The sequence below is a fragment of the Pan paniscus genome, chromosome 8 (genome assembly GCF_029289425.2).
Source record: "Pan paniscus chromosome 8, NHGRI_mPanPan1-v2.0_pri, whole genome shotgun sequence".
Classification (NCBI taxonomy): domain Eukaryota; kingdom Metazoa; phylum Chordata; class Mammalia; order Primates; family Hominidae; genus Pan; species Pan paniscus.
Window position 1 is genome coordinate 89,903,746 of NC_073257.2, and position 219,423 is coordinate 90,123,168.

The following is a 219,423-nucleotide window of genomic DNA, read 5'->3' on the forward strand; positions in this document are numbered from 1 at the left end:
TTAGGAAAAGAACAGTCTCTTCAATAAATGGTGCTAGGAAAATTGGATATTCACATGAAAAAGAATGAAACTAGACCCTCACCTCTCATCTTTTTTTTTTTAAGACATCTCACTCTGTCACCCAAGCTGGAGTGCAGTGGCGTGATCTCGGCTCACTGCAACCTCCGCCTCCCAGGTTCAAGCAATTCTCCTGCCTCAGCCTCCTGAGTAGCTGGGACTACAGGCTTGTGCCACCACGCCTGGCTAATTTTTGTATTTTTAGTAGAGACGAGGTTTAACTGTGTTGGCCAGGCTGGTCTCAAACTCCTGACCTTGTGATCCGCCCGCCTCGACCTCCCAAAGTGCTGGGATTAAAGGCGTGAGCCACTGTGCCCAGCTACCTCTCATCCTATACAAAAATAAATTCAAAATCCTAAATATGAGGCCAAAAGTGATAAAACTTCTAGAATAAAACAGGGGAAACACTTCAAGACATTGGTCTGGGAAAAGATTTTATGAATAAGACTGCAAAAGCACAGGAAACAAAAGTAAAAACAAAGAAATAGGAGTATATGGTAAAGTAAAAATAAATCGGTTTACAAATAGTATATGGTATATGGTATAAACAAATAGCATATGGTATAAACAAATAGTATATGGTAAAGTAAAAATAAACAGGAGTATATGGAACTACAAATCTTCTGCGCAGCAAAGGAAACAATCAGCAAAGTGAAAAGACAACCTACAGAATGGGAGAAAATATTTGCAAACTACTCATCTGATAGGGGATTAATACCCAGAATATACAAGGAACTCAACAGCAAAATAATAATAATCATCCATTAAAAATGGGCAAATGATCTCAGCAGATATTTCTCAAAAGAAGACATACAAATGGCCAATAAATACGTTAAAAATTCTCGACATCACTAATTATCATGGAAATGCAAATCAAAACCCCAGGGAGGTATCATCTCACCCCAGTTAACATGGCTATTATCAAAAAATAAATAAATAAATAAATAAATAGCAAATGCTGGCAGGGATACAGAGAAAAGGGAATACTTATACACTACTGATGGGGATGTAAACTAGTACAGCCACTCAGGAGAACAGTATGGAGGTCACTCAAAAAACTACAACTAGAACTACCATATGACCCAGCAATCCCACTGCTGAGACAAAGGGGGATTGTGGGACTACCATCCCCAGCCCTGGAAACTCTGCTTTGTCAAAAACTTAGCCAAAGGAGACAACAAATCAAAGAGCGGCTGTTCAGTAGCACCACACTGTAGGAGGTACATTCCACAGCAACCCCCACGCCCCAGCACAAACCCCCAGCCAGCGGTCCCACACTGCCTGGACAATCCCTTTGGGACCTCCCTCATTTGGCTCTGACCATTTACTAGAGCCAACGTGAACTTGGGCTTGAGGCGCCATCTACAGCCGAAATGGAGGCAGCGACCTACTAGCAAAGATTTGCTAAGCTGATATATTCAATAAAAAACAAAAGTGAACGGAGAAAATTGGAATAAATAACTAACCCTTCAATGCAAAGACGTAGATGGATACTCACAAGAAACAACAACAAACAGGGAACCATGACCTCCCCAAAAGGAGGTCATGAGACAAGTAAGTTCTTATCAATAACAGCACTGGAAGTAAATTGTCTCAATTCTCTAATTAAAAGGCATAGAGTGGCTGATATAGTTGAATATTTGTCCCCTCCTAATCTCATGTTGGAATTTGATCTCCAACACTGGAGGTGGAGCCCAATGGGAAGTGTTTACATCACAGGGGTGGGTCCCTCATGAATGGCTTGGTGTCATCCCCTTGGTGATGAGTGAGTTCTCACTCTATTAGTTCATGCAAGAGCTGGTTGTTTAAAAAGAATCTGGCACTTCCTTTCTCTCTCTTGCTCCCTCTCTTGCCATGTGATATGTCTACTACCTCTTTGCCTTCTACCGTGGATGGAAGCAGTCTGAGGCCTTCACCAGAAGCAGAGGCTGGTGCCGTCCTTCTTGTATAGTCTGTAGAACTGTCAGCCAAATAAACTCCTTTTCTTTACAAATTACCCAGTCTCAGATATTTCTTTAAATTACAGGGGTGTCCAATCTTTTGGCTTCCCTGTGCCAAGAAGCACTGTGCTCAGCCACAAATAAAATATACTAACACTAATGATAGCTGATGAACTTTTTAAAATAGCAGAAAATCTCACAGTGTTTCAAGAAAGTTTATGAATTTGTGTTGGGCTGCATTCAGAGCTGTCCTGGGATGCATGCTTTATAACAATGCAAAACAGACTAACACAGTGGCTGAATGGATAAAGAAACATGACCCTACTATATGCTACCTTCAAGAAACCCATTTCACCTACAAAGTCACACACAGACTGAAACAGAAGGGGTGGAAAAATATATAACATGCAAGTGGAAACCAGAAAAGGCTAGGTGTAGTTGTAATTATATCAGGTAAAATAGACTACAAATCAAAGACTGTAAAAAAAAAGACAAAGAAGGTTACTATATAATAATAAAAGGGTCAATTCTTCAGGAGCATATCACAATTATAAATCGCTATGCACCTAACATTGGAACTCCCAAGTAAAGCAAATGTTAATAAATCTAAAGGGAGAAATAGACTGCAATACAATAATGGTAAGAGACTTTAATACCCCACTCTCAGTAACAGATAGGTTATCCAGACAGAAAATCAACAAAAAAAGTAGTAGAGTTAGGCCAGGCACGGTGGCTCACACCTGTAATCCCAGCACTCTGGGAGCCCCAGGTGGGCAATCACCTGAGGTCAGGAGTTCAAGACTAACCTGGCCAACATGGTGAAACCCCATCTCTACTGAAAATACAAAAAAAATTAGCCAGGCGTGGTGGCACGTGTCTGTAATCCCAGCTACTTGGGAGGCTGAGGCAGGAGAATTACTTGAACCCGGGAGGCAGAGGTTGCAGTGAACTGAGATCTGGCCACTGCACTCCAGCCTGGGTGACAGAGCAAGATTCTGTCTCAAAAAAAAAAAAAGAAAGAAAGAAAGAAATAGTGGAAATAGTGGACTGAAACTATATACTAGCCAGCCTGACCAACATGGTGAAACCCCGTCTCTACTATAAATACAAATATTAGCTAGGCATGGTTGTGGGCGCCTGTAATCCCAGCTACTTGGGAGGCTGAGGCAGGAGAATCACTTGAACCTGGGAAGCAGAGGTTGCAGTGAACCGAGATCGTGCCATTGCACTCCAGCCTGGGTGACAAGAGCAAAACTCCATCTCAAAAATAAATAAATAAATAAATAAAAATAAATGAAACCACATACTAGGGCCCAGCTGACATTTATAGAACATTTCATCAGCTGCTGCAGGATACACATTCTTTTGATCAGCATATGGAATATTCTTCAGAATAGATCATATCTCAGGCCAAAAAACAAGTCTGAACAAACTGTAAAAATAGAAATCACATCAAGTATCTTTCCTGATCACAATGGAACAAAACTAGAAATCAGTAACAAGAGGAACCTCAGAGAACACACAAACCCATGGAAATTAAACAACATGCTCCTGAATGACCACTGGGTCAATGAAAGAATATTAAGAAGAAAATTTTAAATATTTTTGAAACAAATGAAAATGGAAATACAACATACCAAAATCTATGGGATACGGTAAATGCAGTACTAAGAGGAAAGTATTTAGCAATAAGTGCCTATGTCAAAAAAGTAGAAAGACTTCAAATAAACAACCTAACAATGCACCTCAAGGAACAAGAAAAGCAAGAACAAACCACACCCAAAATTAGTAGAAGGAAAGACATAACTAGGATCAGAGCAGAAATAAATGAAAGTGAGACTAAAAAACGCACATCAACAAAATGAAAAGTTTTTTTCTGAAAAGATAAACAAAATTGACAAGCCTTTAGATGGACTAAGAAAAAAAGACCCAAATAAACAAAATCAGAAATGAAAAAGGAGACATAACAATTGATATCTCAGAAATACAAAGAATCATTAGAGGCTATCATGAAAAACTGTACACCAACACATTAAATCAGGAAGTTAACACAGATTCAATACTATAATGAATCTATAGGCCTTATTCAAATTTCACCAATGCCTCTTAATTTAATGTTATGTTTCTGGCCCAGGATCCAATCAAGGCCACCACATTGCATTTAGTTGTCACATGTCCCTAGTCTTCCAATTTGAGACAGCTCATAATTTTGACACTTTTTTGCAAAACATTATTTTGCACAATGTTTGTCAACTTGCTTGTGTCTGATATTTTCTCATCATTAGGTTGTAGTTATGCAATTTTGGCATGAACACTACAGAAACCATGTTGTGCCCTTCTCAGTGCATCTTATCAAGAGGTACAAGATGCCAATATGTCTTATGACTCATGTTAATTTTTAGCAATTGGTTAAGGTGATGCTTGTCACATTTATTAACTGTAAAGTTACTATTTCCCCTTTATAATTAGTATCTTCTGGAGACATATTTTGAGACCAATCATATCTCTTCTTTTTCGTTCTATTTTTGCCCACTAATTTTAGCATCTATTAACCCTTTTTCTGTTTAGAAAATTAAAAAGTGCAGCTCGTTGCCAGCGCTCATTAAATTTTACCTAAACACACTCTTTGAGTTTGGAGCAAATCGGACTGATTTTCAATGTAAAAATAAAATACAGTTGGGCGCGGTGGCTCACGCCTGTAATCCCAGCACTCTGAGAGACTGAGGCAGGTGGATCACCTGAGGTCAGGAGTGTAATCCCAGCACTATGAGAGGCTGAGGCAGGTGGATCACCTGAGGTTAGGAGTTCAAGACACGGTGAAACCCAGTCTCTACAAAAATACAAAAATTAGCCAGGCATGGTGGCAGGCACCTGTAATCCCAGCTACTTGAGAGGCTGAGGCAGGAGAATCGCTTGAACCTGAGAGGCAAAGGTTGCAGTGAGCTGAGATGGCTCCACTGCACTGCAGCCTGGGTGACAGAGTGAGACTCCATCTCAAAAAAAAAAAAAAAAAAGAAAAGAAAATAGAAAATATAAAAATTGTTCTTGGAGTTAATTCTAAACAGAACTAACATCAGAATCATCTGAATCATAAAAATCATCTATTTCAGACAAATAAAATTCACCAAATGAATCTTTGGCCAACAACTCTTTGAGAACAATGTTAACATCACACATAGACATCATGGTGTGGGGGGCAGAGGAAGGGATAGCATTAGGAGAAATACCTAATGTAAATGATGAGTTAATGGGTGCAGCAAACCAACATGGCACATGTATTCCTATGTAACAAACCTGCACGTTGTGTACGTGTACCCTAGAAGTTAAAGTATAATTTAAAAAAAGAAAAAGAAATGCTACATTTGCCGGGTGCAGTGGCTCATGCCTGTAATCCCAGCACTTTGGGAGGCCGAGGCGGGCAGATCACCTGAGGTCAGGAGTTCAAGACCAGCCTGGCCAACATGGTGAAACCCTGTCTCTATTAAAAATATAAAAATTAGCTGGGCATGGTGGTGGGTGCCTGTAATCTCAGCTACTTGGGAGGTTGAGGCAGGAGAATCACTTGAACCTGTGAGGCAGAGGTTACAGTAAGCAGAGATCACGCCATTGCATTCCCACATGGGCAATAAGAGCGAGACTCCATCTCAAAAAAAAAAAAAGCTACATTTTCTAGGATTTGACATTTTTAGCAATTGAGAATTACTATATTTTGTCAATGGAAATATCACTACTAAAAGCAGAATGCTATAAATAGGATGATGTCTTTTTTTTTTTGAGATGGAGTCTTGCTCTGTTGCCCAGGCTGCAGTGCAGTGGCGCAATCTCGGCTCACTGCAAGCTCCGCCTCCCAAGTTTATGCCATTCTCCTGCCTCAGCCTCCCGAGCAGCTGGGACTACAGGTGCCCACCACCACACCTGGCTAATTTTTTTTGTATTTTTAGTAGAGACGGGGTTTCACTGTGTTAGCCAGGATGGTCTTGATCTCCTGACCTCATGATCCGCCCGCCTCGGCCTCCCAAAGTTGTTCTTAATTTTTATTGTTCTGATGGCTAATGACGTTGAGCTTGAGAATTCTTTATGTATTCAAGATATGAGTACTTTGTCAGTAATTTCCAATTATTTTCTTCTAGTCTGTAGCTCGCCTTTTCATCTTTGTAAAGAGCAAAAGTCTTTTACAGAGCAAAGCCTTTTAATTTTCTTTTAAATTGAGACGGAGTCTCGCTCTCACCCAGGCTGGAGTGCAGTGGCACAATCTCCACTCACTGCAACCTCTGCCTCCCAGATTGAAGCGATTCCCCTGCCTCAGCCTCTGAGTAGATGGGATTACAGGCATGCAGCACCACACCCAGCTAATTTTTGTATTTTTAATAGAGACAAGGTTTCATCATGTTGGCCAGGCTGGTCTTGAACTCCTGACCTCAAATGATCCACCTGCCTCGGCTTCCCAAATTGCTGGGAATACAGGCATAAGCCACCACGCCCAACCTAAGCCTTTTAATTTTTAAAAATGTTTTCCAGGGTGATCATTTCCTTTCTTTTAATTTGCATTATTTTGAATGTTCATAGAAGCTTTATTCATTTTTTGATTGACTATCAAAAAATATTCAGATGTGGTGGCAGATGCCTGTAATCCCAGCCTCTTTGGAGGCTGAGGCAGGAGAATCTCTTGAACCCAGGAGGCAGAGGTTGCAGTGAGCTGAGATCGCGCCACTGCACTCCAGCCTGGGTGACAAGAGTGAAACTCCATTGAAAAAAAAATTGTCTCCAAACACTAGAGTAACTGTACACAAAATGTAGCTCTGAGCTGCGCAGCCAAAGCAGGGAAGGGAGCAGATGAGTGACATTAGACTCTTTGACTAGTACAAAGATATTTATAAATATATGTACAAATAATCATTGTACATATTCATTGGGGTTCATAGTGATGTTTTGATAGAAATGTTATCATGATTAGATTAGGGTGATTAGCATATCCATCATCTCAAACACTTATCATTTCTTTGTGTTGGAAATATTCAATATCCTCCCTCTAGCTATTTGAAACTATATATTGTTATTAACTACAACCTTCCTACAGTGATACAGAAGACTGTAACTTTTTTAAAAATTACCTTTTGAGTATTTTTAATTGAGATAAAATATACATATATAATTTACCACCTTTACCATTTTTAAGTGTACAGTTTAGTGGTAATGAAGATGTTTATTTATTTATTCCCCCTCCTTCCTCCCCTTCCCCAGCCTCTGGTAACCACTAATCTACTGTCTATGAGGTGAAGAGGAAAGGTCTAAGATCGTTTGCACATGTTTTCTTCCATTCTACAGGTTCCCTCTTCACTTTGTTGATTGTTTTCTTTGCTGTGCAGAAGCTTTTTTAGTTTGATGTAATCCAAAGTATCATTTTGGGGGCCACGCATGGTGGCTCACACCTGTAATCCCAGCACTTTGGGAGCCTCAGGCGGGCAGATCACATGAGGCCAGGAGTCCGAGACCAGCCTGGCCAATATGGTGAAACCCCATCTCTACTAAAAATACAAAAATTAGCCGGGTGTGGTGGTGCACACCTGTAATCCCAACTACTTGGGAGGCTGAGGCACGAGAATCACTTGAACCAGGGAGGCAGAGGTTGCAGTAACCCGAGATTGCACCACTACACTCGGGCCTGGGTGACAGAGTAAGACTCTGTCTCAAAAAAAAAAAAAAAAAAAAAAGTCCAGGTACTGTGGTTCACGCCTGTTATCCTAGCACTTTGGGAGGCTGAGGTCGGTGGATCACCTGAGGTCAGGAGTTCGAGACCAGCCTGGCCAACATGGTGAAACCCAGTCTCTACTAAAAATACAAAAATTAGCGAGGTGTAATGGCGGATGCCTGTAATCCCAGCTACTTTGGAGGCTGAGGCAGGAGAATCACTTGAACCCAGGAGGCAAAGGTTGCAGTGAGCCGAGATCGTGCCATTGCACTCCAGCCTGGGCAACAAGAGTGAAACTCCATTGAAAAAAAAATCATTTTTGCTTTGTTTGCCTCTGCTTTTCATGTCTTACAGAAAAAAATCTTTGCTCAGACCAATGTCCTGGAGCATTTTCCCAATGTTTTCTTCTAGTAGCTTTGTAGTTTCAGGTCTTGGATTTAAGTCTCTAATCCATTTTTATTTTATTTTTGTGTATGGTGAGACACAGGGGCCTAGTTTCATTCTTTCCAGGCCCATCCCCAGGAGATTTGGTAAGGACTGGGGCCTGGGACTCAGCATTTAAAACAAATATTCTAGATGATTCTGATTCAGGTGTCCTGTGACCACACTTCGGAAAACTTGCCCTAGGTGAAGTTTGGCATTAGATTTCTCCCCTGGATCAGAATCAGGCTGTGTTTGACCATCTGATAGGGATCCTGAAACGTCCCCAAGCCTAGCATTTCTAATATAGGGCTGGAGGTGACATTGGAGCAATTGATGACACAGAGTGTGATGTAAAAGATCACAAATGGATCAGAGAGAGGATACTTGGGTTTCAGTCCCAGCCTGGAAGACTCTGACCAAGCCTTGCCTCGCTTCTGTAAAATACAGTTAAACAGTCACCGCCCCGTCAACCCCAGCAAGCAGGTGAGCACCAACTGAAAGTTCCTGAATAACTGTCATGGGCAGTTGGGAGGCTCAGCCCCACCCATGTTGCCAGGGAAACCAGACCTCCTGAGCCGGGACTAGACTCTCAGACTCAGTGGCCAGTGTGACTTGATCCACTGAAGAGGAAACCTGCAAAAAGAGCTACCAAAGAAGCCTGTAGGGGTGCTGCCCCTGGCCCTGAGGCTGGAGAGAGGCTTGAAGATGAGGAGAAAGGGAGAAGGGCAGTCCCTTCAGGGCTTAGGGAACCAGGCCCTAACAGAAGTCCAATAAATGCAGGTCTGTTTGAAGACCTGAAGCTGTCTTTCAGAAACTGGGTCTGAAGAAGCCTCACAGCTGTTGCCAGGCCTGGGAGAGCTGCCATCAGAGGCCGCTGCTGCGGAGAAAGTCCTTCTGCTCTGTCCTGAAGGGGAGAAGGCCATGTCACCATAGGTCTCCTGCTGGGGGTGGGCCAGGATTCTCAGCAAGGAGGTAGAAATGACCAGGGCAATGACAACATGGGGATTCATATGGACCTATGTTAGTATATCAAGATATAGTCGGACCAAAGCTTGTTAACACAGAATAAAACAGGGAAACCAAAAAGTAGTGGAGAGGGAATAGAGAAATATAATTCCAAAGAAACTGCCTCCAAACACTGGAGTAACTGTACACAAAATGTAGCTCTGAGCTGGGCACCCAAAACAGAGAAGGGAGCAGATGAGTGACATTAGACTCTCTGACTAGTAGAAGGAAGCATTAGTATCCATTTCTCAGAAAAGAAATTGCTTTCCTGACTTCTGAGCAAAGGCAGCAAACCACAGTCCCTTCTCATACTTCTTAATGAAGAATCCCTAAACCAGGGATTCAGCATTCATAGCAAAGGGAAGTCTTACCCCAGAGGGAGGCTAGTGAGGGACACCAAATCAAAGAAGACAACAGTTTATTTAGGTTAGAAGGAAGAACAAGGCTGCAAAGCTAATGAAGCTTGGCTTCAGGATCGCACAGTTGCAGGTCCTTCCCTCACATTCTCTCCCCTTTCTCCGTCCACCAGGGCAAACTAGAGATTTAAGTTTTCGCTTTTGTTGACTTTACAAACTCAATTCATGGGTACAGATGGGGATTTAAAAACAAAAAAAAGGACCTGGAGCAGTGGTTCATACGCCTGTCTGCACTCTGGGAGCTGAGGCAGGAGGATGACTGGAGGCCAGGAGTTCGAAACCAGGCTGGACAACACAGTGAAATTTCATCTCTACAAAATTTAAAATAATAATAATAATAATAACCAGGCATGGTGGCACATGGCTGTAGTCCCTACTCAGGAGGCTGAGGCAGGAGGAGGGTTTGAGTTTGAGCCCAGGAGGTTGACGTTGCAGTGTGCTATGATTGTGCCACTGCAGTCTAGTCTAGGGTGACAGAGCAAGACTTTGTTGTTTAAAACTGTTCAAACACACACAAAGTGAAAGTTGTAAGTGCTCTTCTAAAAGCATTGCATGTTGGAAAATTAGACTAGGAGGCACTTTGACATCTTTTTAGACCACAGATTTCTGGGGAAGCCAGAAAGGAGCTGGGGTGGCAAAACTAGGAGCACAAGGAATGCCTCATTAGCTGTGCTGGGGGGCCAAGGGTGTGGAGAATAAGCCAGGCACCAGGAAAAGGCTGCTGCCATTCTCTCGCATACCCAGCACACCTTGCTGGGATGTTGGTATACCATGGGTAAAATGCCAAACCTAGCGTCATCTCTTCTTTAACCCCCTACAGTACTTTGTTTGTACTTTTCTTAGGGTACTCATGTTGCCCACCTCCCTTTATAGATGCTCATATTTAATCCTTCCAAAAACATGTGCCCTAATGCCAAGGGCAAGATCTTCCCCGCCTCTGCATCCAGGAGCTCTGAAGTCTACACGAATGGAAATATATATTCAAAATACGTATTCAACATACCATTGGGGATTTGATCCAAATGGAAGTCAAAGAAATAGGAGACTCAGTGTGAGCTCTGAGTATGTTTCCAGGCTTACTGAATAAGACACTGTAAGTAGCTCTAACCCTGCAGATCAGTTAAACTGCAGCTGAGAGCTGCAGATGATCAGAATGGTGGGTGCAAGTTTATGTGGGGTCGAAGTTCATAATATTGAAAGAACTTCTTTAGAAAAAAAAAATATATATATATAGTTACAAATATATAATAAGGTCCAAGTCTTGGGGGTGTGAGGCCCTGAAGTTGAAACTTCAAGAACTTCAAGGGTAAATAGCCTGTGGTCTTTGCAAGTGGCTGGCGAAGGTGTCAAAGAGATGGGACTCACCCTTGACTGAGCCTGGAAGACTGGGCAGAATTTGGAAAGACAAAATAAAAAGGGCCGTGTGGCAGGATGAACAAAGACATTTAATATTGCCAGAGGCCTTCTTGGGGAGCCCGTGAGCAAACCAGTCCAATTGGACAGAAACGTTGCAAAGTCCAGGTGGAAAGAGGAAGGCTGGAAAGTCAGCTGAAGTCAGTTGGGGGTGGTGGGGGTGGGCCTTGAGTGTAGGCTGACATCTGAATTATATTTCACTAGTTATAGGAGCCATGGATGTTTATTTTTTAAATGCAGTTCATTGACTTGAAGAAAACAATGTCTTAGGAAGATTAGCCTGGTTTTATTGTTCAAGGCAATGAAGCAGGAGGCACTTACAAAAGTCCAGGCTTGGGTGATAAGGGCCTAAACTTAGGCTGTTGATGAAACCCAGGTTGTAGCCGTGCGAATGAAAAGGAAATACCTAACTCAGTGGATTTTGGTGATTTTTAGAGACCAAGAAGAGAAGGATTCCAAGATGATTGAGGTTTCTGCTGAGTATTAGAGAATAACTGTATCATTAAGAGATATGAGAAGGTTAAGAGGGCCAGATTTGAAGGAGAAAATAGAAGTGGAGGATTTTAGATATTTCAGACTAGAGATGATGGGAGAACTATGAATTTTGAGATGGTCTTAGGGAACTGAGGGCTGGAGACTGATTTGGTAATCAGAAGCACCCATTTATTTATTCATGCCATAGGAATTTGGCTGGTAACCTCTGGAAAAATCAGCCCTGTGTTGCATGTCAAAAGGGATGTAACAGATGAAGTGGTCCCTCCCTTCAGTGAGTTAAATTTAGGATCTCAAGAGAGAAGAGATGGAGGTGAAATGAGTGAAGGTAAGGCAGGGTCTATTGTGTACAAGAATGAGCGACCTAAATGTGGGGGAAGAGTTGGCTGTGGCGTCTGTCACCTACTGGTTTCCAAAGAGTATTAGACTCAGCTGACTCACCATGTGTATCCCCCATCCACTGTATCCCTCTCCAAATGGCAGGCTTGTCTGAAGAGAACAATGTCCATAGAGGTTACAACTGCCCTCTGCCCCCTGAGTAAAATGAGTTGTACAGACAATAAATATGATGCCGTTCATGAAATTGGAGGGAAACTCCTGGATCCTGGAGAAGGGAGAACTAGATCTGAACCTGTGAAGACGAGCAGTTTGCATAAGTGGAGGGGTGTAGAGGAAGCTGCCTTCCAAAAATGGCAGCTACAAAAAAATAGGGAGGATGTTTCCTAGGAGGTGGAGGAGATGTAACCCCATGGGGAAGCTCAACTGACTTTTCTCATGCTGTTCCCTCTGTTGAGAATGGCTGAAGCCAAGAAGCCAGTGTCAGAAACTAAAGAAAGGGAAACAAGAGTCGAGGTGGAGGATAAGGGTACAGGGTTGAGAGAGGAATGGGTGACAACTCCACGATTTTCAAGTGAAGCTGAACCCCCAACTTCCAACTTCTTGTTTACGTAGCAGTGAACTGCCTAGAGCTGTTTTTTGCAGAATCTTATAGAGTTGACCTCATGCATGTTTCTTTAACTTCTATCACTGAAGTGTGTTTCAATTTCCTTGTTTCATGATACCCTTTCTTAAGCTTACGTGAATATGTGTAATACATTTTTAAATGTGACATATGTTAATTTTAGGCATGTCAGAGTAAAACAGCCACTATCAAGGGAAATCTGAAATCTGAAATCTGCAGGGTTTGATCTTCCTCTCAGTAATTTGACATCAAACTGTGTGTCCCATACTTTTAAGAAAAAACTGTTTGGGGTATACCCGCAAATCACGGGAGATCATACATATCTGAAGGTGCTGTTTATGAAACTACATTACTCTCAAACTCCTTGGCTGCCTGTTTTTTGTTTGTTTTGCCTTTAATAGGAGTTTTCTTTACTTATATGAATAAAGTGAAGACCGGGAGGACCAGAAAAAAGAATACAGTCACAATGAAATTAACTTTGCTACTTATTCCTACTTGGCCACCAAGATACAATAGATGTTGAGGCTGTGAGTAGGATGAGGGTTTGTAGTCATTTCCATAAATGGTCACACCCCATATTAATGGACAGATGGCCCATGTGGCAAGAGAGCTGGTTGGTCAATGGAACAGGACTTGCTGTAACCAGTGCTGAATAAGCTCACCAGCATCCAGCCTGAGATGAGGGGGGGACGTCTGAGAGGCTTTGTCTGTCACTTTCAATTAACCAGGATCAACCAAGGTAAGCTTCTTGTCCTGACTGCTGAGAAGTTCTCACCCTAAAGAATCCTACCTTCCCCGATGCAAGATGGAAACTTGCTCAAACACTTAAAGCTATTCTCAATGAGAAACAAAAAAGGACCACAGATACAAAGTAAGATCCTTTTGTTTATTAGAAGCTATTTCCACAACTGAACAATTTGGAGACTGAGCATCCTTACACTGTGTATGTAGCTCTAGCAAATCCTACTATTTTACTCTCCTAGCTCAGATTCCTTTGTAAAAAGTCAGATGCTGCTGATGTTCATGAGGCTTCTCTTCTGGCACCAGGGTAGACAAGACAACCTGAAGGGCTTTCTGCAACAAAATGCCTAGAAAATGTTGGGTGCAATTTATAAAACATAATTTTAATGCATAGCTGAGCTCACAGGAAGGTAATGGAAACCCCCAGGAGTCAGAAGGCCAAGGGGACAGAACTCTGGAGAATGAAGCATAAGTGCCTGCTGTAGCTGCCTTGAAGGTGGAAGGGTATGGTAGGATGGGGCTGTTTTAGGAAACACACAGGGAAAAGTGACAGAAACCTTTGGCCTTGCCTATGGGTTGTTGGAACTAAGAAACCCCTCACACAGATACATAAATTTGGGATTATCTAGGAGCAACACAGCACCTTGGGAGATTTGAGGCGGGAGGACCGCTTGAGGCCAGGAGCTTAAGACCAGCCTGGGCAACATAGCAAAACCGTATCTCCACAAAAAAAAATTTTTTTTAATTAGCCAGGCATGGTGTGACATGATACTTGAGTAGTTCCAGCTACTCAAGAGGCTGAGCTGGGAGGATTAACCAATGTCTAGGACTCTCAGGGGTTTTGAAGTTCAAATATAACACTGCCCTTTTATTTTGGGAACTCAAAAAATTGTCTCTAAGCCTATACTATCCCTCGGTGACCTTGCATAAGCAAATCACAAATGTCTACAGGACCCATCCACAAGCCAGGCCTCACAGGAGTCCCACTGATACAGCCCTGCTAAAGCTGAGTGCACAGTCCAAGAATTAATCCATTTAAACAATCTACCCCTTGGCCTACATTTTCTCCCTGCTCCTTCCAGCTACAAGTTACGCCGCTCTGTGATACAAACTGTTCCTCTCACGCAGCAGAATTAGAACCGAAGAACTGTTTTCCCTTCCTGTATCCTATTTCTTGCCTCCTTGAGAGCAGTCCCTAAGTTCCTTATAGCTCCCATGCATTGTTTATACTTAAAATACACCACGTGCTCCCACAAATAATACACACTGGTTTGCAACCTCAAGCTCACAGGTGATGGGAATAATGCCCACGATAAAAGCCTGTGAGCCAGCTCACGTCAGAATCAAGACTAGGGTACAAGTCCTCAGGCTCCTGGCTCCTGCTCTTTCCACTTCACTATTTTGCTTCTCTCTTTCTTGCAGCGAGTATTGGCAATAGTAAAATGAGTCCCACTTCTCTGATTACTCACCAACCATGTTGGAGAGAAAGTATCTGAGAAGTCAGTTGAAACAACCACCACAACAAAAACTAATTCCCAAGACAGATGATCCTTGAATGGATAATTGCCACTTGATTGTTTATTAGAGCCATGGCTCCTGTACGGGGACTGGTGAGGGCGGGTGTTGGGATTACCTTTCAAAGGGCCATTCAGAGGGGAAAAGCTACCTGTGCTCAAAAACAACCAATGAGGGTCTCTTGGATTACCAGGAGGCTGAAAAGCCCAGAGAGGGTGGGCACGGTGAAAGGTTGGGGCAGTGGGGCCAAAGACATAAATAAAGGACTCTGTGTTTTAGGACTCTAGGAGCTCATCACTAAACAAAGTGCATACTCCACACTCCCTGCAGAGGCTGTGTTGCCGTCTGCTGTGTGAGTGAAGGTGACAGCTCATCCCGCTAGCATCAGCACCACCAGATTGCTGTCAGGATCTCGAGGGCAAGGCCCATGTCTGATTCAATAACCTGTATTCTGAGCACTCAGAAGAGAGCTTGGCACACTGTCAGTGCTCCCTAAAGAAGTTAAATGGATGCTGCATAACCAGGGCAGCCCAGCAGCGTCAGTCCAGAGACAAGGGAGTGACACCTGCTCCCCGACGCAGTATATTCCGTACACCACAGCTCTGAATGTCCATGTTCAATTCATGCAGTGGTGGGGAGGAGACGAGAGAGACCTGAGACACGGGGCACCTCTGAATGATCCCCCCACAGCCCACAGGGCTGGCAGCCCCCTAGGAGACCCTGGAATGGACTCGCGGACAGCAGCCACCTATCTCATGGCTCACACGTCCCCGCCCTTCAGCTTATGTTGCTTCCCTGCTCTTTCCTGCTAAAGTGGCCCCTGCTGAATGCCGCCAGCCACGGGGTCATGCAGCTTCCCTCCTGAGCCTGATCCACTGAGGTTTCCACATGTGTAGTCAGGGGCTTTGCTATGACTGAGCTGAAGACGCCTTCTTCCCTTTGAGGCCAGAAAAAGAAAGCCCACGGGAGCTGAAGTGCAGATGGGCAGCACTGGCTCTTCCCTGTCAATGTGTGGATGGCAGAGGCACAGTCCTGGCTGGTACCTGCTGCCTCGGCCTTGGAGGTCACGACAGACCTGTCTCTTCTGTGGTTATCGCGCTTTGCCTGCCGCTGAGTCTCTCTGAGGTGATGCTCCTCCTGTCGTTGGCTTGGCCCTCCAACCCAGACTGCATACTGTGGCCTCTCAAAGCAATGTCGCCTGATACTCAGTCCAGAAAGAGAAGGGAGGAGAGTGGGGAGGAGAGGGGTGGAGGCGATAGCAGAAATTACTTCCAGAGTCTCTATATTCTTCTGTGTTGTTTGAACACAACAACCATATACTATCTCTGTGATTTAAATTCAAATTTCAATGAGAATTAAAAGTTGAAGCTCAGGCCACACTGCTGTGTGTTTTTTAGACAGATATGTTTGACTCAAAGCATATCAAGGGGCAGGAAGAATTTTTTGCTGGGCAGTATAACCAGGGCAGAGAAAGGTTTTTATTTCTTAAAAATATTTTCTATGTCATTAAAAAAAAAAAAAAAAAAGGCCAGGAGTCAAAACTAGACCCTCCTTTGGCCCCATGGACCTAGCCAGTGGAGCAGGGGTCCCAGCCCTCATGCCATGAGGTGCTGGGGAGAGGCAAGAGAGAGCTGGTGCTGCTGCCATTCTCCCCAGCTGAGTACAGGACCCAGGAGGAAGGCCCAGCCCCAGTCAGGGTGCAGCAGCTGCAGACAGACCCTACTCTTTGTGGTCAGGCCACACTCTGAGACATAGTTCAACCTCTGGACAACTTTCCCTGTGAGCCCAACTCAACCCATCCCAGTCCGGCCCAAGAGGTGTCATCATTATCACATTGAGAGCCAGCTGCCCCATCACAGGGCAAGCAGCCCCGACCCAGGAGGTAACCAGAAGCAGCTTTGCTCCTCTAGAAACAGAATCCACGTGAGGCTCACTGCCCTCCTAGGGGGTCTCCATGTGTTCCCTTCCCCTATCCCAAGGGAAAGTCTCCAAGCCTTGTCTTTACAGAAGGGAACATTGAGACCCAAAGAACTGGGCTGACTCTGTCCACATCACAGAGGCACAGCCAGAACCCTTTTAACACCAACCCCTTTGAAAAAGACATTTCTGGCGCCCAGAAGGGATTTCTATGCTCAGAGCCATACCTTCACTCTTCATACAAGAAAGAAATTTCAGTTTACTCAGTACACGCACCCGAAGTGAGGTCAGAATTCCCCGATTTCATACCAGTACTTTATTAAGGAAGCCAGGCCACCAGCTGTCATTCTGAGGCTCTCAAGAAGGCAGTCTCAGGTAGAAATGCACCAATCCTTTTCGCTGATGTTTCTCCTGCTTTTGAGTAGCCTCATTAAGAAATGAAAAGTAATTAGGACCTTATTAAGAAGTCCTTTTAGTTGTCGTCGTTAAGAAGAAGGTGCTCATCAGCTATCCTAGGTGGAGTCCTCAGCCTCCTCCCAGAAGAACTTGTCTTCATGGACACAAACATATATTCCCAGGAGCCAATGAAGAGAGCTTGAACTCTGCCTTCTCCTGGGTTCCCTTCCCAGGAAGCAATGTTGCCCTGGGGTGGGGGCAGCAGGATTGCAGGGCAAAAAGAGTAGGAGAAGGACCTCACATCCAGGGTAAGGGGCTATCTACCTCGAAAGGGCCAGTAAGGAACATCTGGGGAAGGAGACCAGAGGCCCTTTGTGACTCCCTCAGATTAGTTCCATGTGTAGGTAGAGCTCCAACCTGAAAACCCAGCAAGGAATTGGACTGGGGTCAGGGAAGCAGTGGCAGGGACCTGTGGCCCAGCCAATTCATGGATCAGCCTTGCCCGGCCCGGGGTCTGCTTGCACCAAGGAATGTGTGCAGTGGCAGGAAAGCTGTTCTCCATACTGATCAGAAATCTGCCTCCTGGAATGTCTTTCCTTGGGCCTGCTTCTGATGGCCGTCCAGATATGTAGGGTCCAGCCCTATGGGGGCTTAGCGGGTGTTCTCCCCGTGTGCAGAGACAAGAGATTGTAATAAATAAAGGCACAAGACAAAGAGATAAAGAGAAAGCAGCTGGGCCCGGGGGACCACTACCATCAAGACATGGAGACCAGTAGTGGCCCCAAACAGCTGGGCTCGCTGATATTTATTGCACACAAGACAAGGGGGCAGGGTAAGGAGGGTGAATCTTCTAAGTGATTGACAAGGTGAAGCAAGTCACGTGATTACAGGATAGGCAGGCCCTTCCCTTTTAGGTAGCCAAAGCAGAGAGAGAAGGCAGCATATGACAGCGTTTTCTGTTCACACGTACAAGAAAGATCAAAGACTTTACTTTCACTATTTCTTCTACCGCTATCTACTAGGAACTTCAAAGAGGAACCAGGAGTACGGGAGGAGCATGAAAGTGGACAAGGAGTGTGACCATTGAAGCACAGCACCACAGGGAGGGGTTTAGGCCTCCGGATGACTGAGGGCAGGCCTGGATAATATCCAGCCTTCCACAAGAAGCTGGTGGAGCAGAGTGTTCCCTGACTCCTCCAAGGAAAGGAGACTCCCTTTTGCAGTCTCCTAAGTAACGGGTGCCTTCCCAGACACTGGCGTTACCACTTGACCAAGGAGCCCTCAAGCAGCCCTTATGCGGGCGTGACAGAAGGCTCACCTCTTGCCTTCTAGGTCACTTCTCACAATGTCCCTTAAGCACCTGACCCTATACCCACCGGTTATTCCTAGGTTATATTAGTAATGCAACAAAGAGTAATATTAAAAGCTAATGATTAATGTTGATAATAATGATTGATAATTGTTCATGATCATCTCTGTATCTAATTTGTATTATGACTATTCTTATTCTAACTATTTTCTTTATTATACTGAAACAGTTTGTGCCTTCAGTCTCTTGCCTCAGCACCTAGGTAATCCTCCGCCCATACAGATATTTGAAGCCAGTGACACTGTCCCCCTAAAATGTCTCTGGATTTGCCGTCAGGATTTGCTGTAGGATGTGTTTTGTAACTCAACCTGTGATCTGTCCTCCAAAGAACAGCCTCAGGAACGTGGGGAATCTGATCGCCTGTATCCTACCTCTGTGTGGGCAGAGGAGCTGCTTTTTGTGTTCAGGGTGATAATGCATTTTCTATTTCATTTAAATTCACTCTCGGCCTTCTTTCCAGATTAGTAGCAGGCCCAGTGTCTCTCCTGGGAATACCCTAGTCCCCTTGAGTTGTCCCAAGAATCGCTAGAGGTGGCTCAGTCCTGTTTTCCCTGGGGAAAGGCCAAACCTCTCCATTCTCTTGGCGAGAGTTAAGAACCAGCCGCAACTGTAAGCTGCCATTGCTTCTGTAAGCTGCCATTGCTTCTGCTGCTTCCATAGGGTGTTGCTGCTGACCCACTGATCCCAAACAAGAACAGACATTCTTGCCCACAAATAGGATGGTTTTCTTGATGGTTCAGATCCCCACTGAGGTCATGGACGCACACTGAGCTGCTCTAATCTCGTCTTTTAGGCTCATCTACAGGGCCAGCTAGAGCCCTCGCCGCCATGTCATCTCCCTGGATAACCTTTCTTTGCAGTGGCCCTCGGCTGCAAAAGCCTAAGAACAAATCCAGAGGAAGCTGGCCTCCGAGGAGGAATGCACACGGAACCACCCTGCCTCCGGGGAGTTTGGAGTTTTAGTTTTGTCCAAGCTCGCAGGGCAAGGCTGCCCACTCATCTTGCGGAGGGACACAGCTAAGAGGGGCTTTTCTGGAGGTTCTCCTCCAAGCAAAGATCCTGGTTTGGGCTCTGATCTACACACAAAAGTAGCAGGACCCTGCAGCTTTGTTGACAAAACATTTGGAAAATGCACCCATGCCACCAGGCCACCTGCCTATTTCTAGCAATCACTTCTGGTTGAATTCTTTAAAAAAAAAAAAAAAAATTCTTGAAAATAAGCCCTTAAAAGGTTGTTTAAGAAGTCTACCTCTCTCACAGTCAACGGTACCCACTTTGGAAATGGGTCATCTCCCCTTCCTAACTGCCCTGGGGGATGAGGGTAAGGGATGATAGGGCCCCTTGTGAGATGACATTTGAAGTATTTGTGTCATTGTCCTAACAGAACAGATGCCTGTCTGCAGGACACTGACTGGGCCATAGTCACTCATGCATGTGTTCACAGTGTGGTCCATGCACACCCCCTATCTGGCCCTTCCCCAACAGCTGCTGCAACCCTGCCAGACTGCTGGAGGTGGAATTGGCCAGGCTGGCTATCTCAGGCCTCTAGCCATGGCATTAGCCAGTCAGCACAGACACAACCCCAAGGGTCCACATGCCCAGGCAGACATAAGGTGGCTGGAAAGGCAGCTGCCCCTGCCCTAAGGACTGTTAGTCCAAACTGCACCATTCTGTAAACACCCTCCACCCATACTCCTGCATTTCACAGATCTTGGTTAAAGTGAAACATTCCATGGGGGTTTGGGCCATGAGAAACAGCCTGACCAACCACCTGACTTTCTTACATTCTGCTGTAAAAAAGTACAAAGAACATCACATTCAGCCAGAACAAGGGCCAAACCACCTCATCGTGGGAACATGTTATCAACCTTTTCCCAGGCAACATGCTCCCCAAGATCCCTCCCGCCCAGGGCTATAATTGCCCCAGCCTGTAAGCAGTGGTGAGCACTGGCATTAAGCTGGTCCCCCATCTCTGCAGGTCTTATGCTGAACATAGAACCTGCATTGCTGTAGAGCCGCCGACTCCCTTTCTTTAACCCTCGCCTTCCCTTTAAAAAACCTAATGAGGATGTCTCACAGCTAAACCTTAGAAACCATGACCTTCACTGAAACTGGCTGAGTTTAAGGAGAGGCTCTTAGTCATGGTCAGTTTCCCCTCTCCTCTGGCTCCCACCTCCCTTGGCCGTGCTGTGTCCCTTGAGGGATGAGCACACCTGGCTGCTTCTCCAGACACTAGTCCCCTCCGATTACCAGCTCTGGGCTGGGCTGACCACCTTCTCAACCATCCTGGTCAGCATCCTACGTTCTATCTCTTACAGCAAACAACCAGCCTATTTCCTTCAATGCCTCCTTCACTGTTTCTTTGAGACTAGAGTAATATAACGCTTTTAACAGTGGAAAGACTATAAAAAATGAAGTTATCAATACTCAATAAGTGAGTACATTCTCCCAAATAAATACTATGTGTGTTGCCATAAAAAAGAATGCAGCAGATCCACATGGTCTGATACAGGAAAATTTCCATGGCATTGGGTAGGGAAAAAATCTAGTAGGTGGATTATAATTATGTTTAGGAAAAAATATGAAAGGGGAATACAAGACTATTTTTTGCTCCTATAGACATTAAACTGCAACAGTAGTTACTAAGTAGAATTTAAGATAGAGCACAATAGACTCCTCTCTAAACATGATTATAAAAAGTACACACATAGACTAGTCTGTTTTTCTGTCATGAAAACCCATGTACTCACCACTTAGATCTAAGACTACATTTCGCCATACTGCATTATAAATTTTTTTTTTACTGAGCCATTTCAGAGGAAATTACTTCAGATGCTGCATCTTTAAAGTGTTGAGTTTACCTTGCCTCAACATATTCCCCTACAAGATGCCATTAACACCCTAACACAATAAGTGATTCCCCAATACCATATAATTGAGTCCATATGAAAATCTCAATTGTTTCCCAAATGTTGTTGCTGATCACCAGGGGCTTGGTCTAGGTCCTGTTGCTCACCACACAGAAAGCCAATCACTGTGGCAACAAGTATTGCCAGGGAAGAAGATTTTATTTGAGTGATGTCAGCCGGAGAGAAGGGAGACCAGCCTCAAATATGTCCCTTCCCACCAACTAAAGTTAAGGGAAAAGAAGAGGGGCAGGAATGAGGAGTTGGTCAATAGGCAGCAGGCGGTAGTATAAGGGGTTCCAGCATCTCATTGTAACCACATGTGGGAAAACAGGAATGAGGCAGGGATAAGAAGTTGGTCAAAAAGGAGCAGGTGCACCTCACTGTCCAGTGGCAGTGATCTGGAAAGTCTCAGTTCCCGGTATCATTCAGGAGGCCCGATGGTTTGTTTCCCAAGAAAGGAACTCAGATAAGACAAATGTAAGTTTTCCAAGCTTCAGGGTTTTTGTTTTTTTTTAAATATGGAACCCTTCACTAATTTGAGTGTCATCCTTACAGGGGCCATGCTAATCTTCTCTGTATCGTTCCAATTTTAGAATATGTGCTGCTGAAGTGAGCACTTTGTTTTTTCAAGACAACAGTTTCATTCTTTCACCCAGGCTGGAGTGAAGTGGCACCATCTTAGCTCACTGCAACCTCCACCTCCCAGGTTCAAGTGATTCTCCTGCCTCAGCCTCCCAAGTAGCTGGGATTACAGGTGTATGCCACCACGCCTGGCTAATTTTTGTATTTCAGTAGAGGCGGGGTTTTGCCATGTGGGCCAGGCTGGTCTCGAACTCCTGACCTCAGGTGATCCACCCACCTTGGCCTCCTAAAGTGCTAGAATTACAGGCATGAGCCACCGCACCCGGCCCAAGCTTCAGTTTTATGAGAAAACTGGACCTGCTTCAATGTTTATTTTATTTGGTTATTCAAGTCTCAACATTCTTTCAATCTAAAACAGTCCTCCCACCAGCCCTCCTTCCCCAGCCCTTTTTAAATCCATAGCATTGAAGAGACCAGGTCATTGTCTTATAGAATATCCTTCATTTTAGATTTGCCTGATTGTGTCTTCATTCCCTAAACTTCCTATAAACCAGCAGTTGGATTGAAAGCCTTGATAAGACCCAGGTGGAGGATTTTTGGCAAGAACACATTCCAGTTGACACTGTGTACTTACTTACTTCATGTTGTAACTCATATCTGGTGGTTTCATTATGGGATCTACTAGAATATACAGACCATGGGCAGATCATATACAAAAACAGAACTCTGACCCACAGTCTGCAGTAACCAGTCCAGGAAGCCAAACAACCCCTGTAGCCTTTGGTCCCAAATGGCCAGGACTTGATCAATACCTGCCAGCTTCCCTAATTCTTGCCTCTGTTTTGAAAATCCTTTAGTAGGACCAACCAGAGAAGGCCAAATATGCTTCCCTAACCAATCACATAGGATGCCCTGCTTCTAGTTAGCTCACCCACAGCCTCCAGATGCCAACAGCCTTTGATCAAGGCTCACCTGAAGCCTCCCCTTTTCCCAGCATAAAGCTTTCTCACTCCGCTGACTGCCTTTGAGTGTCTGCAATGGCAAGTGACTGTGGCTGACTCTCTGGGTATATACCACGCTGAGAATAAGTAGCTGCTGCTCATTCTCATTTGGGTGGTCTATAATTATTACTGAAGTGAAGTGTGATCACAGTTAAGGTGGTAATAGTCAGACCCTTTACACTGTCGATGGGCTCAGACTTTTTACTTCATGCCTTGCTTATACTGCTTGGATGTTTTCCATGTGTCTATATTAATATTTACAATAAAAGCATGATTTAGATTTTCATTTAGAATTTATCTTAAATGCATCAAATATGCAATTTTAAGTCAAGTTTTGCATGTTTGGCTCAAAATATCAAAATAATGTTGTGTGGTTTTAAAATAACAAGGTTTATTGCTCTTTATATTAGACATGTAGTTAATTACGTTGATCTCCATAAAAATAAGTTTAATTTTAATTTGAATAAAAGAATGCCACAATGAAATACTGACCATTAAAAAAAAAAAAAAAGAATAAAGGACCTTAACCCTGGGCAAACATATAAAAGCATAGGAAAGTCACCCAGTATAATGTCTGGCACATTGCAGGTGTTTTGCAATTAGAGCCCATTCCCATGGTGGTGCACACTGCACAAGACCACAGAGGTCCAGCCCTTTTATCTTTCTGGTCCCATCCAGTCATCACCCATAGTGAATCCCGAAGGCAGCATCTCCACCCACAGTACTGGAGGACCACCGACAACTCCTAGTCCTCAGGGGAAACTCCCTTCCATATTCTTCTTGGTGGCGGCCAATATACATTTCTTTCTTCACTTCCCAGGACGTTTGACATACTTGGTGTTCCTCCCTCCAAGCTCCTCCCTTCCCTTCAGGTCTCAAGGTCTCATCCAACACTTCAAGCTCAAAATATCACATAAGCATCAAGGGGGTGAGCCCAGACAGGCACTCTTCCTTGTCCAGTTTCGGGAGAAGATCTCTGTTCCCTGTGACCCCAGGATACACAATGGCTGTTCTACACTCAGGAATCACTACATGTGATTCCCAGGACAGGGGCTGCAACTCTTCCACTAAGAGCTCACATAGCCCCAGGGCTCCCCCACCCCCACCCCATATACACACACCCCTCTCCCAGTCTTCTCTGTCTTTCTCGAAGACTGGTTAGCATTTTGGTAGCACCTTTGCCAGGGAAGCAGGCTCCCCAGGATGCACTTTGAACCCTCGCCCTACTGACATGGACTTGCGTTCTCCTGCCTCTAGGCTCCTTGCCTGGCAGTTCTGCACTTTCGGACTCCCCTCCTCTAACGAGTCCATTTGCCACCACAGCAGTGACTGCAATAGGGTCACGACACCTGTTTTCTGTGTTATGTGGAAAAAAATTAAGATACTGAAAATTTATGTATGCTACCTTCTGGGTGTGAAGGAGGGAACATGAATTCACATTTGATTTAGCTGGTATCTGCAGAAAGCAGCAGTAGGGATTTAGAAATGCATAAAAATAGTGTTACTTTTTGGGATGAAGAGTGGCATGAGACTGATATCTATATCTATATCTATACAGATATAGATATATATTTGGAGGCATTGAAACCTGCTTGATTTATTCTGATTATTTAATACACACTGACGCAACTGTGATCCCAAAGAGTGCAAAGTTAAAAGCCTTCAACTGCAGCTGAGGGAGAGGGCAGGAATGGTACACCTCGGGACGGTGGTGAGTCAGGAATGACAGGCAGGTGGCCATGACCAGGGCAGCTTCCTCCCCAGGGCCAGGAACAGGGGAGTAGCCTGAGGAGCAGGACCCAAGGGTAGCCCAGGGCCGGGGAAGGGGGCAGAGACCTCCCCTTGGCCTAGGTCAGGAGTTCAGAAGTGCCACATGGCTGAGGGGACAGGACCCCGGAAGGGCCAGAGGCAGGGCCAGGACAGCACCATTTCCTGGGGGTCTGGGGGCAGGAAGTTGCCCTAGAGAAGAAGCCAGGAGGGGTTGCCTGCCCCTGGGGTGGGGGCCAGGCTGAAGGAGGCTGCAGCAGGCTGCAGCAAGAAAGACCTGAGGCAGGTGCAGGGCCTGAGAGCCCAGCTAGCTGAGCAGGGGGTGCTCCCAGGGCAGCCTGGCCCAGGAAGCAGTCCTGACTCTGCAGGGGATGCCAAGCAAGGGGCCGCAGACCCCTCAGGACCTCCCCTCCTCTCTCCCTGGAAAGGAGCTGAGGAACCCATAGCGCAAATCTGTGTACCACTCAGTGATGGAGGGAGACTGTGCCCCAAGGTGGACACTGGGGTGCACCCCCTCCACCACCTCAGCCTCCACCGCTGTCCTCATCACAGCTGCTTCTCATACGAGTGCAGGCCATGGACACCACCCTTGATCTGGGCCGACATGGTCTGCTTCTCAAACTTGAGCTCCCCTGAGTACATCATGGACCAAAGGACAGACAGGCTGCGGGCCCCGATATCCTGGCAGCTGTGCTGGATGCCCGCTATGAGGTAGGGCACGAACTTCTGAATGGACCCTTTGTCCTGGATGGAGCCCGAGACACCCTGTGCGATCTTCACCTTATCCCCCTTGCTGAAGTATCGTTTCTGGCTGCTGCTGCTCTTCTCCATGGCATCCAGTGAGCCCATGCCCTGGTACTTCTTGAGCTGCACCCTTTCTAAGAAGAAGTACTCACCAGGTGCCTCCGTGGTGATGGCCAGCAGAAGCCCATCATCACTGTGGATGCTCCAAGGGCCAGGGCCTTGACCACGTGCCCCACAGTCTGGATGCCACCATCGACTATGATGGGCACACCAAAGCACTGGGCATACTTGGCCACCTTGTACACAGCAGTGCCCTGGGGCCAACCGCAGGCCATCACTTCCTGGGTAATGCAGATGGAGCCGTAGCCCATGCCCACATGCAGCCCGTCCACACGAGCGTCCATCAGGTTCTTGGCCTGGGCTGCTGTCACCACGTTCCCCCCAATCACCTGGAGGTGGGGGTACTTCTGTTTGATGTAATGCACCATGGTGATCTGATACACCGAGCTCCCTTGGGATGAGTCCAAGACTACAACGTTGACACCCGCCTGGGTGAGCAGGTCCAGGTGGCATTTGTCATCCTCACGGGTGCCCACAGCTGCCCCGCACAGCAGCTGTTTGTGGGAATCCTTGGAGGCCAGAGGGTAGTCTCGATTCTTCTTCAGGTCAGTGCGGGCAATGATGGCCACCAGCTCATCGCGATCACTGACGATAGGCAGCTTCCCTTTCTTGCTACGCTGCAGGATCTCATTTGCCTCTTTCAACGTCACACCTTTCAACGTCAGCCACCACCAGTTCCATCCTTGGCGTCATCACCTCACTGATGAAGGTGGTGTGCTCCTTCTTAGCAAGAAAGTCGACGTCTCGGGAGGTGATGATGCCCACCAGCTTGCTGCCCATGGTGCCCGTCTCAGTGAGGGGGATACCAGAGAAGCCATGCAGCATCTTGGCCTCCAAGCACATCACCCACGGTGTGCAAGGGGCTCAGCACCACAGGGTCCGTGATGAAGCCCTGTTCAAACTTCTTGACCTTCCGCACCTCACTGGCCTCGAACTCTGGGGTGCAGTTGTGGTGAATGAAACCAATACCTCCCATCAGAGCCATCCCGATTGCCATGTCAGCCTCTGTCAGTGTCCATAGGGGAGGAGATCAGCAGCGTCTTCAGCCCTTGCGGGTCAGGGCTGAGGTCAGGTCCACCTCATCATCAGCTATGAAGTCTATGAATCCTGGGAGAATCAGGAAGTCATTGTAGGTGAGGCCGTTGGTGCTGGTGAAGAGCTGCTGCACGGTGAGCCCGTCCTCGGGCACGTAGCTGGTGCCGCTGCTGATCAGGTAGTCTGCCAGGCTGCCGTGACACCCCACGACCCGACATAAACACCCGAGTGGCCACCTGCCGCAGGCACACTGCCGCTGCGGGCCGGGCAGTGTAAATCTTTTTATATCCCTTCTACTTTTGGGAAAAAAAAATGCCCCAGGAAGGTCTGATCACCAAATCCTTCCAGAGAGCGATCTTCCAAGCCAAAGAGGTTTTCAGTCCCACCCACTGAAATCATCCAGTCCTTTATTCACCTGTGTCAACCCGGCTCGGAGGTGTGGCCTGCGAGATCCTTCATGCAATCAAGAAGTCAGGCCTCCACCTGGTCCTGGGGGTCATCTGAGGCCCGCAGTTTTGGAAGAGGAATGTTTTCTGCCAGCAGTTCTCACAGACGGGCTGGCTCCCCACTGTGGGGACATGCACCATGCCCCCTGTGGGCCTCTGTTTTTCATCCCTGAATTCATCCCCCACAGAATGGTTCAGTTGTCATATCTAGCTATCTAATAAGCTTGAGGGCACTGTGTCCCCTAGGGGATGCCCACATGCCTGACCATGCAGGCTGATGCAGTGACAAGCACAAAGTATCGTGATTATAGTTCCTGCTCTCCTTTCCAGGGCTTTGAGCCCAGCACATGATGTTGTGCGTTTCTTGTTCCACCAACTGGCTGCTGTGGAATGACTAGGAAACCTCTTGGATGACAGTTTAATCCTTGTGGGGTACCAGGTGGCATCTGGGCACAGGTCAAACTTTCCGAGAGCCTTTTTAACCTCTTTCACTGCAGCCAGGAATGGCTGGATCTCTGCTGCTGCCTATAGGGATTACGATTGTCCCATCCATACACTGGTCTGTGTTGGCTTTTGTCACCTGGGCATGTGCGGCCACCATCTTGACTGCTCAGCTAGTTCTGTACCTGGGTTCTAGAATGATGTCATAATGATGCCATTATGACAGATTAGCCCAAGGCTGCACACTGACCTAATCAACAGGTGCGGCAGAGCTGTGATTAAGAGACTGAGTCAGTTCCCACTTGTGAATAGACAGCATGAAGGCTTTAAACCTCTCTGAACCTGATCAGCATTGGCAATGATCTTCTGCAGATCCAACAACAGCACAGAAGAACGTATCATCAGGAACACATTTGGATATTGACACAACTTCATCTGCAGTTGGCTTGTCATCCTGAGCTCCGTTCCCAGGCAGCGTAGATATTGCACAGGATTTTGCTGACCAGGGAGTTGGGTTATAAGTGGTAACTCTAACCTCTTAATACTAACGACATTGACAGTACCATATAATCCATCTATTACACCACACAGGAAAATCAAGCCCAGTGGTACAAGGCAGAAGAACTGGCTCCAGCCAGGATCAAGCATTGCTTTGGCATTGTTCCCCAATACCTGGGCCTTTCTTCTCCAATTGTTGGGGTAACTGGAGTGAGGAGCCTGAGGGGACCCAAAGATGTTCTCCTGGTAGGATTCCCTCTCATGGTCTTCTGCATTTGTAGACATTTTGATTGGTTCCATTTCTAAGGGCCAATTATCTGTGCTTTAACCTGAAATAAGGAACCTGCCTTCTGATCTTCAAGGATATGTACATGGACACACATCTTTCAGATTCAACTCTTGAGATTTTTGGTTTTAAACAAACAATTGTGTTCATCACAAATGAAGATTCCCTCAAGCAGCAGCCTCCTGGAATCAACTGCTGAGTCCAAATCTTGTAGCCCTTAAAAATATTTAGTATTTTTACTAAGTAATAAGTATTTAGGGTGTTATGAAAAATGCAATTTGAAAAAGTACATTGGTTTTTAAGAACAAGAGGAACTATTTAGAAATTATACAATATATTAACAAAAGTAAATATTTAATATATCTCAAACACAAAAATGCAAAAACTGGTTACCAAGCATCAAGAAAAACTTAAAACTTGTAAAATACAAAGGTTAAATGTATTTTATCTTCATTCTATTATTAGCAGATAACCTTAATAAAAATGAGCTGTTATTTACAGCAAAATATCATGTAATTTTAGATTTATCACTTTTTATTTCTATGGAAAAGCAACACCAGCATGTATTGTTGCTGAAGGTGAAGCAACTTTTTGATTCTGTTCTGTTCCACTCTGTGTTCTAAGATGTGTGTCAGATACCGGCCACACACCCTACATGTGCTCGGGGCACAGCCTGGCCCCACACAGCACTCTAGTCTGCAGGTGGGCACCTAAGGCCCTGCCATTCCCACTTCTTATTGTCATATTTACTTAGTTCTCAGCACCTCTGCCCATCTTTAAATGACTTAAGTGAGAGAACGTTAAAGTAGCTTACATGTTCCTAAGCTTCCTCACAGCACATCCCATCTGTGACAGCAATTCAGAAAAAAACAAATTTTCTTTTATTCTTAATGGTACACAGCATAAGAGAACAGCTCAGGCAGTTTACTGTAATTGACGGTCCTGATGTCCTTATCTATAAACTAAAAACTCCCCACAGAAGCTTCTGTAAGTATAATGTTAAATAAGTCTATAAACACAAATAACAGTAACAACAAGAATGTAATCCAAATGCCCAGTTATGGGAAACTAGTGAAGAAATTTACTGGTAAACCCACTGTGATGATGTGTGTGTATGTGTGTGTGTGTACATGTCAAGTTGGCTCAGTGACAGTCCCTAGTTATGTAAGCTAGGTGCTGCTGTGAAGGTATTTTGCAGATGTGATGAATATTAAGAGTATCCTGGACCGGGTGTGGTGGCTCACACCTGTAATCCCAGCACTTTGGGAGGCTGAAATGGGTGGATCATGAGGTCAGGAGACCGAGACCATCCTGGCTAACACGGTGAAACCCGTCTCTACTGAAAAATACAAAAAATTAGCCGGGCGTGGTGGCAGGTGTCTGTAGTCCCAGCTACTTGGGAGGCTGAGGCAGGAGAATGGCATGAACCTGGGAGGCAGAGCTTGCAGTGAGCCAAATCTCTGCACTCCAGCCTGAGCGACAGAGCAAGACTCCGTCTCAAAAAAAAAAAAAAAAAAAGAGTATCCTGAAAGATCTGGGTGAGCCCGATTCAATCAGTTGAAAAGCTTTAAAAGCAGAAGCCTAAAAAGGCCTTAAAAGTTGAAGCTTCCCTGAAAAAGAAAAGAAATTCCACCCACGGGCAGTGGCGTCTGCTGTACTTGTGCCTGTGGAGTTCCATTCTGCTCATTCACTTCCCTCCTGACTGCCCATAGACAACAGTTGTGGTCTGTGCCCATGACCTCCCTGATTCTGGACTTGCTTAGCCAGCACCCACAATCTTGTAAGCCAATTCCTTTAACAAATTTGTATATATATGAAATACACTGGTTCTTCCTCTCTAATTAAAGCCTGGCCAACACACCCAAAAATTAGAAGGGGATGCTGCTGTTAGAAGGAATAAGGTATACATTTTAGGCCATTCAAGACTCCAATAAATGACAGTAAAATAAAGCAAAGAAAAACCTTACTTTGGGGTTAAGAAATCACAGATTGATATATAAACTTAATTTTGCTCCTCTATTAAAATCCTACTACAAAACAGTAAATATAGTAAAAGAATTTCTTTTAAAAGGATATTAATTTAGAAATACAGAGAAAGCAGAGGGGCAACAACCACAAAATCATTTTAGAAGTTGAAAAGGAGAGAGACCAGTGGCAAATTCCTTAGCAGACCTGAGAATACCACACCCAAAACCAGCAGAAGAAAATGCTAAGAATCTTTAAATGCACAGAACTGTGGCGTTGTTACCCCATGGAAGTTGGGGTGGAGGGGAGGCTTAAGTATGGAATGGGTAAAAGCTGGGTGAGAAACCCATTCCTAGTTTCCAAACTACAGAGCTACAGCCTTTTCCTCAACATGGCCGAAGCTAGGAGGTTATTCTCTAGAGAGTATAAGTGAGGTTTGGAACTAGGGGATGCCAGCATGGATCCAGAGAATGGGCGCCACACTGAAAACAAAAGGATGAAGTGACCACATGCTGTCATGCTGAACGCTGAGTGCAAAGAGTCCTAGCCTTCTTCCCCTACTGGGCTCCAAGATGCGGCCAGGCCGATCCTTCCCATCACATAGGAAGGGCCCCTTGGGGTAATCTGGCAAATCTCTGAAGACCTAAAGAGAGCACTGCTGTGCTTCCCCAGTGAACAGCCCAGCCAGACCATCCTACAGTGAAACTCAAAAGACTCAAAAGACCGCACTCTCACCCATTTGATCCGGACTTTTACATTTCCCAGGCTTCATCAGTCGACACCCAGTGATTACCTGACACCTGAAGTTAAAACCTCTAATGTGCAAAACCAAGACCAAGGCAAAACAAACAAACAAACAAACAAACAAACAAAAAACAACCTTAGAGGAAATGGAATTATGTGGGATGAAGAAAAAAATACTATCCTCAGATAAGATATTGTATTCATGAAACAAGTACAGGAAGATATAAAAGAGTTCTTGGAAATTAAGAACTTGTTAGCAAAACTGAAAAACTCAAGAGAAGGGACTGAAGGATGAAAGTTGAGTGAATCGCCACAAAATAAGAGTAAAATGACAAAACGACACTGGAGTAACCAAAAAACGAGGGAGCTGGCCAGATCCAGGGGCTCACGCCTGTAATCCCAACACTTTGGGAGGCCAAGATGGGAGAATCATGAGGCCAGGAGTTTGAGACCAGCCTGGACAACACAGTGAGACCCATTTCTACAAAAAATTTAAAAATTGGCTGGGCTTGGTGGCTTGTACCTGTAGTCCTAGCTACTTGGGAGGCTGAGGCGGGAAGATCGCTTGAGCCCAGGAGTTGGAGGCTACAGTGAGCTATGATTGCACCTCTGCACTCCAGCCTGGGTGACAGAATAAGATTCTGTCTCAAAAAAAAAAAAAGAAAAGAAAAAGAGAAGAGAAGAGAACATGAGGGAACTGTCCAGGATCCCCAACACATAAATAACTGAAGCTCCAGAAAGAACAAGGAAGTGGCCTGCAGCAGGTGCTCACGGCCCTTGCTGTTTTGGCTCTCTGGGTCTGTGTGCCTCCCAACCCATACATATCAATCCACACACAAGGATGAACACAGATTTTGCTAGTTTCTTTGTTTTTTGTTTTTGTTTCTGAGATGGAGTCTCGCTCTGTTGCCCAGGCTGGAGTGCAGTGCACGATCTCGGCTCACTGCAAGCTCCGCCTCCCAGGTTCACGCCATTCTCCTGCCTCAGCCTCCCGAGTAGCTGAGACTATAGGTGCCTGCCACCACACCCGGTCAAATTTTTGGATTTTTAGTAGAGACAGGGTTGCACCGTGTTAATCAGGATAGTCTCGATCTCCTGACCTTGTGATCCGCCCGCCTCAGCCTCCCAAAGTGCTGGGATTACAGGCGTGAGCCACCGCGCCCGGCCAGACTTTGCTAGTTTTTACTTCATCCAGCCCTGTTCAAGAAGATGATGCATAGGAGAAGATAAACCCAGTGACCCTCCTGTGGATTAAGAATTCAGATCCGAGGCTAAGCCTTTCTCCTCAAGTGTTTCCTCACAGGAAACAGATCCATCGAAGGAGAGGAGGACAGGAAAATCAAAAGAAGTCAACATTCCCAGGAGATTCTCAGCAAAATAGAGGAGAGGTGTCAAGATGAGAGCTGGCACCAGACCCCGAGGGCAGTGATTCTGGCCTGGAGCAAGGATTCAGGACAGACAGGTCAGGAGACCTCAGCACCAAGATCCCTGCGGGCTTCCCGCAGCTCAGCTGAGGACAGGTCAACCGGGCGATCCCATTCACATTCTTTCTACTCGGCTTACCTTGACATGATGGAGAAGCTTCCTGCCCTCCAGATCAGCTGAAGATCCTCACTCCATCCCACAGCAGCGCTCGGCTTTGACATCCTCCCGAAATCAAAAGGTCAGCTGTGGGGACTACAAAAACAGAACTCAGCAGCCGGCACCCTCCATCCACATTCTTGCCAGATGATCAGGGTCTGGTCCATGGATAGTGTGGCCACAGGCCCTGATGGTGGCAGCCCTGCTACGCCCAGGACTCATTCAAGCCTTGCTGCTCCCTGGCTTCCCCAGAAGGGCCCCTTGTAAATTCTTGGAGAAGCTGAGGTCCACTCTGACCTTGAGATCACATTATGTTCTCCAGCAGACTTCATTCAACATTGGAAACACTGTGCTTTCCCCACACAGCTAATCTGTGCTTGATGCTCAATGTTTTTAAAAATGAACAATATGTGAAGAGCAAGGAAATTATTCACTACAGGTCAGGCTAGCACTTACTTTGGTAGAGAGGGTGGGGCATTCAACCGGGTGAAGACATATGAGTGCTTCTAAGGTAGTTGGTAGTGTTCTGTTCCTTAAAGATGGAAACACTATCCATTTTACTCTTTAAACTATGCATTTATGGCCAGGCACAGTGGCTCATGCCTGTAATCCCAGCACTTGGGGAGGCTAAGGTGGGAGGACTGTTTGTTTGAGCCCAGGAGCTCAAAACCAGCCTGGGCAACATAGCAAGATCCCATCTCTACTTAATAACAAAACTATACACTTATATTGGATATGCTCTTCTCTATGGATGACATCTTTCACAGTTGGGGAAAAAAAGAGATAAAAACACATAGTAATAGGGAGAACTAAACGGGAACCATTAGGAGGCCAGAGACTATATTCTACAAAGGGAGAGCAAATGAAAGAGTATGGACGGACAAGAGAAGGGTGAGGGAACCCACAGGCCAGAAAAGTAGCAGAAGGGAGCAGTACAGAAGGCCCACCCGCCCTGGAGCCCCCATCTGCTGAGAGGTCCACCGTTCCCATGCCAGCACGTGCACCCTTGTCTGCGGTTTATGTTCACTCTGCATCCCTTCCTGTACTTCACGTTTCTCTTCATCTTTGACATCATGACCCTTGTGGCCCTGTGTCTCATCAACCCCACAGGAGGTGGCAGCTCGGCTTCCCCAAGCCTCTGGTTAGCCCACTGCTGTTGAGCCTCAAAGCTTTGTCTTGGCTGGAAAGAAAGGCCTGAGGCTTCTGGCCGGTGCTCGGCTTCTACTCCAGAGCTGCTCAGGGTCCGCGCCTAAGCATGAGGTCTCCTCCTGCCTTGAAGCTGGGGTTTCCCACAGTCTCTGCTAGGCCAGGAGCAAAGTCAAGCTCCATTTGAGTCCTGTTGCCCACCCATATCACAGAATCGTAGCTGTTAGCATGGGAAGGGGCCGCAGAGGTCATCTCATATTCAATTTCTTGGTCTCATGGCTGGAGTTGAAAATCTGCTCTGCCTTTCCAGAATGATCTGAGCCAGTGTGAGACAGACACCACCTCCAGGAGGAGGCCCATTTGGCTGTGCCCACAACCCCGCCCCCCAGCACGGTCTCCATGTGGGGTAAATAAGCCTCTAACCCACCAGGGTACAAATCCTTTTAGGGCTGCTTGACAGCATGTCTCGGGGCTGCCCTGCAAGGCCCGTGTGTCCAGAAAGAGCGATCTCAGTGACTTAAGTGCCTTCCACCTGAAAAAGACATAGGATTTTTCCCCCCTTGTAATTATAAAAGAAAACCAAGGTACCTGTAGAAAATCTGGAAATTACAGAAAAATCTAAAGAAGAAAATAAAATCACAATGGCCTAAGTGCAACTGTGAAGGTTTGGCATCACACCTGAGCTCTGTGAAAGAAACCAGCCCTAAAACCAGCAGCCACCACCCCAACCCCTACACCCCCATCTGCCCAGTCAGTGACTTAAAATCCATCGTGTTAGGCCGGGAGTGGTGGCTCATGCCTGTAATCCCAGCACTTTGGGAGGCCGAGGCAGGCAGATCACCTGAGGTCGGGAGTTTGAGACCAGCCTGACCAACATGGAGAAACCCCGTCTCTACTAAAAATACAAAATTAGCCAGGTGTGGTGGCGCATGCCTGTAATCCCAGCTACTCAGGAGGCTAAGGCAGGAGAATCACTTGAACCCAGCAGGTAGAGGCTGCAGTGAGCTGAGAGCATGCCACTGCACTCCAGACTGGGCAACGAGAGCGAAACTCCGTCTCAAAAAAAAAATATATCAACGGCTCTGCTGCCCATTCTGAGGATGGCGCAGGGTGTGGGCTGTCAAGGAGACAGAGGCAGGCCCTGTCCCTATGGACACAAGGGCCCACTCCAACTACCAGAGCCCCGCACAGCTCTGTGACACCCCGTGGCCACAGGTGAGATCAAGACTGCAGGGCCACAGTGGAACTTCACCCAGCAGGAAATGATGAGGGAGGCATCCACACCAGTCTGCCCCCACCAGCCTGGCCACCAGTACAGTGTGAGTGAGGCTTCTGGAGAACATTCTGCCCCCAAGCCCCTCCAAGAAAAAGGATCAGAGAAGGAGGGCTCTGCTCTGCCCCAGGCCTCAACCTGGCTTCCTGCAGCTAAAGGCCCAGCCTCCCAACTTCCTCATCACCTTGCAACACGGAGTTCAGGCCCATGTGGGCTGTTCTGGGAGTCCAGCAATGCTGGGTGATCTCCCAGTGTGATGCTGTCAGGTACTACAAAGCAGCCCCCAAGCAGGTGGGGCCATTCCCAGCCAAGGGCCCCAGACAGGGCCCTGACTGAGAATGCTACCCAGAGCACTCAGCTCACTCCCTTTTGCTTTTCCCAAGCCTGCAGAATTGAATGTGAGGGCCAGAGGGCAGAATCTGGGTCTCATACAGATGGGCAGCCTGGCTGCAGTCACCAGTTCATGCCACACTGGACAGATGGGTGGCAGGGAAGGGCAGGAAGGAGTGAGAGAGAGGCTGATGCAGCGGGTAGCAGGGACTGCAAATTGTCATGTGAGACAGAAAGAACCTACACATCAGCCAACTCCAGCTACGCGCTGCAGAGGAGAAGCTGTCTCAAGTTTAGAAATACAGGAAAGCTGACTGACTAGGAAGAGATTAAAAACTCGCATCTTCAAACACAGCCTTACAGAAATTGACCTTTATTTGTTGTACTAAAGCCTGTTTAACTTTTGATACAAAGTAACATTTTAGTACAGAAAATCCCAGTCTGTCAGCTCAGTACCTGTCTGTGCACACTGTACCATCTCAGTCCCACTCTGCCTGTAACTTAGAAAACAGCCCCTACCCCCAGAGGGTCTGCGAGTTAATACCTTGAGAATAGTCTACAGTTTTTCATAGTTTGTCTGAGCTAGAAAACTTGTACCTGTAAAACAAAGGACAGCATTGAGGACTGAAACTTGTCTCTTTTTTGAACAACTGTGCAAGAAAATATATCCCTTTTTAAAAAACATCAGTTATGGCTAAACTACAATCTAGTGTCTAGAATTACAAAGAATAAAATGAAATCAAAGATTTCTCGCTAGTAAAATGAAATGTTAGGAACAGTATTAAAATATAGGTCCTACCCCAACGACACTTACACAGAGCCCAGTACAGTACCTATTATTAACAGGACGCACAGCTTAAGGAGGAACCACATCAAATCTTCAGCCAGACATATCTAGCCTCAGAAGTGCAAAAAAAAAAAAAAAGCCCCCAAACGAAGACACCCACATTGAGTAGGGTGCATGCCGTGAGTGCTGTAATCAAGATTAAAAAGACCTCAGTTTTTCTTTTTAGACTGTTGATAGTGACAATAACCATTATGCTTCCCCTAAAAGCTCTCAATTCAATGTCTGAAACATGAATGTTTTCATATCAAAAAGAACTGATGTACCTGCCACCCTCTAAAAAGTTTAAGAATTACCCTGCAAACATTGCACTGATGAAGGCTGTCACGACTTACAGAGCCTAAGGAGAACCCAATGGCAGGCATCAGCACAGCTGAACACCACCTGGACCCCACTGCAGCCCTGCCCACGCAGCTCTCACGGAGCAGACACAGTGCTCAAGTAATAAGCACAGATGGAGGAGAAACGAGAGGCTGTGGAAGGCAGGAGAGAAAGGCCGAGAGACGAGTTTGTAAGAATGCCAAAGTCACCTTCCCCAGTGTGGGAGGAAAATGCCAAAGGCACTGGTTCTGCTGCCACAGGCAGTCTGAGCACCTGGAGTTGTGACGTCCTTCCAGGAGAGGTGCCACCAAGGAGCAGGAGGTTTGTCAAAGCTCTGGTCCCACCAACAAGAACCTCCCAAAGCAAAGCAGCCCCCATTGAGGTTCCAAGGTCGTTTTGCTGAAGACGGGAACGAAACCAACACCAAAGCGACAGGGGGTTGACAGAGGGGACAGGGGCTGGGCACCGGCAACATGGAGCCGTTCAAGTAAACATAAACCACCAAATACTTAGAAAAGGCTTGTAAACGAGTGATCCGAAAGGTTCTCTTTGCAGCATCTCTGATCAGCTGGCTAAAGAAAGGTGGGTGCTGAACCCGTCTTTAGTGTTATCTGTTTTGTGTTAAAGCACACGTGTGACACGGGCAGAGTGTGTGGGCCTGGGCCTGGATCGCATGCAGCCGTGGCCCTCTGTCTACAAAGGAGGTGCTTCTGGGTCCTGGTTCCGGATCCTTCCCCTGCATGTTCATAGACGGACAGACTTCTACTTTCAGTCGCTAGAAAAGAGCTGAGCCTGGCGTCCCCTCAGGCGGCCAGCTGCAGTCATCCACAGCACAGCATTCTCCTAGAGCGGGCAGGCTGGAATCCACAGGACTTTATTTTGTTCTTGATTGACCATTGCCAAGATCTGAGTGCAAATGCTTGACAGGGCTCCTCCCTGGATGACCCCTGCAAAAGAGCCCCCCAGACACGTCATTCAGCTCAGAGTAAGACCCCAGGTTTGAGGCAAGGCAGTACAGCTTTCACTCTTTCTACTGTGTGGCTGTCTGCTTTGTGCTCCTTGGCACTCTGCTCCATCCCCACCTGACTCTCCTTCACCAGCAAGAAACTGGGAAAGAAAATTGCCCCTCTTGAGTTGATCACTCATATGTAAACTGCCCACCCCACCGCAGTTAACACCCTGGGTTGGGTTTGCAATGGTTGGGGGAATCCCAGGGCATCAGAAGGAAGTTTGGAGGACATGTGGCGGGGGTCTAATCATTAGCAGGATTCTGCAGGAAACGACAAGTTTAAGGAGCCAGATAGCTCATGGCCAAGAGGAGAGTCACAGCAAGATGATGACACCAACTTGGGCCAGCCCTGTACTATAGGAGTTTGACAAAGGGGTCTATAGACACCAGGCCAGGGGTACTCCAGTGTGCTCCACATAACAGCACCTGGACACAAACCAAGCCCCTACTGCAACAAGGCATGCTCAGAAATTGACAGCGAGTGTCTAGAAACTGCTATGGAAACAGGATGTCGTAATTTTATGTCTGTTGAATCTAACAAGAAAAAAATAGAGCTTACCTTTTGCAAGACTTAGAGTTTTAAATTTTCATCTCTCTAGGAATTGTCAGTGTATTTGGCTAAATACCAGTCTGTGAGGAATTGGAAATGAAAGTTCACACATACACACACACATACACACGGAGGCATGCACACCTGCACATACCTACACACACATGGGCACCAAGCCCAGGTCCCTGGACTAGATCATAACACTCTCCACAATGCAGTTAGAATCCCTGTCCCATCCTCTGTGACTGCAAATGCTAATGCCCTGCAAATGACAGACTTTCCCAAAGAGGCTGAAGGCCAGAAGGTAAAATAGAACCACACTTCACTGAGTTTGTTTCACTTTGAAGACCAGAGATGGTAAGGGGACAGCATTGTTTTTTTGTTTTGTTTTTTGCTTTTTTTTTTTGGAGGGGGGTTTGCCAAATCCCGCTGCAAAACGGGACTGCCCTGGAGGGTGCTGGGGACAGATGGGCCCCTAGCCTCCGCTGCCCACACTGCTGGCACACTGGGGGCTGCTCCAGTCCCCGCCCTGCCTGGGGACACTGTGGCTGCACTAAACTGCACCTGTGCTATGGGACAGACCCACCACTGCACGTGTGAAAATGAGCAGGCAAGCCAGGCAGGACCTGAGGCCAAGATCGGTGAGCTTAACATTCAACCTGTAAGAATCCTGACGTTGGCCAGGGACTGCGATCTGAACACCTGACTTGTCAGGAACGTGCTCATGACAGCACTTGGGAGCATGTAGAAAGCACGGGCTTCTCCACGGCTAAGAAAACAGCCTTGGTCTGCTTCCTTCCCTGCTGCCTGCTCCCCACTCCAGGCCCACGCACACCTACCTGTGAAGTACCTGCTGTACTCCTGCTCAAGCTTCTGCGCCGCCTCAAACTGCTCTTTGGAATGCCTCTGAGTCACCTTGTCCCTCAGGTAGATGGGGTCTCTCTGCTCCCTGTGGGGACAGCCAGACACCAGGCTGAGCACTGAGCCTCCTCCAGGCCCTCTTTCCTTCCTCTGTCCAGGCTAACAGGGGCCCCATCAAGGCAGGGGTAGGCTGTGGAGGGAGGCCCCATGTGCTCCCCACATAAAGCACAGCAACAGCCTGTAGGCTGTTGGGGTAGCTCTGGGCAGATGGGGGAAGGAGGGCCCCCCAGCACACACACTTGGAACAGATGCACCAGCAGCCCCTAGCGCAGGTCCCAGAAGCTCAGCAGCACAGAAAGGCAAAATGGAGCAGGGCCTTGGTGAGCCCTTGGCCCAACCAGCACAGGAGCTGGCCAACCAGCTCCTGAGTCATGAGCCAGCTCGGGGCTGAGTAGGACTATGCCCAGGCCACTGGCTCCCCTGCTCCTAAGCAGCACGTAGAGAGGAAAGGGGGCTGGGGCAGGAGAGGGGAGCTGTGCAGACCAAGCTGGCCATGCCCAAAAAAACAGCGGCAGCACCCAAATGGCGGAGGGGCGCGAGGAAGGGGCTGTGCTTGGCTGACACTACCTCTGAGTAGGGGACAGGGCCGAGAGGGAAGGGTCATTTTCTACACGTACTGCCTATTTCAAGACCCACAGGCCCATCTCTCATTCCTCAACCCCCCACCCCAACACACCCTGCTCCCTACTTGGGCTCCCAGCCCCACCTGTGACAAGGCCCCAGCGGAGCCCAGGGGGCCAGTTACCTACTTGATGTGCTTGGCGCTCTTGTAGTGGATGAAGATGACAATGGGGTAGATGTGCATGTGGTGGAGCCGCTCAATAGCGTGCGGAGCAATGTCCAGGAGGCAGTGTCGGTTCTAGGGGGAGGGGGTGCAGAGTGAGCCCTGGCGGGCAGTGAGGGGCAGCCAGCCCCCTGTCCTGCCACCAGCAGGACCCACCTCACCTCACAGGGCTCTACCTACAAACAAGGCAGTAAAGCCACACAGTGCACCGTGGGGAAACCATACCCACGAAACTCCCAACAAACCCCACTTGCTGTGAGGAAGGCCAAGGCTGGGAGCCAGGGCTTAGGGGGCTAGGGGTGCTGGCCAGCCCAACTCCAAACTTCCTTTCCCATCTTTGCCCAGATACAGGGACCTTCTGAAAGCCCTGCCCCACCCTGGCCTCTGAAGCCTTATTTTTGCCAGACTGAGCGAATGAAGAGCCAGAGTCTGGTGAGCCTTTGTGTGGCTGAGACTGAAATATGTCTGTCATGTCTGTCGTCCCAGGCATCCAGGTGGAGTGCAGGCCCGTGCACTCCCGACCCCCAGATGCTCCACCGGGGCATTCCCCCAAGTAGAGTTTGCCCACTTTCAGCAGTGAGAAGCCAACACCTTCATCTAACAGAGAAGGGAAGCAAAGCCCAGCGAGCGAGCTGAGCAGCCTGGAGAAATGGAGCCCAAGGAGCGGCTGTGTCCTTGGACTCCGAGTGTTTGCCCCGCCAGCACTCCCCACAGACGTCCCCGCCCTCGTGCTGCCTAGGATGTTCGAAGGCACCAAGAGTCATAGCCCTTTTAGGGGCAGGGACCCTGAGGGAAGGCACGTTCCTGTCCCCAGAAGGTGCATGTGAAATTGTTCGGCACATGCATTTGGGGACCCCGTTCCGGAATGCCCTGCGAGAGGCCTTTCCGCAGAGCTCAATACTCTCATCAGAGATGAGACTCCCTGCACCCGCCAGAGAGGGAGACGGGGCGGCACATACACAGGGGAACTCCTCCATCCCCACCAAGGGATGTACTTGCAGAAACACACAGCAGCCATGAGGGCAAGCCCAGGCACAGGTGAACTCAGACTAACACAACACGGTGGGCTCACTGAAGGTCTGAGCCGCTGGGGCAGAGGATCACGGACCAGGGGCCTAGACCTGTGCACAGGAGGTCTAATACTGGATGCCTAATCCTCAGACTGAAGCCCTGGGTACCTTTTCTGTGATCTCCTTTATTGACGCCACAGTGGTCACATCGAAATGGCCGCTTCTCCGCTTATAGTCGACAAACAGGCAATCTTTGACACCCCGCTCAATGGCCTGCTGGGAGGCCTTCATCACCTCTGCAATGCACAGACACAGGAATCAGGGAGCCCCAGGCCCTGCTGAGCCCCAGCAGAGGGAGCAGGGGAAGAACACTGCTCAGCAGCTGTCAGTAACCCAGTCCTGCCATGCATGAATCTGACCCATGTCAGGAGGCTTCTGGAACACTGTGAAATCTGCCCCCCAGTACTGCCACCCACTGTGCACAGCTGGGCAGGCAGGTGGACAGGGACATAGAGACAAAGAGCTCAGTAGGCACAGAGGGTGCCCCGTGCCCCTTACCAAGGGGACATCTGCAGAACTTGCCAGGAGCCTCATTCACCAGCATCTCCTTCACCACGTCCAGCAAAGGCCCCAGAATCAGGACAGGCCTCAGAGCGGTGCAGTCCACCTTCTGGACCCGCTGATAGGCCAGGCTCACCGAATCTGAGGGAGAGAGAGCAGCAGCGTCACGGACCCAGCTTGGAGTGGAGGACCTGAGTGGGGCTGGGGAACCCCACTCCCTGACCTTGCCCACTCTGGTTTGCCTGGGACTCCCCCAGCTTCAGCACTGAAAATCTCGTGTCCCAGGCACAACCGGGCATCGTCACCCCTGGAGTCCAGCATGAGCACCCCCCATGCCCTCTGTGAACACCAGAGGCAGCTGGTCTCAACCACTCATCCCAGAGCTTCCTTCTGCTCTGGTTTTTCCTCGTGGGTCGACGCCTGCTTCCCCTGCCCCATCTCCATTCTCCTCTGCTCTCTGGCAAGGCAGCCTCTGGGGTTTGGCAGGTAAAGCTCCCACTCCCCAGGAAGGTGTGGTCAGTGTAACCCAGACCTGCCCAGTGACAGGTGAGGCCCCCCCAATCTGCACGGCTAGAACGGGTGAGTGCTGTGAGCCAGCTCTGGCCATGCAGTTGAGGATAACCCTTAAGAAATGGCAGAGGCACAAGATGGAAGGGACCTGGGTCCTGGATGATCCTCAGAACGCAATGCCTCTCCCACATCAACCACAGCTCAGACTTGTACACGACAGAGAAATAAACTGCCCATTATGCTTAAGCCATTGTTATTTGGTTTCAGTTAAAGCAGTCAAACCAATATCCTAGTTGATACATGCAGTAAACCTCCCCTTGCACCAAATGAATAAAGTCCTTGCAGGGAGACACAGTCTAAAACCCAGCAAGATCTTCCTGGCGTCTCCCTGGTATATAAGTCACTGTGCTGGAATCTCAGAAACATAATAAAGAATAGAACACAGAGTTCCTGCCATTAAAAAGCACACACTTTAACTAGAGTCACAACAGAGCAACACATGAACAGCAAGACAGCACGCAAGAGCTGCCTGGCAATTCCAGGAGCGGCGGGCTTCAGTAGACACTGCGGCTGGATGACAGGGTGAAAAGACCACTTGGGCAGGCCCAGGAGGGAAGTGGGATGAGAACGGTGTCTCCAGAAAGAGCAGGGCAAGAGGGTGAGTATGGAGATGATGGGGAGGGCAGAGCACAAGATGACTGCAGGCTTGGGAGGAAGGGTCCATGAGAGGCTTGGCCTGGAGGGATCTGTACGCATATGCAGAACAAGGAGTGACTGCAGAGCAGGCACAGGGACCAGGAGGCAGAAGGCTCAGGAGAACACAAGCACAGTGCCAGCTGCAGCAGCAGGCTCCATGAAGAGCAACCTGTGGGCAAACTCGGGGAGTAAGTAAAGTCTCTCCTCTCCTCTTGCCCTGTCCCTGTGTGTGTGTTTTTTAGAAGTGATCACTGCTGGGCATGGTGGCTCACTTCTGTAATCCCAGCACTTTGGGAGGCTGAGGCAGGTGGATCGCTTGAGGTCAAGAGTTTGAGACCAGCCTGGCCAATAAGGCAAGACCCCTTCTCTACTAAAAATACAAAAATTAGCCGGGTGTGCTGGCGCACACCTGTAATCCCAGCTACTCAGGAGGCTGAAGCACAACAATCACTGGAACCCAGGAGGCGGAGGTTGCAGTGAGCCGAGACTGCACCACTGTACTCCAGCCTGGGCAACAGAGCAAGACTAGATCTCAATAAAAATAAATAAAATAATAAAACTGATCATTATCCACATACATCCACACAGTCTTTTACACAGCACTTCCTAACCTGGTGACCAGCAGCTCTGTTGTTTAAAACTGGAGGAGGGTTTGGTGGTCACATTCACCACCTTGGAACCCCATGTGGTCCCGAGTGAAGGCTCTGAGGAGGAGTCACGGGGCAAAGAACTTCCTCCGAGAGGAGTTTACATAAACAAATCCTCTCTGTAACAAATCTGAACCTCACGGATAAGGCCAGCACTCCTCTCTGATACCCCTTCCCCAACCCCAGTCCCCACTGGGCTCCTTGAAGGTAATCACTATTATGAGCTGGAAGTGTATCCTAGTTCTTCTTATAAACTGATTTTTATATGCTAAAGAAAACCTAGAATATATATTGTTTAAGTGTGTCTGTGGATACTTTATAACTCGCTCCTTGTCCGGGGCTGTGTTTCTGGGAGGCATCCCTGGTGATTCGTCGTGGGCCGCTCTGCTCCTTTTGGGCATCCCATTAACACTTATTCTGGATTGACTTATCCACTTCCCTGCTGATGGACACTACGTCACCATTCCCTCCATTTACTGGTATAAGAATCATATTCCCAAATTATGGCACAGTCGCTGTAGGGTGGAATTCAATATAGTGCTTAAAAGAATGGTTTGGAAGAATATTACTGAGATGGGAAGATGCTAACAATATGATAGTGGAAATACCTGGATGAAAACAGTGTAATGCAGTGTAATCCCAGCTTTGTTGTATTAAGTAAAAAACTGGTAAGAAATACATTAAAATGTTAATCGTTAAAAAAAACCATATTCTCCCTTAATGATTACTAACATTCCACACTGTGGGGTACCAATTTAGGAGATTCTTTTTCCTCCCTGACAATCTTCTTTGTCAGATGTCCTCACAATTACAGAATTGTAAGACTAGACAGCATCTTATGAGTCACTGACTCCAACTGGAGAAGAAAAACAGCCTATCCAAGGTCACAGCTAATCAGGGCAGAGCAAAGGCATGGTCCTGGGGGTTCCAACCTTAGACCATACTGCAATGGCTTTCTTTAAAAGGTGCTGTGGACTGAACTATGTCCCCTCGACATTTATATGTTGAAGCCCTAAGCCCCAGTGTGACTCCCCTTGGAGACGGAGTCTTCAGGAGGTAAGTTAAATGAGGTCAGAAGAGCAAGGCCCTAATCTGATAGAACTGCGGCTTTTTAAGAGGAAGAGACACCAGAGATCTCTCTGTCTCCAACATGTGAGGACACAGCAAGGAGGCAGCTGCGTACAAGGCAGGATGACAGCCCTCACCAGAACCAACCACACTGGCACCCAGATCTCGGATTTCCAACCTCAAGAACTGTGAGAAAATGAATTCTTGTTATTTAAGTCACCTAGTCTGTGGTATTGGTTTTTTGGTTTGTTTTTGTTTTTGAGAAATGCTCTTGCTTTGTTGCCAGGCTGAAGTGAAGTGGCACAATCATAGCTCATTGCAGCACTGAACTCCTGGGCTTAGGTGATCCTCCAGCCTCAGCCTCCTGAGTAGCCGGGACTACAGGCACACGCCACCACACTTGATTAGTTTTTTAAAGTTTTTGTAGAGATGGGAGTCTTGCCATGTTGCCCAGGCTGGTCTCAAACTCCTGGCCTCAAGCGATCCTCTTGCCTCAGCTTCCCAAAGTGCTGGGATTACAGGTGTGAGCTACCGTGCCTGGCCTGTGGTATTTGGTTACAGCAGCCCTAGCAGACTAAGATAAGAGGAAAACCAGTCCTCCATATATTCCTGAGACACTCCTGCACAAGCCCCTAAAAGAGCAAGCATAAAGACATACAGTGTCCTCTGGGTGGTGGAGAGTTGAGTCCACTTAGACCATTGCAGGTGGGTGCACTATCAGCAGGGTGGGGGGTACCAGGGATGCTATGCAGCAGTTGGAAGCAATAAACTAAAGCAGGAATTCAAAACCCACTGTGCATTAGAATTAGCTGGGGTAACTTTTAAACTACTACACAGGGATTACCACTCCCAGGTATAATGGAACAGCTTGCAGCATCCCTTGGAGAACACCTAGAAAATCTGGGTAAAAAATGAGAAATATCTTTTTGAAGGCATCGTAGAGTGGCAGAGACAAGACAGGATTTGAGATGCCAAGATCCTGGAGAGAAGGAAACTGGAGTATTAGAAGCTGACATTCTGCAGGCCTTTCCCCCTTCAGAGCAACTGGAGACTTCTAAAGTGAGAGTGAGGGGCAGAGAACCCAGGCACAGGGCCGCTGCTGAGGGGCTGAGAACCCAGGCACTGGGCCGCTGCTGAGGGCTGAGAACCCAGGCACAGGGCCGCTGCTGAGGACTGAGAACCCAGGCACTGGGCCGCTGCTGAGGGCTGAGAACCCAGGCACAGGGCCGCTGCTGAGGGCTGAGAACCCAGGCACAGGGCCGCTGCTGAGGGCTGAGAACCCAGGCACAGGGCCGCTGCTGAGGGCTGAGAACCCAGGCACAGGGCTGCTAAGGACTGAGAACCCACGAAAAGTTTCTGAAAATCTCCAAAGCAGGTGAGATCAAAACGGAGTTCAGGGCTGCCAGGACCTGGTGGGTCATGATTCCAGAGGAAGGGAAGGGCAAAGAACTAAGTCTGGTATCACAGGTTTTCCCTTAAAGCCATTTGCCAAATTCTTAAGCTGTGAAAAGCAAGAAGCTAAGCATCTAAGACAGTCACTAAGACACTGAGCAGTGTTCCATGGCCTCCCAGTGCTGAAGAGTGAGAAACTGGAAGTCAAGGCTCCCTAGGGAAGAGCGGCCCTAGGGAACACCCCAGGCTGGGACCACTGGTGGGCCACCCCCTAGGGTCAGGTGAACCACCAGCTGCACAAAAGCTGCAACCCAGCCTGAGGTCAGCTGAGTCTGTGGCTCGATCAAAGAGATCTGCGAGCAGCGGCTATCTCCAGAGCAGAGGGCAGACCCTCTCTGGAAGCTGGCAACATCACCCGGAGCCCTGAAAATCCCCTAAACATAACTTCTGACATCTCAATAAACAATAACCAGGCATATCATGGGGCAGGACCAAGAAAAACAAAGACCACAGAAAGAGACTCAGGGATGACCACACATGACAGTTACCAAACGCAGTCTTTACAAACATATGATTCAAGTATTTAAGAGGACAGATGACAAGAGGGAAAGTCTCAGCAGAGAATTAAAGCCTGGTAAAAAAGAACCAAGTGGAAACTCTAGAGTGATAAATAAAATACAACTTCTGAAAGTAAGAACATAATGGATGCAACAGAAGAGTGGAATAATGAACAGGAAAAAAGAGTAGAAAACAACCAGGCTGGCTGAATCATGGAGAGAAAGAAAGAAGTGGAAAATACAGGAGAAAAAGAGCCCAGAAGACAGGAGACAGACAGGGTATTGTCGAAGAACAAAAACCCCGAGGAGAGGCAAGGTCAGCACAGAAGCAATATGAAAGAAACTGCGGCCAGGAATCTCCAAAACCGACCACACCATCAAACTACAGATGTAAAAAGTGCTAAGCACCTTCTGAGCAGGATAAACACAAAGAAAACCACACGGGGGAAGCACGGTATGGTAAGAAATTAAGAAGTTTCTTTCTGAGAAAGGAAGGCAGAGAAAACCCTACCCACTCATGGTGGTGGACGGGTGGTGGCACGGCCTTCAGCACTGAGCCTGGAAAGATGACTTCTCACCAGCAATGAGTGTGGCAGGCTGACAAGTGTCCCCCAAAGACTGACTCATGTCCTAAGCCCCAGATCCCATGAGCATTACACCTTATGCAACAAAAGAAGCGATGATTCAGTTAAAGGCCTTGGGAGGAAGGGCTTTTCCTGGAGTATCTGGGTGGGTCCTAAATAAAACCCCACGGGTCCTCTGAGAGGCAGAGGGAGTTGAGAGAGAGACCCACGTGGAGGACAAGGTGACGTGAAGATGGAGCAGATGAGATTTGAAGATGACAGTGATGTGGCCACAGCAAAGGCTTGGCAGCAGCCACCAGAAGCTGGGAGGGGCAAGGAACAGGCTCTCTCCTCAAGCCCCGAGGGAGCGAAGGTTGGCCAACAATTTGACTGACCCAGTGGTCCTGAGTGTGGACTTCTGGCCTCCAGAACTGTGGGAGGATAAACCTGTGTGTTTGAAGCCACACAGTCTGTGGTAATTGGGTACAGCGGCCACAGGAAACTACTACACAAAGAGAGCCAGGGACCAGGAATGATATCTTTAAAGCACCCAAGTAAAACATCCACCAATCTAAAATTCTATATCCAGTGAGAATCTCCAAAAACGATATTAAAATGGACATTTTCAGACACAAACACTGACAGGATGTGTCACCAAAAAACCTGCACTACAAGAAAAACATTTCTGCAAGTTGTTTAGCAGAAAGAAAACAAAATCAGAAGCACAAAACTGCAGGAAGGAATAAAGAGCAATGGAAATGTAAAAGGCAAAAACCGATGAATAATTGATGTGCAAATGGACAGACTGAGTCAGAGTTAAAGTATCTGTAGAATTAAAATGAGAAAAGTATGGCCGGGCACAGTGCCTTGCGCCTGTAATCCCGGGCGCAGTGCCTTGCACTTTGTGAGGCTAAGGCAGGCGGCTCACTTGAGGTCAGGAGTTTCAAGACCAGCCTGGCCAACATGGTGAAACCCCGTCTTTACTAAAAATACAAAAATTAGCCAGATGTGGTGACAGGCACCTGTAATCCCAGCTACTCGGCAGGCTGAGGCAGGAAAATCGCTTGAACCTGGGAGGCGGAGGTTGCAGTGAGCCAAGATCGTACCATTGCACTCCGGCCTGGGCGACAGAGCGAGATTCTGCCTCAAAAAATAAAATAATAATAAAATAAAATGCAAATAGTATCAAAGTTAGAAAAGAGATAAATGGAGTTAGTGGTTTGATGTCTTAGAATTATCAGGGAAGTGGTCAAAGCAATGATTTCTCTTAGCAGTAAGTCAAAGGTGCACACTGTGAGGTCTATTTTAACCCCCAAAAGAATAAAATAGAAACAACTAAACACTAGTAGATGTGAGAGGATAACAGTAGATGATATAGAGGCAGAATAAAACAAAACACATGATTCATTTTTAAAAAGCAAGAAAGAAGGGACAAACATAAACGAGGTAGAATGAATAGAAAACAAACAGTAAGATGGGAAATGTCTACTTTATGTAATGAGGTAAATACTCTTGATGAAACAATCAAGACTGCCACAGGGGTGTTCAGATTGTGGAAATTCCTCACACTGCTCACTTTTCTGTAAATGAATGTGTGCATTGCTGTATGTATGTTACACTTGGATAAAATTTTTAAAAAGACAGATTGCCACAGTGGATTTAAAAAGTCCCACATGCTGCTTATAAGGGATATTTAAATATAAAGTGACAGAAAAGTTTGAAGTAAAAGAAAAAGATAAACTGTGCCAAAGATAACCAAAAGAAAACTGGTAATGTCAATAAAAATATCACGTAAAATAGACTTTCAGCAAGAAACATTCCTGGAGATCAAGAAGGGCATTTTATAACGATAAAAAGGTTAATTTACCAGGAAGGTGTAACAATGCAAAAGGTGTATGTATCTAACGACAACTTCAAGATATATACTGAAAAACACCTGAAGAGCTAAAGGGAAGAATAGACAAAGGGCTATTTTTTAAAGACACTAGCACCACTGGACAAATGCCAAACATAATGGAGATGGCACCTACGGAGAAAGGAGCAGAGGGCACAAGAGTGGAGGCCAAAGAGAGTGAAGGAAAAAAACCAAAAAGCAAAATAAGAGAGAAACCTTGCCTTGAGTAACAGGTTGGCAATTTTTTTTTTTTTTTTTTTTTTTTTGAGACAGGGTCTCACTCTGTTGCCTGGGCTAGAGTGCAGTGGCGTGATCACAGTTCACTGCAGCTCTTGACCTCCCAGGCTGAAGCAATCTTCCTGCCTCAGCCTCTTCGGTAGCTGGAACTACAGGCATGAGCCACCACACCAGGCTAATTTTTGTATTTTTTAGTAGAGATGGGGTTTCACCATGTTGGCCAGGCTGGTCTTGAACTCCCTGCCTCAGGTGATCCACCCACCTCGGCTTCCCAAAGTGCTGGGATTACAGGCATGCGCCACCATGCCTGGCCTAAACTTTTTCTATAAGGGGCAAGATAGTAAATATTTTAGGCTTTGAAGGCAAAACGGCAAAATTAAGCAATTGTTATCAGCAAAGGGCTAATAGACTTTTTTACATCTTACATTTTAAGAAGTGTAAAAACCCATGCTCAGCTCACAGACCATTTAAAAATAGGCAGTAGTCCAGACTCGGTCCATGGCCAATAGTTTGCCAACCCTTGTCCCAGCTGATAGTGACAGTGGGCCATGAACTACAGTGTGATCCACTGAACTCCCTAGGCCTAAGGTCTTCATTGTAAAAAGGGAAGAGAGGGAGGGAGGCAGCCAGCTGCCCTACACTCTGCTGCTCACTGCCACCCCCATACCTGATTGCCAGGGAGGGCACATTCTAGGACAGTAGACAGTAGACACACACCAGGGCCCTGGGAGCCACGTTCCTAAGGGCCTCTTGCTTTAAAGGACAAATGCATCCTTTCCACAAGGGCTGTCTACCAGGGGATGTCTGACATCTCCTATTACTCAACTCCAGCCCTGGACTAGCATCTTGCTCCATAAGGATTATACAAGACTTGTTAATGAACACAGGACTGAGGCCAGAAATGCCGAAGTTCTGCAGAAACCGACAGCTCTTGGTCACTACCAAGCAGCCTGTAAGAACCTAAAAACAAATGGCAAGCAAGGCACTCAGCAGAGATTGCTTCTTGCCTACCCAATAGCTATCCCTCCATTCTTCCTTAGTAACTGAACCTCTTACTGAGGCCAGCAATGCACCCAGCTAAAACATGCCTTTTCTTTTTGTTTTAATTATTTTTTGAGACAGGATCTTGCTCTGTCACCCAGGCTGGAGTACGGTGGTGTGATCTTGGCTTACTGCACCTCCGCCTCCTGGGTTCAAGCAGTTCTCCTGCCTCAGCCTCCCAAGTAGCTGGGATTACAGGTGCCTGCCACCACACCTGGCTAATTTTTGTATTTTTAATAGAGACAGGGTTTCACCATGTTGGCCAGGCTGGTCTTGAACTCCTGACCTCAGGTGATCCACCCACCTCAGCCTCCCAAAGTGCTGGGATTAAACGTGTGAGCCACTGTGCCTGGCCAAAACATGCCTTTTTGACCTCTCTTGCACATGCAAGTGGACAATGAGATGCAAGTTGAAGTCACAGGTTAGGGCTTCCAGATAGCTGCTGAAAGAGGCACGCTCAGCTGAGGCACACTTCTGCCTTACCACTCCTTCCTTCCTCCTGCTGCCTGAAACAGGGACATGATGGCTGCAGCTGCATTGACAGGCGGTGACTGGGAGGATGGAAGCCACACCCCATAGATGTGGCTCTGAAGATGGCAGCACCCCCCGACCAAGCCGAACACACACCTTCAGACTTGTGCACAAAAGCAAAGTAAGACTCTCTTTTGTTTAAGTCCCTGTTGTGGAGCTCCTGGATCCACAGCAAGCCCCATCTGGAGAGCCCACTGGAAAATGAGCTCAGCCACTTGCCTTCAAAGAGTGGAATGGAGTCACTGGAAAAGGCATCCAAGGCGAGCAGGTCTTTCCCGTCCTTGGACCCGCTGCGTTTGTGCTTGTGTTTCCTCCGAAAAAAGGACCGGCGTGCAGCTGCTGACAGCGTCTTTGTGGCGCTATTGTCATCTTTGACTTCAGACATGCTGAGCCTCCTGGAGAATTCTTGGTCCATCCTGTGGCACAGGGGACAATGCTGGGCAGGGCCATCGAGACCCTGCTGCCCTACCCTTCCTGCCCTTCCTGGTGAGAAAAGCAAAGGTGGGCCAGACACTGGGCTCCCCCCACACTCCTTGGCAGGTCTCAAGGCTACATCTCCTCCCACGCCCCTGGGAACCCTCGGTACATGCTGTGGGGGTGACACAAACACCAGCACCAGGGCAAGCTCTCAGAGCAGGCGATTTTTTCTACTACAGCATATTCAGCTCGGTGTCAAAAGGAACTGCTAGGACAGCCTTCAATTGGTGACATGACGAGTTACGCTTCCTGCCATAGAAGGGAAATGATGCAGGGATGCAGGCTGCCTCGAAAACATGCTCAGTGACAGGAGCCAGATGAAAGGCCGCACTATGCAATCCCAACCACACAGAAGTCCAGACAGGGAGACCCATGGGTATCAAAAGTAAAGTAGTGGCTGCCTAGGGCTGAGGGCTGGGTGGGAGGACAGTGGGATAAGGGGCTGACAGCTAATGGGTCTGGGGTTTGTTTGAGGTGATGGAAATGCTCTAAAATTAACTGTAGTGGCAGCTGCACACACCTATGAATATGTTGAAAACCACTGAATGGTACACTTTGAGGGAGCGGCAAGGCACGAGTATCTCCATAAATCCATTTTTCTAAAACAAGTTATGCCTTCTGACCCATCACTGTGCTCTATACAGCACTGACTCACACTAGGAGCAGCTTTTTAGACCAGCACTTGTGGCAAAATGTAGAGAGCAGAAGCTAAGATAAGAAGCAGAATCCCTCCTCCAGCAGCCCTGGCCCCAGCCCCCTCCCATGGGACAGCTCCATGGCTGGTGGCCCTCGGCGACCCCTGCCCCACCCCACCCCAGGCCCGGAGAACACTTACACATATTTGCTGGGAATCTGCCCGCGCTGGATCTTCTGGGCATTCTCGTCCAGCTGCCAAGCCATCCAGGACCCGAACGTGCCCTGGGGCAAGGTGTCATCCACGTAGAGGATGTCGTCCTTCTTAAAGCTCAACTCATGCTCCACATCTGCCAGCCGGTCGTACAGGGCCCTGGACCACAGCACAGAAGGAACACGATCAGGCGGCTCTGGCCACCAAGGACGAACCAGGTGCCTTCTGTGGCCAGGCCCCTAAGGCTGCCATTCTGCTTTGGGCTGTCTCCAAACTTGATCAGGAATCGCCGAGGGTGGTGATTCTCAAAGTGGGGAGCCCTGTGTTTTACATAAAGGGGCAAAGACTGCCTTTGCTCCCCTAACACTGAGGGCGCATCCCCATCAAAGAACTCACCAAGATCTGAGGCCATAACTTCCCTTTCCAGGTGGCCTTTCCCAGTTGCCTCCCTCCTCGAAGCCCAGGCCCGGCCCCTGGTTCCTACAGACTGGAATCTCTCTAGGATGGAAATATGTCATCTTCTACCCTAGAGACAGGGAGTTGTACCGCATCAGGGTTCTCATGCTTTCTGTGATCTTGGATCTTAAGAAATGTGAAGAAAGCTCTGAGCTCCTCCTAGAAAGCCTGCTGCCATCCCTAAATGCCCACAGCATTTCATACAGTAGTAAGGGCACTGAAGATGCCTGGAAGTCCACACACACTGCAGAGGGATCTGCAAACCTGGCTTGGGGGACACCAGAAAAAGAGGAGCACAGCACACAGGAAAACGGGGCTTGACTGCCTCCAAATTCTCCAGGTCTTAAGCCCTAAAGAGGGAGCCCATCTGGTTCTTTAAGCCCTAAAGGGTTGTTCTAAGTCACAATCATCTCAACATAAATAAGCGTGCAGATTGAGTGTCAAGGAATGACGATCATGGCCCCAGCCTTGGGGGGCAAGAAACAGAGAGCCATTCACCAGGAAAAGAGTCTCCAGTGAAAGCCTCTCCTCTGGTTCCAAATCTCCCACCAATTCCCCAGTCACTGGTACCTGATGTAGAAGCTGTCACCAGGCAGGCCCTTGGCCTTCATGAACTCCTCAGGGCGGTACTGCACCTTCAGGCGGACGCCATCCCTGGGCTTCAGCATCTCCACATAGACTTCCTCCACTGTCTTGTTCCGCACGTCCAGGCTGCCATACTGCCAGGGATGGGGGTGGATGCATCAGAAGGCAGAAGCCAGGGGGCAGCTTGGGCACCCGAGAGGGGCCAGTGCTGACCATACGGCAGAAATTCAACATCCCTCCTTAACTGAGACTCTGGCTACCTCCCCTCTGCAGGAAGGACTGAGTCTTCATCGTCGCCCCAGTCTCCAGGTCCTGTGCATGCTCCCTGGACACCAGGTCCTCTGCCAAGTGGCTGCCCTGCCCTTGACAGCTTATCCAGGAAAAACCCTGTTCTGGTGACTGGCAAGTCTGGGCTTTTCAGAATAGGGACCTTCCTCTTGCTGATGCTGCCTGTGCTTTTATTTATTTATTTTCTGAAACAGGGTCTCCCTCTGTCACACAGACTGAGTGCAGTGGTGCAATCACAGCTCACAGTAGCCTATACCTCCTAGGCTCAAGTGATCCTCCCACCTCAGCCTCCAGAATAGCTGGGACAACAGGCACACTCCACCACACCTGGCTAATTTTTTTGTTTTGTTTTCTGTAAAGACAGGGTCTCACTATGTTGCCCAGGCTGGTCTTGAACTCTTGGGCTCAACTAATTCTCCCACCTTGGCCTCCTAAAATTCACAGGTATGAGCCACCAAACCCAGCCCAACTTGTGCCTTTATATTCTCACAAACCATCTCCCCCATGAGGCAGGAGACCACAGAGAAAGACCATCCTCTCTCATCAGAACAGAGTCCTGCAGCTACATCACCTGAGGGCGAGCACCTCCTGGTGCCCAGGGCCTGAGCCAAGGCTCTGCCCTCAGGTTCCCTCAATGGCCTGCCTGGCTTCACAGGGACCTCCTCAGAAGGGCTTGGCAGGATTCTGGGTTTACAGAGATTAAAAATCAACCCTGGCCAGGCACAGTGGCTCACGCCTGTAATCCCTGTACTTTGGGAGGCCGAGGCGGGTGGATCACCTGAGGTCAGGAGTTTGAGACAAGCCTGGCCAGGCACAGTGGCTCACGCCTGTAATCCCTGTACTTTGGGAGGCCGAGGCGGGTGGATCACCTGAGGTCAGGAGTTTGAGACAAGCCTGGCCAGGCACAGTGGCTCACGCCTGTAATCCCTGTACTTTGGGAGGCCGAGGCGGGTGGATCACCTGAGGTCAGGAGTTTGAGACCAGCCTGGCCAACATGATGAAACCCCGTCTCTACAAAAAATACAAAAATAAATTAGCTGGGCGTGTTGGCGCATGCCTGTAATCTCAGCTACTCAGGAGGCTGAGGCAGGAGAATCGCTTGAACCTGGGAGGTGGAGGTTGTGGTGAGTTGAGATTGCACCACTGCACTCCAGCCTGGGCAACAAGGGCAAAACTCTGTCTCAAAAAAAAAAAAAAATCAATCCTGAGGCTGGGCACGGTAGCTCATGCCTATAATCACAGCAATTTGGAAGGCCGAGGCGGGCAGATCACTTGAGGTCAGGAGTTTGAGACCAGCCTGGGCAACATGGTGAAACTGGTCTCTACTGAAAATATAAAAATTAGCCGGGTATCGTGGCACATGCCTGTAGTCCCAGCTACTCGGAAGGCTGAGGCAGGAGAATCGCTTGAACCTGGGAAGTGAAGGTTGCAGTGAGCTGAGATTGTGCCAGTGCACTCCAGCCTGGGCGACAGAGCAAGACTCTGCCTCAACAACAACAACAAAAGTCAGCCCTGACTGGCTCACCAGATGAGAGGCTGTACTCCTCCGTCTTTGGTGCCACCTGAGATGGCAGCAAGCCCACTGTGCAGGGAGATGGAGGCCTGGCCTGCTCAGCAGCTCAGAACTCACCTCCAGGATGAGGTCCCCTGGCACGAGGCCGTCAGGACCCCTGGCAGGACTGTCATCCTCCACCTCGGCCACAAACACCCCATGCAGGTTCCCACCACACAAGTGCACCCCAAGCTCCAGCTGGGACTTTTTGATGAAGACAACGCGTGGCTCCAGGGTCTTCTTGTTGGCATCTCCCGCAATCCTTTCAGGAAAAAAACAAAGTTCCTCAACTGTGCACAAAGAGGAGGCACAAAAAGACAAAGCAGTGGCCAATGCCCTAACTGCTTTCTGCCTGCTTCTTGGGGTCTCAGAACCACAGGTTGCTGAGAGGTGGCCTCTAGTTCTACTGGCTTGGCGTTCGGGACAGGATGCTAAGGTGCACTGGAGATGAAGGCAAGACCCCAGGTCCAAAGCCAGTTAGCGGGGGCAGTCAGAACCGTAAATCAGTGCCCCTGCTCCCAGGCCCGGCTATCAATCTCATGCCTTAAAGATCAGGATGGCCTCCCTCCCATGTGGATCACACTCATTTTCCTAACTTAGTACTTCCTAAGGAAAGGTAAAGTTGGCCTCACTGTCCAGAGCACAGCAATGTATTCAGCAAATGTCTACGAAGAAGCTTCTATAGACCAGCAACTGCTAACTTGTGAAGAGGGGCCCCTTGCCATCAAGGCACTTACAATCAAGGAAGGGAAGCTGAAAGTAAGCTGCTGAACACATGGAGGGAGTGAGATGGGACAGCGATGGAAACAGATACAGGGGGCTTCAGGGGAGACGCCAGCCCAGGAGGAAAACCTTGCAGCAGGTAAGTTCCAATGTGACAGACTCTGGTATAGAGAATGCAGAGCTGGCCTCATTCTGTGAGATGCTGCCCAGGGCTTGGTGAAGGCCTCTCAGTGCTGGAGACACAGCTCCTCCAGGACGGCAGAGTGATCATGTCACACCATGGCCTGGATGGCCCTCCCTGCAGCCCCAGGCCAGGCTGGACGCTGTGCAGCTCCCATGGAGCTCCTTCCTCCTCCTGAACTCTGCTGCTCCCTCGGCCTGGACTTCTCTTTATGCCCACTCTTGGCTCTTGCCTGTCCTGAACATTTTAATCCAGCTGCCACCTCCCCTGCCACACTCTAGTGATCTTCCTGCCTGCTCTGTGGCGGCCGGCAGTGCCCTCCCAGCACCCTGACTCTGCTGCACGTGCCCGGCACTGGTCTGCCACCTCGTTGGGGGAAGCACTGCTGTGGGTGGCCAGAGCCCAGGGCCTGGCCGGGTGATGACTGTGGGAATGTGTCCAAAGACAGACTCAGAAAGCGAGTGAACAAGAAAAGGAGAAGAGAAAGAGAAGATGCAGGGGAAAAAACAAGTCAATAGAAAACAGGAGAAAAAGAGAAAGGAAAAGAGAGAGTAGGGAAGGAAAAAAGGAATGCCGTGCTCCCGGCCCAACTCCTGAAGACCTGGTGTGCGGCCTGCAGCACATGAGGCCAGCTGCCCAGTGCCCACGCCACTTGGAGAATGTGCTCAGCCCCACCCAGCCGAAGCGGACACAGGGAAGGCTCACAGCAACATCTGCTGACCTGGAGCTGCTCTGCTTGGCTGGGGGGGTGCTAGGCCCCTCGTCCTGCTCCATCAGTGGGTCGATGACAGATGGATGCTCCGGGGTGGTGGTGCCACTGCCCTGGAGAGTGGAGTGGGTACCGGCAGGGTCCAGGTGTGAGCTGGAGGCGGAGGACAGGAGGGATAAGGAGCAGTACGAAGCCACCCAGAGCCACCCCCACTCCTGTGGCAACTAGATCTGAGCTATAAATGGGGACCAGGTCACATAGCCCTGCACCCTGTGCCCTGAGCAGAGCAGACACATTAGAAGCCTGGACCCATGACATCCACCTGTCCTCTCCCCTCCACCTGTCCTCAGCTCAGGGGCACTCTCCAAAGGCATCTGACCTCAGGAAGCTGTGAGCATCCTGTCCCTTTTCCTCTGCCTGTGCATCCCATCTCTCCTGCTGAGCTTGTGGCGCAGCACTGCAGGGCATGCCTCCCCTTCTTTTCTGCCCTTCAACCCACAGCTCAGGGGCAGATACAGACAGGTGTACAGCATCTGCTCCTGGACAGGGAGCCAAACACTTTGAGTGAGAATCCACCCCCGGGGCCACAACTCCTGGCTACCATGGGCCCCTGCTGGTCAGGGGGACCACAGCCATCTGTTTCCACACCCCATTTCAGGAGGAGACAGCCTCTCTATATATGCCCCTTTTCCAAAATCCAGGGCTGGTCAACTCTCTCTTTAGCAGCAGTAGGATCCCCAGAACTTACGGCTGGCACCCTGGGTCTCCCTGCAATGAGCAGAGTGCTGCTGCACCCACGTCTCCATCCCCAGCCCAGACGGCCCGGGGAGGCCCGCACTCACCTGGACCGGGAGTGGCTGCTGAGCTGGTGCACGTGGGGGTTGTACTGGGCCAGGATGGTGATGGTATCACACTGCTGCCCGATGATGAGCCGCGCCTGCTGCTCCGTGGCGCTCCGCAGGTTTATGCCGTTGAACTGGGGAAACACCAGGATGGGCTCAGTGAGGGGGTCGGGGCTGTGGACAGGGAGGAGGCCCTGGGGACTTGGGAGCACTGCTGTTCCCTAGGAGGAGGAGAGGGGGAAGAAGTGCAGGTTTCCATGGGCGCCATGCAGGAGGGCAGCTCCCTCTCACCTCCAGTAACTGATCCCCATACTCGAGGCCAGCCTGGTGAGCGATGCTCCCCACGGTCACCTTGGAGACGTAGATGCCGCCCTTCTCTCCACTCACGATGGAGATGCCCAGCGGCTCTGAGCCCTTCTGCACCTTCACGTGGCGTGGCTCCTCCACATAAGGCCTAAGGAAAAGTCAAAAGTTTCGGGGACTCAGGGTCAAACAAAAGGGTTGGGGAGAGCCTGAGCTCTCCGATCAGGCATATGATCAGACAGTGCAGAAAGGGCCCCGAGCCTGGATGCTCCCACTGTGACACAGCTACATGGGGACATGGTGGGCCCACCCCTGTGTGACAAACGATCACATTCCCACAGCCTCACGCAACACGAGCACAGCACACGCAGACACGCAACCACCCAGGCCAAAGACACAGAGAACGGTCCGTGTGAACTATAAACACTGATACACGTGGATTTTCATTACAGGAGAGGAGCTGCCCCACAATATGCAATTACAAACTCTGGGGGGTCTTGAGATGCCCTCCGAGGAAAAGAGATGGCTCCTGGGATGACATTCCATCCTAAGGGGGCAACAGAAAATAATCCAGTTTTATGTTTACTGGCTACACAGAGTGATGCAAACTGGTCACGGAAATTAAGCTGCTGCAGACCCAAGCCTTTGTAAAGGGAGAAGGCTGGGAGCAAGGCTGCAGCCATGCACTTGCTGCCCTGGGGCTGTACAGTGCACCCAAGGGCGCCGGGGCAGGGGCTCGGCAGGGAGCCTCTGGGCAGGCCAACTGCATGGTGGAAGACCTGGGCCTGGTGGCCATGGGCAGCCTCAGAAGAGATCTGTGGTGGCAGAGACATCTGGAAGGTGACAAAGGTTAGAAAGAAGATAAGGGATGCTCAGAGGAGAAAGACAATCAGAGACACCTAGAACATAACAGAAAAGACAGTCAAGTGATGCGGAGCCTCCCGTTGGGACTTCACGCCACCCAGGGCTTCATTCCTCCAAGGTATGGACACCTGAGATTTTCCTCGCAGGATAAAACCATATAGCCAAAGGCTGAGGGGGCCAGTCCAGGTCCCCTCTACAGCACATGGTCAGGATAGATTCTAGCGGGGAGGCACCTAAACCACCCCACCCCGGCCACCTGGAGGCAGAGCAGCTTCCCACTTGGCAGTCTCAGCCTGTGGCCCTATGGCCCAGCCCTCTTGGGAAGGGGAGATTAAAATTCTTCTTGAGTTGTCCCTGCTCTCTCCCACCCTCCAAAGTGTTCCCACTTCCCAAACTTGCCCACTCTGGAAATCCTCCCTTGACCCTCCAGCTCAGACAGATCCACCCCAGACTACACCCACGGTCCCTTCCAATTCAACACGGATTATAGCCCCGTGCTGTTGAGAGCTGCAGAGCCCTCAGCACACAGCCACCCCTACATCACCCTCCTGCCCCAGCCTTAGATGATGAAACAGAGGCCCAGAGCAGAAAGAGGTCCACCTCCGTACAACACGTGTATCACAATAAAGGAGCAAGCAACTAAGTCACAGCAATAGCCACCCAACAGAACAATGATCTGAACCAGGTTCCCAGGTTCCAGTGACATGCAAAGACGTAAGGGACACACCACGGGGTGGGGAGGCCCGATCGGCATCATTTCACTTATATTTATCTGCATCTGCAAACAAAAGTATGTGTGGATTTATGCACAAGGAGGCTTCTTATGTAGGACATTACCAAGTGTTAACAATGGTGTCTCCAAGTGAGGGGATCCGAGCTAATCTTTTTTTTCTTTCTTTTTTTTTGGAGGCAGATTCTTGCTCTGTCACCCAGGGTGGAGTGCAGTGGCATGATCTCAGCTTGCTGCAACTCCACCTCCTGGGTTCCAATGATTCTCCTGCCTCAGCCTCTCAAGTAGCTGGGATTACAGGTGTACGCCATCATGCCCAGCTAATTTTTTTATTTTTAGTAGAGACAGGGTTTCACCATGTTGGCCAGGCTGGTCTCGAACTCCTGACCTCAGGTGATATGCCCGTCTCAGCCACCCAAAGTGCTGGGATTACAGGCATAGGCTACCACGCCCAGCCAGAGATAATCTTTACTTTATAGTCTTCTGAATGATTTGAATTGTTTGTAATATGCATAGAAGTTTTCTCTAAACAACAGCTGCTTCTCAAAAGAGGTTTATAAAGTATACTTTAACTATTAAAAATAGCTAAAAACATAACATTAAGGGAGATTTGATTATGTACATAAATAATAAAGCATGAGATAGATAGATAGATAGATAGATAGATAGATAGATAGATAGATAGATCCAACGGGTAATGGCAATTGAATCTCTTGTTGAAGAAATAATCTGTGACTTTTTTCTTCTTTCTACTTTTCTGTTTTTTATTTTTTGAGACAGAGTCTCGCTCTGTCACCCAGGCTGGAGTGCAGTGGCGCAATCTCAGCTCACTGCAACCTCCGCCTCCCGGGTTCAAGCAATTCTCCTGCCTCAGCCTCCCGAGTAGCAGGGACTACAGGTGCCCGCCACCGTGCCTGGCTAATTTTTGTATTTTTAGTAGAGACGGGGTTTCACCATGTTGGCCAGGTTGGTCTTGAACTCCTGACCTCCAGTGATCCACCTGCCTCGGCCTCCTTACAGGTGTGAACCACAGCACTCGGCCTTCTTTCTACTTTTCTATGTCTCTGATTTTCCATAACAAGTATAAAATACTGTACTTCAGAATCTGGGAAACAGGGCTATTTTTAAAAAGAAAGCTGTTGCTCAGTCAGGTCACACATGTCAAATTTCATCTCCAATCGGATCCTAACCACCATGAGGGCAGGAGTCACTCACATTTTTCTCCCTCCTGGAGCAGGTCCTGGCTCTCCGTGCCCTGTGGGGAGCTAAGGGAATGCTTGGCAGTGGGTGGCAAGGCCTTTTCCACAACTGAAGAACCCACTTCACTTGGGGAAGGTCCCGTCCTCTCTGTGGCCAGGGCCGGGGCTGAGTAAAACAGGCCAGCATGCTCCTGCGCGTGCCACATGGTAAGAGCTCCGTCAGCATTTCTTCCGAGTTACACCCGATTCCCCTACTGGGGCCAGGCCTCTGTGTTTTGCTGTCCTTCCGTTACCCCTCAGGTTCTCTGGTTTGTTGCCTTTTAAGTTCAGATTTTCAAGTCAAATATAAGATTTTCTCTGGCTGGGCACGGTGGCTCACGTCTGTAATCCCAACACTGTGGGAGGCCGAGGCGCGTGGATCACCTGAGGTCAGGAGTTCAAGACAAGCTTGACCAACATGGTGAAACCCTATCTCTATTAAAAATACAAAAATTAGCTAGGCGTGGTGGTGGGCGCCTGTAATCTCAGCTACTCAGGAGGCTGAGGCACAAGAATCGCCTTGAACTTGGGAGGCAGAGACTGCAGTGAGCCAAGATTGCACCACTGTACTCCAGCCTGGGCGAAAAGAGCAAAACTCTGTCTCAAAAAAAAATATGTTTTCTTAACATAGGGCCCACCCCTGCTGAGGCTCACAGCTACAGAGGCCTCAGCTTTCTGGACTCAAATGAAAGAGAGTATCTGTGTTTCTTTTGGTGATTAAATAAAAGTAAGTTTATCAGAGCTCTTTAAGATCTACAATCTAGACAGAAGCTGTTAAATATAAACACAATCTAGTAAGTTCCAGCTAGGGGAACAACAGAGAGGGATGTGTGTGCACAGTGCGTGGGGGTGACAGATTCCATGGAGGAGGTGCCTCTGGACAGACAGCAAGCCTACAGTCAACCTGAAACCTAAGATGGACCTACATTCTAAAATGAACCAGTACCAGTAAAAAGCTAGGCTGCACATTTATGCTTTCTTCCTGTGTATATTTTATTTCACAACAGAAAGCTTCGAATGAGAGGGAAAAAGCAAAGGGTAAGAATGAGTCCCGGTGCCAGCCGCTAACCACGTGGCCACAGGTCTGTCACTCCAACGTCTGGATCCAGTTTCCTCAACTGTGAAACAGGGATAACAATAATAACGACACTGGCAGGGTCCCTGTAAGGATCTCGTGACTTAGCCACACGTAAAGTGCTTGAACAAGGGCCCAGGAAGGTGTAAATGGTGCCATGATGGCACGATCACCGTCAGGTCATTTCCAGCATCATCTACTGTGAGCCCTCTTGGCTCCCTGCCTTGCCATCCACACACGCCCCACCTCCCTGCATCCAGTGCCCCATGGCACTTACTGGTGACACCAGCAAATGCTGGGACACCCAAGCTACTCCTGCTGCTTCTACTAAGCCCCTTCCCTGCAGAGCCCAGGCCCGCTGCCGGGATGCACACTGTCCACTGGTTTACCCACTCCACCGATGACCGGCCACGCTCACCTGTCCTTTCTCCGCTCCCCGAGGGACGCGGGGTTGACAGCGATTCTGGGCAATGTGGAGGCTGAGGTCTGGGACTGGCTACAAGAGGACAGGGTGTCGATGTTCAGGGGTGACTGTGGAGGAGTGCTGCATTCAGAATGTGACACTGAACCTGCAGAGAGGAGCGGGTAATGCCGGTGTGAACTCCCATCTCACTTCCCCAACAGCCAAGACCAAGAGGCAGATGCGATCCAGACACACAGCTCTATCCCCACTGCATCGCATAGTCTGGAGCTCAGATGCTAGGCTCTGCATTGCCCCCTACCCCCACACCACCAGGCCTACTGCTGGGCTCAGTGAATTTTTACTGACTGACTGAGATGACTATGAAGTTCTCAGCTAAGCCCAGAGACTCCACCATGAGGAGTCAGACCGCAGGAAAAGCAGGAGAGATGGGAGTGTCGAGAAGTCCTTACCTCTCTCGGAGCCCACGACACTCCGCGGATATCTTGGTGTTGATGGGATTTTAATGCGTTCCGCCTTGAACTGCAAGTTACTCGAAGAACCTATTGTTCCATAAGGGAACAAAACTTCAGGCCTCATGGTTAAACACCACCCTGTCCTTCCTCTCCACCAGGCTACCAGTCAGGATAATAAATGCAAAGCTGGGCCCTGCTATTTATTCCCAAGGGAGCCTTGATGTGGAACAGTCAAGAAAAGCAGACATTTAACATTTATCTCAATAAACTGTGCAGGCCCAGACTGCTCCAGAACAGGAGCGCACAAGTCTCACTTCCAGCCACGGAACAGCAGCCTAAGAGACACGGCAGCTGCTCCATCTTTTCTCCCCAGCGCCAGAGTTCCCCAAGATCTCCATGGGCTACCTTTGTCCGACTCTCCTCTGGGGTTCACTTTCCATACAAAAATGTATGAAGAGCCATACAAAACAGTCCAGAATGAGGCCAACAACCTCAGGGACACAGAGCAAGGCTCCTAGCTGAGGGGTCACCTGAATGACCATAAGGCCCCCACAGAAAGCGGAAGGCGAAAGCAATGGCTCTGACAGCAGCATGGGCATGGCTGGCCCATGAAGGAAGCAGCCCTTCCCAGTAGAGAAATGAGCTCAGTCCCAGGAGGTGACAGGAGCTCGTGTGGGGAGCCCACCCGCAGATCTGGACATTAGGATGCAGGCAGAGATGAAAAGCTTGGCACCCTCTGCAGCACAAAGTCCAAGTGGTGCAGTTACCCAGGCGGGCGCTGGAGGGCAGTGAGTTGGACCCATGGGTGGCTCTCATCTCGGAGTAGTCGCTGCAGGTCCTGTGGCTCAGGTCCAGGCTCAGGCGTCCCTGGTGCTGGACACTGCGTAAAAACAAGAGGTGAGGAGTTCGGGAGGAGAACCAGGAACAGATGTGGCCACTGGGGAGAAACACACAGACCAGGCAAGGGTTCCCAAGCGGGCAGAAGGGAGGCCCAGGAGCCACTGATTATCAGCCGAGGATAGCAGGCTGCCCTCAGCCACTCCCGGAGGTGGCATCCACTAAGAGCCTTCAAGCAGTAGAAAGGGCCACACACATGGGGCGGTCAGTATCATACCCACTCCAGCCATAGGGTCAGGATTAGGCTCACTAGGAAGAAGTGATAAAAAACAGAGGTTTTGCAACCTGGGTGGGCCTGGGGAGGGGGAACCTGTCCTCCCAGGAAGTGGGTAAGGAGAGACAAGGCACAGAGGACTTTGGGGAGGGGACCTATGTGCCTCACTCGGGACAGCGTGCCTAAGAAACTGAAGGGCAGAGCAGGGATCGCCCACATCAGGCTGCCCTGAGACCAGGCCTCAACAGCATCTTTTTCCAGCTATGTAATGAGGTGACATCTCTTCCCTGCTTAAACTCTACGGTGGTCTCCACTGTCCTTAGAATAAAATCCAAACTCTTCATCACGGCTGCAGGTCCCACAGGGTTTGTGCCCTGTGACCTCAAACCTCTTCTTGACTCGCTGCCCCTTTGCCAAGCTCCCACGACTGTGCCTGGGTGCCCTGGCCTTGGTACCGATGGCCCTTCTCCCTGGAGGCTCCAGCCCAGGTCTTGTGCAGCTGGCCTCTTTCATCCTTCTGGTCACAGCAGCATCCCCTCTGCCACAGGGCCCTTCCTGACCACCCACTCTAACTTGCCACCCTCTTCCAAGTTACAGCCCAGCCTGTCACCCTGTTTGACTGCCTTCATAGCCTCTTGGCACCATCTGATATCACTTTGTTCATTTTTTTTTGTCTGTCTCCCACATTTGAAAAACCACACCACATGAGCTAGAAGCTAGTTTGTTTAGTTCCGCATTGTATCCTCTTATAATTAGGATAGACCAAGGCATGTAGTAGGTGCTCAAAAAATATCTGCCAAATGAATGAGTAAGAGTGGCCTGGAGCCAGCCCACCCTCTTATGAAGTACCAGTTTCCTCATCTTCAAGACAGAGACAGTAATAGGACTTAGCCCATGAGGTTGCTGTTGATTCGGTGAAATGATATTCATAAAGGTCTGAGCACAGTGGCTGGGACATAAGCACTCAGACATCAGCTGCTATCACTATCGTGTCCTTCCAGTACCTTTTGAAACCTTGTGCTGATGAATTCAGAAAGCAGCCGTAAGGCTCCCTTTCCCTGTGCTGCTCTAGCCAGTCCCCTCCCAGGCAGGCAAGGAAGCTTCTCCACCAATGAGCCTCTTTATGCGCTCATGGTTCCATGTCCAGGCAGGCTTGCGCAGCTGGGGTACAGAGAAGCGTAGGGTGCCTTCACATACCTGGGATGCAAACCCTGGGGGCCAGCATCTCGGGCTGCAGGTGGAGAGCTGCAGGGGCCGACCCTGTGACTGCGCACAGTGTAGATGGGGTTCCGCAGGATGGAGCTCACAGTGGTGCTGGGGGTCAAACTCCGGGGAACAGTGCCTAGAAATGGGCTTGGTGAGAAAAGACGCCCCAAAGGACCCAGCCAGCCCAGGACTTACACAAGCCTTTCCCCTGTATCCCAGGACGCAGCCACAGTCTTTTGGGAAAAGGACTTGGGAGATGAGTTTTAACCACCAATTCACAATGTGGCTGTGGCTCCTGGCCTGTCTCCATTTGTAAAAAGGGGGGAAGTCTCTTTCATGCTTCCTATTTCCCAGGTTGCTATGGGGAGAAAGCATTTTGACAAGCTAAGACATGTCATGGCTATAAGACAAAGCATCCCAGACAGGGCAGCATTTCCCAGTTCTCTGGACCTCAGGGCTGAAAACACATGGCAGCTCTCTGAAATGCTGCCTCCCCTCTCCCTGGAGACTAGGCATCCCGAGTTTACACCGACCCTCAGCCCCAGCCCCTGGCTGGCTGACTCACCCACAGACGGCCTGCTAGGGTATAGCGGGGGGTTGCTGTGCCGGCTGGAATGCCCAGGCGAGTAAGGTGCCCACTCCTGGAGCTCTGGGGAGAGTTCTCCACTGGCCGGGACACACTTCTGTTCCTGCAGATGCAAGGGCAAGAGTGTCTGCTAGAAAGAGTGGAGTGTGGCCAGGCGCAGTGGCTCACACCTATAATCCCAGCACTCTGGGAGGCCGAGGCGGGCAGATCACCTAAGGTCAGGAGTTCAAGACCACCCTGGCCAACATGGCGAAATCCCGTCTCTACCAAAAATACAAAAATTAGCTGGGCATGGTAGTGGGTGCCTGTAATCCCAGCTACTTGGGAGGCTGAGGCAGGAGAATCGCTTGAACTCGGGAGGCAGAAGTTGCAGTGAGCCAAGACTGCACCACTGTACTCCAGGCTGGGTGACAGAGTGAGACTCCACCTTAGGGGGAAAAAAAAAAAAACCAAACAGTGGAACGCTTGAGCAGCTCTGCAAGCCAGTTTCTGCCCCCCAGGAACCAGCTCCTCCCACTGGGGCACAGGAAGGGACATGAATGGGAACACTGCCCATTCATGTTGCCTTACACATCTGCAAGGAAGCAGCTTTACTTCAGAAGAAAACCACAGAGAATGAATCTTTCACATAGAGATCACGTAAAAGGTGAGAATGCACAAGTGCATCAGGCACGTACAACTCTGCCCGACGTGCAGGGCTGTGCGAAGCTCTTTGTCCCCAGTGAGCAGTGTGGACTGGTGCCTGAGATGCTTTCCACAGTCCCCAGCAATCTCACCCTTCCAGAAACTATGACAGCACACGCAATCAGGCCGTCCCGCTGCCCACTCAGCCTCACACGTGCCACCTCATCTCCCTAGCCCTTCAAGGCAAGTCTATGCCCTAGGTTTTATTGTGTAAGTTCAAAAGCTTCTTATTAAAAAAGCAAACCAAATGCTATGCCTAATAAAGTGTTCCCCTCTTGTGTCACACTCCCACTACCATGCACTTCCACGCCACTTACCTACCTCCTAGCTGGGCCACTTCCCACTTGAGTCCAACAGCAAAGGCAAAGGCACCAGGCTAAACAGGAGCCTGGGACACTGGTGCAGGGCCACTTAGCAGCCCTCCTTTGGCCAACTGCCCCTCTCTAGGCCTCCCCTCCCCACACCCTGGGGCTCAGCTATACCTCCAGGAACTGAGCAGGAATCACTACTGGAGCAAGCTTCGGCCGAAAACTGGGAGCAGATTTTGGCCGGCGACGCTTCTGCCCCAGCTCATCCACCTTCTGGGAGGTGAGGTCCTCATCACAGGATTTCTTGGCCGGCAGGTGGGAGGAGTCCCCATCTCCTTCAGGGTAGTAGCTGGAAGCAATGCGGACCCTGGCCTTGCGAGGGGGTGATGCGTGCATGGGCTCCCCGGGGTCCACGTCAGGGGGCAGGGCACTCGGGGGACTAGTGGATGGGGAGCTGCCCACCAGAGTGGCTTCTGACTCGGAGCTAGTCTCCAGCCTGTGCTGGAACTTAATGGAGTCGCTCCTTCTGGGAGGTTTTGGGGGTGTCAGAGGCCCCGCCCTCTTGGAGGGCTGGGGAGAGTGAGCAGGCCCAGGACCTGGAAGCAGGTAGTCTATTTTGGGGGGTGTCTGGGGGCGTTTGAAAGTGTTAGGGTCAAAGATGGACTTTCTTTGCTTTGGCTTTTTATAAACAGAGAGCTTCTCAGGCACTGCCGTGGAGCTGAGCATGGCCTTGGGCCAGGTCCCGCCGCTGTTGGAGCCTTCAGAGTCTGCCTTGTCCAGGGAGGCCTCCCCAACCCCACAGGGGCCCACCTCAGTCTCAAAGGGTAGCAGTGGCCGCCGGCCACGCACGTCCACCAGCCCAAAGCCACGGTCCCCAGAGGCATCTGAGCGGAAGGAGCTCAGGCTACGCTCAGAGGCACTGGGACAGGCCTGGGGGCAGACCTGCAAGGGTCCCCCAGGGAATGGCTTATGCAGAAAGGAGCTGCTGCCTCCTGGGGGGCCTGGCTCCTTCCTGTCTTCCAGCCTGTCCGTGTAGAAGATGTCTGTCTGCGTGGAGTTATTGTGCTGTATCAAGTTCCGTTTGTTATGAGCCTGGACCTCCGGGCCATGGGCTCGAAAACTCAGCATCTTATCAGAGTCTTTGATATTTTCAAAAATGTTCTGGCCACTCCACGAGGAGCTCTGAGGGAATACCTAGGCAGGGATTGCAGAGGAGTGAGAGAGAGAGTGAGATGGCAGGACTTGGAGCTGCCATTGAAAACCATCCCCAGAGGTAAAGCAATGGTCAGGAATGGGCCACCTGCCCCTTAAAAAAGAGACAGATAGACAGAGATGCACACACACATGAACACATATGCTTCTCCCTAATGGATAAGTTTTCTCATGGCTCTGGTCACTCTGAACTCAAAGAAGAGTCAAAGTTTTCTTAACTTTGAACACTTTCTGAAATCATCTGGGCCGGGCACAGTGGCTCATGCCTGTAATCCCAGCGCTTTGGTAGGCTGAGGCAGGCGGGTCACGAGGTCAGGAGTTCGAGACCAGCCTGACCGATATGGTGAAACCCCATCTATACAAAAATTACAAAAATAAGCCAGGCACGGTGGCATGCACCTGTAGTCCCAGCTACTTGGGAGGCTGAGGCAGAAGAATCGCTTGAACCCAGGAGGTGGAGGTTGCAGTGAACTAAGATCACGCCACTGCACTCCAGTCTGGGCGACACAATGAGACTCTGTCTCAAAAAGAAGGAAATTACCTGCATAATGTCTTGAATATTTTTTTTTAAATATTAAACATAAAAGTAAAAATTCATTGTTAAAAATATATCTCTTGTGGTACACCCAGACAACGGAATATAAATTAGCACTAAAAAGAACTGAAACAACGTGGAAGAACCTTAAGTGTATATTAGCAAATGAAGAAGCCATTCTATACACCCTGTGATTCCAACTCTATGGCATTCTGGAAAACACAAAAGCATGGAGGCAGTAAAAGGATCAGTTGTTGCCAGGGGCTTGCATAAATATGGGGAGCATAGGGAATTTTTAGAGCAGTGAAACTACTCTGTATGATATTACAATGGTAGTACATGTCATCACCTGCATCAAAACTCACAGAAAATACACCAAGACTGAACCTTAATGTAAACTATGCATTATAGTTAATACTAATGCATCCACATTGGCTCACTAATTATAACGCATGTACTAACTACACTAACTCAAAATGCCAAAATTGGGGAAACTTGGGGACAGGAGTGGGGATGGTGGTGATGGGGTGGTTGAGAGAGTGCTAAGAATTCTGTATCAGCCCAACTTTTCTGTAAACATAAAACCGCTTCCAAAAAAGTCAAATAATTTGAAAATAGTTAATTTAGAAAACATCTCTTAATAGAAAGTTAGAAAAAATAGGCCCAGCCATTTCATTAAGAGATGTTTTCTAAATTCGGCCTATTTTTTCTAACTTCCTGTTATTAAACTTTTCAAATATGTAGAAAAGTATAATAAATGTCCATAAATGTACCATCTAGATTCAAAAATATTTCACTAAATTGTCTTTTTGTCTATAATGATACTACAGAACACTGGAAAGCAAGTTACAAATATCATGACATGTCACTTCCCTTCCTTTTTTTTTTTTTTTGAGACGGAGGTTCGCTCTTGTTGCCCAGGCTGGAGTGCAAAGGCGTGATCTCAGCTCACTGCAACCTCCGCCTCCTGGGTTCAAGCGATTCTCCTGCCTCAGTCTCCTGAGTAGCTGGGATTACAGGAATGCACCATCACATCCGGCTATTTTTGTATTTTTAGTAGAGACGGGGTTTCTCCATGTTGGTCAAGGCTGGTCTCGAACTCCTGACCTCAGGTGATCCACCCGCCTCCCAAAGTGCTGGGATTACAGGCATGAGCCATCGCACCCAGCTTCTTCCTTTCATTTTTGAGATAGGGTCTCACTTTGTCACCCAGGCTGGAGTGCAGTGGCACAATCACAACTCACTGCCACCTCGACCTCCCAGGCTTTTTGTATTTTCTGTAGAGGCAAGGTCTCGCTGTGTTGCTGGGCTCAAGTGATTCGACTGCCTTGGCCTCCCAAAGTGTTGGGGTTACAGGCATGAGCAACCATGCCCGGCCATGACACATCACTTCTAACAACTTTAGCTTGTACCTCCCCCAAATAAAGCCATTCTCCTGTATAACAACCCCAATGCCATCATCATACCTAGGAAAACTGGCAACAATTCCCTAAGATCATCTAATTATCAGGTCCAGATTCAAATGTACCCAACTGTGCCCAACATGGCCTTGACTGCTGTTTTTTGATTTCAGACCAGCGTCCAGTCAGGGTTCCTGCCCCCCCTGCACTCAGTAAATGCCCACCCTGTTCTCAAGGATCCTGTGACCCCGAGGAGTAGCATGGCTATGTGGAGCCGGGGCTCTGCCCATACTCCTGACCGTGAGAGCAGAGCCAGGTCCAGCCCTTACCTTCAGGAGGGACAGGGTCAGGGAGTCCTGGCAGCTCCGCAGCAGAGATTCACATTCATTCAGAGACTTGTTGTCCAGTGCAATGCCATTGATCTAGAGCAGGACAGAGAGCATGTCAGGCCACAGGCAGAGCGGCCTCAGGCCTACCAGTCAGGATCTCTGCCTACCTAACCTCCTGTGCTAGACAGTCACCAAATGCAAGGTGCCAAAGTCAGGAGTTGGCAAAGGATAGAGGTCTTCCTGGTGAAGCCCAAGGAGTCCAACTAAGGGGATTCTGAGGTAGAGGAACACACAAGCCTTCACAGCAGGCTAGGGGAGGAGCATGTCCTTCTGGGATCAGAACACCGAGGACCCGGAGGGAACATCTTGGCACTGCTGTGCCCGGCCATGTGGCGTGGGACCTTGGCTCAGAACTTCCCAGCTCCTTGCCTCCACAGAGGAAATGGAATATAAATACATGCATGTGGCTCGGGAGAGCGGGGGACTAAAAACAAGACCATGGATAGGAAAGGCCTTGTAGAGAAAGTACCACGCGAAGTGGGGCCCTGTGAGTGTTCACAAAGAACCTCTCAACCCTGCTCCCGGAATCTCTGCCCACATCCCTCACAGCTATGTGCAGACCTTCTTAAGAAGTATATGTGCAACCGGTGAATGACCAAACTGTGATACACCCACATTGCAGAACACTGCTCAGCAACGATAAGTAACAAGCAGCCAGCACACGCAGCCTCTTGGGTGGATCTTGCAGGCATGGTGCGGAATCAAAACAGCCCAGCTCCAAAGGTCACATACTATATGATTCCATGTCTGTAACATTCTCAAAAGGACAACATCACAGAGATGGAGAAAAAATCAGCTGCCAGGGGGCAGGGATGGGAGGGAGCAGGGGGTGTTACTACAAATGGGCAGTGGGAGGGAGACCTCAGTGCTGATAGAACAGCTATGTATCTTCATTACGGTGGTGGTTACACAGAACAACATGTGTTTAACCACACACAACCACACACACACACACACACACACAGTACCAATGTCAATATGCTAGCTTTGATATTATACTCATGCAAGGTGCAACCATGAGGGGAAGCAGGGAGAAGAGTACATAGGACCCCCCTGTACTATCTCTGCAGCTTCCTATGAATCTATAATCATTTCAAAGTCAAGTTTTCTTTTTTTTTTTTGAGATGGAGTCTCGCTCTGTCCCTCAGGCTGAAGTGCAGAGGCATGATCTCGGCTCGCTGCAACCTCCGCCTCCCAGGTTCAAGCAATTCTCCTATCTCAGTCTCCCGAGTAGCTGGGATTACAGATGTATGCCTCCATGCCCGGCTAATATTTTTGTATTTTAGTAGAGATGGGGTTTCATCGTGTTGCCCAGGCTGGTCTCGAACCCCTGAACTCAGGCAATCCACCCGCCTCGGCCTCCCAAAGTGCTAGGATTACAGGCGTGAGCCACCACGCCCGGCCAGTCAAGTTTTCTTTTTAAAATATCTGCAGAGTGATTATCTTGAAGTAGTAAATTAATTTGTGGTTTTTTCCTTATAACATATCCACATTTAAAAAATTTTCATAGTGGCCATATAGCTTTTACACTCTGGCTCCCAAAAAAATCTGAAAAACACTGGCAAAGATGTGAGGCAATGAGTTCCCCCACACACTGCAGGGAGGACTGCAAAAGCCATGACCTTTTTGGAGCAAAGGGGGAAGATCAAGCTGGATGTTAAACATTCATGTCCTCTGACCCAGCAAACCCCACCCCCAGGAATGTACCCCAGGGCACACTCCTGGGTCCCTATGAAGTAGCATGCCAGTGGCCATGCAGCACGACACAGATGTAAGTAAGGGCAGAGATGCCCAGACTATCCCTCGGGAGGGACTGGTCAACAACTTAGGCTGCTGCCACTAAGGAATGACACGCAGTTATATGCCTTGGGGCAGATCTAAAGATGTGAATGTGGGCTGGGCATGGTGGCTCACACCTGTAATCCTAGCACTTCGGGAGGCTGAGGGCAGATCATTTGAGGTCAGGAGTTCAAGACCAGCCTGGGCAACATGGTGAAACCCCCATCTCTACTAAAAATACAAAAAAACTAGCAGGGCGTGATGGCACATGTCTGTAATCCCAGCTGCTCAGGTGGCTGAGGCAGGAGAATCACTTAGACCTGGGAGGCAGAGGTTGCAGTGAGCCAAGATCACGCCACTGCACTCCAGCCTGGGCAACAGAGTGAGGCTATCTCAAACAAAAATAAAAACAAAAAGACATGCTGCTAAAATCTGGCTGGGCGTGGTGGCTCACATCTGTAATCCCAGCACTTTGAGAGGCCAAGGCAGGTGGATCACCTGACGTCAGGAGCTCGAGACCAGGCTGGCCAAAATGGCGAAACCCCGTCTCTACTAAAAGTACAAAAATTAGCTGGGTGTGGTGGCGCATGCCTGTAATCCCAGCTACTTGGGAGGCTGAAGCAGGATAGTTACTTGAACCTGGGAGGCGGAGGCTACAGTGAGCCCAGATCACACCATTGTACTCCAGCCTGGGCAACAGAGTGATACTCCATCTTAAAAAATAATAATAAAAATAAAAACAAAAAGCAAGATGAGCAACTGAGTATATTATAATCCCATCCAGGTTACCTCAACCCCCCAAAAATGTGTGAGATGTACATGTTTTGAAAGTGTCTGGGACATAATATAATAAATTGTTAACAGTGATTGCCATCGGGGTGGGAAGCAGTACACAAGAGGTCTAGCCAGAGGAAGATCTGTTGTCACGATTTGCCTTTTGTACTACTGGAATTTTGTATGTATGCCATGAAAAAGTGTCTGGCATTTTCAGTTTTTGTTTTTTATTTATTAGAGACAGAAGTCTTGCTCTGTCACTCAGGCTAGAGTGCAGTGGCGCGATCTCGGCTCACTGCAACCTCTGCCTCCCAGGTTCAAGTGATTCTCCTGCCTCAGCCTCCCGAGTAGCTGGGATTACAGGCACCCACCACCAAGCCCGGCTAATTTTTGTATTTGTAGTAAAGACAGGGTTTCACCACGTTCCCCAGGCTGGTCTCGAACTCCCTATCTCAGGTGATCCACCCACCTCGGCCTCCCAAAGTGCCATGATTACGGGCGTGAGCCACCATGCCCCGCTGGCATTTTCAATTTTAAAAGGTCAGAAGTATTAAATTTGCATGTCCTATGACTCAGCAATCTCATGGCATTTGTAGCTTAGTCTCAGAGATACCATTACGTGTCTCCAGAGGCTCTGTGCACACAGGTAAAGTTCAATGCAGGCCTGTTTGCAATTGCAGACCCTGAAAACAACTTCTATGTCCATCAATAGGTGGATAATTTAAACTACATATAATCAAACAACAGAATACCATAAGGTGGGTAACATTAGCCAGGCTACACTTGGAAAGATATCCAAGGTAGGATGCAAATTGCAGATCCCATTACTGTACATAAATAGCAAAACAACACCAAGAAATCTATCTAGGTATATATAGATTTGTAGGGGCACATATGGTTTGGGCTGGGTGCTTATCTTCTAAATGGGGGCAGGGACAATCTCTAGGAGCAGGATTAAAGGGGGAAGAAAGGGACTGCCACTTTTCACTTTACATATTTTTATATTGCTTGGCTGTTTTACAACAAACAGGACTTACTTTGGTAACAAAAAAATTTAAAAATAAGTATTACATTTAGTTAAAAAAAAAAAGGGGTGGCGTTTAAAAGTCACAACACAATGATGTCAATTTTTTTAATTGTCCTTGATAAACATTCATGAGAATGTTAAATGTAGAGAACTACATTTAAAATGTTAATAAAGCTGGGTGCTGTGGATCATGCCTGTAATCCCAGAACTTTGGGAAGCCAAGGCGGGCAGATCACCTGAGGTCAGGAGTTCAAGACCAGCCTGGCCAACATGGTGAAACCCCATCTCTACTAAAAGTACAAAAATTAGCCAGGCATGGTGGTGCACACCCTGTAATCCCAACTACTCGGGAGACTGAGGCAGCAGAATCACTTGAACACGAAAGTCAGAGGTTGCAGTGAGCCGGGATTGCGCCACTGCATTCTAACCTGGGTGACAGAGCAAGACTCCATATCAAAAAAAAAAAAAAAAGTTAATAAAGGTTATCTACAGGTGGTACCAAAGCAAGTGGTTCTTATTTCCCGCTTAGGCCTTTGGAGGTTGCAGTGAGCTGGGATTGCGTCACTGCACTCCAGCCTGAGGGACAGAGAGAGATAGAGAAAGGTTATCTACAGGTGGTAGCAATGCAATTGATTCTTATTTCCCTCCCAGACCTTTTATTTCCTAATTTTCTACAGTAAATAGAAACATACCATCAAGAAACCTATTTTTAAATGTTCACATAGTACAATGCCCAGAACAAGGAAAATATAAAAACTTTGCTCATTACTTCTTGCTCAAACCTCCCAAATGTAATCTGCCTATGCATGGCAGATGACCCTGGCTCCAGCCTTGAGACTTACCGCAACGATCCTGTCTCCCACAGCAAGGGACCCTTCTTTAGCGGCAGGGCTTCCAGGCAGCACAGCGGCAGCGTACACTCCATTCTCCAGACTGATGCCACTGTCTGCAAGCCACAGGAGGTCACTGGGTAGACCCTGGCCTCGCTGCCTAGCCCTGGGTCACCCTACCTCATCTTTGTTACCATCTTCTTACAAAAGAGGATGTCAGCAGGCTGCGCCCTGTCTACGCCTGCACCCTGCCCCAGTCCCACCAATCAGGGGCTCAGTTACATCTACCCTGGTGAATCAAACACTCAGAAAGCAAGACTCAGGGCCCAGACCACCTCTTTCCAGGAAAGCACATGGGCTACATTTAAATGGCATTGGCCCCTCATCCCTGTGAATGAGGTGCTCTAAGGGGCACCCCCGGCCCCTGTCCACAAAAAAGGGCCCCAGCCACCTGAGGCACTCTGCCATGTCCACAGGCCCGCTACCTTTCTGTCCACTGAGGTTGATGTGCAGCGGCGTGACCACCTTCCCACCCAGGGACTTCCTCCGCCGCACGACCATGTTGATGGCCCCCTCCCCATTGAGGAGCGCCTTGATGGCCTGCTTCTTGTCCTTGTTGATGAGGTCCACATCGTTGATTCTCAGCAGCCAGTCATTGACCCTGAGAAAGGGCACAGCCAGTTCAGCACCCACACAGGCTGTGAGACCAGCGGCTACCGCCCACAACTCTCACTCAGGGGGCTGACTGCCAAGGAGTGGGTGCCTCACATACACGCTCAGAAAATCTCCTCTTGCAGGAGTGCACAGTGGTGAAATTTGCAGATGCTGAGGTTAGACAGCCTGGGTTCAAATCCTGGCCCTACCACTTACTAGTTGTATGACCTAGCCCCTCCAGGCCTCAGCGTCTTCATATGTAAAATGGGGGCAATAATCACGCCTACCTTGTAGGATTGTAAAGATTAATCAATTAATTTCTATAAAGTGCTTAAACCAGTACTCAGCAAATAGCACTGTAATAGTGTTAGCTATTTTATCATCATGACTATTTCCCTGAATGAGCATGCCATGTACATCCTGGGCTCTCACGCATACCCCTTGAGCACTTTCCCACCCAAAGGAGCAAAAGACAGTACCTGGTAACTAAAGAATAATCAGATTCAGAGGCAACTGAGAAGCACTGTTTCTTTCGGAGCATTATTAGCTGCTGAGACTGCAGGCCTTGGACAGACTGTGTGTGAGTCTAAGGCTGGGAAACGTTCACCTAAGTGCTACCTGGCTCTCTTCGGGTCCTCTGCACTGGGGAGAAGGGCCCCACCTTGCCTCCAGAGCCTGGGCCTCAACTCTTACCTTAAGCGGCCATCAGCAATGCTTCCTTTGTCCACTTTAGTGACAAATATGCCACAGTCCCCCGGGAAACAAGGCTCATTCACACCTTCTGCCATATCAAACCCCAGTGCCTTCAAGTCAATATCCTCCTGCAAAAACAGCAGCAACAGCAACGCATTTCACAAAGCAGTGACAGAGACATTTGGCTCTTAAGCCCCAAAGCTGCCCACTCCAATGTGGGGGACTGTCCCTTCACCTCATCTGATAAGACACTCCATCCCCAGGATGGAAACCTATGAGTATCTGCAACCTGCCCCTTCTGGCCACTGCAGACAGACATCCCTGTCAGCGTCCTCCGAGGACCCTGCCTTTCCCCAGCTGCAACCCAGCCTGGACAGCTGCTGGGAAAGGATGCCTCACACTCCTGGGAGGAAAAGGAGAACCTCCAAACTTGGAGTGGTGAAACTGGGAGATACTGCAAGCGGGTCACCGTCTCCTCCTTCATCCATCAGAGAAGGAGAGAAGAACCATCAGAGGCAGCTTACCGTCTCCCTCTCGAACTCTACAACTTCCGTTTCCCACTCCATGGAATCCGTGTCAATGGCCGAGTCGTGGGAGCTGTGGGCCATCAGCTGTCGGAACCGGGCCTCCTTTTCCAACTGGGATTCCATCTGTTCCCTGTGAACAGAGAAAGCCACGGTGACAGCCCCTTGGGAGGTGAAACATCCCACCGCGTAACGGCTCTGAACCTCACGAGGCAGGCCATTTGAAAGAGCTAAAATGGGTTCCTTTCCCCCTTGTTTCCCAATAACTCAGAGTCAGGTCAAGGCTGCTGGGATATCTGTGAGTTTTCACAGTGGTTTTTTAAAAAAGACAAATTATCCCCAAATTTATCTAGAGGTTTAACACAATTAAAATCAAAATGCCAGCTGGGCACGGTGGTTCATGCCTGTAATCCCAGCACTTTGGGAGGCCGAGACAGGCAGATCACCTGAAGTCAGGAGTTTGAGACCAGCCTGACCGACATGGTGAAACCTCGTCTCTACTAAAAATACAAAAATTAGCCGGGCGTGGTGGCATGTGCCTGTAACCTCGGCTACTCAGGAGGCAGGAGAATTACTTGAATCAGGGAGGCAGAGGTTGCAGAGAGTGGAGGTCACACCGCTGCACTCCAGCCTGGCGACAGAGTGAAACTCCATCTCAAAAAAAAAATAAAATTTAATTTAAAAAATAAAATCAAAATGCCAACAAGATTTTTGTAGACATAGACGGCTATTCTAAAATGTATACAAAAAGGCATCAGAATCACTAAAACTATTTTGAAAATGACTAAAGTGGGAGGAAACTCTCTACCCAATTTAAGACTTAGTATACAGCTACAGCAATCAAGACTGGGTGCTGCTGTCAGGGAGACAGACACACAGGTCTGTAGAACAGAATAAGGAACCTAGGAATGCCCCAAGTCACCAAAGGTGCATAAGTTAACAGAGGAAGGACAGCCTCCAACTAATGATGCTGGAGCGACTGCACATCCATGGCCAAAGAAATGTATCTCAACCTAAACCACTTAACCTCGGATAAAAACGCCAACTATATCTCAAATTGAAATGCAAACTGACAGAAGCAGCAACAGAAATGCCACTTAAATAGTTATATTAGGATGAAGATGTAGTTCTTAACATTTCCTTTAATGCCATTGTTACAATTTTAAAAAATGTTCACTGATGGCCGGGTGCGGAGGCTCACGCCTGTAATCCCAGCACTTCAGGAGGCAGAGGTAAGTGGATCACTTGAGGTCAGGGGTTCAAGACCAGCCTGGCCAACATGGTAAAACCCCGTCTCTACTAAAAATACAAAAATTAGCCAGGTGTGGTAACATGCACCTGTAATCCCAGCTACTCAGGAGGCTGAGGCACAAGAATCACCTGAACCCAGGAAGCAGAGGTTGCAGTGAGCAAAGACTATACCACTGCACTCCAGCCTGGGCATCTCAAAAAAAAAAAAATTTGATAGATTTGACTTCATCAAAATTATAAATATTAGCTCAGAGAAAGACCTAGTAATGAAGATGTGAAAGGGAGACTCAGAAGCCTCGTTATATCCTCAGGTGACTTGCCTGTGACACCCTTCCTGAAATCTGGGCCCAGGCTGCCTTGCCAGCTCATGAACACTGCCCACTGGGCTCCTGACCTACTTGTGTTTCCTGCTCCAGCAGACAGGCCCCAGGGCCGCACCTTTGCCTAGGCTGTGCTCTCACCAGCCAGCTCTAGAATGCCACTCAGCCTCCAGGGCAGAGCTCCAATGCCTTCCAACACTGCCCCAGCCCCTCCCCAGGCCAGTGCAGCTGAGCTCAGCATTCAATGCTCACTATACCTGTCTCATCTGGCATTACCAGGGAGTGCCTGAGGCTTCCCAGGCAGCAACACAGACCCCCTCACCAGCATCCTGCCAGTTAGAGAACTTAGCAGACAGGAGGCACAAATGCAAACATGCTAAATGAACACACAAGCTGAATGCACAAGCTTCAGGCAACTCTGGCCCAAACAAGAGGCAAAATGTCCCATGTTCACGGCCAGAGATTCTAGGCTTTCCCTTCGAAGAGAACCCCTTGATTCCATCACATTGCTAGACCCAAGATGGTTCCTGTGAAGAGTCTTGCCTTGCCTCTTAACCCCTATAATATTCCTGAGAGCACCCAAGCTCCAGAGAGTCTGGGTTTTTATAGAATAAATGGAGCTCTTTGTCTCATTAGGAGTTTTACTGAATGGGAAAGAAGAGAAGCTGTCACTCCCTTCTGATGGGCATCACTTGAGTGTGCAAGGCTTGCACACTTGCACTCACACACGAGCTTCTCACTGCCCCCTCACCACACTAACAGCTAGGAAAATGTCGCACAATGGATGGAGAGCCACTGCTTTCCTACTAGATTTGGGTTTTAGACCACGGCCTATTGGGCTCTGCCAATTTCTATGCTTAAACCCTGATCTTTGTATTTCAATGCACTACTAAAGGCCACTGAGTGTTTAAATGACACCCTGGGAGGCTGCTGTAATTGAGGGGAGGATGTCTGACACCCTAAATGGTCTTCCAAATGGGCGTCCAAATAACACAGGCAGAACAGACTGCTGGATGGGGGTTGCAATTGCCTTTAAAACTCTAAATCACAATCTGTCGTCATCTTACTCATTTACGTACTTGTCTCTTAGATGGACCTGACCTTGGTCTGTGTCTCTTCCTGCGCACTGTGAGCCCATGAGGAAAGGGACTTGGTATGCTTGTCAGTGCCATTTCTCCAGTGCCTCTAATGGAGGCTGGCCCATACAGAGCAGGTACTTGAAAAATCTCTGCGAGTGAGTGAGTGAGTGAGCAGGGGAATGAATGAATGGATAACACATGCATGCCTGCCCCAGATGGACTGCTTGGGAACAGGGTCCTCCCTTCCTAGTGCCTTGGCACATGGTGCCTGCCCTGTGTCTAAGAATTTTTGGCCTAAGAATTTCTAATTAACCCTACATGGAGATGACATTCGAACCCATTCTACACACTGACAGAGTAAGGCAGAGTGAAGTGAAGGGACAAACAGCCAGGTCGACACAGAAGGATGAGGCCCTGGCCAATGCACTCAGCATTGCCTTGCCCAGAAGGGAGAGGGGCCCCAGGCTCCCAGATGCATGCCCACTCCAGCGGGTGCCCGCCCGAGCCTACTTGAGCTCCTTCAGCTCGCGGCTGACATCATTCTTCTGCTTGCGGGTGTCATCCAGGCTGCGCAGGGCCTCAGCCAGCTCACTCACCGCACGGTCCCGCTCCCGCCTCAGGTTGTCACACAGTGTCCTGGTGGAAGGAGCAGAGGACAAGGTCATCTCAAGGGGCATGGGGAAGGGGGCTCCTGGTCTGCAGCGGATGGTCTGGCCACCTCACTCCAAATACCTGCCGGCACCTATCCCATCCCCAGATGCACAGGAGCACTTGGGAATCTAGGGGTAAGACCACCTAGGCCAGCCCCAGTGCATGACAGAGGGAATGTGGAGGACCTGGGCAGGGAAGAGACACCCCCACAGTCACCCGGCAACAAGTGTCAGGTTCCCAATGCCCTGTTTCACCCTCAATGTGCCTGGGGTTAAGGACCACCCTCTGCACACACTCACTGTTCTAATGCCAACTTGGGGAGCCAGGGGGTGGCTCTCCTCTGCATGAAGCACCCCCCACCTGCCTGGCAGGCCTGTGCTCCAGCACTACCACATGTCTCATATCTACCCACAGGCAGAGCTTTCTAGAGCTGTCCCTGTACCCTGCAACTAGGAAGGGAGCCCCTTCGGATACCAGCCAGTCCTCATGCATCTCTGTCTCTCTTAGCTCTGTGCAGGTGCAAAGTACAAGCTTGGCAAGACTCTATGAAAGAGGACCCCAAGGAGGTGGAAACAGATTACCTGGCTGTGGAGGGGCCTGGGATCTGTGCCACCTCCAGAAATGGATATACCCAGAGGACTGGTTCCTACCTCTCCACAGCCTCGAATCTCCCCCAGCCTCAGTCAGAGCCCGGCTGAGGACTGCCCCCTGGAGACACCCGTGGAAGGGGTCTGAGCAGAAGCAGACAGGAAGCAGCCCCTGGGCCTCCCTCCCCTTGCACTGGGCACCTAACTGTGCTCTCCATTAGCAGGGCCTCACCACCTAGCCATCCTCATCTCCTGACCAGCCCCTAGAGACATTGGTCTCTCCCCTGACAAACCACAAGAAATCTTTTGGACACCTCCCAAATAGCAAGACATTATCTCTCCCCACCCCAAACATCACCACCACCATAGCCTCTCCTGGTTCCTCCCCAGCCAAGGATCAAGCCCACACTGCTTGGCTTCCCTTTCAAGGCCTCTACACCTGCCCCTGGGAATCTCGCCAGCCTGCCCTCCCCACGACTTGCCCACATCCCTGCCCTGAGCACACTCCACAGGTGCCCTCCATCTGCAATGCCCTTCCCCCTTTTCCACCTGGAAAAACCCCACTCATGCTTCCAGTTCTAGCGCGAATGCCACACTCTCTGGGGAGACCTCCTCACACCCCAGGGAGCCCTGCATGCCCCCCACAGCCCTAGAGCTCAGTTACACATCTTCCTCCCTCACTGCCCTGCCCGACCAAGCCTCTCCCAAGGTCTCCTTGCTCCAGAGATCTAAGACCCTGGCACACAGTAGGCGCCCGGTGAATACTGCTGAAAGGACACACTTCGGATGTGCTCTTCTCATCAGAAACCCTCAAATAAAAGAGGTCGGCCTCGTGCCCCTTCACAGCGGTCTCACGTGGACATAGTACACACTTGGGACACCTAGGGCTGAGTGAGATGGGAGGGAGAAACAATGGAAAATTCTAAAACTAAGAGGCAAGGCTAGGGCATCAACTAGGGGTGAGAAAGGAGGAGCCCAGGTCCCTCCCACTTTACCTGGACATACAGTAAATGATTCTGACCCTCCCAACAGACCCTAGCAGGTCCCCTCATCCTGGGGAGACGCAAGCCCACGCCAGCTTGAGGTCACCCCATACCGGATGCTGTCACGCTCTGCTACAATCTTGTCTCGCTCCTGGAAGGCCCAGTCCCGCCGGCACTTGGCCACATCCGCCTCCTGGAGGGCTTCCTTCAGCTCCTGGCACAGAGCCTTGCACTGCTTTCGAAGGATTTCAACCTCCTTGTTGGCTCTCCCAGCATCCATTGTCACCGTGTCTTTGATCTGGTGGGAGCAAGGGGCAGGAAGAGGGAGAGGTTGCTGAGCTTCATGGACCAGGAGCGCCTCCCACCAGTGCGGGGGCCAAGGCTGAGGCTCTAGGGAGCTGGATGGAGGGAAACACGGAGCCCATCGCAGCATACCCCATACCCCCAGTGACTGCACCCCACAGCCACGGTCCTATTAACCAGCACCCCCTAGCCCCCACCATGTCTGTGATCCTATAATCTGGCATACTGAGTTATTTTTAAAGACAAAAATACACCAGTATTCCTGCTGGTGAAGTGCTGTGTATCTCAGTTCATTTAAAAAGCTGAAATCCAAAGCATTTGCATCTTGACACATCCCTAGAGAGTTATATGCTCCACTAAAATTTCAAGTCAAACTCTTAGTAGCACTCATATGAAAACCCCCTCCACACCTCTATAATCCTTAGACAACACAGGGAAATGACGGATGACAAAGCAAGTGTTTACTGCAAGAATAACTCCTCCTCCCGCTTGAGGCTTTCCAAACATGCAAAAGAGAAGCACGACAGCAGAGGCGCTGATGACACTGGTGTCCCCGCCCCGAGACTCTCCACCCCCAAGTGCTAGGACACAGGAAGACACACACGCACAGGAAGAAAGCTTCCGTTCCCTCTAAAGATCATTCTCCAGACAGCAGGAGACAGCAGCCTCTACAAAAACGTGTTCAGAAAGATCTCAGACGTAGAAAACAAGAGAAGAGAATGAAGTTGACAAGAAAACACCTGGAGTCAGTTGATAATTCCCCTCATCTCTGAAAACAGAGGCAGAGGAGCTGAAAAATAATTTGCACAAAAAGGACCATCAAAACTCGAGGGTGACAGTGCAGTGGCAGGCTTTCCTCAGACCTCACGGTTTCTGGGGGTCATTCAAATCATTTCAGTTTTGATTTTTTTTTCAGCTTTACATGGTATGCCGTGTTTGTTTAGTTTGCTATTTTCAAAAAAAAAATCCTTCTTAAATTTTCATTTTAAAAAGAATTATTTGGGGGCAGGGTACAGTGGCTCACACCTGTAATCCCAGCACTTTGGGAGGCCAAGGCAGGCAGATCACATGAGATCAGGAGTTTGAGACCAGCCTGACCAACATGGTAAAACCCCATCTCTACTAAAACTACAAAAATTAGCCAGACATGGTGGCATGTGCCTGTGGTCCCAGCTACACGGGAGACTGAGGCAGGAGAATTGCTTGAACTTGGGAGACTGAGGTCTCAGTGAGCCCAGATGGCGCCACTGCACTCCAGCCTGGGCAACAGAGGGAGACTCGGTCTCAAAAAAAAAAAAAAAAAAAAAAAAAAAAAAGTGTATTAATTTAGTCAAGAATTTATGATAAACAACACTTTGAAAAATTTACATTATATTTGCTGTTTTACAATATATTTATGGATAGTTTTAGAGCTGACACGTTACCACGTGGATTCCCTGAAAGGTTTCTCCATGGTGCTCTAGATGAGCATCTAGGAGGGAGGCCCCAGGTGCAGACAGGACGACAGGCAGCGCAGGAGGTGGGCAGCTCCCCCAGCCCACAGCTCCCTTCCTTTCCCTGGGCCCCACACCATTGCTGGTCTCCAAAATGAATTCATCCCCAAAATACTGCTTCCTTATAAGGAATACAAGAAGTACTATACTTAGTTTTAGTGAGAGGGGAGAGGGAAATGAGGTACCTTAAACAAATGGTAAAATTTGGAAGCCCAGAGGACCCAAGTGACGGACTGACTGATTCTGATTACACTGGTGAGGAACCACAGGATCTAGAAGTGACTCGCCAGGGCTCCCCCATCCTGCAGAGCTGACTCGTGATCAGTACCGGCTCCTCTACCCCAGGCTGCCTCGGCATCAGATGTCAGTCTGAGTCTGCTCTAAAAGCGCCACCTGCAGTCTCTTTCTTCCTGTGCTGGGTGAACAAAGGCGTGGGAAGAGATGGGCTAGTCTTCACAAGACACTTGCCAGACCCAGGCATGAGGCCAGTGAGAAAAGCCTATGGGCTGCAACCCAGCCCCAGAGGGCCAGAGCCCACTCGAGGGTCCCAGGGGAGGATGGGGCCCGAGTGTGGAGTGGTGCCACTGAGCAGATGGCTCTCGGGTGAGGGCACCTCCCTCTGCTTCCTGGGAAGCTTCTCTTGCTACAACAGCCCTCTGCCTCTAAGTTCTGGAAAGGCCACTGCTGCCTTGCCTTGTCCCCTGGCACTGTCCAGTCTGTCCACCACAGCTGAGCTCAGCTCCTCAAGCAGGACCTGTAGCTGCATGTGTAACTGCATTCAGGGCAGCAGACGGCAGGAGCATGGGGGGCTGCCCTTCTACAGACGGAACTCGGTGAGCAGGGCCCGTCTAGGAAAGTGCGTTGGAACCTGGGAGATTTCTGCAACAGAGAGCAGTGGCCTACAGCTTCCAGTGGTGCCGACCTCAACTCCCCAGGCAGTTCCTCCCTCCTCCTGGGAGCAATGAGCCTTCCCCGGACAAGGTCAGCTACTGGCCTGAGGCAGGAGGGCGGCCTTAGGGGAGCTCCTGAGGATATCTCTCCCCTGGGAGCTGGGAAGAAGAAGGCGAGGGAGGCAAGGGCACAGCCAACCTGGCAAAGATCCTGACAGGCCCCCGGCCTCCCCATGCTACCTCTTTGCTCCCTCTTTGCCTCAGCCCACTCAGAACACAGAAGGGAGAGAGGGCATAGAGAAGGAAAGGGGAAAATGGAGCAAGAGGTGCAGATAGAAGACAGAAGCGTGCAAGCACGATGCCAGAAACTGAAGCCCAGCCCTCGGGCTGAGCAAGATGAAGATGGCTCTGCGGTGAGGGAGCTAGACCTGCCAGAAGGCCCCCCACAGCTGACCCCTGACAGGCAGCAGCCAGTGGGGTGGCGGGGCCAATCCCCAGGGTGCCTCACTGCCCACCCCTCCTGGCCTGCTCTTGCCGGTGGAGAGTGCTCTCTTATCCATGAAGCCAGACCAACTTGAGAAGGAGCTGAGGATTTCAGCTCTCAGAGCTGATGGGGCAGCCACGGGGGCTCTCTCCTGCCTGCTGACTCGGAACAGGGCCTGGAAAAGATCCCTGCCTCAGCTGACAGGTGCACTTGATGCCCAGTCAACACCCCCTGTGGAGGATGGAGGCGGGCTCCAGGCTGAATGGCTCGCCTGAGTGCTGGGAATGCGGTGGTTGCCGCAAGGACGTCAGGCCTGGAGGTCTCATTGCTGGATGCCAGCACCACAGGGAACTCAGGTGTTCTTTGTGCATCTCTGTGCTTTCTATATTTCTACAAACACTCTTCACGATTAACTTCAAAGATCTCAAAACTTGGCCAGGCGCAGTGGTTCAGGCCTGTAATCCTAGCACTTTGGGAGGCCAAGGTGGGTAGATCACCTGAGGTCAGGAATTCGAGACTAGCCTGGCCAACAGAGCGAAACCCCGTCTCTACTAAAAATACAAAAATTAGCTGGGCGTACTGGCAGGTGTCTATAATCCCAGCTACTCAGGAGGCTGAGGCAAGAGGATCGCTGGAACCCGGCAGGTGGAGGTTGTTGTGAGCCGAGATCGTGCCACTTCACTCCAGCCTGGGCAAAAGAGGGAAACCACATCTCAAAAAAAGAAAGAAAGAAAAAAGAAAATCTCAAAACTCCATCCACACGGGCTCACTGTTATTCCCCAGGCGTGTGTCTGACATTCTGTGACATTTCAGAGCAGTTACTGACTCGGTCATTTTCCAAGTTTCCTTCTTCATCATTTTGTTTTCCTTATTTGATATTGACATTTTCCCCAAAAAATTATGTGCTCAGATACCAGGATGTGAACATGAGTTCACGGTTTTTCTAGGATGATTACCAAATTCTAATGCATTATCTTTACTTATTAAAAATTTATTCTAATAGGCTTTTCAAAAATTTCATTGCAGTAAATATTTCTCTTCACACTGGCTTTTGCCTCAAGGGTCTGGAGAAGTCTTGGTGGTTCCTTGTATGAAATTCCCATTACTTGGCTGGCCCATTTTTACCCACAGAAGCAGTTTAATGAGGTTCACCCTAATCCTAACAGAGTAGTAAGATTCAGACGGGCATAATAATGAATGCCCATCTCAACTCACTGTTGCTTTGTGCAGGCACAATGATGTATTTTCTATATTGAATCATTTGTTCATCATGACCACCATTCCATTGTGCAAATGAAGAAACTGAGGCTGGCTGGGTGCAGGGGCTCACGCCTGTAATCCTAGCACTTTGGGAGGCTGAGGCAGGAGGATCGCTTGAGCCCAGGAGTTTAAGACCAGCCTGGGCAACATAGTGAGACCGCATCACTACAAAAAAATTAACAATTAGCTGGGTGAGCTGGTGCTCGCCTATAGTCCCAGCTACTTGGAGGGGCTGAGGTGGAAGGATCACTTGAGCCCAAGAGGTCGAGATTACAGTGAGCTATGATTGTGCCACTGCACTGCAGCCTGGGGAACAGAGAGGCTGTCTCAATAAAAAAATAAAAAATAAATTAAAAATAGAAACTGAGGCCCAGAGGCCAGGCACAGTGGCTCACCAGGCGGTGAATTATACTTGTAATCCCAGTACTTTGGGAGGCCGAGGCGGAAGGATCACTTGAGTCCAGGAGTTCGAGACCAGCCTGGCCAACATGGCAAAACCACGTCTCTACTAAAAATACAAAAAATTAGCCGGGCGTGGTGGCACATGCCTGTAATCCCAGCTACTTGGGAGGCTGAGGCACGAGAATTGCTTGAACCCAGGAGGTAGAGATTGCAGTGAGCCGAGATTGTGCCACTGCACTTCAGGCTGGGCAACACAACGAGACTCAGTCTCATAAAAAAAAAAAGAAAGAAACGGAGGCCTAGAGAGGTTTGAGACCACATGACTGAGGAGGGCCATCTCCCAGCAAGGGGCCTGTGTCTCATGCATTCCCCACATCCCCTACCACTGCCCAGGCCTGACGAGGAGTTGCTGTTGGTTGAAAGACATGCTGGTCACCCCTTGGGCATCACCTGCCTCACACTTAGTACAGCAGGACCTGGTAGTAATGATCCAATGCATACCAGCCCTGCCAATCTGCCTGACCTTTAAACGCCTTGCTTTTTGCTTCTCATAAACCACCTTTGAAAGCTGCATTCTAACTGACCTGCACAGAAAGGCAGAAGAATAGAGGGATGTGAATATCTGAGAACTATTCTGATAGGAAAATAATCTGCTGTGATCAAGTCTAGAAGCTCTAATCAGAGCCACACACAACACAGACTGAAGGGAATCTCCATGGGCCCATCCAAGCCCCCGCAGGGCTCAGCTAGACCTAGGGCAAGGAGCTCCGCGATGAGGAGAGGTTGACAGGTAGGAAGGAGACAGAAAATCCACATTGGCCACCCAGGAGTTGAGCTAGGTGGCCCAATCTAGTGCTACCAAACATCCCAGCCCCCCAATCCTGGAGGTGTGGCCCCCAGAGAGCAAGGCTTTAGGAGAAGAATGTTGGGCTCAGCCTACTAGCACATCTTCCCAGCAGGAGCGTGAAATACTTTTTCAAGAGCAGACTCGTGAGATGCACACTGCTGGTGAAAAAGGGCCCCTGAGGGTGCTCTTCCAGACACAAGAGGCCTAACGTATCTATGGCTTTGGGAACTTGGCCTTGGTATCTTGCTTCATAATAAGCAAGTCCTTGAGATATCAATGACTTTCAGCATGGGACTGATCTGCAATTACGTAGCAATGGGTTTGGGTGTGAGTGTTGGTATGTAAGCTCCGGGCAGCCACGACTGTGTCTGGGTCTCCCTCCCCCCTTGTCCCCTGTAATCCAGACTAGAGCTGGGCATTAAGCATGAGCTCAGGCAGTGTCTGATAACCCAGCTTGCACTTAGGCCTCCAGTGAGAAGCCGTTGACTCCAACTCAGGAGAGGCTTCTAATCCGGACACCACGCACTCTGCAGCCCCTCTTCCCGGGACGCTGTAGGAGAGGCTGAAAGCCAGCCACCGGCCCACCCACCTACCTGCCGCAGCGCCTCCATCTCCTCATTGGCCGCCTTCTTCTCAGATGTGCTGTTCTTGAGCTTGGACTCGGCCAGCTCCACTTCGGTCTGCAGCTTGTCCAGCTCAGAGATGACCTGGTCACGCTCACTCATGATGAGCTTATACTCGCTGTACACAGCGTCCCGCTCCTCCCTGTATTTCTCCGACTCCTTTGCTGTCTTCACCTGCGTGGTTCTCAGCTCGGTCAGCTCTGACTGCAGCAGCTCCATCTCCCACTGCAGGTCCTTGTTCTGCGCCGTGGCCTTGTTCAGCTCATGGTGGATCGCCTCAAACCTGGCAAGAGAGGTGGCGAGATGTGGGAGGGGCGGGCGCCCTGCCCGGTCAGTGGCCGGCTGCGCTGCTGCCTCCCGCCAGCTCTACTGTGCTGGACAGTCAAGCGTGAAGTTTCAAGTGAAGTCACTCTCTCTACCCCCAAGAGAGAAAAGTCACAGAGTACCAGTGCCCCCGGACCTGGAATTTTTCTCAGCCCTTTACAAATGCCAGGAGTTGAACTGAGGACTTCATGCCCTCCACTCCACTAGAAACAACAGCATATTTCTCCCACAGTCAAGCCACATTAATTTTTTAAAATAATAAAAACAAAACAATGCCAGGATAACAGCATAAAGAGGCCTTAACGATCATTTAGTCAAACCGCCTCATTTCACAGATACGAACAGTACAGCCCTGTGACAAGGTCATCAAGTTCGCTCGAAGAGCACAGCTCTGTCCTTCCAGGCCGGGGGGCATCTTCCACACAGGCAGCCTGCAAATCAGAGCCCATGGCTCCAGACCAGCAATTCTCAGTGTGCTCCATAGACACCGGTTCTGCATGGGGCTCCATTACCCCCAAAAAAGTATATTATCTGATGACTTGTGTTTGGGAAACTCTGCATCTTGGCCCCCTCTTGGAGAGTCTGTCTACTGCACAACACCATGCTGAAGGCTCTGAGAAGTCCTGCAGCAGAGACATCTGTCTGGGTTCAACCTGGCAATGCTCAAACCTATTTATCCCCAAAGAGCACTTTTCATGTGAAACTGCTACACGCCCCAGAGAACTGGTGATTCACAGGCACATCCTCTACAAAACACTGTTTGAGGGCATATATCACATCTCTAAAGATGACAGAAGACACATGCCCCAGATAATTAACTTTCCTATTTGCTAGGTGGGTGACTGCCACAGAGGGGAGAGGCACATGACAGTGACCAAAGAAACAGGATGCTCAGAACACACCAGTATTTATTAAGTATTGTGCAGAGCAGTTAACACAGCAGACCTGAGATTTCTACACGCTCAGAAAGGCTCGCTTGCAAGGCTAACCACTGAATGGTGTCCGTGAACCCGAAGGTAAACAGGGATGTTCAGATGGGAAGAGGGAGCCACGATTCCCAAGACAGATTCGGTGTCAAAAAAAAAATGTTTCCTGGTCAGAAGCATTTTTTGATTGAAAAAGCACAATAACTCATGCTTTTCCCCTGGTGGTGGCTGGGAACCTTATAGAACCCATTTGCCCCCGGCCCCCCATGGCCCTAGCCCTACCTCCTCAGGGAGAGGGCGCACTGGTGCTGCAGCTGGATGGCCGTGTCCCTCTGCTGGGTCAGCATCTCTGTCTGCTTCAGCAACCGCTGGTTCTCCTCCCCCAGCTGCTCCAGACGGCTCAGGTCTGCATTGTGGATGGCGACTTTCTCACTGTACCTCTTCCGAAGGGCGTCATAGTCCTTCTTGACCACCTCCAACTTGTCCATGGCCGTGTCATACAGTTTGTTGAGAATCTCGGATGACCCGTTGTGCTTCAACACCTGGAGACCAGACAGTTTCACTTACCAAGGGTCTGCGGGAGGTGGCGGAGGAGACCTCCCACTCTCACTTTTGTCTATCTGAGGGTGAGACTGATGACAAGGCGGTGGGGGGGGGGGTCACCCTAAGGCTTTTGAGAGTCTTGAGGTCCAATTCTCCAGGCCCTGCAGTCACACTGGGCTGATTCATTTAGATTCACTCAGTCACAACTATTTACTAAGTATTGTGCAGAACAGTTAACACAGCTGACCTGAGACTTCTATATCCTTAGAAAGGCCGGTTTGCAAGGTTGACCCTACCGAATGGCGTCTAGGAACCCGAACAGTAAACAGTTCTCTAGGCTGATGTAAAACTTTTCTTCCGGTGATATAAGCAGCTCTGGTACTGAGCCTGTACAAATAAAGTGGCTTATGCTGAACACCTGCTTTCTACTGGGAGTCCAGAATCTGGGTACATGCTAGGCAGAAGTTCCTACATGACCAGCCCCCAATAAGACACTTGAGCACTGAGTCTCTAATGGGCCTCCGTGGAGGCCAGCACTTCTTGTGTGTTGTTGTGATTCCATGCTGGAGGAATTAAGTGCATCCGGTGAAACTCCACCAGGAGAGGATTCTTGGAAACTCAGGCCCAGTTTCCCCTGGACTTTGCCTCACGCGCCTTTCCCCCTTTGCCGACTTTGCTCTGTGTACTTTTGTTGTAATAAATGTCAGCCATTGAGTATAATTACATACTGAATCTTGTGAGTCCTCCCAGAAAGTGACATAGCCCAGAATCAGCTTATGTAAATCGGACCTAAAGACTCTCAAAAGCCCTAGGGTGACCCTCCATGGTGTAGGGTCCCCCCGCATCCCATGCAAGTACCTAATATGTCTAGCACTGGTCTAGGGGCTGGTGATGCCAGACAGGACAGAAAGACGCTGTGCCCTGTGGGCCTTTTATCCTAATTTGGAGGGTGTGGACACACAGATAGGCCAAATAAAGTAACTTCAGAGCAAGGTAAGAACTATCAAGAAAATAAAAAATAAAACAGAATAATGGGCTGGAGAGAGCCATCTGAGCAGCAGAGTGGAGGTCTGTGAGGGAGGCTAAGGCTGAAGAGGCTTCTTCAAGAAGGTGACTTCAGAGGCAAATGAAGAAGAGCAGCGAGAGCACACCGGGCAGAGGGGAGGGCAGGGGCAAAGGCCCAGAGGCAGGGCCTGCAGGCGTGTTCTAGAGACAAAGAGAGGGGCAAGGCGGAGTAGCAAGAGCCCAATGAACAGGAGGAGGTGGGTTCAAAGGGGACCTGGAGAAGTGGGTGTGGGCATGGGGGTGGCCATGGCCGCAGGCCTCACAGTGAAGACTGTCTCCTGAGTGAGACAGGAAGCTGTGGAGGGTTTTAAGCTAGACAGCATTCTACTCTAAATGACAGGCACTAAAGTTCATTTGGGGTGCTGTTATAGAGAAAAAAACAAACCAAGAAGATGAGTTAAGAGGTTGCCAGGGGGGCTGCTGGCTTCGGCTAAGCACCTCATGGGAGCTGAGCCCTGGGGTGAGTCACTCCACCTCTCTGGGTTTCAGCTTCCGGATTCCTCAAATGCCCAGGCTAGACCAGGAAAGCTTGTCTGGCCCTTCCAGCTCCAACAGCCGAGGAATCCCCTGGCTCATTCAGTGGCAGCCTGGGTTATCAAGTGTTTGCAGCCTAGAGAACCAGAACCTTTGGAGTTAGGGTCAGCTCTTAATAAACACGAAAAACACAAAAAGCAAAAGAGGGCTTAATTGAAAAGTCAGAATCATAGCAACAAGAAAGTAAGGTCTTCCTCTAAGACCTAAGCATTAGATTCTAGGACTGTAGACTCTTAAAGAGGAAGTCAAGGAAGAGGGAGAAATGGAGGGAAGGAGGGAAGAAGGGAAGGAAGGAAGGGGAGGAGAAAGAGAAAGAGAGAGAGAGAAAGAGAGGGAAGGGAGGGAGGGAGAGAGGGAGGGAGGATTGGTTCATTTCAGGCTCATTCTTTTTCCTTTATTTATTTTTAAAGCAGAACATTTTCTTTCAAGGGAAATCTTACTAGTACACCAAAAATACAGAACTTATTTTAAAAAGCAGTACACAGGTATCTCAGGCAGTCAAAATCTTCACTGTTTTGTAAAATGGCATCACTGCTGCAAAACAGGAATGCACACTGAGAAACAGAACCTCACTGACAGTGCCCACTCTACATCTAAAATCTTTCTTTAAAAAAAAAAAAAAAAAAGCCCTGGCCAGGCACAGTGGCACATGCCTGTAATCCCAGCACTTTGGGAAGCCGAGGTAGGTGGATCACCTGAGGTCAGGAGTTTGAGACCAGCCTGACCAACATGGTGAAACCTTGTCTCTACTAAACATACAAAAATTAGCTGGGCCTGGTGGCGGGCACCTGTAATCCCAGCTACTCGGGAGGCTGAGGCAGGAGAATTGCTTGAACCCAGGATGCGGAGGTTGCAGTGAGCCGAGATCACGCCATGGCACTCCAGCCTGGGTGACAAGCGCGAGACTTCGTCTCAAAAAAAAGAAGAAGAATGGGCTCACCATGACTATACCGGGTCAGCGAAGGACAGTCCTGACATCTGGTCAACCAATGCCTTCTACCCACATCTGGAAAGGTCCAGCATCTAAACTGGATTGCCCTGATTGGTGAGCAATACCTCAAAAATGCCAATTAAAAATTACTTCAGGCCGGGTGCAGTGGCTCACGCCTGTAATCCCAGCACTTTGGGAGGCCGAGGTGAGCAGATCACAAGATTGGAAGTTCCAGACCAGCCTGGCTAACATGGTGAAACCCTGTCTCTACTAAAAATACAAAAATTAGCCGGGTGTGGTGGCAGGCACCTGGAATCCCTGCTACTTAGGAGGCTGAGGCAGGAGAATTACTTGAACCCAGGAGGCGTAGGTTGCAGTGAGCCAAGACTGTGCCACTGCACCCCAGCCTTGGCGACAGAGCAATATTCTGTCTCAAAAAAAAAAAAAATTACCTCAAATGTTTTACTGTCCAAACATCCCCTAAGCCAAGTGAGAACCCCATTGGCTCCAAATGAGTCTGCTTTGCTGGGGAACAAAGGAGGCTGTCATTGCCTGAGTTCCCCACAAGGTGGCAGCCGCGGGGAGACCAGCCAACGCTCTCCTGCAGCGGCTTCCCGCCTTCCCAGCTCAGAAACAAACTCATTCCAAAGGCAGCCTTGAAATGACACAAAGCCCGGTTCTGGGTGGTAGCCCGCAGAGCCCACCTCCACAAGTGCTCGGCAGAATCAGGAGTCTATACCATGGTTTGGCCTCTTTGCAGTCCCCTGAACGGCTAACCTTGAGGGGCCTGGATCCGGGCCTGTGTGACAATCCAGGGATGATTCAGGGCCGTGTGAATCAGGCTGCCAGCAAGGGCCGTGAGAGTGGGCCACGAATTCCCAGTGCGACAGGGTGGGTCACAGACCTTGAGGTCCTTTCAGCTGCTTCCCCCAGCCTTCATAACATGGTAGGATCCTCGGGTCAGAAGACCGAGAGAGAGAGATCAGGCCCCGTACTGCTTGCTTCCACCACGATGACGGCCACCCTCGGCCTGCTCCACAAGTGAAAGCTCCTTGGGATAGGGTCGTGCTCACCAGGAGCTACTCCGCCTCCCTGCAACTCCTAACCTCCGGTTCTCACTCTAGCCTTGGAGTCAAACAGAATAACCTGTTCCCACAGGGCAGCATCCAGATACTCAAAGACGCTCGCAGGCCCCAAACACTTCTCACCCTTTCTCTACAAACAGGACTCAGTGCCAGGCCTGTACTATGTAACCAACAGCCTCTGAACAAAGCTGGGGAACCAGGTCATGGTTAACTCCGGAGAATCCAAAAAACTAAATCTATTGGTCTAGAATTTTTCCCTCTCGCCATCAGAGGATTATGTTCTTGGTAGGTATTTCCACATGCATGTGCACACACAAGTGCACACACACACACACACCTAACTACAGTCAAATGTTTAGCTTCCCAGCAAAAGCTAATGAAGAGAGACTATTTAAATTTGGCCCAGAATTCTAAAATTAAAGTGATCACAGTTCACTGCAACCTCAACCTCCCAGGCTCAAGTGATCCTCCTGCCTCAGCCTCCCAAGTAGCTGGGACCACAGACACGCCCCACCACACCTGGCTGATTTTTTATTTTTTGTAGAGATGGGGGTCTCACTATGTTGCCCAGGCTGGTCTTGAACTCCTAGACTCAAGTGATACACACACTTTGGCTTCCCAAAGTGCTAAGATTACAGGCGTGAGCCCCTGAGCCTGGCCTGAGAGTCAACTTCTCCACTCAGGCAGGCAGCAGTCTTCAGAGATGATGTCCCTCCAGCCTGAGCACGGGACAGTTGGCCTGTGAGTTCAAGGGGCTTAGGAGAAATGGGTGTAAGTTGCACAGGGGAGGCACAAAGACAGCCACAGTCTAAGCTGTTCCCTGCAGGGAGGCCAGGAAGAGACCAACCCTCCTACCTGTACCCTACATTGGTCAGAACACTCCTCTGTGGGCTTCTCTGTAAGGGATGCCCTTCAGCAACCAGGAAACCCCTCTCCTCTCTTCCTTCCTCCAGGCCCATCAAAGGGCATTCATTCAGGATACCTGGGACAAGAAAATCAACTTTCATGAATTACAAGAGAAAGTATATTTTAAAGACAGGGGAAAGGGCAAGGAGGAGGAGAGAGAAGACTCTCGGGGCCTGAGAGGTTTCCCAAATAGATTAGCAGGACCTAGGAGAACATGTGCACTGCCCTGGTCCCAGGAATTCTACCTGTAAGGCTCAAACTTCAAAACATGTGTGCAAAAGAACACAAAGACATGTGTGTCCACTGAAACATGGTTTGTAACATGGGAAGATGCTGACCACCAAGACGCTCCACACAGAATTCGATTAACACCTGACAGACAACAAAACAAGCAAGGACCTTTTTGTATGTGCAAATTCACAGAAAATGTAAGGAAACCCATGATATATTGTAGTATTTTTTTTTTAAAGCAGGTTTCAGGGAATAAAAAATAAAACTATATGGGTATTAAATGTGACATTAAAAAAAAAATCTGCAAGGATACACATCCATCCCAATGGTTTACACAGAGGATGGTCATTTCCACAAAGCTAGGCTGGATCTGAGGAGGTGGGTGGCTGCCCACATTGGTTGAAGATTTTTTTTCTATTTTAACTAAAGAATACACACTATTTTAGTAAAGAAAAAAGATGCAAAAACACCCTCTACTTAGATTTCCCAACCAAGCCTTGTCAGGGTCTTCTGGGCATTCTTGACACAGCCTAGAAGAATCCAAGAAGGTGCACTCGGACTGCCCAAATCCAGAGATGGGGATGCCAGGCAGAGGCCCTCCCCAGCAAAACACACATATGGACAAAACACCTGTGTGCTGCTCTCAACCATGGCGCCCCCTCCCCTAGGGCTGCCTCATTTCCTCTGAGATAAATCATGCAGAGGGCCGGGAAGCCCCACAAATCCCTCAAGCAAACATGCAAGTCAAACAGCACCATTTACCCTGCAAGGGCCTCTTCAAGTTTACAAGGCGTGGGAGGAACCCGGCAACAAAACTGCCCTTGTCCAGAGAGGTTGACCTTTGCCCTTGGGCCCAGCGGGGAGCAAGCCTGTGGCCATCCCCTTATCCCCGCTTCCTCTGCTGCTGGCCTACTGCCACCTGAGCATCCCACAGCCAGGCATCCACCCCACGCCTGATGAAGGCAAGGGGGCCCAGGATGCCAGGACGCGGGGCTGGTCGCCCAGCAGCTCTGAGATGCTCCCAGCCCTGCTCCCTGTGGCAGCCAGGCCTCTTCTCCTGGTGGGGTCTGGAGGTGGCGTTTGCTGAGAGGCACTGGTCCAGCTGAACTGACCTGGGGGACCCCAATGACCAGGATGCATCCCCACCCCCGCCCCTGCTGCCAAGGACCACAACGGTAGGAAAAGGAGAGCAGGGAATGGGCTGCAAGGTGGGGGAAGAAGACCCTCCCCTGTGAGGCAGACAGGAAAGGGAGAGGGGGACAGGGGTGGGAGGGAGACCTCAGTCTGAATGTCTGTAAAGCTGAGCAGGTGCTCAAGAAAGTCAGAGAATGGGAGACAAGGAAACTTTACGCTTCTTGAGGGCAGAGTGCTCTTTCTAAAAAAATAATATTTTCAATTAAACAATTTCTTGTAGAGATAGTCTATGTTGCCCAAGCTGATCTTGGACTCCTGGAATCAAGGGATCCTCCTGCTCCTTCCAAAGTGCTGGGATTACAGGTGTGAGCCACTGTACCCAGCCTGGATTTCTCTATTTATGACAAGGTGAAATTCTGAGTCTTTTTTTTTCCTCTCTGAGTTATAATTTACATACCACACAAAGTGTGCAATTCAGTGTTTAATATATTCACAAGGTTATGAATCCACAAAGTTGTGCAGCCACTACCACTATCTAATTCCAGAACATTTTTATCACCCCAAAAAGAAACCAATACCCATCAGCAGTCACTTCCCAAACCCCAAGCCCAAGACAGCCACAAATCTGCTTTGTGTCTACATAGATTTCCCTGTTGTGGACATTTCATGTACCTGGAATCATAGTTTGTGGTCTTTTTGCTGGTTTCTTTCATTGGCTGTCATGTTTTTGAAGTTCATCCACACTATAGCATGGATCAGTACTGCATTCCTTGTTATGCTGAATAATATTCCATTGTATGGATAGATCACATTTTATTTATCCATTCATCGGTCAGTAGACCTTTGGGTTGTTACCGGTTTTGGGCTGCTATGAATATTCACACCTCAAGTTTCTGTGTGGACGTATATTTTCAGTTCTCCTGGGTGCACACCTAGGAGTGTCGCTGGGAGGTCACCTGTTAGCTCTGTTTAGTTTTTTGAGGAATCACTAGGCTGCCTTTCACAGTGGCTGTATCATTTATTCCCACCCACAACGTATGCAGGTCCCAATTTCTACACATCCTGGATGAGGCAGATTTAAACTCAGACTTGACAGGATTAGAATAATATCATTAACGACCACAACACTGACTGAGTGCCTCATACACACGGGCACGCGGCGCAGTGCCTTCTACGCAGTGTCTTCATGACAGCCATACAGACCAATTCTCCTACACTGAGATGTGCCAACCTCGCGCTTTCTAGCAAGGCTGTGGGGCTTCCCTTGGACCGAGGTGGAGCCACATACACCTCTGAAATGATGACTCTCTCAAGGAAGTACAGAATCCAAACTAAACCCCAAGGCAAAATGTTACCTGAGCCAAGCGTAGACCAAGAAGAACAAACTGCCGGCAGGCAAAACAGCAAGAAAACAAAGCACACAGCAGGGTGCAGGTGAAGGCCGGGAGAGGCCGCCTGCCCTCAGGTGGGGGAAGTTACCACGCACCCCAGGGCAGAGAAGGGGCTCAAACCCTTAGAGGGCCATCCCCTCGGGCAGCTTCCTGGGAGCTTTGTTTCGACACAGCACTGCCATCCTTACCTGCTTCACACGCAAGATTCCTCCAAAGGATTTCTTTTGAGGTTAAAAATATTTTTGCCTCTTTAGAAACTGAAAACCTACAGTCTTTAAATGTTTGCTCCAGGAAGCTCCACTGACAGGCACAAGGAAGGGTCCCTGCAGGGGGAATGGGTTGTGGGCAGTACTGACCAGAGCTAGCACGGCACTTTCTACTCTCTCATTTCATCCTTAGAGAAATGCTCCAAGAGCACCACCCCCACCTCCTGAATCTATAAAGGGTGGGAAGCGTGTTGTCACAGCTTCTCTGTGCCATGCAGCAGGTGCGAGAAGGGACAGTCTTCCTGCTGCCGGCTTTCCATTACCAAGGCTCAGTCAAGACCTATGGGCTAAATACCAACCTTTGCCCCAGCCACTGGGCCTGACCTCACATGACCAATTCCCCTAATCAGAGGGCACACAAAAAATACTTCTAATAGCTCCAAGTATATCCATCTTAGGGTCTCTTGCTGAGCCTGCCCTGGTTACTCCACATAAAACCTCAATCAATATCGGAGAAAGGAAAATAAACAGCAACTTTTTCAACAGAAGCAAGTTTTTCAGTGGAATACAGTTTCATTGGAATATGGAATACTCCTTTTATCTAAACAATTAAACCTTAAAGCCATTAGGCAAAGCAGAGCAAGACAAGGACCTACACTAGGGCAGGTCGCCCCAGAGGGGATATCACAGCTGGCATGGAAAGAGGAGTGGGTCCTGGCATGGCATGAGGAGACCAGGCCTGACAGAGAGAAGGCATGGGGTGGAAGAGCCCACAAAGGGTCAGGAGGAGATGGGAACGGGATGGGGGACTGCAGAGGGCATGGGAGGCAGCTACACATGGGGGATTGACCAAGTAAACAAATTAAGAATAACAGGAATTGGCTGGGTGTGATGGCTCACACCTGTAATCCCAGCACTTTGGGAGGCCAAGGTGGGTGGATCATGAGGTCAGGAGATCAAGACCATCCTGGACAACATGGTGAACCCCTCTCTCTACTAAAAATACAAAAATCAGCCGGGTATGGTGGCATGTGCCTGTAGTCCCAGCTGCTAAGGAGGCTGAGGCAGGAGAATCGCTTGAACCCAGGACGCAGAGGTTGCAGTGAGCCAAAATCACACTACTGCACTCCAGCCTGGGTGACAGAGCGAACTCTGTCTCAAAAAAAATAAATAAATAAAATAACAGGAATCACATTTGTCACTGTTTGTTTGTTTGTTTGTTTGTTTGAGGCGGAGTCTCGCTCTGTCACCCAGGCTGGAGTGCAGTGGCGCAATCTTGGCTCACTGCATGCTCCGCCTGCCGGGTTCACGCCATTCTCCTGCCTCAGCCTCCCAAGTAGCTGGGACTACAGGTGCCCACCACCACGCCCGGCTAATTTTTTGTATTTTTAGTAGAGATGGGGTTTCGCCATGTTAGGATGGTCTCGATCTCCTGACCTCGTGATCTGCCTGCCTCGGCCTCCCAAAGTGCTGGGACTACAGGCGTGAGCCACCGCACCCGGCCTTGTCACTGATGTTTTTAAAGGAAGTTACAAAAATAAAATAGGTGGAAACCAAAATGAACCTGTGGTCTTGGATTAGAATTGAAAGTGTCAATGCGAACTCATGGCTTTCAATCTACCTGTCTGATATAGAAATACAGATATACATATGTGTATGTATGTATGTATATGTGCCTGTGTGTATGTGTACACTTAGCTACTCCCTACTTCTTTCCACTAAGAGGGCCGAGAAACAGTGCCAACCCAAGCTACAAGCACATCCAGCAATTGGTTGGCTGTGTTTTTTTCATCAGAGACAGTGTCTCACTCCTTCGCCCAAGCTGGGGTGCAGTGGCATGATCATAGCTCACTATAACCTCAGATTCCTGGGCTCCAATGATCCTCCTGCCTCAACCTCCTGAGTAGCTAGGACTACAGGTGTGCCACCATGTCCAGCTAATTTTTTTTTTTTTTGTAGAGATGGGATCTTGCCATGTTGCCCAGGCTCATCTCAAGCAATCTCTCACCTTGGTCTTCCAAAGCACTGGGATCACAGATGTGAGCCAACGTGCCCGGCCCAGCATTTACTTCTCAATACTATTCTCCATTAAAAGGAATGAGGACTACTTGGGAGAAATGGCCAGTCTCCAGGGGCTGGGCCTACCTGCTGCTGCTGGGCACGGAGGTCACCGATCTCCTTCTGGTCCTCCTCGTGGAGCCGCTTCATGTCCTCCCACGACTGCTGCAGCAGGTTTCGCTCCCGCAGCAGCTGCCCATTCTCCCGCCTCAGCATGTCCACGTCATCCTTCAGCCGAGTCTGGTCACTCAGGAGCCGGCTGTGGAGTGTGCTGAAACACCCGGTACATGCTCAGTGAGCCCCAGCCAGCCCCTCACACCCTGCCCCACCCCAGGGCATCACCAGCCTCAGGTCCCAACACTTCCCGTAGATACAGCGGACAGGAGCCAATGGCAGGTAGGTCTGTAGCACTCAGAGGCAAGCCAAAACCTGCTAACAGCCCAATTCCAGAAACATCCAAATCACCACTTACAAACCTGACACCAAAAAGGGCACATGTATCTCCAGGGAAGGGAGACAGGCCCCTCTGGTACAGACCTAGTGCCTCCAAATACTGGGGCCTGGACAGATATCAGCAGGTGGGCAGGCAAAGACCCTCAGAGGGATGCTGGGAGACCAAAGGGAAACACCTCTTGGGCCTACCCTACAAGAAGAAGCTGCAGTAGGGCCCCTGGACAGAGACCCAGAGGCCTGCCTGAGCCCTGCTGCATGTTCTGAATCACTTTCATGCCTGCCAGGTCTCTGAAGCTGGCAATAAGATGTGAAGGATTAATAGCCTTGTTTTACACTTAGGAAAACTGAGGCCCAAAGGCACAAATCCACCTGCTGTAGGCAGACTGCTTGCTGCTTGCACAGGGACAGGACTAGAACCAGAACCCCTGGCTACTAAGTCCAGAGAAAAGAAGGGCAAAGGCAGCTGTCTGTGGGTGTTGGAGGCCCTGGCCAAGCAGGCCTCACTCACTGGTAGAAGTCAGTCTCCTTGGCCACCTCCTCACACCTCTTCAAGGCGTTGGTGTGCTGGTTCTGCAGGCTCTGCAGGTCCGACATGGCTCGCACGCACTGGATCTTCAGCCTCTCATAGTCAGGATTCAGCCTGTGGTAGGGCCTGGCCCAGAGAGCGAATGGCCCCATGAACACAGGCCCCAGGATTCACACGGATAGGGGAGCCAGGTCCTGGATTAGGCCAGCCCAGTGGTTCCCCAGTACTGGTCTTCTATGCACCACACACACCTGGGTGTTTGTTAAACTCAGATGTCCTGGCCTCACTCAGACCCACAGAATCAGAATCCCTAGGATGGAGGGAGCCGTGGTTGCCTGAGCAACCTGCATGGGCCTGGAGAGCTAAGAAGGTGCCAACTTGTTCTGCAGGAGCTTCCAGGAGTCTGTACAACAGGTCTGAGTCCACCAGAAACCTGTGATGAAATGTCTCTTCTCTGTAGGCTCGGCGTGACAGCTCGTGCCTGTAATCCCAGCACTTTGGGAGGCTGAGGCAGGTGGATCACTTGAAGCCAGGGGTTTGAGACCAGCCTGAGCAACATGGTGAAACCCCGCCTCTACAAAAAAAATACAAAAATTAGCCTGGTGTGGTGGCATGCGCCTGTAGTCCCACCTACTCAGGAGGCTAACGTGGGAGGATCACTTGAGCCCAGGAGGTCGAGGATGCAGTGAGCCGAGATCACACCACTGCACTCCAGCCTGGGCAACAGAGAGGATCCTGTCTCAAAAATAATTACTAAATAAATAAATAAATAAAAGTAAAATATTAAAGAAAAGAAATTTCTCCTCTCTTTAGAACAATGACTCTCAATCTTGGGTACACATTAAAATACCAATGCCCAGATCAATTACATTAGCATATCTGAGGATAAAACCCAAACGTGAGGATTTTTTAAAAACTCCCCAGGGTATTCCAATGTGCAACCAAGGTTAAGAACACTGGCCATGAGCAGTGATCTCAGAGTGGGGTTCCCAGACCTGCAGCACAGTATCACCTGGGAACTTGTCACAAATAGACATTCTCAGGCCTAGCCCCAGCCCCAGCCCTCCTGAGTCAGGTGTTCTGAAGGGAGGGAAAGAGAGGCAATGATCTGTGCATTAACAAGCTCTGTGGATGATTCTGGGGCATGCTCAAGTTTAAGGACCCTTTTTCTAGAGCAGAGGTCAGCAAACTTTTTTTGCAAAAGGCCACACAGTAAATACTTTAGGCTTTGCACACTACATAGTTTCTGTTGCAACCACTCGACTCCACCTTTGTAGCAGGAAAGCAGTCACAGACACTTTGTAACCAATGAGCATGGCTGTGTTCCAATAAAACTTCATTTATAAAACAGGCAGTGGGCCCGTGGGCCATAGTGTGCCAACTCTCATGTGCTAGCACATCCACGTCTTCACTCATCCTGCCTTCGGGCCAGCTGACTGAGGGGCATATCCTCATAAACACAAGCTCAGGGATCAGGCTCTGCAGCTCTGGCATAATCCCAGAGGCACAAAGTGCAGAGGCATAGACCCTTACTCCTGAAGGAAAGAGGTGAAACTGAAGTGTTTACACCAAGCCCCTCTCCCCTCCAGACCTCTACCAGCATGGGAGCTAAAGGATAAACCACTCTCTGGCCCTCCTCCTTCCCAGAAAGTCCTCTTAGATCATGCAGGTAGATAAAGACTCTCTCTGCCCCACCCTATGGGCCACCCTTCCCTGGTATCTACCTCTAAATCACAACAAAAGCGGCAAACATTTTCTTCAAAGCAACAAAGACACCAGGTACAATGTGCTCTGTTTAAAACACATCATGTGGGGCCAGACACTGTGGCTCACGCCTGCAATTCCAGCACTCTGGGAGGCCAAGGCAGGAGGATCACTGGAGCCTAGAAGCTCAAGACCAGCCTGGGCAAAAAAGAAAGACCCTGCTGCTACAAAAAAATTAAAAAAAAAAAAATTAGTTGGGCGTGGTGGCACACACCTATAGTCCCAGCTACTTGGAAGGCTGAGGTGGGAGGTTCACTTGAGCCGGGGAGGTCAAAACTGCATTGAACCATGATTGTGCCACTGCCTTCTAGCCCAGGCAACAGAGCAAGACCCCGTCTCAAAAAACAAATAAAACACATGTGTGACAGGGAACAATTAATATGTTTACCAACCACATAAAGCTTCACTCAACTTAGGCAGGTCTAGGAGACAGTGGTAGGGACACACACACACACACACACGAGCTGACTTTGCACACAAGCACACCACTATCAGGGGCCTCGCCACATATGGGATGGGGACCTGCCCCACAAGAAGCCTGTGGGTCCTGCCCCTGGGAAGCATTTCTGGACATGAGGTGGGGGAAAGGGGACACTCAGGCAGCGCAGCCTGGACCCCCAGGAGCCAGGGGTGTTTGGGGGTGACAGCACCAGCATCGGGGTAGTAATCCCAACCATGGGGCCTGGGCAGGGGAGACGGCGCAATTACTACCTCTTGTCAAAGGCCATGCCATGCGTAGCAAAGGCCAGGCGCTTGCGGAGCTCGTTTCTCTCCCGGGTCATCAGCCGCAGCTGAATGGAGAGGTTCTCCACCTTCTCATTCACTTGCCGGTCAGTGAGGAGGGGTGGTGGGGACGGCGCCTTCCCGGTAGTGCCTGCGGAAGGGGAATAATAAAATGAACTTGTGTTCATCTGGCATTCACGAGGCGCCTGGTGCTGTTCTGAGCTGTTGGCTTGTGTTAGCTATTCGTGACCCAACAAGTGGGTCCTCTTAGCATTCCCCTTTCACAGATGAGAACACTGAGCCACAGACGGTAGCAGGTAGAACTGAAAGTGAGTGCAGGGCATCTGGCTCCAGCATCCAAGCACTCAACAACCCCCAGTAACCGCCCCAGCAAGGACCCTAAAGACGCGCACTCTCTCCCCAACCTGGCTTTCACACCTCCAGGATGCGACTGTTTTGGCCGTGATCCTTGCATCCTCCCCTGGTTTGGAAATATCAGCTGTTACCCACCACTAAGCCTGGCACATGGAGCAGGACAGACCAACCTGTGCCCTGACGAGAGTGGAAGGCATGGCTCGAGGAGAAAGGCACACCTGAAATCCAATGACGCTACTAAGGACCAGGGCAGCTGGGGCCCAAGGGCCGTGTCCCCGCCCTCCTCGACCAGGGCTGGACAGTGCACGGCTCCCTTTTTGCAAGCCGTCCACCCGCCTGAAAGACCTGCCCAACCAGCCCAGGCGTGCAGGCTAAGAGGAGGGCTGCTGGCTCCCAGCTGAGGTCAGTGTGACGCAATTCAAGTTGGTCCTGATGCCTCCAGGCTACTTAACCCTCACCAGCCCTCATCACCCACCCTAGGACTGAGTGTCCTACAGGGAGCCCCACACCTTATGCTCCTAGCAGGCAACAGCCACCGCTGCCACCACCACCTCTGATAAGATCCAAATCCATCTCTAGGAAGAAAGCACCTCATCCCAGGAGAAGAGACTAATCCATGGTGCTTTTATATTGAACCCTGTCAATATGTCTACCTGATATCTCAATCAACCCTTAGAGACCCTTGTTGGGGTCAGAGGAGCTCACAGCAACCATCCAATTTGTGGATGGGATCTGGCAGGCTGACTCGTGTCAGGGGACACAGTGTCTGTTCCGCACTGGACCCACAACGCACAAAGGGCATAGGACATGATAGGTCTTCTGATTCTCTGTGCTGTCCTGACCACCCCTGTCCCACTGATCCTTGTTGGTCAAATGTTCATGCAAACCAAGAGTCCCCCAACCCAAGACAAAAGCAGTGGCTTGGGGCCTTCCAGAAGGGCCAGAGAGGATAGGGAGCTCAGGGCCAGGCATGACAAGCCAGACCACAGTGGGAGGAGGATCCTCAACTCCCAGTGCTGTGCTTTTCAGTCTTTTCAGGTTGTGGAACCCCAACCACTTGACTCCAGCACCCCCTGAAATGCACGACAGTCATGTGCCACGTAACGACGTTTCAGTCAATGATGGACCACATGTAGGACGTGGTCCCATAAGATTATAATAGAGTTAGAAACAAAAGAAATATGTATTTAAAAAAAAAAAGATTAAATCACATCTCTACAAAAAATACAAAAATTAGCCAAGAGTGGTGGCTCATGCCTGTAATCCAAGCACTCTGGGAGGCCAAGGCAGACGGATCCCTTGAGCTCAGGAGTTTGAGACCAGCCTGGGCAACATGGCGAAACCCCGTCTCTAACAAAAAATACCAAAAAATTAGCTGGGTGTGGTGGCACGTGCCTAGAGTCACAGCTACTTGGGAGGCTGAGGTGGGAGGATCGCCTGAGCCCAGGACGTCAAGGCTGCAGTGAGCCGAGATCACACCACTGTATTCCAGCCTGGGTGACAAAGCAAGAACTTCTCTCTAAAAAAATAAATTAAAAGATTACCATGGAGATGAAAAATTCCTGTCACCTAATGACGTCTTGTTGATCCTGACCCTCTGTAGCCCTAGGCTAATATATGAATATATTTGTGTCTTAGTTTTTAACAAAAAAAGTACGAAAAAATTAAACATTTTTAAAATAGAAAAAGCCTATAGAATAAGGATATAAAGAAAGAAAATATTCAGCTGTACAATGTGTTTGTGTGTATTCTTTTTGTGTGTGTTTGTTTTTTTGAGACAGGGTCTTGTTGTCACCCAGGCTGGAGTACAGTGGCACAGTCTCGGCTCACTATAACCTCTGCCTCCTGGGCTCAAGCGATCCTCTCACCTCAGCCTCCTAAGTAGCTGGGACTACAGGCATGTGCCACCACACCCAGCTAATTTTTTTGTATTTTTTGTTAGAGACGGGGTTTCGCTATGTTGCCCAGGCTGGTCTCAAACTTCTGAGCTCAAGGGATCTGCCTGCCTTGGCCTCCCAAAGTGGTCGGATTACAGGCGTGAGCCACCACACCCGGCCCAATGTGTTTGTGTTTTAAGCTAAGTGTTATTACAAAACAGTCAAAAAGTTAAAAAAATATAAAGTTTATAAAGTAAAAAAGTTACAGTAAGCTACAGTTTACTACTGAAGAAAGAAAAATATTTTCTGTAAGTCGAATATAGCCTAAGTGTACAGTGTTTACAAAGCCTACAGCAGTGTACAGTCATGTTTTAGGCCCTCACATTCTCTCTCCACGCACTCACTGACTTACCCAGAGTAACTTCAGGTCCTGCAAGCTCCATTCATGTAAGTGCCCTGTACAGGTGGACCATTTTTTATCTTTTATTCTGTACTGTTGCTGCAGCTTTTCTTTTCTATGTATAGACACACAAATACTTACCATTGTGTTACAACTGGCTACCGTAGCCAGTACAGTACCATGCTGCACAGGTTTGCAGCTCAGGAGCAACAGGCCATATCGTGTAGCCTAGGTATGGGGTAGATACCATCTAAGTTTGTGTAAGCACACTCATGTTTACACAACAACTAAATTACCAAATGACAACGCATTTCTCAGAATGTGTCCCTGTCATTAAGCAACACAGACTGTGTTTAAAAGCCACCAGCACCACGACAGCCAGGATTTCTCTGCTCCAGGCCGCACCTTTGGGGTCAAAATATTCTTTGGCGGTGAGGCCAGGGGTCAGCATTTCCTCTCCCCAAAGGGGTCTCCTCTGCAGCTTCGAAGCCTTCCCACACCTTTCCACCAAGAGACCCTGAGCTTCACTGCTTCCCCCAGCAGTTTTGTGGGTCAGGTGGGTGATGGTGCTGAGTCATCTGACTGACCATAACCTACCTGACTCTCCAACAAGTGGAGCTTCCTTTGAACGTGCCTGCTACTCAACCTCTAACCAAGCCCAGGGGGAGGTTATGTTCCAGGCATTGATTTCACCTTCACAACAACCTCACAAGTGTGTACTGATAACATCGTCCCCATTTCACAGGTGATAAACTGAGGCCCAGCAAGGTTAGGTAATTGACTCAAGTGCCCAGGCAGTCTGGATTCTAAACACATGCACTTCACCCTCATGCCTCGCTGCCTCCCAAATAACAACCACCAGTAGCACACAATGCAAGCCTGGCAGGTTTTGGGTTTTTTTGTTTGGTTTTGTTTTTTTGAGACAGAGTTTCACTCTTGTTGCCCAGGCTGGAGTGTAGTGGCGCGATCTCGGCTCACCGCAACCTCCACCTCCTGGGTTCAAGCGATTGTCCTGCCTCAGCCTACCAAGTAGCTGGGATTATAGGCATGCGCCACCATGCCCGGCTAATTTTTTGTATTTAGTAGAGATGGAATTTCACCATGTTGGCCAGGCTGGTCTCAAACTCCTGACCTCAGGAGTGGGTGATCCACCCACTCACCTTGGCCTCCCAAAATGCTGGGATTACAGGCGTGAGGCACCGCACCCGGCCATGCCTGGCAGTTTTTGAAATGCTTTTCATACATTATCCCATTTCGATCCTCATAAGGTAGATATCACTGTTATCCTCATTTTGCACATCAGGAAACACAATCTTACCAAGGTTAAATAGTGTGTCCAGGTCACAGAGCTATGGAATATGGAATATGGACCTCTAAATGATCCTAGAACCCAAGGTATTAACCTCAAAACTTGCACATTTTTGGATCTTAGGACCTCTGTACTTATCTGGCACTCCAAAGAGCTCTTGTTCACAGACGTTATGTCTAATAAAATTTACAAGATTAGAAATTAAAACCAAGAAGAATTTTTAAATATTTATTTATTTTTTAAAAAATCAAAACTCCATTATATATTGACATAAGATTTTTTATGAGACATTAACCACCCTTTCCATTACAAAACAAAGCAATGCGGCAGGAACAGCATCATTGCTTTGCATTTTGTTACACAGGCTGTTTAACATCCAGCTTCACAGAGACAGCTGGAGTCTCATCTCTGTGTAATGTCACACACCCAGGATGGAACCTTTAGAAAACTAGACTCTACACCCATGTGAGGATGGAAGCAGAAAAGACCAGTGACATCCTAGTATCATTATGAAAACAGTCTCACCTCACGAGCCCTCTGAAAGGACCTCAGGGACATCAGGCCACACTTTCAGAATGGCTATTCTATGCTATAGTCAAGTTCAAGAAATAGCAGAGAAACATCAAATGTCCAGTTTCACAACAGAAAAGCACCACCAGGCCCAGTAACCTGCCTTTGGGGAGACAAGAAATTTTGAATTTTCATCCCCATTGTGTAAACGAGGCAACATAAAGATGCAGCCCTGGCTTTCAAAGAAGCTGGAGAGAGGAGAGGAGGCGGCAGGACAGAAGGAGGGGCCCAGAGCCATCCCAACACACCCCATCTCTGTCTCCAGACGTCTCAGTCTATAGCCATGAGGACCTGGGGGTGGCTGGCCACACAGATAAAGTAGCAATGACATGTGCCAAGCACTGCCCAAGCACTGGGTTCTGTGCTAAAGACACTCTACCTTCAACTCATTAATCTCCACAGCTCCCTACTGGGGTTGTGCTAGGATTGAGAAACACGTCAGAAAGACTACATGGCTAGGAAAATGGGATTCCCACGCACACTCAGCTCTGACGCCAGAGCCAACACCTCAACCACTCCACAACAATGCCTCCTAATAGGGAAGGATTCTTGTTCCACTTCTCTTGGCCCAAAGGCTTGAGCATACAGGACACATACAGAAAGTAAGGTCAACCAGACCCAAGATCCATCACACACCAGGCTCTCAGACCCAGCAGAAAGTGCAGCCGATGCCTCCGGCCTTTTGTAATTGGGGGATGGGGAGGGCCAAGGAGGGCCACAGGGGACCTCATGACCAATCTCAAGATGTGCTACGCCCAGAAGTTCCAAAAGAACAGCAAGGGTTGCAGAAAATCCTCTCAATCCCCATTCAACTGAAGTTTTTGTCTTTTTACCTGCATCTAGAGGTTGACAGATATTCTGAAAATGATGCAGTCCTACCATCCAAATGGTTGTCAGGATCCCTCAAATGGCCACCAAGACCAAATTCTACAGCAAAGGAGCTCACTACTTCCCAGCAGAGCCCATCTTATCTCTCTCCCTAAAATTATGCCCTCTACTGAGTTAATCTGTCCCTGGACATTCCCTCCACTGACCCTTGATCTAACCCCTAAGGGCCACAGGGAACAACTGGATTTCTTGTATGCAATAGACCTGCAAGCATTTGAAGACAACCATGAAGTTCCTTTACCACCATATGCCCATCAGAATGGCTAAAATAAAAAGCAATGCCACCAAATGCTGGCAAGGATACAGCTGGATTCTCAAAACTGGAATTCTCAAACACTGCTGATGAGAATACAAAGTCATGCAGCCACTTCAGAAAACAGTTTGACAGTTTCTTATAAAGCTAAACATGCAATTGCCATACCACCCAGCAATCCCATTCTTAGGTATTTTACCCAGGAGAAACGAGAATTTATGTTCAAACAAAAACCAGCACACAGCTGTTCAGAGCAGCTAGGGAATGAATAAACAACTGTGTTATGTCCTTATGATGGAGTATTACTCTGCAATGAAAAGGGATGAATGACTAATACAACTGCGGACGCACACAGGGTGTGGGGGAAGCTGGAATGCCCTGCGTTAATCAAAAGAAGCCTGACTCTAAAAGCTACATACTACACAACCATTCATATGACATTCTGGGAAGGGCAACACTACAGGGACAGAAAAGAGATGAGTGGCTGCCAAGGACTGAAGGTGGGGAAAGGGCAGATTGCAAAAGTGCAGAGGGAATTTTTAAGATACAGAGGGCAGTGTTTTGCATCTTAAAAGTAGCAATGGTTGCATGACTATTTGTCAAAACTTGAACTGTATACTTACAAAAAATACATTTTACTGTATGTAAATTATATCTCAATGAACATAACCTTAACAAAAAAAAATTTCTTTTTTGAGACAGGGTCTTGCTCTGTCACCCAGGCTAGAGTGCAGTGACACAATCAAGGCTCACTGCAACCTCCACCTCCTGGGCTCAAGCAATCCTCCCACCTCAGCCTCCCAAGCAGCTGGGACTACAGGGGTGTGCTACCATGCCTGGCTAATTATTATTATTTTTATTTATTGTAGCGACAGGGCCCCACTATGTTGCCCAGGCTAGTCTCAAACTCCTGGGCTCAAGCAATCCTCCTGCCTTGGCCTCCCAAAGTGCTGGGATTATAGGTTTGAGCAACCACACCTAGCCTATTTTTTTAAGAAAACCAAACTGTGATGCCCTGAATGAAGCCATCATCCTAAGAGTGATGTTGACAGGTAAAGAGATGAGGACCAACCTCCTCTGCTGTCACTGTGGTTATTTACAGTAAACTTTTTAAAAACAGGCAAAACAAAAACTAACATAAAGCTGGGTTGTCAACAAAAGCCTCCAAAGTAGCTGCCAACAAAAGCTTCCAATGCAGTTCTAACCTTGTGCAGTTGTTCTTCTGGACTCAAACGCAAAGCTGTCAACTCTCCCGTGACCTCAGGCTTTCCTTACCCAAGTCTGGCAACCACTGGAGAAGGAGGCAGATTGTCCTTTTCCTTTTGGTGTTCAGGATCAGATTTCAGAGGTAAGGGATTTGGTTTGGACTAAAATGGCCCAAAACAGGAAGACACCAGATCAGGAGCAGGCTCTGGATGGAGACAAAGAGCAGCCAGCCCTGCGCTGCTCTTTTCACCCCCATTTTGTAAAGGAGGCAACAGGAAGACACAGCCCTGGCTTACGAGGAAGCTGGAAGAGGAGAGAAGGAAGCAGGACAGAAGGAAGGGGCTCAGAGCCGTCCCAACACAACCCATCCCAGTCTCCAGCCATGAGGACCTTGGGGCGGCCAGCCTCTCTCTGACCTGGGTGTAAGAAGGAGGGCAGAAGGGAGTGTCCCCATCACAGGAATCCTCAGCTCCTTCAGTTGCCCTGGCTGCTACGGTCACCACCACCGAGGCTCAGCAAATGGACTGGCAGCTGGGTGGATTTCTCAGCCACCGCCCTTTGTCCTGGGCTCCCTGTCATGCTCCCACTGACCCTGGAGGCGCATCCTTGGTCTTACAGCTGGGCAGGTCTCACCTTTGCTTCCAGGCCCTGTATGCCTGTGCTTCCAGGAGCCAGAGAGATGTCCAGGTAAACTTCCTGGCCACCTCCAGGCCCTGGCTGCCCGGGAGAGGCAAAGCAGTGACACAGCACAGTCATCAGAGCACCACGTCATCCTCACCTACAACTCAGGACACCCAGAGCCACAGTCATCAGAGCACCACGTCATCCTCACCTACAACTCAGGACACCCAGAGCCGTCCAGGAAAGACCCAGGCCCTGCCTGGGGTGAATGAGTGCTTCTTAAAGCACCTAAGCTTCACTAGAGAACCTGCTAGGCAAAATTTCAGGTCCCACCCAGATCCACTGAATCAGAAACCCTGGGAGTAAGTCCCTGCAGCACTCCGTGTGGTAAAAGCCCTCCGGGTGATTCCGATGCCTGCTAGAGTTTGAGAACCTCTGTTCCAGACCAAAGTTGCATTTCATATTTCTCCTTTGTTTTACTGGCTATCCAGCAGCCACTGCCTCTAAAGAAATCCCCCACTGATGTCCTTGACAATGAAGGCCTAAGGGGGACACCCCTCTTAGTCAATGAGTACATGACTCCAGTTCAGCGTTTCCCCAGCTTGGAGTGAAAGGAGGTTAGATTCCAATGCTGGAAGCCCAGGCCCCAGATCTCCAGCCAGATCAAAGACTTGCTTTCGAACCCTTGACTCAGGGTCTGGTTTTCAGAACCCAAACCACCATAAGCAGCCATGGCCAACTACTTCCCAGCTGCATCTAGTCCAGAGCACCTTTCCTGGAAGGCCCAGTCCAAGGGCCACTTCCTCCAGGAAGCTTTCTGTGATTCCCCTCATCAGAACTAACTGCTTCTTCCCTTGAGTTACTTCTTTCTTTCTGCTCTACACAGAACAGAATAGCCAGTCGTGCCAGACAGTGCCTGTCTCCCTGGCAGTGTGATAACATTTGGGGCCGTGTTCACCATGATCCCTATGAGTACCAAACACCTGCCCCACAAGGAGGAGGCATTCCCATCTCTGATAAATTGGCTTTGCAAAGGATTACCCCTGACCCAAAAGTCTGGGCCAGGAATGAAGGATCAGAGGTCACAGGGCATCAGTGGCAGCCCCCACTTCCCTGATGGCTCACCCCACCTTCCCCTGCCAACCAGAAGAAGCACTTTCAAGGGATCTTCCCTGGGATATGAGAGAAGCCCTCCAGCAATATCTCCTGCCGATAAGCCTGGAGAACTCTCCATTTAATAAGAAATCTCCTGCTATTTCAATCTTCATGGAATTTAAGGCTGGCTTTATAAGTGCTGCCCAAGAATGTCTCTTCTCCTCCTTAAAACCTCCCCAGTTTTCCAAGATGAGAAATAAAAGGCTACTGAGAAATTAGGTCAGGATGAATGGGGAGGAAAAAAAGTATTGATTGCCTGAAACGAGTGTGCAGTCCCCAGGCAGATCCACCAGGTAGGGTCGGGGGCAGGTCACAGCAACAGGCGCAGGAGGCAGGGGGAGGGCCTCGGGGAAGCTGTGTGTGCTTAGCTGATGAAAACTGCCCGAGGAGGCCTTGGCACAAAGACCTGCTGCCTTTAAGGCTGTTGGCAAAGGTGTGGCAAGTTGTGAGTAGGGCCAGGCTGGAGATCTGAGACCGGACAGACCGCCTGAGAGAACGCTGTCTACACGCCCCAGGCTTCAGCCTCCGATTTCTTCTCATGCTGAATACAACCTGCCATTGTTTTCCCAGCCGTTTCCATTTAGGGAGATGTAAATGGGAAAGTGGAAGTGATGTTTTTATTATAAGGATCTTGCTCTTGCCTTTTCTCAGGTTCCTAAGATCACCATGTGACCTTACCAGTGGCCCCTCCTGCCAGGGCGGTGTGTGCTTGCAAAGACTTCTGCCTCTCATCAGGTGTGGCTGAGCCAGCAGGAACTCCCTGGCAGGTGCTAGAGTGCTCCCAGCCAGGGCCAGCCCCACCAGGCACTCCACCCCGAGGGACTGGTACAAGCCTGGTACAGACATTCTGGTTCCCTTCTCAGGGATGAGGTTGGGCCAGCCCATCTCAAACTGGAGGGCTATTATGCTGTAGAAACCCTCAGCGTTTCTGATGCAGCAGGGGTGGGAGGAGGCTCAAACCTGCATCTCTAATAAGTGCCCCAGTGGTCCAGCGACCAGGCTTTGTGAGCCACTGGTTTCGGCACAAACAAGCAGCCAACTGTGGTCAATGAAAGGAGGCCATACTGATGGACTCTGGAACAGGTTCCTTTGCTCATAAGAACCCCGCCTTCTTCTTCTGCCAGTCACCGCAGATGGCTACAGAGCACTTGAAATGTGGTGGATTTGCCTGAGAAACTAGAAATTTAAATTTCATTTTAATTCATTTAAATTTAAGTAGCCACCTGTGTTTAGTGGCGCCCATACTGGACACTGCAGACCTGGACACTGTCAGGTCTGGATGTGATGGCTGGAGCTGCTGCTACAGACACCCCGCCATGAGACTGTGTGAAGACACCACACAAAGGAGGGCAGAGCTGCATCCCCATGTACTGGCTGACCTCAGCACAGCCTCATATGGGAGCTCATACATTTCCTGATTGGTTAAGGTGGTATGAGTGGGTGTTCCCTGCTGCCTGCACCCAAAGGACAATGGCAATCTCAAGCAGAAGAGCAAGAGAAGCAAAACTCGGTTCCCTGTGAACTCAAGAGGCTTTGCCCAGAAGGGATGCAACCAGTTATTTCAGCATTAAATATCCAGACACAGACAGTACAGACCCATCCTGCTCCAAGAAACACATCAGAGCACTGCACTCTGCCTGCCTGTGATGCCCAGGAAGAGCACAGAGATACTGTTGACGGCTCCATCGCAAGTACTGAGTCAGCTTCAGGTGAGTGCAGAACCAACTGGTGGGTCACGGCCATGACGCTTCTTCCAGAGTATGCTGGGGTCCAGTTGCCCAAGAAATATCTTCCTACTCAGGCTGGGAATTCCACCATCAGCAGTAATTGCTATGGGTTAGGCAAATACCCCTCTCTGGAATCCCCTTTTAGAATGCACATGCGCCTAGGAAAGGTAACGATTTAACCCTTGAAATGCCGATGGGAATGAGTTTACTGATTGCTATCTGTTAGACAGATATTGGTGAAGGGTGAAAAACTAGACAGGTCAGAGGAGTATGCTCAGGGCTTACCCAGTCCACCTTAAAAAGCCTCACCTTCCCCATCTACTGATCCTGACTGCCCCACTCCATGCACTTCCTGAAGGGTGAGTCCCACATTCCAAACTCCAACAATCCCATCATTCCATTGATATGTCTCCGGGCACCAAAAGCAGGCAGAACAAAGTAATAGGATACCGTTGGGAGCTTTGAATTGCAGTCCCAGAAGGGCCTGCCCTGAGCCCTAAACAGGATGAGGGTTATGGGAGGAACTGTGTTTTTATGGGTGGAGTTGTGGCCCCCCAAAAGATGCTAAAGTCCCAATCCAGTAAATGTGAATGTGAACCTTATTTGGAAAGGTCAAAGCGTTATCTTCCCGAGGCGCATTTGCATTCTAAAAGGGGAGTCCCGAGAGGGACACTGCTCAGCCCACAGCAGTTATTGCTGATGGTGAAACAGTCTTTACAGATGATCAATTTAAGATGAGGTCTTGCTGCCGTAAGGCAGGCTCCTAGGCCAATCTGACCAGTGTCCTTATTAAAAGGGGAAATTTGGAGACAGACACACACGGAGGGAGAACATCATGTGAACACAAAGGCAGAGATCAGTGTGATGTCGGCAAACCAAGGAGCACCAAGGATTACCAGCAAGCCACCAGAAGCGAGGAGAGAGGCCCGGGACAGATCTCTCCCTAGCGCCTTCAGCCTGCGTGGCCTCACTGACACTTTGGTCTTGGGCTTCTGTCCTCCAGAACTGTGAGACAATCAATTTCTGCTGTGTAAGCCACCTGGTCTGCGGCACTTTGTTATAGCAGCCCTAGAAAACTAAGAGGGAACTCCCTGGCTGGTCACTGTCTTCCCTCTTATCACACTGCCTTCCCTTACTGCAGCTACTTATTTAACTGTTTCCCACCAAAAGACCCTAACATCCAGAAGTGCGGGGCCCACATCTGCCTAATTCGCCACTACGGCCCAAGCCGACCTCTGGCACACTGGAGGTGTTCAAGATGTGAGCTGACATATGAAAGAGCTGTCCTGACTAGTTCTAGAATCTCAGGCATGTGACTTCCCCTCCCAGAATGTCAATTTCCCCATCTCTCTGCAGAGGGAAAAGAAAATAATTGGAGTAGATGACCTCTGTGAGTCCTTCGGGCTCAAAAGATGGCCGGGACTCACCACTGAAGGTGTCTGCATCCATCATGGTCAGATCAGGCCATGAGAAACCCCACTAGAGGTGCTAAACAGAGGGAATGGGTCACAGAGGTGTGGGAAGGCTGAGAAACCACTGCAGCCTTCCTGCTGGACTTCAGAGAAGGGCTGGCCTCATTTTATGGGCTTTCTGAAACCCATATTCAGAGAAACACACCCAATTCAGCATGGACTGGCAATGCCTATCCCCAAGGAAACTCCAAAAGGGGTGAGTCTCCTGGGCAGTGGTCACTGAGTTACTACAAGGCCTTTGGGGTTGGGGTGGGGATGGTGGGTCAACAGGCTCCCCTAGAAGCCCTGTGCCCTGACAAAGTAAACAATGGCAAAACATGTGCTTCCCAGCACTCACCTCCCCACCTCCTCCTAACATCAGAACTGGGTTTCTGATGATGGGAGAACATGTAAATGAAATCAACAGAAGGATGATCCTGTGAGTAATCTGACAAGGGAGAACCAGCTTCCTCTCCCATGAACCCCAGCTGCCTTGGCTTTCACCCAGACCCCTGGCCCACCCGGTGTCCTCCCCAGACGGTGGTACTCACCCACACTGCTGAGGGAGCTGCTGCTTTCTGAGTCTGAGGGCATGGTGGACAGGACGCTGTAGGTAGAACCTGGGGAAAGAGGGGAGACCATGTTACTAACCCCAAGGGGTCACTCGTCTTCACCCCAAGCCAGCTGATCATCAGTCAATGCCAGGCCATGAGAGCTACATGCACCAGGCACTAGAAATCCACATCCAGGGGCCAAGCAGAGGAGGCGCGCTCAGCAGATCTGGACTTCGGTGTTTCTGCCAGGCCTCCCACCTCACTTTATCGGCCCCTCCTGCTCTGGGCAGGCGGGCAGAGGGGAACTTGGAGTCAGTCAGCTGGCTTCTTGTTGGGACATCTGGGGAAAGGCTTAGCAAGGGAGTGACATGCCCCAGGTAAACATGGGGTGTGGGGGTTTCCTCCACATCTCTATCAATATGATTCTGGCTTCCATGCAGAGGGTAACAGAGCAGAAATTAAAGAACAACTGAACTATCTGTTCTTTCTCTGACTGTTCTGCTCTTTAGGTTCTAACTGTATTCAAGCTCAGTTCTTAATAATTTAGTTAGTATCTGCCCCCTTATTAAAAGTTACTCCTAAAATGATGAGCAATTATACCATCACCAAAGCCAGAGGGTAGCACTTTTTTTTGTCCACACTTAATGTTAATTCCTGGTTGTGGACACACAACCACTGTGGTTTGGTTTGAATTCAAATATCTTCAAAACCAGATGTTACCCTCCCAGCACCGGGAAGCCCAGTTTCTGAACCTAGCTCTATGTAGGTGCCCATAGCTGGGTTGTGCTGAGCAAGTAGCTTTTGTTTTCTGGAACTCTGTTTCCTGGTCTGCAAAATGAAGGAGTTCAACCAGATGGCTTATAAGGTCCCTCCCCCATCCTCCATCCCCCATCCCATTTCAGCAATTTCCATGATTAATGGAAACAGAAGGTACACTTTGCTCATCAAGACTATGGATGACATAAAATTAAAAGGGAGGGCAAACTGACTCAGAGACTAAATTGGGAGTGGACAAAGCATAACACACAGAGATGGCAGGTCAGATAAAACAAGGACAAATCCAGTGTTTTGTTCTTGGAGCCAAAAGAACTATACAATGAAGAGCGGTATGTACCAGGCCAAGTGGGTGAGCTGGAGATGGAATTTTTGCAATAAGGGCTTTGAACAAGCCTTAGGGCTCTGGCGTCAGAAAGCTGCCAAGAACTAATGAGATCCTGGGCTCCACAACCAGAAATGTGGGGGACCACATTTAAGGAGCTCCCAGCAGGGCACGGTGGCTCACACCTATAATCCCAGTGCTTTGGGAGGCCGAGGTGGGCAGATTGCTTCAGCTCAGGAGTTTGAGACCAGCCTGGGCAACAGTGAAACTCCATCTCTATAAAAAATACAAAAAATTAGCTGGGCGTGGTGGCACGCACCTGTAATCCCAGCTACCTGGGAGTCTGAGGTGGGAGGATCACCTAAGCCCAGGGAAGTCAAGGCTGCAGTGAGCCATGATCATGCCACTGCACTTCAGCCTGGGCAACAAAGTGAGATCCTGTCTCAAAAAAAAAAAAAAAAAACACTCTTCCACTGCAATTCTTGACTAGCCACCCTACACGCATCTTTGGACGGGAAAGAGGAGAAATGAAGAAATGGGGGTAAATGGGGGAGCGGGGCAGGGGAGGGAGATGCACAGTAGGTGGGAGGCCCCTGGGGGACAGGAGAGACCTTGAGGGGAAAGCAGGGAGACTTTGCTGGGGAGGTGAGGACCATGCAGGAGGGCAGAGAGATAGACTGCAGGCAGGCGAGCTAGCAGGCGTGTCCATCAGAAAAAGAGATGAAGGGGGAGAGAAAAAAGAGAAAGCAAGCAAAAAGCAACTTTGGTAATGGCAAGCACTAGGACAGGCGTGACCGGCAATGACCAGTAGCCTCATTATCACATTTTCAGAGACTCTCTGAAGAATCTGAAGGCGTTGAGCATGGGCTGAAGAGAATGACTGGGGAATGGGTAGGTGTCTTGTCTCTCAATACGACTGTCAGAAGGGATTAGATTTGTTCTTGATGGCCTCCAGCAGCCAAACCAGGAGCAGCGGGTGGATGCTGGAGAAAGCTGCATCTCTAAACAGGTCTGGATGGCCACGGTCAGCACTGCCAGGTATGAAAAGCCTGAGGGTGAGGGGGTGAGAGAGTGAGGGAGGCCCAGCACTCAGTGGCATGGATGTCATGGGGAAGTCTGCGCATCTGAAGGGAGATGAAACCAGAAAACCCAGTTCAGCCTTGAAATTCTATGATCCTGCTAATAATGAATAACCCATGCTCCACCTCCCATATCTGAAGTCCAACCCACACTATTAGTTTTGCTGTACATTCAATATCTCTGCATTTTTGTCTCAACAAAACAATAAGCATCACACTTTTTTTTTTTTTGAGACAGAGTCTTGCACTGTCGCCTGGGCTGGAGTGCAATGGCGCGATCTCGGCTCACTGCAACCTCCACCTCCTGGGTTCAAGCGATTCTCCTGCCCCAGCCTCCTGAGTAGCTGGGATTACAGGTGCCCACCACCATGCCTGCCTAATTTTTTCTATTTTTAGTAGAGACGGGGTTTTGCTATGTTGGCCAGGCTGGTCTTGAACTCCTGACCTCGGGATCCACCAGGCCTCAGCCTCCCAAAGTGCTAGGATTACAGGCATGAGCCACCATGTCTGGCCTGCATCACATGTTTTTTTAACCCATCTCTCTTTCTATATCATACACATTACGTGTTGCTTCAATATCTGTGAAATAAAGTCAAATGCAATTCGGGCAATCCATTGATATCTTCAAAGAACAAGAACCCAACACAATGTCTATTTTCTAAACTCAACTACCATTTTTTAAATAGTATTTTTTCTTTATGGGGGCAAGGAAGGCTAGCCACTGACATGTTGGTGGATTGTTTTTGGAAGATGTCTACTCAGGAAAGCAGGCACAAATAAATTTCCCCACTCTCACCTCCAGAAATCTCTATGCTCAACCCATCCCAGCTTACGACACTGGCAGCCTGCGCTCCAGATGCCTCTGCTGGAACGCTCCCCTCTTTCTTACTGTTGGCATCGGCAGTGCCCCATCTTCCAGTAAACTGCCCCTCCTCTTCAAATCGTCTCTCTCCTCCCCTGTGGCAAGTTTCCACTGTTAATTAAGCTTGGCAGATGCCCTTCCCTCTCTCCGCCCACCTACCTCCCTGGCTGGGGGAGTCCGCAGGCCAAGCGACACGTTCTGTTCCTCTTCCCTGTCCCTGCAGTCCTGACTGGCCTCTGGGGCCTAACCAGGGCAGCATGACATCTTTGTGTGCATCTCTGGGCATCACTCCCACCCCCAACCCAGGGAGCTGGCAGGGCTCCTAGGAGCTGGTGGGGGGAGTGGTTAAAATTGGACAGGACCCAGTTTTTACAATGTTCCCAGAACCTTGGACGTCATTAAGGGGGAAAAAAGGCCCAAAGACGACATTGTCTCGGTCATGCTTTGTCTCTACGGTTATTGTTGTCCTAAAGGCCTGTGTGGTCAGGACAGTCAGGAAAAGGCAAAAGAAGCCACTGTCCCCCAAAGTCACACGCTGTCCTTTCAAGGCCGGTTGCTTCCATGGGGCTGAGGGGCAGGTGTCGGCATCATCTACCTCTGGGGTTTCGCCATCAAATTTGGAGTCAAATTTGGTGCTCCTCATCTTCTGCCACGGCCCAATCCAGGAGGAGACAATTTCCCCAGGTTCTCCTGAAGGCACCTCCACCCAACCTGCCCTGAAACCTAGGATGGGCTGCTGTGGAAGGAGAAACAGTGTGGAGGGACATTCTCTACCTCGCAGAGTGCCCAGGGCTAAGGGGGACTGTAGGATCAGCCTCCTGATGTGTGTGTGTGTGCGCGTGCGTGCGTGCACACACACACACACGAGAGGAGGGCACCAACCACAAACTTGTGCAAGCTACCAAGTACCATGCAGAGGTGCTGATGAGATCCAGAGAAAGTTGGATGATGTGGAAACATTTCCAGAAAAGGGGATTGAAGCCAAGTTTAGACGTGGACATGTGGGCCAGAGCGTGATATAAGGAGATTCTTTACTATCAAAGGAACTACCTGGGCAACGTAAACTCTTATTCAGCAGATGAGGGTGGGGTTTCAGAATGCATTTCTCACAAGCCCCCAGGGCACATGCTCTACACACTGGCCCAGAGCTGGAGTCCACAGGTGGGATGCACATGCAAGCTGCAGCCAAAACCCTGGGAGAGGTGGAAGGAAGCCACTGGGAGGAAGCCAGCCTGGTGACCCTCTGGGACTGGCCCACGGGCACTGTCTGTGTCCTTTCCAAGAGCCCCGCCCCTGATAATTCTGTTTACCCTGTGACTCAGTGCCATTGGGTCACGAAGACCACTTCAAAAGAAATTCCAGGAAAAATCACCCGAACAATAATGGAATGCCCCAGCCCTCCCAGGCCCCCTCCCATAGACCATGGGGCCCAAGAGAGATGGAAGCACGCCCCCAACACACCCCTTCCATTCACCTGGAGCTTGTAAAGGCCCTGGTGACTCACGCTTCCTCTTCGTGAAGCTCACAGTGGCTGAAGGAACTTGTTCCAGCCTTGAACCAGCACACAGAGTTCTCCCTGTCCTCCAGAAGGGCCCAGGCAGAAAGGCAGAGAGCTGACGGCTCACGGTCACAGGGAGGCCAGCACCCCCTACCTCAATCCCCAGGGAAAGGAGAGGGAGACACCAAGCTGCTACTCTCTGGGGCTCTGGGGTCCCTGAAGACAGAGCAGGAAGTGCTGCCTGGGCCCCAGGAGGACAGTCACTTTCAGGGCACCTGCCACATCCTGCCGCCCTCCTCCAGCTCACACTGAGGAACCACAGCCTGAGGAACCACAGCAGAATGACCGAAGGTGCCCAATCGCTCCCGGACTCACACGTGTCAGCCAGGTTTCCAACACGTGCCCCCCGCCTAGCATGGCACTGGGCCAGGTTCGGGAGAAAGAATGGCAAGCCAGGGGCTCAAGAGCCTGGAGGTTACTCATCTGCTGTGAGTAGCCTTCAGAAGAAGGCCCTTCTCTCTGAGCCAAACAATAATGATTGCAGCACAGCTGGGGCCAAACTGCTTGGAGTTAACTCCCAGCCCAGCCCCTTATGAGCTGTGTGCTGTTAGGTAAGTCACTCTGCCTCTCTGTGCTTCCACATACTTATCAGCAAAATGGGATGATAGAAGTGCTTATCTCTTAGAGCTGTTTGAGGATAAACTGATTTAATGCAGGTTGAGTATCCCTAATCCAAAAATCTCCAAAATCTGAAACTTTTTGAGCACCAACATGACACCACAGCAGAAAATTCCACACCTGACCTCATGTGATGGGCCAGTCAAAACGCAGGCGCAGGATACAGTTTATTCTGCTTCCTCAAAGGAAAAACAAAATTATCTTCAGGCTATGTGTATATAAGGTGTATATGAAATGCGAATACGTTTCACATCTAGACTTGGGTCCTATCCCCAAGATATCTCATTATGTATATGCAAATATTCCAGAATCTAGAGAAATCCAAACCCCAAAAACACTTCTGGTTCCAAGGATTTCAGATAAGGGATATTCTGCCTGTTTGTGAAAAGTGACTGAAACAGTACCTCGCATAGCCAGTACTCTAAGTGTTAGCTGGTGTTATTATGGTCAGTCCAGACCTGCAGAGGGCCCTTCCAACTCTGCTGTTCAATTCCTCAATTACCTACATGGAAAGCTGTACTAGAGTGACAAGTCACACAATCCACAAGCAAACTGCTGCACTGTATATGGCACTCTCAAGAAAAATAATAGCAGCTAATAGGTACTAAGCACTACTAAGTGCTGGGACTGTGCTAAGCACTTTGCATGTATTGCCTCCATTAATTTCCATAACAACCCAAAGGTTGTCATTATTAGTCCCATTTCACAGAGGAAGAAACTAAGAGTTAGAAAAATTAATTTGCTGAAGGTCGTGCTAGGGCTACTAAGAGCACAAACAGGATACAAACCCAGGCAGTCTACCACAGTGCCTGTGCTCTCAAATCCTACACACAATACTGCTGCCCGGCTCCACAGGGAAGAGCAGTCAGAGAGGACTTCATGGAGGCAGGGGCCTGGAGCTGGCCCTGAAAGGTGGTGGCCTTGGATAAGCACATGAGAAGCCCGATCAGCTTGCAGGAGACAACAGGCGGAACCCATTTCTCTGGAAGGGTAAGAAGTCTCAGAGCAGGGCTGGCTTGGGCATTCCCTGGGAATGGGCTCACCTCCTCTCTGCCCACCTCCCCACACCGAGACAACACTCAATAGGCATGCTGAGCTGAGCCACTTCCACCCAAGTGGGAAGAAAGAGAAGGAGCTGTGGCTTCATGGCCCCCATTCCATACCCATGCCTGTGCTGGCTGCAGAGGGGAGTCGCAGTGTGTGGGCAAGCCTGCACTCAAGAGCCACTCAATTCTGTGAACTGCAGAGATGAGGAAGGAGGTGACCGTGAAAGTTGCGGAGTGCTATCACCTTTGGCAGAGCCCACCTTCTCTGTTTTAAAGACCTCCTGGGATGCTGGGGGGACAGAGGGCTCATATCCTACTATTAGGCTACTAGGAAGCCTGCTTGCAGAACCATGCTCAGTTCTCAGGAGGGAAGATAGGTGGCAGGGAAAAAAAAAAGAAAAGAAAAAACTACATTCAGGGCAGCCCTAGCCCCTCCCTAGGGGCTCAGCCTCCTACCCTTTAAAAGCATGGCCCAAGGCTACAGACACTGAAACCCAAACTGGGAAGCGGACAAGGCCCAGTATTTCAGGGAGGTATAGGGTGACCATGGCCCTGGAATGGAGCAACCACAGACACTGGCATGTCATCAAGGAAGTCCTGCTCATGCACCTTATATGCCACCCGAGGGTGGGAAAATCCTACTCTTGGTTTGTAAGTTAAGATTTAATATTTGTTTTCCTCAACTGAGATAATGCTATAGTATTCTCCACCAAGTTTTGGAACAAGCAGCATCACTGCGCTAAAAAAAAAAAAAAATCATAATGATGTGGATTCAGCCTATTTCTGGTCGTTATAAGAACTGCTCACCTATCTTTAAAAGGTAAAGGTGGCCAGGTGAGGTGGCTCATGCCTGTAATCCCAGCACTTTGGGAGGCTGAAGCAGGAGGATCACTTAGGTCAGGAGTTCAAGACCAGCCTGGGCAATATAGCAAGACCCCCATCTCTCTTTTTTTTTTTTTTGAAAGAGAGTCTCACTCTGTTGCCCAGGCTGGAGTGCAGTGGCGCAATCTTAGCTCACTGTAACCTCCACCTCCCAGGTTCAAGCTATTCTCGAGCCTCAGCCTCCTGAGTAGCTGGGACTACAGGCATGCACCACCATGCCTGGCTATTTTGTATTTTTTAGTAAAGACGGGGTTTCACCACGTTGGCCAGGCCGGTCTCGAACTCCTGACTTCAGGTGATCCACCCCAAAATGCTGGAATTACAGGCATGAGCCACCACACCCAGCCAATCCCATCTTTTTTTTCTAAGAGGAAGGAAGGAAGGAAGGGAGGGAGGGAGGGAGGGAGGGAGGGAAGGGAGGGAGGGAAGGAAGGAAGGAAAAAAAAAAAGTAAAGGGGAAGGGGCATTGCCCAGATAATTGGAGATTTAACCTCAGGTATGCAGTGAGATCTGTGTGGGGTGGCAGGAAGGAAGATGATGGCTGCCGAGCTCTCTGTCCATTCTTTTTTTTTTCTTTAAACTTTATATTTTAAAATAAATAGAGACAGGGTCTCTCTTTGTTGCCCAGGCTGGTCTCAAACTTCTAGGCTCAAGCAATCCGCTCGCCTCAGCCTCCCAAAGTGCTGGGATTACAGGTGTGCGCCACCACACCTGGCTTTTGTGTCCATTCCTTAACACATTCCCTAACCCCTTCCCACTGGACTTTTGAGGCCATTTATAAAATAATGAACTAAATTGCCTGAACCTGAGAAAACTCTCGTATCAATTTTGCCATCTGTGACTCCCCTCCCTTCCCCACCCAAAATGCCCCAAGGCAAAAATATGTAAAGAGAGGGAAAACAAAACATGTGCACCCCAGAATTAAATCATTCAGTACCATGCAAGACCCTTCACTCGCTAACTACAGGACTGGTTTTGGTCTTTTTCTTTACTTTTTTTTTTTTTTCCTCTTTTAAGTGGCAAGTGACAGGGACTAAAAAAAAATAAAATAAAACTAGCACATAAAGGAAAGATGGAAGTTTGTTGAATTTCGAGGGATGAAAAGAGTCCACAGTTGGATAGCCTGCTTGTCTTCATCAGCGAAGCAAAGGCTCCTGGAGGCTTTGGGATGAGCACAAAGCCTGTGTCTGATGAAAGCCACCCTCTTTGTTCTGCCTCCCTTCAGAGCTGCCGGGCTGCAGGTTGGGGATGGGAGCAGGGAGGGAGGGAAGGCAGTGGGAGGACCTAAGACCATCAAACCTGACACCAGGTGGGACCACCTCTCGGTTCCTGCTTTCCATCACCAAAACCAAGCCCTGCTCCCTGCTGTCACTTCTGGCCAGACTAAGACAGTTCTGCACCTAAAAGGCACAGGAGGAGGCCCAAAGAGGGTCTGATTAAGGAGGAGGATGGGGCCATCATGCTATGCCCTGGAAGGTGGGGGTGGAGGGGGGACAACGAACATAGCCAAGCCTGACAGCACCCACAAGGCGAGGTGTGAAGGAGTGGAGCAGGGCCGGCCGCAGCGCCTCTGCCCCGCCACCCTGACAGCACATGTCACACCAAACCCAGACAGGAAATCTGAGCAGCAGGGGCACCCAAGAGGCAGCCAAGCCTCCATTATGCTCCAGCCGGACATCCCCCGGGGGCCATGTCTGCCCTAGAATAAACTTCTGATAAGCCCCAGAAGTCACAACAGGCAGGAAGCAGCTCTCTGAAAGGCACCGGGCACCCCCGGCTCCCTCCTGCTCTGGCCCGGTGCTCAATTTCCACTAGTCAGTAAATGGAGAAGAGGCTGCCTCCCTCCCACACAGGATGGAGCGCATACCTTGCAGAGTACACTGCCCTCCACCCTCCCAGGGCAACTGTAGCAAGGCAGGCTCTGCATCAGACCAGCTGGCTCAGGCCTGCCACTCACCAGCTGTGTGACCTCAAATAAGTTGCTTCTACTTTCTGTGCATTTCCTCATTTATAAAATAGGAAGAATAGTAGGTGATGAGAACAGAATGAGCAACGAGAGGGAAAGCCCTTAGAACAGAGCCAGGCGCACAGCAAGCGATCCACAAACACCAGCTCTCGTTACTGTTACCGTCTCGCAGGCTCCTAAGGAAGGCAGGGCATGGGGTGGCCTCTGCAGTGTACACAGACAGCAGATGCTATGGATGGGACCTGGAGGACAGTCACGCAGCCTTCCCTTGACTTCTGGAGTGTTTTGCTGGTTAGAAGCTCTGCATTGAGTACTCTGTATACCTCCCATCACCATCTCCCTCAGGAGCTAATGCTTCCCCCTCAACCCAGCCATGAGTGTCGCCTCTCAATACCTGAATACAGCTCTATCTATGCCTGTGGATAAGGAGGCTTCCTCTCCCCTCCCACCATTCCACGTGGCCATGGCAATTCCAAGCCATCCCCAGCATCCCTTATGATTTCTGGTTCTCTGGTTCACAAAGAACAAACCAGAGCGCTCACAGTGTGCCTGGAATCATACCAGGCTTGCACCTCCACTCATCCAGTCCTGGCTCCCACCACCTACATACAGACATCAGTCAGTGCCCTGTAAAAGATGCTACGCATTGGTGGGCATGTCTGTCCCCGGAAACACAAGGCCCACTCATTCGCCAAACACTGGGTTAATGCTGGGTGAAGTACTGGGATGCAGCAGGAAGCAAGATGGACAAATCCCTGCCCTCATGGAGCTCACATGAACAGGGTGACAGGGGCGGGCGAGAAATAAACAAACATAAACTGTATTGGGTAGTAAGTGCTATGAAGAAAAATGTGGCAGAGTTAAATGGTAGGTGGTGGGGGTGGAGAGGAGATGTGGCTATTGTACAGCGGTGGCAGGGGTCTCTCTGGGCAGGTCATCTTTCCCCAGAGACCTAGAGGAAGCGTGGAGTGCCAGAGGAGGGAATAGCAAGTGCAAAGGCCCTGGGGCCACCCCATGTGGGGAGACCTGTCTGCTGTGGGTGGAGGGACCTGGAGGAGGATGCAGATGAGGTCACAGGGGCAATAGGACAGCTCCAGGCAGAACCTTATGGGCCACACAGAGGATGCAGGGCTTTATTCAGAGTGAGATGGGAAACCTCTGGAAGGTTCTGAGTAGAGGAAAGCCATGATCTGACTTACATCTACTTAGGCTCATTAGATGATTTGTTGAATGTTGTCCACAAGCAGGGAAGCATAGAAACAAGTCAGACAGCAAACTCGCAAGTCCAGGGGAGCAATGCTGGGGGTCTGGACCAGAGTGACAAGAATGGTGTTGGTGAGAAGTAGCTGGATTTGAGGGATATTTTGGAGCTTTTCTTTCTTTCCTATTCCACATTTGGCTTGGAGCAGAGCTGAAAGGATCTGCTCATAGGCCCAATGTGGAATAGGAAAGAAAGAAAAGTCAAGGATGACTCCAGGGTTCTTGGCCTGGAAACTGCAAGGATGATGTTGGTCCTTGCTGAAAGGGGGAAGCCTGCAGGAAAAACAGATGGGGGAGGGAGTTGGGGAATCATGAGTTCCCGCGGGGCCTGGTCATGCGTGAGGTGCCTATAGACACACAAAGGAGGTGTCAGGCAGGCAGATGGATGTACAGGCTTCAAGTTCACTGACAAGGTCATGGCTAGAGATGTAATCTGAGAATTGTCAGCATATGCTTAGTATTTAAAGTGATGAGCCTTGATAAAATCACCCAAGGAAGGAGTACAGACAGCAAGGGCAGTGGAGAGGTCCAAGGAATTAACCTGAGCATGCAGGGGCTAAGGGATGAGAAGAGAAATCAACCAAGAAGACAGAGGAGAAGTGGGTAGTGAGATGGGAGAGTCGACCACACAAGTAAAGAAACTGAACACAGCCGGGTGCAGTGGCTCACACCTGTAATCCTAGCACTTTGGGAGGCCAAGACGGGTGGATCACCTGAGGTCAGGGTTTCAGGACCTGGCCAGGCCTGGCCAACACAAGTGAAACCCCGCCTCTACTAAAAATACAAAAATTAGCTGGCCATGGTGGCGCATGCCTGTAATCCCAGCTACTCAGGAGGCTGGGGCAAGAGAATTGCTTGAACCCAGGAAGCGGAGGTTGCAGTGAGCTGAGATTGCACCACTGCACTCCAACCTGGGCAACAGAGTGAGACTCCGTCTCAAAAAATAAATAAAAACAAACAAACAAACAAACTGAACAGAACTGCATGTGGTCAGGTCTTAGAGAGGTGCTCAGATATGCCCATGTTGCTTAATGGTGAAGGTAAGACAGACACACAATCCTCCCGACTCCTGATCAAGCTGAATCTGCACTCCACCTACCCCCTGAACTTCTCCAGTTATCAAGGAGGCTGATGGAAATGAGGCAGAGCATTAGGGAGACCCTTCAGTGTATACTAGGCATCCTACATGGCACAGCTCATGTTTTTGTTGTTACACTCTACTCATATCAGGTAACATTTATTGAGTACTTGTTGCAAGAAAGGTACTATTTGTATGGATTATTTCATTTAATTCTCCCAACAATCCTACAAGGTGGGCCACTATCAACTCACCTTCTAGATGAAGAAATGTAGGCTCAGAGAAGCCAAGTAACTTGCCCAAGGCCACAAAGCTAGTAAGCAGAGGGTCCCAACTCAAGCAGGACTCTCATCCACTAACCCTAGACCTTTTTTTTTTTTTTTTTTTTTTTTTTGAGACAAAGTCTCACTCTGTCACCCAGGCTGGAGTGCAGTGGTGTGATCTCAGCTCACTGCAACCTTCATCTCCTGGGTCCAAGTGATTCTCCTGCCTCAGCCTCCTGAGTAGCTGGGGTTACAGGCATGTGCCTCTGAGCCTGGCTAATTTTTGTATTTTTAGTAGAGATGGGATTTCACCATGTTGGCCAGGCTAGTCTTGAACTCCTGACCAGACCTCCTCCTTTCTGACAAGATCAGAAAAAGTGATACTCACTAGTTCCTTGTCCCACTGGATAGAAAAAGATGCAAGCAGGCATCCCTCACCCAGTGTCAACACTCAGGGAACAGGAGATACCTAGTAATCACTACTGGCAGGTCAGTAGCTCTTCTCCAAGCAGGCATGCTATCTCGTGGCCAGCATGCAGCACTGTGGCCAAGGCCATCTTTCCAACAGAAGGAAAAAAGGGAAGCATGAGAAAGAAGGGTTCCAGTCACCTCTGTCACAGCTCAGCTGCCAGCCTTGTCCTCTAGTCCTGGCTTCAACCTCTCTGGCCTTGTCACTCCTCTGGCCGTGGATTTCTCTGGTCCCCCTCAGAAGAGACCAGTACTGTCTCTGGAACAAGCTAGATAAATATCTCCATCCTGGGTCTTTAGAAGGCAGCAAGAAATGGAGTGGGCCAATGGAGTTTCAGGAAGCTGTTTATGATTCTGATGCTTAGACCAAATGCAAAAGAACTGTAAAGGTGTCCCTCCCCCACTGTCCCTTAGTGCCACACCATCCCATAATGGCATGTTCCATTAATCTCAGCTCAAGGTAAGCTGAGTCATCAGCCAGAGAAAATGATGGCTCTGGGAACTGCCCAAGTCACATGGCATGAGCTGGGCATTAGGCAAGGACATGGCATCCCAGGCTTCACAGGACGGGGACATTCTGTCCACAAAGGCCAAAGAGGGCAACTACAAAGGAAAAGTCTTATCTAAGACATCAGCAAACGGGTGCTGTTTCTGCCCCCTCTTTCTTCAATGTCATCTACACTGCCCTCCTCATCTACTTCGTGGGCTGCATTGAGAATCACGGACCACCAAGGCAACTCAGCCTGGGTCTGTAGTAGCAGCAACTAGGGCTCCTGAGGTCATGGAGAACCCCTTGCCCACCACAATATTCCTGCTGAGTTTGAACTCGTCAGGACCCCTGCCATTGGGCGGGAGGCACAAAGTGACCCCATACTGTGGAAAGGGCCCAGGATCAGGAGCTGGATGGACATGGGCTCCCTCTGCTTTGGCCACCTCCTAATCAGTGACCAGGAGCAAAGACTTTTTCTGAGCCTCGGTGTCATTTGCACACTGAGGCTAAAAGTCTTTATACAGTCAGTATTTCACAGGCTGTCGTGCAGAGTAAATGAAATACTGGATGCTGAAAGTGCTTCGTAACTGCTAATAAATGATCCATTTTTCACCTCCTCAGGAGGCTCAGGTCTCTCTCTGTCCCCGACTCCACTGCAAATCTTTCCCAGTCTTCCTTCATGCTTCTCTCTACTTTCCACTGTCAGCCTCTTCTCTTCCACAAACTCCTTCTTCCTTCTACTCTTATTCAAAACACAAACAACAAAAACAACAAACATGCATACAAAAGGAAAAGGAATTAAAACCAGGTGCAGTGGCTCACGCCTGTAATCCCAGCACTCTGGGAGGCTGAGGCAGGTGGATCACTTGAGGCCAGGAGTTGGAGACCAGCCTGGCCAACATGGTGAAACCTCGTCTCTACTAAAAAAAATACAAAAAAAAAAAAAAAAAGTCAGCCTGGTGTGGTGGTGCACGCCTGTAATGCCAGCTACTTGGGAGGGTGAGGCACGAGAACCTGGGAAACAGAGGTTGCAGTGGGCCGAGATCACTCCACTGCACTCCAGCCTGGGTGCACTCCAGCGAAACAATGTCTCAAAGAAAAAAAAAAAAAAAACACCCAAGAGCTTCACCTCCATTTCTCTCCATTAGAGGTGTCCAAAATCTCTGGGCCCTCAGGGTGGACCACACCTCACCTAGTTTCACGCAATTCTACGCTGACTTTCATTACTATGGGTGAAAGCTCCAGCTTCTGGGCCTTGGAGTGCAAGAATGCCCAGGGTTTTTGAACACAGGAATAAGCAAGCAGGTATGAGCTTCAGGAACCTGTCTCCAGCAACTGTGAACTGGAAGGATGGAAGCAGGGAGAGCCTGGAAGCCGAGAGAACAGTTAGGATGTTCCCACAAGAGCTGCCCTTAACTACTGGTCATGGGGTATGGGTAGGGAGAGGGCCCAAGACCACGGGTAGGGAAGAATGGAGGATGGTGCTGAGGTTTGTGGTTGGGGCATCCCAGAAAGTGACACAGTTAACAGAGGCAGAGGATTGAAGGAGGAGCAATGAGATCGTTGAAATCCATCAGGTAGAATACACTAAAAAAAATCCCTGTGAAGACAGCCTGCTGACACTCAGAAACTGGAATGTGGCACCACAGAGAAAGTTTCAGGCTAACACAGTCCACTCCAGAGTCACACCATTGAGCCTGCAGGATGTGAGTGACAAGCCCAGAGTCACTAATTGGTAATGTGAAGCCCCTGGGTTAGAAAAAAACATAAGACTCAATTTGAACAATGTCATTGGGAAAGAAAAAGAAAAAACAGAGGAGAGGGCTGGATCTATGGACCCCCTAAACAGTGACTATGAAGTAACATTGTTTCTTTTTTTTTTTTTTTTTGAGACGGAGTCTCCCTCTGTTGCCCAGCCTGGAGTGCAGTGGTGTGATCTCAGCTCACTGCAACCTCCCCCTTCTGGGTTCAAGCAATTCTCCTGACTCAGCCTCTCAAGTAACTGGGATTACAGGTGCCTGCCACCAGAAGCAGCTAATTTTTTGTATTTTTAGGAGAGACAGTGTTTTGCCATGTAGGCCAGGCTGGTCTCAAACTCCTGACCTCAGGGGATTCACCCACCTCAGCCTCCCAAAGTTCTGGGATTACAGGCGTGAGCCATCACGCCTGGCCTGAAGTAACATTGTTCTAAGTGTATATACAGTTCAGAATCTGGGGAAATACTTCCTGTGAAGACAGGAGAAAAAAATGAGTTTCTGGAAAAGACATAGAAAGATCACTTGGAGCAGGGGTAGGAGGAGCAAGAGAATGATGCATCCTAGAAGGCAATGGGGTGGAGGGAGCCTGGAGGGGTTGGTCTGCCACACCAAATGCTAGGGAGGACTCGGAAGCAATGAAACTTCTGATCTGGTCATTTGGAGGTCAAAGATGCTATGCATGGAGTCAATTAAGCAGGCAATTGATTGGCCCTGTTTCTCCATCTGAGAATTGAAGGGCTTGGATAAGACCAGAAAAGGCACAAGGTGCATCTTGAAAGAGCAGCCATGCATCACACCGCCTGCCTGAGTACTGTGCCTAAAGCCATACCTCAGCTCACTGGGAAAGGACCCCACAGTGGATCAGCAACGTCTGCCTTGGGCAAGTCGGGCAAGAGTATCTCATCCCCGGAGCACATGGTTTCTACAGACCTGTCCACCTCCAGAGACATGGTTCATGGTGGTCGGCACTTAGCAGGCTTCCCGTAATTAATTACTGATTGGAATTAAACTCTGCAATCTAATCTGTGTCTCTGACATCCTTTAAATGACTGTGATTCAAAGAGCGCTCAGGGAAAAATAAAAGGGCAATTATCGTTTTTCCATCGACTTCTTTTGAGGCCCCGAGAAACAGAAAGTCTGAGAGTTTGGCTATCAGAGGCGCTCTGGGCAGCCCTGCCCAAAGCAGATGATCCTCCAATCCAAGACGGGCCCTCAGATGTTCCAAACATGCTTCCTCTCCGATAAAGTAACACCATCCAGGAGGGTTCACCCTCATTTTCACAGTACTCGGTGTGCATTTTGGAAATGGCAGACTTCAGAAGTCCATTCCTGAAACTGCTGGGACTCTTTCCAATGTTTTACAGAAAGGACGCTGCACACACTTACCTGCAGACATCCACTGAGGTATCCAACGCTCACCTTTGTCACACCCAGAGCAGGAGTGAGCTTTTAAATGAGACTTTGGGTACTATACACTCAGGCTGTCACCTCCTATCCCCCCACAAATAAAGATAAAACAGCACAAGCATTCTTCGCCCTAAAACCCTACAGCAAGCTTTCATCATGACCCATTCCACACCTGTCATCTCAGTACATTCAAGTGCTCACATGGGCCCTCAGCTAGAGCATGAGCCCATTCTTAGATACCTACGCTCAGAAAACAGGCCCATGCTACTCTTTGTTTAAATGCAGAAAGAGGAGCTCCCCCTAAAACACTCCAAGCAAAATCTGGACACACAATGCCTTCAAATTGCCCCAAGTCAACCACAGAAAATGGAAGAGGAGATCACAGAAGGATTTCAAATGCATAAAGGGATGTAGATTATCTTTCACATGTGGGCAACGCTCAGAAAAGTTGATCTTGAGTAACGAGGGAAAATATTTCACTCACTATCTTGTGCAAAGAGAAAAAAACCAAAATCCACATCCAAGACCCTGGAGTACAGCAAATGGAATCAAAGTGTGCCAGCCCCCAAAGATTCCAGCCTCCTGCAGCTCCTGACCCTCTGGCCATTTGCAGGGAGCTCTCCAGGCAGTCTCATCTCAATGGACTGGGACCCTCCAGCCTGCACCACTATGCCTGCTCTACTCTCCCTGCCCCCTGAGCAAGGCAAATGCTTAGTGAAAGTGTGAAGAGTAAGAGTTGAATCTGCATTTTCTAGTCAGACTTCAGCCCTCTCATAGTTTAAGGGGCATCCCCTCTACCGTCCAGCCCTGACATCCTACAGGTGTTCAGAGGGGGCATGACTGAGCCAGGTCACACAGCAAGCTGGTGCCAGTGCCAGGAGTGAAACAAGCCCACAACTCTGATGAGCAGGATGAGAGGAGGAAGGGGATGAAGAAAGTGCCCTCCAGCAAAGGCAAGAGTGCTGGAATCCCTAGGTAAAGAAAGGTCCCCTCAGATAAGCACCTGGACACCCTGTGCAGGCTGTGAGAGCCAACAAGGAGGGGCAGTCGGTCAATGGAGCTTCTGGCCAATGGCTCCCAGCCTGGCTGTTCATCAGAATCATCCAAGCTGCTCTTTAAAAATGCTGGAAAAAAATAAAAATAAAAACCAAAAATGTCTCAGGACCCCTTCCTATCCCCAGGAATCAGCACCTCCAGCATTCCAGGCTTTTAAGATGCTGCTCAGAGTCTCTGGTGAGTGGCTCAGTTGGGGAATACCACCAGGGTCTGCACACGCACCCTGGGCTTCCTGCCTTCTGAGCTTCCTGAACACTGCCACTGACCCTCAGCCAGAAATGCTTGCCCCCTTAGGGTACCGTTGTCACTAGAGAACTGTGTAAGAGTAGTAATGTTGCTTTTTTTTTTTTTTTTTGGAGACAGAGTCTCGCTCTGTCACCCAGGCTAGATCTCAGCTCACTGCAACCACCACCTCCCAGGTTTGCCTCAACCTCCCGAGTAGCTGGGATTACAGGCACACACCACCAGGCCTGGCTAATTTTTTGTATTTTTAGTAGAGATGGGGTGTCACTATGTTGGTCAGTCTGGTCTTGAACTCCTGACCTCAAGTGATCTGCCTGCTTTGGCCTCCCAAAGTGCTGGGATTATAGGCGTGAGCCAACGCGCCCTGCCAGTAATGTTGCTCTTATGGGCTGAAGTGTATTCCCCCAAAATCCATATGTTAAAGCCCTAACCCCTTCTGCAGTTCCTCAAAATATGACTGTATTGGAAGATAAGGTCTTTAAAGATGTAATAAAGTTAATATGAGGCCATGAGGGTGGGCCCTAATCCAAAATGACTGGCATCCTTATAACAAGAGATCAGGACACAGACATGCACAGAAGGAGAACTGCATGAAGAACTGCACGGAGAATATGGCCATCTGCAAGCTAAGGAAAGAAGCTTCAGAAGAAACCTGCCCATCTGACGCCTTGACCTTGGACTTCCAGCCTCCAGAACTGTGAGATAATCCATGTCTGTTGTTTAAGCTTCCTGGTCTGTGATACTCTGTATGGCAGCCTTAGCAAACTAATACAGTTGCAACCATTTACCCATGCTCTGTGCAGGCCCTTCCAATACAGACATCACCCACATACACTATCTCACTTAAAACTTCAGCCCCCGGGACAAACGTATTGCTGTTAGCCCCATTTTACAGACAAGAACCCCAAGGCTCTCCAAGATCAAGGAACTAACCCAAGATCATTCAGCTAGAAAGTCAATGACCAGATGCACCCACCTCCCAGCCCTTTGCCTGTAACTGCTCCTGAGCTGCCTGAGTCCTCAGTCCTCTCTGCCATCCGTCCTGGGCCCACTCAGCAGCTGCAGTCCTACCCCACCTGGATGAACACTGTCTGAGCCCACTGTGCCTTCTTTCCCAGCCTCAGGCCCCCAGCAGACACTTCAGGGGAACACTGACTTGCTATCATCTGTAGTTTTTGAAACTTTTTCTTTCTTTTATTTTTTAAATAAGCACTGTTGCTTTGGTAGTCAGAAAAAAAAATTAATATTAAAGAGAAAAAAGCTAACACAGTTAAGAGTTTCTATTGAATCTGTAGCCTGTGTGGAAAGAAAGAAGTGATCAAAAGGAATATATTTGGAAAGACTACTAAGAATAAAAACAAACAAAAAAAATACAAGCTGCCCTTGCCAATGTCCCATCAGCTGAGATGAGATAAGAGATTCATGGGGCAGAAGTAAGGCTGCTGAGGCCAGAGATCCCAGCCAGGCCATCTCCAGAAAATATCTATTTTTAAAGTCACGTTCCATTTCATCACATTTCAGAAAAACAAAGAAGAGACCTTGAGGGACAGACAAACAGGCTCCAGAGCCACACGCCTTTGTGTGTGCTCACGGCAGCAGCAGCTGTGCCTACAGCCAGCCGGCGATTTTCATCTGAAAAACTCAGATCTCTCATGGCAGAGAGAGTTCCACACCGAGCTGCCATCATCATGCAGCCCAACAAAGCAGCAATTTTCATATTTCCTAGGGCCTGCTGGGCTCCCAACTTCTTAGTTTAAATGGAAACTGTCAGACAGGATTTTGTGCAAACATGCGTTTTCCTCGGGGGCAAACATTCTGAGCCTACAACTTGTTCTTTCATTTTGAGAGCTTTTTGTCCATGGTGACTACATCAAAGATGAGAGGTGGGCGGGGAGGGCTGTCGGGGAGCACCAGAGAACAGAGCAAATGCAAAGTGCAGGGAGAACAGAATGAATTACTAGGAGGCAAAGTGCGGCAGGAACTTATGTGCCTGGCCTCCTCCTGGGCAGCAGCCTCAGAGGAAAGACCTTGGCTGGCTCTGCTCCCCACCTCTCCTGCAGCCCCTGCGTGGACAGCCCAGTCTGTGTCAGCACCTCTTCCCTCGGGTGACCTACAAGGTCCTGGAGAGGAAAATGGTAGCAAAGAATGTGCAAAAAACCATGATGACAGAGGACAGCAGAATTCCCATATGAATAGGATTAGGTAAGAAGGGGTTAAATGTGTTAATATTCATCAGGCGGAGCTTTGCGACATAGTTTTAGGCAATGGTACTGACTCTTCTGGAATCATTTTAAAGGGCCACTCGCTTTTTCATTATAAGTCCATTCACTGGAGCCTCTTAAGATAGTCTCAAAAGACAGATAGGAATGCACCCAAATCCACCTGCGCACCAACACCGTGTGCCAAGCAAATGGAATCCTCGGGAAAGGACACCCATTAAGGACCATCCCAACCCCTGTTAATATGTACATGTTCCTCTCAAGCTTTATGCATTAAACCAAGTCAACTAATATTTTCCAAGCTCTTTTAAGATGTGTGGTCTTTTATATGTGGGTTGTGTGTGTGTTTGAGGGGTAGTGACGAAGACACCCCCATCAAGATAACTGAAGAAGAACTGCCCAAACTGAAACATTCAAATCTCCAAACGTCTCCATTCCCCCTAGGTGTTTGCATTTCAGTGGATAAGATGAACACCTGGCTGTGAAGCCCACAGGTAACCTCCCAGGCCTCACAAGCCCACAGGTAACCTCCCAGGCCTCACAAGCCCACAGGTAACCTCCCAGGCCTCACAAGCCCACAGGTAACCTCCCAGGCTTCCCAAGCCCACAGGTAACCTCCCAGGCCTCACAAGCCCACAGGTAAACTCCCAGGCCTCACAAGCCCACAGGTAACCTCCCAGGCCTCTGCCAAGCAGAACCAATGAAGTCTGTTGACACAAGTCACTAGGGAAGAAAAAAAAAAAAAGTCTCTGCAACTCTGTGCTTCCCATTATCAGAGAAAATGAGGTCTGTTCTGGGCCTCCCAGCTCTGAGCTGGCTGCCCTGGGTGCAGCTTTCCCCAGAAACTCTGGGTATCCAGCCCTCACCCGTGCTGACAGCGCACTCTGTCCACCAGCTCATGACAAAGGCCACTTGTTTCCCATGAGTGTCCACAACAGTGGCTGAACCAGTCAACCCAGTCGGGGACTGTGGTCCTGCTGGATGGGCGGTGACAAGAGCTCACTGTGACCTCAGCAGACAATTAGCAAGGCGGTGTCGAGTTACTGAGCTCCAGCAGGTCACCTGCTAGGCTGGGAGAATGGACAGAATGCAGGTTCCAGACCCAAGAAGGGGTTAGGCAGGGTCACAGGCTACTTCATCTGCCTCCGTATCTTTATGCTAAGCACTGCACCCTCTGACATTGGAGGGCAAGAAAAGAAAAGGTGTTACAAGGAGGAGGCTAGAACCTATCCCAGGAGTAATCTGAGAATTGAGCCAGTGGTTGACAACCATCCTAGGAAGTATTTGGAAATGTGTGGAGACATGGTACGGTGGACACAATGATAGGGAGGGGCACTATAGGTGGGAGCCAGAGATGGTGAGCATCCCAAAAGTGCAGAAGATCCCAAAGCCAAGAGCATCCACTGAGATATACTGAAGTCAGTTCCATCTACCCTAGCTGCTCTGACCATACCTGAACCACTGTACTCAGCACAAAGCCACAACAAATGTGGAAGGCAGGGAAGAACGAAGAGTTGCAAGAAGAAAAAAAATACAACATGCCCAAAAGGTGGTGATGAGGAAAAGGGGAAACTTAGAGGCAGATTGGGGCCAAAAACCTATAGACAACAGCTAGCAGGATTTAACAATGAGAACGGCAAGCAGCTTCTCAAAGAGGGATGCCCCTGCCAACACGGATGCTGAGCTGCAGCAGGATGTCTTCAGCTGGAGGGCGCTCTTGAGCCCATCAGCAGCCAAGGTCTACCTGTCCTACCTCCAAGCCTCTTGTGCTCGTCACTTCCTCTCCACTGCCACGATGTGGCCACACCTCTCATAGCTCAACTCATCTCATCTACCCCACGATTCACCTTGGGTCTCTAGGGTCCCAGGTTTGCCATTTACCACCACGGGCAAGGTACATAATACTTCTCTGCACCTCTGATTCCTCCTCTATAATGGCACACAGAGGATGAGGTCAATAATTACACTTTACGGCCGGGCACGGTGGTTCACGCCTGTAATCCCAACACTTTGGGGGGCCGAGGCATGCAGATCACCTGAGGTCGGGAGTTCAAGACCAGCCTGACCAACATGGAGAAACCCCATCTCTACTAAAAATACAAAATTAGCTGGGCATAGTGGCGCATGCCTGTAAATAATTATGCTTTACACTTGGATGTCTCAAGGTAGCGCTGGAGTAGTTATTCTGAGCTACTGGAATATCAGCGAGTGCCACCTCCAGAGGGAGCTTCCCAGAGCCCAGCCCTGTACCATCTCTGAGCTTCCAGGAGTCCCCAGCTCTCCAGCCTCAGAATAAAACCTGCCTGGAAGCTGGCACTGGAGGGTCTCCATGGGCCCAGCCTAACCTGTCCACACCCTCCCAGGGCTCCCCCTTCTACCACCCATACTTCTGGCCAGACTATAGTGCCACTTGCTCATCACACCCAGCCCATTCCCAGGTGTTCCCATTCAGTTTTCTGATTCCACCATCACTACTGCCTCTACCAACATCCCAACTGACCCTTCAGGCCCAGCTCAAATGAGACCTCTCCGAGGAGTTTCCCAGATCCCCCTACCCAGGAATGACCTGCTCCCCTATCTCCCTATGCATGCCTCCCTATGGTTCTAGCTGATGTCTACTAGGCCTGGCTTCACCTATGAGGCTGGGGTCAGGGTGGTTTCATGGATGTGTAACCTTGTGCAGTCTCACAAGGCTCACAATTGGCTTCGCACTCTGCTGTTGCCATCGTGAAATCCTCAATGATTTATGTGCTGCAAGGAGCTCCCAATTTTCATTTTGCACTGGGCCTGCAAACTGCAAACTGCAGATGTGGTCCTGCTGAGGACTTCTCAAGGATGAGGCTTTGGTTTATCTCTGCATCTCACAGCCTGCAGCAGTGACTGGGACACAGTAAGGACTTAACAAAGGAGGGAAGGTGGTGAGTCTCCATGTCTCTTTGTTCTGTGAGCAGCTGTCACCTCACACAGCTCATTATTCATAGGCTGGTGAGCTCACCTCTGTCCCCCAACAGACACAGACACACACACACACACACACACACACACACACACACACACACACACGAGAAGAAAGCAACAATTCAGCTCAGCTCATTCCCAAAAGCCACATTCCCTCCAACCCCGCTACACATCACTCCCACAGGACATCACAAAAAAAGGTCGCTGGATCCTACTGAAAATGCAGCCCCTCAGCACTTCATCTCAAACACTTTCTCCCACAGCAGGTGGCTGAGGGCTGGTGTGCTGAAAAGCTCACATTCTGCATGCGGGAACACTGACTCCGGAGCCATCCGGCTCTGCTGCTTGCTGGCTGTATAACTTTGAACGAGTCCCCTAGCACAAGGCCCAGAAAGGGGGAACCCTCAGGGATCTGGCTGTCCCCAGCCCTGCCCCTCTCTCAGACTCGACCCTGCCTCTTTCTGCAGGTTGGCTCAGAGACACAGGCCCCCAGGGATCACAGCACCCTGCCCTCATCATCTGCATTTATGGTCCCCACAAGTCCCAGACTCGGGAGGACGGACACACCCACAGGCCAAACAAGGCATTAGGAACATGGGATGGCACAGCTTCCTGGGGTGCCCCAGCTTCCCGGAATGCCCCAGCTAATGGAATCGCACCCAGTCCTGGCTCTGATCACAGTAGCACATCTGACACGTGCCCTCAATCCCTCCCTACCTCGTGACCCATAAGCAGCCTGTTGGCACAGGCACACAGCCATTAGTCAAGCAACCTGTGAGAAAAACACTGCCTGGCCATGCAAAACAAATGTAGGTGGCCCATTAGAAAGTGAGGACTTGTTTGTGAAAAGGTACATGTATGGAATGCAACAGCCTCCTCCCTCTGCATCTGACTTGGGAGCACTTTCATCATAAAATTTTGGTTGACACTAGATGTGTTCTTACTTGTAAGACAGCACAGTTATCAGGAAGAGTCACAGAATGTCAACAACAGAAGGGACCCCAAAGATAAAGTAGTCCAGTGCCCCCATTTGACAGATGGGGAAACTGAGGCCTCTGTGTTCCCAGGGCCCCAGCCTGCTCCCCTTGGACACTGCACCTGTGTACTGTATTGCCAATGACTGTTTACAAGACACCTCACACACCAGACGGTGAGTTCCTGGAGACCAGGGTGGTACCTTCATCTCTGCTGCCCTAGCTTCCCTCACAGGGCCAGGCAGCCAGGAGACACCCAATAAAGGATTGCTGAATTTCAAAACAATACGTGTACATGATAAATATATACAGTATTTGTCCATTTTAAAGGGTAATCAAGTTTTTCAAATGAAAATAAAGGATTGCTGAATAAATGAACAACCAGAGAGGCGGCCACCAGCCAAGGACAAACAAAGCTGAATCTGGAACACTGGCTTCCTGCTGTCCTCTCAGACTAAACGCAGTAGGTACTGGGTCACTGGGAGAATGGCAAGGCCAGTATGCTGTGTGTGCAGGGACAGGGCACCCCCTGGTTGGGAGCCAAGCCTAGTCCCAGCCCTGCCTCTGGCATTGGCATTGGCGTGCTAGCCATTTGACCACCAGAGCAGCCCCTCTCTGAAGCTCAGTTTCTTCCATTCTTGATTGCAGGACAAATAAACGTCACCTTACCTACCGACCAGTGTCTCAGCAAGGAAGGAGAGAGAGAAGGAGGTGAAAGTGCACTGAAGACCTAATACACAATGCATACTTAAGCGGGACTGTCAGGGGACAAAGGTATTCACTGGGGACCCCCCCGCCCCCACCCAGTAATGCTGCCACATTTTCCTTATCCACCAGCCCATTTACTCCTCCATAACCCTGTTAGGTAATGAGAACAGACATCTCAGCCCCACTTTACTGAAGAGAAAACAAGGTCGAGAGAGGCCATCGATAGTGTCTGTCCTCCAGTGGCCCTGCCAGGCCAAGGGGTTGGGGGCACGGCAAAGGGCTCCAGGAGTCCCTGCCCGCCCCAGACAGCAGCACCTGCCAATCTTGTGTCTCAATGGGCAGCAGTGCTGGGCTGTGACTTGCCAAGTCCATAGTCAGTCCCTGAATGCCATAGGGAAGCATCTGCTCTGGACGGTCCCGTGCTTGGGGGCAGAATGACATAAGTCCAAAGTAGTTCAAACAGACCAGCAAAAAGTAACCAAAACATAGCCAACAGCCTGTGGACTAGAAGTCAGTGCAGACACCATTACCTGGTTTTCTAATTCTCCCTGGAGGAAACTGGATCAATGGGGGATGGGGGAAGGGACAGCAGTTTTTGACCCCCTACTCCCTGGGCCTGAACCCTTCCCAGAGCTGAGTCCTCTTCTCCACTCCCTACTGTCTCCCTACCCGGCGCGTGGCCGGCATGGGGCCTTCCCACAGGTGGACTGATTTTTCTGTCCCTCAGAACCAGAGCCAGTGGACAAAACCTCCGTTCCCAAACTCCAAGCCACCAATGGAAGGCCTCACATAGGAAGCTGTGGGTGGAAGATGGTGCGTTTCTACTGCCTGGTGGTTTTGGATCTCTATCACCTACTCAGAATCTGAACCCTAGCCTGTGTGTGTGAGAGGCTGCATGTGCACATACAAAAACAGCAAGGTATCTACAAGGGGGGTCAGGATTGCAGAGGGGCTACCTGTGTGAGCTCTGGAGCCCAACTGCCTGCCTGGGAATCCCAGCTTACCCACTGACTAGCTGTGTGACTCAGGGCAAGTTCTTTAACCACTCTGTGCCTCTGTCTGCACCTCACTCTCCTTGCCCCTAAAACAGGGGTAAGCAAAGTACCCACCTCCCAGGATTTTTGTGAGGCTAAAATGAGACAACACCTAGCACACTTGCCAGACAAGAAAAGTTCTATTTTTCCCCAGCACAATGTTAATAGGGTTGCCTCTGGGATTTTGTGTGCTTTTCTTTTTCTTCTTCATTAATTAAATTTTCTACATGAATGTGCATGCTTTATTGTCAGCAAAGAATAAAGCTTTTTTTTTTTTTTTTTTTTTTTGATGGGGTAGGAAGAACAGCTCAGAATCCCAAGTAACCCTTTCTTTTAAACACAGAGGATGGAAGCAGCCCTCTCTCTGCTGGTCTATTTTAGGATCTTCTGGATGGGCAAGGAGTTCTACTGCCCAAAGCAGCCCAACCTTTTCTGCTCCCTGATTCCCAGCGTACCCCTTCTCCACCTCTGCCCATCCAGAAAAACTCAAATCTCACCTCCTCCAAGAAGCCCTCACTGCTAGCTCAGCACCTCTCTTCCTCCCGGGGAACAAGGCCTTTCCTCACTCTGCCCTCCCCTAGCTGGCACTATCCACTCCAGAGGTCTTGTACCGGTCTCTGTTCCAGGGGCAAGGGGTTTGCCAAGACCCCAGCACAGCGGTCTTGAGGGGCAGGGCCACCTTCCTTCCTATGTCCTTTCAAAGCACTCGCTCTGCTTTTCTTCTTGGAACTTCGATACAACCTTATGAGAGGTGGACATGGGTTCAGGGAAGAAAAGTGATGAGCAGGTCACACTGCTGGACTTAACCCCAGTCTGACCAAGTCCATCAGGGCTCACTCTGCAGCCCCAGGCTGCTTCCCATGGGAGGCTCACAGCAGGCACTCAGCTGACAGACCCTCACCCGCAGGGCAGCACTGCCCTGGCCCATCATACATCTCTTCCTCCACCCTGTCCCTGCCAATGCCGTTTCACTACTCACGCCCCTTCTCCTTCCTCCCCAGGATTTCCCTTCTCCCCTGGCTGTGCTTTGGTCTGCAGTGGCCCTGGCTGATGTTCTGAAGGTGTTCAGAGCTAAGGAGGCCAGTGACCCCATATCAAAAGGGGAAAAGAGAGAAAAAGTTTCTGAGCTTTGTAAAAGATGCTACTGGTTTTTCTCTGTTTTATGTCAAATAACCTGTAACACTCCTGGCAATGGTACATTTGAGCCCTGGGTATAGAAAAGAATTTGGCAGGACAGTTTAAAATGTCCAGACTTGAAGGTGTCAGATTTCGTAAGTGAAGAAATTCAGAACACAGAAGCAAACCTCAATTCAGGGACACTGGAAAAGTCCCTCAGCTGTTCAGACCACAGATTCTGTAAAAAAAGGATAGCAGATGTCCCCAGATCTCCCAGTCCCCTCCCAAGTTTCAAGAATTCTAAGGCTATCCTGGGGATATCAGTAGTCAGTGTAGGCTGGGCACGGTGGCTCACGCCTGTAATCCCAACACTTTGGGAGGCCGAGGCAGGCGGATCACTTGAGGTCAGGAGTTCAAGACCAGCCTGGCCAACACGGTGAAACCCCATCTCTACCCAGGGCTCAAATGTACCATTGCCAGGAGTGTTACAGGTTATTTGACATAAAACAGAGAAAAACCAGTAGCATCTTTTACAAAGCTCAGAAACTTTTTCTCTCCTTTCCTCTTTTGATGTGGGGTCACTGGCCTCCTTAGCTCTGAACACCTTCAGAACAAAAATTAGCCAGGCATGGTGATGCACACCTGTAATCCCAGCTACTCAGGAGGCTGAGGCACAAGAATCACTTGAACCCAAGAGGCAAAGTTTGCAGTGAGCCAAGATCCCACCACAGCACTCCAGGAGACTGTGTCTCAAAAAAAAAAAAATAGTAGTGAGTGTAAATGTCTATATCATAACAACATGTTCTAACAAAGATCTGTCAACCATGGATAATCCAGATTTTATTTGGCTAGTATAACATTAGCATAACAACCAGTTGCAACATGTTTCTTTAGAGCCTAGATTTTTAAAAAATCTATAAAAGGCAGGTATAGGGCAATTAGAGAGATTTAAGAAGAACTATAGACTAGAGGATATAATTGCATCAGTGCTGAGGTTCTTGGGTCTAATAATGGTGGTGTGTCATGTAGGAATATGTACTGGTTTGTGCATACTTCAAGGTTTAGGGGTAAACTGTCCTGATGTCCACAACTTTTTTCCAAATGAATCAGGAAAACAAGTTTTATATGGATACATCTGCAGAGTGAGAAAGTTAAAAAAGCAAATATGGCCCAGGCGCAGTAGCTCACGCCTGTAATCCCAGCACTTTGGGAGGCCAAGGGGGGTGGATCACTGAGGTCAGGAGTTCGAGACCAGCCCAGCAAATATGGTGAAACCCTGTTTCTACTAAAAATACAAAAAAATTTGCCGGGCATGGTGACGAGAGGCTGAGGCAGGAGAATCGCTTGAACCCAGGAGGCAGAGGTTGCAGTGAGCCGAGATCACACCATTGCACTCCAGCCTGGGCCACAAGAGTGAAATTCCATCTCAAAAAAAAAAAAAAAAAGCAAATATGGCAAGCTGTTAACCACTGGTGAGTCTCGGTGAAGACTAAACAAGTGTTTATCGTACTTTCCCTTCCATTCTTTGATGGATCTGAACATTTTCAAAACAAAATGTCAGAGAAAGAGAGTATCATTAAAATGTTTAAAACAGAAAATTCGAAGAAAAATAATCCCACTGCCCAAATAATTCTATAAAATATTTGTTGCTTACTGCAGGAAAAAAAAATAGGCATCAAAAAATTAAAAAGCCAGGCATGGTGGCTCACACCTATAATCCCAACACTTTGGGAGGCTGAGGCGGGCAGATCACCTGAGGTCAGGAGTTCAAGACCAGTCTGGCCAACATGGTGAAACCCCATCTCTACTAAAAATACAAAAATTAGCTGGATGTAGTGGTGCATGCCTGTAAACCCAGCTACTCAGGAGGCTGAGGCGGGAGAATAGCTTGAACCTGGGAGGCGAAGGTTGCAGTGAGTGGAGACTGCGCCACTGCACTCCAGCCTGGGCAACAGAGACAGACTCCATCTCCAAAAATAAATAAATAAATAAATAAACAAATAAATAAATAAATAATTTTTGCTATTTAACAATTGATTTAAAAACAAGTGAGTAATGTTGTGCTACTGCTGCCATGTTTTATGTACCCCAAAAGGGAAAATATCCTAAGAGAATCTTTCCTCTTAATAAACTAATGTTTAGGCAAACAGATAAAAATAACACTTGAAGAAAAAATCTGGTTGGCTCATGCCTGTAATCCCAGCACTTTGGGAGACCGAGGTGGGTCAATAACCTAAGCCCAGGAGTTCAAGACCAGCCTGGGCAACATAGTGAGACCCTATTTCTACAAAGAGAGAAAGAGAAAGAGAAGGAGAGGGGGAGGGGGGAAAGGGAGAGAAGGGGAAAGGGGGAGATAGGAAAGAGACAAAAGAAAAGAGAGGAAAAAGAAAAAGATCTATCATATAATTTCTTAGTGGTAGAATTAAAGAAAAAAAAAAAGGATGTGGTTCCCAAAATGAGGGCCTATACAAACACAGGAGACATGATGAAGAAGTTTGAAAATATTCTATCCAAATATTCTGGTCCCCTTGTCTCTGTGTCACTGGAGAGTGGTAGAATTTCCAGGCAGGTTCTATCTCCTTTCCCATAGATAGCATAGCCCCTGAGGCTCCCCAGAGACCCTCCGAAGTCCTGTGATTGCCCATTCAGGAGTGTGGGACCACCAAAGACTACTCAAGACCAGCATGGCTTCAAGGAAGCTTTGGCCTCAGGGTAGCTGCTGCTACCACAAGCACCTTCCTCCCAGGAGCCAGAACAGCCTTCTCCATCAGCGCAGGTGACCAAGTGGCACATGGCTCACTTGGCCACCACGCTTAGGCCAAAGCAGCCCTGCATGTCCCCATCAACCTGGCCTCCCCAAAGACCTGGATTCTGTTTCCACATCTCCACCCTCTACCACACGTGGACTCTGCAGTTCCCTGGGACTTCGCTTTTCTTGGAGAAGGAGAGAGAAAAAGGGAAGCAAATCCTGATTGCTCGTAGGATTTAAAAACCTCTCCACAGAGGGGAGCTGGGGACAAGGTAGGGGAGACAGTGCTAGCAGCACAATCTGAGGACGGGTCCCCTGCCAGCCCTCCAGGCACACAGGGAGCAAAAGGAGAGGCAGAGGCACATGGGAGCAGGGGCTGGGAGATACTGCATGGTGCAGGCTGTGGGCTTGGCTATTAAAGCCAGAAAAGGCCTGCCTCCTCCTGCCAATAGAGTTATCTTTTAATCCGAACCCCGATGACACCACCTGGCACCAGTGCAGGAGCAGCTCCTGACGGCACACGAGTCACGCGGCTGGGCCCCGCGTCTATCCCTTCAGGTCAGGGCTTGCCCTGAGTGCTCCTGAGGAAGTGGGCCCCTGCCCCCTCCATGGCCTGGCTTCTGACAGGCCTGTGCATGCCTGAGAGGGCCAGGCAGGCGGTGAGGAAGTAGAGGAAGCTCCGTGCTGTGCAAGGTCACCAAATGCTAGATGCAAAGACCCAGAAAGGGAGGGCACTCACCCAAAGTCACCCACGCCGGGACGGGGCAGCAATCCCAGGATTCTCCTCCTACCCAGATGCGGCAAAGAGGTTTGCAGCCCAGGACAGCTGTTATCAACTAGCCAGTGCTGGAAAACAGCAGGTAGCACCCCAGACCTGCCACTCTCCACGTACTCAGACAACTCATGGCCCAATCTGAAGATGGCTTTCCTCTGAATTCTCCCACATCTGTGCCCTCCTGCAGGGCTTGGTTTCTGAGGTCCCATCCGCCTTGAAGTTGGCAAGGGCTAGGGTAGCATGTAACCTATCTCCCTAGTAAGGATGGCACTGACTCTGCCGTGGCAGCATCCAGGCCAGGCAGCCATCCAGGCCCTCCCAGACTAGGGGAGCTCAGCACCTCCAGAGGCAGCCACCTCACCACAGACCAACACACCCTGCTGCAGCGTTCTTCCTTGTGGGCAATGGAAATCTGCCAGCAGGAACTGGTAGCAGAAAACTCCCCAAAGCCTGCTCCAATTCTCCACCCCAGTACAATGGGCGTGCCCTCAGGATTCCAACAGCCAAGGGCAAAATCCCGACTCACTGGCTTGGGACTCTGGGCAAGTGACTTATTCTCTCTGTGCCTCAGTTCCCTCATCTGTAAAATGAGGAGAGTAGTGGCCTTCATCTTAGAGTTGCTGGGATGAGATGATCCTTGCAATCTCCCGGGGCACACATGAGTGGTCAACAAATGCTTTCTATGGCTACACTACAATGCACAGTTCCACAGGCTCAAGGCCCAGCTTTCTGCCCCTCTCCTCATACTCATTCCACTTTCTCATGACCAGACTTGTGCTCAGCAAGTGTCCACTCCTATAGGTTCGCTCAGGGGTAGCTGGCTCACCAGGGACACATTTTAAAACCTGGCCTCTTCCTCCAAAACTTCAGCTCAGAGCCTTGGCAAGTCATCCCTGCCGCCCACCGGAGATGGCTGACGAGAAATCCAGCAAGAGACCATGAAAGAGGAAGGCTCTTCTCACTCCTCACTCATCCTTATCTTGGACCAGTATCCTCCACACAACACCAACACCCAAACATAACAGCAGATGGATATAATCTTATCAATTTCATCCTCCACAACCTTCTATGGCTCCCTCTGGCCTAAAGTCAAAAAGCCTTACCCCAGACTTTAAAAGGAAGAGATAAACACTTAGTGAACATTTGACTATGTGTCAAGTTCTCTGCTCTACAGTGTATATATATTATATCATTTAATAACTCCCTCTAAAGTTCATCTTATTGCTTGCATCTTACAGGTGAGGAAGCTGAAGCTCCAAGACACTAGGCAACTTACCTAAGCGTCACAGCTCAGAAACAGAAGCAGATTTGGAGGCCAGATCTGGGAGGCCACAAGGCTGGGTCCTTGGCACAGCCTCTACCTCCTCTCCAGGTCATCTCCTGCAACCCCTCCCTGACCCAGCCACTGTCCAGTCACCATGGTGCCCATGGTCACCTGGCACACCTGGCTGTGTCCTACATTAATGCATATCCTCACGCTTCTGCTTCTCCTGCCTGGAACGCACCTACCTATCACCTAATGAACTTCTACTCAGCCCAGAAAGCTCTGTTCTCAAGTTATCTCCTTCAGGAGACAGACCTTCACCCCAGGGCCCCCTTCCATAAGAGAAAAACGATCCCCTTTGGCTGGGCATGGTGGCTCACGCCTGTAATCCTAACACTTTGGGAGGCCAAGGCGGGTGGATCACTTGAGGTCAGGAGTTTGAGACCAGCCTGGCCAACGTGGTGAAACCCCGTCTCTACTAAAAATACAAAAATAAAGCCTGGGCACAGTGGCTCACACCTGTAATCCCAGCACTTTGGGAGGCCGAGGCGGGCATATCACGAGGTCAGGAGTTTGAGACCAGCCTGACCAACATGGTAAAACCCCATCTCTACTAAAAATATAAAAATTAGCCAGATGTGGTGACATGAGCCTGTAATCCCAGCTACTCAGGAGGCTGAGGCAGGAGGATTGCTTGAACCCGGGAGGCGGAGGTTGCAGTGAGCTAAGATCGTGCTACTGTACTCCACCCTGGGTGACAGAGTGAGACTCCGTCTCAAGTAAATAAATAAATAAATAAGCAAGCAAGCAAGCCGGGCATGGTGGCGCACGCCTATAGTCCCAGCTACTTGGGAGGCTGAGGCAGGAGAATGGCTTGAACCCGGGAGGCAGAGGTTGCAGTGAGCCAAGATCGCGCCATTGCACTCCAGCCTGAGTGACAGAGTGAAACTCCATCTCAAAAAAAAAAAAAAGAAAAGAGAAGAAAAAAGAAAAACAATCCCCTTCCTTGGATGTGTTTCCCAAGTGCCCACAGCAAGGCACAACTTACCAGTCCCCAAGTCAGCTGTGCTGCTGTCTGCTCCCTAATGTGGACCATTCATCCTGACTACTACAGCACAGTATGTTTACTTGAAGAAGTGAATAAATGATGTTCCTTCTGACTTACAGACCAAGAAACAGGGCCGTCAGAGCAGACTTGACCTTTACAGGGACAACTGGTAAACAGCCCATCTACAGTACTATCCTGGAGGTTACACCTGGCAAAGAGTTACCCCTTGGCTGGGTGCACCTGAGCAAACCCATCTGGACTAACTGCGGTGTCAGGAAGTAGCACATCCACACAGTGCAGCTATGGCCCTCTGAGGAAAGACTGCTGCATCGCATCAGAAAGGCAGCATCAGTGACTTCTGCGGTCCACGCTGACGGGCGGGGAGGCACCTTGGGGCCTCCTTCCCGCACTGCAGACAATGGCTGGGAAGCCCACACCCCAGCCTCCTGGCACTCTCACTTCTAGGCACAGGATGCAGCAACCCCCGGCAAAAGCAGCTCCTCTTTGCTGACCTGGACATAAGGACGCCAGGACCCACAGTGGGCCTGAGCCAATAGCACCTGGCTCCAACAGTGGAGCAGCCCAGGGTCCCCCTGGGGAAGGGCTGGAAAGACGAGCTCTCCGTCCTGACCCACTTCTCCCTGCACACTCTTCCCAGATCTGGCCTGGCCCAGCCAGAAAGCCAACTATGAGATCCTTCTCATCTTATGACATTAGTAAGAGAAATACTCACTCATATGCTGGTATTAGCACATTAGACTCCCCAAGGCCACTCCCACTTTACAGAGGAACAAAGTGACACCCAGAGCCAAGTCCCTAAACTGAGCTCCTCTCACTCGCTGACACCGAGCTGCACTCACACCACAGCTCTCCCTTAGAGGGAACAGACAGGTGTGGTCTCTGTCTCCCTTCCAGGACAGGCTTGGACACTGAGGAGATGCCGTGCCTATTTCCCAAACACCGAGTAAAAGGACCCCCTGGGGACCAGCCCACACCCAGGTTCTGATTCACAGACCTAGGGTGAGGCCAAGGGGTTTAATCTTTCAGAAGCTTCCCCAGTGACTCTGAAAAAGCCAATCCAAAGACTGCACCTGGGGAACCCCAAGCGTGAACCCAGGACTGCTGTTTCAGCCCAGCAATTTGTATCAACAGCCGTTCAAAGTCCACACCCTTTGACCCAACAGCACCACTTCTAGGAATTCATCCTGAGAAAATAAAGAAGCATACAAAGATCTATAGCATGAGGCGATGCACCGCAGCATTGTAAGTACAGAAAAAATGGGAAATCTCTACATCTCCAATCAAGGAGAACTGGTGACATAAATCTCAATCAGGCAAGACTGTGCTCCCATTAAAAACGAGCCATTGAGGGCCGGGCGCGGTGGCTCATACCTGTAATCCCAGCACTTTGGGAGGCCGAGGTGGGCGGATCACGAGGTCAGGAGATCGAGACCATCCTGGCTAACATGGTGAAACCCCATCTCTACTAAAAATACAAAAAATTAGCTAGGCGTGGTGGCATGCGCCTGTAGTCCCAGCTACTCGGGAGGCTGAGGCAGGAGAATGGCATGAACCCAACGGGCGGAGCTTGCAGTGAGCCGAGATCGTACCACTGCACTCCAGTCTGGGCGACAGAGCGAGACTCCGTCTCAATAAATAAATAAATAAATAAATAAATAAATAAATAAATAAATAAATAAATAAACGAGCCATTGAGCATCCCTCATTCAAAAATCCAAAATGCTCCAGAATCCCAAACTTTCAGAGCATCAACATGAGATAGTAACACCTTTGCATTCTGATGGTTCAATGTACATACACTTCGTTTCATACACACAATTATTTAAAATAGTGTATAAAATCACCATTAAGCAGCCGGGCGCAGCGGCTCACGCCTGTAATCCCAGCACTTTGGGAGGCCGAGGCAAGCGGATTGCTTGAGGTCAGGAGTTCGAGGCCAGCCTGGCCAATATGGAGAACCCCCGTCTCTACTAAAAATACAAAAATTAGCCGGGCGTGGTGGCACGTGCCTGTAGTCCCAGCTACTCGGGAGGCTGAGGCAGGAGGACTGCTTGAACTCGGGAGGCAGAGGTTGCAGTGAGCTGAGATTGCACCACTGCACTCCAGCCTGGGTGATAGAGTGAGACTCTGTCTCAAAAAAAATAATAAAAAAGAAAAATAAAATTAAAAATACAATTAGCCGGGCATGGTGGTGGGCACCTGTAATCCTAGCTACTGGGGAAGCTGAGGCAGGAGAATCGCTTGAACCTGGGAGGCAGAGGTTGCGGTGAGCCGAGATCGCGACACTGCACTTCAGCCTGGGCAACAGAGTGAGACTCTGTTTTGAAACTCCATCTCAAAAAAAAAAAAAAAAAAAAAATCACTTTTAAGCTATATGTAGAAGGTATATATGAAACATAAATTAATTTCATGTTTAGACTTCGGTCCCATCCCCAGGATATCTCATTATGTATATGGGAATATTCCAAAATCCAAAAATAATCCAAAATCTGAAATACTTCTGGTCCTAAGTATTTTGGATAAGGGATATTCTGCCTGTTACAGCATCAGACCTAAAACTTGGAGCCCACTTCAATTAGTGCAGGAAGGACTGCAGATGGCATCTACATACACCATGAAGATGACAGAACTCCTTCCCTGACATGGCTGAGGTTCTACTTGAATATTCCCAGAAAACAAGAGCTCTTGCAATTCCTTAACAGTGGTTTCTGGCAATTAAAAGGCTGCTCTAAGTCAAGTGTGGTGGTGTGCACCTGTATCTCAGCTACTCAGGAGGCTGCAGTGGGAGGATAACTTGAGTCCAGGAGTTTGAGGCTGTAGTGCACAATGATCACGCCTATGAATGGCCACTGCACTTCAGCCTGGGCAACATGGCAAAACCCCCATCTCAACAAAAGGAAAAAGAACATGTTGCTCCTCTCATTCTGTCTTGCTGCCACCATGTAAGAAGTGCCTTTTGCCCTCCACCATGATTATGAGACCTCCCCAGCCATGTGGAACTGTTCATAGGCGGAAGGGACTTGCCTTGTCTCAGATGAGACTTTGGACTGTGGACTTTTGGATTAATTCTGAAATGAGTTAAGACTTTGGGGGACTGTTGGGAGGGCATGATTGGTTTTGAAATGTGAGGACCTGAGATTTGGAGGGGCCAGGGGCGGAATGATAATGATTTGGCTGTGTCCCTATTCAAATCTCAACTGAATTATATGTCCCAGAATTCTCACGTGTTGTGGGAGGGACTTACGGGGAGGTAACTGAATCATAAGGGCCGGTCTTTCCCATGCTATTCTTGTGATAGTAAGTCTCACGAGATCTGATGGGTTTATCAGGGGTTTCCGCCTTTGCTTCTTCCTCATTCTTTCTTGCTGCCACATTGTAAGCAGTGCCTTTTGCCCTCTGCCATGATTATGAGACCTCCCAGCCATGTGGAACTGTAAGTCAAATTAAACATCCTGTTCTTCCAAATAAAAAAAAAACAAAAACATGTTGCTCCTAATCCTGAGCAGAGTTTAACTTTCCTGAAGGTAAAATCTCCTGGCTCCGGCCGGGCGCGGTGGCTCAGGCCTGTAATCCCAACACTTTGAGAGGCTGAGGCGGGTGGATTGCCTGAGGTCAGGAGTTTGAGACCAGCCTGACCAACATGGTGAAACCCCATCTCTACTAAAAATACAAAAATTAGCCGGGTGTGGTGGCAGGTGCCTGTAATCCCAGCTACTCGGGAGGCTGAGGAAGGAGAATCACTTGAACCTGGGAGGCAGAAGTTGCAGTGAGCCAAGATCGCGCCACTGCACTCCAGCCTGGGCGACAAGAGTGAGACTTCATCTCAAAAAAAAAAAAAAAAAAAAAAAAAATCTCCTGGCTCCTTGTCATTTTTAAAAATATTTTCATAGAGATGAGTTGTCACTGTGTTGCCCGGGCTGGTCTCAAACTCCTGGGCTCAATCGATCCTCCCACCTCGGCCTCCAAAAGTGCTGGGATTACAGGCATGAGTCACCTCACCCAGCCCATCTTCCTGTCTTATGTAGTATCACAAGCTCAATAAACACGTGGAATGGAGTGGTTGTTTTCCTAGACCATTCATACTTTTTCCACTATGGCCAAGATGAGAATATGGGTTTTTACAAGCACTGCTGATGCATATTCACAATGCCATCTTTAAATCAAGTGTTTGCGCACCTCTTCCTTCCACAATCACCTAGCTAATCATCCTTGTCCCTATGTTAAAAACACCCTTGTCCCTGCTGTGTCAACTATCACATGACCTGAAGTTGTCCCTCCCCACCTGGTGACCTTAACAGCTATGTAACAGCATGGGTAACTCTTTACCAAAACCATTTCTGGGTGAACGACCTGCCTGAGGTTGCCAGCTCAGCCAAGGCACAAGGTGCCACAGAGTTGAGTGATGGAGCACAGCCGAGACCCTCCCCTCAAAGACAGCACTAGGATGGGAAAGAGATGTATTTATTTCCTCTTCTCTCTCTCGTCTTATTTATTTCCTTTTATTCCCATTTCCCTCCCCTCACCCACAGTCAACCATTCTCTTGTGTTTATCTGTTCATATTCTTGCAAGATGGGTATTGTTCTATATCAGCAATCTACATAATAGCACTGCACCATCCATGCTCTATTTCTTATGTTTTCACTGAGCACTGTGCATTTAAATACATCATGCTGCCTGCCACGTGTGCTTCTCACCAGTCACTTGGAATTGCTGCAAGGGACTACAGACTCATACCCACCCATTATACCCATTTGCTCTGCAGGAATGGACATCCAGCTCTACCTCACCACCACAAACAACACTGCAGTGAACACCCTGGACCTTCCCCTTAGGACCTGCATGAGAACCTGGGGAACTGACACCCATGGGAGGGGCTTCTGGGTCAGGGCTTTGCTGGTACCCTGCCAGAGGCTCCAGGACAGCTGCAACTGCAAAGGCAAGAGTTCCTGCATCCCCACACCCACTGCTGATAGGCAGCATCCAGCTTTCTAGTTCCCACCAGTCTAAGAGGTGAAACAGGATCGAGCTCAAGGTTGTGTTCCAGTATGGATTCTTACCAAACCTGACTGAACCGTACCTGCTAAGGGAATGGCAGGAAAAGCACTTGTACCGTAAGCATCACTGGTGTGAAATGGAAACAACTGCTCATTGATAAGCCTCCACTGTGAGGCCTCACTTTCTTGAATCGTCAGGGACTTCTGGAACACAAATGTCATGCACTGGCCTACAAAATGCCATCAATCCCACCTTCTCCCACTGGCTGAGGCTCCTCCCAAGGAGGTCGACTGTTCAGGATGGGCAGCAACAGTGCTGCGCTCCACTTTTTTTTTTTTTTTTTTTTTCCTGAGATGGAGTCTCACTCTGTTGCCCAGGCTGGAGTGCAGTGGCACGATCTTGGCTCACTCCACCATCCACCTCCCCAGTTCAAGCGACTCTCCTATCTCAGCCTCCCGAGCAGCTGGAAGTACAGGCACGTACCACCATGCCCAGCTAATTTTTATATTTTTTAGTAGACATGGGGTTTCACTGTTGGCCAGGTTGGCCTTGAACTCCCGACCTCAGGTGATCCACCTGACTCAGGCTCCCAGAGTGCTGGGATTACAGGTATGAGCCACCGCGCCTGGCCCAGAGCTCCACTTTTTTATTTGCAATCACATCATCCTTCTATTGATGACTTACCTGCAGCTCACACTACACACCACTCACCACATGATCTGACAACACTGAAGCAGTCTATACCTGTTCAATGAGTACTAGCAAGGTCAAGTTGCTCTAAAGGTTGCTAAACACTCAATCTCTGTGCTTGCTTACTTCATCACAGACCAGGAACCAGGAGATTGCAAACCAGCACTGGTCTGTAGACCACACCCTGAGTTGGGGGTAGAGTAGGGAGAAACAAACCAACCAACCCGCCCTGGATGTCATGGCTGGGCTCCTGCCCCCCTATGCCACTTAAACAGCCATGGAACTGGGACAATCATAAGAATGAAAATAACCGGGCCGGCGCGGTGACTCATGCCTGTTATCTCAGCACTTTGGGAGGCCAAGGCAGGCAGATCACTTTAGCCCAGAAGTTCAAGACCAGCCTGAGCAACATGGTGAAACCCTGTCTCTATAAAAAATACAAAAAGTAGCCAGGCACAGTGGCATGCACCTATAGTTGCAGCTACTCAGGAGGCTAAGGTAGGATAATCAATTGAGCCTGTGAGGTGGAGGTGGCCATTAGCTGAGATCATGCCACTGCACTCCAGCCTGGGCAACAGAGTTATACCCTGTCTCAAATACACACATAAATATAGCAGCTTATGCTTACACAGTACTTACCATGTGCCACACACTGCTGTCAACACTTACTAACTTATTTAACCCTCACAATACAAGGTCCTGTTATTATCCCCATTCCACAGATGAGGAAACCAAGGCACAGAGAGAGAAAGCAATTTGGCCATGGTCACGGTAAGTGGCAGATTCAGGATTCAAATCCAGTATCTTGGCTCAGGTACAGGCTCTTAATTACTCTCCTAAACTGACTCCTGAGTAACCCGGCCTTCCTTACCTGTTTCCTCACTTGTAAGGTCAGGTAAGGACCCCTAAAAGGTTGCTGGTGAGATCAAATGAGAAAATAAATACAAAAATAATAAAGCATCCTATGCAACACAACACCTACCACCTACACAGCATACAACCACCCATGTGTGGCCATGAACCTGCAGCAGCCACCTACCTTTCACACAAGCCACGAGAGGGCGGGGGAGTCACGGATCCCATTGCAGAGGTGAGGACATGAGGCCTGGAAAGCAGAGGTACCCTCAGCCCCCTCTCTCCTTAGCCATGCTCTTCTCCTCCCCAAAGAGACAGCCACAACACAGGAGCATGTCCCACACTCCCCAGAGGACACACCAACTCTATTTCCAGACATCCCCACTGTAACTCTCAGAGTTGAAACTGGGGAGAACGCTGGCTTTCCAATCCTCCTAGCAACTCACAGACAGCCAGTCAGACACCTCAGGGGATCCTGGGAAGGCCAGCCAGTCTACATCCTCACCTACCCACCTGCGGCCACCGGGTCCTCCTTCACACATCACAGACTACCCATCAGCCTCCCACCCAATGCCAACCCAACCCATTCCCCTCTCCAGCCCCAGCAGCCTCACAAGAGAACCAGCCCAGAGAGAATGACTGGAAGGACAACAGAGGCTGGTTGGCCTGGCCTCATTTTTCCAGCACCTGCCGAGCGAATGCTCCAATCAGAAGCCCCGAATTACCAGACAAACCCGCCAGTCACAGAATGGATTCTCTCCCAAGTCCTGCTCTGTGCTCTCCCCTCGCCAGGTCTACCTCCCTCCTTCCAGCCGCCTGCCTATGCCCAGCTCACCATACACCCTCCTTCCTTAGGCACTGAAACTTCAAGCAGCCTCACCTGTCTGGCACTATCTGTACTACTAGATACCCACTCGTTCAAGTTTTCCAACAAGACAATAAACTCCTGGGGGGTGGGGGGACAGAAGCCATCTTCTTTGTTGCCCTTCTGAGAATCTGATGGATTTTTAGACACAAAAACACTTGCCATGTGCTATAAAGCACAAAATGGAAGGTGAGAAGGAGGAAGTCAGTATAAGCTAGGCTGATTATTTTCTGGTATTTCTAAAAGCTCCACAATAGAGCAATTAAAAAGGAAAACCTTTGAAACACAACAGCAGGATATATATGTTCCAGCTAAAAGAACAAATCCAGGTTGGAATATTGTTCATGGTAGATATCTTTCCATCTTTGCATGCTCAGCACTTAGCCGAGCCTGGGAAAGAGTAGTGACCAGGTACTTGCTGGAGAGATGGACAGATAAACTCTTGTCAGAATCTGGGCTCCACCCTAAAGCTTGTGTTATCTCATGCAAGGAGAAGACACTGTGACCAGCTCCACTGAGTTCTCATGAGAAGCCTGAAGATGAGGGAGGTTACAGAAAACCAAATACTGCATGTTCTCACTCCTAAGTGAGAGTTGAACAATGAGAACACATGGACACAAGGAGGGGAACATCACACACCAGGGCCTGTCAGGGGTGGGGGTCTAGGAGAGGGATAGCAACAGAAGAAATACCTAATGTAGATGACGGGTTGATGGGTGCAGCAAACCACCATGGCACATGTATACCTATGTAACAAGCCTGCGTGTTCTGCACATGTACCCCAGAACTTAAAGGTATTAAAAAAAAAAAATGAGGGTGGCTGAGGACAAAAGATCAAGACCACATGAAATTTCACAACTTCCCACAGAAACAAGGACAGCTGGTCACCATTTTGTTCTCTCTCCCTGGGCTCACAAAATCGGGGGAAATGCAACAAGATACAGAAAGGTGGTTTGCCATTTTCTAGCAAAAATGAGTGGGGGGATACATAGGCGTATATATACTCACACCCACAGCCCCTAAACTCTAAACCGCCATGGGTTTAGCTCCGTTTTTTTCAGGAGAAGGACTCAAAACCAGCACATTTTGGTTTTGTTTACTTTCCTGCTTTTTCTTGGATCCAGCTCCTACTGAGATTGGCTATCAGGGTGGGTCCCAACTCAGTGTCCACGGGGCCTTATCCTCTTATCTTTATAAAAGGCTTTTTTCCCTGGGACAAGAGGCCCGGTGGCCTCATTTTCCTGCCTGAACTCTGCCCTGTGACTAAGCAAGAAGAAGCCACGGCAGCCAGCACCCAGAGTTTCTGCTGTGTCACAAAAAGGAGTCATGGGTCTCCCTGCCAGCATCAGACCCATTCCCCGACTCAGCACTCAATTTAGATACCACGTCCTACGTCTACATCCAGAAAGCCCCCAGTGTGACAGATGCTCAGAACACATCTGCTGAATGAATGGACGAATGCTGTGACGAAGAGAGGTGGAGAGGTAGGCAAGGCTCAGACCACAGAAATGGTCACAGGGTGGCCTGCAGTACCGAGTAAAGGTAGTCATTATCAAAAAACTGACAAGGACTCCAGGGCTTGCCTAGCTCTCAGCAGCTGATGGCCCTGAGCAGGCTACCAAACTCTACTGGCCGAGTGTGCCCATCTGTAAAAGATAAATATCAATTGCAGAGGCTGATAAAAGATTTTTTTCATTGATCAGGAATGAAAGGCTGTAGCTCAAGTCCAGAAACTGGGATGCTGTGTCACTTGCTCACCCTCACTGTAAAGGCTGGTGCCCACAAAGCCAGGAGAATGTCAGGAAAAACCAGCCACGGATCTGAGACTTCCCACCCAGCCTGCCCCTGGTAAAGAAGTCTTGGAAGGAACCCCAGCCTGGGAAGAGACCTGGATCCTGTATCCACCTCTGCCAGTGGCATGCCATGAAATCCTGGTCAAGTCACTTTGTGTCTCAGGACTACTGTTTCTCATTTGTAAAATAAGGAGTTTGGGCAAAGTGGTTTCTAAGATCCCTTCCAGCCATGGCATTCAACAATCATAGGCTGCTTAAGAAATGTAGGCCAGGCGTCGTGGCTCACATCTGTAATCCCAGCACTTTGGGGGGCCAAGGCAGGTGGATCACCTGAAGTCAGAGTTTGAGATCAGCCTGACCAACATGATAAAACCCCGTCTCTACTAAAAATACCAAAAATGACCTGGGTGTGATGGCACACGCCTGTAATCCCAGCTACTGGGGAGGCTGAGACACAAGAATCTCTTGAACCCGGAAGTCAGAGGTTGCAGTGAGCTGAGACTGCACCACTGCACTCCAGTCTGGAGTGCAGCCTGTGTGACAGAGCGAGATTCTGTCTGAAGGAAAAAAAAAAAAAAAAAACATAAACAGGAAAAGAAGTTCTGGTCAGATGAGAAGAAAGGTTACTTGGAATGAGAATAGAGGTTACCATGAATACTGAAAAGGCCACTATATATTTTTTTTAAGAATTAAAGTGTTTTATTGATTGATTGATTGATTGATTGAGACAGGGTCTTACTGTCCACCCAGGTTGGAGTGCACTGGCCCAATCTCAGCTCATGCAACCTCTACCTGTCAGGTTCAAGGGATCCTCCCACCTCAGTCTCCCAAGCAACTGGGACCACAGGCATGCGCCACAGCTAATTTTTGTATTTTTTGTACAGATGGGGTCTCCCTATGTTGCTCAGGCTGGTCTCGAACTCCTGGGCTCAAGCAATCCGCCTGCCTCCCAAAGTACTGGAATTACAGGTGTAAGCTACCACACCCAGCCAGAATTAAAGTATTTTAAAGTATTACTTCTTACATTAAAATATGTAAATAGAATTAGATTTTGTTTCCTTTGTTTTGCTATCACCTTCCTCAATATTGGCTGGAAAGATCTTTACTACATTCGGATAGCAGATTGGCAATGGTCAAATATGTGCAGATTTAATTTGGGGACTCAGGGGTCATCTTACAGCCAGGGAGGTACCATTCAGACAAGCAAACTGGGGTGGACTCTGAAGAAGAGGTTTGAGAGGCATGCCACATCTATAAAAATCCTGTTGGCAGGGAAAACACACCCTGGCTTGAGGTGGCCACCAGGGCAGCAGCTCTGAGTCAGAGATGGCCATCTCTAATGGCACCGCTTTCCACACGGGCAGCCCTGCAGCCCCCACGGCAGGCTGCATGTTAGCAGGAGCTTGTTTACGCATAAAAACGAACAGTTCTCTTATGCAATAGAGGGGTAAGGCAAACAAGTGATAACATTTTCTTAAAAAGAAAAAAAAAAACAGGCTGGGTGTGGCAACTCATGCCTGTGATCCCAACACTTTGGGAGGCTGAGGAGGGAGGATCACTTAAGGCCAGGAGTTCAAGACCAGCCTGGGCAACACAGCGAGACCCCATCTCTATGAATTTTTTTTTAATTAGCTCAGCATGATGGTGGGTACCTGTTGTCCTAGCTACTCAGGGAGGCTGAGGCAGGAGGATCACCTGAGCCCAGGAGTTCAAGATTACATTGAGCTAGGATCATGCCATCAATCATGACAGCATGGGCAACAGGGTAAGACCCTGTCTCTTTAAAAAAAAAAAAAAAGGATAATTTTTCTATTTATATCTATCTATCAATTTATTTATAGAGATGGGGTGGGGTCTCACTATGTTGCCCAGGTTGGAGTGCAGTAGCTATTCACAGGCATGACCCCACCACTGATCAGCATGAGAGTTTTAACCTGCTCCATTTCTGACCTCCTTAGGCAACCTGGTGGTCCCCCGCTCCCAGGGTTACCATATTGATGCCAAACTGGCCACCTGATTAGCACAGCACACTACAGCCCAGAACTCTTGGGCTCAAGCGATCCTCCCTCCTCAGCCTCCCAAGTAGCTAGGACTACAGGAACATGCCAGCATGCCCACAAGAATAATTTTTCAAAAAAAAAAAGTAACCACTGCTCACTGCAATTGACCTTCTGATGGGATTTTCACTCTGCTCCTCCCCACATCACTGTCCTGGTTAACAGAGAGTAGTTTTTACTCGCCACAAAGTGGCTATTTGTCTTTTTTAAAAGCACAGTTCATCCCAAGAGGAAACCTACAAAGGAAGCAGGTGAAGACAAGAGTACCCAGTGAAAACACCATCCGCAGCCTCTGGCTCCAGCAGTGGCTCACCACCCCAGCTCAGCTCACGCAAAGCAAGGTGAGGCTTTCAGGTGGTGCTTCCCTCTCCCACATGGGGAGCATCTTAAACCAAAAGCAAGCAGACCAGTGGTTTTCAAACTGGGTTCTGTGAACTGTGGAGAACCCCAGGGAAACCTGTGGAGGAGCCTCAAGAAGGCCACAAGCTCAAGGGACAAGCTCCAAGCCCATACTCCCCATCAGTGCCTCTCTCGTCTAATTTACAGATCTGGCTCTCACCTAAGAGTGCAGTTAACAAAAAAGATCTCATGGCTAAAAAAAGTAAAAATAAAAAACTTAAGTCATAAAAGACATTTACACTTTGTACGTGTTATTTCATTTAATTGTTTGCATCAGCCCTGTGAGGAAACCATGGCTAAACAGTTTCAGGATTGCAAGTCGCCACCTAGAACAGTCCACTCCAGAGCTGGATAGCACCAATCATTTTTAAAAGTTCTTCCTGAAACAACCGGCCTGGGCAAGGGGAGCTGCCAGGGATTATAAAACAGACTTCAGAGACAACATCAACTAAATGCGGTGGGTGGCCCTTGCTAAAATCCTGATTTTAATAAGCCACCAATAAAATGACATCTTTGAGACAAGCAAAACTGAGCATCACCCGGGCAACTTGATAACATTAAGAAATTATTATTAATGCCTCATCTCTTAGAGACACATCTTTAAGTATTTATAAGAAAAATGACATGCTGCCTGGGATTTGGTTGGGAGAGATGGGTGATTGTTACATTATCCTCTCTGTTCTTCCACATGTGTGAATGTCTTTTTCATTTTTTACTTTTTTAGAGCTGGGGTCTGGCTCTGTCTCCCAGGCTGGAGTGCAGTGGTACACTCAGAGCTCACTGCAACCTCAAACTCTTGGGCTCAACCAATCCTCCCGCCTCAGCCTCCCGAATAGCTGGGGATACAGGCAGGGTCCCCTTGCTCAGCTAATTTTTTTTTATTTTTGTAGACATGGGGTTTTGCCGTGTTGCCCAGGCTGGTCTCAAACTCCTGGGCTCAAGGAATCCTCCTGTCTCGACCTCCTAAAGCGCTGGGATTACAGGTATAAGCCACCATGCCTGGCTCTTGAAAGTCTTTAATAGAATTTTAAAAGGAAGAAAGACAGGGAGGGAGAATGGTTCTTCCTTAAAATGAACTCAATTCTACCTCCAAGTACCTTCTGGCAATCAGACCATGTTCAGCTTTCTGGGATCAAAGAGAATCAGGTCTTATTACATACCCTGCACCATCTGAAAATGAGCAGCATCTAAGTCCCTCTAAGTATCCTTTCCTCAAAAACAAGCTCTTCAAGGTCCTTTTGGAACTGAACTCCTCACAGGTCACAGCAATGCCCTCCTTAAAAATGTGGGCTTCAGGACCAAAGAATTGTGAAGGTGTCTTTTGAGCAGCCCAGAGAAGCATGGGCCTCCTCGTCCACTGCAGGCCTCTGCCTTGGGCATCTCCCATTTGAACTCCAAGTATGGCCTATGCCCTGGGATGCCTCCTGATTCCATGCACAGGCTGGGAGCTTGTTCTCTACTCAGGGACAAGCTACCCCCAGTAGCTCCAGAGGCGGCAGCAGCAGCTTGCTCCTGTCTCACCTAAATCATCTCCACCCTCACCAAAGCCCTGGGTGAATACTATTAGCCCCTCTTCTACAGATGGGGAAGAGAAAGCAGGCCCAGGAGGTTAAGCGACTTGAAGTCACACAGCTTAGGAGTAAAGAGCCAAGATTTAAGCCCCAGTCTGTGGGGGTCCCCAAGAGTGGACTCATGACATTCAGATGTCTCCAGTCCCGCAGCCTTGCTCCCTGGCTCCAAACCCACCAAGAATGCCCCCTGGGTCATTCATCCATGTCCTTCTCCTCCCAAGAGTAACATAACACTCTGAAAGCAGAGACCACCTTCCCCACCTCCTAGCCCAGCACCTCCCAGGGGCTCAGCAAAGAGTTGCCCAAAACTTAACCAGTCCCAGACCTGCAGCCGCCAAACCACCAGGATGGCTCTCCACAAATCTTTCCAAGGCTCTCCCAGAAACCCCAACTGTGGCCCAAAGCCCAGTTCTCTTCACTCATTTCTAGTCTCTAGAGCAATTCAAAGAATAATGATCACAAAACCAGGCTTCATTCTTGGCGAACTCCATAGGGGAAACAGGACCAGAGAAGACACACATCTATAAAATAATGACTACTGGCCCCAGAATCACATGTGACTATTTCAGCTGGTATCAGAATTTAAAAGACTAGGGGCTGGGCACGGTGGCTCGCACCTGTAATCCCAGCACTTTGGGAGGCTAAGGTAGGTGGATCACGAGGTCAGGAGTTCAAGACCAGCCTGGCCAAGAAAGTGAAACCCCATCTCTACTAAAAATACAAAAATTAGCTGGGCGCAGTGGCAGGCACCTGTAATCCCAGCTACTTGGTAGGCTGAGGCAGGAGAATTGCTTGAACCCGGGGGACGAAGGTTGCAGTGAACCAAGATTGCACCACTGCACTCCAGCCTGAGCGACAGAGTGAGATGCCGTTTCAAAAAAAAAAAAATAGGAAAGTTTAGTGTTTTGGTACTCTGAATGAGAGGGCTAGGGGAAACGTAAAAAAATGATGGTATACGTTGATGCTCCAGTTTCACACATTAATGTTTTAATTTCCCAAAAATGCATTCCTCAGAACACTGATGTCGCAAGATGCTCCATGATAAAGGACTCTGTGGTTAAATCAGTTTGGGAAACACTGCCTAATAAAGCCACTCTAGTGAAGCCCCAAAGCACACTGGCTTAGCCCTCTCAAGTGGCCTGCAGAAAAGAACCTAGCACTGCCTGGATGCATTTGACCACAGAACCCTTTTAGGGCATAGCAACACTAACATCCCAGCAAACTAGCAGTTAGAAGATGTTTCTTTGGGAAATGCTGATCTAGGCCTTTTGAAAGAAAGTCTCAATAGCCTTGTTATCCCGGATTTGAGACTGAAAAACCAAACCAATCCTAAATGGGATAAGGAGGAAGTATCCAAAGAGCAAAAATAACGAACATACTTCAAGGCCTTTAGGGATGAAGATGTAAGTACTGAAAACACAAAGAAAATGTGTGAACATTCCTTGGCTGCCAGATATGAATGCCACTAGGATTGTTTGGTTAATGTCTGGCCTCCAAAGAGTCACATGTAGGATGGGTGTGGTGGCTTATTCAATAATGGATTGTTTGAGGCCAGGAGTTCGAGACCAGCCTGGGCAATATAGTGAGACCTTGTCTCTACTAAAAATAAAAAAAAAATTAGCTGGGCATGGTGGCACATGCCTGTAGTACCAACTACTCAGGAGGCTGAGGCAGGAGGATTGCTTGAGCCCAGGAGGTTGAGGCCACAGTAAGCCATGATCACGCCACTGCACTCAGCCCAAACAACAGAGCAAGACCCTGTCTCAAAAAAGAAAAGAGTCACAGATAACTACTGAACTGTCCTAAGACTTTCCAAACCATATCTGAAGGAAGAAAAAAAAATTTTTTTTTTGTAAGACAGAGTTTCGCTCTTGTTGCCCAGGCTGGAGTGAAATGGCACGATCTCAGCTAACTGCAGCCTCTGCCTCATGGGTTCAAGCACTTCTCCTGCCTCAGCCTCCCAAGTAGCTGGGATTACAGGCACAGAACCACCACGCCCGGCTAAATTTTTGTATTTTTAGTAGAGATGGGGTTTCATCATGTTGGCCAGCTAGTCTCGAACTCCTGGCCTCAGATGATCCACCCGCCTCAGCCTCCCAAAGTGCTGGGATTACAGGCATGAGCCACCACACCCGGCCAAAAACAATTTTTAGAAGAAAAAAAGGAAAGAAAATGCTATCCACCCCCATGTCAGGGTGCTGTGAACAGTATGGATTTCCTTAATTAAAACTCAGAGTAAACAGTATGGTACCTTCTCAAAAAATTGAACACAGAATTACCATATGACCCAGCAAGTTCACTTCTGGGTATAAACCCAAAAGAAGAGAAAGCAGGGACTCGAAGAGATATTTGTACACCCATGGTGTCATAGCAGCATTATTCACAATGGCTAAAAGGTGAAAACAACCCAAATGTGTCCATCAACAGGTAAAGAAACAAATAAAATATAGAATATATATATATATATATGAATATTATTCGGCCTAAAAAAGGAATTTTGACATATACTAAAATATGGATGAACCTTGAGGACTTTATGCTTAGAGAAGTAAGCCAGTCACAAAAAGACAAATCTGTATTGACTTCACTTATAAAAGGTAACTAAAGTAGTCAAATTCCTAGAAACAGACAACTTGAGAGGCCAAGGCGGCCAGATCGCTTGAATCCAGGAGTTCAAGACCAGCCTGGGCAACATGGCAAAGCCCCGTCTCTTAAAAAAATACAAAAACAAAAAATCAGTCGGGCATGGTGGCGGGTGCCTGTAGTCCCAGCTACTCAGGAGGCTGAGGTGGGAGAATGGCGTGAACCCGGGAGGCAGAGCTTGCAGTGAGCCGAGATCGCGCCACTGCACTGCAGCCTGGGCAAGAGAACAAGACTCCATCTCAAAAAAAAATAAACAAACAAAAAAAGGAGCTGGGTGTGGTGGCATGTGCCTATAGTCCCTGCTACTCGGGAGGCTGAGGTGGGAGGATCAATTGAGCATGGGAGGTTGAAGCTGCAGTGAGCCATGACTGTACCACCGCACTCCATGCATTCCAGCCTGAGCAACAGAGTGAGACTCCATCTCCAAAAAAAAAAAGAAGAAGAAAGAGAGAGAGAGAAAGACAGCAAGAAAGAAAGAAAGAAAAAAAGAGACAGACAGGAAATATTCATATAATGGTGACTGTCAAGGTCTAGGGGGCCATGTAGTTATTATTCAATAGGTACAGAGTTTCGATTTTGCAAGATGAAAAATTTCTAGAGATGGATGGTGCTGATGTTTGCACAGCAGTGTACAAATACTTAATGCTGGCTGGGCGCAGTGGCTCACGCCTGTAATCCCAGCACTTTGGGAGGCCGAGGCGGGTGGATCACCTGAGGTACGGAGTTCGAGACCAGCCTGGCCAACGTGGTGAAACCCCGTCTCTACTAAAAATACAAAAATTAGCCAGGCGTGGTGGTGGGCACCTGTAATCTCAGCTACCCAGGAGACTGAGGCAGGAGAACCCGGGAGGCGGAGGTTGTGGTGAGCCGAGATCATGCCATTGTACTCCAGCCTGGGCAACAAGAGCAAAACTCCATCTCAAAAAAAAAAAACAAAAAACAAAAAACTTAATGCTACTGAATTTGTACACTTAAAAAGTTATTAAAATAGTAAATGTTATATATATTTTTCCACAATAAAAAATGGTTCAAGGCCGGGTGCGGTGGCTCACGCCTGTAATCCCAGCACTTTGAGAGGCCAAGGTGGGCGGATCATTTGAGGTCAGGAGTTCAAGACCAGCCTGGCCAACATGGGGAAACCTTGTCTCTACTAAAAATACAAAAAAATTAGCCACGTGTGGTGGCACATGCCTGTAGTCCCAGCTACTTGGGAGGCTGAAGGAGGAGAATTGGTGCAACTGGGGAGGCGGAGGTTGCATGAGCCGAGATCGCGCCATTGCACTCCAGCCTAGGTGACAGAGTGAGACTCTGTATCAAAAAAAAAAAAAGGTTCAAATGGTAAATTTCATGTTATGTAAATTATTATCACAATTTTGTTTAAATCCTCAAAGCAAATGGGTTATGAGCCTTAGTGTGAAATGAACGTCAAGGTCAACAGGAATTATCCACCAAGGGTTTAGAGGGATAGACTGCCAACATGGGACACTCCAAACATCTCTATTTGGTTTAAAATGTTTCTGTAGCACTTTTGTGGAACGCAGTCTCAAAAAGATCAATAGAGATACACCGTTCAGAGGAATGCAGTCTATCCCAGGTAAAAGGCGAAAAAAAAATCCAATTTCCCCCCAGCGCAATCCCATTTAAGATTCTTCCCTGCTGAACACACATAGCATCCCTACTGTCCAGGCCAACACGCAGCTCAGCCCTCTTTCTCTATGTTTGCTACCTCTGTGGCTCACATCTTCCCAGGGTTTCAGGAAACGACTATAGAGCCCCCTCACATGGGGCAGAACATACAGGTGGTTGGAATGAGGTGGGACAAAAAAAAATGAGACAACAGCCGAGAGTGGTGGCTCATGCCTGTAATCACAGCACTCTGGGAGGCTGAGGGAGGCGGATCACCTGAGGTCACGAATTCGAGACCAGCCTGGCCAAGATGGCAAAATCCCGTCTCTACTAAAAATATAAAAATTAGCCGGGGGTGATGGCACACACCTGTAATCCCAGCCACTCGGAAGGCTGAGACAAGAGAATCACTTGAACCTGGGAGGCAGAGGTTGCAGTAAGCTGAGATTGCACCACTGCACTCCAGCCTGGGCGACAGAGCAAGGCTCCATCTCAAAACAAACAAACAAAAAAAACAAAAAAAAAAAACTGAAACAAAATATTTATCCTACTCTGCTTACTTTTTCAGGAAATGGAAAACCAGAGTATCAAAAACCACTCAACACTAACATTAAATCAGATTAACAGCAATCCTGATGTAGAGCTGGAAGGGCCCCCAAAATCAAGTCCAACCCAATCACCCAACCTCCTTGGACCAAATGCCACCTGGTAAGTGCTCAAAACCCCACAGGAATGAGCAAGTCTCCCGTCAATGCTCAACCTCTTCTGTTTTGACTGTTGAACTGGGGGAAAAAAAAAAAAACAAGCACCAGGAAGCTAAAAGGCTCTGCCAAGGTCAAGATTTTGCAGTTAGGAGCAGATCTCCAGTTCAGGGCTTTTTTTTTTTTTTTTTTTTTTTTTTTTTTTTTTTTAAAGAAAAGTTCCTCAGTATTCTTTTGAGGACATCAAGTTGACATTCAAATTCTATGTGTAGAAAGGGAATGACTTTCTACTCTTAGACAGTGTGGGTGCTCCACATGGCTCCTGGCAGCCAGCTCCACACCACCAGTACCTGATGGGCAACCTTGGGAACTTCAGACATCAATGTCACACCACCTGCTTCCATCACAGACATACCGTGGGCGGTGATATCCCTGTGTACATCTGGGGCTTGCTCAAGCCTTCCTCCTCTCCCACAGCCTCTGCCACCATGAGGTCACCACTTAGGAATCTGCATGTATATTTGAAGAGGATCTGGACAAGGATACATCATTCACTCTACACACAGCTGACTATTCATTCGTTCAACAAAAAATTATCGAACACCTATCTTGTACTAGGCTCTATTCTGGGCATGAGGACTATAACAGCAAATTCAGCTCAGGGAGGACAGCTCTGACACCTGCTTGGCATAGTATACAAGGAGCTCCCACAGAACCCTCAGAAACACCAGGAGATTCCCAGTTTTCTGGCTCTAAGGCTAGTTGCTGTCTACTACTGCCACTGTTGTGCTATATTACTCAGGGTAACAAAATGCTCTTCCATTTTTCCTACCATGGATTGTCAAATAGCACAGTGAAGTAGTTAGTGTTTTAATTACTTTGTAGAGGAGATAAGCTCAGAAGGGTTAAAAACCTTGCTCAAGGTCTAAAACCTTGTAAGGTCTGATCATTACTACCTAGACCCACCATCCCACTCCAGCAATGACCGCCTGTGCTAACTGTATTATCGCACAAAGGTGGTAATGCTTGGAGTGGACATTCATCTGCTCTTTTACCTGCGTGACATCGCTGCTGCTTGTCTTCCTTTAGACAACTGCTCTGCTTCCCTCCAAAAACCCACATAGTGTTGGAATGGGCTGCCAATCACAGTAGCCCATCACCTTACCCTGGGGTTCCACTGCTGGGCACAGTGCCAAAGCTGAGCCAGTCTTAGTCCTCTAGCCCTGGCCACAGTGACCAGGCCTCATGTGGACACATAACACTGGCCAGACCAATCAGAATCCTACCATGAGGTTTGTCTGCCTGGGCTGATTGGATAGAGCTCCCTTTCTTCCCTGGTCAGGGGCTGTGAACATGAACAGAGGGGCCTGAGGTCATGTTCAGACCCGTGGGAAAAGCCCACAGCATCGATCCAAGAGGTCAAACGTCCCAAAGGCCAGTTTCCACCATCCATCCAAAGGTTGTGGAATATTCTAAGTCAATACATTTCTCTTTTTCTACCTAAGATGATCTGAGCTAAGTTTCTGTCATTTTGCAATAAAGGTACCCTGAAATGATACACAGATAAAATCTGCCCTTCACTTAAAAACCTCTTCTCAACCATTAATTTCAAATGACTCTGCCACTTCCTCTTAAATAACACAATTAAAACCACCTAAATTAGCCATGCAGGGTGGCATGCGCCTGTAATCTCAGCTACTAAGGAGGCTGAGGCAGGAGGATGGCTTGAGCCCAGGAGTTTGAGGCTGCAGTGAGCTATGATTGCACCACTGCACTCCACTGTCTCTAAAAAATAAGTAAATAAACAAACAAAAGAACCAAAAGAAAAACTACAACAGCTGGAGCTTTTACTTATGTCCCTTGCCCTGCTGACCCTCCAGGGCAGAGGGGATGAAGAAAAGGTGGCTGGTACCCGAAAGAAGTAGAGAGAGAACAAAAGGCCCAGGCAACCTCTGCTGAATAATAAATAACCCACACCTGACAATCAGCACCCATCTGCATTAGTCCCACTAGAAAAGCCTGGCAGGGTTATTCCCTTGGGGAAAAAAAACAAACTTCCAGCTCTAACTTCTGACAGTGTACAATGCCTAAATTCAAACCTCCCACTCAGCCTAGCCATTAAGGTCCTCCAGATTACCTCTGCATCCCCAATTCCCTTCCACCCAGAGCCAAGGCCAATCCCCTGCTCTGCTCAGGCTGGGTAAACACATGGCTCCTCTCTATGGCTCAGCCTGTGCGGTCCAGCCTACGCGGCCCACACGTCCTCCCTCCATGGCTCCATGCATTCAGAGCTTCACTTCAACACCAAGTCCCAGCACATTCGCGAAGCTCTCCTCGGCTCCTCCAGCGGATGCTGCTGGCTCCATTCTCTTAAGTTTGATGAAGCAAGTCAGCCAGTTCACTAGGAAAGTAAAGAGGAGGCACGGGAGGTGTGGGGAGTGGGAATGAGAAGGAAACATCAGGCAATGAGCACGCGAGAGGTCCAGCAAGTTCTGCCATTTCTGCCTCCCAATAGAGGCCTGGTGGGAATGACTTGAGGAGTCCCACATTTAGATGGTAATGAGAGCCACTAGAGGTGAATGAGAGTATCTGGGGAAAGTGTGTAGCATACCGAGTTTTTTATAAAAGAAAAAGCCTGTTTGTGCATCTCTATCAGTTGACCTGTCTCATAATGTCACTCTCATGAGCGTCCCATTCCCCCAACAAGGCGGCAAGCTACGGACTAGAATTACATCCTGTGCACGCCGGCCCCTGTCTACACCCCAGCCCCACCTGGGCCAGGCACTTCAATGCTCCCGGTGACAGAGGCAGGCGGTGCAGCACCATTAGCCCCATCTTACAGATGAAGATACTGAGGCTCACCCCAGGGGCAGGGAGTTGAGAATCCTTAAGGGAAAAAACTCAGGTGTTTCCCCGAATCAAAGGGAAAAAACAAAGGACTGCATGGGGCTCCAAGTGACCAAGCTAGACTTGGCTACTGGGAAAAACAAGAGACCCAACTGAGCCACTCAAGTAAACAATTCTGTCTTCTCCCTACCACCAGCTGGGGCAAAGGTGTTCACTTGTTCCCGGCAGATCCATGTATCAAATCCGGGACAAGAGAAAGCTACATAATTTCAGAGTCCCACAGTGACTGGAAATGTCCTGAAATTGTAGTGGGAAGGCCTAACCAGGGAACAGGAAAAACCACCCCAGACAAGGAATCAGGGGCACTGGGCTTGGCCTTGACTCAGGCACCTTTCTGCCCTGCGACTTCTTCCTTACAGACAGGGCCCTGGAACCAAAGATCATAAGACACCACTCATCTCCCTGGGGCTGCCACAGAGTTAATGAGATATGAAGATAGGACACAAAATCCTGAATGACAATGCCCTATCAATACCGGAATAAGAGCCACACCTCCAACAAAAAAACCACAACACAGTGTGTCTCCTAGTCACTCCACACCCCCAGGCCTGAGCGTGGTGGGTTTAAATGTCTGGGGATCTAACTCAGCAAGAGTTGCCCCGATGGGTTGGGTTTGCTCACCTGCCCACCAACACCCAGGCACATGTCCTCCCCAGTTTCCTTCCAGTTCCAGGCCCCACGTGGTAGGCTGCTGCCGATGCAGACTCCCTCAGCACCCAAGTGCCAGTGGGGGATGGGCATTCTGGATCAGGAGCCCACACAGGGTGTGGAATCCATCAAGGAAGCTCCTAGGTGGGTGATGGCATCATCTCCAACAGAGAATCGGTGCCAAAGCAGCCACCCCTTGACGCTAAGGATCCCAGGGAGCCAGCTGGTTCCTCTCTCAGGCTCCGCAATGGCCTCGAACTGAGGCCAATTCATACCCAGAGCTGCTGCCCAGAGCACAGAGTGGAAATCACTCAGGAGTGGAAGGAGGCAGGACCAAGTGCTGGGTTTTCCTGACTATGGCTCCTCAAGGAAGAAGACTTCCATTCCTTCAGCCAGAGCTGCTCTCTTATGCACTGAGCTTTGACCATAAGGAATACTTCCTGGCTAAAAGAAAAAAAAGCAAAAAACTGGAGACCTACAACACAGCAATTTACCCTTCACAAAGGAGCCTCCCCTGCGCCGGGGCAGTGGCTCACGCCTGTAATCCCAACACTTTTGGGAGGCTGAGGCAAGCAGATCGCTTGAGCTCAGGAGTTCGAGACCATCCTAGACAACATGGAGAAATGCCATCTCTACACAATATACAAAAATTAGCTGGTGTGGTGGCATGTGCCTGTGGTCCCAGCTACTTGCGGGGCTGAGGCAGGAGGATGGCTTGAGACCGGGAGGCGGAGGCTGCAGTGAGCCGAGATTGTGCCACTGCACTCCAGCCTGGGTGACACAGTGAGACCCTGTCTCAAAAAAACAAAAGCCCCCAACACGCCACTGTTTGCTGACACACCATGTCACCCTCTTCCCCAGGGGCTTCAGGTGGCATCTTGCCATACCAAATGCTGTCCTAACTTTTTTCTTTCTTTTTTTTTTTTTTTTTTTTTGATACGGAGTCTCGCTCTGTCACCTAGGCTGGAATCCAAGGGCACCATGTCAACTCACTGCAACCTCCACTTCCCAGATTCAAGTGATTCTCCTGCCTCAGCCTCCCAAGTAGCTGGGACTACAGGCGCCCACAACCACGCCCAGCTAATTTTTGTATTTTTATTAGAGACGGGGTTTCACCATGTTGGCCAGGCTGGTCTCGAACTCCTGGCCTTAAGAGATCTGCCCGCCTCGGCCTCCCAAAGTGCTGGAATTACAGGCATGAGCCACCACACCCAACCAGGTTTTTCTAATGCATTAAATAAAATGAACTTAACTTCTCCTTGAAAAGTATTTTTCTAAGGATTTCATGACCCTCTCCAAAGTCACATAACTCTGCATTGTGGTAAAACTGGGGTCTGAAATCAATGCCCTAGGGGATAAAATCCAAACCCTAATCTCTGCCTTCCTTAGAGGTCAAGACTAGCTCCTAGAACTTCAGCCCCATGAGGCCCCACATTCTCCACCAGACACGGAAAGGGTGAGACCTAATTAATGGCAATTGATCCATCAATCAATTTTCAGAGATTAAGGCAAGCGTTGATTCACATGCTTCCCAATGCAGACTTCCAGTCTGTACTAAGTTCTGTGCTTTACGAAAGACTTTCAGAAACAGATCTTAACTTCTTCATTCAGAGATAGATTAGATAGATACATAGATACAATTAAAAAGAAAAAAATTACTTTGTTGAGATCCCCTCTGTCCTTATCCTCATGGCCACATCTGACAGTCCCTTCCTAGCATCTCCCAAAGCACTATCCCAGGAAAGGACTAGGTTTGCCCAGTAACTCTGACATGACCACAACTAGGGGGAAAGAATGCAGGTTTGAGGGACAGAGATGCAAGTCAGAAGCTCAAAGTGGAGACGGGAGGGCCACCAATGAAATGACCTGCTGTGTGGCCAGCAATTTAGTCTCTCTGTCAGTTTCCTGCAGCTACAAAAATTGAGGTTAAGATGGCCAACATAAGAGAGCTGTTACCAGGAATGCCTTATAAAATCATTCCCTTAATAAGTGGGGCTTTTAACAGCCAAATAAATGGGTCCCATCAGCCTTTGACCTTCAGGTTGCTAAGGGCAGTTTCTCAGCCCTCTCGGTTCACTTGTTTTTCTTTTATACATATATCCTTATTTATTTTTACTGTACCTATCGATTCACTGTTAAAACAGGGACAAGACCTAGAAAGATGGCACTTTGTTTCCTGGCTCTGAACAAGTTAAATCAAACAATAGGTTATAATTCAAAATTCCTGGTGCCCAATACTTTCTGAGCATTTTAACCACTCCAAGCCAGAGTTTTCTCTCTGGCAAAGAATAACAGAAAGCTCACATAGTGGCAACGACCACTGAACGTGATAAAGCAGAGCGCCTGCCACAACAGTAGATGCCCAATAAATGCTAGTTCTCCTCCTCCCTCAGTGCCATGTCTTCTTCCTCCAGCTGCCTTGTCTAAAAAGGCTGGCTTCCACACTCCACGGCCAGGCCAGGACAAGCCTACCACTTGTCAGAAACTCCCGCCAGTATCCGTTCCTGCACCCAGACACACACTTACAAATCAGTCATCCCCAAGACCAAAGACACAGGGGTTCCAAAAGGCACCCTCAAGGGAACCAGTCACCAGCCTTCCTCGTTAAGCAGCTCTGCGCTCTCAGGGAGAGAACTTAGCCCCAGCAGCCACTACTAGGATTTTCCCATGGTGCAATGCAACTTCCCCAACTTTTCCGGGCCCAGTTTCCAAAGAAACCCAGGCAGGCATTGTGCACAATCAGCCACCAGTCTGGGAGAGACTGGGCTCTGAGCAGAGGAAAAGGAGCTGGGACAGCCAGAAAATGAAAAAGCAGCTGTGGCCCCGGCACAGGATGGCAGCGACCAAAACTTAAGAGTAGGGGTCCTGGCCCAAGTCCCATTCTTCTGGACGGTACCCTTGGTTAAAGGCTAGCACAGGGTGCCAAAGCTAGCGGACGGTGAGGAGCCTCAGAAAAGGGACTGATGGACATCCTCCGAGGTACCCCCTACCCGCTACTGGACCTGGTGGCCCCCGGGGACCCTGTCGTCGAGACACCTGAGAGTGAAGGCCTTCAGCGGGGGGCATTGTTCACAGCGAACGGCGGGACTGGGGGAGGCGGCGGGACTTCGGGATCCGCGCACCGCCGCCTCCCCAACTGGGCCAGAGGAGCGAGTCCACCGAGGCCATCGCCAGGTGGAGCGGCGGCCCCGGCGAGGTACCCTCGGCCAGCAGGAGGGAGAAGCGGAGGGCGCGTCCCAGAGGCGGGGGCCAAGGGTCTGCCACTCACCCGCGCCTTCGGCGGGCTGCGGCGGCCCGACGACGCCGTTCAGGTAGAGAATGGGCAGCAGGTGAGGCTGCGTCTTCTCCAGCGCCGCCCGCAGGTCCTGGAAGTGGTCCCGCTCCTTGGCCAGGAGCAGCTTGAGCAGCAGCTCCGCCTTGGCGCCTCCCGCCTCCTCGTCCAGCTGCCGCCGCTCGCCGGGACTGAGCGCTCCCGCGGCCTCGAGCAGCCCGAGCACGGCTTCCACCTCCGTCATGGCCTGAGCCAGGCTCTGCTGACACTGGGCGAGCAGCTCCCGGCGCTGGGGCTCCATGGTGGCGGGCCGCGCCGCCCCGCCGGACGCCTCCCGGGTCCCCCGAGACCGGCGGGCGGGCAGGCGAGCGCCTCGGCAGCAGCCCTAGGGCGCCGGGAGCCGTGAGGCGGCGGGAGCCATGGGCCGGGGCCTGGGCGGGCTGGGGGCCCGGGGCGGCGGGCGGCGCTCAGCAGCGGCCGCCTCCCGGGCTCCGGAGCGCAGCCATGTTGGCTGCCGCGGCGGCGGGACTGGAAGAGGAGGAGGAGGAGACGGAGGAGGAGAAGGAGGAGGCGGAGGTGGGGACGGCGGCCGGGGCGCGCCCCGAGGCCGGGCTCCAGCCGGGCATGCTCCCCCTCCCCCTCAGCCTCCGCGCGCGCCGCCCGCCCCGCGAGAAAACTCTCCCCGAAAGCCGGGCCGCGCGCCGCCCCCAGAGCAAGACTACAACTCCCGGGAGAAAGTCGCCTGGGCCGTGTTTCCCAGGCTCCCGACGGCTCCGGCCCGGCTCGGAGGCCGCCTCGGCCCCCGTGCACCCCGGCCCGGCTCACCGGGGCCCCGCGGCCGCCACCCGCTCCGCCGTGGCCACAGCCCCGCCGCCGCCGCCGGCCCGTCCCTCCTCTCTCCCCTCCCCAGGCCGTCCCTCCGGGAGGCGGCAGCAGCGGAGGAGGGGACGGGCGGAGGGGAGGGGTCCCCGGCCCGCCCGCTAGGCGGGGACGCGGCGCCGGCTGGTTCCCGGTCCCCCGAGGCCCAGGCGCAGCCGGGGGTGGGGGACACGGAGTCAGGCCTGGCACGCGGCCAGCCCACAAGCTGCTGGAGACCCCCTCATACAAATCTTGCCCCCAGTCCAGAGGGTCCTAATCTGAGAACTCCAAAATACAGCCTGGAGACAAATGGTGGGGAGGGTTTCCCCTAAATTTGGACATCTCCAGATTAAGACCTCTGCCGAATCCGTGAGGCTTTCCCTCTCCAAGGAGCTCCTAAGAGAATTTCCCAGTAAAATCGCCTCAACTGCGGTAAATAGGCTGTTCCCCGCGCCAGCATTTGAGAAGAGCTGGTCCCCAGAGTGTAAAGGAGTTGGGATGTTGGCAGGAGGAAGGATGTGTCGCCGGATGAGGAAAAGAAAGGTGGGTGTCTGCGGTGCAGTCCTTGGTCTTTCTGGCAAGTGAGGCGCTCTCCCCCTAAATGTCTCAGAGGGAGACAAATCAGCGGACTACCTTGCTTCCTTTGATGACTTGGAAAGGATCTGCAGTCCCCCTTAAAGCCCAAGAATGTCTTCTCTTCCACGACAGCCGTGTGTGGACACATACTGCTTACCTCCCTGACTGCAGGACAAGGTCCTTCAAAGCTGTAACTCTGACTGCGCTCAGTGACCCCGCAGTGCTCCTCTGTAGAGTGGGAACCCAGGTCCATTTCAAATATCTACGTTGGAATGAGTGGATCTCGCTGGGGGTGGGAGGCACTTTGTCTACCCACACTGCCAGTCCCAGCCACCTGCCTCCTCTCTTCCCTCAAAAAGCAGTGTCTTCTTAGTCTGCTTCTTCAAGGGGAGAAGTCGTTTTTATTTATGGAAACGAACTCACTATATGGTAGAAAGAACAAGAGTATCAGAATTTGCACTTTGGACTTGGACTCCCCTCTAAGCAGCTGCACAAGGTGGAACAAACCAATAATCCTTGCTGATCTGTTTTGTCCTTAGGAGAAATGGTGGAGGGAGAATATTAGATCAGGGGTTCTTAGCCTTGGCTTCATGAATAAGCTCAAGGATGTCAATGAAGCTTTTGACATGATCTCAACTTTTTTGTGAACATTTATATATTTTTCTGGAATGGGGTCCATAGAGTTATCAAGTTCTTTAAGACCTCCAGATGGACCCCAATATGGCAGAACTGAACTATTTAAAGATACCTGCCTGCTCCCGTAGTCTGACCCTCTATGGCTAAGCAGGGTTTTAGGGGAGTGGAAGGCTGGCCATTGCACAGTATCAGGGTTCCAGACAGGCTCCCTGGCTCTTCCCTCCCAGTCCTGTTCCTGAGATAGAGTTCTTTCTGGCCGCCACTTCCCTTAGGGCAACCCCAGAGCTTAAATCATCTGCAAGGCAGTCACCTTTCAGGCACCTTTCATCCGGCACCTGTGTTCTTAGCTGGATTAACTAGAAAGCTAGTTGGAGGAAGGAAGGTGAAAGTGGAGGAAGGGGAAAAGAGGAAAAGTTGGAGACGAATCTGGCTTATGGTTAGAAGCATATTTTTTGGCCAGGCAAAGTGGCTCACGCCTGTAATCCCAGCACTTTGGGAGGCTGAGGTAGGCGGATTGCCTGAGCTCAGGAGTTGGAGACCAGCCTGGCCAACGTGGTAAAATCCCGTCTCTAACAAAAATACAAAAATTTAGCCAGGCATGATGGTGCAAGCCTGTAATCCCAGCTGTTCAGGAGGCTGAGGCATGAGAATTGCTTGAACCCAGAAGGTGGAGGTTGCAGTGAGCTGAAATTGCACCACTGCACTCCAGCCTGGGTGACCGAGCAAGACTCTGTCTCAAAAAAAAAAAAAAAAAAAAAACTTATTTTTTGAGACAGAGTCTCACTCTGTCGCCCAGGCTGGATTGCAGTGGGGCAAACACAGCTCACTGCAGCCTCAATTTCTTGGGCTCAAGCAACTATCCTGCCTCAGCCTCCCGAGGAGTAGCTGGGACCATAGGTGCTTGCCACCACACCTGGCTAATTTTTTAAATATTTTGTAGACACAGGGTCTTGCCACATTGCCCAGGCTGGTCTTGAATTCCTGGGCTCAAGTTATCCTCCCGCCTCGGTCTCCCAAAGTTCTGGAATTACAGATGTTAGTCACCACCCGGACCAATTTTAGGATTCCTTTAGCCAGTGACCTTGGTGTGACCTTGTACTTCTGCAGCATTTTATACCTTCTGCGGCACACCCTTGTAGTGGGTCGAATTGTGTTCCCCCAAAAGATATGTTCTAGTCCTAATTCCCAGTACCTGTGAATGTGACTTATTTAGAAATAGGGTCTTTGCAGATGTAATCTAGTTCAAATGAGGTCATACTGGATTAGGGCGGGTCCTCATCCAATAACTGGTGTTCTTATTAGAACAGGGAAATTTGGATGCAGAGACACAGAGAAAATGCCATGTGAAGATGGATCAGAGACAGAAGTGATGCGGCTGCAAGCCGAGGAATGTGAAGAATGGCCAGCCACCACCGGAAGCTAGGGGAGACGCCAGCACAGATTCTCCCTGAGAGTATCCAGAAGAAACCAACCCTCCAACACCTGGATTTCAGACTTCTGACCTTGAGAAGTGTGAGCCAATAAAACAACTGCAGTGGAGTCAGTGGTTCTTGTTTTAAGCCACCCAGTTTGTGGTCATTGGTTATGGCAGTCCTAAGAAACTCAAACTCGCCTCAGCACAGTGGGGAGGTGAGAAGGACAAAGACGGGGGTCCCTATTTTACAAATCACCCTATCACTTCACTCTTCTACTGCCTAAGGACATCTCTGTAGATTTACCCACCTTTCCTACTTTCTTCTGGTCTTAGAAAAAGAGAGCTCCTTGTCTTTAAGGAGAGCCCTTCCATGCTCTGGATATAATCTGTGTATCCCTCTCCTCCCCCGCACACACGCACTCACACACAGTCTGCTTCTGCTTTGGTTTGGGCTCCTTCTCGTTTGTCAAAAACAGGCTTGAGTCTCCCCATTCTCAAGGGTCCTCCCTTTCCTCTCATGTTTCCTTCGGAAACAATCATTGCTTGACATTGGGACCTCCACATCTCATAGACTGCTCACCGCTTGGTTGGTGCTTTACAATCAGCTTCTTTTTTTTTTTGATTCTTGTGTTTGCTTTTTTTAAATTTATTTTATTTGTTTTTCTGGAGACAGAGTCGCACTCTGTCACCCAGGCTGGAGTGCAGTGGCGTGATTTTGGCTCACTGCAACCTCCACCTCCCGGGTTCAAGCGATTCTCCTGCCTCAGCCTCCCGAGTAGCTAGGACTACAGGTGCACACCACCAAGCCCGGCTAATTTTTGTATTTTTAGTAGAGACAGGGGTTTCTCCATGTTGGCCAGGCTGGTCTCAAACTCCTGACCTCAGGTGATCCACCCGCCTCGGCCTCCCAAAGTGCTGGGATTACAGGCATGAGCCACCAAGCCCAGCCTATTTATTTATTTTATTCATTTATTGGAGACAAGAGTCTTGCTCTGTCACCCAGGCTGGAATGCAGTGGGCTCACTGCAACCTCTGCCTCCTAGGCTCAAGTGATTCTCCTGCCTCAGCCTCCTGAGTAGCTGGGATTACAGGTGCGTATGACCACACCTGGCTAATTTTTTTTTTTTTTTTTTTGAGACGGAATTTCACTCTTGTTGCCCAGGCTGGAGTGCAATGGCATGATCTCAGCTCACCGCAACCTCCACCTTCCAGGTTCAAGCGATTCTCCTGCTTCAGCCTCCTGAGTAGCTGGGATTACAGGCACGTGCCACCACACCTGGCTAATTTTGTATTTTTAGTAGAGACGCGGTTTCTCCATGTTGGTCAGGCTGGTCTCGAACTCCCAACCTCAGGTGATCTGCCCTCCTCGGCCTCCCAAAGTGCTGGGATTACAGGTGTGAGCCACCACACCTGGCCTTAATTTTTGTATTTTTAGTAGAGATGTGGTTTCACCATGTTGGCCAAGCTGGTCTTGAACACCTAGCCTCAAGAGATCCACCTCTTGGGCCTCCCAAAGTGCTGGATTATAGGCATGAGCCACTGTGCCCCGCCCTATTTATTTATTTTTAGAGATAGATTCTTACTCTGTCTCCCAGGCTGGAGTGCAGTGGCACCATCATACCTCACTACAGCCTCTAACTCCTCAAGTGATCCTCCCACCTCAGCCTCCCAAGTAGCTGAGACTGCAGACACCATCATCACACCTAGGTATTTTTTTTTTTTTTTTTTTTTGTAGAGACAGAGTCTCGTTATGTTGCCGAGGCTAGGCTCAAACTCCTGGCCTCAAGCTATCCTCCTGCCTTGGCCTCCCAACATGCTGGGATTACAGACATTAGCCACCATGCCCCACCTATAATCAGGCTTCTGAGCACAACTCCCCATAGAAAACTGTTGTCTCCCATCCTGATGCCACCTCCAGGCCTTATCCTTCACACCTCCTCTACTGTCAACTCTGCTGGGCTTCATCCACTGGGGACATCTTGTTCTCCCACCTTCCTCTCCCTCCCCCCTCGCTCCTTTCTCTCTAAGGTTGACTCTTCAATCCTCTTCTGTCTCCATGCTCCTTCCCTCCTGCAGAGGAGCTGGACAGAAATGAGCTCAGTGCCCAGCTCTGACATTCACTGGCTATGTATCCTGGGGCTAGGTACTGTACTTCCCGGAGCCTCAATTTCTGCATCTCTAAAGTGGCAATAAATATCACCCTTTGGTAGGGTTATTAGGAGAAGTAAATGATAGGACTTATACAAAGCCCTCCACAATGCCTGGTGTCTGGCAGGCATATAAACTCCCTAATGTTAGAGCAGGCAACTCCTGTAGGTCAGAATGCCTGACTGAAATGCTGGCTTGGCAACTTATGAGCTGAGCGATGTTGGGTAAACCTCCATCTGCCTCGTTTTCCTCCTGTGTGAAATGGGGATGTCAATAATAGTATCAAAGTAGCTAGCGCTGAATCCGTGGTAAGTACCACTGTTCTTTTGGCTTCCCTCTGCGAGGAAAGACTCCACAGCATGTAGCAACAGGTTTTGAACAGATGTTTTTAGTTTCATGAATGAGTGGTTGTGGACTCTAGCTGAAAGATTTCCATTTAGCTTGTCTTCAGACAGTGAGGCAGGGGCCCCCAGTACCTTGTTATCTGCTGTATCTCCACAGCACTGTACCGGGCATGTGGTAGGTGCTCAATAGATAGTATTTTTAATTAATAGGTGAACATATGAATGAATGAACAAACTAAAGAGTTTTGCATTGAGGCCCTACTTCAAAATAATATCAACTAAAAATGGGAAGATGGGGAAGGAAAGTACCTCAAAAAGGAGAAGTGGCTGGGCGCCGTGGCTCACACCTATAATCCCAGCACTTTGGAAGGCCGAGGCAGGATTGCTTGAGCCCAGAAGTTTGAGACCAGCCTGAGCAACATAGTGAGACCAGTGTCTATAAAAAATAAAAAAGGAGAAGCATCAGAAGCAAAATGAGAGAAGGTCACAAATTCTCCCTGGTGCCACAGGAAATGGGTGGCAGGTTGGGAACTTAATGCAGGGACCATGAACTCTGCCCACTGCAGAGTGGCCACTGCTGGGGCGCTAAGCACCAGGCGCTCCACGCTGTCCTGCTTTGTCCTGCTGATAAACTTGGCCTACCAGGCCCCACTGCTCTTCCTAGCTGCTCAGGTGACTGAGGAGGAGGATTACTTGAACCCAAGTTCGAGGCCAAACAGGGTAACATAGTGAGACTCTGCCTCTAAAATATTTTCTTTGGGTAATAAAAAAGAAAAAAGATGCCCGTGCTCAGAAATTCAGACCTAAACTGATGGCACCAAGGCAAATATAGCCCTGAGGGCACAGTCCCCTCAAGCTTTCTGCAAGCACAGTGCTGTCTGGGAGCATTAACTCTTTGACTCTGAGCCCATTCTTCACACTTCAGCTTAGATGTTAACCTTTAGGAAGCCATACTTGCCTTACCAATCTCCTTGAAAAGGGTTTGGTGTCTCTGCTACATGCTCTCATTGCAACTTTTTACTCCCTTTATTAAGGTTTATCAGTGTGTATTTTTTGTTTGTTTTTGTTTGGGTTTTTGTTTTTGTTTTTTGTTTTTTGTTTTTTTTGAGATAGAGTCTCGCTCTTGTTCCCCAGGCTGGAGTGCAATGGCGTGATCTCAGCTCACTGCAACCTCCGCCTCCTGGGTTCAAGCAATTCTCCTGCCTCCTGCCTCAGCCTTCCAAGTACCTGGGATTACAGATGCCCACCACCACGCTCGGCTAATTTTTGTATTTTTAGTACAGATGGGGTTTCACCATGTTGGCCAGGCTAGTCTCAAACTCCTGACCTCAGGTGATCCACCCCACTCAGCCTCCCAAAGTGCTAAGATTACAGGGGTGAGCCACTGTGCCCGGCTTATCAGCATAATCCCAGCTACTCGGGAGGCTGAGGCAGGAGAATCGCTTGAACCTGAGAGGCAGAGGTTGCAGTGAGGAGAGATCGTGCCACTGCACTCCAGCCCGGGTAACAGAGTAAGACTCTGCCTTAAAAAAAAAAATTGCGTTTCTTTTCTATATTCCTGTGTTAAACAGAATAGCTCCCCTTCCAAGCTCCCAAAAGACAACCATGCTCCAGTCCCTGGAACCTGTGAAGATGTTTTGTTATATGGCTACAGGGACTTCACAGATGTGATTAAAGTTCTGTACTTTAAAATACGGAGAGTAGGCCGGGCACGGTGGCTCACACCTGTAATCCCAGCTACTTGGGAGGCTGAGGCAGGAGAATTGCTTGAACCCGGGAAGCAGAGGTTGCAGTGAGCTGAGATCGCACCACTGCACTCCAGCCTGGGTGACAGAGTGAGACTCTGTCTCCAAAAAAATAAAAATAAAAATAAAATAAAAAAGGGCAAGTAGGCTGGGCACAGTGGCTCACACCTGTAATTCCAGCATTTTGGGAGGCCGAGGTGGGTGGATCACCCGAGGTCAGGAGTTTGAGACCAGCCTGACCAACATGGAGAAACCTCCGTCTCTACTAAAAATACAAAATTATCCGAGTATGGTGGTGCATGCATGTAATCCCAGCTACTTGGGAGGCTGAGGCAGGAGAATTGCTTGAACCTGGGAGGCAGAGGTTGCAGTGAGCCAAGATCACGCCATTGTTCTCCATCCTGGGCAACAAGAGTGAAACTCCATCTCAAAAAAAAAAAAAAAGAAAAGGAAAGGAAAAAATAAATACATAAAGTAAAATAGGGAGAGTATCCTTGAGTATCCAGGCAGGCACAATCTAATCTGATAATGTGAGCTCTTAAAAGCAGAGAATTTCCTCCACCTGGAGGCAGTAGAAAGGGAAGTCAGAGAGATTCCAAGCATGAGAAGGATTTGACTGGTCACTATTGGCTCTGAGATGGAGGGGCCCACATGCAAGGAGCTAAGAGTGGCCCCCAGCTGACAGCCAGCAAGGAGCCAGGAACCTCACTCTTACAATCACAAGGAACTGGATTCTGGCAACAACTGAATGACCTTGGAAGTGGATTCTTCCCAGAGCCCTGGAGAAGATCCCAGCGGCTACCACCTTGATATCAGCCTTATAAAAGCCTGAGCAGAGAAACCTGCCAAGCTGACCTGGACCTGTCATCTACAGAGCTGAGAAATACTAAATGGGTGCTGTTCTGTTTTTTTTGGTGTTTTTTTTTTTTTTTTTTTTTTTGAGACAGAGTCTTGCTCTGTCACCTAGGCTGGAGTGCAGTGGCACGATCTTGGCTCACTGCAAGCTCCGCCTCCCTGGTTCATGCCATTCTCCTGCCTCAGCCTTCCCAATAGCTGGGACTACAGGCGCCCGCCACCACACCTGGCTAACTTTTTGTATTTTTAGTAGAGATAGGGTTTCACTGTGTTAGCCACATGGTCTCGATCTCCTGACCTCGTGATCCGCCCGCCTCGGCCTCCCAAAGTGCTGGGATTACAGGCAGGAGCCACCGTGCCCAGCCTTAAATGGGTGCTGTTCTAAGGCTCTAAGTTGGTGGGTTTTTGTTATGGCATTAGGAGACCAACAATCCCCAATGAGCTATGAGCTCTGTGGGAGCAGAAGGGACATCGACTTGTTCATTATTGTACCCTCTGTACCTATGTGCCTAGATATTGCCTAGGACACTGCCCTAGGCACTCAAAAACACCCTGTGATAGGAAGAATGGAAACCTACCCTTCCACCAGGCTTTGCTTTTGGAGAAGTTATCTGTGGCAGAATCCATTATTCCACTAGTGATTGGAGGGAACATTTTCAAATAAAGATACTGGATACAGGGCTTTCTCTGCAGGCTAAGTGAGCAGAGGCCCCACTCTGGCCTTGGATTTTATGTTTTAATGGATAAGCTACAGCTGCTCCCTGGAGAAACAGATCCTGGCGCTCTGCTCTGAGTGTGCAGCTCCTTTGGAAGTACACAAGGCTGCCAACAAGAGCATGTGTACATGTGTCTGTGCATGTTAGCGCATGCGTGTGCACACATAAGTGTCCATGCACTCACATTGACAAGAGTGTGAGGGCACTGTGAGCAGGAGAGGAACCATTTCCAGGTGCCTGTGGGTGTCTGTGAGTGCAAACTGCACACGTGTGAGTCTGAACACATGGATGTGTGTGAGCAGAGGAGCAGCTGTTTCTAGGACAGGTTTCCTGTCCCACATGGGAAATTGCACGTGGCCCAACATCCGAGATGCAACATTTAAAAGGATTTCCTTCCAGAGTTTCTTAAAAGAATGAACTCCTCCAGGATGCTGAAAATGGAATTCTATTTAGGAAAATGCCATATTGCACACACCTTTTTAGGAATACTATATCTATGAAATGAATTATGCCTGTTTGTTAAAAATTACCTTCAACTTGGCTCTTGGTAGCTTCTCAAATCATGAAGACATTTTTCTTCCAGACTGCTTTTGTTGTTAGTTCAGGAATGGCCCAGAGGCAAATATCCCAGGATTTTAAAACAGAGAATCTGGCTGGGCATGGTGGCTCATACCTGTAATCCCAGCACTTTGGGAGGCCAAGGCAGGTGGATCACGAGGTCAGGAGATCGAGACCATCCCAGCCAACATAGTGAAATCCCATCTCTACTAAAAATACGAAAGTTAGCTGGGCATTGGTGGTGCATGCCTGTAATCACAGCTACTCGGGAGGCAGAGGCAGGAGAATCCCTTGAACCAGGAAGTTGGAGGTTGCAGTGAGCCGAGATCACGCCACAGCACTCTAGCCTGGCAACAGAGCGAGACTCCGTCTCAAAAAAAAAAAAAAAAAGGAATCTGAGAGAGGCCCAGACCTAGTCATGAATCTTGCCCAGATACCAAGGACAAGGCAAGATTCTGAGATGAGAGATTCAAAGCCTTTGAGAACCTCAGATTAATCCTTAGAAAGGACTAATGAATTATTAACGATGAAATAAATAAAAATACTATTTATTAAGTGCTTACTGTGTGCCAAGTTCTTGGCTAAGCCCTAAGGCTACCTAACCTCACTTTGCAAATGAAGAGCTAAGAAGTTGCTTGCCCAAAACCACACGTCAATTATTGTCAAAACTGGAGTGGGAATTCAAGTTTATCACCTCAATTCTTTGCAGCAACCCTGTGAGGCCTATGCCCTAGCTCCTCAGCTGTCATCCCTTCTTCCTGTTAAAACATTCCTACAATGTGTCTCTTTTACAGGAACCAGTTTGAAGTCACAGCTGGAAAGGATCTGACACTGTGATAACATCATCCTGGTTACTTCTCCCAAAGGATTGACACTTTAACCTGAGGCCTGAACAGCCTTCTCGGTGAACCCCAGTGAGCCAAGCAGATTATCTCCTGGTCAGCCTAGTTTTCCAATGCACAATGCCTCATGCATTGTGAGAGTCACCTCTTCAGAACAACATACCACTCCCTCAATTCCTCAAGAATATTCACTAGCTCCCCATTGCCTGCAGGGCATCCAGAGCTTGGCTGTCTTCTAACTCATCTCCTATTGCTTGGCCCAATGCTCCAGCTACTGACCCTCTCTGTCCTCCACCAATACAATGTGCCCCTTCTCCCCCAGGGCCCACTTCTGCCTCCTCTTTGCCTGTCCAAACTCCTCTCATTCTCTAGGGCCAGGAAACTCCTACTGACCTTGCCTTTCCCTCCCAGAAGTCCTGATGTGCTATGCTTTGAATTGCCTCTTCCTCTTTTGCCATTATCTATTGCCTTGCATCATTTGTAAGTTTGGCCTGGGATGTCTTTGCCTCCCAGACATGCTAGGGACAGGGACCTTGTACTGTTATTTTTCTCATATCCCTCACAGTGCCTATGACAGAGGAAGGCCTGGAGTAGATGCTTCAGAAATACCTGAGAATCGAAAAAACCAAGACAAGGGAAAGTGTGCCAAGGGGAGCTCTCATCTTTCTGTTCTTTAGGTCTCAGTTTAAAGGTTATTTTTGCATATCCCCACCTTGTTCCCACCTACCCCACAAATGACCAAAATTGGATTCTATGAGCAGTCATTTTCCTTCCTGGCATTCATCACATTTTATACTTTCTTTTTTTTTTTTTTTTGAGACAGAGTTTCGCTCTTGTTGCCCAGGCTGGAGTGCAATGGCATGATCTTGGCTCACTGCAACCTCCACCTCCTGGGTCAGGTGATTCTCCTGCCTCAGCCTCCCGAGTAGCTGGGATTACAGGTGCACTCAGCTAATTTTTTTTTTTTTTTTTTTTTTTTTAGTAGAGATGGGGTTTCACCATGTTGGCCAGGCTGGTCTCAAACTCCTGACCTCAGGTGATCTGCCCGCCTCAGCCTCCCGAAGTGCTGGGATTACAGGCGTGAGCCACCGCGCCTGGCCATATTTTATACTACTTTTATGTGACTCTGTGTTTGCTGACTGCTTTCTACTAGACTCTAAGCTCCACAGAACACCTGTTCAGTTCACCTCTATATCCCCAGTATCTAGCTTGATGCACAATAGGGGCTCAAAGCTATTTGTTGAGGCAGGGCATGGTGGCTCATGCCTGTAATCGCAACACTTTGGGGGGCCAAGGAACGATGATCACTTGATCCCAGGAGTTTGAGACCAGCCTGGGCAACATAGGGAGACCCTGTCTCTACAAAAAGTAAAATGAAATTTTGCCAGGCATGGTCCCAGCTACTTGGGAGGCTGAGATCGGAGAATCACTTGAGCCCAGGAGGTCAAGGCTGCAGTGAGCTATGATTGTGCCACTGTACTCCAGCCTGGGTGACAGAGCAAGACCCTGTCTCAAAAAATAAAAACAAACAAAAACCTCACCTACTTGTTGAAAGAATGAATTAGGAAGGGAGAGGAGATTACTTGTTTTGGGTATTTGTAATTGTCCTCAGGAACTCTCCATAAGAACACTTCCATTTTTCAGTCTAGACCAGGGACTCAGGTCTGAGAGGACCAGTATCTCTAGGGTAAATATAACCCCAGCCACAAAGCAAATTGAAGCAGTCCCCCTTTCCTGAGCACTAAGTATGTTCCAGGCACTGTACTGAGTGCTTTGCCCACAGGCCCCAGTTACTCTTCACCACACCCATAGGCAGTAAGCATCATAAGCAGCTCCATCATACAGATGAGGGATCTGAAGCTGTGCATTTCTACCCCTCCCAGCCTTTCTAGTTGTGTGTGGTTCCCATCTTGCAGGGGAAGAAAATCTCAGGAGTGGCTGAGAAGTCCCAGAAGAGCTTTTGCACATGCATCAAAACTGCCCCTATCAGGCCCGGTGCAGTGGCTCACGCCTGTAATCCCAGCACTTTGGAAGGTGGGCAGATCGCCTGAGGTCAGAAGTTCCAGACCAGCCTGACCAACATGGTGAAACCATCTCTACTAAAAATACAAAATTAGCCGGGTGTGGTGGCGCATGCCTGTAATCCCAGCTACTCGGGAGGCTGAGACAGGAGAATCACTTGAACCCGGGAGGCAGAGGTTGCAGTGAGCTGAGATCGTGCCATTGCACTCCAGCCTGGGCAACAAGAGTGAAACTCCGTCTCAAAACAAAACAAAACAAACAAACAAACAAAAAACTGCCCCTGCCTTCCAAGGAAGGAAAGCCAGTTCCTGGGGAATAAGCCAGAAATCAATAGTGGCCCTGCCTGCCCTGCCGGTGGGTGCAGACATGTGGAAACCAGATGCAAAGGGGGCCCATGGGCCCAATCAGACTCTTGGAGGTGATGAGAATGCCCCGAAGCCAGAAACAGCTGGCTAGAAGAGACGGGTGTAGCTTGGGAATTCTGGTGTGGGTAAAACAGAAACCCCCCTGGGCACCAACCCTTCCACGGCATTCAGAGTCCCTTTCACCTACACCTCTATTGTTCCTCCTTTTCTCCATGTAGCCATTGCAGTACCACCATTCCACACTGAGGCTCAGAGAAGCAAGTCAGCTTGCTCAGGATCATGAAGCTGGAAAGTGATGAAATCAACCACCTTAAAACAACTCCCCACAGGTGTGGGCAAGGCTGACCCCTTTAAGCAAACCTCCTTTGTGTAGAAGCAGCAGCTGGAGAAACAGCTGCCAGATGGAACACTGGCCTTCACTTTCCAGCTGGGAGCCATCCAGCTCTATGCAGCTTTACTGGAGGAGTTCCTTGGAGGAAAAGCTCCTCCATGGGAGGCCTCGTTTAAGCAAACACGGTCACATGAGGTGTTGCAGCAGCAGCAGGCCACCGCAGAGATAGCTGCTTGGGTGCAGGGCCATGAAGACCTCTGAGACTGAACATACAAATGGGCAATGGCCAGACTATATTTAAAAATAGAACTCCAACCCACAACCTGTAGCAACCAATTCAGAAAGCTGACCCACCATTGGCAACCAAGTCCAGGAAGCCAAACAGTGTCTGCGGCAATCAGCCCAAAATGGCCAGAACTTGACCAACAACTGACAAAATGCCCAGAACTTGACCAACAACATCCTAATTTTTGCCCCAGTGTGCAACTTAGGACCAATTGGAGGAAGCCAGATGTGCTCCCCTAACCAGTCACATAGGATGTCCCGCTTCTAATAGGCCCACCTACAGCTTCCTGATGTCAACAGCCTCCAATCAGGGCACACCCAAAGCCTCCCCTTTTCCCACCACAAAGCTTCTCCACTTCCCTGCCCACCTTTGAGTCCTCTGACAAAGGCAAGTGATGGTAGCTGACTCCCTTGCTATAGCAAGCTCTGAATCAATAGGCTTTGCTCATTTTCATTTGGGCTTCGTTTATTTCCATACCTCCTAGTTGCTTAATTGTTTTATGACTTGATTTTCTTATCTGTGAAATGGGACCATAATTTTGGACACAAATCTTTTGGGAGGAAAATGCCTTGAATTGCAGGGGAGTCCCCGATACATCCCCACTCCCTGGGTCACCTCTGATCTCAGTTCAGCTGCCACATAACCCACCTCCCTCTTGTTCTGAGCATAACTGGGCACATCTACATGCCCAGTTCCTTCATTTTTTCAGGGGAGGACCCTGAATCCAAGCAGGAAAATGCTGACTTACCCGAGGTCCTCTCCTCCAGAGGTTTTTAATGACCCAGTCTTGCTCTCTGGTTTCCTCCCTCCTGACTGCCCAGGAAAGCAAGCACATGAGGCTTTTCAGCAACTCTGCGGGGTGTGGCTTCAATCTATGGTGAAACTGAGGAGGCTAAAGGAGGAAAAATGCACACAGGAGTGAGTTACCAGGTGCCACAGAAGCTTCCCAACCAGGAAAGGCCAGTTGTGGCCTGCATACGGAGCTCTGCCCTCCATAGGGAGGTTTTTCTTCCTTGGTTTCAGGGAGCGTGAGCCCCACCCAGGTTTTCTGAACCTCTTTTATTCAGGGAGGCTGGCTGGCTCTAGGAGAGTCCCTTTTCCCTTCCTGGGGTTGTTTCCACCCAAGCCTGGCTCCACCTTCTCACTGCAAGACAAAAGCAAAGGGGATCACAAATCACAGTACTCACCATTCTAGTACTAGTGTGCCATAATACATGATATTAACTACTTTTCATATATAGACCCTTTCAGTCCTCAGAACAGCCCTCTGATACATATATGTACCATTATTAGCATGTCCATTTAACAAATGGGGAAACTGAGTCATGGAGCCATCAGATGATGTGCCCAAAGTCACACAAATAGCAAGTCGAAGAACAGGGATTAAAACCCACATCCAGAGATGAGCTCTCAAACACCTTATGGTACCACTTCAGAATGTTTTCAAATGAACACAAGTATGAATAGGACATGGTCAAGCGTAGTTGCTCATGTTTATAATCCCAGCACTTTGGGAGGCTAAGGCAGGAGGATCACTTGAAGCCAGGAGTTGGAGACAAGGCTGGGCAACATAGTGAGACCCCATCTCTACAATAAAATAAAATAAAATAAAATAAAATTAGCTAGGCATGGTGGCACACACCTGTAATCCTATGGAGAGGCTGAGGCGCAAGGATCACTTGAGCCCAGGAGTTCGAGGCTGCAGTGTGCTGTGATTGCGCCACTGCACTCCAGCCTAGGTGACACAGCCAGGTCCTCTCTCTAAACAATATCAAAAAAATCAAATACTAATAGAACAGTATTTTGCGTGTTCCAAAGTTGGGAGCAGGATTCATTTATATTTCAGAGAAATGTTGGGTTCTTTCTCATTTATTCTTAGTTCATTTGGCTTCCACAAACATTCACTGACCCCTAAGAGAGATACTGAGAGATATGAATAAGGCCTTCTCCGCCTCAGACCTAGCACTTTCCCGGGGTTGAGGAGGCCACTCTGCTAACCCCCAACCCACTCACTTCAGGGCTTCGCAGATGGTGAAATATAGTTTACACTCAGAAAAAAGCAGGACACACGTATCACCAGACAACACACGTAACACAGGAAGAGCTAGTTTTACATCCAGATTCCTGGGCTTCAACCTAGGAAAAGAGCCTGAGAAACTTTTTTTTTTTTTTTTTTTTTTTTTTGAGACAAGGTCTCGCTCTGTCACTCAGGCTGGAGTGCAGTGGTGCAGTAATAGCTCACTGCAGCCTCAAATGCCTGGGCTCAAGGAATCCTCCCACTTTACCCTCCTGAGTAGCTAGGACTACAGGCACGCATCACCACATGGGGCTAATTTTAAAAAAATGTTTGTAGAGGCGGGATCTTGCTTTGTTTTCCAGGCTGGTCTCAAACCCGTGGGCTCAAGTGATCCTCTTGCCTCGGCCTCCCAAAATGCTGGGATTACAGGTGTGAGCCACTACACCAGGCCAAACCTAATTTTTTTTTTTTTTTTTTTTGAGACAGAGTTTTGCTCTTGTCACCCAGGCTGGAGTGCAATGGCGAGATCTCGGCTCACTGCAGCCTCCGCCCCACCCCACCCTACCCCAGGTTCAAGCAATTCTCCTGCCTCAGCCTCCTGAGTAGCTGAGATTACAGGCGGCTGTCACCACGCCCAGCTAATTTTTGTATTTTTAAAATTTATTTTTAGTTTCTTGAGATGGAGTCTTGCTATGTTGCCCAGGCTGGAGTACAGTGGTGCAAACTCAGCTCACTGCAACCTCTGTCTCCCAGGTTTAAGCAATTCTACTGCCTTGGCCTGCCGAGTAGCTGGGATTACAGGTGCATGCCACCGCACTGGCTTTTATATTTTTAATAGAGATGGGGTTTTGCCATGTTGGCCAGGCTGGTCTGGAACTCCTGACTTCGTGATCTGCTTGCCTCGGCCTCCCAAAGTGCTGGGATTACAGGCATGAGCCACTGCGCCCGGCCGTAATTTTTGTGTTTTTAGTAGAGACAGGGTTTCACCATGTTGGCCAGGCTGGTCTTGAACTCCTGATGTCAGGTGATCCACCCACCTTGGCCTCCCAAGGTGCTGGGATTATAGGCGTCAGCCACCGCTCCCGGCAAAACCTGAATTTTTAACTAGCATGCTGGGTGAATTTTATCAGGACAGTGAACCAGGACTCTCTGAAATCCCTTCCCCGGGATAGTCAACGAGGCTTTCAATTTAAACTTGCATTTGAAGCTTGCAGAGACTCACACTGACTTACCCAGGCCCTAACACACAGCAGCTGTCTCCATGGTTGCGCCAGGTAGTGAAGGATACAGGGCAGCAGGAAACGAGTCCCGGTTCTCAGGTGGATCCCGTGCTTCCACCTCTGTTAGAGCCCAGGCCCTGAGGGCACAGGGCCAAATTGCCACAGAGCTCCAGAGAAATCTGTCTCTCCCGTCCCCCACCCTAAGACTGAGCTGCTGGAGGAAAGAGGCCAGGTTTGTTTCCTTTTATTGGTTAACTCTCTTCAGTCGCCCCTTTCTCCTGCAGACACCTTGGGGACTTTTAGTAATTGTCAGCTGAATGAATAAATTAATGACAGAGGGAGACAGACGTGTTAACAGCTAACAGTAATTCAAGCAGAATGGAGTAAGTGCTAAATAGTGGTGGAATGAGTCATGAATGCTGACAGGGAAGGAAGAGGGAAAAAGGCATTCATTCTCTCCCCCTCCACTGTCAAAACAGTGCCTTCACTCTTCCTCCCTCCATCTCTCTTACAGGCACCAGAGAGCAGAAAATGTATGTGTATAGTTTCAAGAACAGTTCCAAAGCAAACACCCATATAGTCACCCCCATGTGCTGGCCCCCAGGATAAGAAATAGAACCTTGCCAGAACCTCAGAAGCCTTTCCTGGCCCCCTCCATGACATCATCATTCCCCGCCTCTTGCCCTCATCTAATTTCTAATCTGATTCTGAGGGGAATCATTTTCTTACTTTTCTTTTTTTTTTTCTCCTTCTTTTTTTTTTTTTTTTTGAGAAAGAGTCTTTCGCTCGGTCACCCAGGCTGGAGTGCAATGCCATGATCTTGGCTCACCGCAACCTCCGCCTCCCAGGTTCAAGGGATTCTCCTGCCTCAACTTCCCAAGTAGCTGGGATTACAGGCATGCGCCACCACACTTGGCTAATTTTGTATGTTTAGTAGAGATGGGGTTTCACCATGTTGGCCAGGCTGGCCTTGAACTCCCTGCCTCAAGTGATCCACCCACCTTGGCCTCCCAAAGTGCTGGGATTACAGGCGTGAGCCACCGTGCCTGGCTCATTTTCTTACTTTTCTTAATTTTTTTTTTTTGAGACAGAGTCTCGCTCTGTTGCCCAGGCTGGAGTGCAGTGGCACAATCTCAGCTCACTGCAACCTCTACCTCCCGGGTTCAAACGATCCTCCTGCCTCAGCCTCCCAAGTATCTGGGATTATAGGCACCTGCCACCACGCCCAGCTAATTTTTGTATTTTTTGTAGAGATGGACTTTCAGCATGTTGGCCAGACTGCCTCTGGTCTCGAACTCCTGACCTCAAGTGATCTGCCTGCCTTGGCCTCCCAAAGTGTTGGGATTACAGGCATTACCACTGCCTCTGGCCATTTTCTTACTTTTCTTTATTGTTTGACTGTGAATGTCTATGTCACAAGACAAGACGTTGCCTTGTTTTGAATTTATGACCACACATTTTCTTCTGTGGCTTGCTTTCTTTGTGCAATATTTTTTGGACTTTTGCCTGTGTCGATGCTTGTGGCGGTAGGTATACATTCTCACTGCTGCATGGCCGATTCTATTGTGTAAACATACCACAACTTACTTAGCCATTCTCCTGTTGATGGTCATTTGGATTGTGTCCAGTCTTTGGCAATTACTAGCAATGCTGCTGTATGTGACTCCTAATGCACACATCTATTTAATATATTTAAGAGGAAGTGCTGGGTCATGGGGTATGTGATTTTCAACTTTCCCAGCTAGTGCCTAACTGTTTTCTGAAATGCATCTGCTTCTAGACTGTCTCATCTGCAGTTCAACTTACTCAGTAGCACTAGGGTAGTCTCTCCTAACAGGTAATACCAATTGAACTCTCTTAGTTTCATCAGGGTAAGCGTTTGGGGAAAGGGGAGGATAAAAATGGTTAGGTGTGGCCGAGTGCGGTAGCTCATACCTGTAATCCCAGCACTTTGGGAGGCCAAGGTGGGCGGATCACAAGGTCAGGAGATGGAGACCATCCTGGCTAACATGATGAAACCCTGTCTCTACTAAAACTACAGAAAAATAAGCTGAGTGTGGTGGTGTGTGCCTGTAGTCTCAGCTACTTGGGAGGCTGAGGCAGGAGAATGGCGTGAACCCAGGAGGCGGAGCTTACAGTGAGCTGAGATCACGCCACTGCACTCCAGCCTGGGTGACAGAGTGAGACTCCATATCAAAAAAAAAAAAAGAAAAGGTCAGGTATGGTGGCTCACACACTAGCACTTTGGGAGGGAGGCTAAGGAAGGAGGATCACTTGAGTCCAGGAATTAGAGGCTGTAGTGAGCTATGATCATACCCCTGTATGCCAGCCTGGGCAACAGACTGAGTCCCTATCTCAATAAAAAAAAAAGAGGAGAAGAAAAATGGTGTATAGAGACCCCCGATGGGAGTAAACCCAAGGTTCATTGGCTACTGTGACAGTCAGTTAAATTATTTTTTTCTGGCTGGGTGCAGTGGCTCATGCCTGTAATCCTGCACTTTAGGAGGCTGAGGTGGGCAGATCAATTAAGGTCAGGAGTTTGAGACAAGCCTGACCAACATTGCAAAATCCTGTCTCTACAAAAATACAAAAATTAGCCAGGCGTGGTGGCGGGCGCCTGTAATCCCAGCTACTAGGGAGACTAAGGCAGGAGAATCACTTGAACCTAGGAGGCAAAGATTGCAGTAAGCCAAGGTCATGCCACTGCACTTCAGCCTGGGCGACAGAGCAAGACTCCGTCTCAAAAAAACAAAAACAAACACAAAAAAAACCCAAAATAAAAAATTATTTTTTTCTGTGAGTAACAGAAATCCCCAAATAACAGCAGATTAAACAAAACAAATACATTTCTCTCCCACATAAATGAAAGTCTGAAGTCAGCTATCCAGACTGATACAGTGCTCCACGAGGTAGGTTCCTTTGCTCTTGTTCCACTGTCTCTGCAAATGGCTTGAGCTGCTTGAGCTCCAGCCATCATGTCTATATCCTAGCCAACAAGAAGGAGGAAAGACAAAAATAAATTTTTGTCCCTTTCCTTTGAATACACTTTCAGAAAGTCACACAGGCACTGCATATATTCCAGTGGCCAGAGCTTAATCTCACAGAAAGAAAGGTCTGCAAGTGATACTGGGAAATGTAGTCCTTGTTCTTGGTGGCTGTGTGCCCAGCTAAAATCCGGGAGTTTCATGATTAAGGAAGGAGGGAGAATGGATTTTGCAGGACAATAAACAATCTCTGCTATGGATATCCTTGCTCAGGAAAGCACTTCTGGGTAGGTCTGCCTAATGCCCTCACCACACACACTTACAGATACATATCTCACAAGTCGAAATGGAGAGTAAAATAGGTATTTAGCAATGCCATGTCTTTATTTATTTTATTTTATGTTATTTTATTTTTTGAGACAGTTTTGCTCTTGTTGCCCAGGCTGGAGTGTAATGGCACGTTCTCCGCTCATTGCAACCTCTGCTTCCCAGTTCAAGCAATTCTCCTGCTTCAGCCTCCCAAGTAGCTGGAATTACAGGCATGTGTCACCATGCCCAGATAATTTTGTATTTTTGGTAGAGACAGGGTTTCACCAGTTGGCCAGGCTGGTCTCAAACTCCTGACCTCAGGTGATCCGACCACCTCAGCCTCCCAAAGTGCTAGGATTACGGGCATGAGCCACCTTGCCTGTCAATGGCATGTCTTTAAATATTACAAGATATACTCTCTGTTCATCTAGGAAACTGTGGTGCCCAAATGGTGAGTATAATTAGTTATTTTAGGCAAATACTCTGCTGGATCATATGGCAATTTTTTTTTTTTTTTTTTTTTTGAGATGGAGTCTTACTCTGTCGCCCAGGGTGGAGTGAAGTGGTGCCATCTCGGTTCACTGCAACCTCCTCCTTCTGGGTTCAAGCAATTCTCCTGCATCAGCCTCCTGAATAGCTGGGACTACAGGCACTTGCCACTTTACTTGGCTAATTTTTGTATTTTCACCATGTTGGCCAGGCTGGTCTTGAACTCCTGACCTCAGGTGATCCACCAGCCTCGGCCTCCCAAAGTGCTGGGATTACAGGTGTGAGCCACTGTGCCCGGCCTGGATCATATGGTAATTCTATGTTTTATTTATTTACGAGACAAGGTCTCACTCTGTCATCCAGGCTGGAGTGCAGTCATGTGATCATAGTTCACTGCAACCTTGAACTCCTGGGCTCAAGGTATCCTTCTACCTCTGCCTCCCAAAGCGCTGAGATTACAGGCATGAGCCACCACATTCAGCCTATGTTGAATTTTTTTTTTTTTTTTTTTGAGACAGGGTCTCGCTCTGTTATCCAGGCTGGAGTGCAGTGGTGTGATCACAGCTCACTGCAGCCTCAACCTGGCTCAAGTGATCCTCCTGCCTCAGTTTCCCAAGTAGCTGGCACCACAGGTACACACCACCATGCCCAGCTAATTAAAAATTTTTTTTGCAGAGATGGGGACCTCTCTGTGTTGCCCAAGCTGGTCTTGAACTCCTTACCTCAAGTGATCCTCTTGCTTTGGCCTCCCACAGTGCTGAGACTATAGGTGTCAGCCACCATGCCTGGTCTATGCTTAATTTTCTGAGGGACTGCCACACTCTTTTCCATAGCAGATGCATGATTGTACATTTCCACCCAGAGTGCACAAAAATTTCAGTTTCTCGGCCTGGCACGGTGGCTCACACCTGTAATCCCAGCACTTTGGGAGGCCGAGGTGGGCAGATCATGAGGTCAGGAGATCGAGACCATCCTGGCTAACACAGTGAAACCCCGTCTCTACTAAAAATACAAAAAAATTAGCTGGGCGTGGTGGCGGGCACCTGTAGTCCCAGCTACTCGGGAGGCTGAGGCAGGAGAATGGCATGAACCCGGGAGGCGGAGCTGGCAGTGAGCCGAGATCGTGCCACTGCACTCCAGCCTGGGTGACAAAGCGAGACTCTGTCTCAAAAAAAAAAAAAAAAATTCAGTTTCTCCATATCCTTGCTAAGGCTGGTTATTTTCTGGTTTTTATTTATGTTTAAAATATGTATTTATTTACTTATAGAGACAGAGTCTTGCTCTGTTGCCCAGGCTGGAGTGCAGTACAGTGGCATGATCATAGCTTACTGCAGGATTGAACTCCTGGGCTCAAGGATCTTACTATCTCAGCCTCCCCAGTAGCTGGGACTATAGGCATGTGTGACCATGCCTGGCTAATTTTTTAATTTTATGTAGAGACAGGTTCTGGCTATGTTGTCCAGGCTGGTCTCCAACTCCTGGCCTCAAATGACCCACCCGGTTTGGTCTCCCAAAGTGCTGAGATTACAGGTGTGAGCCACTGTGCCCAGTCTATTTTTAAATATATTCTTAAATTTTTCATTGTAACCATCTTTTTTTTTTTTTTTGTCCCGCAGGCTGGAATGCAGTGGCACAATCTTGGCTCACTACAGCCTCTACCTCCCGATTCAAGCAACCCTCCTGCCTCAGCGCCCCAAAGTAGCTGGGACTACAGGTGCATGGCACCACGCCTGCCTAATTTTAAATGTTTTTTTTGTAGAGGCGGGGTTTAGCTGTGTCGCCCAGGCTGGTCTTGAACTCCTGAGCTCAAGCGATCCTCCCGCCTTGGCTTCCCAAAGTGCTGGGATTACAGGCATGAGCCACCGCGCCCAGCCAGATAGTAGCCATCTTAATGGAGTAAGATGGCTTACTTTTAAACATTATTTCTAAACTGAACCCAGACCCTGGCATGTTAGAGGTGGTTACACAGTGAACGCATTTGACGAACAGTCGAGGTAATTTTGTTTTCCAGGGTTTGCTCCATGAATAAACAATCTCTGAGAGGCTGGTATCTTGTCCAAGGTCAAGAGCCTGAATTTGAATTGTCTGACTGAAAGGCAGCATGTTCTCTACTAGTCACCTCTCTACCTGGTTCCACCCTATGCAAGGCAAACAAACACAGAAGAAAGAAACCCATTGCCGTGCAAAATCCAGTGATTCCAAACCCAACCAGCCCACCAGGGATGTTCTGGGAGTCCGAGCTGGGGACAGGAGCACAGCCAGCCCTAGCCAGCCCTCCCCCCACCACACTCAGTGCCTGGCGGGGCAGAGCGAGTCACATTTCAGCCTCACTCACAGGCCAGCTTGAAATTCGGCCCAGCCGCCACTGCCTCCTGAGAACTCCTCCGGATGCCTGCAGGCTTATGCGGGGCTGAGTCACTTCCTCACCTTAATTCTCCCCTAATACCTTCCCTTTCTCTGCCGCTTTACTCCTGGCACCACTGTCTGGGTGTGGAATGTCTGGGGAAGCTGTGCAGGTGGGTTGGCTGAGCTGTCTGCCCAGATACCACAAACATGGCTGGGGAGAGAGGATGCAGGGGTAAAAGTAAAGCCAGATTTGTCTGCTGGCTCTTAAGCGCATCCTAATCCCCTCAGTCAGTTTGATCTTCGCAAACATGAGCACAGGTCAATATCTCTAAGCTTGGGTCCTGAGGGGCTGGTGGAGGATGGAGCAGAGGATGGATGAAGAGGAACAGGAAGTGAGGGGAGAGTGATGGCTGCTTTAGCTTTTAGAAACTTCCATCCCACATTACTTTCCCTAGGGAAGCTCCCACCTCCCATCCCTGGGAGAACAGACTGCATCCTGGAAGGTCAAGTTCCAGGTCATGTTAAATATGATGGTTTCCTGGATGAGTCTAAGGACGTATCATTAATATCTTCAGCCTATTTCCGGAAGTCCTGCTGTTCCTCTTACCTACATGTATGCTGTTCTTCCCTGTGTACAACTTAACTTTCCTTTCCAGGTTTCGGATGCTTTGTCTGTACATTGCTTTGTGTGTTTGCCTGCCTCAGCTTGTACTTTCGGAGATAGAAATTGGGTCAAAGTTTTAATTTTTATTTAAGTTATTCATTTATATAGTTTAAAAAGTCAAAGGATGGTGCAAGATTTATGAAAAAGAGCCCTCTCCCTTCCCCTTAGCAGAGATAATCATCTTCACCTTTCTTTTTTTTTGAGACAGAGTGTCGCTCCGTTGCCCAGGCTGGAGTGCAGCGACGTGATCTCGGCTCACTGTGATCTCAGCTCACTGCGACCTCCACCTCCCGGATTCAAGAGATTCTCCTCCTGCCTCAGCCTCCCGAGTAGCTGGGACTACAGGCGTATGCCACCATACCTGGCTAATTTTTGTATTTTTAGTAGAGATGGGGTTTCTCCATGTTGGCCAGGCTGGTCTTGAACTCCTGACCTCAAGTGATCTGCCCGCCTTGGCCTCCCAAAGTGCTGGGATTACAGGTGTGAGCCAGCATTCCTGGCCATCTTCAATTTTTATAGCTCATTCTTTTGGCATTTGTCTCCATTTCCCTCAATAATATTATTTTATTACTACGTCATGATTTTTCAGTTTTAGGCACTATTTATTGTCTTCCATACTCGAACAACCCATGCACCCTTCCTGGCCTCCATCTTTCCACTACAGTCATACAATAATTTGGTTACAGCAATAGCCAGTTTTTACATTAATACCACTATGTAAAGACTATTACCATGTGATGGACTATGCACAATTTTTTATTTTCCCTGGAGCTAATAATTATCTCCACCCCCCTCCTTCATTTACTTAGTTTCCTATGTGTTTAATGCCAAGCTCTTTCAGTTGTTATAATCTTCCCTTAATACTTTCAGATGATATTCTACCAATTTTATTTTCTTGAAGAAATCTCTCTTAGACATGGCTGGGCACAGTGGCTCATGCCTGTAATCCCAGCACTTTGGGAGGACAACATGGGTGGATCGCCTGAGGTCAGGAGTTTGAGACCAGCCTGGCCAGCATGGTAAAACCCCATCTCTACTAAAAACACAAAAAATTATCTGGGCGTGGTGGCAGGTGCCTGTAATCCCAGCTACTCGGGAGGCTGAGGCAGGAGAAGTGCTTGAACCGGGGAGGCAGAGTTTGCAGTGAGCCGAGATGGCATCATTATACTCCAGCATGGGTGACAAGAGCAAAACAGCATCTCAAAAAAAAGAAAAAAAGAAATCTCTCCTAGACATTTCTGACCTTATCTGGTCTAGGCTGGTTGTCCTATAGGACTGTTGCATTGTCGTCATCTTGCAATCTCTTTTTACCAACATCCTGGGGGATTCTCTTTATCTATCACATGTCAGATTCCTGTTTCCCCTTGTCTTTTTCTTGGTTTACTACCTTATCATCCAGGAGCCTCCTGAGTATATAAACATTTTTTTCTGAACCTTAAATGACTCAAATGTCTTTTTCTATCTTCAACCTTGATTGATAGTTTGGTTCTGTAGTCCCAGCTACTCAGGAGGCTGAGGCAGGAGAATGGCATGAACCAGGTGGGCAGAGCTTGCAGTGAGCCGAGATTGTACCACTGCACTCCAGCCTGGGCGACAGAGCAAGACTCCATCTCAAAAAAAAAAAAAAAAAAAGATAGTTTGGTTGGGTATAAAATTTTAAGTTGAATGGCTGGGTTCCATGGCTCACACCTGTAATCTCAGCCCTTTGGGAGTACGAGGTGGGTGGATCACTTGAGGTCAGGAGTTTGAGACTTGGTGAAACCCTGTCTCTACTAAAAATACAAAAAATTAGCCAGGTCTGGTGGCTCATACCTATAATCCCAGCTACATGGGAGACTGAGGCAGGAGAATTGCTTGAAGTCAGAAGATGGAGGTTGCAGTGAGCTGAGATCGCGCCACTACACTCCAGCCTGGGCAACAGAGTGAGACTTTGTCTCAAAAAAAAAAAAAAAGAATTATGTTGGAGATGATTTTCCTTTGGAAGTTTGAAAGCATTGCTTATCTTCTAACTTCCAGTGCATCTATTGAGACATTCAAGCCACTCTAATGCCTGACCTCCTCCCCTTTCCCTTTGGAAACTTGCAGGATCTTCTCTTTGTCTTCAGTGTTCTGAATTATAATGATTTGTCTTGATGTTGGTGTCTTTTCATCCATTGGGCCAAGAAATCTTGGGCCCTTTTAAACTGGAAATATATGTCTCCGTTTTTGAAAATTTTCTTTGGGTATTTTATTTTATTTTATTTTATTTTATTGAGACAGAGTCTTGCTCTGTCTCCCAGGCTGGAGTGCAGTGGTGCAATCTCAGCTTACTGCAACCTCCGCCTCCCAGGTTCAAGAGATTCTCCTGCCTCAGCCTCCTGAGTAGCTGGGATTACAGGTGCCTGTCACCACACCCGGATAATTTTTTGTATTTTTAGTACAGATGAAGTTTCACTATGTTGGCCAGGCTGGTCTCAAACTCCTGACCTTGTGATCCACCCGCCTTGGCCTCCCAAACTGCTGAAATTACAGATGTGAGCCACTGTGCCCAGCCCAGGTGTTTTTTTAATCATTTCCTCCATTCCTTTTTCTCTGTTGTTTTTTGTTTATTTTTGTTTATTTTTTTAATGGAATTCCTATTATTCAGGAAGTGGAATTCCTGTATTAGGCCTCTAATTTTCTTATCTATTCTCTCCTATTTTCTGTGACTATGTTTTTGTAAGATTTCCTCAATTTTATATTCCAATCCTTCTACTGAGTTTTTGATTTCTCACATTATATTTTTAAGTTTAAAGAGCTCCCTTTTTGTCCTTTGAATGTTCCCCTAAACAAAAAAAAGCAATAGTGGCCAGGCATGGTGGCTCATACCTGTAATCCCAGCACTTTGGGAGGCTGAGGTAGAGGACTGAGATCAGGAGTTCAAAACCAGCCTGGGCAGCAAAGTGAGACCCCATCTCTACAAAAAAATAAAAAAATTAGCTGAGTGTGATGGCATGTGCCTGTAGCCCCAGCTACATGGGAGGCTGAAGCAGGAGGGTTGCTTGATTCCAGGAGGTCAAGGCTGCAGTAAGCCATATTCGCACCACTGTACTCCAGTCTAGGTGACAGAGTGAGACGCTGTCTCAAAAACAAACAAAAACAACCAAAACCCCAACAGTATTGTGTTTTTGTCTCAGGTTTATATATTTGCATATGGAATGTCTATATAAATTATGTTCTTGCTGGGCATAGTGGTTTGCACCTGTAGTGCCAGTTCCTGGGGACGCTGGGGCAGGAAGATCACTTGAGCCCAGGAGTTCTGGGCTGTAGCATGCTATGCCGATCGGGTGCTAAATTCGGCATCGATATGATGACCTCCCAGGAGCAGAGGACCACCAGGTTGCCCAAGGAGGGGTGAACTGGCCCAGATCAGAAAAGGAGCAGGTTGGCAGTTTAAATTGCATTGCATTGAAGAAATAGGTGGTGGGATCTTGCTGGGTGTTTGATTAGCCCTTTCTCTGTCTTGCTTGTTTGAGCTTCAGCAGAATTCAAAATGACTGGCAATAAGGCTGGGAAGGACTCTGGAAAAAACAAGACAAAGGCGGTTTCCCACTCGCAGACAGCTGGCCTGCAGTTCCCAGTGGGACATATTCATTGACACCTGAGATCTAGGACGACCAGTCATGGGCATGTGGGTGCAAATGCCGCAGTGCATAGCATAGCCATCCTGGAGTAACTCACCACAGAGCTACCTGAACTGGCAGCAAAGGCATCAAAAGACTTCAAGGTAAAGCGTATTACCCTTCGTCACTTGCAACTTGCTGTTTGTGGAGATGAAGAATTGGATTCTGTCATCGAGGCTACAATTGCTGATGGTGGTGTCATTCCACACACTCACAGATCTCTGATGGGGAAGAAAGGACAACAGAAGGCTGTCTAAAGGCTGCCTGGATTCCTTATTATCTCGAGACTCTAAGTACCTTACCAGCTGCCCAGTGTGGTGATTCCAGTAGGCTGTATCTCTGTGAAAAACATAATTTCATCTTTTTCTTTCTTTTTTTTTAGATGGAGTTTTGCTCTTGTTGCCCAGGCTGGAGTGCAATGGCATGATCTCAGCTCACTGCAACCGCCTCCCGGGTTCAAGCTATTCTCCTGGCTCAGCCTCCTAAGTATCTGGGTTTACAGGTGCCTGCCACCATGCCCGGCTAACTTTTGTATTTTTAGTAGAGACAGGTTTCATCATGTTGGTCAGGCTGGCCTCGAACTCCTGACCTCAGGTGATCTGCCTGCCTCGGCCTCCCAAAGTGCTGGGATTACAGGCGTGAGCCACCACCCCCGGCCCAATTTTGTCTTTTTGTAATTGTGTCTGAGCAAGTTGGAAGTTTAATTAGCTTTCCAACTGACCAATTTCTGCATTCTAGTCTTAACCATATTTAATTGTTACTATGGCTTCAAAGAAGCTATTGATTCCAAAGTAGTGGGTTTTGATTGAGTTTTTTAAAAACTGGATTTTAACAGTGATGCAGAAGTTATAGTAACAAACATTTGGTTTTGTACAGGCATTATTTCCACTCTGGTGCATAAGCTCAATAAAGGTCATATCCCAAACTAAAAAAAGAAATGGAGCAGGTCAAAACTCCCATGCTGATCAGTTGATCAGTAGTGGGATTATGCCTATGAATAACCACTGCACTCCAGTCTGGGCAACATAGCAAGACTCTGTCTCAGAAGGGGGGAGAAATATCCATGTAAGTATTATGTCTGTTTTTGATAGTATTGTGTTCTTGTTTCAGAAATGCATGTTTGTTTTTGTTTGTTTGTTTGTTTTTTTGAGACAGAGTCTTGCTCTGTCGTCCAGGCTGGAGTGCGGTGGTGTGATCTGTGCTCATTGCAACCTCCGCCTCCTGGGTTCAAGAGCTTCTCCTGCCTTGGCCTCCCATGTAGCTGGGACTACAGGCGCCTGCCAACGTGCCTAGCTAATTTTTGTATTTTTAGCAGAGGCAGGGTTTCACCATGTTGGCCAGGCTGGTCTCGAACTCCTGACCTCAAATGATCCACCCACCTCGGCCTTCCGTGCTCAGCCTGATGCATATTTTTAAGATCTCACTAAGAAATAATAATGATAGGGTTTTTGCCGTATTTTTAAAAGTTCTCTTTTCCCTGCATAAAATAGTTTTCTCCAAGTAGGTTTTTCCATTTATTTTCATCTCTGCCTTTCATGTTAGAGACTTTGGTCAGATGTCTGATGACTGCTGGTTATCTGAGTAGGGGCACTAAAAAGCTGATTGAAAAGTCTGAGCACATGGGGAGAACTTTTTGACTATGAACTTCATTGCAGGGTGATCTGGCTGAGCCATTCATTGTTATCAGTATCTTAGGTTTTTGTTTGTTTGTTTGTTTGTTTGTTTGTTTTTTAGCTAGTCAGATTCTCCAAAATACACTCTTTCACTGATCACCTGGAGTTACGAAGCCCTGGGAGCTCAGTGAATGAAGAAGGCTGGGGTTTCACACTACAGCTGTAAATGTTTGCTTAATCCCCTGCTTGAAGTACAGATCCCTCTTACTAGCTGAGTCCAGAATCCTCTAGAGACCATGCAGTTTACTTTCTTCCGGGAATAAACTTTATTGATTTATTTATTTAGAGACGGAATCTCTCTGTATCACCCAGGCTGGAGTACAGTGGAATGATCTCGGCTCACTGCAACTTCTGCCTCCTGGGTTCAAGAGATTCTTGTGCTTCAGCCTCCTGAGTAGCTGGGACTACAGGCACATGCCACCATGCCACACTCATTTTAGTATTTTTTATAGAGGTAGAGTTTCTCCATGTTGGCCAGGCTGGTCTCGAACTCCTGGCCTCAAGTGATCCACCCGCCTCAGCCTCCCAAAGTGCTGGGATTACAGGTGTGAGCCACCATGCCCAGCCATCTCCTGGGAATAAACTTTAATCTCCCGCCGATTTTCTGGATGGCAGGATATGGGGAGGGCATTTGGGGTATATAATTTTTTCTTAAATTTTCAAACAGCTCTCTTGTTCTTAAGCCCCACGTTCACCTCTAATTCTGGTGCCAATTCCTGAGCCTGTTGGAAATTCCACAGAGTAAATCTGGTTACTTTTAGCTTCTTCTCCTGTTCAGTTTAGGACTCAGCTCTCTTGGATCTGCTAAATTAGTTGCCACTTATTCATTTGTTTTCCAGCTTCCAAGAGGGCATAGTTGTCTCCATTCCCATTGCTAACTCATGGCCCACTCTGCGTGTGTATGATCTTTCTAGGATCTCAAGTGAAAACCTCAGGTCTTCGCCAAGGTCTTTCTACTCTGGCTGGGGCCAAACTCCAACTCTCCTAGCCCTGAAAAGCCTCTGAAACTTCAACTCAGCTGTCTAGCTGCAGAGGCTATTCTCTACTCCATCTGCAGAGTCTTGCCCTGTGTATGGGAGTTTAGGAGTCAGCGAAGCCTCAAGAAGGAGAATTTTAAAATAATCAACTTCTGGCTGGGCGCGGTGGCTCATGCCTGTAATCCCAGCTCTTTGGAAGACTGAAGCGGGTGGATCAATTGAGGCCAGGAGTTTGAGACCAGCCTGAGCAACACGGTGAAAACCCTGTCTCTGCAAAAATACAAAAATTAGCTGGGCGTATTGGTCTGAGCCTATAATCCTAGTTACTTGGGAGGCTGAGGCAGGAGAATCACTTGAACCCAGGAGGCAGAGGTTGCAGTGAGCCGATAGTCTGCCACTGCACTCCAGCCTGGGCGACTGAGTGAGATTCCAACTCAAAAAAATAAAATAATCAACTTTGGCTAGGTGTGGAAGCTCATGTTTGTAATACCAGCACTTTGGGAGGCTGAGGATGGAGGATCACTTGAGCCCAGGAGTTTGAGACCAGCCTGGGCAACATAGTGAGACTGCATTTCTATTAAAAAATTAACAAATTAGCAGGGCTTGGTGATGCATACCTGTAGTCCCAGCTACCCGGGATGCAGAGGTGGGAGGATTGCATGAGTCTGGGAGGTCAAGGTTGCAGCGAGATGCGATCGCACCACTATTTTCCAGCCTGGACAATAGAGGGAGACCCCAACTCAATAAACAAAATAAAATACAATAACTTTATTGATTTAAAATACAGTATGTTGGGATTTAAGATGAGCAATGCCAATCTCATCGTATTTTAGCCTATTGTAACTATCACTGCCTTAGTAAAATTACTAGGAAATGGTCTAGGGCAATTTTTTTTTAATGTTCATTCAGAGTGTTGGTGATGATGGGTGAGCTTGACAAAGGCATTCTTCAAAAATAAAAACTGGCCAGGTGTGGTGGCTCACACCTGTAATCCCAGCACTTTGGGAGGTTGAGGCAGGAGGATCACTTGAGCCCAGGAATTTGAGACCAGTCTGGGCAACACTGGGAGACCCCATCTCTACAAAAATTAAAAAATTAGCTGGCCATGGTGGTTTGCACCTGTAGTCCCAGCTTCTCGGAAGGCTGAGGTGGGAGGATCACTTGAGCCCCAGGGGACAAGGCTGCAGTGAGCTGTAATCGCTCCACTGTGCTCCAGCCTGGGTGACAGAGCGAGACCCTGTTTCAAAATAAATAAATACAAAATGTAATTAATATATTGATATACTTACAATAAAACTCACTCATCTTAAGAGCACAGTTTAATGGCTTTTGATGAACGTAAACACATGTGTAACCATCACCACAATCAAAATATAGAATATTTTTATCCCTCAAAAAGCTTCCTTGTGTCTCAAGAAGGATTTTTATGCAGAATTTTTGGGTTTCTGCTCTGTGTCTGCTTCCTCTCCCCGAAATCCCTGTTGCCTCAGCAGCCTTCACTCTCATCTGTTTTCCCCAGCTAGTAACACTGCTAGTCTCTCCTTGGACACTGTTTCCCATAGTCAAGAAAACGTCTTCAGCGTGAAAGCAGGGGTGAACTCTCTTAGTGACCATAGCCCTGTACTGGTTGATGTTGCATATCTGCAAAGAGTTATTTACTATATTTTGTCCGGGCTTTATATTCACCCACAGCAGAGGCCAAGGAAAGATAAATATGATACCCACTACTCCATCAGACACCTCCATCAGACCTAGAACCAGAGGCTTTAAAATACCTTTTTTTTTTTTTTTTGAAAGGGAGTTTTGCTCTGTCAATCACGCTGGAATGCAGTGGTACAATCTTGACTCACTGAAACCTCCACCTCCCAGGTTCAAGCTATCCTCCTGCCTCAGCCTCCCGAGTAGCTGGGACTACAGGTGCATGCCACCACGCCCAGCTAATTTTTGTATTTTTTTAGTAAAGACAGGGTTTCACCATGTTGACCAGGCTGGTTTCAAACTCCTGACCTCAAATGAAGTACCCAAAGTGCTGGGATTACAAGCATGACCCACCTCGCCTGACCTAAAATAGATTTTTAAATACACATTTTTCACATTTTCTTGACATGCTGGCTAAAACGGGGAACATGCAGAAAACACATCACCAAAGTCTCTTCCTTATGGCAATAAGCAGAGCCCTTGTATTTGGAGCTCTCCTGGTATCTTGAAGATAATCCAAAGAGAATGAATCTAGTGGGGCTGTATTCTGCCACTTCCTCATTGGGTAGCCTCTGGCCACTCCTGGGGGGTGAGTGGTGGTAGGATGTTGTGATTGTCAAACCAACTACCTGGGAGGCCCTGTGGGGTGTGATTATTATTTATTTATTTTTTGAGACGAAGTCTTGCTTTGTCACCCAGGCTAGAGTGCAGTGGCGCGATCTCGGCTCACTGCAACCTCCACTTCCCAAGGTCAAGCGATTCTCCTGCCTCAGCCTCCCAAGTAGCTGGGATTACAGGGGCCCATCACCGCGCCTGGCTAATTTTTGTATTTTTAGTAGAGACGGGGTTTCACCATATTGGCCAGGCTGGTCTCGAACTCCTGACCTTGTGATCACCTGCCTCGGCCTCCCAAAGTGCTGGGATTACAGGCGTGAGCCACTACACCTGGCCAGGGTGTGATTTTAGAGTCAGATGGAGCAGGGTTTGCATTTTGGCTCTGACATTTACTGTGTGCCTGGGGAAAGTGATGGAATCACTCTGGGCTTGGTTTTCTTATTTACAAAACAGAGAGAGTGATACCAATCTTGGAGGATCATTAGAAGAGTTAATGATGTAGCATATCATATGCTCAGCTGAGTGCCTTCTACGTAGCAACATCCAATATGTGATGGCCACTGATAGCTCTATTTATGGACAGGAAGATGCTTTGTACCCTGTTAAGTAGTTCATAAACTTGGTGGTCAGCATCTTTTGGACAGCCCAGCATCTAAATCCCCCTTCCTCCACTGTGTGAAGGCCTCCCCTTGCTTCTTGTTCCCCAGGACAGGAATGATAGATATTCACTGTCCCCGTTCTTGCTCTGTGGTGGTCAGTGTGGCTCACTGGATGCTCCTGCTAAGAAAAACGGGAGAATGTTATTTGGGTAGTGGAGGCAGAGGCAGCACCGGGTCCCTTGGCATGGAACCCAGTGTCCTAACCGGACCATGCCTTGGGTGGGATCCAGCTGGACTCTGCTGCCAGTAACCCTTGTTTTTTGCTCATTTTCTCATCCTGGGTTTCCAGCCTTCCTGATGATTCTGTGAGCTGCCTGATATGTTTCCAAAAACATAACAAAACAAAGCTTTTCCACTTCATTAACCAGATTTGGTTTCTATTTCTTGTTACCAGGAACTCTGATTAATACACTTGGCGCCAAAAACAATGCAAGTTATTAAAAACAGGGCAATGAGGTCTGACACACCTGTGGGACTGAGAACGCTAAGTGAACACACTTGTTCTCCTGGTTGCTCTCTTAGCCTTAAGGACAGGCAACTCATGAAAAAAGAAAAATAGCCAAGAAAATCTGAACCTCAGGAGTAAACAAAGAAGTAAAAATTAAAATAGATAGGGCCAGACACGGTGGCTCATGTCTGTAATCCCAGCACTTTGGGAGGTTGAGGCAGGCAGATCATTTGAGCCCAAGAATTCAACACCAGCCTGGGCAACATGGCAAAACCCGTCTCTACTAAAAATTCAAAAATTAGCTTGGCATGGTGTCACGTGCCTGTAGTCCCAGCTACTCAGGAGGCTGAGGTGGGAGGATGGCTTGAGCCCCGGAGGTGGAAGATGGCAGTGAGCTGAGATTGCATCACTGCACTCCAGCCTGGGTGACAGAGCAAGGCCCTCTCTCAAAATAATAAATAAAGAAAATAAAATAGATAACATTTTCTCTTGTCAAATTGATAAATGCCCATACATAGATAAATACATGTGCATATAATGAAGTGATAATAGCTGGTGTTGGCAAGGGAGCAAGTGTCCCACAAGGCGACAGAGAGAGTGCACAGCCTGGGCCAGTCCCAGGGAAGTCCAGCGGAGTGATGGAAACTTACTATTTGAGAAACACTTTAAAGACGGCTTACTGTTGTCTGAGCCGTTTTTCTTTTTTGGAGATGGAGTCTCTCTGTGTTGCTGAGGCTCGAGTGCAGTGGCACAATCTCAACTGACTGCAACTTCCGCCTCCTGGGTTCAAGTGATTTTCCTGCCTCAGACTCCGGAGTAGCTGGGATTACAGGCACCCGCCATCACACCTGCTAATTTTTGTATTTTTAGTAGAGACAGGGTTTCACCATGTTGGCCAGGCTGGTCTTGAACTCCTGACCTCAAGTGATCCACCAGCCTCAGCCTCCCAGCCTTCTGGATTACAGGAGTGAGCCACTGTGCTCGGTCTCTGAGCCGTTTTTCTATAGGACAAGAGCAGGGACAGTAATTACTCCCATATGCATGGTTTTTCTGGGAAGTATGACTTGGCTGTGCCTTTACAAAAAAGTATGGTAAAATATATGTAACATAAAATGTACTATCTTCACTGTTTTTAAGTGTATATTTCAGTGAAATTAAGTACATTCACATTGTTGTACAACCAATCTCCAGAACCGTTTTACTGTTTTCATCTTACGAAACTGAAACTCAGCACCTTTAAACAATAACTCCCCATTTCCCCCACCCCCTACCCATAGCAACCACCATTCTATTTCGTTTTTACAAATACGACTGCCCTAGGTATGTCATATAAGTGGAATCACACAGTAGGTGTCCTTTTGTGATTGGCTTATTTCACTTAGCATAATGTCTTCAAGGCCCATCCATGCTGTAGCATGTGTCAGAATTTCCTTCCTTTTCAGGCCTGAATCATATTTCACTATATGTATAGACCACATTTTGTTTTGATGGACACTTGCGCTGCTTCTGCTTTTTGGCTATTGTGAATAATGTGGCTGTGGACATGGGTGTGCAACTATCTATTCATTTGTAGCCTGGGTACCAGCTCGGGTCACCTTCTTTTGATACTTTAATAAAATTGACTTGAAATATACATACAGCCGCCCACTACCCCAAACAAAAGAGAAGGGAAGCCTTCCTAGAAGTTGATGTAGTATCTCAAGGTGCTCCCTGCTCCCCATGGAGACCCTGATGACACCACTTCTGGAGTGCCAAGTGCTGCACCAGGACTCTACTGCTTTTGTTCTGACTGCAGCCTCACGAGGTGGGCAAGGCCACTGCTGTCCCATTTGGGCCTCTTTACAAATGAGGAAAAGACGCACATTCTCCCTGGCAAAACTCCAGCTTGGAGAGCAGAGTAGGGAGCACATTGGAGGCCCCACTCAGGTCCTTGGCATGGCTCCCTTGCACAAGGTACAGCCTACACTATTCTACATGACAGCCCTGAGGCAGGCATGGCTGGCAACCCAGCCTTACTGGTGAGAAAAGCGAAGCACAGAGGTGAGGAGTCTGCAAATTTTTTTTTTAACTTTTTTTTTTTTTTTGAGACAGGGTCTTGCCTGTTGCTCAGGCTGGAGTACAGTGGCACCGTCGTGACTCGCTGCAGCCTCGGCCTCCCAGACTCAAGACATCCTCCCACCTCAGCCTTCGAAGTAGCTGGGACCATAGGCATGCACCACCACATCCTGTTAATTTTTTTTTCTTTTTTTTTGAGGCAGAGTCTCACTCTGTTGTCCAGGCTGGAGTGTAGTGGTATGATCTTGGCTCACTGCAGACTGTTTCCCAGGTTCAAGCAATTCTCCTGCCTCAGCCTCCTGAGTAGCTGGGATTACAGGCACGTGCCACCACACCTGGCTAATTTTTTTGTATTTTTAGTAGAGACAGGGTTTCACCATGTTGGCCAAGCTGGTCTTGAACTCCTGACCTCAAATTATCCATCTGCCTCAGCCTTCAAAAGTGCCGGGATTACAGGTGTGAGCCATCGCACCTGGCCTCACACCCTGTTAATTAAAAAAAATTTTTTTTGTAGAGATGGGGTCTCCTTGGGTTGCCGAGGCTGGTCTCAAACTCCTAGGCTCAAGTTCTCCTCCCACCTGGGCCTCCCAAACTGCCGGGATTACAGGCATGAGCTGCTGCGCTGGGCCTAGAGTTTGCAAGTTTGAAGCCTAGGGAGCATGTAGCCGGCTTTCAAATGTAGATCTTATTTATATTCACATATGGTGAGGCCAGGAGATCAGGATCTGATTGCTATTGAAAGAATAATTGTTACTCACAGTTCCCAAGTAGAGAGGGCAGGTCATACCAGGCACGGCCAGGAGTGGAGGCCTCAGGGTGGTCAGAAGGCAGAGTCAGGGAGGGGAAAATGTAGGCAGGAGCATTTGCTGTGTTTCTGAGGGAAGGAATGGTCGAGGCAGGGTAGGAAGCAGGCCTAGAATTGGCTACTGTGAATAATTTCAGTGGGCTTGTCAGTGGGGTGTAAGGGCTGGGGAATAGTGGCCTGGAGCGTGAGAACCCTGGAAGGGCCCTGTAAAGGGAATAGTTGGAAAATAGACTCTGGATTGGTTGGTTTGTATACAAAAGGCATGCTCACAAGTGAGTCCCTTACCATCTCTAGCCATGGGAGGGCAGTTTCTCTAGGGTCCGCAAAGCCCCAAGATGTCAAACATCAGAATAAAGACATGCTTAATACAAAGACAAAGCCTAGGTTCTGAATCCCTTTGCCATCATTTTTTAACCCTTTCTCTGTCAGTGGCTTTCAAACCTTTGCATTTCTTTTCCTCCGGCAGGGCACCCCTTTTCCTAAGTGAAATCTTGAGGCAGCCCAGTCTGTTAAAGAACGCTGCTCTGGCAGAAGGGAATTGTGGGGAGGGACCCTATCACCTGGCACCAGTTCATTTTTATTTTTAATTTTTTTTTGAGAGACAGGGTCTCACTCTGTTGCCCAGACTAAAGTGCTGTGGTGTGATCATGGATCTCTGTGGCCTTGAGCTTCTGGGCTTGAACAATGCTCCCACCCCAGCCTCTCAAGTAGCTAGGACTACATGTGCACACCACCATGCCTGACTACCCATTCATTTTATTTTATTTTTTATTTTTATTTATTTATTTTTATTTTTTGAGATGGAGTCTCGCTCTGTCACCCAGGCTGGAGTGAGTGCAGTGGTGCAATCTCGGCTCACTGCAACCTTTGCCTCCTGAGTTCAAGTGATTCTCCTGCCTCAGTTTCCCGAGTAGCTGGGACTACAGGTGTGCGCCACCATACCTGGCTAATTTTTGTGTATTTTTAGTAGAGATGCGGTTTCAACCATATTGGCCAGACTGATCTTGAGCTCCTGACCTGTGAACCTCCTGCCTCAGCCTCCCAAAGTGCTGGGAGCCACTGCGCCCAGCCCCCGTTCATTTTAGAATCAGTCTTCAAGGCTGCCCCATGGAGAGTCTTCTGGTCCCCCTTAACAAGAGCAGAAAAGTAAAAGGATAGGCAGGGGCAGGGCACTTGGGGTGGCTACTCAGTGGTTATGTGGCCCTGGGTCAGTGCCATCCCTCTCTCCTTTTTAAACATCTTTATTGAGACATAATTCACATAGTATACAATTCACCCATTTAAATTGTACAATTCACTGGCTTTTAGCATATTTGCATAATTGTATATCTATCACCACAGTCAGTTTTAGAACATTTTCATCACCCTAAGAAGAAACTCCTTAGCTCAGGGGTCCCCAACCCCTGGGCCACAGACTGGTAAGAGTAATGGTCCACAGCCCAGCCTGTTAGGAACCCGGCCGCACAGCAAAAGGTGAGCAGTGGGCAAGCGAGTGAAGCTTCATCTGTGTTTACAGTCACTCTGCATTGCTCGTATTACCACCTGAGCTCCACCTCCTGTCAGATCAGCAGTGGCATTCAAGTCTCATAGAACCATGAACGCTATTGTGAACTGCGCATGCGAGGGATGTAGGTTGTGCCCCTTATGAAAATCTAATGCCTGATGATCTGAGGTGAAGCTGAGGTGGTGATGCTTGCCCTGGGGAGTGGCTGCAAATACAGATGAATGTTAGCAGAGAAGTTTGCCTGCACAGAGACCATCATAAATCAATTGCTTGCAGACCCATATCAAATCCCCATCAGTGAGTGGCAAGGGAAAATTAAGCTGAATCTGGTGGCAGGTTTTATGGTGGCAAGTGAGTCAATGTACTTCAGTTGCACAGCTGCCTTGAAAATATCTTTGAGACGACTTCAAGTCTCTGTATGTTCTGGATTAAAGTCAAGGCAGAATGTCCTGAGACTGCCAGAAAAACACTGAAAAGCCTGCTTCCGTTTCCAACATCCTATCCTTGTGAAGCAGGGTTTTCCTCAGTGAACCAAAATGAGATTATGGAGTAGACTGGGCATAAGCAACACACTTAGGGTATCCCTGTCTCCCAAACCCCCTAGATGGGACCGTCTAGTTGCAGGAAAACAAGCTCAGGGCTCCCACTGATTCTACATTATGGTGAGTTGTATAATTATTTCATTATATATTACAATGTAATAATAATATAAATAAAGTGCACAATAAACTGTTATGCACTTGAATCATCCGGAAACTACCTCCCATCCTCCAGCAGTCTGTGGAAAAATTGTCTTCCATGAAACCAGTCCCTGGTGCAAAAAGGTTGGAGACCACTGCCTTAGCTGTTCTCTCACCCTGATTTCTCCTCTCCCCCAACCCTAGGCAACCAATAATCTACTCTCTGTTGCTTTCAATTTCCCTATTCTGGACATTCCATATGAATGGAATCATTTACTATGTGATCCTGTGTGGTCTTCTGTGACTGGCTTCATTCACATAGTATGTTTTCAGGGTTCATCCATGTTGTAGCATGTATCAGAACTTCATTCCTTTCTATGATTGAATAATATCTCGTTGTATGGACAGATCACATTTTGTTTATCCATTCATCAGTTGATAGACTTTTGGGGAGATTCCATTTTTGGGTACTACGGATAATGCTGCTATGGACATTTTCATGCCAGCTTTCGTGTGGAGGTGTATTTTCATTTGTCTTGGGTGTCTACTAGCTAAGAGAGGAATGGCCGGGTCATGTGGTGTCCATATGTTTAATTTTTTGAGGAACTGCCAAACTGTGTCTCAAAGTGGCTGCCCCATTTGACATTCCTACCAGCAGTGTAGGAGGGTTCTGATTTCTCCACATCCTTGCAAATACTTGTAATTGTTCATCTTTTTATTCCAGCCATCCCAGTGGCCGTGAGGAGGTATCTCATTGTGTGTGGGTGTTTTCTTTGTTTTGTTTTTGAGACAGAATTTCACTCTTGTCACCCAGGATGGAGTGCAATGATGCAATCTTGACTCACTGAGATTACAAGTGTAAGCCACCACGCCCGGCATCAGCCATGTGTTTTTCAAAAAAAATTTCTTTTTTCTATTCTGTTTTTTGAGACAGGCTCTCTGTTGCCCAGGTTGGAGTGCAGTGGCACGATCTCGGCTCACTGCAGCCTTGACCTCCCAGGCACTGATCCTCCTACCTCAGCCTCCCAAGTAGGTGGAACTACAGGTGTGCACCACCACGCCTGGCTAATTTTTAATAGAGACAGGGTTTCACCATGTTGTCCAGGCTGAAATTTTTATTTTTTGTTTTTTGAGACAGGGTCTTATTCTGTCACCCAGACTGGAGTGCAATCTTGGCTTACTGCAACCTCCACCTCTCGGGTTCAAGTTATTCTCCCACTTCAGCCTCCCGAGTAGCTGAGACTACAGGTGCACACCACTACACCCAGCGAATTTTTTTATTTGAAAAAAATGTTTAAAAAAATTTTTTAGGCCAGGCTCAGTGGCTCACAGCTCTAATCCCAGTGCTTTGGGAGGCCGAGGCAGGTGGATCACGAGGTCAAGAGCTCGAGACCATCCTGGCCAATATGATGAAAACCCGTCTTCACTAAAAATACAAAAATTAGCTGGGTGTGGTGGCGCACGCCTGTAGTCCCAGCTACTCGGGAGGCCGAGGCAGGAGAATTGCTTGAACCTGGGAGGCGGAGGTTGCAAAGAGCTGAGATCGTGCCACTGCACTCCAGCCTGGTGACAGAGTGAGAATCTGTCTCAAAAAAAAAATTTTTTTTTTAAAGAGGGTCTCCCTCTGTTGCCTAGGCTGGTGTGCAGTGGCACAATCTTAGCTCACTGTAACCTCAAACTCCTGGGCTCAAGTGATCCCCCTGCCTCAGCCTCCCAAAGTGCTGGGATAACAGGTGGGAACCACCTTGCCTGGCTCCAGTGTGGTTTTGATGCACACTTTCCTGGTGGCTCACCTTCCCTGCTTCTCTTATACTCTCTGCAAAGGGAGAATCCAGAGGTTTCTCAAGTTCCCTGAGGGGTGCTGTCACGCCCCTTTCCTCCCTGTCACCACACTCCCTACTCCCCACCCCCCACCTACAGCTGTGATTCTCCATGGTGCTGAGAGGAACCCTTCGTGAACTCAGGATGTCAAGCTAGAGAGACCTTCATCTTCATCCAGTCCAAACTGCTAAACTATCTGACAGGTGAGGAAACTGAGGCCCAGAGGGATGTGGGTTACTTAATTAATGGTGCCTGGCATGTTAGTGGCAGAGCTGGGTTGAGACCAGAGAATCCATGCTTGCACAGGGGACAAGGAGCTCTGGGTTTGATTCTAGACTGTCGCCATGACTGTGCCCTCCCTCCCTCCCTCCCTCCCTCCCTTCCTTCCTTTTCTTCCCTTTCTTTCCTTTCTTCTTTCGAGACAGGGTCACACTCTGTCACCCAGGCTGAAGTGCAGTGTTGAGATTATGGTTCACTGCAGCCTTGACCTCCTGGGCTCGAGTAATCTTCCCAGCTCAGCTTCCCGAGTAGTCGGGATTATAGGTGTGCACCACCTCCAGCTAATTTTTAAATATTTTTGTAGAGACAGGGTCTCACTCTGTTGCTCAGGCTTATCTTGAACTCCTGGGCTCCAGTGATCCTCCCGCCTTGGCCTTCCAAAGTGCTGGGATTACAGGCATGAGCCGCCACTGCCGGCCTTGTGGGCCACTTTCTGAACCTTTCTGAACAGCACTTTCCTCATCCATATAATGGAGATGATACCTACCCTATGGGGTTGTTTTGAGCATATAAAATATTTAATATAGTAAGTAAATAACTTATTTAATTTTGGAATAATTACTATTTAAGTGCCTATGATAAAAGAAAGTCAAATAGTACAAAGGAGTATAACGTGAAAAAGAAACCTCTTTCTCCAACCCCGTCCTGGGGGCCACCATTACCACCAGACTCTTGTCTTTTCTGTCAGATCTCTTCTATGGATATAATGGAAGTTATTTATCACATGGGACCTTAGAGTTGGAGATCATTAACTTGCCTGCTTTTCTAAGCTGGTCTTTCCCACTTTGCCCCTTCAACCCCCCTTCTTGTGGCAGCACACAAACCGTGGGCCTCCCTTATTTGTCCAGCTCCCCCTTCCCAAGCCCCCTCCACCTGGTAATGATTTCCTAGAGCGTCTCCCAGGGGTCTCCATGGGGACGTTTCCTGCTCCAATCTCCACGGCAACTCTTCAGGTTGCCATGGTGACACTTAAGCGATTATTTGGAGACCCTTAAATAAATCACCCGTGGTGGTATATGCTAGACGTGTTTGGCTCTGGCTCTTGTGTTTGGGGCCAGGGTTGGGGCCCAGGCCCGAAGGCAGAAAATGTGGGGAGGTGGGAGATGGTGGTCAGAGCCCGATGCCCTTGGTCTGGCCCTGTGAGGGGCCCTCTTTGGGCAAAATTGGAATTGAGCCTTTTGTGAAGTGGTGGGAGGACAACAGGCAGTTATGCTTGTGCAGTCCTTAAATAGGGAGACCCTGCAGCCAGCAGGACATCTTAACTCTGATCAGGATGGGGGCAACTTGGAGCTATGCAGTAACCAAGCAGGGATTCCACTCCAGGCCTGCTGGGCTCCAAGGCCCTCACTCCTCCTTGATGTCAAATTCTAAAAGGGAATTTAAGATGGAATCCACTCCTTCATATATTCATTTATTTGACCGATGTGTTTAAAGTGGCTACTACGTGCCAGGCACTGTGTGCTAAGCATTGGGAATACAGCAGTGAATTAAAAAACAAAACCCCTGTCCTCATGGAGCTTATATTTGACCAGCGAGAGGCAGACAATTAGCAAAACAAAACATCCATGGCCGGGCGCAGTGCTTCATGCCTGTAATTCCAGCATTTTGGGATGCCAAGGTGGGTGGATCACCTGAGGTCAGGAGTTCGAGACCAGCCTGGCCAACGTGGTGAAACCCCATTTCTACTAAAAATACCAAAATTAGCCGGGCATGGTGGTGTGTGCCTGTAATCTCAGCTACTTAGGAGGCTGAGGCAGGAGAATCATTTGAACCCAGGAGGCAGAGGTTGCAGTGAGCTGAGATCATGCCATTGCACTCCAGCCTGGGCAAAAAGAACAAAACTGTCCCCCCTCTCCCCATCCCCCCTCCAAAATGAAAAAAAAAAAACCACCCAGGTTAGACAGTAGTTTCAGTATTAGGGAAGGGGCCTAGAGAACAGCAGGGTAAGCTGTGGCACACACTGACACCAGGGCCGGGTTGGGGGGGTCCCAGGCACCGTCTTGGGGCTCAGCTTCAGGTCTCAGGACAATTCCTGAAAGGTAAGAGGGTGAGGTATGGAAGGAGCTAGCCAATACTTGAGACTCCATCAGCAGTGACCAGCTCCCTCCACGTGTTCTGCCTAAGCGATGTACAAAGCTTTCCAGCTTCTAGATGCCTCACGGATGCTTGGAAGCAGAAATGCATGGCTGAGACTTTAATCTCCACTATATAGACTGGGAAACAGATGCAGAAGGGAGGCAGCCTGCCGAAGGCAATGCCGCTAATGGCAGGCAGAAAGGTGGCTAGAACTGGAGTCATGGCTATCCCAGTCCAGGTCCATTTCTGCCAGACCAGTGGATTTATCACCAGGTCTGCAAATTCATACTTCCCTGAGTGCTGTCTTACTGAATAAGTAGCTTATCTTGTACATGAGGAAGATCATGTTGTCTATGGGGAGAGATTGTGATTTACCTGTAACACCAGTGTCAGGTGATTATACCATGCTCCCTGACTTGGAGCTTTACTGCAGGCCACTCGGGTCAGGCCTGTTCCTCGGTGGTGGAACAGACTGCAAGGTACAAGAACAGGCTTCTTCTAGCCTCCGACTTCCCCAGCCCACTGGCACTCCTCCCAGAAATGAAGTTTGGAAGCACAGGCCTACTTAAGGCCTGGGCAACCCAAAAAGCTTCCTGAGAAGGTGATGAGACTCGGGTCTGGATACACTGGGCTCTCTTCATGTTTTTTCCCTTTCCTTTCTTTTTCTTTTTTTTTCCCCTGAAACAGGGTCTTTTTCTGTCACCCAGGCTGGAGTGCATTGGTGCAATTTTGGCTCACTGCAGCCTCTGCCTCCCAGGTCCAAGCGATTCTCATGCTTCAGCCTCCCGAGTAGCTGGGACTACAGGCACATGCCACCATGCCTGGCTAATTTTTGTATCTTTAGTAGAGATGGGGTGTCACCATGTTGGCCAGGCTGATCTCGAACTCCTGACCTCAAGTGATCCATCTACCTCGGCCTCCCAAAGTGCTGGGATGCTGGGATTACGGGTGTGAGCCACTGCACTTGGCCTTTTCTTTTTTAAAAAAATTAGATCCATATTTTTAGGACGAGTTCATTTGGCTGGTGAGTTGTTCCATACTCCTTGGCAGATTCCAGCTTCCATGACTACCATCCTGCTTCTCTGAGTGTGGACTATCCACCTTCATACAGGTCTCAGGGTTGGGGCCAGGCTAGCAGGAAATAGAAAATCATTTCTGGTTAGCCTAAGCCCCAGGAAGCATTTACTGGAAAGTTCTTGGAGAGTAAATGGAGGAGCTGAATGGCCAACCCCTAGGCTATGTGGCTACTGAGCATGTGAAACTCGCTATGTGCTAAGTGTAAAATAGACACTGGAATTGGAAAACTTAGTATGAAAATAAGAGTGTAAAATATCTCAGTCATTTTTATATTGATTACATGTTGAAATGACATTTTGGGTACGTTGGGTTAAATAAAATGCATTGTTAAAATTAATTTCTCATTTTTTCTCCCTAGGCTCAGGTGATCCTCCCACCTCAGCCTCCCAAGTAGCTGGGATTACAAGTGCGTGCCACCATGCCTGGATAATGTTTTGTATTCTTTGTAAAGACAGGGTTTTGACATGTTGCTCAGGATGGTCTCAAACTCCTGGATTCAAGCAGTACTCCTGCCTCAGCCTCCCAAAGTGCTGGGATTACAGACGTGAGCTACCATACCTGGCCAATACTAGATTTAAAATTACATATGGGCCGGGAGTGGTGGCTCACACCTGTAATCCCAGCACTTTGGGAGGCCGAGGTGGGTGGATCACGTGAGGTCAGGAGTTCAAGACCAGTCTGACCAATATGGTGAAACCCCATCTCTACTAAAAATATAAAAAAATTAGCTGGGCATAGTGGCGTGTGCCTGTACTGCCACCTACTCGGGTGGCTGAGACAGGAAAATTGTTTGAACCCAGGAGGTGGAGGTTGCAGTGAGCCAAGACTGCGCCACTGCACTCTAGCCTGGGCAACAGATCAAGACTCCATCTCAAAAACAAAAACAAAAACAAATTACATATGACTTACATAATTACTGTCATCTATATTACTATATACTACAGTACTGCTGGACAGTGCTGTGACTAGATTAATTCCACAAGGAAAAGAGCCATAGCAATATTGTTCATCATTCTAAACCCAGGACCTGGTATTGGCGCCAGGATATAGTAGGGGGTCAAAAAAGTGTTATTTGTTGAATGAATGTTTGACAGTCACATTTTCCATCAGCCCTGAAACATTTTAAACAGCCTGCAAAGGGAATGTGATCTAATTTAAATGTCAGTTTATATATTTAAAACAAAACAAAACAAAAAAACCCCACCGTAACTCAAGCATGAAATTTGCAAGAAGGGGAAAGGAAAAGGGAGAATGAAGGGATCAGGGTCTCAGTCTCTTTTTTCTGAGGGATTAGGGGGATATTCTGACCTTTGTCAAGCCAAAAAAGAAAAAAAGAAAGGTCCTGCCCATCAGAGGCAGAGATACGATCATCCTCCACTTCCTGTGGCCCTCCCCCTCTTTCTTTGCTAACAGAGGCGTCTATTTTTAGCTAGGCACATGGCCACCCAGAGTCCAAACATTTTCCAGCCTCTCTGGAGCTGGGTTTGGCTACGTAAGTTCTGGCTCATGGGATGTAAACAGAAGTGTCAAGTAACTTTTGGGAACTTTCCTTAAAGGGAAGTGCTATGTCTCTTTCCCCTTCTCCTGGCTGGAATGCCTGGAACCTCAGCAGCCACATTGAACCATGAGGAATGGTGGAGGGGTGGTGTAGCAGAAGGCTGGGAGGGGCCTGGGTCCCTCCCCGACAACTTGGTGAACTGTCGTATCAGCCTTGGAATGCCTACTGTGGACTTTTCATGTCAGAAAAGAAAATCCTATGTATTTCAGGCTTGTTGACTTGCATTTTTTGGTCACCTTGTCCTAACTGGTGACTGGTGCCTACCAGCCTTACGTCGCTATCACTGGAAGGGACCACTCAACTACCTTCAGAACACTCAAGTACCTTCCCGGACAGGGTCTGCTCCAAGATGACTGGATTTCTTTACCATCAGCTGTTGATTTATTTTTTTGAGACAGGGTCTCACTCTGTTGCCCAGGCCGGAATGCAGTGGATCTTGGCTCACTGCAGCCTCCACCTCCTGGGCTCCATTGATTCTCCCACCTCAGCTGGGACCACAGATGTGAGCCATGACGCCCAGTTAATTTTTTTGTATTTTTTGTAGAGATGGGGTTTTGCCATGTTGCCCAGGCTGCTAGGTATTGATTTAAAAAAAACCCAAAAACTGACAAGACCTTCAGAAGGTACAAAATTAGAAAGGTACAATAGAACAGAGTGAAGCCTGGGCAACATGGTGAAACCCCATCTCTACCAAAAAAAAAAAAAAAAAAAAAAAAGAAAGAAAAATTAGCTGGGCAATGTGCCTGTAGTCCTACTTGCTCTGGAGGCTGAGATGGGAAGGACTGCTTGAGCCTGGGAGGTGAAGAGGTCGCAGTGACCCGAGATCATCACGCCACTCTACTCCAGCCTGGGCGACAGAGCATGAACCTGTCTGGGAAAACAAACAAACAAACAAAAAACATAGGGTCACTTCCTACCTCTGTCCTTGTCATACCCATTTTCTGTTCCATTCTTCTTCTTCTTCTTCTTTTTTTTAACAGGGTCTCACTCTGTTACCCAGACTGAAGTACAGTGGCGTGATCTTGGCTCATCACAACCTCTGCCTCCCAGGATCAAGTGATTCTCCTGCCTCAGCCTCCTGAGTAGCTGGGATTACAGGTGTGTACCACTAGTACCCGGCTAATTTTTGTATTTTTAGTAGAGACGGGGTTTCACCATGTTGGCCAGGCTGGTCTTAAACTCCTGACCTCAAATGATCCACCAGCCTCAGCCTCCCAAAGTGTTGGGATTATAGGCGTGAGCCACTGTGCCCAGCCCTAATATATTCTTTTAAAGAAAGAGAAAAATGTTAAGTTCTCCCTTATGGGATACCTTCTTACATAATCTAAATACATAGCTGTTATCAACATCCATACCTCTACAAAAAAACCTGCCTGTCTGAATTATTCTGGTCTTACTACCTGTGACTCTAAAATGAGATCACGCTTACTTTATGGCCTGCATTAAAGTGTTCAAGCCCTCAACCACACAGTGGCCACATCCATCCCCTTCCCTAACCCTTTTCCTCCCCCTTGTAAAATACTTCCCACGACCTACTGATTGAGCAGACAGCTGGGTAGTCATTATGTCTAGGGAGGCTGGATCCCAAGTCCACCAAGCTCCACTTAGGGTCAAATAAAGAGAGCCAGGGGATTGGTTTTTAGTTGTGAATTTACAGACCATGTTTTTCAGTAAAAAAAAAGTCACTGTATTAATAATTGCAAACATGTAATGTGTATTATGTGCCAGGCACTGTACTAAGAACTTTTTATGTGTAATCACGTTTAAAACTCACAATGACCCAATGAGTCAAACACTACTAAACAGTATTCCTAGCTTATAAATGAGTAAAGTGAGGCAAGGAGAGGTTAAGTAATTTGTTCATGTTCACCAGATGGAAAGGGAGAATTGACGCTGGGCATGGCGGCTCACGCCTGTAATCCCAGCACTTTGAGAGGATTGCTTGAGCCCAGGTGTTCGAGACCAGCTGGGCAACATATAGCAAGACCTGTCTCTATTTAAAATTAAAAAAAAAAATTATAAAAATAAAAAAAAGAAAGGGGGAGTTGGGATTTAAATCCTGACACTGATTGTAGAACTCAGGCTCTTAACAAGATGACCCTGACCAGATGGTAAGCTCCATTCATGCAGGGACCTTCCCCAAGGGCCTAGTGCACTGCCTGGCACAGAGCAGAAGTGTAGCAAATATTAATGGATTCAAATGTTCACACGCTAACACTGCCAGTAGGTTGAGGAAAGGATGGTGGCAACCTTTCCCAGTGACTGCAGGCTTGTGTCCTCGCTCAGGGCACACTCCCCAGAATCCAAGCCTAAGGTAAGGAGGCCAAATTAGTGTCATGAGAGGCCCTGTGGGAGGGGTTGGAACCAGAGGGCTGCAGCCACAGAGGGACCTTTCTTTACCCTGGTGGGCCTGATGTGCCCACGGGAGCACAATCCCTTGATCTGCAGCTTCCACCCCAGAGTGTGCTGGACACACTTCTGCACACTGAACCTGAGCCTTTTTGCTTCACCCGCTTCTGTGGAATTCCTTTTAGATGTATTAACATCTTTTTTTTTTTTTTCTGAGATGGAGTCTCACTCTGTCTCCCAGGCTGGAGTGCAATGGTGTGATCTCGGCTCACTGCAACCTCTGCCTCCTTGGTTCAAGCAATTCTCCTACCTCAGCCTCCCCAGTAGCTGGGATTACAGGCACGTGCCACCACACCCAGCTAATTTTTCTATTTTTAGTAGAGACGGGGTTTCACCATGTTGGCCAGGCTGGTCTCCAACTCCTGACCTCAGGTGATCCACTCGCCTCGGCCTCCCAAAGTGCTGGAATTACAGGCGTGAACCACTGCGCCTGGCCAGATGTATTAACATCTGATTCACCTGTTGTGTTTACTGCTGCACCCCTAATACCTAGAACAGTGCCTTGGAAGTAGCAAGCCTTAAATCTTTGTTGAATGAATAAAAGTTAA

The 219,423-nt window shown here is 48.8% G+C and overlaps 2 protein-coding genes, 1 non-coding gene and 2 pseudogenes across 4 annotated transcripts; 2 read left to right on the top strand and 3 right to left on the bottom strand.

Moving 5' to 3' along the window:
* Positions 1 to 13,268: 13,268 nt before the first annotated feature.
* Positions 13,269 to 32,081, bottom strand: LOC100979791 (inosine-5'-monophosphate dehydrogenase 1-like; annotated as a pseudogene).
* On the bottom strand, positions 21,756 to 21,860 carry LOC112441134 (U6 spliceosomal RNA). The gene has a single exon (XR_003029095.1). It is a non-coding gene; the product is annotated as a U6 spliceosomal RNA (small nuclear RNA).
* A 3,478-nt stretch (positions 32,082 to 35,559) lies between the features above and the next one.
* On the bottom strand, positions 35,560 to 171,476 carry DLG5 (discs large MAGUK scaffold protein 5). 2 transcript variants are annotated; one of them, XM_008965579.4, is made up of 32 exons: positions 171,173 to 171,476; positions 114,153 to 114,221; positions 101,758 to 101,920; positions 99,265 to 99,396; positions 98,391 to 98,574; positions 88,502 to 88,761; positions 86,940 to 87,252; positions 80,781 to 80,965; positions 78,957 to 79,082; positions 75,797 to 75,929; positions 75,273 to 75,400; positions 74,411 to 74,586; positions 73,938 to 74,041; positions 69,456 to 69,548; positions 66,154 to 67,173; positions 64,967 to 65,090; positions 64,393 to 64,537; positions 62,852 to 62,964; positions 62,082 to 62,171; positions 61,627 to 61,777; positions 57,290 to 57,452; positions 56,999 to 57,132; positions 56,169 to 56,309; positions 54,622 to 54,805; positions 52,689 to 52,837; positions 51,651 to 51,821; positions 50,558 to 50,754; positions 41,200 to 41,343; positions 40,810 to 40,937; positions 39,597 to 39,706; positions 38,766 to 38,875; positions 35,560 to 37,314 (listed from the first exon to the last, which is right to left on the bottom strand). In XM_008965579.4, exons 1-32 carry the CDS (start codon positions 171,474 to 171,476, stop codon positions 37,211 to 37,213), a joined length of 5,748 nt encoding a protein of 1,915 aa, XP_008963827.2. In that variant the 3' UTR covers positions 35,560 to 37,210. The 2 variants fall into 2 exon arrangements, with proteins under 2 accessions (XP_008963827.2, XP_008963826.2); XM_008965578.4 differs by having other exon boundaries at positions 99,265 to 99,408.
* LOC103785171 (basic proline-rich protein-like) lies at positions 170,868 to 174,784 on the top strand. The gene is made up of 3 exons (XM_034929811.4): positions 170,868 to 171,324; positions 171,393 to 172,576; positions 174,548 to 174,784. The coding sequence occupies exons 1-2, from the start codon at positions 170,868 to 170,870 to the stop codon at positions 172,157 to 172,159; spliced, it is 1,224 nt and encodes a 407-aa protein (XP_034785702.3). The 3' UTR covers positions 172,160 to 172,576; positions 174,548 to 174,784.
* A 23,352-nt stretch (positions 174,785 to 198,136) lies between these two features.
* Positions 198,137 to 199,336, top strand: LOC106635181 (histone H2A.Z-like; annotated as a pseudogene).
* The last annotated feature ends 20,087 nt before the right edge of the window (positions 199,337 to 219,423 follow it).

Excerpts from the sequence above, each read along its gene's own strand:
- DLG5 (XM_008965578.4), bottom strand. The coding sequence starts at position 171,476 with ATGGAGCCCCAGCGCCGGGAGCTGCTCGCCCAGTGTCAGCAGAGCCTG. Across the intron at positions 65,091-66,153 it reads TTCCTGCTCAGTTCCTGGAG|GAACAGAAGTGTGTCCCGGC; the intron begins GTATAGCTGAGC and ends TTGCATCTGCAG. Across the intron at positions 57,133-57,289 it reads ATGGGGATCAGTTACTGGAG|TTCAACGGCATAAACCTGCG; the intron begins GTGAGAGGGAGC and ends GTGTTTCCCCAG.
- LOC103785171 (XM_034929811.4), top strand. The coding sequence starts at position 170,868 with ATGGACATCCTCCGAGGTACCCCCTACCCGCTACTGGACCTGGTGGCC. Across the intron at positions 171,325-171,392 it reads TGAGCAGCAGCTCCGCCTTG|CCCGAGCACGGCTTCCACCT; the intron begins GCGCCTCCCGCC and ends GGCCTCGAGCAG.